The 236,023-nt window shown below is 39.5% G+C and overlaps 6 protein-coding genes across 9 annotated transcripts in view; 5 read left to right on the top strand and 1 right to left on the bottom strand.

Moving 5' to 3' along the window:
- The first annotated feature begins 5,907 nt into the window (after positions 1 to 5,907).
- On the top strand, positions 5,908 to 33,401 carry LOC124143689 (E3 ubiquitin-protein ligase SH3RF1-like). Of its 2 annotated transcripts, none has more exons than XM_046512742.2 (12): positions 5,908 to 6,595; positions 11,385 to 11,434; positions 14,084 to 14,198; positions 17,155 to 17,250; positions 18,421 to 18,516; positions 20,537 to 20,995; positions 22,250 to 22,341; positions 22,952 to 23,119; positions 25,450 to 25,753; positions 27,864 to 28,087; positions 30,639 to 30,776; positions 33,101 to 33,401. In XM_046512742.2, exons 1-12 carry the CDS (start codon positions 6,257 to 6,259, stop codon positions 33,270 to 33,272), a joined length of 2,253 nt encoding a protein of 750 aa, XP_046368698.2. In that variant the 5' UTR covers positions 5,908 to 6,256; the 3' UTR covers positions 33,273 to 33,401. The 2 variants fall into 2 exon arrangements, with proteins under 2 accessions (XP_046368698.2, XP_046368697.2); XM_046512741.2 differs by having other exon boundaries at positions 25,219 to 25,753.
- Positions 33,402 to 34,480: 1,079 nt separating this feature from the next.
- On the top strand, positions 34,481 to 41,424 carry LOC125376064. 3 transcript variants are annotated; one of them, XM_048387455.1, is made up of 4 exons: positions 34,481 to 38,681; positions 39,014 to 39,101; positions 39,154 to 40,049; positions 40,100 to 41,424. In XM_048387455.1, the coding sequence occupies exons 1-4, from the start codon at positions 38,602 to 38,604 to the stop codon at positions 40,140 to 40,142; spliced, it is 1,107 nt and encodes a 368-aa protein (XP_048243412.1). In that variant the 5' UTR covers positions 34,481 to 38,601; the 3' UTR covers positions 40,143 to 41,424. The 3 variants fall into 3 exon arrangements, with proteins under 3 accessions (XP_048243412.1, XP_048243411.1, XP_048243413.1); XM_048387454.1 differs by having other exon boundaries at positions 39,154 to 41,424; XM_048387456.1 differs by lacking the exon at positions 34,481 to 38,681 and having other exon boundaries at positions 38,689 to 39,101; positions 39,154 to 41,424.
- Positions 41,425 to 61,618: 20,194 nt separating this feature from the next.
- Positions 61,619 to 140,626, top strand: LOC124143720 (arachidonate 12-lipoxygenase, 12R-type-like). Its single transcript, XM_048388014.1, has 13 exons — positions 61,619 to 61,789; positions 64,156 to 64,254; positions 64,370 to 64,502; positions 66,777 to 66,872; positions 67,770 to 67,866; positions 68,338 to 68,455; positions 114,081 to 114,170; positions 114,309 to 114,369; positions 117,174 to 117,279; positions 133,878 to 133,969; positions 137,967 to 138,140; positions 139,046 to 139,212; positions 139,449 to 140,626. Coding segments are annotated over exons 1-13 (1,353 nt in total). The 5' UTR covers positions 61,619 to 61,787; the 3' UTR covers positions 139,567 to 140,626.
- On the top strand, positions 97,004 to 111,434 carry LOC125376166. Its single transcript, XM_048388015.1, has 6 exons — positions 97,004 to 97,253; positions 102,864 to 102,908; positions 105,225 to 105,395; positions 108,733 to 108,830; positions 108,946 to 109,067; positions 111,339 to 111,434. Exons 1-5 carry the CDS (start codon positions 97,089 to 97,091, stop codon positions 108,998 to 109,000), a joined length of 534 nt encoding a protein of 177 aa, XP_048243972.1. The 5' UTR covers positions 97,004 to 97,088; the 3' UTR covers positions 109,001 to 109,067; positions 111,339 to 111,434.
- Positions 140,627 to 155,094: 14,468 nt separating the features above from the next.
- Positions 155,095 to 181,917, top strand: LOC125376220. Its single transcript, XM_048388180.1, has 6 exons — positions 155,095 to 155,210; positions 163,947 to 164,040; positions 165,189 to 165,245; positions 165,630 to 165,659; positions 174,681 to 179,420; positions 181,907 to 181,917. Exons 2-6 carry the CDS (start codon positions 163,962 to 163,964, stop codon positions 181,915 to 181,917), a joined length of 4,917 nt encoding a protein of 1,638 aa, XP_048244137.1. The 5' UTR covers positions 155,095 to 155,210; positions 163,947 to 163,961.
- Positions 181,918 to 226,992: 45,075 nt separating this feature from the next.
- LOC124143686 overlaps positions 226,993 to 236,023 on the bottom strand; it is a 10,470-nt gene continuing 1,439 nt past the window's right edge. The window contains exons 2-5 of the mRNA XM_046512731.2: positions 235,573 to 235,687; positions 233,342 to 233,524; positions 231,173 to 231,419; positions 226,993 to 228,702 (exon numbers count right to left, since the gene is read on the bottom strand). Of these exons, the coding sequence (XP_046368687.2) occupies positions 228,113 to 228,702; positions 231,173 to 231,419; positions 233,342 to 233,524; positions 235,573 to 235,665 (1,113 nt within the window). The 5' untranslated portion in view covers positions 235,666 to 235,687 and the 3' untranslated portion in view covers positions 226,993 to 228,112. The remainder of the gene's footprint in view (positions 228,703 to 231,172; positions 231,420 to 233,341; positions 233,525 to 235,572; positions 235,688 to 236,023) is intronic.

Raw genomic sequence — 236,023 nt, 5'->3', positions numbered from 1 at the left:
CTTTGCAAGTCTTTTCCAGTTATCGAGTCGTTCTTCGGTTGTTAAATGTGTCCACTACCTTGACAAAATAAAGGTATACGACTGGGAATTATCATTAGGGAGTCTATTAGTCTGTCATTCAGACCCTGGAACAAATATATTCAAAACAGCCTATGCAAGTCTAGATTACTGCAGTATCTGAAAATGAAGAGAGTCTCTGGGCTCCTTTACATTTTCTATCATAACTATAATTTAACAACTGTTTCTATCCGTAAAATATGTTAATTTCAGAGACTAGATGTTAGTCTTGGAGTCTATATAAGACCTAATTTAATGTGGTACACAGACGAAATTTGAAATTGTATTTTGAATTATTTTGCTGTTTGTATACCAAATTGAAGCCTTGCAATTCCGTCTTCGTTTCAGTTTCGCTTTTGTTCTTAAAGCGTTTAACTGACAGATTGATGAGGTTTTCTTCCAAGACCAGTAACACAACTTGAAGTCCATATACCGCCATAAAGAATGTTAGCATTGAGGTTATTTATGCGTTCGCTCGTGAATCCTGCTATACGGGTTCAATTTCCCATTGGTATACCACAGGATCCCGGAGTTCTAAAACAATTAAATGAAAATTTAAAATATTTTTAATTACCGCGATGAAAAACACATCGACTCACTTAAATATTCTATTACATCTTCCTGTTCCTAGCGTGGGTATAGCTGCTGAAGTTTGAGATGCTTGGTCCAAACCACAAACTTGCAGACTGCCGTAATATGGTTGTAGCATTTCTGACTGCAGTGGAAAGTTGCCTTTATGCACTTACATGCACACAATGCATGACATCGTATAAACTGACGTCCAAAAGAAACTTTACCAGAGTTTGAAATCACTCTTGCTCAAAAACAACAAAACATACATGCATGAAGTAAAGTGTATTGAGAAGATCAATATAACAACATAATCAACACTGAAAATGACAATCATACCGCGACCGAGAATGACGTCAGAGCCCCCCAAAGTTGGGTGTGGTACAAAACTCGAGCTTTCAGAATCATGGACAATAGGCTGAGTACATAAACAATCGCTCACGTTCAATAACATGTCATTAGTAGCGTGTGTGACCACCAAATGCCTCAATACACGCAAAAACTCCTCGACGCACAGAAAAAGTCAGTCGTCTGATGAGGTGACGTGGGATTTGACGCCATTCTTCTTTGAGGGCCAAGATCAGTTCTTGCCGGTTGGCTGGAGAGTGTAGTCGTTGTCGAACACGACGATCCATCAAGTCCCAGAGGTGTTCTATGGGCGACATGTCGGGTGAGCGTGCAGGCCACGGCAGGACGTTGACGTTGTTGGCTGCGAGGAAGTTAGTGACAATTTTGGCTGTATGGGCTCTAGCGTTGTCATGCTGATAAATGACAACACGTGGCTGCTGTTGGAGAAATATGGTAGGACAACTGGACGAAGAATGTTATCCATGTAACGCTGAGCTGTCAAGTTTCCGTCAACGATGACCAGCGGTGTCCTCTCCTGCCAACAGATCCCTCCCCACACCATGACACTCCCTCCACCATATGGTACGACCTCCTGCACGCAACACGCCGCCGTTCGTTCCCCCCTTCGGCGGTAAACACGTTGTCTTCCATCAGCCCTAAACATACAGAATCGACTTTCGTCAGTAAAGACAACCCTCTGTCAGTCACGTCGTTGCCAACGTCGTACAGTCCGGGCCCATCTCAATCGCAGACGACGATGTTGCGCTGTCAATAGCTGTCCTCTGTATGGTCTAAAAGCCCTGATTCCATGAGCCCTGAGTCTCCTGGCCACTGTCTGTCGACTAACCCTGTGACCTAAGGCATTTGTCGCCGATGACGTCACTGTCAGGAAGCGATTTCGGAGGTACAAGGTACGCAAGTACCGGTCATCATGGGCCATGGTCACCCTGGGTCTGCCTGTTCTTGGCCTGTCAGCGGTCCGCCCTGTCTGTCTGTAACGTTGCATCAAGTTGGTAACGGCAACACAGGAGCAACCGAAGGTTCGTGCAATATGGGCGTGGGTGGCTCCCATCTCTACCATACCCAAGGCTCGTTCACGTTGTTCGACTGTGAGTCGTGGCATTTCTTTTGTGTGTTTTTTATCACTGTGGATGTCTGACTTGCCGTTGCAATCGTTTTATACCCTTACCCGCACGTGTATTTGCAGTTGTCCGTGGTGCACGTGTTTTTTTTTTTTCGCGTGTTATCTCGCAAACATGTAACAGACGATTAATGTTTTCTGCATACACTATTGTTGTATTTAGGTAATGTGTTTTAGATAGACTTCATCGGAATTTTTTTTATACTTTGTCTGAAATTTATATTTTCAGTTGGTAAAGTTTCTTTTGGACGTCAGTTTATATAGCCCTAATGATGTCCACGCTCCCATTCACATTAAGTATTGGCAACACGTTTCTGAACGCCTAGACACTATACGAATCGTAAGTGTATTCTTGCAGCGTTCAGGAAAGTCGATGTAGTTTTGTTCAAAATAACAATGCTATGCTTTGTACGTAAATGAGCCATTCTCGACCATTCTGGCCCTAGGTCAAATCAAATTTATTAACTGGATACAGATCTATATGATTCCTAATAACCTATTGAAAATAAATATAATTGTTTATCTCGAAGTGTGCAATGTGAGTAGCGTACAATCTCATTAAATTCAGATCTTAGTTCTCGGTACCGCTAAACTAAGATCTGATCTTAATGAGGTTGGAGTTGTATAGAAAGGGGATACTTTGTTTGTTTGTTTGTTAAAGCCGCACTCAGCAATATAAGTCGAGTCTTGACCAGACAATCCAGTGATATATATCATGAGAATCGATATACGCAATTGGGATACGATGACATGCATCAACCAAGTCAGCGAGCCTGACCACCCGATGCCGTTAGTCGCCTCTTACGACAAGCATAGTCACCTTTTATGGCAAGCATGGGTTGCTGAAGACCAATTCTAACCCGGAACCTTCACAGGATACTTTAACAGAAAATGTTTTGTGGATATAGTATTACGTTTGCTCCGTTTGGATCGGCTGTTGTTAGTCGATGCAATTCTTTCGTCACAATGTTCAGTGGAGTCTAACGTTGATCCCTTGTGACGTTCCAAAGTCGTCTGTCCTCCACATTTTGTAGCCGTGTGACGTCAGCCTTATGATGTCACAATGGTAGACGACTACAAAATGTCGTGAAGGAAAATACAGCTTCATTAAGTTTTACTTATATGAGGTTGGCACTGGGTTCGAATCCAGCAGGATTTGCTAAAACCGTCTTGAAATAAACCTTCATTCACACACTTTAATATATTGTATGTTTATCATTAGATTGGAAAAAATAAATACGCTGGTTATTACGCAATTGGATTCATGGAGTATCTCTCTGGTTTGCAACATGGTCCTTAATTGTTCGTATGTATTTCGATACGTTTCTGTCGGAACTATTTGACATGCCATGTGACATACAAACACCCGAGCTTGTAACAACAACTGCACGTGCATCCGGGTCACCACAGCATCTGAAACTTTCAACCCTCCGTCGAGAAGAAAAAAGGTGATTTGTTTACTGGGTCTTGGGCATGCAAACAAAAGCATGCACGTACTTAGGGAGTGAGTAAGTATGGTAAACGTCATTATCACAAATGAGATGCTCAGGTTCTGGGGCGAATGTTTTACCTATACCCAGTCGGCCCCACCACTGCGTCGCAGCTGTATAAATGCCTTCAGGGTATACAACTCACAGTGTGCAGTTCAGAGTTCATCCTCGGTTATCCCGTGCATTTTATCGTTACATGTCCTAATTAGTGCCATGAATAAAACCGATTGGCCCGAGCAAATACATCCTCTTAAAAAGTACAGTGGTGCACTCAGAAATATTTTTTAGCCGGTGGCTAAAGTTGTGGGATTTCTTTTCCATCCAAAGTATGTCTGGTATATATAACGCTACACACACCGTCAGTTATTGGCGCGTATTTGCCAATCGCTGCATGGAACCATTCTCACATTTGGACTCTGACAGCGTGCATACACATATGGATTCTGGTTGCGACCTATTCCGTTTGGTCTGTTTCTAACAGATGCTTGTGGTGGGTAAAACTGTTCTGAAACTTTGCACAATGAGGGGTAGTAGGTCCTTCTATTTCCAGATATTCCTGTTTGAAATATATATAAATATAAATCTACAAATATGATTGTGGACCCTATAGGATTTAAAGAAAACTATGCAATTAAGGGACAGTAGTGCATGTCATATATGGAACACGTCTCTTACTTTGGAGTGGTGCTACACCAGGCTGCATGTTCTTGGCACCATATGTATGAAGAGCCTTATGGCTCCAACAGAAAAGTACACCCGATTTATCCACTTTATTCTGTCACATAATTCGAACCCAGTGCCGTAGCTACAGCGTGTGGATGAAGGTTTATTTCAAGACGATTTTAGCAAAGTTCCTGCTATATCACGGCGGAAATGGGCTTCACACATTGGATTCGAACCCAGTGCCGTAGCCAGCGGGGGGCTTGATTTTTTTTTATAGGAAACAGTTTTATTTGAATCAAGTTGGGGACAAGTGATACTTGTACAAATATCCCCCCCTCGTCAAAAAATGTTAACTACGGCCTTGGAACCCGTGACGAGCAAACGCTTTAACATCTTGACTATCATATATATTATCTGATTTGAATATGCAAGTACGAATTAAATCGTTTTTACATACATACGGGTGTGTGTGTGTGTGTGTGTGTGTGTTTCTCCCTCTTCCCCCCCCCCCCCCCCCCCCCAGATTTTTATTTTATTGCATTCTATCAATCACGGACGTATATATACATATACGTCTTTGTATCAATCAACGCACTGATGTCTGAAAACACACAATGTCGTTTAGAGTGAATGCATGCATGTACCTGCGTTTTGCAGGAAACGCGTCCTCTTTGGAGAACTTTTCACCGTCAGACATATAGTTGTTTGGCTCCCGAAATATGCTAAACCAGACATGTTTGAATTGTTATACATGCATGTATTAAATTAAGACCCTTATATGGGGAACCTGTAGATTTTCTCAATGAATGGTGAAACAAATTTTGAGAACGAACTGATTTATGCCTCTGCAATCTCTTTTAGTACCAATATTAACAATACATGAACATGCGCTTTTACACGAATATTTCAGACCAATATTGAATTTCAATGGTACAATTTAATATGGCGTTTTTGAACTCGCTTATTTGTCCTTTGATGACGTGCTGCGTATAAACATGTCTTCGTGTCCAGGGTTCTTTATACTCCAGTGGCAGTAAATGAAATCTCAACTACAGGAAAAGAAATTTGCTCACGTGACACAATAGTACTTTTGATAGAAGCAATTTTAAGACCATGGGAGCTATTAACATAATGTGGAGAAGTTAAAAATAGCCATTAGTCACAGAAATAACTTTTTTCGTGCATCTGTCCATCATATTGATTAGAGACACGCCAGTATATAACGTTGTTTGAAACATAAAGAATCTTTAAATTATTTACTTTATTTGTTTGAATAACAGAATTTTGAAGAGATGTGAACATCATAGAACATGTATGAACATTGAGACACACGACACTCCAAAGTCTAATTTAAAACACAGAATAAGCAATAATATTTGCATATAATTTTTGTATGATAGGAATATATGATTGTGAATAGTATTTTAATGACTGTCATTTGGACATGTGAAATTTGATTGTATCGTGTCCGTGACAAATATCATGTCAAAAGACAAACATTTATGGAAACTCTTTACAGCGATTTTGAGAGTCGCTAGATCTTCAGACAGTAGCACATTCCCAACATTGATTTCATGGCCCTGCAAAGAGTCGAGGCGAGTCCCTCCCTCTCGTATGTATTCCTACGCAACAGCTTCCGGTTCAATATGGCGACGAGTGTATTTTCTGGTGGTGACTCAACCATAATCTTTGAAGATAAGTTGTAACGCCAAGTAATTCATTTTCATTGATATGCTTATGTGCAGTTGTGATGATCAAAGACGCTCATCAATTCATTGGAGGTTCAACAGGGATGAAGGATCTCCAGAAAACACTTTATTTCCGTCGGATGGGAACTCAACGATGAGCATGCATGCCACTGAAAACCCTGTTTGCGTCAGTTGTTTGTGTTCTTATTGTGTGTTGACATTGCGATGGCAATCAGTTGGTCATGATTTAAACACTTTATCGTTTCCTCCTCTTTACATTCACTTGATCAGTCCTAACAATGGATGAACAGGCTCTGAATGAGCTGTTAGAATGTTCTGTCTGCCTGGAAAGATTGGATCACACAAGTAAAGTTCTTCCCTGTCAACACACTTTTTGTAGAAGGTGTCTTGAAGAGATAGTGATCACAAAAAATGAACTTCGGTGTCCAGAGTGCAGGACTATTGTCACAATCAAAGTTGAAGATCTTCCGCCAAATATCTTGCTAATTCGCCTCTTGGAGGGTATAAAAACACAAGGACAGTTACATGGACAGTCTACAAATACTGAAATTCCCACAAGCAGGACTGACAGCCCTGGTGTCACAAACACCAACTCACAGCCACGACAACAAAGACAGGTGCTTTATTAATCACAAATATCATAAGTGTAACGTTGTTAAAAAAAAGAGTGTCTCAAACAATGAGATATTTTGCTACATATCATATTTTAATTGAAAGTCAAACTTTGCTCCACATTGTGGTTCCCATTGTTAGTGCAGGTCGTGACTTACTCATCCGTGCCTTGTAGGAAACAGTGTTGTGATTCTTTTGAAAATCATCAACTGCCTTGTTAATAGACATCATAAAATATAATCAGTCATTTCTTATCACTATTCACTTTACTTCCTCAAGTTCATTCTAATATGAAAAATCGACTGCCAGTTTGCTTGAATCTAGTTCCTCTTTGAAATAACTTCCCAAATTCAAATGACGTAATAACTCTTTAACTTTAATACTAATGTTATAGAGATGATGTACATGTTACTTTTTTCTGTTTTGATGTCTATGAACAATGTTACTGCATTCATGTGAAAAGTGTAATCTCTGTCATTTTATTTGAAGGTAAAGTTTTTTCTCATATCTATCATGTCTATCGGCCAATACATGTAAAAAAGTGATTCCATCTTGTATTCATACCAGAATACACCTGGAACATGTAGAATAGGTCCCAGCATTATTTGTATATTTTTAGCATGTTAACATATGTTAAGAGGCAACCAACTTGATCCAGTAACTTCAAATGACTGATGACATGACACATTTGTCAATCTTTCAGGCTCCTTCTTTGCCCAGATTTGATTATTAACAGGCTGCCATGTTGCTGGAATATTGTAGTGTAAAACAACATACAAAACAAAAACTAATTCTTCTGAGTCTGCCTCTGTAGTTTTTATGAAAATGCTATCCTCTGAACAAAGTATTTAGGTTAATTACCTATTTCACAACTATGTGCTATTAGAATAATAACTGAGATACCAATAAATACACCAATTAATCTGTACACATGTTTCATATATGTCATGTATGTAGAACAAAGTGAATATATTGACACCTTAAACCCCTCTAATAAATGTTGAGGAACAACCCTTGTTTTACTTCCAGCTGAATTTGTCAGCACATATTAATAATAATATAAACCAAGAAAGTAGATTGATCATGTTGATGTCATGGCAATCAGTGTTCATTCAAGTTGACATAAAGAAGGGTCCTTCAGGTCCACTTTTGAGAAAAAAGTGGGATCTTTTACAAAAAGTTGGTGATCCTTGTTCTCAGCTTAGTATGGCAGGGTGCTTGGACAGGAGACTTTATGATATATCTGTAACTGAATTTGATTTTTGTGTTTTACATGCTTAAAGCACCTTTAAGAGTCAGTCCGAGCTTGTGTTTCACATGAAATTTGGCTTGCTGAAAGAAGAAAAAAACTCTGAAAAAAACCCATTGTTCCCATGGTTACATCTGTTTAGTAAAATGGCAACTTATAATTAACTATTAACTGTAATAAATGAAATAATACCTAAAAAACGAAAAACAAATTTGGCTTGCTGATCTACAAATGCATGAACATGATGAACGTGGAATCTGTCTTTGACTGTCCCATCACAGTCACAGTGGTTTTCCATACTTTGTTTCAGTAAAAGTTAAACATGTTTGACGCTTGACACTACCGCTGTTGTTGATTTCCCGACATGCGAATAGAAAGCTTTTCAGTTTCACATGTTGACATAGCCAATCATAAAATTGTTTGTACCTGACAACAGCCAATCAGGCTGTGTCAGATACTGCAACAAAGCCAATTACCATGCTTACAGCATTATTTAATTACCTGTACCATAATATGAGAGTGTAATGAAGATGTGGCACACTTCCATATAAACACAAGCAAGGCACGTTGACGAATGTTAAAGTAATTAAGTAATCCATGTTGACATATTTATATTAAATTCTTTCGTATTGGAAACCATGTGCTCTACTGACAGATTTCGTTAATCCTTCTTGCACAATGAACAATAAATGATATCGGACCTGGAGTATTCTTGTTAAGAAAAAAAAGAAAAGAATTGCATCCTTCATTGCCATATGACACTTCCTTAAAAAGACCACTAGTATGTATGAAAATATTGTTTTGCAGTTTTAATTTCATGATTGAAAGCAGCTTTTGATTTAATGCTGCCACTGTTACTTTCCTCATTGTGAATGGAAACAATTTCCATTCCAATTTCCCCCTGGTACTATGGAAACCGAAACCAAAACAAAATGCAAGAGACAGTATGCAAATTTAATGAACATATAAACACTCTTTTGAATCTCATTGTTACTTAGTGGGGCACGGGTGGCCCAGTAGTCTATGGCTGCACAATTCGCTGTGCAGAGTTGCATCACCTGGGCACGCCAGAAACCTATCAAATCCAAATTCACCCTGATTATGTTTCTAGGTTTGTCACCACCATACCTGTACTTGTGGGTTTCACCAAAGTGGTAAATGTCTAAGATCTGCATTATATCAGGCTTTCCTCCCACAGTAAGCTTACACGCCGCGATATAACTGGAATACTGTTAAAAGCGGCGTTAAAATTAAACCCGTTCACTTGGGTTTCACCGAAGTGGTAAATGTCTGAGACCTACATCACTTTGGGCTTTCCTCCCACAGTAAGCTTACACGCCGCGATATAACTGGAATACTGTTAAAAGCGGCGTTAAAATTAAACCCGTTCACTTAGGTTTGTCAGCACCATACCCGTGCTCGTGGGTTTCACCGAAGTGGTAAATGTCTGAGACCTACATCACTTTGGGCTTTCCTGACACATTAAGCTGACACGCCGCAATATAACAGGAATACTGTTAAAAGCGGCGTTAAACCAAACTCACTCACTTACTACTTGAGGGCAGTATGTGACAATTACTTTGAAATACTTACATTGTACTCCTTTCATTAACATGATTAACCCAGTAGACTTTACTGGAGTTTTTCACATATACATTTAAAGTGTTTTTCAGTAAGTTACAGGATGTTAAAATAAGCATCAACAAAATTCAAATTTCAATGTAACTTATCAACATCAATCATATAAATATAAAAAATCATCAAATAGAAACAAAATACGAAGACATTTATGTGTTGAACATTTTGCATATTTTTATCCTTCTATATAATGATCACAGATCGATCACCACTGATGATTAGTCTGTCAAGATGTTTTTCAAATCCTATACATGTGATGTGAACTGTGGTGAATTGGGTACAGTGTCATTTGTTCATGTTGGAGTTGATTTGAAAGTAGTGTAGGTCGTACACACAAGACTGTACCTGGTTACGGACTGGTCATTCCTTAAAGGGGTGGGTGGGTCAGAGGAAATCAGGGGAGGGGCACCAAAAATATGACAGTCTCAAGGGGAGGGTCATTAAAAATAATATACATATTTTGGGAGGGTCATGAAAAAATGGACATTTTGTTATAAAATAAAAAGTGTCTGCATTTTGTCTTTTGGGGGAGGGTCATGACAAAATGTACAAGGTCATGGGGCGGGTCATCCAGAAATATAACAAACATTAGGGGAGGGTCATTACTTTGTGTACATTAGTGCATTAAAAAACCCTGACCCACCGCCTCCAGTACTACATGACTGCTTAGGGAGCTGCTGCTGAAATCTCATTATCGACCTAATTTTTTTATGGTTGTCATGATTAATGCTATTTGTAAAGATTTACCACGGTAAATGATTTTCTTTTTCTTTCAATGCTCACTTGGACACCATTGACAAAGCAACAGAATATGATAATCAATGTCATTGGTATTGCGACCTTTATAACCACCCTGCCACAATGTTACAAAATTGTACAATTATTTGGTTGTCACAAGAATCATAAATCATTTAGTTCTTTCCTCCCTAACTGATATAGTTTAGATCCTCCAGCCCCTTTGGCAACTGCGGTGGCTCAAAGCCCACAGCTCCATTTTTCTCGATTATACTAAATCTTTACAAATTTGTTGAGAAGGCAAATCTAGGGAAACCCCTGCAGCATATTGTGTGGAGGTTTATCTTGGGCAAAGCTGTACAACACAGGAAGTGTTTTAATGAGGCCCTCAGAGCACACATATATTCTCACATATTTTGACAGGCTCATCATCCTTGTGTACTTTAATTATCTGATATTTTTTTGACTTCCTTATCCAGTTAGATAATGATACAGCACCGGACTATTTTTTGTTTGTCATGCAGATGATGGTTTCATCAGTGAAATTAGGCTGGCTGGAGTACGCTGGCTGGTGGTGATATGTACACATGGCTCATGAGTATCAGATGTCACATGGTGCCTTTCCTTGAAAGCTGATACACTCCTCTCACACATTTGTTGATGGCTTTCATATCCATCTTGTATTTTCCTAATGTATGTTTAGTCAGAAATTTGGAAGGCAGTGTAAAGATGCAGAAATGCTGACCTGTCAGATTTTGGAAGTTTTTAGAAACAAAGTCTCAAACTCATGAATTTTCCAAGACACAACTGTAGTTATCACAGCTTTCATACATCTCCTGGAAATATTTATTCCATTCTTTGATACAATCAGTACTAAATGCAACAGCTGTTTCCCTAACCAGTACTTGAGATCTGGTTGGCATTCCTCATGTAGGTTAGGAATGTGACTGACATATTTCACATGTCTTCCTATAGTTTCATGTTTTGTCAATGTTTGAGCATTCCCATGATTCCAGGTACTGATTTATTCCTGAAAATGACCAATATTCCCCCAATAACCCCCCAATATTCCCCCCACCACCACCACCATCATGCTTGCTCATATGTTTTGGCCTTGGCATGGCATCTTTGCAACGGTTGATAGATAACAGAAATTCTTCCTTTTTTTCCAGAATGCCCCGTGTGCAAAAGCACTGTACAATTACGAAGCGAAGGAGAGTGGGTGGGTATCTGTTTCCTATCTACAGAGCTATACCTGTCCTCAGCTGCATGTCTCTCTCATATTCTGCTTTAGGATAGTGGCTGGTTTGTGTTTGTGTTTGTGTGCAGCTTGAACTGTACTTTATCTGTACAATCTCACAAGGTATGCTGGTGTTTGTGTGATGTAGACAAAAGTTGAAAAGGGAAAATTGGTACAGAACATGCATAAGGAAATGGTGTTTTGCTCAGCCTAACATTATTTTGCCACTGAATGAAGATTGTTTGTTTCAAAATTAAATGCGGTAGAACCAATTTCTTCCAGTTAATTCTAATATCATGATTAATTACTATGTTTAGTAAACATGGTAAAGTGGGTGTATGGTAAACATGGTAAAGTGGGTTTGTAGTAAACATGGTAAAGTGGTTCTATGGTAAACATGGTAAAGTGGGTATATGGTAAACATGTTCAAGTGGGTATATGGTAAACATGGTTAAGTGGGTTTGTAGTAACCATGGTAAAGTGGTTCTATGGTAAACATTGTTAAGTGGGTATATTGTAAACATGGTTAAGTGGGTTTGTAGTAAACATAGTAAAGTGGTTCTATCGTAAACATGGTTAAGTGGGTTTGTAGTAAACATGGTAAAGTGGGTATATGGTTAAGGGGTTCTTTGGGAAACATGGTAAAGTGGGTATATGGTAAAGTGGGTATAAAATGAACATGGTAAAGTGGTTCTATGGTAAACATGGTTAAGTGAAATTGTAGTAAACATGATAAAGTGGGTATATGGTAAACATGGTAAAGTGGGTGTATGGTTAAGTGGTTCTATGGTAAAGATGGTAAAGTTGGCATATGGTAAACATGATTATGTGGGTACATTTTAAAGTTGGCATATGGTAAACTTGGTAAAGTGGGTTTGTAGTAAACATGGTAAAGTGGGTGTATGGTTACTGGTTCTATGGTATACATGGTAAAGTGGATATAGAATGAAGAATGGTTAAGTGGGATAAAGGGAAACATGGTAAAGTTGGTTTGTGGTAAACATGGAACGGTAGGTATTTAGTAAACATGGTAAAGTGAGAATATGGTAAACATGGTAAAGTGGGAATATGGTAAACATGGTAAAGTGGGAATATGGTAAAGTGGGTATATGATAAACATGGTAAAGTGGGTATATGATAAACATGGTAAAGTGAGTATATATTTAAGTGGGTTTATGGTAAAATGGGTATATGGTAAAGTGGGTATAAGGTAAACAGTAAAGTGGGTATATGTTAAAGTGGGTTTATGGTTAACATGGTAAAGTGGGTATATGGTAAAGTGGGTATAAGGTAAACAGTAAAGTGGGTATATGGTAAACATGATAAAATGGGTTTATGGTTAACATGGTAAACTGGTAATATAGTAAACAGTAAAGTGGGTATAATGTAAACATGGTAAAGTGGGTATATGGTAAAGATGGTAAGGTGGATATATAGTAACCAGGTTAAGTGGGTATATGGTAAACATGGAAAGGTAGGTATTTAGTAAACATGGTACAGATGGTATATGGTACACATGGTTAAGTGGGTATATGGTAAACATGGTAAAGTGGATATATGGTAAACATGGTAAAGTGGGTATATAGTAAACATGGTAAAGTGGGTGTATGGTAAACATGGTAAGGTGGATATATAGTAACCATGATAAAGTGGGTATATGGTAAACATGGAATGGTAGGTATTTAGTAAACATGGTAAAGTCGGTACATGTTTAACATGGTAAAGTGGGTATATGGTTATGTGGGCAAGTGGTAAATATGGTAAATTTGGTGTATGCTAAACATGGTAAAGTGGGTATGTGGTAAACATAACATGGGTATAACATTGGCATTCCAAACTTGATTACTTACAGACCGCCGTCATATAGGTGGACTATTGCAGAGTGCAGCCTTTAACAATAAACAAACAAGCCATGTTGGTTTCACAATTCATTCATGTTGGTATCACATATCAACCATGTTAGTATCACATATCATCCATGTTACTATCACATATCAACCATGTTAGTATTACATAATGATATCAACCATGTTTATATCACAATTCTTCCATGTTGATATCACATATCATCCATGTTACTATCACATATCAACCATGTTAGTCTTACATAATGATATCAACCATGTTTATATCACAATTCTTCCATGTTGATATCACATATCAACCATGTTAGTATCACATATTAACCATGTTCACAAATGCATAGATCGATGTTCCTGATTTCAATCACTGGATTTTCTGGTCCAGTCTTCATTATGAAGAGACCGCCGTCATATAGCTGGAATATTGCTGAGTACGGAGTTAAACAACAACAAACATACGAAACAAAGTATCACATAATATCACATTGATCATGCTTGTATCGAATATTATCCATATTAGTATGACCATGATGACATGTTATCAATAATAATATATCATGTTAGTATCAAATATCTATATCATGTATATAAATCACATTAACATAACATATCCATATTAATCATGTTAGTATCACATATTATCCATATTATAGTATCATATTAAGCATGTTAGTATATTATCTACTAATGTATGTTGCTATCACTTATCCATGTGAATCATGTTGCTGTCATATATCCCTCATATAATATTGTATTCTGCTCCATCTAGGGATCTGTCCTTCAAGAAGAACGATGTAGTGATACTACGGAAGCAGATAGATGACAACTGGTTCCATGGAGAGTTGAATGGACAGCATGGGTTCTTCCCAGTCAACTATGTGCAGGTACTGTGTCATATTGCTGTGTGATAACACCATGAACACTGTGTCATATTGCTGTGTGATAACACCATGAACACTGTCACATTGCTGTATGATAACATGAACACTGTCATATTGCTGTGTGATAACACCATGAACATGTTGTCATATTGCTGTGTGATAACACCATGAACACTGTCATATTGCTGTGTGATAACACCATGAACACTGTGTCATATTGCTGTGTGATAACACCATGAACACTGTCATATTGCTGTATGATAACAACATGAACATTGTGTCATATTGCTGTGTGATAACAACATGAACATTGTGTCATATTGCTGTGTGATACCACAATGAACACTGTATCATATTGCCTTGTGATAACATCATGAACACTGTGCCATATTGCTGTGTGATAACACCATGAACAGCGTCATATTGCTTTGTGATACCACAGTGAACACTGTGTCATATTGCCTTGTGAAAACAACATGAACATTGAGTCATATTGCTGCTATAACACCATGAACACTGTTATATTGCGGTGTGATAACACCATGAACAGTGTCATATTGCTGTGTGATACCACAATGAACACTGTGTCATATTGCTGTATGATAACACCATGAACAGTGTCATATTGCTGTGTGATACCACAATGAACACTGTCATATTGCCTTATGATAACAACATGAACATTGTGTCATATTGCTGTGTGATAACACCTTGAACACTGTGCCATATTGCTGTGTGATAACACCATGAACATTGTGTCATATTGCTCTGTGATAACATGAACAGCATCATATTGCTGTGTGATAACACTTTGAACACTCTTATTGCTGTGTGATAACAACGTGAACACTGTGTCCTATTAATCTTATTACACTGTTCATGAAATCCATAGATTTAGCAGATTAAGCTGCTGCTCTGGCCATTCCTGTTTATTTCAGTTGTAATGACGTTCAGCAGTCTGCCCCACAACCACACCATGTAGATACTTCCACTTGTTTCTCATGGCCTGGCACACAACATTCAGTAACATATCTCGGTGTTTTTACAAGGAAAGAATGAGCAGCTTCCTCATTATTTAGTGACCTTTCATATTTATGATGAAGTGTGAGCAAATCCATTTTTAGCTCATCTTTTATACATTGTTTAGGTGAGCTTATGTTATACATGTTATACTCTGTTGTCCATAAAATAAGCCAAAGATTCCAGGTATTATAGTTTTAGTGGAATCATTATATTTTGAGCCACATTCCTCTTATATGATTCACATGATGGACAGATAAAGTGAAATATGTTACTAATGTTAAAAAATATCGCTTGTAATTTAGACGAGTTTTACAATGTTCACATTCTACATGGCTTGTGGCGTTCAAATAACCCTAGTGACAGAGATATACATCATGTACATAGCACTAGGCAATTGCTGCTGTTGATCTGCAGGCTACAGCTGGTCGCTGTGTCTCTACCAGTAGTAGCCACTCAACCTCAATGTTTCTGGCAATGGCCAAGGTGTACTCGACTCTGTTTTCTCGGCTACATGTGCTGCATGATGCTACTATTTCTGGCAGTCACATAACTTCCACTTCCATCTCAGTCATGTCAGCAATGACCAAGAAGAACTCTTACAATGATTGGGACTCTGCTTCTAAATTCAATGTCAAAAGCAATGTTAAGATTATACCAATTACATGTTTTTATGTTTAATTTATTTCTTAGACTGGCTGCTTTTAAGTTGGGGCAGCAGGCCAGTGAAACGAAAAATAAAAAATGTGGGACCTTAGGTCCAGGCTGTATTTATATATTATTTAATTAGATGATGGTCAGGTCCAGAATGGTTATAACATTGGATCATGCGAGTTTTTTATTTCTAGATTAGATACTTCGATTGTCTTTACGACCAAATACAAATATCTTTTTTTTGTCTATAGGGCAGTTTTATCATAGAGATCAAGACGATGGAGCCTTGTTGACTGCTATGCTATGATAGCGGTCATATTACCATGGTTACAGAGGGCTAACATTAGAAGTACGGGGACTTGTCTATGCCTTGTTGAACAAATCAGAAGTTGTTATTTTTCAATAGTTGGTCAGATGGAGGCAACATTACCAAGTCTTGTTTACAGCGCCATAAGTTCACACATTAGTGGTAACTCTAGTAATATTATTGTCATTATTTATATCTTATAAATCCTATTTATTATCATAATTAAAGGCATATGTTCAGTCCTGAAGTAGCAATATGGGTGAACAAGTAGAACCTTAGTCAACTATATTTATGTCTTTTGGGGAAAGTGACACTTTGCACCAGCCATATAATAAAATCCAGAATTCCTATATAGGTCAAGGTCACACTGAACGTCTCTACGTGATGATAAACAGGAAGTTCTTTACCTATTGGTGTTTTTATGTTTAATTTGTTCATAATGTTATTAGATTTATGAGTTTATTATACAGTAAGCTATGTTTATGACGAACAAGCTAACAACGAACTGACGGATATAAGAAACTTATTTTTTGGTCCCGTCCATTTGTGTATATGCTGTATATATACTTTTAACAAACCCAGGTTATAAAAGACCATAATTAGTGGTCCCTTTGAGTTCATTATAACCGTAGTTTACTGTTACTTATTATCCTTTGCTGTATGTATAGGTCTAATATTGTACACTATATTTCTGCCTGTGTGCAGTTCTTCAATAGTACACAGTTTTCTCATGGAACAAGAATTGATCCCAACGGTCCCTTCACGTTTTATTTGCATGTAGTGTTAACGTAGGTAATGGGGAAAAACATGCTTTTATTAATCCTTAATCCATGAGTCTGCAGTCTATATGAATATGTAGGGACTGTGTGTCAGTTGACATCAGATGCTTGCAACTCTTGTTTAAAACAGCTACAGATGGCAGGGGTGACTTGGGCAAACGGTGAAGTGAGTTCATGATGAGTTGTCTCCTCTTTGCAGGTGCTGGTGGCGTTGCCCCAGTTGCCACAGTGCCAAGCATTGTACGACTTTGATCTCAAGGACGAGAAGGAAAAGGATTGTCTGTCCTTTCAAAAGGTGAGACTGTTTATTTGTTTTTTGTTTGTTTGTTGTTTAACACCGCACTAAGCAATAATCCAGCTATATGATAGCGGTCTGTAAATAATTGAATCTGGACCAGACAATCCAGTGATTGACATCATGAACATCAGTCCGTGCAATTGGGATACTATGACATGCATCATCCAAGTCAGCGAGCCTGACCACCCTATCCTGTTAGTCTCCTCTTACGACAAGCATAGTCACCTTTTACTGCAAGCATGGGTTGCTGAAGACCTATTCTACCCTGGATCTTCACGGGTCGAGACAGTTGTACATTATATATGTCACTACACTGTTCATTGCTTGTTACTGATGATCTATGTCTGTGTGTCATGATTCATTGCCTTATTCCTCTAAACACTGGGGTGATTCCAGGGTAGTATTGGTCCCAGCTGCGTATGCTGGTTGTAAGGGAAAACATAGCAGATCAGACAGTCAGACTCAGTGACATGACTGACCATCTTCCCGAGGCAAGAGAGGTAACTGACTATAAAAGTCCAGTTTCCACCCTTGCCAAACTAGGCTGGTATTATGGAGTTACATTTTGGCTGGACTAACGAGTCTATGCATAGTCCAATCAAAATCTCGCAACGAAATCGAAATCCGGTCAGTAAACTGTCTTGCAGATTTCGGTCGATTGCAGGATTTGCAAAGCATGTGCACCGCCAACTCGTTGTCAACAGAAATTTTCCAAACCTTTTCATGTTTTTAATCAGTGTGCTCGCGTGATTTGATGCTCTTTGTGATGTAAGACCCGTTTTATCACAATATAGATCTTGATTATCGATCAGATCGTTTTGACTGGGCGCCGCCATTTTGTTTGAAACAAACGCAAGAGATGGAATCTGATTGGTCCATAGGAGAGGCTCAGAAGGGACGTAACTCATAATAACCACTGGTGGCGCTATGATCGAGCTCAGGAATTCCAGCCTAGTTCGGCAAGGGTGGAAACTGGACTTTTGAAGTCAGTTAACTCTCTTGCCTCTGGAGGATGTGACTGACTTGCGTGACAATGACCCTGATGACTTGGATTGTTGCTCATTTTGTGTCTTTTTCCAGTTTTAATGTCTTGGAATATATGAAACCTGACTCTTGATTACCGTCTAAGATTATCTTGGTAGCAGACCTATATGTTGTAACTTGCAGGATGAAACTCTGACAGTAATACGAAGAGTGGATGAAAATTGGATTGAAGGCAGGAAAGGGGATAAAATTGGTATATTCCCTGTGACGTTTGTTAGGGTAGGTAACACATCCTCATCACGAGTTGCATGATGTAGCAGTTTTTTATTATCACTTTTTGATGTAGCTTGTTTGAATTGTTGAAACTACTCATTGTGTGTGTTGGAGTGGGGCTGTAATTATTAACACAATGTTTGATACCTCCTTGTTCAAGGCAACACAATGGACCATGATGACTCTCGCCATGTACATATGTTACAGGCAATGTGTAAACTGAGATTTTCACTTCACTACATTTCACTTCATTTCACTAAATATTTCAGTCATTTTACAAGTATTTTTCCATCAGATTGTCTAAAAGTCATTAAGTTCAAAAGGGCTGAATGCATCACAATACCGTATTCGACGTAATAAGGGCCCGCTCTAATAAGTGCCCACGGCGATATTTGCTAATATATTGGCTAGTGAACAATCCCAATTAGCACCCCTTCTGATTGATCAATGTACACAAGACTTATTTGTTTGTGTATAATATGCGCTCATGTGTTATATGCACCCTTAATTATGGGAAATTAAATTCTGGAAAATATATCTGACGTGTATGATACGCACATACTTTTCTTTTGTATCATTTCAGGCTGTCAGCATAAACTACGAAATTTACAATCTTTCAACTCTGTTTTTTTTTCACCAAAATTATGTTCTAATAAGAGCCCCCTATTTCTAATTATGACAGCGCCCTGGGCACTTATTACGTCGAATACGGTATATTAATTATGCTAGGATGAGAAGCCAAAAAATTAAAAACAAATACCATGATATACATTGACTTTTGTTTTCTTCTCATCATATTATTTTCAGTCACTGGGTGAAGAAATAGGGCATAACAATGTTTGCAGTTTGTTATCATAATACAATAAATGGACAAATAATTGTAAAATTACTGAAATATTTTTTTTGTATATTGCCTAAGGGAAAGTTTTGATCAATTTACACATTCCTGATTTTCCATTGACTGTAACATATATATACCAGTAACAAGAACATATATGACATGAAAATAATTCCTACATAGAGGTTTCTATGTGATCTCTTGTTGTCCACTGTGCACAGATTGAACTGTCATGCTTTATAATGACATGTGGTATGCCAATCTGTCGCCCACATAAGGCACTGAGGCCAAGAATCATTGACGTGAGACATCTTGTCAATCATTTATTGTTCTGCAACATTCTTTAGCTATAGTGTCACTGCATTGTTACCCCACTGAGAGATATAATACCACTTTAAGACATCAGCAGCTGAAAATCACTGCACTTCAGAAATTGAGAGAAATGCCATGAGGCACATATTTTTATCAATTTGTCAAAATACATACTGACTACCATAGAGACGAATGATGCTTTCTAAAAATAAATGTGTCATCTGTATGTGGTTAACATATTAAAAACAACTTCAACACTATTAACTAAGTTTGTATGCAGTAATGTTCGCGCAATATGTTATTTCCCTTGTCTGTTGTATTGTGTTAATTCTGTGCAACTGTTATCACATGAGCCTAATATTACCCAGCATGTGACCCCCTTCTATGTTTGTTTGGACTGTTACTTTAATTCAGTGAGACATGAAAACAACCTGTCCAGGAAAAGTTAAATACACTTGCTACAGACCAGCGGACAGACTTAGGCGTTTTGGGTTCGAATCTTGGTTCGCCCCGATTATGTTTCTAGGTTTGTCAGCACCATACCAGTGCTTGTGGGTTTCACCGAATTGGTAAACGTCTGAGACCTGCATCACTTCGGGCATTCCTCCCACATTAAGCTGACACGCCGTGATATAACTGGAATACTGTCCAAAGGGGCGTAAAACCCTCATTCTCTCCATAAGCGTTTGTTCGTTTAATCCACACTGATTTATGCAACTGTTTGCGTTGGATAGCAATGGTCTTTCCCTTTATGGTAATATACGACAAATCTTATCAGGCTTATTGCATCCTTACTGTCAGGATGCGTATTGTGAGGGACTCTTCCATCCCTAGCTGCAGCTAGAAGCTGATTAGTTTTCCCCTATATTTACACAGTTAAATGATGCTGCTAAAAGTCTGCTCAACTCCAAGCCAAGTGTGAGTATCCTACAGGCCAGTAATAGCACCCAGTCAGGGGGACAACGTAACTCTGATAGCTCCGAACGAACAACATCAGCGTCAGAGACACATCGGGTCACCTCACCTTCAGTCACCTCCGTCAACCCAGCCCTGTTGGCTTCTCACCCCACATCTCAACCCAAACGACATTCATTCACCCTAGCACCCCAGAAATCCTCATCCCCACCTACCCAGCATCAGCGGCGCTCACTCGAACTGGGCAGCAGCAGCAGCAGCAGCTCGGGGGCATTCAATATTCCCAGCACATCAGCTGGGTCTGTGAGTGGAACATCCACGCCGCCCCTCACTGCTGCCGCTACGGCCGCCGCTGCTGCTGTCGTCACCACAACTAGCTCCTCTACCTCAACTCAGAAATCGGCACCACAAATTGCACAGGTAAGGAAGGTTTATGACCATGGATAGAAATTACACTACATGGTGGGTTCAGGTTGTTAAGTCTTACTTCCGGGGGGGCATGGGTGGCCCAGTCGTCTAAGGCGCCACGATTCGCTGTGCAGAGTTGCGTCCCCTGGACACGCCAGAAACCTATGATTGTGGGTTTGAATCCCAGTTCACCCGATTATGTTTCTAGGTTTGTCAGCGCCATACCCATGCTCTTGGATTTCACCGAAGTGGTAAACGTCTGAGACCTGCATCACTTCAGGCTTTCCTCCCACATTAAGCTGACACGCCGTGATATAACTGGAATAATGTTAAAAGCGGCGTTAAACCAAACTCACTCACTCACTCACTTACTTTCGGAGACTTTCGGCTGCTATGAAGAAACTGAAGTCATCTTGCTCAGAGGCCACACTGTTGAACTTTTAATAGAGCAATACATGTGGTTCGAATTTCCCGACCCTTATTTGTAAGTCGACCAAAGAAAAAGCCTACATGAAAATATCAAACGGCATAATTTTACAATAGTTATTCAGCTGAATTGTATGAAAACAACAAAAACAGACATGAATATCTTTTTTTTTGTGTCTACCAACTCCATTCTCAAATACGCAATGATCTGTTCAGAACCAAAACATTATTTACAAAAATGTTGAAATCAGTTTGGTGTATTATGGAATGATTGGAATATCCTTATCAGAAGTACATGTATATTTGTAGAAAATCACTTTGCAAAAAGTTTACTTAAATTACAAAACAAAGAGTACCATGTAACCTTTATTTTCAACTTCATAAACCTCTCTGTCAGTCTACATTATGGGAGATCTACAATCGTATTGCATGTTGTGATTGATTGATCGATCGGTTGTAAATCCGTAGCACCTTCACAACATGTTGCACAAGATAACCATTAAAGTCAGTCATTTAACATGATTATGTATCAGATTACTTACCTTTGCTATTGTTGCCTTACGACTGCATGAGTAGACATGCGTTACTATGTCACAGTAGAGTTATCTCCCTTCAATCAAACATCACTTCAACAGTACTCACCTGTCTAGCATGTAGAGATTATGCATGAGATTATTAATATTTGTTAAAATGGAATAGTATTTAAAATTTGTCCCTAACATTTTTTACCAGATAACTTTTAACTTTATGACTCGGTGATATTCTTCTGATTATGTTCATATCAAACATCAAATTTCACGTCAAGGACAACGATCTGAAAGAAAGGTTACGCATTTTCAGGCAGGAACAGACCCATCTAGTGGATCTTCAACCACAACCACCGGCAGTGCAGGAGGAGACAACTCTGTTATGCCAAGTGGCCTCACACCAGTGTAAGTACTTTTATGACCTCCAAGGCTCCTACACACAACCAAATTTTTTCCCATAGCCTTCTAACATGTCTATAGTAATGGGTTTTTTGTTGTTGAAAAATAAGAGGAAAAAAGTGTTCAACAGCCATTTCAAGGACGTGTGCATAGCCTGGCTTAAAGCTGCAATACAATCTCAAAACATGGCTAGCTTCCAAGCTCCTTTTCCAAGGAGCACCAAGCGCAGTTCGGAATTAATTGTACTTACCTGAAAATATCTGTAGTCACATTCGACACAAGTAAATTGTTGTTGGTGTTAAGAGGTTTTTATTAATGTGTGGATGTAGAGTTAAGAACATCGAGATCTTACACAATGTCATCCGGGGTAGAAAAGGACTTGAGCAACCCATGCTTGCCGTAAAAAGCGGCTATGCTTGTCGTAAGAGTCAACTTGCGGGATCAGATGGTCAGATTCGCTGATGCATCTCATCATACCAAATTGCGTGGATCGATGCTCATGATGTCACTCACTGGATTGTCTGTCCAGACTTGATTATTTACAAACCGCCGTCATATAGCTGGAACATTGCTGAGTTAAACTGCAAACAATAAAAGGTATGTTGCGATGTTGCAGGTATGTCGCGACGTACAGCTACAAACCTCAGAAGGACGATGAGCTGGAACTGAGGAAGGGTGATGGGTACACCGTGTCGGAGAAATGCCAGGATGGCTGGTACAAAGGCCAGTGTCTCAAAACAGGGAGTACAGGAGTGTTCCCTGGAAACTATGTGCAGCTGTACAGGTAACGCAGCACGGGACTGCACCCCCGTGCAGTCTTGTCTTTCTTAGAGCATAGTCAAGGTAGACACAATTTTATGGATAACAACTTCTTTAATACTTTAAAAAGCGACGTTTTGGTATAGATCCTTATCCTTGTCAAGCAAGACCGAATGAGGGACTTAGTACAGAATATATATAGTAGGTGGAGGATTAACAGTAGAGGATTAAAAGTAACAATTGCATATATGAGTGGGATAACATAGGTAAGGTGTTGACAACAAGGGGATAATACTGTGACAACACGATGGACAGAGAACACATAGGTGGAAACCAATGGGACATGTTGCCAATTAAATAGGATAAGTGATTATTGCGTGATGAGTTCATAGTAGGCGGATGGGATGAAATAGCCTTGATCTCTGTTGATTGAAGGCTTGTGGCGGCAAATGTGGTTTGCATCTGTTAGTTTTCTTTTAGTGAAATCATGGAGGTTGTTGGAGAGAATTTGGACGTTGTCCCAGTTGATGTTGTGATCAGGACAGTTGTTGATATGGTCCGTGATGGCTGATTTACTGTCGGATTTAATGGTGGAGGTTTTGTGCTCTTTCATTCTGGTGTTGATTGGGCGGGATGTTTCACCTACGTAAGATTGTCCACAGTTGCAGTCAATTTTGTAAACTACACCTTTAGGCTCTTGGGGTTTGGTTGTGTTCTTAGCAGGGTCTTGAGGGAGTTGGAGCTGGTGAAGTGGGTGTCGATGTTGGCTTGCTGTTTGAGGCGGCGGTTGATGATGTGGGAGGCTTTTCCTATGAACGGGAGGGCGATGTGGAAGGGCGCTGATTCAGGTTTGAGGGGGGCAGGTCTGGGTCTGGGATGGAGTACAGAGGTGATGACTTTGTCAACGAGATTGGGTGGATAATTGTTGAGGTGGGTGAAGACTTGGCAGAGGTGTTCGATCTCAGGTTTGGATATGTTTAGAGCATAGTGACGGAAATGTGAAGAGGTTGTATCCTTGATTGTTCTGTAACACAAACACAATCAGCCAATATCAACACTTATTTATGCTACCATCTTATCAATGAGTGTCCAGCCAAAGCCTTAAAACATATCAGCCAAATTAGACGTTAGCATAAATCTTTGGCCCAGTCCATTTGTGAGGACAGTCCAGTTTACCGTCTTGTACGTTTACCACAAATTAGTCAAGCCTGTGTAAACCTTTGAGTTTCTGCGGCAACAAATATGACTTAGGCTGGAAATTCCAGTTGTGCTTGTTTAAGGAGCAGGTCTTGACAACTGTACAATATTTCTTCACCCTACTTTGCACATGGATATTTCTTGCGGTGAACTGGTGCCTTTTGATAGTTTGGGAATTTCAAATTTCCATGGCAACAAAATATATATGTATATAACTAGTTGACATATTCAGGACAAGTATTTACCATTGCGGGGGATATTGATGACTTTGTCCTGTTGTTGCTTTATGAAATCTTTGGGTTCGGTTGACATTTTCTCTTACCCATTATTTTTCCCATTTCCTTTCTAATCGATGCACACGTATCCTGGGACTTCTGTTCACTGGTGTATGGTTTGGTAGTTCAATGAACAATGTATGTGTTTCTCATGCTTTCTTAATAGTCAGTCTGGATACTTGCTGAACATATCTTGTATACAGGGATGAGAATCTTCCGCGGGTCCGCGAATTTCCACAAATTTGTTAAATTCTGATGAACCCCCTATAAACACCCCAACATTAAGGACCATACTCCACTGAAAAGACAGTTTAGCTGAAAAGGAAAATATCCACTCTCATCTCTGTGTATAAGATGAACCAGAATTCTACTTTAAAACCCACAAGATCTGTTTATTTGGAGATAATGTTTCTTACCAAAGAAATTTTGTTATATTTACAGTATAAAAATTAGAAGTCACAAGACTGTAGATTTAAAAAAATCAACACGTTTGGCAGCAAGCAAACAGGAACTCCTATTGTATTTGAATCTGTGGACCCCTAGACTTTCTTGCTTCATTTTGAGTTCGGTGACCAAGAATTATTCACCTTCATTCCTATTAACCCTTGTTTTACCTTCTTCTTTCCTACTCACTTAATCTTTCACCTTCCAGGCACCAGAGTGCGTTCAAGCCAGTCAGTCCCAATGTGTTGAACATTCGAGCCCGAGCTCCTCAGACAAACTCCCATTCTTCTGCATCCTCTGACTCTAACAACATCACCAATCTCGACCTAGGGCGTACCTCTACTTCAAGCCAGTCCTTTCAGTCTAGCTCGAGCCAGTCAGCACCCCCACCTCTCCTCCCCCGAGCACCAAAGACTTACACCGCCTCTTCACCCTCCAGCGGCAGCCATTCCTCCAGGGCATCCAAAGCAGCAATCACAGTTCCACCTCCCGGGTACAACTCCTCCAGTTCTTCCAAGTCCAGTTGCCACGTCTCCGCTTCCAGCCAAGGGCCTGCTCACTCCACCACAACGGTTCATCTACCCAAACGAGGTAGCCATTCCTCGTCTCCCAGCGGGGGGTGGAGCCCATCGAGCCTAGCTGCTATACAGCATTCCATGTCAGCATCGACCAACATCACGCCCCCCAACGTTGTGTTGGGAGCCACGGGGGAAAGCCATCACTCACACTCCAGTAAAGACAAGGTGAGGACATTTTGCTGTGAACTTGTATAATAATTGCATGGCTCCAGGCACAGTGCCTTATTCAATATGGGTTTGAGAAAATAGATGGGGCATGGGCCATGATGATGAGTGATCGTTGGAAAGATGTAACCACACTTTTAAAAGAAACTTTATCTTTATCTTGCATATGTATATAGACATGAGTACATATGAAATGTATAAAAAAAATTGAAAATATTTTTTAAAACATTCCTTACTGTTTATTATTATGCTAACATGTTTATGTTATTCGGCAACAATCATACCAGGGAGCCACGTCATGTCCTAGACTGGTTTACCTGACCTAGAGCGCTTGCTCTCCTTGCCTGCAACCTCTAGGACGCGAAGGGCAGGGTACCAGTCTTGCTCTATCTATGTCGCTATGGGGCGGTCGGGTAGCCTAGTGGTTAAAGCGTTCGCTCGTCGCGCCGATGACCCGGGTTCGATTCCCGACATGGGTACAATGTGTGAAGCCCATTTCTGGTGTCCCCCGCCGTGATATTGCTGGAATATTGCTTTAAGCGGCGTAAAACCATACTCACTCACTCAATCACTCTATGTCGCTATGTGGGAAACGTTGACTCATGTAGCGAGTTATTACTTTATTGGCATTTTTGGACATATGAATAATTAATGTATCGGCTACAGGAGTAAACATATTAACATTTGGGAGGTATGTCACATTGAGAAATATGGTTCAAGGTTAAAATTAACGCACTCTCAAGGTTCTGGGTTTCTGTTTTACCAATATCTGCATGTCTACATGTGTAGATCTACTTCATCATGAAATAATATTACAACAATGTAGCTATTAGTTTGAAAAGATTAATTATGAAACAATCTTAGTTCACCTTATCTGCTTATGAAGGAGTAAGCATATACTCCGAAACGTTGTGTTGCTCATACCGGTAATAAATAAGTTGATATCCATAAAGTTTCTTTCTTATGCTGATTTTCAAATTAAATTGTATATCCTGTTCTGTATGGCATTGTTTTATATGCAGGGATTAAGACTACTGTGTGTATTTTCTCCTAAATTTATCTGGAAATAGCAATCAGCTGTACACACATTTTCTCCCAGATCTACCTGTGATTCAGTTAAAAAATATACATCACTTCAATTAAGAATTTAAATGCAATGACCAGAAGAATTGTGTCTGAAACTACAGTAAATCTGGAAATTAATGCGTCTCCAAATTAATACGACTACTGACCCCTAGCCAAAACTGCAACTTAATATCAATGAACCAACACCATTTCACTGATTGGTATGCGGGGGAGGAGCTGGACACGAGTGGGTGGAATTCTTGATCCCAGCAGTGATAACTCGACGGATGCCCATTGTGTAATTGCTATTGTTTGAATGACATTGTTATATACTTGTTACACGCTGCTGCTCAATAAACCATGTTTGTGTTATTATTCAAGTTGGTATTTCCGCTATCCAAAGTGTGCAGTGAGGCCGTCTTATTGTTGATAGTCATTTTGGAGACATAAATGCGAAGTTAATTAATGCGAGCAAAGACCACCTGCAATTTTCGCATTTAATTCACGCTCGTGTTAATATCAAGATATACAGTATTATCATATCAGGAATAATATATTGTCATGTTTTTTTAGTTGCAGCTTTTACTATATATCATGTGTATATATATAAAATAATAGTAACCTCCTGTCCGTCTGTTTTCCATTTTTGGAGCAGAACTCCTACACTGTTGAATATTTCTTGTTGAAACTTGCTATGCAGATCAGTCTAGTGGTGAACTGGTACCTTTTGATGATTTGGGATATTAAAAAAGATACTGAACAACATTATCTTTTTCTTCACTAAACTGAAGGTATCCAATGACAATGAAAAAAGTGGGGTACAAGTAGGCAAACTCCATTTTCAGGGTGCACCAAAACGACAGTTAAACCCTACCCTCCAACAATTGGCCCTACAGTCCATACAAACCTGTCATTGTGTATTATAAACACGTTAGCCCTACCATCCGTATAAACCATTGCTGTGCATTATCAACAGTTAAACCCTACCCTCAGTATAAACCTGTTCTTGTGCGTTATCAAAAATAGAATGTGTCTGACTTTACAGAAGGAGAAGAAGGAGAAGCATGACAAGCATGACAAGCATGACAAGCACGACAAGCACGACAAGCACGACAAGCACGACAAAGATCTGAAGGATCACAAGGAACGGAAGGACAAGGAGAAGAAAAGTCTCGTTAAACGACTTGCCAGTAAAAGTAAAAAATCAAAATCCCCAGGCGATGATGGTGAAACCTCTGCACTGCTGGAAGGGTCTGTAACGCATGTCAGGTAATTGTTTTGGTCCTGGACAGAAATGTTGACAATTTTCGTACAGAGAAAGGCAGTGTTAGTATAGAGATTCCAGGGTAGAATATCTACCACAATAACGATATCTCACCATCTTCAATAAGAAAATAAAAAACACTACTTTTCAAGAACTTATTACCCAACTTATCTTACTGTTCGTATGTATTTCAAATAGGACTCCTTACAGTCAGTGTTAAGTCTCCTCTTACACATGATTATAGTGTTACGTCACCTCTTACACATGATTATAGTGTTACGTCACCTCTTACACATGATTACAGTGTTACATCACCTCTTACACATGATTATAGTGTTACGTCACCTACTACGCATGATTATAGTGTTACGTCCCCTCTTACACATGATTATAGTGTTACGTCCCCTCTTACACATGATTATAGTGTTACGTCACCTCTTACGCATGATTATAGTGTTACGTCACCTCTTACACATGATTATAGTGTTACGTCACCTACTACGCATGATTATAGTGTTACGTCACCTATTACACATGATTATAGTGTTACGTCCCCTCTTACACATGATTATAGTGTTACGTCCCCTCTTACACATGATTATAGTGTTACGTCACCTCTTACGCATGATTATAGTGTTACGTCACCTCTTACACATGATTATAGTGTAACGTCACCTCTTACACATGGTTATAGTGTTACGTCACCTCTTACACATGATTATAGTGTTACGTCATCTCTTACACATGATTATAGTGTTACGTCACCTCTTACACATGATTATGGGGCGGTCGGGTAGCCTAGTGGTTAAAGCGTTCGCTCGTCACGCTGAAGACCCGGGTTCGATTCCCGACATGGGTACATTGTGTGAAGCCCATTTCTGGTGTCCCCCGCCGTGATATTGCTGGAATATTGCTAAAAGCGGCGTAAAACAATACTCACTCACTCACTTACACATGATTATAGTGTTACGCCACCTCTTACACATGATTTAAGTGTTACGTCTCCTCTTACACATGATTATAGTGTTACGTCTCCTCTTACACATGATTATAGTGTTACGTCTCCTCTTACACATGATTATAGTGTTACGTCTCCTCTTACACATGATTATAGTGTTACGTCTCCTCTTACACATGATTATAGTGTTACAACACCTCTGACACATGATTATAGTGTTACGTCACCTCTTACATATGATTAAAGTGATTTCTCATGCCTCCATGTCAGAATGATGAGAGATCTGATTGGTTCACATGATCTTGATAAAATGCTATGTGTATCCCACCTTGGAGGGAAATAACTTTCTCAGCGGGAGAATAAATGCCTTATACCCCTCCACGAACAAAAGAGGCTGCACATGGATTTCTGAGAGGGAGAATAAATCCCTTATACCCCACCTCAAAGCACATGCTTTTTCCGAGTCAGCTGGAGTCATGTGACATAGCACAAGTTAACCTCAGTTCAATCGAACAGCTGTTTTCTATCAACTTTGACTTTGACTTTTTCAGTGTCATATTAAAACATGCTGGTCAGATAAATTTGTTATTGCAGTATCTCTCAGGGTACATGTGGTTTTATGCATCCCTCCGGCTAGTGGTATAAAACCTGGCGTGGGACGTGCTACAACTTATAATGTCACTTGTTACGTGGACAATTGCTGTTAACTGTTTAATTGACTTGTTTTATATGGAGTCTTCTTTGATTCACTAAATGTTTAACCTGGTGCTGATAACATAGAAGAACAATATTTCTATATCCTTTAGCCAACTGTATGGGAGGTGATCCAAAAGTTGGATTGTAGATGTCATTTCAAAGTCAAGATGTCAAATTCTCTCAGAGATGTGTCCTTTTGAGTCAGCGTGTCTCCAGTTGTGTCAGTGTGTGTCAAAATGTGTCCTATTGAGTCAGGATGACTCCAGTTGTGTCAGTGTGTGTCAAAATGTGTCCTATTGAGTCAGGATGACTCCAGTTGTGTCAGTGTGTGTCAAATTGTGTCCTTTTGAGTCAGGATGACTCCAGTTGTGTCAGCGTGTGTCAAAATGTGTCCTATTGAGTCAGGATGACTCCAGTTGTGTCAGTGTGTGTCAAAATGTGTCCTATTGAGTCAGGATGACTCCAGTTGTGTCAGTGTGTGTCAAATTGTGTCCTTTTGAGTCAGGATGACTCCAGTTGTGTCAGTGTGTGTCAAAATGTGTCCTATTGAGTCAGGATGACTCCAGTTGTGTCAGTGTGTGTCAAAATGTGTCCTATTGAGTCAGGATGACTCCAGTTGTGTCAGTGTGTGTCAAAATGTGTCCTTTTGAGTCAGCATGTCTCCAGTTGTGTCAGCGTGTGTCAAAATGTGTCCTATCCTATTGTGTCAGCAAGTGTCTGATTGTGTCAATTTCTCTCAGATTGTGTCAAAATGTGTCTTATCAAAATGTGTTATTGTGTCATCAAGTGTCAGATTATGTGAACATATGTCAGACTGTGTCAAATCGTGTGAAATACTGAGAGATATGCAGGATAAATGTGAGAAGTAAATCCCAGGATTAAGGAAGTTTGTTTGTGGCCAGGTCGGGGTCGTACCCGTCGGCTGAGAGTGGAGCTGGTGCATCAGGAGACAGCAGTCAGCACAAGAAGACGGGGTCCTTCGACTCCGCCTCCCCACCCCCATCCAAGCCGAGCAGACCCAAACCGCTGGCCAGAGAAAAGTAAGTGCAGGGTCACCCTGACTGATGCAAGAAGCCAAGTTAGTATGTGGTCATATATTATGTTGGACACAATAGAGTGTCACATTGTATTTTTGTGGGGTCCACAGCTAGCCCCATGATCTTAGGCATCAGACTTTGTTGTGCAGATTTGTGTCCCTTAGGCATGACAGAATCATTATCGTGGTTTGAATCCCAGGTTTGCCTTGATTATCATTTTTGGTTTGTCAGTACCAAGCAGGGTGCAGTTTTCAACAAATGAAGAAACAAACATCAAAGTAATTTATGCAATATGCGGGTGTAGGAGGGGTTGCTGAAAAGTTCTGAGCCTAACTGTGATGGCCTGCATTGATGGAGTTGGCTTTTAATTGTTTATCAACATGATCCTCTCCTAGACCCCCACACATCTGCCGCTGGTGTAGAAGGCTTCCTCCTGGGGGTGTAGAAAGTCCTCCACAGCAGACATATCACCATCATTTGCATAATGCTTGCCAGAGAGTTCTTTCTGTAAATTTGAGACAAGTGGTAGAGTGTCTGCCCGCAGCGTGGAGCATATTGGGGATTAAACAAGGACTGGTCGGTTTGGAGTCAGTATACTGTGTCCGAAGGGGGTATTCATGTTAAACTGCAGCATGGTATCTCCATGGGCTAGCACTATAAAATCGACATTAGTCCGGACTAGTACAAGCAACCACACACACGTGCAAGCAAGTCGCTATATAAGTGCAATAATTTTGAATGCTACGTTAAACCCCATTTCACTTCACCACCTTCTATAGATTAGGGAAGAGGTTAAGGTCATGCATTACAGACATGGTGACAACAGACTTGTGCATTGTCCTAGTGGAAGAACACACCTTCAGTGAGTTGTCCACGACATTTAGCCTATATCCATGTAGTTGCCTAAGCAGCTTAGCACTATATCAGCAATTAATGGTCTGAGCTTTTGGGAGGTAGTCCACCAGTAGGATTCTTTTGGATTCCCAGAATCACCTTGCCAGCTGACGGAACAGACTTTGCCTTCTTCATCGGAGAGGATGTTGGATGTTTCCACTGCTTTGTTGTTTAGTCTGGCTGATAAGAGGTGAACCCAAGACTCATCCGTGGTTACAAATCACTCAACAATATCATATGGGTCCTCTTCAAAACAAAGAAAAGTTTCATGAGAAAAGATGAAACTGGAGCGGGTCAGATCAGGAGTCAGAAGTCTTGGAACTCAGCATGCTGAAACCTTTGTATGCCCAGTCCATTCCTCCGAATATTCACAACTCTCTCATGAGAGATGCCTTCTGTATTGGCTATATGACCTGTGGTGAGTCGTCGATTAGCCATAGTCGTATGTATTTTATCAACGTTTTCCGTAGTGGTGGCAGTTGAAGGTCGTCTTGATCCTGAATCATCTTTACTGCTCTCTTCCTCTCTTACCCTTGAAGATCCGAGGTAGAATAGGCTTTCAGCAACCCAAGCTTGTCGTAAGAGGCGACTAACGGGATCGGTTGGTCAGGCTCACTGACATGGTTGATATCATGGTGTCATCTTATCCCAATTGAGTGGATCGATGCTCATGATATCAATCACTGGATTGTCTGGTCCAGGCTTCATTATCTACAGACCGCAGTCATATAGCTGTAATATTATTGAGTGCGGTGTTAAACAAGAAACAAACAAACAAACAAAATCTCTTCCTCATGTGAATGCTGCTGCCCTCATCTTGAACAGTGGCAAGGAAAGGAGCATCTTCCCCTAAGTTGACATCTTGTCAGCAAGGATGTCAGATGGTGTTAGTTAGCTCTTACGGTTGGAGATACATCATAAAATAACTACTGCTACTACTACTACTACTAATAGTAATAATAATAAGTGCATTCATAATGTGCCAGATTCCATTCATGCTCATAGCGTTACACCATTATTACCCCAGTCAATGGATCAGTGTGCACTCAATTTTCATTCTCAGCTCCCTGGGGAGTATACAACCCAAGCAGCCTGCACAAATATGCCACCTTGTTTTGTATCACATAAGCAATAATATACTTAATACATGCAAACTGTTAATGATGTACAATACATGTTTCAAAGTTATGCTCAAACCTTTTCAGCCACCTCTTGTACATAATGGAAAATACCCATGTGTTTGTTCCAATTTGCTGTTGTTGAGATGGCAGTTTGTTGTCCGTTCCAGACTCATGTCTAACGAGGACAATGCTTCCGGTTTTGGTGCTCATTTCTGGCCAAGGTGGTGAGATTGTAATTTGTGCGAAACAGAGTCATTGTCTCTGGTTTGAATGTTTTTGAAAAGAGTGCAGAATGTTTCATCCTTGTTGTAGGTACCGCTGCATCGTGCCGTACCCTCCCCAGACAGATCATGAACTGGACCTTCAGTGTGGTGACATTGTGTATGTGCACAAGAAACGCGAGGATGGCTGGTTTAAAGGAACTCTCTCTCGGAACAGCAAGACAGGATTGTTTCCAGGAAGCTTTGTAGAAAAGTGTGAATAGACACATCAAAAGTGGACAGTTTTATATTGAGAGATTTTTAATACAATATCTGTTAACAAACAGATTGCACATTTTAAAGCAGTGAGCTGTTGCTTTGACTTTGCTGCAGAAGAAGCTGTAGAGTTGATAGCCATATTCGACTAAGCTGCTTTTCTATTGGTTGCCAGTAGGTTGCCTTCTGTGACCAGTATTGTGATTGGGTGCAGTCTGTGTATACTGAGTTCTGAATGGCTGCATCCAGTTTGATGTTGTGGCCTTGCTTCAGACAGACTTTATTCATGATCATATCATCTCATCGGTATCACCGATCACATGACCTTTCTGCACTTAGGATAGCACTTGATTCGGGTTTCAACATTGCTTCTGACTTTTGTTTCAGAATGGATGGGGTGCTTCAACTGAGGAGGGATTTCAGTTCTGTAATGGTTGTTTATTGGCGATGATCAACTATGTTTAGAAGTAATCAAAATTATGTTATCAAAAACTGACTATAATCCATTTTCTAAACTGATCTTTTTTTTATTTATTATTTCATTATTATTATCGAGTTTTGTTCGAGATTTACCAGTATATCTATTTTCATATTTTTGTGAATCTGTTAATCAATGGTGTTTAGTTTCACTGACTTCTGTTAATTTAACTCCCTCATGCATATTTCTGGCTGATTCTTTGACATCAAAATCAGCACAAATCAATAATTCAGTGTTTGTTTGAAGATTCCTCCTACATTTATCAAGTGTCCGCAGATTAAGCAATCTCATTAAAATCAGATCCTAATTCTCACTATCGCTAAACAACGATCTGAGGACATCCCATTAAGGGTCACGTCAGAATGACCTTTCATCCAACCAATCAAAGCGTCGCTTACCAGATCATGAAAGTGACAGTCGGAATGTGTTTTGGATCATGCAACCTCAAAAACGTTAACACGGGGTATCCTGAACGACAGTAAGACTGATTCTGTCAAAATTATCGTCTATCTCTCACTTCCTAGGGATAAACATTTGAACGGAGGAGGCGTTGCACAGTACGTGGGTAGCACTGCCATACAATCTCAACCATATATTAGACATTCCAGAATGTTTGTTTGTTCAGTTTTCCAAATTTTAATCGAGAACTGTGTCAACATATTTTTCAAGCGTAGTCTGAAATGGAAGTCACCAGGTTGAAACGAGTGCCGCAAAGCTCGAGAAAGCTGGTTTCCAATTGGCTGATGTCGACGTCTTGTTAGTAATTTCAGTGGTCTGTCAAAGTTTGCGAAAGGTCGTTCTGACGTGTCCCGTAATGGGATGTCCTCAGATCTTTGTTTAGCGGCACAAGAACTTAAATCTGATTTTAATGAGATTGCAGATTCAGCAATCATTGATTTATTTGCCAGTTGTGTGTTGTAGGATCAAGTGGTATTCTGATATATCACCATTATGGGCAATAGTACTCACTGCGGACTGAACTCCGTGGGGAGTATACATAGCCACGAACTCTCTTAGTCTGCATGCAGCACATCGTCCCTCTTCCTCCTGAAGCCTCTGTGGTTTGGGTGTAATAATAAACACATACAAGATCAGAGTTCTGCACATGTTAGTCACTGAGATGTCAAATTCACCAGTGCTACAGAGTAACCCTTGTTTTGCAAATATGTCACTAATTTCTGTCTCTTTTATTCTGTGATGGTCAACAAAAAGGGAGGTTTACGTTTAACATTTGCCACTAGACACCCAGTCTATCTTGAATTTAGGGTGACTGGTCTTGATGACTGGAACTTGTCAAGTGGTCCACCATATTTGTAGAACCGTTAGTATTGTACCTAAGTACTCAGTTGCATGATAAGCCAGTGCTAGACCAAGCACTGGTGTTACCTGGAGGTCTGCCTTGTTTCAAGCCTGTGATGTGGCTGATCTGATATAGCAGAATAAAACAGTTGAAAGATTTATGCCAGCAAAGCTGCATTTACATTCACTCACTGACTGACTGCACCCAAATGATGCATTCTGACAGTCAGGATTTCATGTGTGGTACAAGGTTTTGTATAGTGATTCGGAACTGAAAATTTAGCATTTATGTGGAAAAGCATATTGTGTTAGATATGTTGTAGAACAACCTCATTATTATTACACCCGTACCACATTGTCCAACTGATGTTACTTACTCTCTTGAAGTGAAAGGCATTGTTCAACTGATGTTACCCTCTTGAAGTGAAAGGCATTGTTCAACTGATGTTACCCTCTTGAAGTGAAAGGCATTGTTCGACTGATCTTACTCTCTTGAAGTGAAAGGCATTGTTCAACTGATGTTACCCTCTTGAAGTGAAAGGGATTGTTCAACTGATGTTACTCTCTTGAAGTGAAAGGCATTGTTCGACTGATGTTACTCTCTTGAAGTGAAAGGCATTGTTCAACTGATGTTACCCTCTTGAAGTGAAAGGGATTGTTCAACTGATGTTACTCTCTTGAAGTGAAAGGCATTGTTCAACTGATGTTACTCTCTTGAAGTGAAAGGCATTGTTCAACTGATGTTACTCTCTTGAAGTGAAAGGCATTGTTCGACTGATCTTACTCTCTTGAAGTGAAAGGCATTGTTCGACTGATGTTACTCTCTTGAAGTGAAAGGCATTGTTCGACTGATGTTACTCTCTTGAAGTGAAAGGCATTGTTCGACTGATTTTACTCTCTTGAAGTGACTTGAAGTGAAAGGCATTGTTCAACTGATGTTACTCTTTTGAAGTGAAAGGCATTGTTCAACTGATCTTACTCTCTTGAAGTGAGAATCTTGAAAGACTGTTTGACTAAGGCAACACTGCCACTGTCAATATACATGTAACTCACTCATGGAAGTATTAACATAATACTTATTTATGCCCCACATTGTTTCATATGGCTCAGACTGGACCACCATCTTGGAGGGTTATTGTATTGTCGATTGCTGACATTGTTTGAGAAGGACTTACCCCCTTGCATGTCCAAGAGAAATCCTCACAGACTGAAATGTTCATGATGTTGATACTATGTTAAAGTTTGTTGTTAGAATTTGTGCAGTGAGATCTTAGGCTACGTCCATGTTTAGCAAGGCGTATATCCTGCAGTGAGATCTCAGGCTACATCCAGGTTTAGGAAATTGTATATCCTGCAGTGAGATTGTAAGTTACATACAGTTTAGCAAGGCGTATATCCTGCAGTGAGATCTTAGACTACATCCGTGTTTAGCAAATTGTATATCCTGCAGTGAGATCGTAAGTGACATCCGTGTTTAGCAAGGCATATTTCCTGCAGTGAGATCGTAAGTGACATCCGTGTTTAGCAAGGCGTATTTCCTGCAGTGAGATCTTAGGCTGCATCAGTGTTAATATGTCCTGCAGTGAGATCGTAAGTTAATTCAGTTTTTCGTATACCACGTTCCTGAAGTGAGATCGTAATTTACGTAAGTGTTAATATATCCTGCAGTGAGATCGTAAGTTGAATCAGTTTTTTGTATGGCATGTATCCTACAGTGAAATTGTAAGTTACATTAGTGTTATTATATCCTGCAGTGAGATTGTAAGTTACATAAGTGTTGTTATTTCCTGCAGTGGATAGTAAGTTACATCCGTGTTTAGTACGCCGTATTTCCTGCAGTGAGATCAACACCATGTCAGTGTATAGTACGCTGTGCGAGCAGTAGTGATGAGGGAGACTGACAGCCCGAAGGGACTACAGTAGTGCCAGTACTTGTGTTGAGAACCTCCAGTGCTCACATTGCAGTAATGCAGAAGAAATAATGCAGTTACGATTGTCATCATCGAGAGTTCATCACCTTTTTGTGTCAACCAAATATTTATAGCATACTTATAAAAAACAACAACTTGGTTTAAGGCCAGGGGGTAGGACCCTCAGATTGCTGTGTGCTTTACCTCCGTTTCTTCAATCGGGCGACTGTACAGATGGAGCATGTTGGACATGCACCATGCAATGTATAAAGGACAAGTGTTTCACATGTCGTACTATGTGGTGCTGCTTGACTGGTCTGACCTCATTTGTTGCTAAATCTAGTACTATTCTTTCACTCCTCACTGTTTCTGGTCTTCTTACAGTGGGCATGGAGCCTGCTCCAGAAAGCCATCCTCGTGCCGGAATGTACCAGTGTTAAACAATGGGAGTTGTTGCAGTGACCATAAGTCAGTGTTAAAGTATGGGAGTTATTGCAGTGACCATAAGTCCGTGTTAAAGTATGGGAGTTATTGCAGTGACCATAAGTCAGTGTTTAAGTATGGGAGTTATTGCAGTGACCATAAGTCAGTGTTAAACAATGGGAGTTATTGCAATGACCATAAGTCAGTGTTTAAGTATGGGAGTTATTGCAGTGACCATAAGTCATTGTTAAACTATGGGAGTTATTGCAGTGAACATAAGTACTATAGGCTGAAGATCTTAGAGCTATGGTTGTCCTAAACATAAAAAATGTGCCTGTATGTAGCCACCATTTCTAAGCCATGAGATTGTGTTTTATAGCTGTTTTGGCAAAAGCTGAAATACAGAAAAATGATACTGTCCCGATTGACTGTTGTTTCTTACTATGCATGCTGATGGGTGTTCCCATCATTCTGTCCCTCTTTCCTTGTCTACAACAGTCATGCATAGTTCTTCCCTCGTACCAGGGCGGTCGGGTAGCCTAGTGGTTAAAGCGTTCGCTCGTCACGCCGAAGACCCGGGTTCGATCCCGACATGGGTACAATGTGTGAAGCCCATTTCTGGTGTCCCCCGCCGTGATATTGCTGGAATATTGCTAAAAGCGGCGTAAAATCATACTCACTCACTCTTCCCTCGTACCCCTGTGTGGATCCCTTTCAGAAATGGCCTTCACATCAACCAGTGCTTGTTGTAAGAGGCAACTCTGTGGATCGGGTCATTTGTTTACTTGGTTGATTGCGTGACATCATACCCCCACGTGGATCCCTGCTCACAATATCAATCATTTGTTTGTCTGGTCCAGACACAATTATTTACAGGTCTTTGCATATAGCTGGAATATTGCTGAATGTGGCCTTAAAAACCAAACAGCATCCCTCATACCACATCACCTTGGCAACCCTCATTAGCACCTGTCTATATCATGCCTACTGATTTCCAACGACATCACCGTGGTAACCTTTACCACCGCCACTTCAGTCTCCTCCGTGATGTCTCACCATTGTCTGCCACCTGTGGTATAGCTGGACTTACATTGTATCTTTGTCAGTGTTTGCATTCTCTGTGTCACTCAGAAGACAATCAATAATTGCAATGTTGATAAAGGTTTGGAGTATATCGATTGATTGAATGATTGATAAAGATGACCTGCATAACGTCTTAACCAGGAAATGACACTACCACTGTTATACAGTAGATGCCTACTGATGCCCCATCTGCCCAAGTGGCACATGACACTGTTATACAGTAGATGCCTACTGATGTCCAATCTGTCCAAGTGGCACATAACGGTGTTATACAGTAGATGCCTACTGATGCCCCATCTGTCCAAGTGGCACATAACGCTGTTATACAGTAGATGCCTACTGATGCCCCATCTGCCCAAGTGGCACATGACACTGTTATACAGTAGATGCCTACTGATGTCCCATCTGCCCAAGTGGCACATAACGCTGTTATACAGTAGATGCCTACTGATGTCCCATCTGTCCAAGTGGCACATAACACTGTTATTCAGTAGATGCCTGCTGATGTCCCATATGTCCAAGTGGCACATACCCCGGTAACACTGTTATACAGTAGATGCCTACTGATGTCCCATCTGTCCAAGTGGCACATAACACTGTTATACAGTAGATGCCTACTGATGCCCCATCTGTCCAAGTGGCACATAACACTTATAAAGTACAGGCCTATTGATGCCCCATTTGTCCAAGTGGCACATAACACTGTTATACAGTAGATGCTTACTGATGCCCCATGTGTCCAAGTGGCACACAACACTGTTATACAGTAGATGCCTACTGATGCCCCATCTGTCCAAGTGGCACATAACACTGTTTTACAGTACATGCCTACTGATGTCCCATCTGTCCAAGTGGCACATAACACTGTTATACAGTAGATGCCTACTGATGTCCCATCTGTCCAAGTGGCACTTAACACTGTTATACAGTACATGCCTACTGATGTCCCATCTGTCCAAGTGGCACATAAAACTGTTATACAGTAGATGCCTACTGATGCCCCATCTATCAAAGTGGCACATAAGGCTGTTATACAGTACATGCCTACTGATGTCCCATCTGTCCAAGTGGCACATAACACTGTTATACAGTAAATGCCTACTGATGCCCCATCTGTCCAAGTGGCACATAACACTGTTATACATTAGATGCCTACTGATGCCCCATCTGTCCAAGTGGCACATAACACTGTTATACAGTACATGCCTACTGATGTCCCATCTGTCCAAGTGGCACATAACACTGTTATACAGTAGATGCCTACTGATGTCCCATCTGTCCAAGTGGCACATAACACTGTTATACAGTAGATGCCTACTGATGCCCCATCTGTCCAAGTGGCACATAACACTGTTATACAGTACATGTCTACTGATGTCCCATCTGTCCAAGTGGCACATAACACTGTTATACAGTAGATGCTTACTGATGTCCCATCTGTCCAAGTGGCACATAACACTGTTATACAGTAGATGCCTACTGATGCCCCATGTGTCCAAGTGGCACATAACACTGTTATACAGTAAATGCCTACTGATGCCCCTTCTGTCCAAGTGGCACATAACACTGTTATACAGTAGATGCCTACTGATGTCCCATATGTCCAAGTGGCACATAACACTGTTAGTAGATGCCTACTAATGTCCCATCTGGGTAAGTCAAAGGAAAACTTTTTGAAAATATGAAAGCATAATTGACATGTAGTTTAATGTTCATGACAAAAATAGCATTTTTTTCACAATTGAATTAATTCATTTGTTAACAATGTTTGAAATAATCAGACCATTTGTTCAGGGTGATATCCAAGAATCTGAACTAGTCATTTAATGGTTTGAACATGGTAAACACTGTCCACACCCGAGCATTTCTGCACATGGTGTGACTGGAGGCTTACAGTTCCACAGTAGTGATGGTATGCACCATTTCATGCTCTTGTGTACTATGGATATGAGAAACATCAAATGGGGCAGTTTGGTAGCACAGTGGTTGAGGTGTTTGCTTGTCATGCTGTAGATGGAGGTTCAGTTCCCTATTTGGGCTCAGTCTTGCTGTGATATCGCTGGAATATTGCCTGAAAGCGGCATTAACCTTAACTCACTCCTGGGCCCACTTGCACAAAGCGATCTTAGCGCTAAGATGATCTTAACTCCCATACTTTAACATAGGCTTACAATAGTCTTAGCGCTAAGATCGTTTTGTGCAAGTGGGCCCTGTTCTGTAAGAAGGGGACTGAAATGTGGAGATGTATTAACATCGGGACTTTTCTGTGGTAGTAGTCCAAGTTCCCCTTTTATGTTTATCTGTACTGTAAGGGGCAAGTTTGGTCGGTCTGGGTTAGTGCTGGTATATCTGTACTATGAGGGGCATTGTGGTCAGTCTGGGTTAGGGCTGGTATCATAACGGGATCTGCTTCGCAAAATGAGTTTTAGAACTATGTTGAAGCCATAATGTGGAACCGATCCCAGGTAACAAAGATTGTATACTTGCAATGGTATTAACATTAAGTCTGTGAAACAAGTAGAAACAATTAAGTGCCTATGAACCATTTATTTATGTTATTTCACATAAGTTATGGTGCTTTACAGATAACAAGATAATCTATAGTTTCTGTAAAATGTCATTGCTGGACCAATGGCGTATTGATGCGATTGTGTTAGTGCCGATATATCATGTAGTAGATTTAGAACAGAACACTTGTTTGGACTATGGTGTCATTGGATAATTCTCTGTACAATAATCTAACACATTGGAGACAGGTTTGTTCCCCAGAGGTGAGGACATGTATTGACATGATACCAGCTCTAAAATATGCAATGTTGAAGGGCTCAATTTTGTTTGAGAATAAGTCCAGATTTCTTATTTATGAAGTTGATATCTGTATGTTCTGTGAAGTAAGTTCCCATTGCAATGTAGTTGAAAACAATCAACTTCTGTATGATTAATAAAATGCAAATTAAGAATGTAAAACTAGGTCTTCAGTTTTCTTTGATATCAGTTTTCTGTTCATTTTGTCCTGGTATGGAGATACCTGCTGGATTATGAAAATCTAATGCAAATGACATCAAATCCCTCTGCAGGTGGATATATAGCACTCAAACATGCAAAGAGACATTCCTTACGTTGATGAGCATGACCGATACCATCTTCAGGAGGCAAGCATATCAAAGCTAACAAAGCTAGCATCTTACGGAGGGAAACGTGTCCACTAGCCTTTATCAAAGCTAGCATCTTACGGAGGCAAACGTGTTCACGAGCCTATATCAAAACTAACATCTTATGGAGGCAAACGTATTCACGAGCCTATATCAAAGCTAACAAAGCTAGCATCTTACGGAGGCAAACGTGTTCACGAGCCTATGTCAAAACTAACATCTTATGGAGGTAAACGTTCACGAGCCTATATCAAAGCTAGCATCTTACGGAGGCAAACGTGTTCACGAGCCTATGTCAAAACTAGCATCTTATGGAGGCAAACGTATTCACGAGCCTATATCAAAGCTAGCATCTTACGGAGGCAAACGTGTTCACGAGCCTATGTCAAAACTAGCATCTTATGGAGGCAAACGTATTCACGAGCCTATATCAAAGCTAGCATCTTACGGAGGCAAACGTGTTCACGAGCCTATGTCAAAACTAGCATCTTACGGAGGCAAACGTGTTCACGAGCCTATGTCAAAACTAGCATCTTACGGAGGCAAACGTGTTCACGAGCCTATGTCAAAACTAGCATCTTATGGAGGCAAACGTTCACGAGCCTATATCAAAGCTAGCATCTTATGGAGGCAAACGTTCACGAGCCTATATCAAAGCTAGCATCTTACGGAGGCAAACGTGTTCACGAGCCTATGTCAAAACTAGCATCTTATGGAGGCAAACGTATTCACGAGCCAATATCAAAGCTAGCATCTTACGGAGGCAAACGTGTTCACGAGCCTATGTCAAAACTAGCATCTTATGGAGGCAAACGTATTCACGAGCCTATATCAAAGCTAGCATCTTACGGAGGCAAACGTGTTCACGAGCCTATGTCAAAACTAACATCTTATGGAGGCAAACGTTCACGAGCCCATGTCAAGGCCTAGTTTCTACCCACCCTTGCCACACCAAGGACAACTTTTCTTGGCTCGACCCTGGCGCCACCTTGCGTAGCTGTGCTCCCAGCAATGAAAACGCAATATCCAATCAGATCGCTGTCCCTGTCTCATATTGCTTCACAATGATTGCGACTACCATAGGCAACGACTTAGTCGATAAGATAACGAAAACATTTGCGACTTCATTCCTGACACAACATAGGCAGTCGTTGGGTTTAAACGATGAAAAAGACATATTCATGTCAACAAAGACAGGCAGGGGTAATTCACTTCCATATGAAGGTGTACCATATGTGGATGTTGATATTGTGAAACGTCCTCTGATTGGACTATCGATATGTTCGATAGTCCAGTCATATTTAGCACAGGAAAGTGGGCTTGGTGTGGCAAGGGTGGAAACAGGACTTTGACAAAAAGGCTTGTGGACGCTCTTGCCTCGGGAAGATGGAACGACACAGACACAGACACAGACATTTCTACATTAAGTTTTCGGAATAGACTCAACTTGGATTTTATTTTGGAATAATAATGATAAATGCACATTTGAATACCCTACCTCTATTACATCATAGCCAAAAAATCCTGTTTATGCTGAGGAACACTATATTTTATTATAAATTTATACAGAAGTCCTCTTCATTGCCAGCATATATAATAGTTGTGAGGGAAACCCTGACCTTCGCAGGAAACGCAACTACGCATGCGCTAGGCGGGAAAACATCACTTCTTTCCTGTGTGTCCACATGTCAAGGAACATTTTTTATTCGATACACATCTGAACACGTGATTGCTGTTCCACAATATATACGTAACACTAGATCATCACCTCAACTAGACAAGCAGTGAACAGTTCCACAGCAGAGAACGGGGGTATAAGAAGTCAGAAGTCTCTAGTAAGAAATTAGTTTAGAGACCTTCTGGAGAATGATGACTTCATCTAAAAAACGAACCCCTGTCTGTTCAGGATGTGGGAAACTTCAGATCTTTGTACAAACTTTCAAATGCGTGGCATTCTGACTATCACAAGAACACTGGGGCGTCATCATGAATGTCGTCATCTACCTCTTGGAAAAAGGGGGAAGTGATTCAATCTGTTGTTACATCCATCAATGAGAATCACTCGGGTGACAAGCGGGTATCGCGTGAGTGCGCCGTCTCCGCTTCTAAGGGAAGACCTCGCTGCTCATCCCACTCTCCCGATGTAGTGAAGGAGCCGATGTACCTTTCTGATTTTAACGTAACCATTCACTGACTTCCGGGAACGTCTGGTAAGGAGGACCATCTAGGCTTGGAGGAAACAACTGATCTCCATCCTATGCCACGTTTCCACATTAACTTTAATGAGTTCACGGAAAACATTACAACATCTATGTCACATGAGATCCAAAAGAATCAGTTGCACAAAACGAGCGGAACGTGCTGGATATGAGGAACCCATACAAGGGTCTGAAGAATTCCATACCCCAGCGAGGGGGCACGGGTGGCCCAGTCGTCTAAGGCGCCGCGATTTGCTGTGCAGAGTTGCGTCCCTTAGGCACGCCAGAAACCAATGATTGTGGGTTCGAATCCCGGTTCGCCCCGATTATGTTTCTAGGTTTGTCAGCACCATACCCGTGCTCGTGGGTTTCACCAAAGTGGTAAACGTCTGAGACCTGCATCACCTGTGGCTTTCCTCCCACATTAAGCTGACACGCCGTGATATGACTGGAATACTGCTAAAAGCGACGTTAAACCCAACTCACTCACTCCCATACCCCAGCGCAGCTTGGGTAGGGATGTGAACTAAATAATGACTCCATTAATGACATTGCAGAACTTTACAATTTGAGACCGGCTTTAGGACCAGCCAATAAGGAGGAGCTACGTGCCAAATATTTGATAGAGCGTGCTGGATATAAGGAAACCATAAAAAGGTCTGAAGCATTCCACATCCTTCTTTGCCACACATCGACGACGCCATCAAGAGGATTGAAGCATCTCGGAATTCTTCATCGGCACATGACATACTTCGTATGCTTGCCTTTAATGAGAATGCGTACAAGACACATACTGCTCCTTTCGTATTACAACCTAAGATTGGTGATGACTTTTTTGATCTAGTTAAAACACTAGGATGCACGTTGACATGGCTCGACAACGTCAACAAACAAATGTTAAACTTCAGTTCTTTTATAAGCTGCGACTGGTATTTGTCACGTCATTCCACTTACCAACAAGAGCGAAGGTCTCCCCCCAGATACCTGTAACGGGTTGGGGGCGGGGGACGTGGTCATCAGGATGTGTGATGTCCCATCCTAACCGTCAGTTTCAAAGAGATATTGTAAAAAAGACGGATTTCAAAGAAAGCTATACTCTTCAAAAAAAGAAACTTGACATAGATGTAAAACCACTTTTTGCCAAATATCTAAAATAATTACATTAAATGAGAACCAAATAAGTCAAACAGAAAGATGATGTGTCTATAATTCGCGAAAACACATGCAAAGCACATAAACGTAGCGTTTGGTGATCAATTTTACAGCTTCAACCAAACGCAACCGCCTGTAAAAAAACGTGCAGCACAGGATCCTGCATTTAGGCATGCAGGCCCCCCTGCTGAATGGGTATAAAAATCCACATCAAAGGCTATTCATACAGTCCTTATAACGGCAATAGAGGCGGTGACAGAATGCAAAGGCTGAATGCAGCTCAACGGAACAACGCCATTGGGAGATTACAAGCTGGAGCAACTCAGCAAGAAGCGGCCAGGCACATAGGCATATCCAGACAGACGATCTCCGCATTGTGGACCCGATACAACAACACCAAAAGAGTTGACGACAGACCAAGGTCAGGAAGACCAAGGGTGACAACCCATGCACAAGATCGATACATCCGGCTGCGACACCCCCGAGACCGCACTACCACAGCCACGTCTACAACCACACAGATCCCTGGGGTACGCAGAATAACAGATCAAACGGTACGCAACAGACTGAGAGAGGCTGAACTTGTTGCACGAAGACCTGTTCGACGTCATGTATTGACCCCACGTCATCCGGCGGACCGTCTGCTTTGATGCCAACAGAGGATTAGATGGGCACGTGCAAGGTGGAGAAATGGACTGTTTACTGAGTCCCGTTTCCTACTCACACGTGCTGATGGGCGCACACGTGTCTACAGGCGTCAGGGTGAACGTTACGCCCCCAACTGTGTGAGCAGGTTGTCCCATTTGGCGGCGGGAGTGTCATGGTATGGGCCGGAATTCATCGCGGTGGTAGGACGCCTCTTGTGCATGTGGCAGGTACATTGACAGGTGTGCGTTACAGAGACTTGATCCTACAGCCTGACGTTCTTCCTCACGTCAACTTTCATGGCGGACAGTTCCAGCAGGACAACGCTCGACCGCATATTGCACGTGTTTGTCAGGTTTTGCCAGTCCGGTCACCAGATTTGTCCCCGATTGAGCATCTGTGGGACGAGTTGGATCGACGCGTTCGCAGAAGGAATCCTCCGCCCCAAACACTTCCGGCGCTCCTTGATGCACTTCAGCATGAATGGCAGCACATCCAACAGCGTGTTATTGACAACTTGATTGCATCTATGGGTCGTCGGTGTCAGGCGGTGATTGATGCACGTGGTGGGCACAACCGATACTGACATTTTCTGTACCCCTGTGACATTAACTGTATCGTGTACGTGTGTCTGTCTAGGTGACACGATTAATGTTTTGAACATTGTGTACATTGACCTTCAAACAGTGTTTCAATTATGGTTTCTGTGTCCTATTTTGAAACAATCGCATTATATTACATTTTGAAAGTCAGTGTCAAGGTTCTTTTTTTGAAGAGTATATATGAAATAATAAAAGTCAATTGAGATCTTTACTTGTTGTTATTGATAACAGTTACACTTAATATATAAATGCAATATATAAATGAACTAACTGCAAGACGTACTCTAATGCTTCTCAGTTTTGACAGTTAGATTATTAATTACCACAAATTCTAGCGTTTGTTTAATTAATCTACTTATAAAGAAAAATTACGATGCGCAAAGGCAGGGCAAATAATGCTGCACGGTCATTATTATGAAAACTGTGATATAAACATCTATGGAATCATAATAAAATTTCTAAAAACTCGCTGGGCCAAAAAATACAACTTAGTTGAGTCTGTTATGTTTGTTATAACGAGATTATAATCATGGTGACGTCACTTTCGGAAATACATGTACCAGAAACACCCAATATAAGAAAGTTATTTAGATGGATGTAATCTACCCAATAACATGTCCAGGAAGGTGTTTACGTAAGTAATTTGGAATACATATTTTTATTTCAGTGGATTTAAAATCGGAAACAATCACGAATGAAATACACAACTTGTTATGACGTAAGCGCCAGTAGATGGCGGGACTATTTGACCCCATCACTGGAGCTAACTATACCTGTTAAATATAATGATGATACATTTAATTGATCTTATACCTAGAACATTAGCAGAATCCTACGAATCGACATGTGAATTCTGGTCGGGATTCTTTTCGAGCATGACTAAGCCAAAGTTCAACAAATTTCTATGGATCCTGCGATCTTGCATGCCTCGTGGACACCGATTTAAAACGGTGACGTCATACACAATGCGCCGGCAACTGGGGCGCCATCACAGACAACTCTTTTTTTGTTTGTGTGTTCTTTAACGCTGCACTCAGCAATATTCGCTCTAAGTGACGGCGGTCTGTCAATAATCGAATCTGGACCAGATAATCCAGTGATTGACATCTACTTAATTGAGATACGATGACACGCAATAACCAAGTCATCGAGCCTGACCACCCGATCCCGTTGGTCGCCTTTTACGACAAGCATAGCCGTTTTTTGCGGCAAGCATGGGTTGCTGAAGACATATTCTACCCCGGATGTAACATCGTCATTATATTTAAACGCTTCCGGCCGTGGGGATTCCGCGTTAGAATCGATCCCTAGCAACAGTTACCTATGCTGGTCATAAGAGGCGAACAAATTCCACGGGTGGTCATGCACCGTAACTTAGCTCATTCTTCTCTGCACACCGGTGAATGCAAAATATTTTTGTTTAAATAGCAGTCATACTGACGTTGTGGTCGCATTATATCCAACCACAATACACTTGAACAAGGATCAACATGGTCATACATGCAGGTCGTGAGAACTCTTTTTTTGGACCACCTTGCTTTTCATGTCATTATAATTACAGTAAACTACGTTTATAACGAACACGCTTATAACGAACTGACGGATATAACGAACTGTTTTTTTTGTCCCGTCCATTTGCTGTATATATGTTGTAAATATGCTTATGACGAACTACGGTTATAACGAACTAAATTTTGTGTTCCCTTTGAGTTCGTTATAACCGTAGTTTACTGTAGGTTGATGGTGCTGACTGCGACTTGAACCAGGATATACATGGCGCCACTTTCTACTACAGTAGTGGTGTTGAGATTATCGTATTCACCGTTGTGATGACTTTGGCAGCTACAACAAACACTCGGCTTTCCGGGGAAAGGTTGTATTCTCTCATTACAAGCCAATACACTCAGTCAAGTGCAGTCGGCAGCCATGTGGTCTGCTAGCGCACAACACACACTTCCGGCGCTGTTACACGTGCGCACTCATTTATATAGAGACATCGTATGGATAAAGCGAGTGACTGGTTATATGATACTAAAACGCTACAACCGTGTTAAGCGCCCTTCTTCAAATTCTATTCCAATCTCTAAGTAAGTTTTACAAGCGCCCCTAAGCCCCATTCACATGGACACTTTTACTTACGTGAGTATATATACTTACATAAGTAAATTTACTTATGGTTGCATGTGAACGAATTTGCTTACGTGAGTAAATCTACTCCAGGAGTAAAGAGACATGAGTAAAAGTATATTTGCTACACCTGATGAGGTCTAGTAAAAGTATATTTACTTATAAGTATAAATGCTCCTGGAGTATTTCTGGTCATGTGAACAGATTCTCTATTTGCTTACGTAAGCATATTAAATCCAAGATACTGATAATCAGAAAAATACGGCTGTAGTTCCTTGCAAAGAACATAACATGTTTATAAAATGTTTCGCGTGTCATGCGAAAGTTATCGATCCACAGTTTATCATCAAATGATCGTTCTCTCTTCCACAGTTCTCTTTCCTGGCATAATCCTAAGACTAATCCCATACTAAGAAAGTATCGAAAGTCTCCCTTTCGCCTTTGGTTGACTATCTTCGACAGCGACATTGCCTCAAGTGATAAAAGTCCACAATTTATTTATGAAATGATGTTTACTTCTGCCTTGCATAAGCTTCATGTGAACGCAATGTAAATATACTTTTGCTTACATGAGTAAATTTTGTCCATGTGGATGGGGCTTAAGACTGAAATATTACATGTCCGTATATTCTTGTGAATACATGTATTTTACTCAGAGGAAAACGGTATTTTGACATGGAATGTTTACATTGGTAATGTTGTGAATGGATTTTTGGATTGGACCCGAGAAAGAATAGTGAAAGAAACGCAACCAAGCAGTTGTTCGAATTGCAAGGAATTTGCAAGAAGCATGACACACGAGACAAATGGCCAGCAGTGTTCACTCTAAATGGCCAAACAACCAGACGTTTATCATTTCCAGTCAAGCATGGGTTGCTGAAGATCTTTTCTACCCCCAATCTTCACGGGTCGGATTTACAAGGGGCTACCGAACATAACATTTGTTCTTTAAAAAATAGTATATTCTACAAATAAAAAGAAATGACTATACACATGCTTTGTAGACTTTCTAAAGACCTTTGATTCAGTTAACAGATCACTGCTCTTAACAGAGCTATTATAAAAAAATATCAGGAAATGTATTAAAATAATATTATCCCTATATAATGAAATCTCTTAAAAAGTGAAAACTGACAAGGGCATTTTACAATCCTTTAACTCCCAACATCGGGGTAAGACAAGGACGCATTTTGCCTCTCACATTTTATAATATATTCCTCAATGATCTTCCACATTATATCAAATCTGTAAGTAATTATATAACACTTAATGGTTTGAACATTTGTCATTTGTTGTTTGCCGATTCCCCCACAAATCTATAAGTGTTACTAGCTGGTTTTGGTGTATTTTGTGCACCAAATAACCTGAAGATTAATGGTGACAAAAAACGTGGTGTTTGGCAAATCAAGTAAAATAGAAGAATAGAATACTTGGACCGTGGGTGATACAAAAAACTAATTGCGCTGACAGTTTTCAGGGTTCCTTTTAAATGCTTCGTAGTGCATCCCGCGACTCCAATACAAAAAAAACTTCTTCCCTTTATTTTGCTGATAACCACCATAATAAATAACTGAAACCTCGGTGCGTGAGAAGAAATCTAGAATGTGATGCGCAGAACTTCAGCAAATTATATAATTATCTAAACTGAAATGTTTTAAGGCAACAATGCAGTAAAGTGCACTAACACCCAGACACGCAGCTGACACCGGTGAGCGCAGGTTAGTTTTTTTACACCCCTCAATCAAAATCCCTTGAATAAACACAAGCAAAACAGCAAGACATTTCAAAGTGCATGGCGATTCACCTTCATGCGAATACCTAAAATTAAAAAGTCGCCTCCATGCGAAGACCCCAATTTAATACACTGTATATGGCTGTAGAGGCCTTGGATAACGTTAGCGCTGGGGGACAAGATGGCGCCCTAGAGTCAAGGTATTCGGCAGTGAAGGGGAGCAGCACTCTGATTAGTACTAGTTAAATGGCTCCCGGTAGGAACTATGTATTATCGATCAGATCTTATTGACTTATCGCCGTCATTTTGTTTAAAGCAATTGCATGTGATATGAGAGGTGGAATTTGATTGGTCAATAGTAATAGCCACTGGTGGCGCAATGATCAGGCTTGGTAATTCCAGCATAGTTTGGCAGGGGTGGAAACTCGGCTTTCATTGTATAGAATGGGTATACCAACTCAATCTATTCTGAGAAAAAACACAAAGTTATAAGTAATTCAGATTTTCTATTTCCAACAATCAAAAAGACAATGAAGTCTAAATTCGACTCACTCTTCAAGATGCTCATGCAACTAAGAGCACAGGAAACTTAGGACATACAGGATAGTTAAAAATGTAACAAAAATTAGAACCTTATCACAGTCACTGTGAAATAAGAAAATATTGAGTGCACTTTTCGAAACTAAGATTAAGTAACCATCAGTTAACCATAGAACTCGGAAGACATACAAAACCACCCACCCAACTACATGTTAAACCACTGATGATGAAAAACACCACTTACTTCACTGTACCAAATACACTCACGAAAGAAATATGCTCTTTGGAAAATTGTCCACACAAATGTATGTGTCCACAATAATAAAAACTAATTATTTCACTACATCCTCTCAAATACTGAATAAATCAATTGCATATGTTTTCATGGCTATAATTTCAAGAAAGAAATACCCATTGATTATAATCAACCTACGACTATGCTTGTAAGAGGCGACTAACGGGATCGGGTGGTCATACTCACTGACTTGGTTGATGCACGTCATCGCATCCCAATGGCGTTGATCGATGCTGGTGATATCAATCACTGAATTGTCTGGTCCAGACTCGATTATTTACAGAACGCCGTCATACATCTGTAATATTGCGGAGTGCGGCGTTAAACAACAAACAAACAATCATATCATAGAGATAGTTAAGGCGCCGTCGAAGGCGCCGATTCATCTCATCCGACATGTGCTCGATTGGTGAGAGATCAGGGGAGCGAGCCGGCCAGGAGATGACATTCACGTTGTTTTGTCGAAGAGCCTCCTGAACAAGTCGAGCAATATAAGGCCGGGCGTTGTCATGTTGAAAGGTAATGCCTGGGCCATGAAGACGCAAAAACGGTAGAACAACAGGGCCGATGATCTCGTCGCGGTAGCGCTGTCCATTGAGATTTCCAGTAGGTAGGAAGCCGAAAACAACTCATCCAGAGTAGGAGAAAGTTGATCCATGAGATTTGAAATTTGACCCTTCATCGTTTTAATCACTAAAGCAATACTATCTCGATGTTTCTTTGAACAAACCTTTCCGAAAACAAATCCCCACTCATTCGGGTTCTCGGGATATTTCTGGAACTTTATGTCTCCAGTTTGACTTCATTCCATTCATTTGCCGAATCTGACTGAGAAAGTCAATATTATCGTCAAAATATTTTACATTAATCTTTAAACGTTTTGGAACACATTTTATCTTAAAACAGTAAGTACCCATATTATACACATACATCTGCAACTATATCAGTTTTATACTGAAATTAATTTAGTGCAATAAATTTGGTTTGTGTTTTTGGCACTAATAACCGGTCCAGCTATAGGACGGCGGCCTGTTTATAATAAAATCTATCAGGAATATTATTGTGAGCAAGATCCATGTCACCGAGGCATGATGACACACACTCAACTAAGTCACACAGACAATAACTGGAATTTTGATCCCGGATGGTACATGGCTCGCAGTGTGACACAACGGGTGTTCCACATGCTCTGTGAACCATCTGGGTGGTTTCCTGACAGATAATCGCCCAGCAGGACACATCCGTCCCATGACACCTGGCAGATATCTGGACACATGGCACGTGATATATGGCGTAATTGGGCTGTTTCGTCTTATCCCTCAACCATAATTAAAAATGATCTTATTTAAAGTTGGCATCTACGACGGAAGTTGTAATCAGTCGCGAGAATGTTGACAGTTTTGATAACCCGCAACACAGGCACTAAGCACATAAGCACTAAGCACATAAATGCCTATATACATGGAACGACAATGGCGTGAGAGAAAGAAGGCTAGAAGTGGTGATGGACACAAAGAGAGAGAGAGGGAAAGACACAGAGACGAGGGTGAAATAGGGAGAGTGAGTGAGTTGGATTGTACGCCGCAGTTAACAATATCACCAGAATATGAGCTTCGAGTATTGTACCCAAGTGGAGAATCGAATCATCCACCCGAAATAGAGAGAACGAGAGAGATTCAGATTCAATCTTTCAAATGTTTTTTTTCTTTGTTATATTTTACCATCCAGGGTGTACATCAGCCTCTTTTTACAGATGTAGTTCATTTGTATATCTTGAAAGCTCCCTAGACATGCACCACATGCCTATCACTTTGTTGAGCTTTTTAATACTGTGTCTTGGTTTCAAGTTTCAGATACACGAATATCCACTGCGTGAAGACAAATAACAAACACGCAATAGACGTCATACAGCGTATAACTGATACTCCTATTTAACGCATGCACATTCCTATCTATTAACCAGGATGTACAACGCTCCCTGTACGCAGGTCATGCGTAGTTTTCTGTATTCCTAAAAAATGGTTTCCTTGAAAGCATTTACTAATCCTTCAGAAATATATACTTAAGGCATATCACGGTTGTGCTTTGTTTCATACGCCTTGACATCATAACCTTTACCTTGAAAACCTATTTTCCTTGAGAGCATTTAGTAACTCCCCAGGAATATATCAAGGACTTGTCACACATGTGTCAAACATGCGCGGTGGTTAAGTTTCCAATTGTTATAAAATATGCTTCACGTGGTTTGGCGTTCTTCAGGAATGAAACGGATGTTGAAATGCAGTGACGGGTATATAAAGCAGCCCCGTATATCTGCCCGTGTCAGTAAGACAGTCTGGTTAAGATGGGTGCAGTAATCGGTTTCTTTTTGCGGCGGCAGCAACAACGTAATGAAGTGAGACACGATGATAACACATCACTTCCTCAAAATGACCCCCAGAGAACCAGCAGGCTGCAGATGTTGGACGGGGCAAGAGTGCTGTATGAAATTGACAACTCCGACAAGGAATTGCCTGTTAAAGTAGGTTCTTAAGAATGTACTTTTTATTAGAAGGTCCAAAACTCTCAGAAATTAGAAACATGTTTTTGCCTCAATACTACTGTATCTATCCTTCTGTCATACATTTTCTCATTTGATGTCCATTACTTATAAGCTAATTCTATTAAAACTGGCGAGTTATATAAGATCATGTATGGAAATGTTCCACTGACATGTTTTCTCCTTTTGTATCTTATTCCTGTATCCAATTACATCTCTGTATCACTGCCGTGATTTACGGGAATAAACATCATTCATTCATTCTAAGTTTCTCTGCTCTAGATTGAAAATACAATTGCCAGGAACACTGCTCAGCCCAGTCCAATCTCTTTGTTCAGCAGCCTCGCCTGGTCTGTCCAACCTCTTTGTTATACGAGCAGCATGGCCGTGTCAAAGTCAAAGTCAAAGTTAAAAGATATTTATTGTACAAAAGGCCTCCTGCCTATATACAAGAAAGAGTTCCGCATGTAGATACAATTATAACTGTTACACATTGGGATATACACGTTGTTTGATTTATTCATTTCTTTTGGCTAAAGTATGCTTAATATAAAGAGAAAGATTTAATACATTAGATTCGTTCTTTGTCGTCAGAATAACTACAAATGACATAATGCCTTTAGATAATCTAATATATATATTTCTTTAGAAGATCATTGTAAAATCTACAGACAAACTTAAAATGAATTTCATTTTCTAAATCTAGATCACATAATGGACAAATTCTTTTCATTTTTTCAGTGGACAGTTTTCTTCCTTCATTTACAAATAGGTCTAGTAAACTAAGTCGACATTTAATTAAATGTGTTCTTAGGTTTTCCACAGTGAGTACTGATAAATATATTTCTGGTTGAAGTAAAGTCTTGAAAGTTTTGTAATATTCAAAACGTGAACTATTCCTTAATGTAGGAATGCCTCTCTTGGTAGATCATATTTATGGAACGATTTCGAAATTCATTAAGAAACATGCATTTCCAATTGACTGACATAGCCATATAAAACCAAAACCATGGGGAAAATAAAAGATTTCTTACATGAGATATCCAAGTATTCTTTCCCATGTTATCTAAATGTAGAAGCATGTTATAAAGCTAAATTAGGGAGACGTTGTTCATGCATATGAAGGATTATAAATCAGTATTTTAAACATCTAATCTGAGAGTTAATATATAATGGGTATCTACCACATTCACCATAAACCATACAATTTGGTGTAGCAGATCCAAAACAAGCAAACTTTTTTCATGCTAGTAAGTGAACCTTCTCTGAACAGTCGTAACGTTGAAATCCTCATACTTTCAAAGCAAACAATAAAATAGATTGTATCTGGGCATAAAAAACTTAAAGAAGATATAAGGTGACATCGTTACAACTTAATGAGCAATAGCCATTACACTTTCTTTGCACGCAAGGACAAGTCGAAAGCACTTTTTTCCAATTCATTGTGTGTGAGAACAAGATTCCTAAATATGAATAGTGATCTGCTATATTGACTAACTGACCATCGAATGACCATATTTCTTTCGACGCCAATGGGCCACCTTTTCTTAAGATCACAATTTTATTTTATTTTCTCCAAATTTACTGATAATGTCCATTCTTTCGTGTATGTACTTAAAATATTTCATTGCCTTTTTAGACCAACAAAAGTATCTGATACTTAAATAACATCATCTGCGAAAAGTAGCATTAATCTTTCTTTCAAATCTGGAAATAGTTGGATACCATGTTTACCTTTGGCAGCTTATTCGTAATATAATTCATTACAAGATAGACACACTTTTATGGATATGGTAATACCTATTAAACAATTTATATAATTCATTACTGGAAAATGAAAATAAGATCGGACTCAAAATGCAGCCTTGTCTTAGGCCCAAAGGACAATCCAATAAATATGTTACACCATCCCCACAACGAACACATGATCTTCTCACAATAGAATACATTGATTTTAGAATAGTAAACATTTTCCCACCTAAACCAACGTTTCATAGACATGTCCATAGCTTAAAGCGATTAACAGAATCAAAAGCCTTTTTGAAATCTTCAAATGCTACATACAATTTATGCTTGCGTGGTAACAAGGTTTTTTGAATAAGTGCATAAAGTGTAAATATATGATCTGAGGTAGAATAACTTTGTCTGAAGCCAGATTGAAATGCAGGAATCTGATCACCCATGCTCGCCCATTCAGAAATTCTATTGTTTAATATTGTAGTAAATACTTTTCTAATATGCTCATTAATGAAATAGATCTGTAATTATCTGGGTCAGTCCTGTCTTCTTTTTTATGCAGGGGGATTATTATAGAACATGACCAATTGTTGGGGAAAACTCCGTTTTCAAATAACTTATTGGAACACTTCAACATTTCGATAACTATAACATGAGGACCAGCTGCTTTTCCCTTTTTGAGGTGATGTATCGCATCTATTATTTCGTTTCCAACAATGGGTGAATGTAGCATAACTTTATCGACATCCATTTAGCATTCACTAATATTATTTCGCATTTCATCAATTGCCGTAGTGAATTTTGTATCATTTGAAAAAAAACCTTCTTAAAATGACTATGCCACTGCGATTTTGATTTGTTATCTGTAGCAGAAGATCTGTTGTGGAGAGATCGTATTTGTTTCAAGAACACAGAAGGGTTGTTAATAGACATTTTTTCAGTTTGTCTTGTCTATGTCGACGCATATCAAATTTGAGTTTTGAAATCAGCAATTTTTGTATCTATTCCTACTTTCGCAATATTTCTTTCTGTCAAGACTAGTGCGAGTAGATCTAAATCTTCGTAGCCCTTTGCGGGCGTTACGTCTTGCAATTCTACACCCAGTTTTAAAACTATTATTTTTAACCATGTTCAGTTTTAATTTTTTTCTCATACAAGATGCTGAAGCATAATTTCAACAAACTCATCAATTGCCCCCTCAATATGATTATCAAGTTTATCGAGAAGTAACTGTTTGAAATATGTTATACTTTCTTGTAGCTTAACTTACTCAGAAATGTTTTCGAAAATTCGTCATTCCATATTAGTTTCTTCTTAGTGACACCCGTATGTTTTATATGTTTGATTCATATGAGGGAACTTACAAGTCAATTCCAAAGGTACATGATCAGATTCTAGACGATCGCCAACATTCAACATGTTAATATAATGAAACAAATCGGGAGAACATATAAAATGATCATAAACGCTCGCACCTTGGTTTCGACTATAGATAAATTCTCCAAAGAAATAACCATACACTCTCCTATTGACAGTGAACAACTGAAATGTATACAACATATCTAGCAGCATCTGACCAAATTTATTAATAACTATTTATTAATTGTAATATTCATTACGGTTTCTCCACACACGTGCCCTACCATCGTTGAAGTCAAGGCGATTGACCCTCCAGTTACGGCGTTGATTGGCCCAAGCAAGTCTTTGTTGTCGATGGTGTGCAGGCAGTGGGATACGTCGTACTGGTCGTCTGGACCTCAGATCCTGAGCGTGAAGTCTGTTTCTTACTGTCTGTGTTGAGACTCTGTTTCCTGCAACTCTCTGAAGGTCATTCTGGAGAGATTTGGCCGTTGTAAACCTGTTTCTCCGGGATGGGTTGCTAAATACCGGTCCTCACCCTTTGACGACCTGTGCGTGGTCTCTCTGCCATTAGTCCAGTTTGATGGTATCGAGTTATCGCCCTTGAGATGACACTGCGGTAAACATTAAAATGATTGGCAACAGCAGTTTGGGTGAGACCCCCCTGTACCATTGCAACAATCTGAGCAACCTCCTTTGGCGTCAAGTGACGCCTAGCCATGTCTAAAGTGTTAATGTCGACAAATTGCCCTTGCTTGCAGTTTTTAAGCAATCAGGGTGCATGGGTGAAATGTGTAAAACATGCATGTCGTGCATTTTGCATGTGTGTTTTGAGGGTGGTTGTGTTCAGGCGATGTTATCAGTGTTATCAGGAAAATCTACATGGAAATGGCTTTAAGTCGAGTATTCGTAGGTAATTCTCCTGCCTGAATTTGTTCTCAATGGATGGCATTCAACACTGATGAGAATGTTGCACAGAAAATAATACTTGTTGCTTAACATTTTGTGAGGAGAATACATTGTATCATGATCTGTTTCATGGTGTTTATATCTCAATGTAATTCTGTAACAGAATCCTCCAGTTTTTCACATTTTGAACTGATTTATATCAGTCTGCCCAGCCTTGTCAGTTCACCCATTTATATCAGTCTGCCTAGCCTTGTCATTCCACCCATTTATACCAGTCTGCCTGGCCTTGTCGGTCCACCCATTTATACCAGTCTGCCTGGCCTTGTCGGTCCACCCATTTATATCAGTCTCTCTAGCCTTGTCGGTCCACCCATTGATATCAGTCTCTCTAGCCTTGACAGTCCACCCATTGATATCAGTCCGCCTAGCCTTGACAGTCCACCAATGTATATCAGTGTGCCTAGCCTGGTCGGTCCACCCATTGATACCAGTCTGCCTAGCCTTGTCGGTCCACCCATTTATATCAGTCTCTCTAGCCTTGTCGGTCCACCCATTGATATCAGTCTGTCTAGCCTCTTCAGTCCACACATTGATATCAGTCCGCCTAGCCTTGACAGTCCACCCATTTATATCAGTGTGCCTAGCCTGGTCGGTCCACCCATGTTTATCAGTCCGCCTAGCCTGGTCGGTCCACCCATGTTTATCAGTCTGCCTCTTTATGGGATCAGGGTCCCTGAGTCAGGCCAACCGTATGTACTCGTATCAGCCACCTGGCCAGGCATGCCCAACCTCTTGATACGAGCAGCCTCGACTCCTCAGTCCACCCATTGATATCAACAGTCCTTTGTCAATCTACTATCTTTTAAGAGCGACCCGCCGGGTCAGTCCACCCATTGATATCAGCAGTCCTTTGTCAATCTACTATCTTTTAAGAGCGACCCGCCGGGTCAGTCCACCCATTGATATGAGCAGCCAGTCGGCCTTCCTTACACCACCTGGCCTTGATTTGGCTGTGTAATATTGTACCTTGCTTCTCTCAGACACCTGGGAGTCACGAGTGGCACAGTAGCTTCAGTTGTTAGAGTCGCTTTCCTTGTTCGCCCCAAGACCAGTACATCCTTTTTTTTTATCAGCACCATACCCATGCCGCCACTCCCCCCACCCCCATCCCCACCCCACCACCCTCCACCCCCCCACACACACATGAGCCGAGCCTTGATATAAATGAGATACTGCCCCGTTAAACTCAGTCGCTCACTGTAGACATACGTATAACTTCTTTTTTCCTAATTAGGTACTGAACCTGCCGCCTGAGAAGGACTTTTCATGTCGCTATAAAGTGAGTTGCCTTATTATAAGCCTAAGTTCAAAGGTACACGGCTTGTAAATGTAAGATAATACAAGTACCACAGTGTTTAGAAATAATGTACAATTGTACACATTCTGCGTAGCACAACATTGATTTGAATGAAAGTAAAGCAATACACATACCATATAGCATCACAGTCACAAGAAAGAATATTAAATTATAGATACTACATAGCACTCCAGTGATTTGAATTAATGTGATATTATAAACATACTACATACCACAACAGTGATTTGAATGAATGTACAATTGTACACATTCTGCATAGCACCACAGTGATTTGAATGAATGTACAATTATACACATACTATATAGCACCAGAGTGATTTGAATGAATTTCCAATTATACACATACTACATAGCACCACAGTGATTTGAATGAATGTACAATTGTACACATACTACATAGCACCACAGTGATTGGAATGAATGTACAATTGTACTCATACTACATAGCACAACAGTGATTTGAATAAATGTACAATTGTACACATACTACATAGACCCACAGTGATTTGAATGAATGTAAAATTATACACATTCTGCATAGCACCACAGTGATTTTGATGAATGTACAATAATACACATACTACATAGCACAACAGTGATTTGAATAAATGTACAATTGTACACATACTACATAGACCCACAGTGATTTGAATGAATGTAAAATTATACACATTCTGCATAGCACCACAGTGATTTGAATGAATGTACAATAATACACATACTACATAGCACCACAGTGATTTGAATGAATGTACAATTGTACACATACTACATAGCACCACAGTGATTTGAATGAGTGTACAATTATACACATCCAACATAGCACAGCAGCGATTTGAATGAATGTACAATTATACACATTCTACATAGCACCACAGTGATTTGAATGAATGTACAATAATACACATACTACATAGCACAACAGTGATTTGAATGAATGTACAATTGTACACACACTACATAGCACAACCGTGATTTGAATAAATGTACAATTATACACATACAACATAGCAGAACAGTGACTTGAATGACTGTAAAAATTATACACATTCTGCATAGCACCACAGTGATTTGAATGAATGTACAATTATACACATACTACATAGCACAACAGTGATTTCAATGAATGTGAGATTATACACATACGACATAGCACCAAAGTTTTTTGAAGGAATATATTTCAAATTATACACATACTACAGCACCACAGTGATTTGAATGATTGTACAATACTACACATACAACATAGCACCAAAGTTTTTTGAAGGAATATATTTCAAATTATACACATACTACATAGCACCACAGTGATTTGAATGAATGTACAAATGTACTCATACTACATAGCACCACAGTGATTTGAATGAGTGTACAATTATACACATACAACATAGCACAGCAGCGATTTGAATGAATGTACAATTATACACATTCTGCATAGCACCACAGTGATTTGAATGAATGTACAATACTACACATACTACATAGCACCACAGTGATTTGAATGAATGTACAAATGTACTCATACTACATAGCACCACAGTGATTTGAATGAATGTACAAATGTACTCATACTACATAGCACCACAGTGATTTGAATGAGTGTACAATTATACACATACAACATAGCACAGCAGCGATTTGAATGAATGTACAATTATACACATTCTGCATAGCACCACAGTGATTTGAATGAATGTACAATACTACACATACTACATAGCACCACAGTGATTTGAATGAATGTACAAATGTACTCATACTACATAGCACCACAGTGATTTGAATGAATGTACAAATGTACTCATACTACATAGCACCACAGTGATTTGAATGAATGTACAAATGTACTCATACTACATAGCACCACAGTGATTTGAATGAGTGTACAATTATACATATACAACATAGCACAGCAGCGATTTGAATGAATGTACAATTATACACATACTACATAGCACCAAATTGATTTGAATGAATGTACAATTGTACACACACTACATAGCACCACAGTGATTTGAATGAATGTACAATAATACACATACTACATAGCACCAAATTGATTTGAATGAATGTACAATTGTACACACACTACATAGCACCACAGTGATTTGAATGAATGTACAATAATACACATACTACATAGCACCAAATTGATTTGAATGAATGTACAATTGTACACACACTACATAGCACCACAGTGATTTGAATGAATGTACAATAATACACATACTACATAGCACCACAGTGATTTGAATGAATGTACAAATGTACTCATACTACATAGCACCACAGTGATTTGAATGAATGTACAATACTACACATACTACATAGCACCACAGTGATTTGAATGAATGTACAATAATACACATACTACATAGCACCACAGTGATTTGAATGAATGTACAAATGTACTCATACTACATAGCACAACAGTGATTTGAATGAGTGTACAATTATACATATACAACATAGCACAGCAGCGATTTGAATGAATGTACAATTATACACATTCTACATAGCACCACAGTGATTTGAATGAATGTACAATAATACACATACTACATAGCACCAAATTGATTTGAATGAATGTACAATTGTACACACACTACATAGCACCACAGTGATTTGAATGAGTGTACAATTATACACATACAACATAGCACAGCAGCGATTTGAATGAATGTACAATTATACACATTCTGCATAGCACCACAGTGATTTGAATGAATGTACAATAATACACATACTACATAGCACCACAGTGATTTGATTTCTTCCTTTTGTTGATTTAAGGTGTTCTTTGTCTGGAAAGCAGCTCTCCTCCTATTTGGGACAATACAAGTGTGGTTGTCGGATTTGATACGATGGTTTAAGCAACTGATAATGCCTTGGAAAGCGAAGCTGAGCCACCTTGATGAACTGAAGCAGCTTTACAAGGAACCCGACTATCCCGAACCAAAATATGTAGGTTTGATGACTGAAGGGACGATAGGCACAATACCTATTTATGATGTGTGTCTTCATGCATAGCAACACCAAAGACCTGTTTAGTTATAATGTTCTTCGGGTAAAAGGTCAGACCATAACCCATTCAGAGGCATGGTTATGATGTGGTTCTTCGTGTATACAGGGGCCTCAAGTTTGTTTATCATACGGTTCTTCGTGTATGCAGGTGCCTAAAGCTTGTTTATCATATGGTTAAAAAAAGGTGCTGAAGCTTGTTTATTCTTTGCTTCTTCGTGTATACAGGTGCCTAAAACTTGTTAATGGCATGGTTCTTCGTGTACGTGGGTGTCTATATTAAAGCTTGTTTATTCTATGGTTCTACGTGAATGCAGGTGCCTAAAACTTCTTTATCACATGGTTCTTCGTGTATGCAGGTGCCTTAGACTCGTTTATTCTTTGGTTCTTCGTGTATGCAGGTGCCTAAAACTTGGTTATTCTTTGGTTCTTTGTGAATGCAGGTTCCTAAAACTTCTTTATCACATGGTTCTTCGTGTATGCAGGTGCCTTAGACTCGTTTATTCTTTGGTTCTTCGTGTATGCAGGTGCCTAAAACTTGGTTATTCTTTGGTTCTTCGTGAATGCAGGTTCCTAAAACTTCTTTATCATATGGTTCTTCGTGTATGCAGGTGCTTCAAGATTGTTTATTCTTTGGTTTCTCGTATATGCAGGTGCTTTAAGCTTGTTTATCATATGGTTTAAAAAAGGTGCTGAAGCTTGTTTATTCTTTGCTTCTTCGTGTATACAGGTGCCTAAAACTTGTTAATGGCATGGTTCTTCGTGTACTTGGGTGTCTATATTAAAGCTTGTTTATTCTATGGTTCTTCGTGAATGCAGGTGCCTAAAACTTCTTTATCATATGGTTCTTCGTGTATGCAGGTGCCTTAGACTCGTTTATTCTTTGATTCTTCGTGTATGCAGGTGCCTTAAACTTGGTTATTCTTTGGTTCTCCGTGAATGCAGGTTCCTAAAACTTCTTTATCATATGGTTCTTCCTGTATGCAGGTGCTTCAAGATTGTTTATTCTTTGGTTTCTCGTGTATGCAGGTGCTTAAAGCTTGTTTATTCTTTGCTTCTCCGTGTAGGCAGGTGCTTAAAGCTTGTTTATTCTTTGGTTATCGTGTATGCAGGTGCCTAAAACTTGTTTATTCTATGGTTCTTCGTGTATGCAGGTGCCTAAAGCTTGTTTATCATATGGTTCTTTTGTGTATGCAGGTGCCTAAAGCTTATTTATTCTTTGGTTCTTCGTGTATGCAGGTGCCTAAACCGTGCTTATCATATGGTTCTTCGTGTATGCAGGTGCCTAAAACGTGTTTATCATATGGTTCTTCGTGTATGCAGGTGCCTAAAGCTTGTTTATCATATGGTTCTTCGTGTATGCACGTGCCTAAAGCTTCTTTATTCTTTGGTTCTTCGTGTTGACAGGTGCCTAAAGCTTGTTTATGCTATGGTTCCTCGTGTATGCAGGTGCCTAAAGCTTGTTTATGCTATGGTTCCTCGTGTATGCAGGTGCCTTAAGCTTCTTTATCATATGGTTCTTTTGTGTATACAGGTGCCTAAAGCTTGTTTATCATATGGTTCTTCGTGTATGCACGTGCCTAAAGCTTATTTATTCTTTGCTTCTTCGTGTTGACAGGTGCCTAAAGCTTGTTTATGCTATGGTTCCTCGTGTATGCAGGTGCCTAAAACTTGTTAATCATATGGTTCTTCGTGTATGCAGGTGCCTAAAGCTTGTTTATCATATGGTTCTTCGTGTATGCACGTGCCTAAAGCTTCTTTATTCTTATGTTCTTCGTGTATGCAGGTGCCTAAAGCTTGTTTATTCTTTGGTTCTTCGTGTATACAGGTGCCTAAAGCTTGTTTATCATATGGTTCCTCGTGTATGCAGGTGCCTAAAGCTTGTTTATTCTTTGGTTCTTCGTGTATACAGGTGCCTAAAGCTTGTTTATCATATGGTTTTTCGTGTATGCAGGTGCCTAAAGCTTGTTTATTCTTTGGTTCTTCGTGTATACAGGTGCCTAAAACTTGTAAATGGTATGGTTCTTCATGTATGTCTCAAGCTTTTTATTCTATGGTTCTTCGTGTATGCAGGTGCCTTAAGCTTTTTGTGCTATGGTTCTTCGTGTATGCAGGTGCCTTAAGCTTTTTATGCTTTGGTTCTTCGTGTATGCAGGTGACTAGAACTTGTTAATAATACAGTTAGTCAAGCTTGCATGCACTAGAGGCTTGTTCATGATACTGTTTCTATTTTATGTTGGAGCCTGAGTTTGTTACTTTTATTAGGCCTGAGGATATATAACATATCTAGATTATTGTAATGCTTTCAGGCCATTGCATTTTGGAAGGAAGACTGGTTTTTTTGCTTATCAAAGGCTTGCGGGTCCCTGTCCCAACTTGATCCATCACTGCAAACAAATCCCAGACAGGTAAGTTAAATTGTCCAACAGTCACGAAGTTATCAAGGACTTAATTAATCGACCTGTTTCAGCGTTTGGAGACAATAACTTGATACCGAATCTTAATCATGAGTGTATCGTTCAGGTTAGCTGTCGAGGACATTGACCTGACGCCTTTCGGGGAAACGTCTTCTCTACAGGTGGCTCTTAAAGATGGGAAGTTGTTTTATTGCGACTTGAGAATACTGGAAGACATCCCTCACAAGAAGGACTATACTGTAAGTTCATATTATATACATCAGTGTGAAAGACTGAGTTTTCCGAAGTTGAGAAAATTGATATTGTCATTGCAGTGAACATATCACTTGATATTTCACTGCAGTGAACATAACACCTTGACGGAGCTCTTGTCATACAAGAGTTACCTCCCCTTAATATTGCCTCCCTTTGTCGTAAGTGTTGGTTGGTTGGTGTGTTGTTTAACGCCGCACTCAGCAATATTCCAGCTATATAATGGCTGTCTGTAAATAATCGAGTCTGGACCAGACAATCCTGTGATTAATATCATGAGCATCGATCCACGCAATTGGGATCGATGATTGTCGTAAATGACTAGCCCGTACACAAACTGTTGACGTTCGTTTTACTTTAGGTCCACATTGACAAGGCAAAATAATGACAGATCGTTATGGAGTTAATATCACTTCTTGCCGTTTGTTATTCCCTCGAAATTGTTTCCTTATCAACTGTAAATTTCTCATTTAAATCGTCAATCGAGACTGTTCGTTTCGCAAAGCCCCATTTTTGTTACTTGACCAGCGTGTATTCTTTCGCTTTCAACACTGGCAACAGCGGTGTCCTAGCGGTTTTCAAGAATATATTTTTATTAAAGTTGATTTTGTATATAATCGTATCTTAATGTATGATAAAGAATTTTCGAGACCCTAAATATCATTTTATACCTTTGTTTATTTTTTTAAAGATTTTGCAAACAGGAAACTACTTTTAAGTCGCAAATACAAGGGGTGGTGACGGTCCCTGTGTGTTGGGTAGGGATAATTTACGTTTAAATGTTTTACATTTGTAATGAAATAATTTAATTTTCTGGTAGACAACTACACAAAAAATATAATAAATAGGATATTCCATGTGTCGATTGAAATATGATGTTTCTCTCATCTCGTGACGGGGGATTTTGATATAACTAACCCCCTCTCTCTAGTTAAACTGGCTACCCTTGGGTTGTTAAAGTAGTCACTTCAAAGTGTAAGATTGGACAGGATTTTCTTGTGTTTTTAGGTTTTCTAATTTCGTATTATTTGCGGAACACAATTTTGTGATTGAACTTATTATCCCCCTATATTACACAAAATCTTGCTTTGACATTTAATATAAAACTTAGACTTATTATATGATACAATTGGCCTGATGCCTGAGCAGGTCATTCACATAACGTACCCCTTTCTCATTCTACTTATATATAGTATGCATTTCTATTAATTAGAAATTTTTTTTTGGCGAAGTTATTTTCATATTTTCAATGTTGGCATTCTCTGAGCAAGAAGTGAAGTTCCACTTGGCAGAAAGAAGGTCACAATATAGAATGTTTTCACAGTAACTTTCGAATATATTCGAAGATCCAAGTTTATAATATGTTGTTGGAAAAATGTTCGTCTCCTTTTGATGACCTCTGCGTAGAATCTATTTATCAATGAAATTGTTTGTGCTTGTATTATTTCCTATATTTTGGTATATTTAAACCTCCATCTTTGACGCTACACATTTGTTAATCTCTTTTCACCTTGTCCGGTTTACTTCCCCATATGAATCTGAAACCGTTACGTCTTCTATAAATTATCTGGTGGGTTCGGGAGGTAGGAAAAAACGTGGCAAGTGATTTCTATATACAGTTTCTTCCCAAAGATGAGGGGTTGCGCGCTAACCAGATGAACATAAGAGTCTCACATTTTCTAAGTGTATCTTTATTATTCATAATAGTATATAGTATTAAAATAACAAAATAGTTGAATCATGTCGTCAAGATCAAGAATAAATGTTATCTTCAGTAATTCAAATGTGTTCTGAACCCGGCTTAGTCTCCATTTCTGACGTAGATTCATTCTTCAACGTTTTCCGAGTCTATCCAGAGCCAGAGTTGAACAGCCTGATTTTCGTGCTACTCGATACCACCTTGGAGCTCCATATGTTCTTCAGCTGCAAGTATGCTGTCCTTGCCTTGCCGATTCTTGCTCTGACGTCTGCGTCTGTGCCTCCCTGCTTATCAATGATGCTGCCCAGATATGTAAAGGCCTCCACTTCTTCCAGCTCGCTTCCATGCAGTATGAGTCGGTCCTCGCTTTTCATGTTGATCAAGAGGATATTGGTCTTGCCCTCATGGATCTTGAGACCAACCTGTGAAGAGGTGGTTTCCAGCTCTGTTGTCTTGTCCTGCATCTGTTGGTGGCTGCGGGAAAGCAGGGCAAGGTTACATTACTTACATTCTACAGTACTGTATTTTACTAAAACTCAAAATCATTCCACTCTCTCTACAGGTATGTGCCCCGATCCTGTTGCTGTACAGAACCAACAGTGGCCAGCTGCTTCCAGTCGCCATCCAGCTGTTCCAGGAACCAGGACCAGACAACCCGGTAATACATGACGTATTCTCAGTTCTTTAGCCAACGAGCGTGCTTCACCAAATGTACATACGTTAATTAGTAAAAGACGACCACTACAATACACAAATAGATGAGGTATGTATAGATGTGTATAGCATTATGTGGGGCGGAAACAGATCATGATCGCTCTTCCGCTGTAAGGAAGGATGAAAGGTGCCCGATAAAGCGAACATAAAATATTGCTTTCCCAGCGTCTTCTGCAGCGTCACGGTGCCCAATTTATGCTGCATACAAGTGCGTCCGTCTATGTGGTACCTTTACGATACCTCAAAACAATTTCAAGTCTTTAATGGACATATTTAATAATTATTATAGACCATGCGTAACAATTAAGTCTTTTTTCCCTCATATAGCAGAAAATCATGCTTTTTTTAATATACTCTGTTTAATGCTTTATGACTCCTAAACGGTGATCGGCCATGTGGTCCGGTAGCCTTCACCATATTATGAAATTACGTTCTTTAATAAATAAAACCCATGTGGTCAGTTCTTGAAAAATAGGCCTCTTTGAAAGATTGTCGACAATGACAATGTTCAGCCGTAAGGTCAGACATATTGTTATGTACATTTCAAGGTTCAAGGTTTTACCTGTAGCGTCCCGCTATGTTTATCAAATTAGGAGATGCTATGTGTGTGTTTTGAATTACAAAACATCGAATAGAACAGTTGTTTACAGGCCGTCTCTGCGTGGCAGGAGTATATTTTGATTGATTGATTCAAGGAGTAATTGTGGCTGCTGATATCGGTAGGGCAGGATGTGCTTACACCTAGTGTCATTGCTATTTTGCCTTTTCATGGAATCTGCTTCGGTGCATAATTGAGACTGATGATTCTGTGACGTTGACGTTTTATCTTTCTTGACACCAGGTGTTCCTGCCGTCAGATGACCAGTACGTGTGGCTGTTGGCCAAGATGTGGTACAACCAAGCAGAGACGACATACCACCAGAGCGTAGCTCACCTTGGTAATGGTGATAGAGCAGCCAAAAACAACCTGATCATAGTTTATTAAAATATATATACTGTCATGGTTGGCTTTCAATCAACATATTTCCCTGTATGTCATTTAAGAAATGTCTTCAGTTAAATGAATGTAAATGTGAATGGTCCTAACGATGCGACCCGTGAAGATCCGGGGTAGAATAGGTCTTCAGCAACCCATGCTTGCTTTTAAAGGCGACTATGCTTGTCGTAAGAGGCGACTAACGGTATCGGGTTGTCAGGCTTGGTTGATACATGTCATCATATCCCAATTGCGTGGACCGATGTTCATGATGTCGGTCACTGGATTGTCTGGTCCAGACTCGATTATTTACAGACCGCCGTTATATAGCTGGAATATTGCTGAAGACGGTGTTAAACGACAAACAAGTAAACAAACCCTACTGATGCGTCCATGTCACATAACATACCAGATGTCATTGCACTGTGTACAGGTATCACCCACCTGCTGATGGAGGGAGTGGACCTGGTAACTCACAGGCAGCTCTCTGTGTATCACCCGATCTACAAGCTCCTGGCACCGCACCTCTTTTACACTATGGCTATCAACCAGTACGTATCAGAAGGACAATTTCGGCCCGATCTGCTGACATAAATGCCATACACGTAAATCTATTCTCTCAAATAATATTCTTTCCTCCATATCATGTTCCAAGTAGTAGGTAGTTGAGGTAGTTCGGCCTCCACTGTACACTAAATACCGCTACATAGCACAGAACTAGTACAGTGACAATGTGTTATGCACATGGTGTAGCGAACTTCAGATGAGACTAATATCAATCTGGACTAAAAAGGGTGGGCTGCAAATATTAATATAAAACATGCAAACTTTAAGTACATTTTGTCAATTCTCTCAATATTGCTGCCAATGTTTTGCTACGAGTGTCCGCTGTATGCTTCCCTATAAAGCCTCTTAACTAATAAACACTTGTAATGACTCTCAGACATTAGAGGTGAGGTGAGGTGAAATTGGGTTCAACGTCGCGTCCAAGATTATTGCACTTATATAGCGACGTGCATGTGTGTGTGTGCATGTGTGTGTGCGTGTGTGTGTGTGCGTGTGTGCTTGTGCATGTGCGTGTGCGTGTGTGTGTGTGTGTGTGTGTGTGTGTGTGCTAGTCCGGACTGATGCCGATTTATAGTGCTAGCCCACTGACATACCATGCCGCAGTTTAACATGAATACCCCACTCAGACACAGTATACTGACTCCGAGCCTACGAGTCCTTGTTTTAGCCCCTTGATGCCGAGCGCCAGAGAGGGTAACAACAAGTACCACCTTTTAACGACTTTTGGTATGACGCGGCCGGGGATCGAAACCGGCGGAAGTTCTACCACTAGACCACGGAGGCGGTCCTCAGACATTAGAATATACATAGTACATAAAGTGACACATGAAATGTTAGCATATGGTTTACACCCTTCGTGACTGGTTGTAGTTGTTTTTGTTGTTTTATTGTTTAATGCCGCACTCACCAATATTCCAGCTATATGACGGCGGTCTGTAAATAATCGAGTCTGTCCCAGACAATCCAGTGATTGATATCATGAGCATCGATCCATGCAAATGGGATCGATGACATGCATCAACCAAGTGAACGAGCCTGACCACCCGATCCCGTTAGTTGCCTCTTACGACAAGCATATTCGATTATTTACAGAGCGCCGTCATATAACTGGAATATTGCTGAGTGCGACGTAAAACAACAAACAAACAAACAAAAGCATTAAGAGACTACGTCTGGAATAAGCTGTTCAAAGATTATACCTTGTTCCATGATTTAAGGAAGGGCCGTGATCTGCTGCTGAGAAGGGGAGCTTTTGACACGTTGATGTCTTCTGGAGTAAAAGGCGTTAAAAGTCTTATTGCCAAAAGGTTAGTATAGGATATAATGTAGGTTCAATTTGCAACATGAATTCAAAACACCTGACAATGAAGATAATAAATGAATATATGTAATTTAATTACGACTCAGATCAATTCTTTATTACAAACATCTGTGTTGTTTAACAGTCTGAGAACATGGCGTCTGGACGTGGACGGCACTTTACCAGAAGACCTGAGGAGCAGAGGGGTATGTCTAAATGTTAACAGTAGGCTTTGAGAGTAAAACGTGCCCCTAGTGGTCTTCAGTCACTGTAGAAAGTCTAAGTTATAGTGCATGTCATGTTAAATACATGGTAGCATCTACACATTCATCACCGGAGTTTGTCATCTACACGACCATACTTAGTGTCCAGGTAATGCAGGAGACACGTACAGGGTTGTTAGGTCAAGCCAAGAATTCTTCATGTTCGTCGTCTTCTTCTTGTTCGTCGTCTTCTTCTTGTTCGTCTTTTTCTTCTTGTTCGTCGTCTTCTTCTTGTTCGTCTTTTTCTTCTTGTTCATCTTCTTCTTTTTGTTCGTCGTCTTCTTCTTGTTCGTCGTCTTCTTCTTGTTCGTCGTCTTCTTCTTGTTCGTCGTCTTCTTCTTGTTCATCGTCTTCTTCTTGTTCGTCGTTTTCTTCTTGTTCGTCGTCTGCTTGTTCGTCGTCTTCTTCTTGTTCGTCGTCTTCTTCTTGTTCGTCGTCTTCTTCTTGTTCATCTTCTTCTTCTTGTTCGTCGTCTTCTTCTTGTTCGTCGTCTTCTTCTTGTTCATCGTCTTCTTCTTGTTCGTCGTTTTCTTCTTGTTCGTCGTCTTCTTGTTCGTCGTCTTCTTCTTGTTCGTCGTCTTCTTCTTGTTCGTCGTCTTCTTCTTGTTCGTCGTCTTCTTCTTGTTCATCTTCTTCTTTTTGTTCGTCGTCTTCTTCTTGTTCGTCGTCTTCTTCTTGTTCGTCGTCTTCTTCGTCATCTTCTAATTATTATCGGTGCAGTTGCTGTGTTATATTATTGGTGTTGCGCAGTCTCTGCTTACAATGTTTGTTGCGCAGTGGAAGGCGACGTCGTTGAAGTGTATACCATTCGTCTTTTCTCCACAACAATTGGTGTCACATACCTGTTGGCATTAGGACCCGTATTTGCAGTTTTCTGGTGAAAATGAATAAAGCCTTTCCGTTTTGAGCAATCGAGGCCCTTGGGCTTCGTATTGATATTGTAAATAAAAGCTACAAAATTCTTTCCATATCCACAAGTAAAACATTTATCCTTTTACTGCCTCCTCATATTCATCAGCTCGCCGCCTCTTCCCCCTCACTATTCTTCTCTGTCTGTCGCTTCTTTTATACTTTTGCTCCTGCTCGCAGCCTAGTGGTTAAAGCCTTCGCTCGTCACGGCGAAAAACAGGTTAATACCTGACATGGGTACAATGTGTGAGTGAGTGAGTTGTATTTAACGCCGCTTTTAACAGTATTCCAGTTATATCGCGGCGTGTCAGCTTAATGTGGCAGGAAAGCCCGGTGTGATGCAGGTCTCCGACGTTTACCATTTCGGTGAAACCCACGAGCACGGGTATGGTACTGACTAACCTAGAAACATAATCGTGGCGAATCGGGATTCGAACCCACCATCATAGATTTCTGGTGTGCCCAAGGGACGCAACTCTGAACAGCGAATTGCGGGTACAATGTGTGAAGCCCATTACTGGGGTCCCCCGCTGTGATATTGCTGGAACATTGCTAAAAGCGGCGTAAAACCACACTCTTTCAGTCTTTAATCTAATATCACCTGCTCAACTCCTCTTTAATTCCTTTCCCCTTCTACTCCTCCCCTTCTCCCCTTCTCAGAGCTCCAGATAACTATTGAGCATCTGAAGTTTTACTCGAAGGTCTCCATTTCAATTGTTTTATTACATTTTACATTGGGTAACGAATATTTTTTCACTTATCTATTCATCACTCATGTGGATTTTTCTCCAAATGAGTAAACATTTTGAGATTTCAAAAAAATGAAATAGTGTTTCAGATGTATTTAACGGTTCTAAATATGGGCTTGACTCGGAAAGTAAAATATCTTGTAATTGTGAAATTAGCTCCGTTGTACGCATACTGAAAAAACTTCATTGGGTATTTACTTGTGCTGTTTTATACATTTTTTCATTTAATGCATGGGTTACTGTACGCAAGTTAATTGAAAGTAATTGGGTTTTGAATATTTAATTCATGTACACATTTTATTTTAGGGGGTATTTAACACAAACACGTAGCTTATTTGCAGCTCTGAGCCTTCTTCTCAAACATCTCCTCCCCTCCTACTCATTACTCATTCTCCTCTTCTTCTCCATCTTCTTCTTCTCCTTCTCCTACATCTATTTGTACATTAACTTTATGGAACTGTTTCCTATTTTCAGGGGGGCGGTCGGGAAGCCTAGTGGTTAAAGCGTTCGCTCGTCACGCCGAAGACCCGGGTTCGATTCCTGACATGGGTACAATGTGTGAAGCCCATTTCTTGTGTCCCCCGCCGTGATATTGCTGGAATATTGCTAAAAGCGGCGTAAAACCTCACTCACTCACTCACTCACTCTATTTTCAGGTCGATAGTGCTGATGTTTTGGGCCCTTACTACTACCGAGATGACGCCATGAAGGTGTATAACGCCATCAAGACATATGTGAGCAAATACGTCCCAGTATATTACAGTAAGTCTATTACAGCCAACTGTGAAACAAATAAGCTTTTGGGTCAGAGTCTGATTGGTTCAGAAACAGGACAAAAACATGGGCAGATTCGTCAGCCATCACAGTACATGAATATTGAATCATAAGCATTGTGGTAATGATATGAAAGAAACATGTTAGAACATTTAAATTCGAATCTACGATGGATCAGTGGATGTATACAAGTATGACGCCATCAGTTGATGACGTCGCTTCATTCCAATTTCTTTATACAGTCAACATTGTTGAAAACGTTGGTATGTGCACAGTGTGTCAGCATTATGTGTTGTCTTTGTTTGTTTGTTGATTAACGCCGCACTCAGCAATATTCCAGCTATATGACGGCGGTCTGTAAATAATCGTGTCTGGACCAGACAATCCAGTGATTGACATCATGAGCATCGATCCACGCAATTGGGATACGATGACATGCATCAACCAAGTCAGCGAGTCTGACCACCCGATCCCGTTAGTCGCTTCTTACGACAGGCATAGTCGCCTATTACGGCAAGCATGGGTTGCTGAAGACCTATTCTACCCCGGATCTTCACGTTTCTACGGGAAACATGAGGATAACGCAATAGGCTTCGCGTTAAATTACCAACTATCAAATACTAGATAGCACAAGTAGAAAAAAGAAAATGTAATTCATTTAGTTCGTATTGTAGGTGTGCACAGATATGGTCCTTAAAGGCACTTTTGGAGCATGTCTCGAGGGAGAGATAGACCAAAGGCTATGTAGCTCGTATGCATCATGGGATGTTTAGACAAAAGATGTACCTCGCCTTATCCATGTGTCGCCGAGGGGCTAGACTAAATGTGCGGCTCCTCTTATCTATGCGTCACGGAATGACTAAACTAGAGATTAGCTCATCTTATCTACGCATCACGGAAAGACTAAACTAAAGATGAAACTCGTCTAATCTATGCGTCACGAAATGGCTAGACTGAGGGTTTAGCTCCTCTTATCTATGTCTCACGGAATGACTAAACTAAAAATGTAGCTCATCTTACCTATGCATCACGGAATGACTAAACTAAAGATTAACTTGTCTTATCTACGCATCACGGAATGACTAAACTAAATATATAGCTCGTCTTATATATGCATCACGGAATGACTAAACTAAAGATTAACTTGTCTTATCTACGCATCACGGAATGACGAAACTAATGATGTAGCTCGTCTTATCTATGCGTTACACAATGACTAACTAAAGATATAGCTAGTCTCTTCTATGTGTCACAAAATGGCTAGACTAAAGATGTAGCTCGTCTTATCTAGGTGTCACGGAATGACTAAACTAAAGATGTAGCTCATCTTATATATGCGTCACGGAATGACTAAACTAATAATGTAGCTCATCTTACCTACGCATCACGGAATGACTAAACTAAAGGCGTAGCTTGTCTTATCTATACGTCACGGAATGACTAAACTAAAGATTAGCTTGTCTTATCTACGCATCACAGAATGACTAAACTAAATATGTTGCTCGTCTTATATATGCATCACGGAAAGACGAAACTAATGATGTAGCTAGTCTCTTCTATGTGTCACGGAATGGCTAGACTAAAGATGTAGCTTGTCTTATCTATGTGTCACGGAATGAATAAACTAAAGATGTAGCTCATCTTATATATGCGTCACGGAATGACTAAACTAATAATGTAGCTCAACTTACCTACGCATCACGGAATGACTAAACTAAAGGCGTAGCTTGTCTTATCTATACGTCACAGAATGACTAAACAAAAGATGTAGCTCCTCTTATCTATATATCACGGAATGACTAAACTAAAGATGTAGCTCGTCTTATCTATGCATCACAGAATGACTAAACTGAACATGTAGCTCCTCTTATCTACGCATCACGGAATGACTAAACTAAAGATAAGCTTGTCTTATCTACGCATCATGGAATGACTAAACTAAATATGTTGCTCGTCTTATATATGCATCACGGAAAGACGAAACTAATGATGTAGCTCGTCTTATCTATGCGTTACGGAATGACTAAACTAAAGATATAGCTAGTCTCTTCTATGTGTCACGGAATGGCTAGACTAAAGATGTAGCTTGTCTTATCTATGTGTCACGGAATGACTAAACTAAAGATGTAGCTCATCTTATATATGCGTCACGGAATGACTAAACTAATAATGTAGCTCATCTTACCTACGCATCACGGAATGACTAAACTAAAGGCGTAGCTTGTCTTATCTATACGTCACGGAATGACTAAACTAAAGATTAGCTTGTCTTATCTACGCATCACAGAATGACTAAACGAAATATGTTGCTCGTCTGATATATGCGTTACGGAATGACTAAACTAAAGATGTAGCTAGTGTTACCTATGCATCACGGAATTGCTAGACTAAGGATGTAGCACCTCTTATCAATACGTCACGGAATGACTAAACTAAAGATGTAGCTTGTCTTATCTATTCGTCACAGAATGACTAAACTAAAGATGTAGCTTGTCTTACCTATGCGTCATGTTATGACTAAACTAAAGATGTAGCTCATCTTATATATGCGTCACGGAATGACTAAACTAAAGATGTAGCTCTTCTTATCTATACGTCACGGAAAGACTTATCTAAAGATGTAGCTCGTCTTACCTATGCATCACGGAATGACTGAAATGAATATTAGCTTGTCTTATCTATGCGTCACTGAATGACTAAACTAAAGATGTAGCTAGTCTCTTCTATGTGTCACGGAATGAATAAACTAAAGATGTAGCTCATCTTATATATGCGTCACGGAATGACTAAACTAATAATGTAGCTCAACTTACCTACGCATCACGGAATGACTAAACTAAAGGCGTAGCTTGTCTTATCTATACGTCACGGAATGACTAAACTGAAGTGTAGCTTATCTTATCTACGCATCACGGAATGACTACACTAAATATATAGCTTGTCTTATCTCTGCGTCACGTTATGACTAAACAAAAGATGTAGCTCGTCTTATCTGTACCTCACGGAATGACTTAACTAAAGACGTAGCTCGTCTAATGTATACGTCACGGAATGACTAAACTAAAGATAAAGCTAGTCTCTTCTATGTGTCATGGAATGGCTAGACTAAAGATGTAGCTCGTCTTATCTATGTGTCACGGAATGACTAAACTAAAATGTAGCTTCTTTTATCTATGTGTCACGGAATGACTAAACTAAAGATGTAGCTCATCTTATATATGCGTCACGGAATGACTTAACTAATAACGTAGCTCGTCTTATCTACGCATCACGCAATGACTTAACTAAAGGTGTAGCTCATCTTATCTATACGTCACGGAATGACTAAGCTAAAGATATAGCTAGTCTCTTCTATGTGTCACGGAATGGCTAGACTAAAGATGTAGTTCGTCTTATCTTTGTGTCACGGAATGACTAAACTAAAGATGTAGCTTGTCTTATCTATGTGTCAAGGAATGACTTAACTAAAGATGTAGCTTCTTTTATCTATGCGTCACGTTATGATTAAACTGAAGATGTAGCTCGTCTTATATATGCATCACGGAATGACTAAGCTAAAGTTGTAGCTCATCTTATATATGCGTCACGGAATGACTAAACTAAAGACGTAGCTCGTCTTATCTATGTGTCACGGAATGACTAAACTAAGGATTAGCTTGTCTTATCTACGCATCAAGGAATGACTAAACTAAAGATTTAGCTCATCTTATCTATACGTCATGGAATGACTAAACTGAAGATTAGCTTATCTTATCTACGCATCACGGAATGACTAAACTGAATATGTAGCTCGTCTTATCTATACCTCACAGAATGACTTAACTAAAGACGTAGCTCGTCTTATCTATACGTCACGGAATGACTAAACTTAAGATATAGCTAGTCTCTTCTATGTGTCACGGAATGGCTAGACTAAAGATGTAGTTCGTCTTATCTATGTGTCACGGAATGACTAAACTAATAATGTAGCTCGTATTACCTACGCATCACGGAATGACTAAACTAAATATGTAGCTTGTCTGACTTATGCGTTACGGAATGACTTAACTAAAGATGTAGCTAGTGTTATCTATGTGTCACAGAATTGCTAGACTAAGGATGTAGCTTGTCTTACCTATGTGTCATGTTATGACTAAACTAAAAATGTAGCTCATCTTATAATACGTCACGGAATGACTAAACTAAAGATGTAGCTTCTCTTATCTACGCGTCACGGAATGATTAAACTAAAGACGTGGCTCGTCTTATCTATACTTCACAGAATGATTAAACTAAAGACGTAGCTCCTCTTATCTATACATCACGGAATGACTAAACTAAAGATGTAGCTCGTCTTATCTATGCATCACAGAATGACTAAACTAAAGACATAGCCCGGTTTTATCTATGCATCACGGAATGGCTAGAGTAAAGATAGAGCTCGCTCTATCTATGTCTCACGTCACTGAGACTGTTTAAGCTCATCTGCTCCCTGTGTCGGGGTGTCGCCTTACAGAACCGATGTTGTTGGCTCAGTCCTCCGTTGAAGGTTATACAGGAGATATAACGTATGAAGCAACTTCCCTACCTTTATTGGCCTTTTGGAGGCTGCTTGTGTCACAGTTGAGTCAGTTGTTATGTTTACATCACATTCTCTCTTTGGCAGAGGACGACATAGCTCTCCTCAGTGACTTGGAGATACAAGCCTGGGCCACAGAGCTTGTGAAAGACAAGTCTGATGGAGGCATCGGTATGAAAGTGAGTTCTCTTCTCTTCTCTACATCAATTCCTTGGCCAATAAAGCAGTTAATTAAACACTGTTCAGCTTGAAATAATTGTAAGGTGGATTTTTCCTAGCTTAGGATAGTGGACGGCTGAGACCAAAACGCATAGAACAGCAGATGCAGGAGTGGACCAAAATAAACTAGATGGAGATCGATTGGTTTACAAAACCTAAACCAATTAGGACACACCAACTAGCCGATTACTTTCAAAAATGCTATTTTGACACCTGCTCTGCATTCCCAGTATCTAACCTAGTCCAGGACAAACATAGCCTCAGGCCGCCCCAGGGTCTAGTGGTAGAGCGTCCAGAGCGTTCCCGGACAGCGGAAGGTCCGGGGTTCGATCCCCATACCAAAATACGTTAAAAGATGGTACTTGTTGTTACCCTGTCTGGCGAATTTGTAAGGGTAAAACAAGGACTGGTCGGCTCGGAGTATACTGTGTATGAGTGGGTTATTCATGTTCAACTGCGGCATGGTATCTCAGTGGGCTTGCACAAGCAGCCACACACACACACGCTATATAACTGCAATATCTAAACCCAGAGACCCGTGAAGATCCGGGGAAGAATAGGTCTTCACCAACCAATGCTTGCCGTAAAAGGCGACTATGCTTGTCGTAAGAGGCGACGAACGGGATCGGGTGGTCAGGCTCGCTGACTTGGTCGATGCATGTCATCGATCCCAACTGGATCGATGCTCATGATGTCAAACACTGGATTGTCTGTTCAAGATTATTTACAGACTGCCGTCATATAGCTGGAATATCGCTGAGTGCAGCGTAAACAACAAACAAACAGTGTTTGTTCACGTGACAGTGCATGGACGTACATGTATTTGGCAAAAGAATACAACAAAACAAAACAAAAGAACTCACCCTTATGATATAAGGAAAACACACATAAGCGTGGGTACGTTTAATACCGTGAAGTATACTACAACCTTATATCAATTCGAACCATCCTAGCCGGATTGCGGAAGGTCCGGGGTTCGATCCTGGCGCGTCCTACCAATGGACGTTTAAAGATGGTAGTTGTTGTTGGGGCTCGGCATTAAGGGCTAAAACAAGGACTGGTCGGTTTGAAGTCAGGATTCTGTGTCTGAGTCAGGTAGTCGTGTTAAACTGCGGCATGGTATCTCAGTGGGCTAGCACTATAAATCATGCGATGCAAGAAACCCCCGGAACCCACCCTTGCAACCGACAAACGTAGACCCAACGTTTAAAAACTAGCACTTCCGGTCCTAAGCGAAGCGCATGATTGCATACCGCTAATACAATATTACTGTTACCTGTAAAGGAACATATTTTATGATTCGATCCTTGAAGATATATTTGACATACAAGAAATAAAAATATGTTCCCGATTATGTCTGCCTAACCCCCATGTAGTGAACTATTTACATGATGATACATAGAGGATATTTCATGTGTCGAATGAAATATCATGTTTCTCTCACCGAGTGACGGGGGGAAAGGAGATATTTTCACGAGTGGCGTAGCCACGAGTGAAAATATCTCCTTTCCCCCGTCACGAGATGAGAGAAACATGATATTTCACTCGACACATGATATATCCTATTTATTATATACTTTTGGTGTAGTTGTCTGCGGGAAGATTAAATTATTTCATTACAAATGTAAAACCTTCAAGAGTAAATTCTCCCTACATAACACACATGGACGATTTTCCACCCCCTGTAAGTACGACTAAAAATGTAGTTCCGTCTTTGCTAAATCTTAAACAATATAAACAAAAGTAACCTAAAATATTTGATGTCACTAAAATTCTTTTAGTATACATTTGGATATGATTATATACAAAATCAACTTCATCCAAAAATAAATTTCAAATCAATGAGACGGTTGTTCGAAGCGAAAGAATACAGGCAATTCAAGTAACAAAATGGCGCTTTGCGAAACGTAAAGTATCGACTGACAAATCAGAATAGAAATTCACAGTTTAATACAAATCATCTGTCATTATATGACTTGTCAACGTTGAACTGACGTAAATCAACAGTTTGTGTACCAGCTGTCTCGTGTAGATCAACATAGTTCCGTCAACGTGTTATGTTCACTGCAGTGAAATATCAGGTGTTATGTTCACTGCAGTGAAATATCAAGTGTTATGTTCACTGCAATGAAAATATCACTTTTCTCAACTTAAGAAAAGTCTTTCACACTGAAGTATATAATAAAAGCAATATCCCTATTGATATGTATGTTTAGAAAAGAATGTTAGCCATCAAATATGGACAGACATTTATAGTCGTTAATAGTAATGCAGTACAATAATAATAATTTATATAAATAAAAGAGACAAAACCCTATCCATATTCACGTTTAAAGGCAGGATGTTCGTGCTCGATACGTAAACAATGAATGAGGCAGCACATTCGCATAATAACTTTCACCTCTGCTAGTTGTGTTACATCCTCGGTAATTTGGACAAATAATTGGGTTTTCTTCATTTGACTTATCACAAAGAGTCACGTGCGACTGATTAAAAGTGACTGTGTAAGCGAAACACCCCAACCGCAATAAATAAGTCGACGCCATATTGTAATTAAATTGTGTCAAGGTCGGTTTCAAATGTGATATCTCTTCCCCATACTCACAGTAGATCATAGTATATGGATCAATTATTGACCATTCAGAAGGGCAATATCATGTTTTATGCACCCCAAAAGCTGGCATCAGTCAATATCAGTTTCTTTGGTCCATGAAACATGACATTGGCCGAATTGTGATCAATAATTGTTTTATTACACGATATTTAAAACAAGAATATTTCCATATGAGATTTTAAAAACTGATGCTGCGACAACATGATTTGCGTTACGCTCTCGCTGATTGGTGCAAAATATTTCTCTTCTTTGAGTCAATTAGCTTAATCACACAGGGTAATACCACTTTGATCTTTTAGGTTACTTTACAACCATACCTTCATGTAGGAGTAAACAATGTAGGAAGTTTGTTCGTTTGTTTGTTGTTAAATGACGTACTAAGCAATATTCTAGCTATATGATGGCGGTCTGTAAGTAATCGAGTCTGGAACAGACAGTCCATCATGAGTATCGATCCACGCCATTGGGATCGATGGCATGCATCAACCAAGTCAGCGAGCCTGACCACCCGTTCCCGTTAGTCGCATTTTACGACAAGCATAGTCGCCTTTTTACGGCAAGCATGGGTTGCTGAAGACCTCTTCCACCCCGGATCTTCACGCGTCAGTGTAGGTAGTGTTCAACCTTGTAATACCGTGACGCTTATACGTTCATTTGCATATAAAATTCTATTATTATTTAGAATTATACATTCTATGCTTTGCCTTGATTTTGCATTGGACGCTTTCATTGGGAATAAGGTAATATGTCGTACCTAGAATATAGTATACTGTTTCCTAAATGTGCCCTTTCTGTTGTGACACAGGGTGTTCCTGGCGAGGGCACGTTTAGGACGCTGGATCAACTGATCCAGACACTGACGTCGGTGATCTTCACCTGCAGCGTCCAGCACGCCGCCGTCAACTTCACCCAGTACGACAACTACAGTTTTCCGCCGGCCTATCCATCCACACTAAAAGGTTCACCGCCAAAAGACAAGGTAACCATACTTCAACACCACAATTCCCACTGGCACAGCGCTAAGTGGTAAAGTACGACCCTATCTTAAAAATCCTGTCACTAGGACTGGTGCCGACACAGGGGCGGTCGGGTAGCCTAGTGGTTAAAGCGTTCGCTCGTGTCGCCAATGACCCGGGTTCGATTCCTGACATGGGTACAATGTGTGAAACCCATTCCTTGTGTCCCCTGCCGATATATTGCTGGAAACCATATTCACTCACTCGTACCGACAAAACACTAAGCTGATAAAGTCAATATCCTGTTACTATCCCTGGCATAACGCTGTGTGATATGTTGAGATACTGTTACTCCAACTGGCACAATGCTATCTGAAAATGTTTATATTCTGTCGCTCTAACTGGTATGACACGTCATGATAAGTCGATGTTAAAATCACTGGCATAAGACTATGTGATAAAGTCGACATCCCGCAACTGTCACTGGCATAACGCTATGTGATAAAGTTGAAATCCTACCGCTCTAAGTGGCACAATGCTATCTGCAAGAAAAGTTGATATCCCACCACTCTCACTGGTATAACGCTATGTGACAAAGTCGACAACCTGTTGCTGCCTGAGAATTGTTATACAAGAGTATCATATGTAGATTCTTATTGGAAGCAGAACGTATAGTTTTTCATTTAAAATTGGTTAAAGGATAAAACCTTAGCATCAAATATATCTTCAGAGACATCCCCGAACAATGGAGGATGTTCTTGCCGCCCTGCCAGGTGAGGGGACCATGTTTGAAATGATTCTTGTGGCAGACCTACTCAGCACCAAGAAGACCAATGGATTAGGTGACTTCGAAACGGTCTACATACAAGACCAAGAGGCCGTCCAGATCCTGCAGGAGTAAGTGCTTGTGTTGCAAGGTTCTCCTAGGCTACTTACATAGGTCTTGTGTCAGCAGATCATATCTTTTCATTCTTATTTTTCACCATATATTCGCCAATGTTCAGTTTTAATCTTTAAAGGCTATCCATCGGTATATGACGTGTTGATGTTCGGTGGAAGTATTGACTCTTCAGTCTCGATTACTGGTACAATAATGTAAAGATAGAACGTCTTTTTCTGAATATATTCAGTCATTGTTTACGATTACTTCCAGATTTCGTATGGAACTGGCAGGAATAGCGCAGTCGTTTACTGCAGACAACAAACAGAGTCGGGTTCCACCTTACGACGCCCTCCTTCCCCAGAATATCCCCAACTCTGTCAGTATCTGAGCCAGAAGATATAACAGGATATAAACATTTTAATGTATTCTACAAGTAGCACAGGTTAATTCAATGAGATCTCTAAGGAACACTTGATTGCACATTAATACCCGATCTCTTCAGAGATTAGTTTTACAGTACTGAGGGGGAAGGCGGCAATAAGTGTTTCACTTGTGCCCAATCCCTTTGTCTTTTTGAACAATGAAATATGTTTAAAAAAAAAAAATCTTTTCAGAGCAGCGCACGAGGAGTGCCAGACTGGCTGTTCGTTTGAACTGTTTTTGAAGTTTTGGGAATACATCATCGATAATAATCCACAGGACCTAGATATAACTACTCAGATATAACTTTTATTTGCGCTTGCATATTCCTTTATGTAGTTGTTTTATTTCATTTAAAAAAATCATATCTATCTAATTAACACATTTTACATGAATGTCTATATTACACTAATTTCACAACTTAACAAAGCCTTAAGATATAACAGGATATAAACATTTTAATGTATTCTACAAGTAGCACAGGTTAATTCAATGAGGAGATCTCTGAGGAGCACTTGATTGCACATTAATACCCGATCTCTTCAGAGATTAGCTTTACAGTACCAGGAAGAAGGCGGTAATAAGTGCTGCACTTATGCCCAATCCCTTTGTCTTTTTGAACAATAAAATATGTTTTCAAAAAATAATTCTTTCAGAGCAGCGCACGAGGATTGCCAGACTAGACATTGAGCAAATAGTTATAGTAATTAGTTAGAACCTGTGCCGGTAATGTTGCAGTGATGTCTTTTCAACAATGGTATTTGTTTTTCTTCATATTTTAGTCAGTCGCTTATTGTTATACTTAGCATATTTGATTACATTTGTTTTGATTAATAATCGATAGTGACTTCGTTTTAATGCAAGTGAATACTCTGCTTTCGTTTGAACTGTTTTTGAAGTTTTGGGAATTCATCTTCGATAATAATCCGAAGGACTTAGCTATAACTACTCAGATACAACTTTTATTTGCAATCGCATATTCCTTTGTGTATTTTTTTATTGGATTTCAATAAATCATATCTATCAAATTAACGCATTTTACATGTTTGTGTGTGGCTGCTTGTACTGGTGCGGACTGATGCCGATTTACATGGCGAGCCCACTGAGATACCATGCCGCAGTTTAACATGAATACCCCACTCAGACACAGTATACTGACTCCGAGCCGACCAGTCCTTGTTTTAGCCCCTTAACGTCGAACGCCAGACAGGGTAACACCAAGTACCATCTTTACACGTATTTTGAGAGACGAGGCGGGGGATCGAACCCGGACCTTCCGCTCTCCGGGCGGACGCTTTAACACGGAGTACTTGACCAGGGAGGCGGTCTGTTAGTGTCTAAAAGCTATTGTTACTGTTGAACTGACAATGAAGTAAATTACAGCAGCATTGAATTCCATGAAAGAACATATAAACTTAAACCGGACAGGAAATAGCACTTGGAGTGTGAGGCATAAAGATAATGGCCAGCCGGTGGTAAACCTTTCATATTTACTTCTGTAACCTTGTATTTACACTTACAATTGGTTGGTTGGTTTGTTCTTTTACACCGCACTCAGCAATATTCCAGCTTATGATGGCCGTCTGTAAATAATCGAGTGTGGACCAGACAATCCAGTGATTGACATCATGATGTTTGTTTGTTTGTTTATTTGCTGTTTAACGCAACTCAGCAATATTCCAGCTATATGACGGCGTTTGTAAATAATCAAGGCTGGACCAGACAATCAAGTGATTGACATCATGAGCATCGATCCACGCAATTGGAATAAGATGACATGCATGAACCAAGTCAGCGAGCCTGACCACCCAATCCCGTCAGTCGCCTCTTACGACAAGCATAGTCGCCTTTTACGGCAAGTATGGGTTGCGTAAGACCTATTCTACCCACGATCTTCACGGTAGTTTTTACACTTACAAACTTTGGTGGCATCATCCTATTGTTCTCCAGTCGGGTTAAATCTCATAAACATGTTATTTTATCCCCGGGATTTTATAATACAACTTCTATTTATATTCTAACATATGAATGTTTTCTCGCTAGAAATTAATGTTGCATTTGAACACAATGTAATGAAATGTAATGTTTATATTCCCGCGGATCGAACATGCAACCTTCGTATCTGTAGCCAAGGCGCTGAGAAATCACAAAACATGTTTTTCAAGTACAAGTACGCCAGTAACATATATTGTACACCCTATTATACGTTTCCTAAGGTTCGTGGAAAGTATGTTTAAAACATAAACATGTTGATAAATGTTTTAACTTACTTTTTTCGGTTTATGTGTCAGATAAAAACTTACCCTCGGGTTTTTATGAGATTTAAAACCCTCTTGCTCTTCCAAAACTAATCCTGTATTTAATGGACTTTCTTGATGAGGTAAACTATACACCTCTCAGAACATGCGATAAAGCGACAAAGGTTTGCTATACCGAACACGAGGGCACCCCAATACTTGATGAATTACATTGTACTTCGAACACGAAGAGTGAGTGAGTGAGTTGGGTTTAACGCTGCTGTGAACAGTAGTCCAGTTATATCAAGACGTGTCAGCTTACTGTGGGAGGGAAGTGAAGGAGGTCTCAGACGTTTACCACTTGAAATCCACGTGCACGAGCATGAGCACGGGTATGGTGCTGACAAACCTAGAAACATAATCGGGCCGAATCGGGTTTCCAGCCCACAATCGTAAGTTTCTGGCGGGCCCAAGGGACGCAACTCTGCACAGCAAATTGCAGCGCCTTAGACGACTGGGCAACACGTGCCCCCTTGCACGCAAAGAAAATAAGTAATCTCCACATAGCAAATAGAATAGTATTGTTGCTGTTTAACGCCGCACTCAGCAATATTCCAGCGATGTGACGTAGGTCTGTAAATAATTCAGTCTGGACCAGACAATCCAGTGATTAATATCATGGGCATCGATCCACACAATTGGGATCGATGACATGCATCAACCAAGTTAGTGAGCCTGACCACCCGATCCCGTTAGTCGCCTCTTACAACAAGCACAGTCGCCATTTATGGCAAGCATGGGCTGCTGAAGGTGACAAGACAAGGACTGGTCTGTTTTGAGTCAGTATAGTGTGTCTGAGTGGGTCCCCCTGTTAACTGGATGAAGATAAAATAAACGTACGACAAGTATGGGGCTATCTTAGATTTACGACAATCTTAAGATATCTTAGGGCTACGATAGTTTCGAAAATAGGCTACGATAGCCTACGATTTCCTTACGATAACTTTACGATAATTTTAGGGATACGATCGTTTCGAAAGTCTAGGCCAGACACTCCAGTGATGAGCGTCGTTTTACGCATACGGTTATACGCATGAATTCCACCAAGTCAGCTGTCCTTACCATCCATTCAGGTCCCCCATCTTTTCACACCAATTTGTTTTTCACTCAACAACATTGAGAACTGTGTTCAAGCCCTCCACCAATTGTCCAACATCTACATACATACAGTATTTGCTATGAAAGCAATTAATTTAGAATTAATAAGATATTATCATGTTTCGATAACATGCTTTTTAATTTTGTCTTTTGACTTGTTTACAATTATTTTAGATAATTGTCAAATTTGTCCTCACTGGCTATTGTATGAAAATCTGGACGATATTTTGAAGGTATATAATGTTCTTATCATTTCCTCGCTAACCACTCCGACGATCTACAATGTGTCACCAATAAATAAATTCACAATACATTTTTATCACATAGGTTAGTTATTTTCATTAAACATCTTTAAAGGATCTTTTTACTAATGGTTGTGCTCATTTAATTAATTTTTTAAAGAGAAATAGATTTATTTGAAAAAAAATTGAATATTCTGATTTGTGTTTTAACACAGTGTGATGTTATCATCAACTGAGATGTTTGAAGCCAGTGACACTCAAGGGGTTAAAGTGGCGTAAATTTGTTGTCCCCATATCAGTGTCACTTAAGTCCGATCTAAATCAACCTAAATAATATTAACTAATTGTTTAATGTTTTGATTGCTGTTTAATTTTACTATTGCTGGCACTGTATAGTGTATACAACCAATGGAAACTGAAGTGATAAGATATGTTCTTCCAAAAAAGAAACGCACAGGTGATTTTCTTTATAAATGTGTCTTCCATCTACGTCATCGGACCGTTAAAGCGACAGACACTGCCCCTAATGTACCTGGGCCCACTTGCACAAAACGATCTTAGCGCTAAGATGATCGTAACTCCCATACTTTAACATAGGCTTACAATAGTCGTGGCGCTAAGATCGCTTTGTGCAAGTTGGCCCTGGTCTGTGTAGGGTGTCAGAGCAAACAATACCTAATCGTCTTCTTTATGAGTTTGGACTTCGAGCCCAAAGGCCGTATTGCGGTGCTATTCTACGACGTCAGCACCGACGTTTACGTGTTCAATTGTATGTGAACGTTCAGACATGCCTTCTGAGACACTGGCGTAGAGTTTGGTTCAGTGATCAATCATTTTTCTACTGCAACATCTACCGACGTACAGATAACGTTTTGCTTAAAATTGTGTTGTCGAAGTGGGTACATTCGGAGGTGGCAGTGTCATGATGTGGGCGGCCATATCCTACATCCGTAGAACCAACCTGGTGCACGTGCAAGGTAACGTGACAGCATGACGTTACCGAGATTAAATTCTACAACGTCACCTGCTTCACGTTATCGGATGAACAACTGATCCATAAATTATTATCCTTACTCACGCATGATTGATGTAACGACGAGATGAGTAAATGAGGAGATGGAAGGAGCTAGTGAACGAGGGAGTTGAAAAGTGTGTATATCACTGAGTTCATGAATGAGAGAGTGCATCAGTGAGTGTGAGTTAGAGAGTGAATGAGAAAGAGAGTGAATGAATGAAATTGAGAGTGAGTGCATGGGTGAGTGAGTGAATTAGAGAGTGAGAAGAGATATTTGTTGTCATCATTATTTCTCAAACGAAACCTACAACAGGGGTTATACTCCATGGCCAAGTGTCAATATCCTGATCTTGTAATTGGTACCATGTGTGAAGCGTGTGTTATATGGGAGTGTATTTCATAGTAATCGTAAGTCGAACCTTACAGCACTGTCTAGAAAGTTATGTAAGCTGGTTAGACGGTACATAACGGGACAATAGCATGCCTCTCGCATCTCTTACGCTTTTCATCGCTTTAGAACCAGCTTTCATGTGAGGATCGCTCATTATTCCGGATTCCCTGCCTAGTCCATCTCGGAAACTTGACCGCTGAGTGAATATATATTATTATCACCGACTTTTTCTTTCACCACAGTATTCCTGTATTTGATACTGACCCCTGCCATCATATTATTTATTGCCACTGAATATTGTACTGCCACTGTATTGTGTACTGCAATTGTAGTTGCTTTGCAGTAATTTGTATTGATGTGTAAACTTAGTGAATTGGGTAATATATTTGTTGATTGTACGCCATTTGTTGGTTGTGTGTTGGTTTCACACCAGGTTTCCGGGTTTACATATTGTTTCAATATGGGAATCGACACGTAACAACTGGTATCCTGGTGACACCCTTTATTTAATGTTAAGAGGCCTAATAAGAGACACACAAGAGGAAAGCCATAACACACAATGTCATGTTAAACCTGTTCAATCTTAGACATGACACGGTTGAACTTATAAATATAATCAGCAATTACATTGTTAAAACGATAAACGTCTTCAAAAGATTTCATGTGGAATGTAATGCGTAGTTACTGTGTTCCCTGCATCCAGACGTGTATCACACTTGCCTCGTCTCTTGGTAATAAATTACCCAATTTCCCTACACTGCGTCTGTCACACTTGCCACGTCCCATGGCAATAAATTACCCAATTTCCCTACACTGCGTGTGTCACACTTGCCTCGTCCCATGGCAATAAATGACCCATGATTCCTCCTCCCCTTGGCAATGAATGACCCATGATCTCCGCACTCTCTAAGTGTTACACTTGCCTCGTCCCATGACAATAAATTACCCATGATCTCCGCATTCTCTGTGTGTTACACTTGCCTCGTCCCATGACAATAAATTACCCATGATCTCCGCACTCTCTGTGTGTTACACTTGGCTCGTCCCATGACAAGAAATTACCCATGATCTCCGCATTCTCTGTGTGTTACACTTGCCTCGTCCCATGACAAAAAATTACCCATGATCTCCCCGCTCTCTATGTGTTTCACTTGGCTCGCCCCATAGCAACAAATGACCCATGATTCCTCCTCCCCTTGGCAATAAATTACCCATGATCTCCGCACTCTCTATGTGTTTCACTTGCCTCGTCCCATGACAATAAATAACCCATGATCTCCGCATTCTCTGTGTGTTACACTTGCCTCGTCCCATGACAATAAATTACCCATGATCTCCCCACTCTCTATGTGTTTCACTTGGCTCGCCCCATAGCAACAAATGACCCATGATTCCTCCTCCCCTTGTCAATAAATTACCCATGATCTCCCCACTCTCTGTGTGTTACACTTGCCTCGTCCCATGACAATAAATAACCAATGATCTCCCCACTCTCTGTGTGTTACACTTGCCTCGCCCCATAGCAACAAAATGACCCATGATTCCTCCTCCCCTTGTCAATAAATTACCCATGATCTCCGCACTCTCTGTGTGTTACACTTGGCTCGCCCCATAGCAACAAATGACCCATGATTCCTCCTCCCCTTGTCAATAAATTACCCATGATCTCCCCACTCTCTGTGTGTTACACTTGCCTCGTCCCATGACAATAAATTACCCATGATCTCCGCATTCTCTGTGTGTTACACTTGCCTCGTCCCATGACAATAAATTACCCATGATCTCCGCACTCTCTAAGTGTTTCACTTGCCTCGTCCCATGACAATAAATTACCCATGATCTCCGCACTCTCTATGTGTTACACTTGCCTCGTCCCATGACAATAAATTACCCATGATCTCCGCACTCTCTAAGTGTTTCACTTGCCTCGTCCCATGACAATAAATTACCCATCATCTCCCCACTCTCTGTGTGTTTCACTTGCCTCGTCCCATGACAATAAATTACCCATGATCTCCGCACTCTCCAAGTGTTACACTTGCCTCGTCCCATGACAATAAATTACCCATGATCTCCGCACTCTCTAAGTGTTTCACTTGCATCGTCCCATGACAATAAATAACCAATGATCTCCGCACTCTCTGTGTGTTACACTTGCCTCGTCCCATGACAATAAATTACCCATGATCTCCCCACTCTCTAAGTGTTACACTTGCCTCGTCCCATGACAATAAATTACCCATGATCTCCCCAATCTCTATGTGTTACACTTGCCTCGTCCCATGACAATAAATTACCCATGATCTCCGCACTCTCCAAGTGTTACACTTGCCTCGTCCCATGACAATAAATTACCCATGATCTCCGCACTCTCTGTGTGTTACACTTGGCTCGCCCCATAGCAACAAATGACCCATGATTCCTCCTCCCCTTGTCAATAAATTACCCATGATCTCCGCACTCTCTGTGTGTTATACTTGCCTCGTCCCATGACAATAAATTACCCATGATCTCCCCACTCTCTGTGTGTTACACTTGCCTCGTCCCATGACAATAAATTACCCATGATCTCCGCACTCTCTAAGTGTTTCACTTGCCTCGTCCCATGACAATAAATAACCAATGATCTCCCCACTCTCTGTGTGTTACACTTGCCTCGCCCCATAGCAACAAATGACCCATGATTCCTCCTCCCCTTGTCAATAAATTACCCATGATCTCCCCACTCTCTGTGTGTTACACTTGCCTCGTCCCATGACAATAAATTACCCATGATCTCCGCACTCTCTGTGTGTTACACTTGCCTCGTCCCATGACAATAAATAACCAATGATCTCCCCACTCTCTGTGTGTTACACTTGCCTCGCCCCATAGCAACAAATGACCCATGTTTCCTCCTCCCCTTGTCAATAAATTACCCATGATCTCCCAACTCTCTATGTGTTACACTTGCCTCGTCCCATGACAATAAATTACCCATGATCTCCGCACTCTCCAAGTGTTACACTTGCCTCGTCCCATGACAATAAATTACCCATGATCTCCGCACTCTCTGTGTGCTACACTTGTCTCGTCCCATGACAATAAATTACCCATGATCTCCGCACTCTCTGTGTGTTACACTTGCCTCGTCCCATGACAATAAATTACCCATGATCTCCGCACTCTCTATGTGTTACACTTACCTCGTCCCATGACAATAAATTACCCATGATCTCCGCACTCTCTAAGTGTTTCACTTGCCTCGTCCCATGACAATAAATTACCCATGATCTCCCCACTCTCTGTGTGTTACACTTGCCTCGTCCCATGACAATAATAACCAATGATCTCCCCACTCTCTATGTGTTTCACTTGGCTCGCACCATAGCAACAAATGACCCATGATTCCTCCTCCCCTTGGCAATAAATTACCCAAAATCTCCGCACTCTCTGTGTGTTACACTTGCCTCGTCCCATGACAATAAATAACCAATGATCTCCCCACTCTCTATGTGTTTCACTTGGCTCGCCCCATAACAACAAATGACCCATGATTTCCCTACGCTGTGTGCCTCCCACTTGGATCGTCCCCTTGGCAATAAATGACCCATGATCTCCCTACACTGTGTGTATCATACTTGCCTCCTCTCCTTGGGAATAAGGAACCCATGGTCTCCCTTCACTGCGTGTGTCACACTTGCCTCGTCCCATAGCAACAAATGACACATGATCTCCCTTCGCTGTGGGTTTCACTTGCCCGTTCCTTGCCAATAAATGACCCATGATCTCCCTACACTGTATGTGTCACACTTGCCTCGTTCCCTTGGCAATAGATTACACATGATCTATCTATGCTCAGTGTGTCACACTTGCCTCCTCCCCTTGGCAATAAATGACCCATGATCTCCCTACACTGAGTGTGTCATACTTGCCACCTCCCCTTGGCAATAAAGAACCTATGATCACCCTTTACTGCGTGGGTCACACTTGCCTCGACCCCGTCGCAATAAAGGACCCATGATCTCCCTACACTGTGTGTCACACTTGCCTCCTCCCCTTGGCAATAAATGACCCATGATCCCCCTACACTGTGTGTCGGGCTTGCCTCCTCCCCTTGGCAATAAGTGACCCATGATCTCCCTACACTGTGTGTCGGGCTTGCCTCCTCCCCTTGGCAATAAGTGACCCATGATCTCCCTACACTGTGTGTCGGGCTTGCCTCCTCCCCTTGGCAATAAGTGACCCATGATCTCCCTACACTGTGTGTCGGGCTTGCCTCGTCCCCGTCGCAATTAATGACCCATGATCTCCCTACACTGTGTGTCACACTTGCCTCCTCCCTTGGCAATGAATGACCCATGATCTCCCTACACTGTGTGCCGGGCTTGCCTCCTCCCTTGGCAATAAATGACCCATGATCTCCTACACTGTGTGTCGGGCTTGCCTCCTCCCCTTGGCAATGAATGATCTGTGATCTCCCTACAGTGTGTGTCGGGCTTGCCTCCTCCCCTTGGCCATAAATGACTCATGATCTCCCTACACTGTGTGTCACACTTGCCTCCTCCCCTTGGCAATAAATGACCCATGATCTCCCTACACTGTGTGTCGGGCTTGCCTCCTCCCCTTGGCAATGAATGATCCATGATCTCCGTACACTGTGTGTCGGGCTTGCCTCGTCCCCGTCGCAATAAATGACCCATGATCTCCCTACACTGTGTGTCGGGCTTGCCTCCTCCTCTTGGCAATGAATGATCTGGATCTCCATACACTGTGTTTTTCACTTTCCTCGTCCCATGGCAAAGAATGACCCATCATATCACTACTTTGTGTGTGTCACACTTGTCTCCTCCCCTTGTCAATAAATGACCCATGATTTCTCTACTGTGTGCACACTTGCCTCCTCCCCTTGGCAATAAATTACACATGATATCTCTATACTCTTTGTGTCACACTTGCCTTCTTCCCTTGGTAACAAATGCCATATCCTCTCTCTAAACTCTGTGTGTCACACTTGCCTTCTTCCCTTGGTAACAAATGCCATATCCTCTCTCTAAACTCTGTGTGTCACACTTGCCTTCTTCCCTTGGTAACAAATGCCATATCCTCTCTCTATGCTCTGTGTGTCACACTTGCCTTCTTCCCTTGGTAACAAATGCCATATCCTCTCTCTAAACTCTGTGTGTCACACTTGCCTTCTTCCCTTGGTAACAAATGCCATATCCTCTCTCTATACTCTGTGTGTCACACTTGCCTTCTTCCCTTGGTAACAAATGCCATATCCTCTCTCTAAACTCTGTGTGTCACACTTGCCTTCTTCCCTTGGTAACAAATGCCATATCATCTTTCTGAACTCTGTGTGTCACACTTGCCTTCTTCCCTTGGTAACAAATGCCATATCCTCTCTCTAAACTCTGTGTGTCACACTTGCCTTCTTCCCTTGGTAACAAATGCCATATCCTCTCTCTAAACTCTGTGTGTCACACTTGCCTTCTTCCCTTGGTAACAAATGCCATATCTTCTCTCTAAACTCTGTGTGTCACACTTGCCTTCTTCCCTTGGTAACAAATGTCATATCCTCTCTCTAAACTCTGTGTGTCACACTTGCCTAAATCGATTAACAACTTGCATTTTCCAATACACACCTCTTCCTGACAGGTCAAGACAAACGTTGAATCATCTCATTATGATAGTGTCCCAGCGTCAACACATAACAGCTAGTCATGTGTGCAACATAACCAATAGGTAGAGCTATCTCTTTGTGGTTGTCGATGCCCAGGTACGCAAAGCTAACTTTTGCATTATTGCATTTTCATGCCGAGCAAGAATGACAGCATGACCTTCATCTTGCATTTCACAATTTACCGTTGTACTCGTGTCAAGAGCATCACTAAGAATTAAAAAGAAAGTGTTTCTTTGAAACAAAAGAGATTCACAATGCAATATGGTATGACATGTTTGCCGTAGTCTCCGTAGTGTGCCTGTTTCACAAATTACGCTGTAGAGTGTTTCGGAAAGAGATTTTCACACACAGTTGGAATTTTGATGTTTGGTATTCTCAAAGGCCAGCAGCCACTACACATGAAAGTTTAATCATGAATGAATATTTTGTAGTGGGAGAAACCTAAATTAACTGAAACATTGTGAGCCCATTGCTGTTCTTCGTGGTTGACGACTACTGTGTGGGTTATAGCTCTCCATAATGCTTTGTTTGGAAACACTCCTCAAGTAAGATATGAACACAAGTAGTTTTTAAGATTATATTTGGTACGAACCTGGCATAAGATATCCGGTAATGTTTTTAGTGTGATGGGTAGGAGTTGCAATTAGTGCACAAAAGATTTTCCTAGGGCTTGTATTGCAGCTCATTCTGAGCAATCGGCGGCGAAACTGAGGTTGTGAATATAACCAATCGTTGTGATTAATCTGAGGTTGGCATTTGTACATTCTCTTTGACGATCTCTTACAAATTCACTCAGGTGGCTTCTAATATTAATAGTTTCTTTACCTTTTGCATTTGTTAATAGTTCACAGCCATAGAAGGAAGCTAGTCTTAAGAACCATTCGCTGCCAGATTTTGACAGAGCTAGCAGGGTGGAGGTCAGTGTGATTAACTCCTAGTAGTCTCAGCAAACCTTTACCAATTTCCGGTTTTGCACGAGAGATAATACGATAGGAGAATTCCGTCTCATGTAAGTAAAAGCGACTAAGGTGAGCGTACCCTGCCCCACCGGCGGCACCCGTCACAAATACATACAGGCATGTCAGTTGTTCAGTTGAAAGAACACGGGAAGATGTGGTACAAGTCAAAATAGGGAATTGCATTGGATTTCAAATTTGGAAAGGTCCTCCCCATGTCTTCCATTAAATGTTTTGAAAGCTTTACTGAGGTCCTAACACCTTTTGTAACCTTGATCAAACAACTTCTGAGCAAGAGTTGTATGGCACTCTTTGAAATCTTCGTGGAAAGAGCATGTTCGATTGTTCCTCAAACTCCAATAACTGCCCCCTGACCAACTCCTTGACCATGAAATCTGTTTATAATCTTTAAAAGCGCCCCATACTAAAATCGAAAATTTACATGAAAGTCCGTATTTTCTTTGGTATGTTACAAAAGGGGTACATGATTACATTCCAACTTTTATCAAAAACATTTTAGTTTCGTAGATGTTTGAACTAAGTCTATCCGCTACTGCTCGATCTCTGAAAACGAATTTATCTTGTGTTGCATTTATTGTAATATATGCCCCCTTTTGTCAATTTTTCATGATTTCGCGGCGCTTATTACAGTGAATACAGTAATTGAAATATTCGAAGATTGATTGAAAGGTCAAAACGACCAAGCAGTCGAACGCAATTTGCAGTAATCAAACACAAACTATTTTGCTCCATCTCTCAAGTTCTCAAATGTGCTGATCTTTTACTTAGGTATATTTACTACTTCCTACTTGGTACATTGCAATGTAATGAATGGTAATGTTGTAGTTTTATTCATTGGGGGATCATAATAACTGTACAGAAACAAGTGATTTAAAAACAATCCACGGATTTCTGCGTTAGAAGTAATTGATTGATTTATGGCCCTATTTGGGAGTTTTATGGGACCAACACTACGTCAGTGCGTGGCGGGTCATGGCAAAACTCTCTAAATAAATCAGGTTAAATTCTAAATATATAGTATTCAAGAAGTTAAAGAACATTCTTTCTTATATTTGCGGGTGTTCTTCAACTTTTTTTAGTAGTGAGCATAAAACTAGTAACTCCCGTGAAAGGGTCAATTAAGTTTCGCAAAAAATCGCAATTTATCCTTAGACTTTCTCTGGAGTTTTTACGAAAAAAAAGTAAAAGTAAAATACTTTCCTGTTGAAGTGTATGTGAATCATGCTACACTACAAGAAAGTAAATACATGCATGTATGCAAACTAAACGAGACAGCAGTCTGTATCTGGATCTAACAAATATATCCACAACAAAATGTTGAAAAGTTCTAGCTTTAAAAGGCAAAATAGCGATGAAAATTATAGGAATGGATCACTGAATATCTGCAAAACCCTTTTTAATGTACGGCATTATGGGAAATATTGCTTTCTCGCTCTATCGCTTTCTCACCCTATCGTTTTATCACTTTCTCGTATCGTCCTATCGATTTCTCGCTTTCTTGTAGTGAGTGAGTATGGTTTTCGCCGCTTTTAGCAATATTCCAGCAATACTACGGCGGGGGACACCAGAAATGGGCTTCACACATTGTACCCATGTCAGGAAACGAACCCGGGTCTTCGGCGTGACGAGCGAACGCTTTAACCACTAAGCTACTCGACCGCCCCCGCTTTCTTGTATCGTTCTTCCGTTCTATCGTTTTCTCGTTGGTCTGGAACATAAATTGTGTAAATGTAGTATTACAATACTCAAACACAGTATGGAACAAAATGTATAACAAACCTTTCCGAAAACAAATTCCCACTCATTCGGGTTCTCGGGATATTTCTGGAACTTTATGTCTCCAGTTTGACTTCATTCCATTCATTTGCCGAATCTGACTGAGAAATTCAATATTATCGTCGAAATATTTTACATTAATCTTTAAACGTTTTGGAACACATTTTATCTTAAAACAGTAAGTACCCATATTATACACATACATCTGCAACTATATCAGTTTTATACTGAAATTAATTTAGTGCAATAAATTTGGTTTGTGTTTTTGGCACTAATAACCGGTCCAGCTATAGGACGGCGGCCTGTTTATAATAAAATCTATCAGGAATATTATTGTGAGCAAGATCCATGTCACCGAGGCATGATGACACACACTCAACTAAGTCACACAGACCATAACTGGAATTTTGATCCCGGATGGTACATGGCTCGCAGTGTGACACAATGGGTGTTCCACATGCTCTGCGAACCATCTGGGTGGTTTCCTGACAGATAATCGCCCAGCAGGACACATCCGTCCCATGACACCTGGCAGATATCTGGACACATGGCACGTGATATATGGCGTAATTGGGCTGTTTCGTCTTATCCCTCAACCATAATTAAAAATGATCTTATTTAAAGTTGGCATCTACGACGGAAGTTGTAATCAGTCGCGAGAATGTTGACAGTTTTGATAACCCGCAACACAGGCACTAAGCACATAAGCACTAAGCACATAAATGCCTATATACATGGAACGACAATGGCGTGAGAGAAAGAAGGCTAGAAGTGGTGATGGACACAAAGAGAGAGAGAGGGAAAGACACAGAGACGAGGGTGAAATAGGGAGAGTGAGTGAGTTGGATTGTACGCCGCAGTTAACAATATCACCAGAATATGAGCTTCGAGTATTGTACCCAAGTGGAGAATCGAATCATCCACCCGAAATAGAGAGAACGAGAGAGATTCAGATTCAATCTTTCAAATGTTTTTTTTCTTTGTTATATTTTACCATCCAGGGTGTACATCAGCCTCTTTTTACAGATGTAGTTATTTGTATATCTTGAAAGCTCCCTAGACATGCACCACATGCGTATCACTTTGATGAGCTTTTTAATACTGTGTCTTGGTTTCAAGTTTCAGATACACGAATTACCACTGCGTGATGACAAATAACAAACACGCAATAGACGTCATACAGCGTATAACTGATACTCCTATTTAACGCATGCACATTCCTATCTATTAACCAGGATGTACAACGCTTTTTTTATACTCCTTGTAATACGATGACATTATAACCTTCACCTTGAAAACCTATTTTCATGAGAGCATTTAGTAACTCCCCAGAAATATATCAAGGACTTGTCACACATGTGTCAAACATGCTCGGTGGTTAAGTTTCAAATTGTTATAAAATATGCTTCATGTGGTTTGGCGTTCTTCAGGAATGAAACGGATGTTGAAATGCAGTGACGGGTATATAAAGCAACCCCGTATACTGCCCGTGTCAGTAAGACAGTCTGGTTAAGATGGGTGCAGTAATGCGGCGGCAGCAACAACATAATGAAGTGAGACACGACGATAACACATCACTTCCTCAAAATGACCCCCAGAGAACCAGCAGGCTGCAGATGTTGGACGGGGCAAGAGTGCTGTATGAAATTGACAACTCCGACAAGGAATTGCCGATTAAGGTAGGTTCTTAAGAATGTACTTTTTATTAGAATGTCCAAAACTCTCAGAAATTAGAAACAAGTTTTTGCCTCAATACTACTGTATCTATCCTTCTGCCATACATTTTCTCATTTGATGTCCATTACTTATAAGCCAATTCTATTAAAACTGGCGAGTTATATAAGATCATGTATGGAAATGTTCCACTGACATGTTTTCTCCTAGTGTATCTAACTCCTGTATCCAATTACATCTCTGTATCACTGCCGTGATTTACGAGAATAAACATCATTCATTCATTCTAAGTAGGTTTCTCTGCTCTCGATTGAAAAAACAATTGCCAGGAACACTGCTCAGCCCAGTCCAATCTCTTTGTTCAGCAGCCTCGCCTGGTCTGTCCAACCTCTTTGTTATACGAGCAGCATGGCCGTGTCAAAGTCAAAGTAAAAGTTAAAAGATATTTATCGTACAAAAGGCCTCCTGCCTATATACAAGAAAGAGTTACGCATGTAGATACAATTATAACTGTTACACATTGGGATATACACGTTGTTTGATTTATTCATTTCTTTTGGCTAAAGTATGCTTAATATAAAGAGAAAGATTTAATACATTAGATTCGTTCTTTGTCGTCAGAATAACTACAAATGACATAAGGCCATTAGATAATCTATTATATATTTCTTTAGAAGATCATTGTAAAATCTACAGACAAACTTAAAATGAATTTCATTTTCTATCTCTAGAGTACATAATGGACAAATTCTTTTCATTTTTTCAGTGGACAGTTTTCTTCCTTCATTTACAAATAGGTCTAGTAAACTAAGTCGATATTTAATTAAATGTGTTCTTAGGTTTTCCGCAGTGAGTACTGATAAATATATTTCTGGTTGAAGTAAAGTCTTGAAAGTTTTGTAATATTCAAAACGTGAACTATTCCTTAAAGTAGGAATGCCTTTCTTGGTAGATCATAGTTATGGAACGATTTCGAAATTCATTAAGAAACATATTTACATTTCCAATTGACTGACATAGCCATATAAAACCAAAACCATGGGAAAATAAAAGATTTCTTACATGAGATATCCAAGTATTCTTTCCCATGTTATCTAAATGTAGAAGCATGTTATAAAGCTAAATTAGGGAGACGTTGTTCATGCGTATGAAGGATTAGAAATCAGTATTTTAAACATCTAATCTGAGAGTTAATATATAATGGGTATCTACCACATTCACCATAAACCATACAATTTGGTGTAGCAGATCCAAAACAAGCAAACATTTTTCATGCTAGTAAGTGAACCTTCCCTGAACAGTCGTAACGTTGAAATCCTCATACTTTCAAAGCAAACAATAAAATAGGTTGTATCTGGGCATAAAAAACTTAAAGAAGATATAAGGTGACATCGTTACAAGTTAATGAGCAATAGCCATTACACTTTCTTTGCACGCAAGGACAATACGAAAGCACTTTTTTTCCAATTCATTGTGTGTGAGAACAAGATTCCTAAATATGAATAGTGATCTGCTATATTGACTAACTGACCATCGAATGACCACATTTCTTTCGACGCCAATGGACCACCTTTTTTTAAGATCACAATTTTATTTTATTTTCTCCAAATTTACTGATAATGTCCATTCTTTCGTGTATGTACTTAAAATATTTAATTGCCTTTTTAGACCAACAAAAGTATCTGATACTTAAATAACATCATCTGCGAAAAGTAGCATTAATCTTTCTTTCAAATATGGAAATAGTTGGATACCATGTTTACCTTTGGCAGCTTTTTCGTAATATAATTCATTACAAGATAGACACACTTTTATGGATATGGTAATGCCTATTAAACAATTTATATAATTCATTACTGGAAAATGAAAATAAGATCGGACTCAAAATGCAGCCTTGTGTTAGGCCCAAAGGACAATCCAAGAAATATGTTACACCATCCCCACAACGAACACATGATCTTCTCACATTAGAATACATTGATTTTAGAATAGTAAACATTTTCCCACCTAAACCAACGTTTCATAGACATGTCCATAGCTTAAAGCGATTAACAGAATCAAAAGCCTTTTTGAAATCTTCAAATGCTACATACAATTTATGCTTGCGTAGTAACAAGGTTTCTTGAATAAGTGCATAAAGTGTAAATATATGCTCTGAGGCATTCAGAATGAGGCTCGCCCATTCAGAAATTCTATTGTTTAATATTGTAGTAAATACTTTTCTAATATGCTCATTAATGAAATAGATCTGTAATTATCTGGTCAGTCCTGTCTCCTTTTTTATGCATGGGGATTATTATAGAACATGACCAATTGTTGGGGAAAACTCCGTTTTCAAATAACTTATTGGAACACTTCAACATTTCGATAACTATAACATGATGACCAGCTGCTTTTCCCTTTTTGAGGTGATGTATCGCATCTATTATTTCGTTTCCAACAATGGGTAAATGTAGCATAACTTTATCAACATCCATTAAGCATTCACTAATATTATTTTGCATTTCATCAATTGCCGTAGTGAATTTTGTATCATTTGAAAAAAACCCTTCTTAAAATGACTATGCCACTGCGATTTTGATTTGTTATCTGTAGCAGAAGATCTGTTGTTGAGAGATCGTATTTGTTTCCAGAACGCAGAAGGGTTGTTAATAGACATTTTTTCAGTTTGTCTTATCTATGTCTACGCATATCAAATTTGAGTTTTGAAATCAGCAATTTTTGTATCTATTCCTACTTTCGCAATATTTCTTTCTGTCAAGACTAGTACGAGTAGATCTAAATCTTCGTAGCCCTTTGCGGGCGTTACGTCTTGCAATTCTACACCCAGTTTTAAAACTATTATTTTTTATCCATGTTCAGTTTTAATTCTTTTCTCATACAAGATGCTGAAGCATAATTTCAACAAACTCATCAAATGCCCCCTCAATATGATTATCAAGTTTATCGAGAAGTTACTGTTTAAAATATGTTATACTTTCTTGTAGCTTGCTCAGAAAATTGTTCGAAAATTCGTCATTCCATATTAGTTTCCTCTTAGTGACACCGGGGCACGGGTGGCCCAGTCGTCTAAGGCGCCGCAATTCGCTGTGCAGAGTTGCGTCCCTTGGGCAGGCCAGAAACCTATGATTGTGGGTTCGAATCCCGGTTCTCCCCGATCATGTTTCTAGGTTTGTCAGCACCATACCCGTGCTCGTGGGTTTCACCGAAGTGGTAAACGTCTTAGACCTGCATCACTTCAGGCTTTCCTCCCTCAATAAGCTGACACGCCGTGATATAACTGGAATAATGTTAAAAGCGGCGTTAAACCCAACACACACACACACACTCTTAGTGACACCCTTATGTTTTAATTTGTTATATATGTTTGATTCATATGAGGGAACTTACAAGTCAATTCCAAAGGTACATGATCAGATTCTAGACGATCTCCAATATTCAACATGTTAATATAATGAAACAAATCGGGAGAACATATAAAATGATCATAAACGCTCGCACCTTGGTTTCGACAATAGATACATTCTCCAAAGAAATAACCATACACTCTCCCATTGACAGTGAACAACTGAAATGTATACAACATATCTAGCAGCATCTGACCAAATTTATTTATAACTATTTAGTAATAGTAATATTCATTACGGTTTCTCCACACACGTGCCGTACCATCGTTGAAGTCAAGGCAGAATCTTGACTCGTCTGTGAAGAGAACGTTACGCCTGCGATTGACCCTCCAGTTACGGCCTTGATTGGCCCAAGCAAGTCTCTGTTGACGATGGTGTGCAGGCAGTGGGATACGTCGTACTGGTCGTCTGGACCTCAGATCCTGAGCGTGAAGTCTGTTTCTTACTGTCTGTGTTGAGACTCTGTTTCCTGCAACTCTCTGAAGGTCATTCTGGAGAGATTTGGCCGTTGTAAACCTGTTTCTCCGGGATGGGTTGCTAAATACCGGTCCTCACCCTTTGACGACCTGTGCGTGGTCTCTCTGCCATTAGTCCAGTTTGATGGTATCGAGTTATCGCCCTTGAGATGACACTGCGGTGAACATTAAAATGATTGGCAACAGCAGTTTGGGTGAGACCCCCCTGTACCATTCCAACAATCTGAGCAACCTCCTTTGGCGTCAAGTGGCGCCTAGCCATGTCTAAAGTGTTAATGTCGACAAATTGCCCTTGCTTGCAGTTTTTAAGCAATCAGGGTGCATGGGTGAAATGTGTAAAACATGCATGTCGTGCATTTTGCATGTGTGTTTTGAGGGTGGTTGTGTTCAGGCGATGTTATCAGTGTTATCAGGAAAATCTACATGGAACAGGCTTTAAGTCGAGTATTCGTAGGTAATTCTCCTGCCTGAATTTGTTCTCAATGGATGGCATTCAACACTGATGAGAATGTTGCACAGAAAATAATACTTGTTGCTTAACATTTTGTGAGGAGAATACATTGTATCATGATCTGTTTCATGGTGTTTATATCTCAATGTAATTCTGTAACAGAATCCTCCAGTTTTTCACATTTTGAACTGATTTATATCAGTCTGCCCAGCCTTGTCAGTTCACCCATTTATATCAGTCTGCCTAGCCTTGTCATTCCACCCATTTATACCAGTCTGCCTGGCCTTGTCGGTCCACCCATTTATACCAGTCTGCCTGGCCTTGTCGGTCCACCCATTTATATCAGTCTCTCTAGCCTTGTCGGTCCACCCATTGATATCAGTCTCTCTAGCCTTGACAGTCCACCCATTGATATCAGTCCGCCTAGCCTTGACAGTCCACCCATTTATATCAGTGTGCCTAGCCTGGTCGGTCCACCCATTGATACCAGTCTGCCTAGCCTTGTCGGTCCACCCATTTATATCAGTCTCTCTAGCCTTGTCGGTCCACCCATTGATATCAGTCTGTCTAGCCTCTTCAGTCCACACATTGATATCAGTCCGCCTAGCCTTGACAGTCCACCCATTTATATCAGTGTGCCTAGCCTGGTCGGTCCACCCATGTTTATCAGTCCGCCTAGCCTGGTCGGTCCACCCATGTTTATCAGTCTGCCTCTTTATGGGATCAGGGTCCCTGAGTCAGGCCAACCGTATGTACTCGTATCAGCCACCTGGCCAGGCATGCCCAACCTCTTGATACGAGCAGCCTCGACTCCTCAGTCCACCCATTGATATCAACAGTCCTTTGTCAATCTACTATCTTTTAAGAGCGACCCGCCGGGTCAGTCCACCCATTGATATCAGCAGTCCTTTGTCAATCTACTATCTTTTAAGAGCGACCCGCCGGGTCAGTCCACCCATTGATATCAGCAGCCAGTCGGCCTTCCTTACACCACCTGGCCTTGATGCGGCTGTGTAATATTGTACCTTGCTTCTCTCAGACACCTGGGAGTCACGAGTGGCACAGTAGCTTCAGTTGTTAGAGTCGCTTTCCTTGTTCGCCCCAAGACCAGTACATCCTTTTTTTTTATCAGCACCATACCCATGCCGCCACTCCCCCACCCCCACCCCACCCCCACCCCCCACACACACATGAGCCGAGCCTTGATATAAATGAGATACTGCCCCGTTAAACTCAGTCGCTCACTGTAGACATACGTATAACTTCTTTTTTCCTAATTAGGTACTGAACCTGCCGCCTGAGAAGGACTTTTCATGTCGCTATAAAGTGAGTTGCCTTATTATAAGCCTAAGTTCAAAGGTACACGGCTTGTAAATGTAAGATAATACAAGTACCACAGTGTTTAGAAATAGTGTACAATTGTACACATTCTGCGTAGCACAACATTGATTTGAATGAAAGTAAAGCAATACACATACCATATAGCATCACAGTCATAAGAAAGAATATTAAATTATAGATACTACATAGCACTCCAGTGATTTGAATTAATGTGATATTATAAACATACTACATACCACAACAGTGATTTGAATGAATGTATAATTGTACACATTCTGCATAGCACCACAGTGATTTGAATGAATGTACAATTATACACATACTATATAGCACAAGAGTGATTTGAATGAATGTACAATTATACACATACTACATAGCACCACAGTGATTTGAATGAATGTAAAATTATACGCATACTACATAGCACCACAGTGATTTGAATGAATGTACAATTGTACACATACTACATAGCACCACAGTGATTGGAATGAATGTACAATTGTACTCATACTACATAGCACAACAGTGATTTGAATAAATGTACAATTGTACACATACTACATAGACCCACAGTGATTTGAATGAATGTAAAATTATACACATTCTGCATAGCACCACAGTGATTTTGATGAATGTACAATTGTACACATACTACATAGCACCACAGTGATTTGAATGAGTGTACAATAATACACATACTACATAGCACAGCAGCGATTTGAATGAATGTACAATTATACACATTCTACATAGCACCACAGTGATTTGAATGAATGTACAATAATACACATACTACATACCACCACAGTGATTTGAATGAATGTACAATAATACACATACTACATAGCACCACAGTGATTTGAATGAATGTACAATTGTACACACACTACATAGCACCACAGTGATTTGAATAAATGTACAATAATACACATACTACATAGCACCACAGTGATTCGAATGAATGTACAATTATACACATTCTACATAGCACAGCAGCGATTTGAATGAATGTACAATTGTACACATACTACATAGCACCACAGTGATTTGAATGAATGTACAATTATACACATTCTACATAGCACAGCAGCGATTTGAATGAATGTACAATAATACACACACTACATAGCACCACAGTGATTTGAATAAATGTACAATTATACACATACTACATAGCACCACAGTGATTTGAATGAATGTACAATTGTACACACACTACATAGCACCACAGTGATTTGAATAAATGTACAATAATACACATACTACATAGCACCACAGTGACTTGAATGAATGTACAATTATACACATTCTACATAGCACCACAGTGATTTGAATGAATGTACAATTGTACACACACTACATAGCACCACAGTGATTTGAATAAATGTACAATTATACACATACTACATAGCACCACAGTGATTTGAATGAATGTACAATTATACATATACAACATAGCAGAACAGTGACTTGAATGACTGTAAAAATTATACACATTCTGCATAGCACCACAGTGATTTGAATGAATGTACAATTATACACATACTACATAGCACAACAGTGATTTCAATCAATGTGAGATTATACACATACGACATAGCACCAAAGTTTTTTGAAGGAATATATTTCAAATTATACACATACTACATAGCACCACAGTGATTTGAATGAATGTACAATTGTACTCATACTACATAGCACAACAGTGATTTGAATGAGTGTACAATTATACACATCCAACATAGCACAGCAGCGATTTGAATGAATGTACAATTATACACATTCTGCATAGCACCACAGTGATTTGAATGAATGTACAATACTACACATACTACATAGCACCACAGTGATTTGAATGAATGTACAATTGTACTCATACTACATAGCACAACAGTGATTTGAATGAGTGTACAATTGTACTCATACTACATAGCACAACAGTGATTTGAATGAGTGTACAATTATACATATACAACATAGCACAGCAGCGATTTGAATGAATGTACAATTATACACATTCTACATAGCACAACAGTGATTTGAATGAATGTACAATTATACACATACTACATAGCACCACAGTGATTTGAATGAATGTACAATTGTACACATACTACATAGCACCACAGTGATTTGAATGAGTGTACAATTATACACATACAACATAGCACAGCAGCGATTTGAATGAATGTACAATTATACACATACCACATAGCACCACAGTGATTTGAATGAATGTACAATTGTACACATACTACATAGCACCACAGTGATTTGATTTCTTCCTTTTGTTGATTTAAGGTGTTCTTTGTCTGGAAAGCAGCTCTCCTCCTATTTGGGACAATACAAGTGTGGTTGTCGGATTTGATACGATGGTTTAAGCAACTGATAATGCCTTGGAAAGCGAAGCTGAGCTACCTTGATGAACTGAAGCAGCTTTACAAAGAACCCGACTATCCCGAACCAAAATATGTAGGTTTGATGACTGAAGGGACGATAGGCACAATACCTATTTATGATGTGTGTCTTCATGCATAGCAACACCAAAGACCTGTTTAGTTATAATGTTCTTCGGGTAAAAGGTCAGATCATAACCCATTCAGAGGCATGGTTATGATGTGGTTCTTCGCGTATACAGGGGCCTCAAGCTTGTTTATCATATGGTTAAAAAAAGGTGTTGAAGCTTGTTTATTCTTTGCTTCTTTGTGTATACACGTGCCTAAAACTTGTTAATGGTATGAATCTTCATGTACGTGGGTGCCTGGGTGCTTGTTTATTCTTTGGTTCTCCGTGTAGGCAGGTGCTTAAAGCTTGTTTATTCTTTGGTTCTCCGTGTAGGCAGGTGCTTAAAGCTTGTTTATTCTTTGGTTATCGTGTATGCAGGTGCCTAAAACTTGTTTATTCTATGGTTCTTCGTGTATGCAGGTGCCTAAAGCTTGTTTATCATATAGTTCTTTTGTGTATGCAGGTGCCTAAAGCTTATTTATTCTTTGGTTCTTCGTGTATGCAGGTGCCTAAAACGTGCTTATCATATGGTTCTTCGTGTATACAGTTGCTTAAAACTTGTTTATCATATGGTTCTTCGTGTATGCAGGTGCCTAAAACGTGTTTATCATATGGTTCTTCGTGTATGCAGGTGCCTAAAGTTTGTTTATGCTATGGTTCCTCGTGTATGCAGGTGCCTAAAGCTTGTTTATGCTATGGTTCCTCGTGTATGCAGGTGCCTAAAGCTTGTATCTCATATGGTTCTTTTGTGTATACAGGTGCCTAAAGCTTGTTTATTCTTTGGTTCTTCGTGTATGCAGGTGCCTAAAGCTTGTTTATCATATGGTTCTTCATGTATGCAGGTGCCTAAAGCTTGTTTATCATATGGTTCTTCATGTATGCAGGTGCCTAAAGCTTGTTTATTCTATGGTTCTTCATGTATGCAGGTGCCTAAAGCTTGTTTATTCTTTGGTTCTTCACGTATGCAGGTGCCTAAAGCTTGTTTATCATATGGTTCTTCATGTATGCAGGTGCCTAAAGCTTGTTTATCATATGGTTCTTCATGTATGCAGGTGCCTAAAGCTTGTTTATTCTATGGTTCTTCATGTATGCAGGTGCCTAAAGCTTGTTTATTCTTTGGTTCTTCGTGTATGCAGGTGCCTAAAGCTTGTTTATCATATGGTTCTTCATGTATGCAGGTGCCTAAAGCTTGTTTATTCTATGGTTCTTCGTGTATACAGGTGCCTAAAGCTTGTTTATCATATGGTTCTTTTGTGTATACAGGTGCCTAAAGCTTGTTTATTCTTTGGTTCTTCGTGTATGCAGGTGCCTAAAGCTTGTTTATGCTATGGTTCCTCGTGTATGCAGGTGCCTAAAGCTTGTTTCTCATATGGTTCTTTTGTGTATACAGGTGCCTAAAGCTTGTTTATTCTTTGGTTCTTCGTGTATGCAGGTGCCTAAAGCTTGTTTATCATATGGTTCTTCATGTATGCAGGTGCCTAAAGCTTGTTTATTCTATGGTTCTTCGTGTATGCAGGTGCCTAAAGCTTGTTTATTCTATGGTTCTTCATGTATGCAGGTGCCTAAAGCTTGTTTATTCTTTGGTTCTTCGTGTATGCAGGTGCCTAAAGCTTGTTTATCATATGGTTCTTCATGTATGCAGGTGCCTAAAGCTTGTTTATTCTATGGTTCTTCGTGTATACAGGTGCCTAAAGCTTGTTTATCATATGGTTCTTTTGTGTATACAGGTGCCTAAAGCTTGTTTATTCTTTGGTTCTTCGTGTATGCAGGTGCCTGAAGCTTGTTTATTCTATGGTTCCTCGTGTATGCAGGTGCCTAAAGCTTGTTTCTCATATGGTTCTTTTGTGTATACAGGTGCCTAAAGCTTGTTTATTCTTTGGTTCTTCGTGTATGCAGGTGCCTAAAGCTTGTTTATCATATGGTTCTTCATGTATGCAGGTGCCTAAAGCTTGTTTATCATATGGTTCTTCATGTATGCAGGTGCCTAAAGCTTGTTTATTCTTTGGTTCTTCATGTATGCAGGTGCCTAAAGCTTGTTTATTCTTTGGTTCTTCGTGTATGCAGGTGCCTAAAGCTTGTTTATCATATGGTTCTTCATGTAAGCAGGTGCCTAAAGCTTGTTTATCATATGGTTCTTCATGTATGCAGGTGCCTAAAGCTTGTTTATTCTATGGTTCTTCATGTATGCAGGTGCCTAAAGCTTGTTTATTCTTTGGTTCTTCGTGTATGCAGGTGCCTAAAGCTTGTTTATCATATGGTTCTTCATGTATGCAGGTGCCTAAAGCTTGTTTATTCTATGGTTCTTCGTGTATACAGGTGCCTAAAGCTTGTTTATCATATGGTTCTTTTGTGTATACAGGTGCCTAAAGCTTGTTTATTCTTTGGTTCTTCGTGTATGCAGGTGCCTAAAGCTTGTTTTTCATATGGTTTTTCGTGTATACAGTTGCTTAAAACTTGTTTATCATATGGTTCTTCGTGTATGCAGGTGCTTCAAGCTAGTTTATTCTTTTGTTCTTCGTGTATGCAGGTGCCTAAAACGTGTTTATCATATGGTTCTTCGTGTATGCAGGTGCCTAAAGCTTGTTTATGCTATGGTTCCTCGTGTATGCAGGTGCCTAAAGCTTGTTTATGCTATGGTTCCTCGTGTATGCAGGTGCCTAAAGCTTGTTTATCATATGGTTCTTTTGTGTATACAGGTGCCTAAAGCTTGTTTATTCTTTGGTTCTTCGTGTATGCAGGTGCCTAAAGCTTGTTTATCATATGGTTCTTCGTGTATGCAGGTGCCTAAAGCTTGTTTATTCTATGGTTCTTCGTGTATACAGGTGCCTAAAGCTTGTTTATCATATGGTTCTTTTGTGTATACAGGTGCCTAAAGCTTGTTTATTCTTTGGTTCTTCGTGTATGCTGTTGCCTAAAGCTTGTTTATCATATGGTTCTTCGTGTATGCAGGTGCCTAAAGCTTGTTTATTCTTATGTTCTTCGTGTATACAGGTGCCTAAAGCTTGTTTATTCTTTGGTTCTGTGTGTATACAGGTGCCTAAAACTTGTTAATGGTATGGTTCTTCATGTATGTCTAGAGCTTTTTATTCTATGGTTCTTCGTGTATGCAGGTGCCTAAAGCTTTTGTGCTCTGGTTCTTCGTGTATGCAGGTGACTAGAACTTGTTAATAATACAGTTAGTCAAGCTTGCATGCACTAGAGGCTTGTTCATGATACTGTTTCTAATTTATGTTGGAGCCTGAGTTTGTTACTTTTATTAGGCCTGAGGATATATAACATATCTAGATTATTGTAATGCTTTCAGGCCATTGCATTTTGGAAGGAAGACTGGTTTTTTGCTTATCAAAGGCTCGCGGGTCCCTGTCCCAACTTGATCCATCACTGCAAACGAATCCCAGACAGGTAAGTTAAATTGTCAAACAGTCACGAAGTTATCAAGGACTTAATTAATCGACCTGTTTCAGCGTTTGGAGACAATAACTTGATACCGAATCTTAATCATGAGTGTATCGTTCAGGTTAGCTGTCGAGGACATTGACCTGACGCCTTTCGGGGAAAGAGGTGGCTCTTGAAGATGGGAAGTTGTTTTATTGCGACTTGAGAATACTGGAAGACATCCCTCACAAGAAGGACTATACTGTAAGTTCATATTATATACATCAGTGTGAAAGATTTCCGAAGTTGAGAAAAGTGATATTGTCATTGCAGTGAACATATCACTTGATATTTCACTGCAGTGAACATAACACCTTGACGGAGCTCTTGTCAAACAAGAGTTACCTCCCCTTAATATTGCCTCCCTTTGTCGTAAGTGTTGGTTGGTTGGTTTGTTGTTTAACTCAGCAATATTCCAGCTATATGATGGCTGTCTGTAAATAATCGAGTCTGGACCAGACAATCCTGTGATTAATATCATGAGCATCGATCCACGCAATTGGGATCGATGATTGTCGTAAATGACTAGCCCGTACACAAACTGTTGACGTTCGTTTTACTTTAGGTCCACATTGACAAGGCAAAATAATGACAGATCGTTATGGAGTTAATATCACTTCTTGCCGTTTGTTATTCCCTCGAAAGTGTTTCCTTATAAACTGTAAATTTCTCATTTAAATCGTCAATCGAGACTGTTCGTTTCGCAAAGCCCCATTTTTGTTACTTGACCAGCGTGTATTCTTTCGCTTTCAACACTGGCAACAGCGGGGTCCTAACGGTTTTCAAAAATATATTTTTATTAAAGTTGATTTTGTATATAATCGTATCTTAATGTATGATAAAGAATTTTCGAGACCCTAAATATCACTTTATACTTTTGTTTATTTTTTTAAAGATTTTGCAAACAGGAAACTACTTTTAAGTCGCAAATACAAGGGGTGGTGACGGTCCCTGTGTGTTGGATAGGGATAATTTACGTTTAAAGGTTTTACATTTGTAATGAAATAATTTAATTTTCTGGTAGACAACTACACAAAAAGTATATAATAAATAGGATATTCCATGTGTCGATTGAAATATGATGTTTCTCTCATCTCGTGACGGGGGATTATGATATAACTAACCCCCTCTCTCTAGTTAAACTGGCTACCCTTGGGTTGTTAAAGTAGTCACTTCAAAGTGTAAGATTGGACAGGATTTTCTTGTGTTTTTAGGTTTTCTTATTTCGTATTATTTGCGGAACACAATTTTGTGATTGAACTTATTATCCCCCTATATTACACAAAATCTTGCTTTGACATTTAATAAAAAACTTAGACTTATTATATGATACAATTGGCCTGATGCCTGAGCAGGTCATTCACATAACGTACCCCTTTCTCATTCTACTTATATATAGTATGCATTTCTATTAATTAAAATGGTTTTTTTGGCGAAGTTATTTTCATATTTTCAATGTTGGCATTCTCTGAGCAAGAAGTGAAGTTCCACTAGGCAGAAAGAAGGTCACAATATAGAATGTTTTCACATTAACTTTCGAATATATTCGAAGATCCAAGTTTATAATATGTTGTTTGAAAAAAGTTCGTCTCCTTTTGATGACCTCTGCGTAGAATCTATTTATCAATGAAATTGTTTGTGCTTGTATTATTTCCTATATTTTGCTATATTTAAACCTCCATCTTTGACGCTACACATTTGTTAATCTCTTTTCACCTTGTCCGGTTTACTTCCCCATATGAATCTGAAACCGTTACGTCTTCTATAAATTATCTGGTGGGTTCGGGAGGTAGGAAAAAAGGTGGCAAGTGATTTCTATATACAGTTTCTTCCCAAAGATGACGGGTTGCGCGCTAACCAGATGAACATAAGAGTCTCACATTTTCTAAGTGTATCTTTATTATTCATAATAGTATATAGTATTATAATAACAAAATAGTTGAATCATGTCGTCAAGATCAAGATTAAATGTTATCTTCAGTAATTCAAATGTGTTCTGAACCCGGGATAGTCTCCATTTCTGACGTAGATTCATTCTTCAACGTTTTCCGAGTCAATCCAGAGCCAGAGTTGAACAGCCTGATTTTCGTGCTACTCGATACCACCTTGGAGCTCCATATGTTCTTCAGCTGCAAGTATGCTGTCCTTGCCTTGCCGATTCTTGCTCTGACGTCTGCGTCTGTGCCTCCCTGCTTATCAATGATGCTGCCCAGATATGTAAAGGCCTCCACTTCTTCCAGCTCGCTTTCATGCAGTATGAGTAGGTCCTCGCTTTTCATGTTGATCAAGAGGATATTGGTCTTGCCCTCATGGATCTTGAGACCAACCTGTGAAGAGGTTGTTTCCAGCTCTGTTGTCTTGTCCTGCATCCGTTGGTGGCTGTGGGAAAGCAGGGCTAGGTTACATTACTTACATTCTACAGTACTGTATTTTACTAAAACTCTGTATTTGGAAATCATTCCACTCTCTCTACAGGTATGTGCCCCGATCCTGTTGCTGTACAGAACCAACAGTGGCCAGCTGCTTCCAGTCGCCATCCAGCTGTTCCAGGAACCAGGACCAGACAACCCGGTAATACATGACGTATTCTCAGTTCTTCAGCCAACGAGCGTGCTTCACGAAATGTACATACGTTAATTAGTAAAAGACGACTACTACAATACACAAATAGATGAGGTATGTATAGATGTGTATAGCATTATGTGGGGCGGAAACAGATCATGATCGCTGTTCCGCTGTAAGGAAGGATGAAAGGTGCCCGATAAAGCGAACATAAAATATTGCTTTCCCAGAGTCTTCTGCAGCGTCACCGTGCTCAATTTATGCTGCATACAAGTGCGTCCGACTATGGGGTACCTTTACGATACCTCTAAACAATTTCAAGTCTTTAATGGACATATTTAATAATTAGTATAGACCATGCGTAACAATTAAGTCTTTTTTCACTCATATAGCAGAAAATCATGCTTTTTTTAATATACTCTTTTTTATGCTGATAAACTCCTAAACAGTGATCGGCCATGTGGTCCGGTAGCCTTCACCATATTATGAAATTTCGTTCTTTAATAAATATAACCCATGTGGTCAGTTCTTGAAAAATAGGCCTCTTTGAAAGATTGTCGACAATGACAATGTTCAGCCGTAAGGTCAGACATATTGTTATGTACATTTCAAGGTTCAAGGTTTTACCTGTAGCGTCCCGCTATGTTTATCAAATTAGGAGATGCTATGTGTGTGTTTTAAATTACAAAACATCGAATAGAACAGTTGTTTACAGGCCGTCTTTGCATGGCAGGAGTATATTTTGATTGATTGATTCAAGGAGTAATTGTGGCTGCTGATATCGGTAGGGCAGGATGTGCTTACACCTAGTGTCATTGCTATTTTGCCTTTTCATGGAATCTGCTTCGGTGGATAATTGAGACTGATGATTCTGTAACATTGACGTTTTATCTTTCTTGACACCAGGTGTTCCTGCCGTCAGATGACCAGTACGTGTGGCTGCTGGCCAAGATGTGGTACAACCAAGCAGAGACGACATACCACCAGAGCGTAGCTCACCTTGGTAATAGTGATAGAGCAGCCAAAAACAACCTGATCATAGTTTATTAAAATATATATACTGTCATGGTTGGCTTTCAATATACATATTTCCCTGTATGTCATTTAAGAAATGTCTTCAGTTAAATGAATGTAAATGTAATGGTCCTAACGATGCGACCCGTGGAGATCCGGGGTAGAATAGGTCTTCAGCAACCCATTTACAGACCGCCGTTATATAGCTGGAATATTGCTGAAGGCGGTGTTAAACGACAAACAAGTAAACAAACCATACTGATGCGTCCATGTCACATACCAGATGTCATTGCACTGTGTACAGGTATCACCCATCTGCTGATGGAGGGAGTGGACCTGGTTACTCACAGGCAGCTCTCTGTGTATCACCCGATCTACAAGCTCCTGGCACCGCACCTCTTTTACACTATGGCTATCAACAAGTACGTATCAGAAGGACAATTTCGGCCCGATTTGCTGACATAAATGCCATACACGTAAATCTATTCTCTCAAATAATATTCTTTCCTCCATATCATGTTCCAAGTAGTAGGTAGTTGAGGTCGTTCGGCCTCCACTGTACACTAAATACCGCTACATAGCACAGAACTAGTATAGTGACAATGTGTTATGCACATGGTGTAGCGAACTTCAGATGAGACTAATATCAATCTGGACTAATAAGGGTGGGCTGCAAATATTAATATAAAACATGCAAACTGTAAGTACATTTTGTCAATTCTTTCAATATTGCTGCCAATGTTTTGCTACGAGTGTCCGCTGTATGCTTCCCTATAAAGCCTCTTTCCTAATAAACACTTGTAATGACTCTCAGACATTAGAGGTGAGGTGAGGTGAAATTGGGTTCAACGTCGCGTCCAAGATTATTGCACTTATATAGCGACGTGCATATGTGTGTGTGTGTGTGTGTGTGTGTGTGTGTGTGTGTGTGTGTGTGTGTGTGTGTGTGTGTGTGTGTGTGTGTGTTTGTACTAGTACGGACTGATGCCGAATTATAGTGCTAGCCCACTGACATACCATGCCGCAGTTTAACATGAATACCCCACTCAGACACAGTATACTGACTCCGAGCCGACGAGTCCTTGTTTTAGCCCATTGATGCCAAGCGCCAGACTGGGTAACAACAAGTACCACCTTTTAACGACTTTTGGTATGACGCGGTCGGGGATCGAAACCGGCGGACGTTCTACCACTAGACCAAGGAGGCGGTCCTCAGACATTAGAATAAACATAGTACATAAAGTGACACATGAAATGTTAGCATATGGTTTACACCCTTCGTGACTGGTTGTAGTTGTTTTTGTTGTTTTGTTGTTTAATGCCGCACTCACCAATATTCCAGCTATATGACGGCGGTCTGTAAATAATCGAGTCTGTCCCAGACAATCCAGTGATTGATATCATGAGCATCGATCCATGCAAATGGGATCGATGACATGCATCAACCAAGTGAACGAGCCTGACCACCCGATCCCGTTAGTTGCCTCTTACGACAAGCATATTCGATTATTTACAGACCGCCGTCATATAACTGGAATATTGCTGAGTGAGACGTAAAACAACAAACAAACAAACAAAAGCATTAGGAGACTACGTCTGGAATAAGCTGTTCAAAGATTATACCTTGTTCCATGATTTAAGGAAGGGCCGTGAGCTGCTGCTGAGAAGGGGAACTTTAGACACGTTGATGTCTTCTGGAATAAAAGGCGTTAAAAGTCTTATTGCCAAAAGGTTAGTATAGGATATAATGCAGGTTCAATTTGCTACATGAATTCAAAACACCTGACAATGAAGATAATAAATGAATATATGTAATTTAATTACGGCTCCGATCATTTCTTTATTACAAACATCTGTGTTGTTTAACAGTCTGGAAACATGGCGTCTGGACGTGGACGGCACTTTACCAGAAGACCTGAAGAACAGAGGGGTATGTCTAAATGTTAACAGTAGGCTTTGAGAGTAAAACGTGCCCCTAGTGGTCTTCAGTCACTGTAGAAAGTCTAAGTTATAGTGCATGTCATGTTAAATACATGGTAGCATCTACACATTCATCATCGGAGTTTGTCATCTACACGACCATAGTGTCCAGGTAATGCAGGAGACACGTACAGGGTTGTTGGGTCAAGCCAAGAATTCTTCATGTTCATCGTCTTCTTCTTGTTCGTCGTCTTCTTCTTGTTCGTCGTCTTCTTCTTGTTCATCATCTTCTTCTTGTTCGTTGTCTTCTTCTTGTTCGTCGTCTTCTTCTTGTTCGTCGTCTTCTTCTTGTTTGTCGTCTTCTTCTTGTTCGTCGTGTTCTTCTTGTTCGTCTTTTTCTTCTTGTTCGTCTTTTACTTCTTGTTCGTCGTCTTCTTCTTGTTCGTCGTCTTCTTCGTCTTCTTCTTGTTCGTCGTCTTGTTCTTGTTCGTCGTCTTGTTCTTGTTCGTCGTCTTGTTCTTGTTCGTCGTCTTCTTCTTGTTCGTCTTTTTCTTCTTGTTCGTCTTTTTCTTCTTGTTCGTCGTCTTCTTCTTGTTCGTCTTTTTCTTCTTGTTCGTCTTTTTCTTCTTGTTCGTCTTATTCTTCTTGTTCGTCTTTTTCTTCTTGTTCGTCTTTTTCTTCTTGTTCGTCGTCTTCTTCTTGTTCGTCTTTTTCTTCTTGTTCATCTTTGTCTTCTTGTTCGTCGTCTTTTTCTTGTTCGTCGTCTTCTTCTTGTTCGTCGTCTTCTTCTTCTTCTTCGTCTTCTTCTTGTTCGTCGTCTTCTTCTTGTTCGTCTTTTTCCTCTTGTTCGTCTTTTTCTTCTTGTTCGTCTTTTACTTCTTGTTCGTCGTCTTCTTCTTGTTCGTCTTTTTCTTCTTGTTCGTCGTCTTCTTCTTGTTCGTCGTCTTCTTCTTGTTCATCTTTTTCTTCTTGTTCATCATCTTCTTGTTCGTCTTTTTCTGCTTGTTCGTCGTCTTCTTCTTGTTCGTCGTCTTCTTCTTGTTCATCTTTTTCTTCTTGTTCGTCGTCTTTTTCTTGTTCGTCGTCTTCTTCTTGTTCGTCGTCTTCTTCGTCATCTTCTTATTATTATCGGTGCAGTTGCTGTGTAATATTATTGGTGTTGCACAGTCTCTGCTTCCAATGTTTGTTGCGCAGTGGAAGGCGTCGTCGTTGAAGTGTATACCATTCGTCTTTTCTCCACAACAATTGGTGTTACATACCTGTTGACATTAAGACCCGTATTTGCAGTTTTCTGGTGAAAATGAATAAAGCCTTTCCTTTTTGAGCAATCGAGACCCTTGGGCTTCGTATTGATATTGTAAAAAAAAGCGACAAAATTCTTTCCATATCCACAAGTAAAACATTTATCCTTTTACTGCCTCCTCATATTCATCAGTTCGCCGCCTCTTCCCCCTCACTATTCTTCTCTGTCTGTCGCTTCTTTTATACTTTTGCTCCTGCTCGCAGCCTAGTGGTTAAAGCCTTCGCTCGTCACGGCGAAAAACGGGTTAATACCTGACATGGGTACAATGTGTGAGTGAGTTGTATTTAACGCCGCTTTTAACAGTATTCCAGTTATATCGCGGCGTGTCAGCTTAATGTGGCAGGAAAGCCCGGTGTGATGCAGGTCTCCGACGTTTATCACTTCGGTGAAACCCACGAGCACGGGTATGGTACTGACTAACCTAGAAACATAATCGTGGCGAATCGGGATTCGAACCCACCATCATAGATTTCTGGTGTGCCCAAGGGACGCAACTCTGAACAGCGAATTGCGGGTACAATGTGTGAAGCCCATTACTGGGGTCCCCCGCTGTGATATTGCTGGAACATTGCTAAAAGCGGCGTAAAACCACACTCTTTCAGTCTTTCATCTAATATCACCTGCTCAACTCCTCTCTAATTCCTTTCCCCTTCTACTCCTCCCCTTCTCCCCTTCTTAGAGCTCCAGATAACTATTGAGCATCTGAAGTTTTACTCGAAGGTCTCCATTTCAATTGTTTTATTACATTTTACATTTGGTAACGAATATTTTTTCACTTATCTATTCATCACTCATGTGGATTTTTCTCCAAATGAGTAAACATTTTGAGATTTCAAAAAAATAAAATAGTGTTTCAGATGTGAGTGAGTGAGTATGGTTTTACGCCGCTTTTAGCAATATTCCAGCAATATCACGGCGGGTGTTTCAGATGTATTTAACGGTTCTAAATATGGGCTTGACTCGGAAAGTAAAATATCTTGTAATTGTGAAATTAGCTCCGTTGTACGCATGCTGAAAAAACTTCATTGGGTATTTACTTGTGCTGTTTTATACATTTTTTCATTTAATGCATGGGTTACTGTACGCACGTTAATTGAAAGTAATTGGGTTTTGAATATTTTATTCATGTACACATTTTAATTTAGGGGGTATTTAACGCAAACACGTAGCTTATTTGCAGCTCTGAGCCTTCTTCTCAAACATCTCCTCCCCTCCTACTCATTGCCCAAATCATTCTGGTTCTCCTCTTCTCCATCTTCTTCTTCTCCTTCTCCTACATCTATTTGTACATTAACTTTATGGAACTGTTTTCTATTTTCAGGGGGGCGGTCGGGTAGCCTAGTGGTTAAAGCGTTCGCTCGTCACGCCGAAGACCCGGGTTCGATTCCCGACATGGGTACAATGTGTGAAGCCCATTTCTGGTGTCCCCCGCCGTGATATTGCTGGAATATTGCTAAAAGCGGCGTAAAACCTCACTCACTCACTCACTCACTCACTCACTCTATTTTCAGGTCGATAGTGCTGATGTTTTGGGCCCTTACTACTACCGAGATGACGCCATGAAGGTGTATAACGCCATCAAGACATATGTCAGCAAATACGTCCAAGTATATTACAGTAAGTCTATTACAGCCAACTGATTGGTTCAGACACAGGACAAAAACATGGGCAGAATCGTCAGCCATCACGGTACATGAATATTGAATCATAAGCATTGTGGTAATGATATGAAAGAAACATGTTAGAACATTTAAATTCGAATCTACAATGGATTAGTTGTAGTGGAAGTATACAAGTATGACGCCATCAGTTGATGACTTCATTCCAATTTCTTTATGCAGTAAACATTGTTGAAAACGTTGGTATGTGCACAGTGTGTCAGCATTATGTGTTGTCTCTGTTTGTCTGTTGATTAACGCCGCACTCAGCAATATTCCAGCTATATGACGGCGGTCTGTAAATAATCGTGTCTGGACCAGACAATCCAGTGATTGACATCATGAGCATCGATCCATGCAATTGGGATACGATGACATGCATCAACCAAGTCAGCGAGTCTGACCACCCGATCCCGTTAGTCGCCTCTTACAACAGGCATAGTCGCCTATTACGGCAAGCATGGGTTGCTGAAGACCTATTCTACCCCGGATCTTCACGGGTCTACGGGAAACATGAGGATAACGCAATAGGCTTCACGTTAAATTACCAACTATCAAATACTAGATAGCACAAGTAGAAAAAAGAAGATGTAGTTCATTTAGTTCGTATTGTAGGTGTGCACAGATATGGTCCTTAAAGGCTCTTTTGGAGCATGTCTCGAGGGAGAGATAGACCAAAGGCTATGTAGCTCGTATGCATCATGGGATGTTTAGACAAAAGATGTACCTCGCCTTATCCATGTGTCGCCGAGGGGCTTGACTAAATGTGTGGCTCCTCTTATCTATGCGTCACGGAATGACTAAGTTAGAGATTAGCTCATCTTATCTACGCATCACGGAAAGACTAAACTAAAGATGAAACTCGTCTTATCTATGCGTCACGAAATGGCTAGACTGAGGGTTTAGCTCCTCTTATCTATGCCTCACGGAATGAGAAAACTAAAAATGTAGCTCGTCTTATCTATACATCACGGAATGACTAAACTAAAGATGTAGCTCGTCTTATCTATGCGTCACGGAATGACTAAACTAATGATGTAGCTCGTCTTATCTATGCGTTACGCAATGACTAACAAAATATATAGCTAGTCTCTTCTATGTGTCACGGAATGGCTAGACTAAAGATGTAGTTCGTCTTATCTATGTGTCACGGAATGGCTAGACTAAAGATGTAGTTCGTCTTATCTATGTGTCACGAAATGGCTAGACTAAAGATGTAGTTCGTCTTATCTATGTGTCACGGAATGACTAAACTAAGACGTAGCTCATCTTATATATGCGTCTAGGAATGACTAAACTAATGATGTAGCTTGTCTTATCTACGCGTCACGTTATGACTAAACAAAAGATGTTGCTTGTCTTATCTGTACCTCACGGAATGACTTAACTAAAGACGTAGCTCGTCTAATCTATACGTCACGGAATGACTAAACTAAAGATAAAGCTAGTCTCTTCTATGTGTCATGGAATGGCTAGACTAAAGATGTAGTTCGTCTTATCTATGTGTCACGGAATGACTAACTAAAGACGTAGCTCGTCTATTCTTTACATCACGGAATGACTAAACTAAAGATATAGCTAGTCTCTTCTATGTGTCACTGAATGGCTAGACTAAAGATGTAGTTCGTCTTATCTATGTGTCACGGAATGACTAACTAAAGACGTAGCTCGTCTATTCTTTACATCACGGAATGACTAAACTAAAGATATAGCTAGTCTCTTCTATGTGTCACCGAATGACTAAACTAAAGATGTAGCTTGTCTTATCTATGCGTCACGGAATGACTAAACTAATAATGTAGCTCATAGAACCTACGCATCACGGCATGACTAAACTAAATATGTAGATCGTCTGATATATGCGTTACGGAATGACTTAACTAAAGATGTAGCTAGTGTTATCTATGTGTTACGGAATGACTTAACTAAAGATGTAGCTTGTCTTACCTATGTGTCACGGAATGACTAAACTAAGGATGTAGCTTGTCTTACCTATGCGTCATGTTATGACTAAACTAAAGATGTAGCTCATCTTATAATGCGTCACGGAATGACTTAACTAAAGATGTAGCTCCTCTTATCTATACATCACGGAATGGCTAAACTAAAGATGTAGCTCGTCTTATCTATGCATTACAGAATGACTAAACTGAAGATGTAGCTTCTCTTATCTACGCGTCACGGAATGATTAAACTAAAGACGTGGCTCGTCTTATCTATACTTCACACAATGATTAAACTAAAGACGTAGCTCATCTTATCTATACGTCACGGAATGACTAAACTAAAGACGTAGCTCTTCTTATCTATACGTCACGGAATGACTTATCTAAAGATGTATCTCGTCTAACCTATGCATCACTGAAAGACTAAACTGAAGATGTAGCTCAACTTATCTACGCATCACGGAATGACTAAACTAAAGATGTAGCTTGTCTTATCTATGCGTCACGTTATGACTAAACAAAAGATGTTGCTCGTCTTATCTGTACCTCACGGAATGACTTAATTAAAGACGAAGCTCGTCTAACCTATACGTCACGGAATGCCTTAACTAAAGATATAGCTAGTCTCTTCTATGTGTCACGGAATGGCTAGACTAAAGATGTAGCTCATCTTATCTACGCATCACGGAATGACTAAACTAAAGATGTAGCTTCTCTTATCTACGCGTCATGTTATGACTAAACTAAAGATGTAGCTCATCTTACAAATGCATCACGGAATGACTAAACTAAAGATGTAGCTTGTCTTATATATGTATCACGGAATGACTAAACTAAAGATGTAGCTCATCTTATCTACGCATCACGGATTGACTAAACTAAAGATGTAGCTTCTCTTATCTACGCGTCATGTTATGACTAAACTAAAAATGTAGCTCATCTTACATATGCATCACGGAATGACTAAACTAATGATGTAGCTTGTCTTATATATGCACCACGGAATGACTAAACTAAAGATGTAGCTCATCTTATCTACGCATCACGGAATGACTAAACTAAAGATGTAGCTTGTCTTACATATGTGTCATGTTATGACTAAACTAAAGATGTAGCTCATCTTATATATGCGTCACGGAATGACTAAACTAAAGATGTAGCTTGTCTTATCTATGTGTCACGTTATGACTTAACTAAAGATGTAGCTCATCTTATCTACGCATCACGGATTGACTAAACTAAATATGTAGCTTGTCTTATCTACGCGTCACGTTATGACTAAACAAAAGATGTTGCTTGTCTTATCTGTACCTCACGGAATCACTAACTAAAGACGTAGCTTGTCTAATCTATACGTCACGGAATGACTAAACTAAAGATAAAGCTAGTCTCTTCTATGTGTCATGGAATGGCTAGACTAAAGATGTAGTTCGTCTTATCTATGTGTCACGTTATGACTAAACAAAAGATGTAGCTCGTCTTATCTACGCATCACGCAATGACTTAACTCAAGACGTAGCTCGTCTAATCTATACGTCACGGAATGACTAAACTAAAGATAAAGCTAGTCTCTTCTATGTGTCATGGAATGGCTAGACTAAAGATGTAGTTCGTCTTATCTTTGTGTCACGGAATGACTAAACTAAAGATGTAGCTCATCTTATATATCCGTCACGGAATGACTAAACTAATAATGTAGATCGTCTTATCTATGCGTTACGCAATGACTAACTAAAGATATAGCTAGTCTCTTCTATGTGTCACAGAATGGCTAGACTAAAGATGTAGTTCGTCTTATCTATGTGTCAAGGAATGGCTAGACTAAAGATGTAGTTCGTCTTATCTATGTGTCACGGAATGCCTAGTCTAAAGATGTAGTTCGTCTTATCTATGTGTCACGGAATGACTAAACTAAAGCTGTAGCTCATCTTATATATGCGTCACGGAATGACTAAACTAATGATGTAGCTCGTCTTATCTATGCGTTACGCAATGACTAACTAAAGATATAGCTAGTCTCTTCTATGTGTCATGGAATGGCTAGGCTAAAGATGTAGTTCGTCTTATCTATGTGTCACGGAATGGCTAGACTAAAGATGTAGTTCGTCTTATCTATGTGTCACGGAATGGCTAGACTAAAGATGTAGCTCGTCTTATCTATGCGTCAGGGAATGATTAAAATAAAGATAAGCTTGTCTTATCTACGCATCACGGAATGACTAAACTAAATATGTAGCTCGTCTTATATATGCATGACGGAATGACTAAACTAATGATGTAGCTCGTCTTATCTATGCGTTACGCAATGACTAACTAAAGATATAGCTAGTCTCTTCTATGTGTCACGGAATGGCTAGGCTAAAGATGTAGTTCGTCTTATCTATGTGTCACGGAATGGCTAGACTAAAGATGTAGCTCGTCTTATCTATGTGTCACGGAATGACTAAACTAAAGACGTAGCTCAACTTATATATGCGTCACGGAATGACTAAACTAATCATGTAGCTCGTCTTATCTATGCGTTACGCAATGACTAAACTAAAGATATAGCTAGTCTCTTCTATGTGTCACGGAATGGCTAGACTAAAGATGTAGTTCGTCTTATCTATGTGTCACGTTATGACTAAACTAAAGATGTAGCTCATCTTACCTACGCATCACGGAATGACTAAACTAAAGATGTAGCTAGCGTTATCTATGCATCACAGAATTGCTAGACTAAGGATGTAGCGCCTCTTATCTATTCGTCACAGAATGACTAAACTAAAGATGTAGCTTGTCTTACCTATGCGTCATGTTATGACTAAACCAAAGATGTAGCTCGTCTTATATATGCGTCACGGAATGACTAAACTAAAGATGTAGCTTGTCTTATCTATTCGTCACAGAATGACTAAACTAAAGATGTAGCTCGTCTGATCTTTGTGTCACGGAATGACTAAACTGAAGATGTAGCTTGTCTTATCTATTCGTCACAGAATGACTAAACTAAAGATGTAGCTTGTCTTACCTATGCGTCATGTTATGACTAAACTAAAGATGTAGCTCATCTTATATATGCGTCACGGAATGACTAAACTAAAGATGTAGCTCTTCTTATCTATACGTCACGGAATGACTTATCTAAAGATGTAGCTCGTCTTACCTTTGCATCACGGAATGACTGAAATGAAGATTAGCTTGTCTTATCTATGCGTCACTGAATGACTAAACTGAAGATGTAGCTCATCTTATCTACGCATCACGGAATGACTAAACTAAATATGTAGTTTGTCTTATCTACGCGTCATGTTATGACTAAACAAAAGATGTTGCTTGTCTTATCTGTACCTCACGGAATGACTTAACTAAAGACGAAGCTTGTCTAATCTATACGTCACGGAATGACTAAACTAGAGATATAGCTAGTCTCTTCTATGTGTCACGGAATGGCTAGACTAAAGATGTAGCTTGTCTTATATATGCATCACGGAATGACTAAACTAAAGATGTAGCTCATCTTATCTACGCATCACGGAATGACTAAACTAAAGATGTAGCTTGTCTTATCTATGCGTCATGTTATGACTAAACTAAAGATGTAGCTCATCTTATATATGCATCACGGAATGACTAAACTAAAGATGTAGCTTGTCTTATCTATGTGTCACGTTATGACTAAACTAAAGATGTAGCTCATCTTATCTACGCATCACGGAATGACTAAACTAAAGATGTAGCTTGTCTTACCAATGTGTCATGTTATGACTAAACTAAAGATGTAGCTCATCTTATATATGCGTCATGGAATGACTAAACTAAACATGTAGCTTGTCTTATCTATGTGTCACTTTATGACAAAACTAAAGATGTAGCTCATCTTATCTACACATCACGGAATGACTAAACTAAATATGTAGCTTGTCTTATCTACGCGTCACGTTATGACTAAACAAAAGATGTTGCTAGTCTTATCTGTACCTCACGGAATGACTAAACTAAAGATAAAGCTAGTCTCTTCTATGTGTCATGGAATGGCTAGACTAAAGATGTAGTTCGTCTTATCTATGTGTCACGGAATGACTTAACTAAAGACGTAGCTCGTCTAATCTATACGTCACGGAATGACTAAACTAAAGATAAAGCTAGTCTCTTCTATATGTCACGGAATGGCTAAACTAAAGATGTAGTTTGTCTTATCTTTGTGTCACGGAATGACTAAACTAAAGATGTAGCTCATATTATATATGCGTCACGGAATGACTAAACTAAAGACGTAGCTCGTCTTATCTATGTGTCACGGAATGACTAAACTAAGGATTAGCTTGTCTTATCTACGCATCAAGGAATGACTAAACTAAAGATTTAGCTCATCTTATCTATACGTCATGGAATGACTAAACTAAAGATGTAGCTCATCTTATCTATGCATCACGGAATGACTAAACTAAAGATGTAGCTTGTCTTATCTATGTGTCACGTTATGACTAAACTAAAGATGTAGCTCATCTTATATATGCGTCACGGAATGACTAAACTAAAGACGTAGCTCGTCTTATCTATGTGTCACGGAATGACTAGCTAAGGATTAGCTTGTCTTATCTACGCATCAAGGAATGACTAAACTAAAGATTTAGCTCATCTTATCTATACGTCACGGAATGACTAAACTGAAGATTAGCTTATCTTATCTACGCATCACGGAATGACTAAACTAAATATGTAGCTTGTCTTATCTCTGCGTTACGCAATGACTAACTAAAGATATAGCTAGTCTCTTCTATGTGTCACGGAATGGCTAGACTAAAGATGTAGCTTGTCTTACCTATGTGTCATGTTATGACTAAACTAAAGATGTAGCTCATCTTATATATGCGTCATGGAATGACTAAACTAAAGATGTAGCTTGTCTTATCTATGTGTCACGTTATGACTAAACTAAAGATGTAGCTCATCTTATCTACACATCACGGAATGACTAAACTAAATATGTAGCTTGTCTTATCTACGCGTCACGTTATGACTAAACAAAAGATGTTGCTCGTCTTATCTGTACCTCACGGAATGACTAAACTAAAGATAAAGCTAGTCTCTTCTATGTGTCATGGAATGGCTAGACTAAAGATGTAGTTCGTCTTATCTATGTGTCACGGAATGACTTAACTAAAGACGTAGCTCGTCTAATCTATACGTCACGGAATGACTAAACTAAAGATAAAGCTAGTCTCTTCTATATGTCACGGAATGGCTAAACTATAGATGTAGTTTGTCTTATCTTTGTGTCACGGAATGACTAAACTAAAGATGTAGCTCATCTTATCTATGCATCACGGAATGACTAAACTAAAGATGTAGCTTGTCTTATCTATGTGTCACGTTATGACTAAACTAAAGATGTAGCTCATCTTATATATGCGTCACGGAATGACTAAACTAAAGACGTAGCTCGTCTTATCTATGTGTCACGGAATGACTAGCTAAGGATTAGCTTGTCTTATCTACGCATCAAGGAATGACTAAACTAAAGATTTAGCTCATCTTATCTATACGTCACGGAATGACTAAACTGAAGATTAGCTTATCTTATCTACGCATCACGGAATGACTAAACTAAATATGTAGCTTGTCTTATCTCTGCGTCACGTTATGACTAAACAAAAGATGTAGCTCGTCTTATCTATACCTCACTGAATGACTTAACTAAAGACGTAGCTCGTCTTATCTATACGTCACGGAATGACTAAACTAAAGATATAGCTAGTCTCTTCTATGTGTCACTGAATGGCTAGACTTAAGATGTAGCTCGTCTTATCTATGTGTCACGGAATGACTAAACTAAAGATGTAGCTTGTCTTATCTATGCGTCACGGAATGACTAAACTAAAGACGTAGCTCGTCTTATCTATGTGTCACGGAATGACTAAACTAACGATAAGTTTGTCTTATCTACGCATCAAGGAATGACTAAACTAAAGATTTAGCTCATCTTATCTATACGTCATGGAATGACTAAACTAAAGATGTAGCTCATCTTATCTACGCATCACGGAATCACTAATCTAATCATGTAGCTCGTCTTATCTATGCGTTACGCAATGACTAACTAAAGATATAGCTAGTCTCTTCTATGTATCACGTTATGACTAAACTAAAGATGTAGCTCATCTTACCTACGCATCACGGAATGACTAAACTAAAGATGTAGCTCATCTTATATATGCGTCATGGAATGACTTAACTAATAATATAGCTCGTCTCATCTACGCATCACGCAATGACTTAACTAAAGGCTTAGCTCGTCTAATCTATACGTCACGGAATGACTAAACTAAAGATATAGCTAGTCTCTTCTATGTGTTACGGAATGGCTAAACTTAAGATGTAGTTCGTCTTATCTATGTGTCACCGAATGACTAAACTAAAGATGTAGCTTGTCTTATCTATGCGTCACGGAATGACTAAACTAAAGACGTAGCTCGTCTTATCTATGTGTCACGGAATGACTAAACTAAGGATAAGCTTGTCTTATCTACGCATCAAGGAATGACTAAACTAAAGATTTAGCTCATCTTATCTATACGTCATGGAATGACTAAACTAAAGATGTAGCTCATCTTATCTACGCATCACGGAATGACTGAAATAAAGATGTAGCTTGTCTTATCTATGTGTCACGTTATGACTAAACTAAAGATGTAGCTCATCTTATATATGCGTCACGGAATAACTAAACTAAAGACGTAGCTCGTCTTATCTATGTGTCACGGAATGACTAGCTAAGGATTAGCTTGTCTTATCTACGCATCAAGGAATGACTAAACTAAAGATTTGGCTCATCTTATCTATACGTCACGGAATGACTAAACTGAAGATTAGGTTATCTTATCTACGCATCACGGAATGACTAAACTAAATATGTAGCTTGTCTTATCTCTGCGTCACGTTATGACTAAACAAAAGATGTAGCTCGTCTTATCTATACCTCACGGAATGACTTAACTAAAGACGTAGCTCGTCTTATCTATACGTCACGGAATGACTAAACTAAAGATATAGCTAGTCTCTTCTATGTGTCACTGAATGGCTAGACTTAAGATGTAGCTCGTCTTATCTATGTGTCACGGAATGACTAAACTAAAGATGTAGCTTGTCTTATCTATGCGTCACGGAATGACTAAACTAAAGACGTAGCTCATCTTACCTACGCATCACGGAATGACTAAACTAAAGATGTAGCTCATCTTATATATGCGTCATGGAATGACTTAACTAATAATATAGCTCGTCTCATCTACGCATCACGCAATGACTTAACTAAAGCCTTAGCTCGTCTAATCTATACGTCACGGAATGACTAAACTAAAGATATAGCTAGTCTCTTCTATGTGTTACGGAATGGCTAAACTTAAGATGTAGTTCGTCTTATCTATGTGTCACCGAATGACTAAACTAAAGATGTAGCTTGTCTTATCTATGCGTCACGGAATGACTAAACTAAAGACGTAGCTCGTCTTATCTATGTGTCACGGAATGACTAAACTAAGGATAAGCTTGTCTTATCTACGCATCAAGGAATGACTAAACTAAAGATTTAGCTCATCTTATCTATACGTCATGGAATGACTAAACTAAAGATGTAGCTCATCTTATCTACGCATCACGGAATCACTAATCTAATCATGTAGCTCGTCTTATCTATGCGTTACGCAATGACTAACTAAAGATATAGCTAGTCTCTTCTATGTATCACGTTATGACTAAACTAAAGATGTAGCTCATCTTACCTACGCATCACGGAATGACTAAGCTAAAGGCGTAGCTTATCTTATCTATACATCACGGAATGACTAAACTAAAGATTAGCTCGTATGATATATGCGTTACGGAATGACTAAACTAAAGATGTAACTAGCGTTATCTATGCATCACGGAATTGCTAGACTAAGGATGTAGCGCCTCTTATCTATTCGTCACAGAATGACTAAACTAAAGATGTAGCTGGCCTTACCTATGCGTCATGTTATGACTAAACTAAAGATGTAGCTCGTCTTATATATGCGTCACGGAATGACTAAACTAAAGATGTAGCTTGTCTGATCTATTCGTCACAGAATGACTAAACTAAAGATGTAGCTCGTCTTATCTTTGTGTCACGGAATGACTAAACTAAAGATGTAGCTTGTCTTATCTATTCGTCACAGAATGACTAAACTAAAGATGTAGCTTGTCTTACCTATGCGTCATGTAATGACTAAACTAAAGATGTAGCTCATCTTATATATACGTCACGGAATGACTAAACTAAAGATGTAGCTCTTCTTATCTATACGTCACGGAATGACTTATCTAAAGATGTAGCTCGTCTTACCTATGCATCACGGAATGACTGAAATGAAGATTAGCTTGTCTTATCTATGCGTCACTGAATGACTAAACTGAAGATGTAGCTCATCTTATCTACGCATCACGGAATGACTAAACTAAATATGTAGCTTGTCTTATCTACGCGTCACGTTATGATTAAACAAAAGATGTTGCTCGTCTTATCTGTACCTCACGGAATGACTTAACTAAAGAGGAAGCTCGTCTAATCTATACGTCACGGAATGACTAAACTAAAGATATAGCTAGTCTCTTCTATGTGTCACGGAATGGCTAGACTAAAGATGTAGCTCATCTTATCTACGCATCAAGGAATGACTAAACTAAATATGTAGCTTGTCTTATCTACGCGTCATGTTATGACTAAACTAAAGATGTAGCTCATCTTATATATGCATCACGGAATGACTAAACTAAATATGTAGCTTGTCTTATCTCTGCGTCACGTTATGACTAAACAAAAGATGTTGCTCGTCTTATCTGTACCTCACGGAATGACTTAACTAAAGACGAAGCTCGTCTAATCTATACGTCACGGAATGACTAAACTAAAGATATAGCTAGTCTCTTCTATGTGTCACGGAATGGCTAGACTAAAGATGTAGCTCATCTTATCTACGCATCACGGAATGACTAAACTAAAGATGTAGCTTGTCTTACCTATGTGTCATGTTATGACTAAACTGAAGATGTAGCTCATCTTATATATGCATCACGGAATGACTAAACTGAAGATGTAGCTTGTCTTATCTATGTGTCACGTTATGACTAAACTAAAGATGTAGCTTATCTTATCTACGCATCACGGAATGACTAAGCTAAATATGTAGCTTGTCTTATCTACGCGTCACGTTATGACTAAACAAAAGATGTTGCTTGTCTTATCTGTACCTCACGGAATGACTTAACTAAAGACGTAGCTCGTCTAATCTATACGTCACGGAATGACTAACCTAAAGATAAAGCTAGTCTCTTCTATGTGTCATGGAATGGCTAGACTAAAGATGTAGTTCGTCTTATCCATGTGTCAAGGAATGACTTAACTAAAGATGTAGCTCGTCTTATCTACGCATCACGGAATGACTAAACTAAATATGTAGCTTGTCTTATCTACTCATCATGTTATGACTAAACTAAAGATGTAGCTCATCTTATATATGCATCACGGAATGACTAAACTAAAGATGTAGCTTGTCTTATCTATGTGTCACGTTATGACTAAACTAAAGATGTAGCTCATCTTATCTACGCATCACGGAATGACTAAACAAAAGATGTAGCTTGTCTTACCTATGTGTCATGTTATGACTAAACTAAAGATGTAGCTCATCTTATATATGCGTCACGGAATGACTAAACTAAAGATGTAGCTTGTCTTATCTATGTGTCACGTTATGACTAAACTAAAGATGTAGCTCATCTTATCTACGTATCACGGAATGACTAAACTAAATATGTAGCTTGTCCTATCTACGCGTCACGTTATGACTTAACAAAAGATGTTGCTTGTCTTATCTGTACCTCACGGAATGACTTAACTAAAGACGTAGCTTGTCTAATCTATACGTCACGGAATGACTAAACTAAAGATAAAGCTGGTCTCTTCTATGTGTCATGGAATTGCTTAACTAAAGATGTAGTTCGTCTTATCTATGTGTCACGGAATGACTTAACTAAAGACGTAGCTCGTCTAATCTTTACGTCACGGAATGACTAAACTAAAGATATAGCTAGTCTCTTCTATGTGTCACGGAATGGCTAGACTAAAGATGTAGTTCGTCTTATCTTTGTCTCACGGAATGACTAAACTAAAGATGTAGCTCATCATATATATGCGTCACGGAATGACTTAACTAATAATGTAGCTCGTCTTATCTACGCATCACGCAATGACTTAACTAAAGGCGTAGCTCATCTAATCTATACGTCACGGAATGACTAAACTAAAGATATAGCTAGTCTCTTCTATGTGTTACGGAATGGCTAAACTAAAGATGTAGCTCATCTTATATATGCGTCACGGTATGACTAAACTAAAGACGTAGCTCGTCTTATCTATGTGTCACGGAATCACTAAACTAAGGATTAGCTTGTCTTATCTACGCATCCAGGAATGACTTAACTAAAGATTTAGCTCATCTTATCTATACGTCACGGAATGACTAAACTAAAGATGTAGCTCATCTTATCTACGCATCACGGAATGACTAAACTAAAGATGTAGCTTGTCTTATCTATGTGTCACGTTATGCCTAAACTAAAGATGTAGCTCATCTTATATATGCGTCAAGGAATGACTAAACTAAAGACGTAGCTCGTCTTATCTATGTGTCACGGAATGACTAGCTAAGGATTAGCTTGTCTTATCTACGCATCAAGGAATGACTAAACTAAAGATTTAACTCATCTTATCTATACGTCACGGAATGACTAAACTGAAGATTAGCTTATCTTATCTACGCATCACGGAATGACTAAACTAAATATGTAGCTTGTCTTATCTCTGCGTCACGTTATGACTAAACAAAAGATGTAGCTCGTCTTATCTATACCTCATGGAATGACTTAACTAAAGACGTAGCTCATCTTATCTATACGTCACGGAATGACTAAACTAAAGATATAGCTAGTCTCTTCCATGTGTCACTGAATGGCTAGACTTAAGATGTAGTTCGTCTTATCTAAGTGTCACCGAATGACTAAACTAAAGATGTAGCTTGTCTTATCTATGCGTCACAGAATGACTAAACTAATAATGTAGCTCATAGAACCTACGCATCACGGCATGACTAAACTAAATATGTAGCTCGTCTGATATATGCGTTACGGAATGACTTAACTAAAGATGTAGCTTGTCTTACCTATGTGTCACGGAATGACTTAACTAAGGATGTAGCTTGTCTTACCTATGCGTCATGTTATGACTAAACTAAAGATGTAGCTCATCTTATAATGCGTCACGGAATGGCTTAACTAAAGATGTAGCTCCTCTTATCTATACATCACGGAATGACTAAACTAAAGATGTAGCTCGTCTTATCTATGCATCACAGAATGACTAAACTGAAGATGTACCTTCTCTTATCTACGCGTCACGGAATGATTAAACTAAAGACGTGGGTCGTCTTATCTATACTTCACACAATGATTAAACTAAAGACGTAGCTCATCTTATCTATACGTCACGGAATGACTTATCTAAAGATGTAGCTCGTCTTACCTATGCATCACGGAATGACTGAAATGAAGATTAGCTTGACTTATCTATGCGCCAATAAATGACTAAACTGAAGATGTAGCTCATCTTATCTACGCATCACGGAATGACTAAACTAAAGATGTAGCTTGTCTTATCTATGCGTCACGTTATGACTAAACAAAAGATGTTGCTTGTCTTATCTGTACCTCACGGAATGACTTAACTAAAGACGAAGCTCGTCTAATCTATATGTCACGGAATGACTAAACTAAAGATATAGCTAGTCTCTTCTATGTGTCACGGAATGGCTAGACTAAAGATGTAGCTTGTCTTATATATGCATCACGGAATGACTAAACTAAAGATGTAGCTCATCTTATCTACGCATCACGGAATGACTAAACTAAATATGTAGCTTGTCTTATCTACGCGTCATGTTATGACTAAACTAAAGATGTAGCTCATCTTATATATGCATCACGGAATGACTAAACTAAAGATGTAGCTTGTCTTATCTATGTGTCACATTATGACTAAACTAAAGATGTAGCTCATCTTATCTACGCATCACGGAATGACTAAACTAAAGATGTAACTTGTCTTACCTATGTGTCATGTTATGACTAAACTAAAGATGAAGCTCATCTTATATATGCGTCACGGAATGACTAAACTAAAGATGTAGCTTGTCTCATCTATGTGTCACGTTATGACTTAACTAAAGATGTAGCTCATCTTATCTACGCATCACGGAATGACTAAACTAAATATGTAGCTTGTCTTATCTACGCGTCACGTTATGACTAAACAAAAGATGTTGCTTGTCTTATCTGTACCTCACGGAATGACTTAACTAAAGACGTAGCTTGTCTAATCTATACGTCACGGAATGACTAAACTAAAGATATAGCTAGTCTCTTCTATGTGTCACAGAATGGCTAAACTAAAGATGTAGTTCGTCTTATCTATGTGTCACGGAATGACTTAACTAAAGACGTAGCTCGTCTAATCTATACGTCACGGAATGACTAAACTAAAGATAAAGCTAGTGTCTTCTATGTGTCATGGAATGGCTAGACTAAAGATGTAGTTCGTCTTATCTATGTGTCACGGAATGACTAAACTAAAGATGTAGCTCATCTTATATATGCGTCACGGAATGACTTAACTAATAATGTAGCTCGTCTTATCTACGCATCACGCAATGACTTAACTAAAGGCTTAGCTCGTCTAATCTATACGTCACGGAATGACTAAACTAAAGATATAGCTAGTCTCTTCTATGTGTCACGGAATGGCTAAACTAAAGATGTAGTTCGTCTTATCTTTGTGTCACGGAATGACTAAACTAAAGATGTAGTTCATCTTATATATGCGTCACGGAATGACTAAACTAAAGACGTAGCTCGTCTTATCTATGTGTCACGGAATGACTAAACTAAGGATTAGCTTGTCTTATCTACGCATCAAGGAATGACTAAACTAAAGATTTGGCTCATCTTATCTATACGTCACGGAATGACTAAACTAAAGATGTAGCTTGTCTTATCTATGTGTCACGTTATGATTAAACTAAAGATGTAGCTCATCTTATATATGCGTCATGGAATGACTATGTAGCTCGTCTTATCTATGTGTCACGGAATGACTAAACTAAGGATTAGCTTGTCTTATCTACGCATCAAGGAATGACTAAACTAAAGATTTAGCTCATCTTATCTATACGTCACGGAATGACTAAACTGAAGATTAGCTTATCTTATCTACGCATCAAGGAATGACTAAACTAAAGATTTGGCTCATCTTATCTATACGTCACGGAATGACTAAACTAAATATGTAGCTTGTCTTATCTCTGCGTCACGTTATGACTAAACAAAAGATGTAGCTCGTCTTATCTATACCTCACGGAATGACTTAACTAAAGACGTAGCTCGTCTTATCTATACGTCACGGAATGACTAAACTAAAGATATAGCTAGTCTCTTCTATGTGTCACTGAATGGCTAGACTTAAGATGTAGTTCGTCTTATCTATGTGTCACCGAATGACTAAACTAAAGATGTAGCTTGTCTTATCTATGCGTCACGGAATGACTAAACTAATAATGTAGCTCGTATTACCTACGCATCACGGCATGACTAAACTAAATATGTAGCTCGTCTGATATATGCGTTACGGAATGACTTACTAAAGATGTAGCTTGTCTTACCTATGTGTCACGGAATGACTAAACTAAGGATGTAGCTTGTCTTACCTATGCGTCATGTTATGACTAAACTAAAGATGTAGCTCATCTTATAATGCGTCACGGAATGACTTAACCAAAGATGTAGCTCCTCTTAGCTATACATCACGGAATGACTAAACTAAAGATGTAGCTCGTCTTATCTATGCATCACAGAATGACTAAACTGAAGATGTACCTTCTCTTATCTACGCGTCACGGAATGATTAAACTAAAGACGTGGCTCGTCTTATCTATACGTCACGGAATGACTAAACTAAAGACGTAGCTCATCTTATCTATACGTCACGGAATGACTAAACTAAAGACGTAGCTCATCTTATCTATACGTCACGGAATGACTAAACTAAAGACGTGGCTCGTCTTATCTATACGTCACGGAATGACTAAACTAAAGACGTAGCTCATCTTATCTATACGTCACGGAATGACTAAACAAAAGACGTAGCTCGTCTTATCTATACGTCACGGAATGACTAAACAAAAGACGTAGCTCGTCTTATCTACACATCACGGAATGACTAAACTAAAGACATAGCCCGGTCTTATCTATGCATCACGGAATGGCTAGAGTAAAGATGTTGCTCGCTCTATCTATGTCTCACGTCACTGAGACTGTTTAAGCTCATCTGTGTCGGGGTGTCGCCTTACAGAACCGATGTTGTTGGCTCAGTCTTCCGTTGAAGGTTATACAGGAGATATAACGTATGAAGCAACTTCCCTTCCTTTATTGGCCTTTTGGAGGCTGCTTGTGTCACAGTTGAGTCAGTTGTTATGTTTACATCACATTCTCTCTTTGGCAGAGGACGACACAGCTCTCCGCAGTGACCTGGAGATACAAGCCTGGGCCACAGAGCTTGTGAAAGACAAGTCTGATGGAGGCATCGGTATGAAAGTGAGTTCTGTTCTTTTCTCTACATCAATTCCTTGGCCGGTAAAGCAGTTAATTAAACACTGTTCAGCTTGAAATAATTGTAAGGTGGATTTTTCCTAGCTTGGGATAGTGGACGGCTGAGACCCAAACACATAGAACAGCAGATGCAGGAGTGGAGGCGTTGTACCACTGACCGTAGTTGGACTGGCAGATCGCAGTATACTTGCTAACATGGACTAAAGCAAAACAAAGTATATTGGTATCAAAGGACTATAGTAGACTACAGTACATCGACCAAAATAAACTAGATGGAGATCGATTGGTTTACAAAACCTAAACCAATTAGGACACGCCAACTAGCCGATTACTTTCAAGAATGCTATTTTGACACCTGCTCTGCATTTCCAGTATCTAGTCTAGTCCAGGACAAACATAGCCTCAGGCCGCGCCAGGGTCTAGTGGTAGAGCGTCCAGAGCGTTCCCGGACAGCGGAAGGTCCGGGGTTCGATCCCCATACCAAAAGACGTTAAAAGATGGAACTTGTTGTTACCCTCTCTGGCGCTTGTAAGGGTAAAACAAGGACTGGTCGGCTCGGAGTATACTGTGTATGAGTGGGTTATTCATGTTTAACTTCGGCATGGTATCTCAGTGGGCTTGCACAAGCAGCCACACACACACACGCTATATAAGTGCAATATCTAAACCCAGAGACCCGTGAAGATCCGGGGTAGAATAGGTCTTCACCAACCAATGCTTGCCGTAAAAGGCGACTATGCTTGTCGTAAGAGGCGACGAACGGGATCGGGTGGTCAGGCTCGCTGACTTGGTCGATGCATGTCATCGATCCCAACTGGATCGATGCTCATGATGTCAATCACTGGATTGTCTGATCAAGACTGGATTATTTACAGACTGCCGTCATATAGCTGGAATATCGCTGAGTGCAGCGTAAACAACAAACAAACAGTTCGCGTGAGTGTGCATGGAGGTACATGTATTTGGCAAAAGAATACAACAAAACAAAACAAAAGAACTTATCCTTATGATATAAGGAAAACACACATTAGCGTGGGTACGTTTAATACCGTGAAGTATACTACAACTTTATATCAATTCGAACCATCCTAGCCGGATTGCGGAAGGTCCGGGGTTCGATCCTGGCGCGTCCTACCAATGGACGTTTAAAGATGGTAGTTGTTGTTGGGGCTCGGCATTAAGGGCTAAAACAAGGACTGGTCGGTTTGAAGTCAGGATTCTGTGTCTGAGTCAGGTAGTCGTGTTAAACTGCGGCATGGTATCTCAGTGGGCTAGCACTATAAATCATGCGATACAAGAAACCCCCGGAACCCACCCTTGCAACCGACAAACGTAGACCCAACGTTTAAAAAACTAGCACTTCCGGTCCTAAGCGAAGCGCATGATTGCATACCGCTAATACAATATTACTGTTACCTGTAAAGGAACATATTTTATGATTCGATCCTTGAAGATATATTTGACATACAAGAAATAAAAATATGTTCCCGATTATGTCTGCCTAACCCCCATGTAGTGAACTATTTACATGATGATACATAGAGGATATTTCATGTGTCGAATGAAATATCATGTTTCTCTCACCGAGTGACGGGGGGAAAGGAGATATTTTCACGAGTGGCGTAGCCACGAGTGAAAATATCTCCTTTCCCCCGTCACGAGATGAGAGAAACATGATATTTCACTCGACACATGAAATATCATATTTATTATATACTTTTGGTGTAGTTGTCTGCAGGAAGATTAAATTATTTCATTACAAATGTAAAACCTTCAAGAGTAAATTCTCCCTACATAACACACATGGACGGTTTTCCACCCCCTGTAAGTACGACTAAAAATGTAGTTCCGTCTTTGCTAAATCTTAAAAAATAAAAACAAAAGTAACCTAAAATATTTGATGTCACTAAAATTCTTTTAGTATACATTTGGATATGATTATATACAAAATCAACTTCATCAAAAAATAAATTTCAAATCAATGAGACGGTTGTTCGAAGCGAAAGAATACAGGCAATTCAAGTAACAAAATGGCGCTTTGCGAAACGTAAAGTATCGACTGACAAATCAGAATAGAAATTCACAGTTTAATACAAATCATCTGTCATTATATGACTTGTCAACGTTGAACTGACGTAAATCAACAGTTTGTGTACCAGCTGTCTCGTGTAGATCAACATAGTTCCGTCAACGTGTTATGTTCACTGCAGTGAAATATCAGGTGTTATGTTCACTGCAGTGAAATATCAAGTGTTATGTTCACTGCAATGAAAATATCACTTTTCTCAACTTAAGAAAACTCAGTCTTTCACACTGAAGTATATAATAAAAGCAATATCCCTATTGATATGTATGTTGAGAATTGAATGATAGCCATCAAATATGGACAGACATTTATAGTCGTTAATAGTAATGCAGTACAATAATAATAAGTTATATAAATAAAAGAGACAAAACCCTTTCCATATTCACGTTTAAAGGCAGGATGTTCGTGCTCGATACGAATGAGGCAGCACATTCGCATTATAAATTTCACCTCTGCTAGCTGTGTTACATCCTCGGTAATTTGGACAAATAATTGGGTTTTCTTCATTTGACTAATCACAAAGAGTCACGTGCGACTGATTAAAAGTGACTGTGTAAGCGAAACACCCCAACCGCAATAAATAAGTCGACGCTATATTGTAATTAAATTGTGTCAAGGTCGTTTCAAATGTGATATCTCTTCCCCATACTCACAGTAGATCATAGTATATTGATCAATTATTAGATAGACACAATTTTTATGGATAACAACTTCTTTAATACTGTAAAAGGCGACGTTTCGGTATAGATCCTTATACCGTTGTCAAGCAAGACTGAATGAGGGGCATAGTGCAGAATATATATAGCAAGTGGAGGATTAACAGTAGAGGATTAATAGTAACAACAAGGGCATACATGAGTGGGATAACATATGTAGGTGTGACAACAAAGGGATTATGCTATCACAACACGATGGACAGAAAACACACAGCTAGAAGCCAATGGGGGCATGAAGCCAATAAACAGGTGATTATTGGTTGATGAGTTCATAGTAGGCGGATGGGATGAAATAGCCATGATCTCTGTTGATTGAAGGGTTGTGGCGGCGAATGTGGACTGCTTCTGTTAGTTTTCTTTTGGTGAAGTCATGGAGGTTGTTGGCGTGGATCAATTATTGACCATTCAGAAGGGCAATATCATGTTTTATGCACCCCAAAAGCTGGCATCAGTCAATATCAGTTTCTTTGGTCCATGAAACATGACATTGGCCGAATTGTGATCAATAATTGTTTTATTACACGATATTTAAAACAAGAATATTTCCATTTGAGATTTTAAAAACTGATGCTGCGACAACATGATTTGCGTTACGCTCTCGCTGATTGGTGCAAAATATTTCTCTTCTTTGAGTCAATTAGCTTAATCACACAGGGTAATACCACTTTGATCTTTTAGGTTACTTTACAACCATACCTTCATGTAGGAGTAAACAATGTAGGAAGTTTGTTCGTTTGTTTGTTGTTAAATGACGTACTAAGCAATATTCTAGCTATATGATGGCGGTCTGTAAGTAATCATGAGTATCGATCCACGCCATTGGGATCGATGGCATGCATCAACCAAGTCAGCGAGCCTGACCACCCGTTCCCGTTAGTCGCATTTTACGACAAGCATAGTCGCCTTTTTACGGCAAGCATGTGTTGCTGAAGACCTCTTCCACCTCTTCCACCCCGGATCTTCACGGATCTTCACGCGTCAGTGTAGGTAGTGTTCAAACCTGTAATACCGTGACGCTTATACGTTCATTTGCATATAAAATTCTATTATTATTTAGAATTATACATTCTATGCTTTGCCTTGATTTTGCATTGGACGCTTTCATTGGGAATAAGGTAATATGTCGTACCTAGAATATAGTATACTGTTTCCTAAATGTGCCCTTTCTGTTGTGACACAGGGTGTTCCTGGCGAGGGCACGTTTAGGACGCTGGATCAACTGATCCAGACACTGACGTCGGTGATCTTCACATGCAGCGTCCAGCACGCCGCCGTCAACTTCACCCAGTACGACAACTACAGTTTTCCGCCGGCCTATCCATCCACACTAAAAGGTTCACCGCCAAAAGACAAGGTAACCATACTTCAACACCACAATTCCCACTGGCACAGCGCTAAGTGGTAAAGTACGACCCTATCTTAAAAATCCTGTCACTAGGACTGGTGCCGACACAGGGGCGGTCGGGTAGCCTAGTGGTTAAAGCGTTCGCTCGTGTCGCCAATGACCCGGGTTCGATTCCTGACATGGGTACAATGTGTGAAACCCATTCCTTGTGTCCCCTGCCGATATATTGCTGGAATATTGCTAAAAGCGGCGTAAAACCATATTCACTCACTCGTACCGACACAACACTAAGCTGATAAAGTCAATATCCTGTAAATCCCTGGCATAACGCTGTGTGATATGTTGAGATACTGTTACTCCAACTGGCACAATGCTATCTGAAAATGTTTATATCCTGTCGCTCTAACTGGTATGACACGTCATGGTAAGTCGATGTTAAAATCACTGGCATAAGACTATGTGATAAAGTCGACATCCCGCCACTGTTTCTGGCATAACGCTATGTGATAAAGTTGAAATCCTACCGCTCTTAGTGGCACAATGCTATCTGCAAGAAAAGTTGATATCCCACCACTCTCGCTGGTATAACGCTATGTGATAAAGTTGAAATCCTACCGCTCTAAGTGGCACAATGCTATCTGCAAGAAAAGTTGATATCCCACCACTCTCGCTGGTATAACGCTATGTGACAAAGTCCATATCCCACCACTCTCGCTGGTATAACGCTATGTGACAAAGTCGATATCCCACCTCTCTCACTGGTATAACGCTATGTGACAAAGTCGACAACCTGTTGCTGCCTGAGAATTGTTATACAAGAGTATAATATGTAGATTCTTATTGGAAGCAGAACGTATAGTTTTTCATTTAAAATTGGTTAAAGGATAAAACCTTAGCATCAAATATATCTTCAGAGACAGCCCCGAACAATGGAGGATGTTCTTGCCGCCCTGCCAGGTGAGGGGACCATGTTTGAAATGATTCTTGTGGCAGACCTACTCAGCACCAAGAAGACCAATGGATTAGGTGACTTCGAAACGGTCTACATACAAGACCAAGAGGCCGTCCAGATCCTGCAGGAGTAAGTGCTTGTGTTGCAAGGTTCTCCGAGGCTACTTACATAGGTCTTGTGTCAGCAGATCATATCTTTTCATTCTTATTTTTAACCATATATTCGCCAATGTTCAGTTTTAATCTTCAAAGGCTATCCATTGGTATATGACGTGTTGATGTTCAGTCTCGATTACTGGTACAATAATGTAAAGATAGAACGTCTTTTTCTGAATATATTCAGTCATTGTTTACGATTACTTCCAGATTTCGTATGGAACTGGCAGGAATAGCGCAGTCGTTTACTGCAGACAACAAACAGAGTCGGGTTCCACCTTACGACGCCCTCCTTCCCCAGAATATCCCCAACTCTGTCAGTATCTGAGCCAGAAGATATAACAGGATATAAACATTTTAATGTATTCTACAAGTAGCACAGGTTAATTCAATGAGATCTCTAAGGAACACTTGATTGCACATTAATACCCGATCTCTTCAGAGATTAGTTTTACAGTACTGAGGGGGAAGGCGGCAATAAGTGTTTCACTTGTGCCCAATCCCTTTGTCTTTTTGAACAATGAAATATGTTTAAAAAAAAAAAATCTTTTCAGAGCAGCGCACGAGGAGTGCCAGACTGGCTGTTCGTTTGAACTGTTTTTGAAGTTTTGGGAATACATCATCGATAATAATCCACAGGACCTAGATATAACTACTCAGATATAACTTTTATTTGCGCTTGCATATTCCTTTATGTAGTTGTTTTATTTCATTTAAAAAAATCATATCTATCTAATTAACACATTTTACATGAATGTCTATATTACACTAATTTCACAACTTAACAAAGCCTTAAGATATAACAGGATATAAACATTTTAATGTATTCTACAAGTAGCACAGGTTAATTCAATGAGGAGATCTCTGAGGAGCACTTGATTGCACATTAATACCCGATCTCTTCAGAGATTAGCTTTACAGTACCAGGAAGAAGGCGGTAATAAGTGCTGCACTTATGCCCAATCCCTTTGTCTTTTTGAACAATAAAATATGTTTTCAAAAAATAATTCTTTCAGAGCAGCGCACGAGGATTGCCAGACTAGACATTGAGCAAATAGTTATAGTAATTAGTTAGAACCTGTGCCGGTAATGTTGCAGTGATGTCTTTTCAACAATGGTATTTGTTTTTCTTCATATTTTAGTCAGTCGCTTATTGTTATACTTAGCATATTTGATTACATTTGTTTTGATTAATAATCGATAGTGACTTCGTTTTAATGCAAGTGAATACTCTGCTTTCGTTTGAACTGTTTTTGAAGTTTTGGGAATTCATCTTCGATAATAATCCGAAGGACTTAGCTATAACTACTCAGATACAACTTTTATTTGCAATCGCATATTCCTTTGTGTATTTTTTTATTGGATTTCAATAAATCATATCTATCAAATTAACGCATTTTACATGTTTGTGTGTGGCTGCTTGTACTGGTGCGGACTGGTGCTGATTTACATGGCGAGCCCACTGAGATACCATGCCGCAGTTTAACATGAATACCCCACTCAGACACAGTATACTGACTCCGAGCCGACCAGTCCTTGTTTTAGCCCCTTAACGTCGAACGCCAGACAGGGTAACACCAAGTACCATCTTTACACGTATTTTGAGAGACGAGGCGGGGGATCGAACCCGGACCTTCCGCTCTCCGGGCGGACGCTTTAACACGGAGTACTTGACCAGGGAGGCGGTCTGTTAGTGTCTAAAAGCTATTGTTACTGTTGAACTGACAATGAAGTAAATTACAGCAGCATTGAATTCCATGAAAGAACATATAAACTTAAACCGGACAGGAAATAGCACTTGGAGTGTGAGGCATAAAGATAATGGCCAGCCCGTGGTAAACCTTGCATATTTACTTCTGTAACCTTGTATTTACACTTACAATTGGTTGGGGTCTTTTTTCTTTTACACCGCACTCAGCAATATTCCAGCTTATGATGGCCGTCTGTAAATAATCGAGTGTGGACCAGACAATCCAGTGATTGACATCATGATGTTTGTTTGTTTGTTTATTTGCTGTTTAGCGCCGCACTCAGCAATATTCCAGCTATATGACGGCGTTTGTAAATAATCGAGGCTGGACCAGACAATCCAGTGATTGACATCATGAGCATCGATCCACGCAATTGGAATAAGATGATATGCATCAACCAAGTCAGCGAGCCTGACCACCCAATCCCGTCAGTCGCCTCTTACGACAAGCACAGTCGCCTTTTACGGCAAGCATGGGTTGGTGAAGACCTATTCTACCCACGATCTTCACGGTAGTATTTACACTTACAAACTTTGGTGGCATCATCCTATTGTTCTCCAGTCGGGTTAAATCTCATAAACATGTTATTTTATCCCCGGGATTTTATAATACAACTTCTATTTATATTCTAACATATGAATGTTTCTCGCTAGAAATTAATGTTGCATTTGAACACAATGTAATGAAATGTGAAATCAAATGATGTTTATATTCCCGCGGATCGAACATGCAACCTTCGTATCTGTAGCCAAGGCGCTGATAAATCACAAAAAAATGTTTTTTCAAGTACAAGTACGCCAGTAACATATATTGTACACCCTATTATACGTTCCCTAAGGTTCGTGGAAAGTATGTTTAAAACATAAACATGTTGATAAATGTTTTAACTTACTTTTTTCGGTTTATATGTCAGATAAAAACTTACCCTGGGTTTTTTATGAGATTTAAAACCCGCTTGCTCTTCCAAAACTAATCCTGTATTTAATGGACTTTCTTGATGAGGTAAACTATACACCTCTCAGAACATGCGATAAAGCGACAAAGGTTTGCTATACCGAACACGAGGGCACCCCAATACTTGATGAATTACATTGTACTTCGAACACGAAGAGTGAGTGAGTGAGTTAGGTTTAACGCTGCTGTGAACAGTAGTCCAGTTATATCAAGACGTGTCGGCTTACTTTGGGAGGGAAGTGAAGGAGGTCTCAGACGTTTACCACTTGAAATCCACGTGCACGAGCACGGGCATGGTGCTGACAAACCTAGAAACATAATCGGTCCGAATCGGGTTTCCAGCCCACAATCGTAAGTTTCTGGCGGGCCCAAGGGACGCAACTCTGCACAGCGAATTGCAGCGCCTCAGACGACTGGACAACACGTGCCCCCTCGCACGCAAAGAAAATAAGTAATCTCCACATAGCAAATAGAATAGTATTGTTGCTGTTTAACGCCGCACTCAGCAATATTCCAGCGATGTGACGTCGGTCTGTAAATAATTCAGTCTGGACCAGACAATCCAGTGATTAATATCATGGGCATCGATCCACACAATTGGGATCGATGACATGCATCAACCAAGTTAGTGAGCCTGACCACCCGATCCCGTTAGTCGCCTCTTACAACAAGCATAGACGCCATTTATGGCAAGCATGGGTTGCTGAAGGTGACAAGACAAGGACTGGTCTGTTTTGAGTCAGTATAGTGTGTCTGAGTGGGTCCCCCTGTTAACTGGATGAAGATAAAATAAACGTACGACAAGTATGGGGCTATCTTAGATTTACGACAATCTTAAGATATCTTAGGGATACGATCGTTTCGAAAATCTAGGCCAGACACTCAAGTGATGAGCGTCGTTTTACGCATACGGTTATATGCATGAATTCCACCAAGTCAGCTGTCCTTACCATCCAATCAGGTCCCCCCCATCTTTTCACACCAATTTGTTTTTCACTCAACAACATTGAGAACTGTGTTCAATCCTTCCGACAATTGTCCAACATCTACATACATACAGAGTATTTGCTATGAAAACAATTAATTTAGAATTAATAAGATTTTATCATATTTCGATAACATGCTTTTTAATTTTGTCTTTTGACTTGTTTACAATTATTTTAGATAATTGTCAAATGTGTCCTCACTGGCTATTGTATGAAAATCTGGACGATATTTTGAAGGTATATAATGTTCTTATCATTTCCTCGCTAACCACAACGACGATCTACAATGTGTCACCAATAAATATATTCACAATACATTTTTATCACATGGGTTAGTTATTTTCATTAAACATCTTTAAAGGATCTTTTTACTAATGGTTGTGCTCATTTTAATTTTAAGAGAAATAGATTTATTTGAAAAAAAATGAATATTCTGATTTGTGTTTTAACACAGTGTGATGTTATCATCAACTGAGAAGTTTGAAGCCAGTGACACTCAAGGGGTTAAAGTGGCGTAAATTTGTTGTCCCCATATCAGTGTCACTTAAGTCCGATCTAAATCAACCTAAATAATATTAACTAATTGTTTAATGTTTTGATTGCTGTTTAATTTTACTATTGCTGGCACTGTATAGTGTATACAACCAATGGAAACTGAAGTGATAAGATATATTCTTCCAAAAAAGAAACGCACAGGTGATTTTCTTTAAAAATGTGTCTTCCATCTACGTCATCGGACCGTTAAAGCGACAGACACACTGCCCCTAATGTACCTGGTCTGTGTAGGGTGTCAGAGCAAACAATACCTAATCGTCTTCTTAATGAGTTTAGACTTCGAGCCCAAAGGCCGTATTGCGGTGCTATTCTACGACCTCAGCACCGACGTTTACGTGTTCAATTGTATGTGAACGTTCAGACATGCCTTCTGAGACACTGGCGTAGAGTTTGGTTCAGTGATCAATCATTTTTCTACTGCAACATCTACCGACTTACAGGTAACGTTTTGCTTAAAATTGTTTTGTCGAAGTGGGTACATTCGGAAGTGGCAGTGTCATGATGTGGGCGGCCATATCCTACATCCGTAGAACCAACCTGGTGCACGTGCAAGGTAACGTGACAGCATGACGTTACCGAGATTAAATTCTACAACGTCACCTGCTTCACGTTATCGGATGAACAACTGATCCATAAATTCTTATCCTTACTCACGCATGATTGATGTAACGACGAGATGAGTAAATGAGGAGATGGAAGGAGCTAGTGAACGAGGGAGTTGGAAAGTGTGTATATGACTGAGTTCATGAGTGAGAGAGTGCATCAGTGAGTGTGAGTTAGAGAGTGAATGAGAAAGAGAGTGAATGAATGAAATTGAGAGTGAGTGCATGGGTGAGTGAGTGAATGAGAGAGTGAGATGAGATATATGTTGTCATCATTATTTCTCAAACGAAACCTACAACAGGGGTTATACTCCATGCCCAAGTGTCAATATCCTGATCTAGACCTTGTAATTGGTACCATGTGTGAAGCGTGTGTTATATGGGAGTGTATTTCATAGTAATCGTAAGTCGAACCTTACAGCACTGTCTAGAAAGTTATGTAAGCTGGTTAGACGATAAACGTCTTCAAAAGATTTCATGTGGAATGTAATGCGTAGTTACTGTGTTCCCTGCATCCAGACTTGTATCACACTTGCCTCGTCTCTTGGTAATAAATTACCCAATTTCCCTACACTGCGTCTGTCACACTTGCCTCGTCCCATGGCAATAAATGACCCATGATTCCTCCTCCCCTTGTCAATAACTTACCCATGATCTCCGCACTCTCTATGTGTTTCACTTGGCTCGTCCCATGACAATAAATAACCCATGCTCTCCGCATTCTCTGTGTGTTACACTTGGCTCGTCCCATGACAATAAATAACCCATGATCTCCGCACTCTCTGTGTGTTTCACTTGGCTCGTCCCATGACAATAAATAACCCATGCTCTCCGCATTCTCTGTGTGTTACACTTGCCTCGTCCCATGACAATAAATTACCCATGATCTCCCCGCTCTCTATGTGTTTCACTTGGCTCGCCCCATAGCAACAAATGACCCATGATTCCTCCTCCCCTTGTCAATAAATTACCCATGATCTCCGCATTCTCTGTGTGTTACACTTGCCTCGTCCCATGACAATAAATTACCCATGATCTCCCCACTCTCTGTGTGTTACACTTGCCTCGTCCCATGACAATAAATTACCCATGATCTCCCCACTCTCTATGTGTTTCACTTGGCTCGCCCCATAGCAACAAATGACCCATGATTCCTCCTCCCCTTGTCAATAAATTACCCATGATCTCCGCATTCTCTGTGTGTTACACTTGCCTCGTCCCATGACAATAAATTACCCATGATCTCCCCGCTCTCTAAGTGTTTCACTTGGCTCGCCCCATAGCAACAAATGACCCATGATTCCTCCTCCCCTTGTCAATAAATTACCCATGATCTCCGCATTCTCTGTGTGTTACACTTGCCTCGTCCCATGACAATAAATAACCCATGCTCTCCGCATTCTCTGTGTGTTACACTTGCCTCGTCCCATGACAATAAATTACCCATGATCTCCGCATTCTCTGTGTGTTACACTTGCCTCGTCCCATGACAATAAATTACCCATGATTGCCGCATTCTCTGTGTGTAACACTTGCCTCGTCCCATGACAATAAATTACCCATGATCTCCCCACTCTCTATGTGTTTCACTTGGCTCGCCCCATAGCAACAAATGACCCATGATTCCTCCTCCCCTTGTCAATAAATTACCCATGATCTCCGCATTCTCTGTGTGTTACACTTGCCTCGTCCCATGACAATAAATTACCCATGATCTCCCCGCTCTCTAAGTGTTTCACTTGGCTCGCCCCATAGCAACAAATGACCCATGATTCCTCCTCCCCTTGTCAATAAATTACCCATGATCTCCCCACTCTCTGTGTGTTACACTTGCCTCGTCCCATGACAATAAATTACCCATGATCTCCGCACTCTCTGTGTGTTACACTTGCCTCGTCCCATGACAATAAATTACCCATGATTGCCGCATTCTCTGTGTGTTACACTTGCCTCGTCCCATGACAATAAATTACCCATGATCTCCGCATTCTCTGTGTGTTACACTTGCCTCGTCCCATGACAATAAATAACCAATGACCTCCCCACTCTCTGTGTGTTACACTTGCCTCGTCCCATGACAATAAATTACCCATGATCTCCGCATTCTCTGTGTGTTACACTTGGCTCCACCATAGCAATAAATTACCCATGATCTCCGCATTCTCTGTGTGTTACACTTGCCTCGTCCCATGACAATAAATTACCCATGATCTCCGCATTCTCTGTGTGTTACACTTGCCTCGTCCCATGACAATAAATTACCCATGATCTCCCCACTCTCTGTGTGTTACACTTGCCTCGTCCCATGACAATAAATTACCCATGATTGCCGCATTCTCTGTGTGTTACACTTGCCTCGTCCCATGACAATAAATTACCCATGATCTCCCCACTCTCTGTGTGTTACACTTGCCTCGTCCCATGACAATAAATAACCCATGATCTCCCCACTCTCTGTGTGTTACACTTGCCTCGTCCCATGACAATAAATTACCCATGATCTCCGCACTCTCTGTGTGTTACACTTGCCTCGTCCCATGACAAAAAATTACCCATGATCTCCGCATTCTCTGTGTGTTACACTTGCCTCGTCCCATGACAATAAATTACTCATGATCTCCGCACTCTCTATGTGTTACACTTGCCTCGTCCCATGACAATAAATTACCCATGATCTCCGCACTCTCTGTGTGTTACACTTGCCTCGTCCCATGACAATAAATAACCCACGATTGCTGCATTCTCTGTGTGTTACACTTGCCTCGTCCCATGACAATAAATTACCCATGATCTCCCCACTCTCTATGTGTTTCACTTGGCTCGCCCCATAGCAACAAATGACCCATGATTCCTCCTCCCCTTGTCAATAAATTACCCATGATCTCCCCTCTCTCTGTGTGTTACACTTGCCTCGTCCCATGAAAATAAATTACCCATGATCTCCGCATTCTCTGTGTGTTACACTTGCCTCGTCCCATGACAATAAATAACCAATGATCTCCGCACTCTCTCTCTGTGTTACACTTGCCTCGTCCCATGACAATAAATAACCCATGATCTCCGCACTCTCTGTGTGTTACACTTGCCTCGTCCCATGACAATAAATTACCCATGATTGCCGCATTCTCTGTGTGTTACACTTGGCTCGTCCCATGACAATAAATTACCCATGATCTCCCCACTCTCTATGTGTTTCATTTGGCTCGCCCCATGACAACAAATGACCCATGATTCCTCCTCCCCTTGTCAATAAATTACCCATAATCTCCGCACTCTCTGTGTGTTACACTTGCCTCGTCCCATGACAATAATAACCAATGATCTCCCCACTCTCTATGTGTTTCACTTGGCTCGCACCATAGCAGCAAATGACCCGTGATTCCTCCTCCCCTTGTCAATAAATTACCCATAATCTCCGCACTCTCTATGTGTTTTACTTGCCTCGTCCCATGACAATAAATAACCAATGATCTCCCCACTCTCTATGTGTTTCACTTGGCTCGCCCCATAACAACAAATGACCCATGATTCCTCCTCCCCTTGTCAATAAATTACGCAAAATCTCCGCACTCTCTGTGTGTTACACTTGCCTCGTCCCATGACAATAAATTACCCATGATCTCCGCACTCTCTGTGTGTTACACTTGCCTCGTCCCATGACAATAAATTACCCATGATCTCCGCACTCTCTGTGTGTTACACTTGCCTCGTCCCATGACAATAAATTACCCATGATCTCCCCACTCTCTATGTGTTTCACTTGGCTCGCCCCATAACAACAAATGACCCATGATTCCTCCTCCCCTTGTCAATAAATTACCCAAAATCTCCGCACTCTCTGTGTGTTACACTTGCCTCGTCCCATGAAAATAAATTACCCATGATCTCCGCACTCTCTGTGTGTTACACTTGCCTCGTCCCATGACAATAAATTACCCATGATCTCCGCACTCTCTGTGTGTTACACTTGCCTCGCCCCATAACAACAAATGACCCATGATTTCCCTACGCTGTGTGCCTCCCACTTGGATCGTCCCCTTGGCAATAAATGACCCATGATCTCCCTACACTGTGTGTATCATACTTGCCTCCTCTCCTTGGGAATAAGGAACCCATGATCTCCCTCCACTGCGTGTGTCACACTTGCCTCGTCCCATAGCAACAAATGACACATGATCTCCCTTCGCTGTGGGTTTCACTTGCCCGTTCCTTGCCAATAAATGACCCATGGTCTCCCTACACTGTATGTGTCACACTTGCCTCGTTCCCTTGGCAATAGATTACACATGATCTATCTATGCTCAGTGTGTCACACTTGCCTCCTCCCCTTGGCAATAAATGACCCATGATCTCCCTACACTGAGTGTGTCATACTTGCCACCTCCCCTTGGCAATAAAGAACCTATGATCACCCTTTACTGCGTGGGTCACACTTGCCTCGACCCCGTCGCAATAAAGGACCCATGATCTCCCTACACTGTGTGTCACACTTGCCTCCTCCCCTTGGCAATAAAGGACCCATGATCTCCCTACACTGTGTGTCACACTTGCCTCCTCCCCTTGGCAATACGTGACCCATGATCTCCCTACACTGTGTGTCACACTTGCCTCCTCCCCTTGGCAATAAAGGACCCATGATCTCCCTACACTGTGTGTCGGGCTTGCCTCCTCCCCTTGGCAATAAAGGACCTATGATCTCCCTACAGTGTGTGTCGGGCTTGCCTCCTCCCTTGGCAATAAATGACCCATGATCTCCTACACTCTGTGTCGGGCTTGCCTCCTCCTCTTGGCAATAAATGACCCATGATCTCCCTACACTGTGTGTCACACTTGCCTCCTCCCCTTGGCAATAAAGGACCCATGATCTCCCTACACTGTGTGTCGGGCTTGCCTTCTCCCCTTGGCAATAAAGGACCCATGATCTCCCTACACTGTGTGTCGGGCTTGCCTCCTCCCTTGGCAATAAATGACCCATGATCTCCTACACTCTGTGTCGGGCTTGCCTCCTCCCCTTGGCAATGAATGATCTGTGATCTCCCTACAGTGTGTGTCGGGCTTGCCTCCTCCCCTTGGCCATAAATGACTCATGATCTCCCTACACTGTGTGTCACACTTGCCTCCTCCCCTTGGCAATAAATGACCCATGATCTCCCTACACTGTGTGTCACACTTGCCTCCTCCCCTTGGCAATAAAGGACCCATGATCTCCCTACACTGTGTGTCGGGCTTGCCTCGTCCCCGTCGCAATAAATGACCCATGATCTCCCTACACTGTGTGACACACTTGCCTCCTCCCCTTGGCAATAAATGACCCATGATCTCCCTACACTGTGTGTCACACTTGCCTCCTCCCCTTGGCAATAAAGGACCCATGATCTCCCTACACTGTGTGTCGGGCTTGCCTCCTCCCCTTGGCAATAAGTGACCCATGATCTCCCTACACTGTGTGTCGGGCTTGCCTCCTCCCCTTGGCAATAAAGGACCCATGATCTCCCTACACTGTGTGTCGGGCTTGCCTCCTCCCCTTGGCAATAAAGGACCCATGATCTCCCTACACTGTGTGTCGGGCTTGCCTCCTCCCCTTGGCAATGAATGATCTGTGATCTCCCTACAGTGTGTGTCGGGCTTGCCTCCTCCCCTTGGCCATAAATGACTCATGATCTCCCTACACTGTGTGTCACACTTGCCTCCTCCCCTTGGCAATAAATGACCCATGATCTCCCTACACTGTGTGTCGGGCTTGCCTCCTCCCCTTGGCAATGAATGACCCATGATCTCCGTACACTGTGTGTCGGGCTTGCCTCGTCCCCGTCGCAATAAATGACCCATGATCTCCCTACACTGTGTGTCGGGCTTGCCTCCTCCTCTTGGCAATGAATGATCTGGATCTCCATACACTGTGTTTTTCACTTTCCTCGTCCCATGGCAATGAATGACCCATCATATCACTACTTTGTGTGTGTCACACTTGTCTCCTCACCTTGTCAATAAATGACCCATGATTTCTCTACTGTGTGCACACTTGCCTCCTCCCCTTGGCAATAAATTACACATGATATCTCTATACTCTTTGTGTCACACTTGCCTTCTTCCCTTGGTAACAAATGCCATATCCTCTCTCTAAACTCTGTGTGTCACACTTGCCTTCTTCCCTTGGTAACAAATGCCATATCCTCTCTCTAAACTCTGTGTGTCACACTTGCCTTCTTCCCTTGGTAACAAATGCCATATCCTCTCTCTAAACTCTGTGTGTCACACTTGCCTTCTTCCCTTGGTAACAAATGCCATATCCTCTCTCTATGCTCTGTGTGTCACACTTGCCTTCTTCCCTTGGTAACAAATGCCATATCCTCTCTCTAAACTCTGTGTGTCACACTTGCCTTCTTCCCTTGGTAACAAATGCCATATCCTCTCTCTATACTCTGTGTGTCACACTTGCCTTCTTCCCTTGGTAACAAATGCCATATCCTCTCTCTAAACTCTGTGTGTCACACTTGCCTTCTTCCCTTGGTAACAAGTGCCATATCATCTTTCTGAACTCTGTGTGTCACACTTGCCTTCTTCCCTTGGTAACAAATGCCATATCCTCTCTCTAAACTCTGTGTGTCACACTTGCCTTCTTCCCTTGGTAACAAATGCCATATCCTCTCTCTAAACTCTGTGTGTCACACTTGCCTTCTTCCCTTGGTAACAAATGCCATATCCTCTCTCTAAACTCTGTGTGTCACACTTGCCTTCTTCCCTTGGTAACAAATGCCATATCCTCTCTCTAAACTCTGTGTGTCACACTTGCCTTCTTCCCTTGGTAACAAATGCCATATCCTCTCTCTAAACTCTGTGTGTCACACTTGCCTTCTTCCCTTGGTAACAAATGTCATATTACTCTCTAAACTCTGTGTGTCACACTTGCCTAAATCGATTAACAACTTGCATTTTCCAATACACACCTCTTCCTGACAGGTCAAGACAAACGTTGAATCATCTCAGTATGATAGTGTCCCAGCGTCAACACATAACAGCTAGTCATGTGTGCAACATAACCAATAGGTAGAGCTATCTCTTTGTGGTTGTCGATGCCCAGGTACGCAAAGCTAACTTTTGCATTATTGCATTTTCATGCCGAGCAAGAATGACAGCATGACCTTCATCTTGCATTTCACAATTTACCGTTGTACTCGTGTCAAGAGCATCACTAAGAATTAAAAAGAAAGTGTTTCTTTGAAACAAAAGAGATTCACAATGCAATATGGTATGACATGTTTGCCGTAGTCTCCGTAGTGTGCCTGTTTCACAAATTACGCTGTAGAGTGTTTCGGAAAGAGATTTTCACACACAGTTGGAATTTTGATGTTTGGTATTCTCAAAGGCCAGCAGCCACTACACATGAAAGGTTAATCATGAATGAATATTTTGTAGTGGGAGAAACCTAAATTAACTGAAACATTGTGAGCCCATTGCTGTTCTTCGTAGTTGACGACTACTGTGTGGGTTATAGCTCTCCATAATGCTTTGTTTGGAAACACTCCTCAAGTAAGATATGAACACAAGTAGTTTTTAAGATTATATTTGGTACGAACCTGGCATAAGATATCCGGTAATGTTTTTAGTGTGATGGGTAGGAGTTGCAATTAGTGCACAAAAGATTTTCCTAGGGCTTGTATTGCAGCTCATTCTGAGCAATCGGCGGCGAAACTGAGGTTGTGAATATAACCAATCGTTGTGATTAATCTGAGGTTGGCATTTGTACATTCTCTTTGACGATCTCTTACAAATTCACTGAGGTGGCTTCTAATATTAATAGTTTCTTTACCTTTTGCATTTGTTAATAGTTCACAGCCATAGAAGGAAGCTAGTCTTAAGAACCATTCGCTGCCAGATTTTGACAGAGCTAGCAGGGTGGAGGTCAGTGTGATTAACTCCTAGTAGTCTCAGCAAACCTTTACCAATTTCCGGTTTTGCACGAGAGATAATACGATAGGAGAATTCCGTCTCATGTAAGTAAAAGCGACTAAGGTGAGCGTACCCTGCCCCACCGGCGGCACCCGTCACAAGTACATACAGGCATGTCAGTTGTTCAGTTGAAAGAACACGGGAAGATATGGTACAAGTCAAAATAGGGAATTGCATTGGATTTCAAATTTGGAAAGGTCCTCCACATGTCTTCCATTAAATGTTTTGAAAGCTTTACTGAGGCCCTAACACCTTTTGTAACCTTGATCAAACAAATTCTGAGCAAGAGTTGTATGGCACTCTTTGAAATCTTCGTGGAAAGAGCATGTTCGATTGTACCTCAAACTCCAATAACTGCCCCCTGACCAACTCCTTGACCATGAAATCTGTTTATAATCTTTAAAAGCGCTCCATACTAAAATCGAAAATTTACATGAAAGTCCGTATTTTCTTGGGTATTTTACAAAAGGGGTACATGATTACATTCCAACTGTTATCGAAAACATTTTAGTTTCGTAGATGTTTGAACTAAGTCTATCCGCTACTGCTCGATCTCTGAAAACGAATTTATCTTGTGTTGCATTTATTATAATATATGCCCCCTTTTGTCAATTTTTCATGATTTCGCGGCGCTTATTACGTTGAATACGGTAATTGAAATATTCGAAGATTGATTGAAAGGTCAAAACGACCAAGCAGTCGAACGCAATTTGCAGTAATCAAACACAAACTATTTTGCTCCATCTCTCAAGTTCTCAAATGTGCTGATCTTTTACTTAGGTATATTTACTACTTCCTACTTGGTACATTGCAAAAAAAAAGTGAGAGTGGAGCCAATGTCTCGTTTAAAATATAAAGTACCAAAGTAGCTATTTGTGTTTGTTTCAGTGAGGTGTGATTTGCTGAATTTTACTTTGATCAACGGCAAAATGACGCTAACCAATTAATTACAATGATGGATCGGTTGTAACTGTAATCAGTCTGTACAACAAAGTTGTGGTCGCCTCGTTCTTATAGCTGCTCTCACTTCTGATAGTTTTACTAAACCGTTAATATATATCCATAAGAACTTCATCATAAAAGGAAGAAACGTGTCGGGGACGCAACATGTCCCCAAAACACAGTATTTGTAATTGTCATGTGGTCATATATGTCTATGGTGGCTGAGAGGGCACATTGCTTTCTCGCCTTCGATTTACTACCGAGTGAAATCAATATTGCTTTCTCGTCTCGTGTTATTGCTTTTCGCGGTAAAGCATTATCCCCTCTTGGCCATTATAGGAGGCGCATGTGTTATGTGTTTCTTTACGATAAGAAGTATATACGTGAAACACAGCAGTAATTAATTGATCAAGGACACCTTAGTATCATTAAGGAAATGACCATTAAATATACGGATATAAAAGGATGGGGGGTGGGGGTGGGGGTAATGTTGTAGTTTTATTCATTGGGGGATCATAATAACTGTACAGAAACAAGTGATTTAAAAACAATCCACGGATTTCTGCGTTAGAAGTAATTGATTGATTTATGGCCCTATTTGGGAGTTTTATGGGACCAACACTATGTCAGTGCGTGGCGGGTCATGGCAAAACTCTCTAAATAAATCAGGTTAAATTCTAAATATATACTATTCAAGAAGTTAAAGAACATTCTTTCTTATATTTGCGGGTGTTCTTCAACTTTTTTTAGTAGTGAGCATAAAACTAGTAACTCCCATGAAAGGGGCAAATAAGTTTCGCAAAAAATCGCAATTTATCCTTAGACTTTCTCTGGAGTTTTTACGAAAAAAAAGTAAAAGTAAAATACTTTCCTGTTGTAGTGTATGTGAATCATGCTACACTACAAGAAAGTAAATACATGCATGTATGCAAACTAAACGATACAGCAGTCTGTATCTGGATCTAACAAATATATCCACAACAAAATGTTGAAAAGTTCTAGGTTTAAAAGGCAAAATAGCGATGAAAATTATAGGAATGGATAGCTGAATATCTGCAAAACTCTTTTTAATGTACGGCATTATGGGAAATATTGCTTTCTCGCTCTATCGCTTTCTCACTCTATCGTTTTATCACTTTCTCGTATCGTCCTATCGATTTTTCGCTTTCTTGTAGTGAGTGAGTATGGTTTTCGCCGCTTTTAGCAATATTCCAGCAATATTACGGCGGGGGACACCAGAAATGGGCTTCACACATTGTACCCATGTCGGGAATCGAACCCGGGTCTTCGGCGTGACGAGCGAACGCTTTAACCACTAAGCTACCCGACCGCCCCCGCTTTCTTGTATCGTTCTACCGTTCTATCGTTTTCTCGTCTGGTCTGGAACATAAATTGTGTAAATGTAGAATTACAATACTCAAATACAGTATGGAACAAAATGTATACATATTGTACATATACAGCACCGTCATAATGCTAAGAAAGGGGACTGAAATTAGAAAAACACGGGAGGCCACAAAGGATGAAATCTTTCAACCATGATTGTGACTGTATCGATTCTGTTTGTGGAACCGGATATATTGGAAAATTGCATGCAAATCGCGTAGTAGTGTTTCGTCAAAAGCGATTCATGAGGCTACTATATGTACGTGAACGTATGTTAAAAGCTTTTAAGTATGAATCGATATACGTATGTATACATATCTCTCTGGAACGCCTCCGTGGTTCAGTGGATAGAGTGTCTGCCCAGGGAGCGGGAGTCGGCTGTTCGATTCCCGGTCGAGTTATACCGAAATACGTAAACACGTTAAAAGGTGTACTAATATAATTATATGGTCTCTGGTCTGAGTCAAGAAACTGTATATTTCATGGCAAAAATATATTCCCACCCACAACAAACACGGGTCATAGCCCGTTCGCGGAGTTCTCCATATAACCGGGAATGTAACGAAGGTGTCACGCCCTGGGGTGGAGCATAGCTCATCATACGACTTTTATTCAATCAAAGAATGTGTAAGCACATTTCAAAGGCGAAACCAATTGTTGATACTAGCTTCACTACAGCACGTGTTCACTTCGTTCGCTGCGTGGAGCTTATCAATGACTCGTACGGACGCAGACGAACGTTACCGGAGACAAGGGTATTCCCCTGTGAGGAACGTGGGAGAAGGAGGCGGTGATCGAGACACGGACAGCAATCGTTTGAAGTTTATCTGTCAATGCTGGGCACTGGTGAGTATAACGTCATTTTACTTCAACACTTGTCCTTTAAGAAGATGTTCTTCTGTATCCACCACTTCTACACCACGTAATGAAACCAGTGGCTTGTTTCACTTTCAGTTTGAGGAAAGGTGTGATTAATATAGAATACTAAACGAGCTCCCGTGTAATACCAGTTTTATGAAACGAGTGAATAGTTCAGGTATCTGACGAGCGAAAGCGAGTCAGATACCATAACTATTCACGAGTTTCATAAAATTGGTTTTACAAGGGAGCGAGTTTAGTATTTTATTTATTACTGGCCATTTATAACGTTTTTAGAATTATACTGTTGAGTGTGAATAGGCTGACACCTACACGATCCACGGCATAATCCAACTGAGTTTAACACAGTAATACTTCAAACACGTCAAAAGTTGAAACGTATGAATTTAATACCATCCAACGGTCCACCTTTAGAATTCAGGCGTCCGTTCCACAAAATTATCGTAGCGTTAAGGTTATCGCAACTCATATACTTTAACTTAGACCAACTAAACGAATGTCGTTGCGCTACCGTACGATCGCCTTGTGGAACGGGGCCTTGCACCTCAAAGTTCACAATCACATCACAATACCCGATGACGTAATTTGTGGAATTTTGTTGCAAGATCCTTCGGCGAAACAATGCCATGTGACGTCAACCTAGCAACAAGGTTGCTGGGGTCATCCAGTGTGCATAAGCTCCTCTCAGTGATCTATTATCTCCACACGCAATGTCGTTGAATAAGCCAAGGGATGTTGAGAGCTTTCAATATTTGTTCGTGAAACGTGTTCCGAGAGTACATAAGCACGCGTTTTGCTATTACACAATGTGTAATACAGCTGTATGTTTATTAAACGGGTGATCTCTTCACGGGCAAGTAATAATTACTTTTTTTCTACTTAGTACGATCGATTACGACAACTGCATACTATTCACATTCTAACCGAATAACTCCAACAATAACCAGACAAATTAACTATACAAAGTAGCACAAAACTATGGCATAGTGTGACTATATATCGCGTTATCGGTAAATCTCGTAATCCACACACCCTGTTGACTGTTTACAAAACTAAGCACGATATGTCATCGCTTGATCGAATACAGGGTCCACTTGCACAGAACAATCTTAGTTACAAGCCTACAATCAACTTTAAAATTACCATCCAATTGTCGTATTCCACGTGCACAAACCGATCTTAGCGCGATTGTAAGACAGCTTGGATTTAAGATCGCGATCTTAAGGGGCACTGATCTAAAGCAATTCCCCGGGACTGGTTGTTGCCTTTGTTATAGTTTTTCCCCATGAGTACCCGGATGATACAGTAGAAATCTAGACTAGTTCGCGACCTGTGCTGCGCAATTCGTAAGCGCATTTGCCACTTTTATTGAAAGTATAACGGCGTATGGTCACATTGATCAATAAAATGAAATACAGTTTTGGAAATAAAAAGGAAATGTAGGTATCTTTGTGGGTAGCATCGGTAATAATGACGAAGTTTTGATAAGTCACTTGCTTGGTAATTGTGCGATTTTCGTTTGCACTATTTTGACTTGCAACACAAAGTAAATATTTCTCTTGAGTATTGCTTATTTTATCGTTGTTCATATTTTTACAGTCAAAATGTGCAAAATTTTCACCAAGGAAATTTATCATGTTTATTAAACGCCTAGATCTAAATATTCAGTTATTTTTCAAATTGACTGAAAAATATGTCCATCTGTATTATTATAAAACAAATTCCAAAGATTTTTATGTTTAATATCATCACCAAGAGACTGTAAATGTTACGATGAAAAGTACATTTCTATATTGTTTGGCTTCTAATCCAATCTATAATAATCAATTGAGATGTTTTTAGGCCCTTTTGATCGTCTTAATCAATTTTAGTCAATCTGTTAAAGAAATGGACAGATTTTTCAGTCAAAATGACTGAAATATTTACACATTTTTTTAATTGCCTGAGAGAATAACATTTTACAAATTGACTGTAATATATACATGCTTACAAAAAAAAAGACTTGTTAAAACAACGTCTATTCCCAACCAAGACGTAGAGGAACAAGAATGAATCTGTTCAATGCTACAGCAAATGAATGAAAACAAAAGGCAAACATCATAATTATAACCTACCAAATTTATGTGTATAATTTTAGGCAGCTTCCTTGTTCGAGGAATATATCCGTGAATATCCACACAAAGGTACAATATCCCACACGTCTGCAGCTGTACAAAGAAACTTATTGGATGTCACGTGTCTCTGTAACAATCAAATATTTTAAAATATATATATCGTTTCGGGGTATTATAACCCGTGTTTGTTTCTCAACTGATCACTTAGATTGTTTCAGGTGTTTCACATAGGTGTCAAGTCTGAAAGGTCGGCTGAGAAAGCCCACGTGACAACTATTTTCATAACGTCCACGGTTCCTAAAAAAATCCATTAGATAACAATGAGCAATCAATCAACGTATTATCGGTTAACCCTTTGAACAAAGTATGTTGTTTTTACATCGGCACTTCACGCCATGATATGAGTGTATGCCCTTTGTTTTAGTAAACCTAGACATGTAAACACTCACTTTTGACATATCCACCATGCAAGATAACAGTGATTAATCAATCAACGTATTTTCTGTTTATCCGTTGATGACAAGGAACGATCCATTGATTCACAAAAAAGTAAATCAACTGATCATTCATCTCTTGCTGGGCTGCCACGTGCATATTACATAACACACATTTCACCTCAATTCAAACCTGTATTTAGATTGAATAATTACCCCAGACACAATAAATGGCAAATGTCAGGTAATCTGAGTGGTGCTACCACTAATTATACCAATAATGAATTCATTAACTGAGCATCAAGTGAACGACGACAAATACACAAGTGTAGGGTTATACCAGAAAACGTGGATGACAACAAGGGAGTAGTAATCATATTATCGAGGCAGTCCGAAATCCGAAAATGCTTTCACTGCATGGATGCTTTTTTTATGATTAAACTATAACCATCTGGGGTATTTCCAAATGGCAACATCCGATGAGATCCACCGTTCTTTTTGTCTGTTTGTTTAGGCTGAAGAAATTAATTAACATCTTTATAGATATCTTTATAGATCATGGTTAACCGATCTGTGATCCAAAATATGTAAAACAAATATTGCCCCCAAGTTTATTTAGCTGTCCTTGCAAGACGGTAGCCCAGTCTCTTGTCACGCTCAGTTGCATTGCATATCATCCGGGTACTCACGGGGAAAAAACAATAACAAAGGCAACAACCAGTCCCGGGGAATTGCTTTAGATTAGTGCCCCTTTAACTAAGATTGAAATCTTCAATGGTGGAGATACAAATATCTTAAACTAGACTCCTGTCTACGGTTGTCTGCAAAAGCGCAAATCTTGCTGCGCATACAACGTGTGGAACCGGTTACAACATACAACACGTACCTCCCTCCATCTCACCTTGCACAGTTGAAAGGTCCCAATTATTTGAAGGAAACTATAACTAGAATGTTGGCATTTTTGACGATTGTAGCCAAAGCTTAAGATCGCAATCTTAAGGATTTACAATAATTGCAGCGGGTCCACTTGCACAAAGCAATCTTAGCACTACAATTATTGTAAATCCTTAAGAACACGATCTTAGGCTACAATTGCCATCCACTTGCACAAAGCGATTGTAGGCTAAGATCATTGTAAGCTACAATGGAAACTTACAATTGATCCGGACCAATCGTAAGTAGCTAAGAATCGTTGTAGTCCCTGACAAAATGGCGTGCAAGACAGGGATTGTTTCACATTGATAATCTGCTTTACGTTCAAACACTGCCTCTTTTTTTTTGTTAAATTTTATGATTCGAATCGCTACTTCAACAACACGGAGACCGCACCACAGATTTAACATCAGAAATATCGTTTATTGCGATAGTGAATCACATAACTATCGAGTCGATAGCTAAAAGTTCTATTCCCGCCCGTCTCAATGCTGAAGGAAGTCTGAAACAACATACCTTATCAAGGGAAGGATAAAACCAGAGACCATCTATCATATGGTCTCTGATAAAACCTAGGTCGTCTGCAAGCAATTTGTAACATCAGTGACCCTTTAGATAAATCAAGGGCAGCTAATCATAGTTTATACTCTAGATGGGAGTGGTTTCCCTTTGTATAGGTATCATAGAATCTATCTTGCCCAGTGTATTAATGTTGTAGAACGGCCGAGCTCCCCTTGTATCCCTTTTGGGTCACATTCGTGTCAGTTATTTTGTCTTTAGGTTATCATTAAATTAATCTACAAGTAAACACAATTTGAAGTGCAAAATCATACGTTTAAATGTAACATATAATATGTCATGTAATATCTGAATTTATAAGAAACTAATACAAATATTCATCAAACAAGCAAATACACATGATGAGACATTTGAAATTTGTGAAAAATATCCCATATATAGCAAAAGTAAAATTCACACTTTTAAAAAAATATAATTAATACCCAGTGGATATATATTAAAGAACTGCTTTCTTGAAACATTATTCATTATTTTTATTTCCCGTACATGTTTTCTTGTAATCTCCCATATTTACGATTTTACGGAAAGCTCCCCCAAATAGATGACGATCATACATTTACCTGTTATGTTATTAGGACATATTATTATTTTCTATTTTTATTTTCATAATAAGTATATCACTAAATCTATATGCCAACACTAGCTTTGGCTACAATCGTCAAAAATGCCAACATTCTAGTTATAGTTTCCTTCAAATAATTGGGACCTTTCAACTGTGCAAGGTGAGATGGAGGGAGGTACATGTTGTATGTCGTCACCTTTTACACACATTGTATGAGATTTGCGCGTTTGCAGACAACCGTAGACAGGAGTCTAGTTTAAGATATTCGTACCTTCACCATTAAAGATTTCAATCTTAGTAAAATCGCGATCTTAAATCCAAGCCGTCTTACAATCACGTTAAGATGGGTTTGTGCAAGTGGAATGTACATCTTCCCAAGGCAAGAGAGTTAACTGACTTTAAAAGTCCAGTTTCCACCCTTGCCGAACTAGGCTGGTATTATAGAGTTACATTTTGGCTGGACTAACGAGTCTATGCATAGTCCAATACAAAATCGCGCACCGAAATCGAAATCCGGTCGTAAACTGTCGTGCAGATTTCGTTTGATTGCAGGATTTGCAAAGCCTGTGCACCGCCAACTCCCTGTCAGCAGATATTTTCCAAATCTTTTCATGTTTTTATTCAAGGTGCTCACGTGATTTGATACATTTTGCGATGTAAGACCCGTTTTATCACAATATAGATCTTTATTATCGATCAGATCGTCGTGACAGACCACCATTTTGTGCGAAGCAAACGCAACTGATACGAGAGGTGGAATCTGATTGGTCCATAGGAGAGGCTTAGAAGGGACATCACTCGAAATAGCCACTGGTGGCGCTACGATCGAGCCCAGTAATTCCAGCCTAGTTTGGCAAGGGTGGAAACTGGACTTTTAAAGTCACTTAACTCTCTTGCCTCGGGATGATGGTGGAATAGGACAATTGTGTGGTAATAGTAAAGTTGATTGTAGCCGCCTAAGATCGATTGTAACTAAGATTGTTCTGTGCAAGTGGGCACAGGACTCGTTGCGGTACGTCACGGCTACTCGTAAGTGTACATGTTAACTTTTTTAAGATAGTTTCTGGAATGTTGTTGAAGTGGCATTTCCTACCTCCAATTGAAATTGATTACAAAAGAATACATTTGTTTAGACGAAGTCCCTTGACCTAACCTAGGTCGTATGCATTACTGATTATGCATAATCCAAAACAGGTAGGGATGTAAACAAGATCATCCACACGTATCACACCACAAAATAGCCATACCGTGATAATATAGTTGCCCGCCCTTGGGTCGCTAATGACAGGTACTTTGTTTACCGAACATGGTATAGAATATCAGCATCGACCAATCCTAATTAATGTGTCAAAAACATTTAACAAAAAACAAGAAACATTTTGCGTATGACACATTTAATGGATCTGAAAGCGTGCGCCATTACAATCTATTATAAATGAACTACCGCGATAATATAGCGTACCATCCTTCATAATGCATTTTGTGCTGATAATTTGTCACAAAGAAGTACCACGATTTAGTATATACTTCAGTGTGAAAGACCGGGTTTTCCGAATTTGGGAAAAGTGATATTTTCATTTCAGCGAATATAACCCTTGATATTTCACTGCAGTGAACATAACACCTTGACGGAACTATTGTCATACAATAATTACCTCCCCTCAAATTGTGTCCTTTTATCGTAAGTGCCTCCCTCAGGGTTTATAGCGAAAACAGCACCGGGCGAAAACGGCACCGATTGGCAAAAACAGCACCTCGACTCAAGCGAAAACGGCTACTATTGCCTGGCAAAAATGACACCTTTTTTTTTACCTTGGTCAAATAAGTGATATTTAACTTACATGGTAACTTGCAAACACCAATAATTGTGAGATGTTAAAACAAGTTTATATTAGAAATTAGCCTCTACTCCAACTATAATCCAACTTAGCTTATACGCAACTCAATTTATTGTGAAAAAATAACATGCTTTGAAGAAAAATAATAGAAATTAAACTCACACCGTCTCTTACAAACACACATAACTGTGAAATTGTGAAATAAAACAAGAAAGAAATTAGACCCCTACTCCAATTTACTCGCCGACTCTGATTGGGAGGTGCAGTTAACTTATTTTGAAAACACTATACGCTTGTAGCGACCAGAACTAGGATACAACTGTAGCGACCAGAAGTGGGATACGACCAGAACTGGACTAAAAACAGTCCACAATTTTGTAAAACCCCATTTACTGCGATAATGCTTTCGGTTAGCTCTAAAACATATGGCGATATATATGCGGAATATGATTTAGTTTATGTTATTTTGGGGGACCATACTGAACATGATCTTTTGTATATTTTCATGTTTCGTGTCAGTCAGTGTTTTTTGTTGTAGTTGACAAGGAAGTTTGTAGTAACGTGTTTAACTAACTGCAGTTTTATGAGGATACCTGGACTGCTCAGTGTTATGTATGGAAAGTTAGGTGTGGCAGGTTAGTGAATTTTCCTAGTTAGATTATGAACACTGAATGACAATGCGTAATAAGGAAACATATGTGATTGATTATTACTTAATAATGTTCTGGCCTGTTTGACAATATGAGGAAGTGAATAAACGAAATATGTATCCTTACGTTTTTTGTTCCTTGTTGGTCTGCAGCAATAATTGCGGCATGAAATTATTGTGAGTGTGTGTCGCTTGTAATTTTTCCTTCTTGCAGAACTTGCCAGAATTACAGTATTTGAAAGGCTGAACTTCCTCATAAATAACATCTATGTAAAATGTGGGGTTAAGACATTTATCTATTTTGTAGGAAAACACTGTGTTCAGAAGTGGTCAAGATAGCTATTTAACAGAAAATTTACTGTTATTAAACATGTCACCACCTCACGAAGGTTATGATATGATAGACAATCAAATAATACATTTGGGAGTGATATCATGGTTAGAAAAAAACAACATGCTGTATCATGTGATAACTGTGCCCATGTAAATAAACCATATATATTACTACAAAAATCGTTCTTAAAATTATTAAAAGTAGAGGTGACGTTTTCGCCCGACACATAGTAGCCGTTTTCGCCAAATGCGGTGTCTTTTCGCCAGAGATATCGGTGACGTTTTGCTGAGGTGACGTTTTAGCCATCTCAAACTGTTGACTTCCTTTTTACATTAGTTCCGCCATGATAAGGCAAAATAAAGACAGATTGTCATTATGGAGTAAATATCGCTTCATATGCCATTTGTTATTCTCTTGAAAATGTTTTGTCACTTTTGTTTATATTTTTAAGATTTTGCAAACTCTCAACTTCTTCTTATACAAGGGGTGGTGAACCGTCCATGTGTGTTACTTTTGGAGAATTTGCGTTTCAAGATATTACGTTTGTAATGTAAGAATTTAATTTTCCGGTAGATAACTACACAAAAAGTATATATTAAATGGGATATTCCATGGGCATTTGTTGGGCTAGTTTCCCACTTTGATATCCAGGAGTTATCTCCCTTTATTCTCTACCACTTTGAAAGGGACAGTTTAAATTACTTTTTACCTTTAAAACTCATCATTAGGATTGGGGCAAGAATATAGGTCCCTAGCAACCTTGCTTGTTGTAAGAGGCTACTATATGTAACGTATGGTCAGACTCGGAAAGTTGGCTGCTGCATGTCAGTGTATCTCAGATGCGTGGATCGATGTTCAGACTCGTTTGCTTACTGACTGTTAACTTTACAACAAACAATGAGTAATTCTTGTCATTTCAATTCAGCTAAATATAAAGAAACATGCGTACATTGCCAATACCACTAAATATGTGCTGACCTGACATAGATCTACTTGAATATAACTTCTGCAAGGAAGTAAACATTTTATATAACACAAGGTAACAAGTTGATGTTATATCTATGGACGAAAATCCACCTGCATATACAAGTGTGCAGATCGTAGTGCATGTAAGCTGTCTGTCGGTCGGTCTGTCTGTCTGTCTGTTTGTCACACACACTTACACACACAGGGCTCTCATTCAGTTTCTGGTTACAGAAGGTCTTAGTAGTAAAGTTGGTAGATTTGCAAAATAATATCTCATTCCTCTTCATAATTTAGATTTCCTCTGGTGGGATGGAAGGGAAAAGGAAGAGGAGCGATGAAGATGAAGATGAAAAATCTGTACAGAAGCAGGCCAGATCAAGACAAGACAGTTAAGACAAGAGTCAATTATACCTATAGAGGCTACCTGTTTGCATTGCATTTATTATTACTAACATGCTACATCTACAGATGTAGAAAGAATATTGAAAGAGTATATTGTGCTAGGTTTAGATCTGTTAGCAGCTGCAGTTTGTTGATGATTATCTGTTGATGTTCATCCATTAACAAACAATTGAAATGTGTGTACAAGTGTATTTGATGTGTGTGTCTCGACTACAGGAATTCATCAGTTGTTAGATTTATAACCTTGGCAAACAAAGTACCTGGCTACATAAGTGTACATATAATAATGCCCTTTCTTGTAGCTAGCTACATAAGTGTACACATAATAATGCCCTATCTTGTACCTGGCTACATAAGTGTACATATAATAGTGCCCTATCTTGCAGCTGGCTACATCAGTGTACATATAATAATGCCCTATCTTGTACCTGGCTACATGACCGCCGTCATATAGCTGGAATATTGCTGAGTGTGGCGTAAAACAACAAACCAACCAACAAACCAACCTGGCTATAATAGTGTACATATAATAATGCCTTATATTGTAGCTGGCTACATAAATGTCCATACAGTGGAACCTCGTTGTGTCAAACTTTGACGTTTCAAATTCTCAGTTGTCTTGAACTCTCCTTCCGGCCCCTGTGAGTTCCGTCTATATTTATCATCTATTATTGTTGGATCTATCGAACTGGATGTGCAGCGTTAGAAATTGTCACTTAGTCCTATAGTCCTTGCCAAACTGCCCAAATAGTTAAGGTTTCATAAGGACCAGTAGCAATTTGCCATTTTTAAGGGTTTTGCTCTATGTTATCATTAAAATAATGAGTTGCCACCCCCTACACCACCACCAGCTCGGACACTGAAATTTACGTACAACTTAAAATCTAGTGTTGCGTTCGAACATGGTAAAAATCTCATAAGATGTTCGGTTTCACTTTGTATTGTTGCCACAAGCCCCGGATAATTCAACCTTTTTTCCAGGCCCCATAAGTTCTACACAAACATGTTTCAAAACTTCACATATTAATAAACTTATTAATGAAGATAATGGCATTGAGGTATCTCTTTGATTCTACAATTACACATATAAAGATAGATTTCCTTAATTCATTTTATGTCCTGCCTTGGTTTCAGTTACTGGTATGACAGGAGGAAAGGCCAAGAATTGTATCGTAATTGGGCAAAATAATCGTAAGTAAATTTCTGCAAAGTGAATGATAAGGATGTCATGTATATATAGCAACATCGTAAGACATTTTTTTATTGGTTTGTTTGCGGATTTATGTTGGACCCCCCCCCCCCAAACCACTTCAATTATTCTTTTGCCTTTTGCCTTTTGTTAAAACATATATGTAGGTTTTGAAAAGATATAAATTTTGATTGCCCTGTCTTACATATTTCATTATATCTTTTTTTTGCATTGCACAGGAAACGTGTCATGGCATAGGCTCACCATTTTTTTAAATAGTATAATGATCAAGATAAAGTATGTATAACTTGTTCAATGCGCTTACGTGCTAATGGGTAAACTATTTGTTTACAGACAATATAACACCAGCTTTTCTTTATTTGCAGAAACATGCCATCATTTTCAAGATCTTATTTGTGAGTACTTTTTGAATTCCTTTGTTCAACAAGTCAGGTTAAATTGTGTTCTTTTGTACAAAGGATGAATAATCAACAAATAATGTACATCGAGAAATCGACCCGTGAAGATCCAGGGTAAAATACGTCTTCAGCAACTTATGCAACTTAAAAAACAACTATGCTTGTCGTAAGAGGCAACTAACAGGACCAGGTGGTCAGGCTCGCTGACTTGGTTAATGCATGTCATAGTATCCCAATTGCGTGGATCGATGCTCATGATGTCAATCACTGGATTGTCTGGACTCGATTATTTACAGATTGCCGTCATATAGCTGGAATATTGCTGAGTGCGGCGTTAAACAAACAAACAAACAAACATCAAGAAATCAATAGCTGTCACATATGATGATCAATCACAAGATAAATGGAATGATTCAGCACTTTCATGGGGTCTCGATAATATGGATAGTAGAGAAATCATTCATAATTTTGCTTGCAAATGTTTTTAGGTGTGAAATCTTCTACTTCCAATCGTTTTGTACTTGAAGACTGCAATAGGTTCCCTCTGTTTAATTTTGAATTTGAGCATTGTGTTAATGTAATAGCCAGGAATGTGGGCTGATGTGGTAAAACATGATGCAGGCCAGGGTGTGAGCTCTGTTTATTTGTGTTGCTGATGACAAACGACACCCTATAACAATGAATGCAATAATAAACATGCCATTGCATGATACACAAAAAAAACAAAGCAGATTAAATATTAACCTACTACACATATAATATGTTCATGATATAAAATACTACAATCATAAGCCAAGGTACAATATTTAAATTGTTACATTTACACATATTTTATAAACAATCTCATTAAAATCAGATCTAGGTCCTCGCTGCCGCCTAACAAAGATCTGAGGACATCCCATTACAGGTCATGTCAGAATGAACTTTCGCGAACTTTGACCAACCACTGAAGCAACTAACAAGAAGTCGACATCAGCCAATTAGAAAGCAGAATTCTCGAGCTTTATGGCCCTCATTTCAATCTGGCGACTTCTATTTCATAGTATGCTTGAAAAATATGTTGACACAGTTCTCGATTAAAATTTAGAAAACGGAACACACGAACATTCAGGAAAGTGAGAGATAGACGATAATTTGACGGAATTAGTCGGACTGTTGTTTGGAATACCCCGTGTTAACATTTTCGAGGTTGCATGATTAGAAAGCACATTCCCACTGTCAATTTCATGATCTGGTAAGCGACGCTTTGATTGGTTGGATGAAAGGTCGTTCTGATGTGTACCTGTAATGGGATGTCTTCAGATCTTTTGTTTAGCGATAGTGAGAACTAAGATCTGATTTTAATGAGATTAATAAGATAAATATAGTACAATGAACTTGGGGCTGACTCGTTAATTAATTATGATTTGGAATAGTTATTATCATAGGAAGAGGAGGAGTAAACCTGGGCATTGAGAGAGTAAGTGGGTTAGGTAACCCTGGAGAGTAGTGTCCTGGGATAGCTACGACCTGGACTGTTTTTAAATGAGGTTTACTCTCCTATGAGCTGTGGCCAAAGCCCAGACGAGGTTGTGATTAATATTGAGTATTATAGCATCCGAGTAGTAGAGGTTACAGAAAATATGATATGATAATTTATAATGATAACATAAGTTATGGATGTATGGCGTGAAATGACATTACACCAAAATTATTAAGTAAGGAAAGGCTTGAGAATGGATTATAAAGGTGGCTGGGTTGGATGGAATACCGTATTCGACGTAATAAGCGCCCAGGGTGCTCTCAAAATTAGAAATAGGGGGCTCTTATTAGAATATTATTTTGGTGAAAAAAAACAAAGCTAAATTTCGTGGTTTATGCTGACAGCCTGAAATGTTTATGTACTACAGATATATGCTTCCAGAATTTAACTGCCAATAATTAAGGGTGTATATAACACACGAGTGCGTATTATAAGCGAAAAAGGGGAAGGAAGCTGTGCATATTATATGCGAATAGGGGTCAGAAGGGGTGCTAATTGGGATTGTTCACTAGCCAATATATCAGCAAACCTCGCCGTGGGCGCTTATTAAGGCGAATACGGTAATATGACAGGCGATACAATAGACTTAGCTAATGGGAATGGTAGGAAAATTGGAAGTACGTGAATGGAACAGAGCTGATGATGAAGAATATAGAGTAAAGAGAACAATGTTTATGGGGAGGAACAGCGCGCATGATGAAGATTATTTAGGTATGAATTTAATAAAGCGGCTTGGAAGTGGATGACTTACTAGACTGAGCTTACAAAAGTAGTATTTGTAGGTATACACATGGAGGTTGTTAGCATGATTAATGTACACAAGGTTAAAAGGTATAAAGATAAAACATGGAAATATGAGCTACCAGTTGCACAAAAAATTAAAATTTGATACAGAGAATAGAAGTTCATGCATGCTTTGAACGATGTGAACTCGAAAATCTCCTTGGGGTGTCAGATAAGGCAAGCTTCCTATCACATGGTACACATGCTTCTTCAGTAAGGACAGTCACAGCTTTAGGGTCACTGGAAGTGCAGACCTGAGTGTCTAACTGAACATCTCGGTGAAACATACGACATAACATCATTGGTCTGAAAGCATACATACAACATATGAGTTCTCACATACGGGCTGGTCAAAAAGCTCAAAGCCTGACTAACTGTCAACTATGGGCCACAGTAATATGAACTAGTCAATGTAGTACATTGTTTGAGTAGTTCATTGCAAGTGACAGCCAGTTGAACGTGATAGGGGTCCAAATAGACAGAGAAATGGAAAAGGATGAGTACCATGGAGTCATCATTTGTTTTACTTGAAAGAAAAGTACTCCGTCAAGAAATTCATGACAGCATGTCACAAGTGTATGGGGATACGTACCCTAGCTATTCTACTGTTATAATTGGGCTACTACGTTTAAGGCTGGGAGAACAAGCCTTGATGATGACCCTAGGTCTGGACGTCCCTCAATTTCCATAAATGAAGAGATAGAAAAATTTATACTGTCAGATAGACGTATTACCATCGCTGATCTTTAGGAAGACACAGGTCTAAGCCATGGATCCACTGACTATTATTCATGAACATTTACAGATGAATAAGATATCTGCTCGTTGGTTGCCAACCTTTCTAAATACTGATCTTAAGGAAAAAAGGACTGACATTGCCAGGGAAACTTTAGACCTAATTGAGGAGGATTTCGTCAAATTCAAAAAGAGATTAGTAACGGGTGATGAAACATGGGTCTACCACTATGATCCCGAATCAAGACGTCCATCCATGGAATGGCACCATTCCACTTCTCCGGGACCAAAGAGAGATTCTATCAAAGAAAAACTGCGAGCAATGCTGACTGCTGGAGTTCTACTACTTCATGACATCTCCTCTTCTCACTCCTCTCAACTTGCAAAGGCTGCTGTGCGACATGTAGACAAGAGCTTCCTCACCATCCATACTCGCCAGACCTCACACCAAGTGATTTCCACCTGTTTCCTAAAGCGCTATGACAATGACGATGACCTCAAAGCTGCCGTGAATGGGTTTTTCAGGGTGTCCTCAGAAAACTTCTTCCTGACTGGAATTGAAAATATTCACCATCGATATGAGAAGTGTATTGAAAAGCAGGGAGATTATTGTGTACATGTTGTACATGGCCACATCTTGAATGTACTGGTACCACAGTCGTCATGGTGTACATGACCACATCCTGAATGTACTGGTACCACAGTCGTCATGATGTACATGACCACATCCTGAATGTACTGGTACCACAGATGTCATAGTGTACATGACCACATCCTGAATGTACTGGTACCACAGTCGTTATGGTGTACATGACCACATCCTGAATGTACTGGTACCACAGATGTCATAGTGTACATGACCACATCCTGAATGTACTGGTACCACAGTCGTTATGGTGTACATGACCACATCCTGAATGTACTGGTACCACAGTCATTATGGTGTACATGACCACATCCTGAATGTACTGGTACCACAGATGTCATAGTGTACATGACCACATCCTGAATGTACTGGTACCACAGTCGTTATGGTGTACATGACCACATCCTGAATGTACTGGTACCACAGTCGTTATGGTGTACATGACCACATCCTGAATGTACTGGTACCACAGTCGTTATGGTGTACATAACCACATCCTGTATGTACTGGTACCACAGTCGTTATGGTGTACATGACCACATCCTGAATGTACTGGTACCACAGTCGTTATGGTGTACATGACCACATCCTGTATGTACTGGTACCACAGTCGTTATGGTGTACATGACCACATCCTGAATGTACTGGTACCACAGTCGTTATGGTGTACATGACCACATCCTGAATGTACTGGTACCACAGATGTCATAGTGTACATGACCACATCCTGAATGTACTGGTACCACAGTCGTTATGTTGTACATGGCGACATCCTGAATGTACTGGTACCACAGTCGTCATGATGTACATGACCACATCCTGAATGTACTGGTACTACAGTCGTTATGGTGTACATGACCACATCCTGAATGAACTGGTACCACAGTCTTTATGGTGTACATGACCACATCCTGAATGTACTGGTACCACAGTCGTTATGGTGTACATGACCACATCCTGAATGTACTGGTACCACAGTCGTTATGGTGTACATGACCACATCCTGAATGTACTGGTACCACAGATGTCATAGTGTACATGACCACATCCTGAATGTACTGGTACCACAGTCATTATGGTGTACATGACCACATCCTGAAAGTACTGGTACCACAGTCGTTATGGTGTACATGACCACATCCTGTATGTACTGGTACCACAGTCGTTATGGTGTACATGACCACATCCTGAATGTACTGGTACCACAGTCGTTATGGTGTACATGACCACATCTTGAATGTACTGGTACCACAGTCGTTATGGTGTACATGACCACATCCTGAATGTACTGGTACCACAGTCGTTATGGTGTACATGACCACATCCTGAATGTACTGGTACCACAGTCGTCATGATGTACATGACCACATCCTGAATGTGCTGGTACCACAGTCGTTATGGTGTACATGACCACATCCTGAATGTACTGGTACCACAGTCGTCATGATGTACATGACCACATCCTGAATGTACTGGTACCACAGATGTCATAGTGTACATGACCACATCCTGAATGTACTGGTACCACAGTCATTATGGTGTACATGACCACATCCTGAATGTACTGGTACCACAGATGTCAAGGTTTTAATCATGTGGTCTTCGATTCTGGCTTCGGCTGCTGGAGTTACGGCTCTGATCATAAAGGAATAGCCGGAATACATGAGTGTTTTGTATCCTGCTCTTCACAGGACGATTCCTAATTACTCAAGGAACAAAAGGCCTCAGTCAAGGGTGTGGAAGTTTGCTCTTTGTGATCTTTGATAAGTAACTGGTTTTGTGCGTAGCAAATAAAACCACATCGACACCTTTGCAGTATGGGTCAGTCTTGGATGATTTTAATCGTAGGGTGTAGTTTGTTGATGTGATCCATGGTGTCTGTTCAAGACTAAGCCACATGTGAATTAGATATGATACTGTAGGTGATAGGCAGGCATATACAACCACTTGGAACTTGTAATCTTTTATACACTTAGGAGTGTTTAGATCCTAGCAAAGGCAGTAGGATTGTGTTTTTTGAAGCATCATTATGCCTGCCAAATAGTTCGTAAAAGTTAGAGCCTTGAGTAGTGTATGCCAGGAAGCATTGGATAAACTTCTCGATGATGGGTATACCCTTTTCGAAACCTCTGTGTTGACCAATTCTGTGACACTGGCTGGTTCTTTAGTAGCACTGAGATTGTTCATGCAAGCGACATTAGTGTTAGGGTATTCCTGAAATTCTGGATGAAATCCTGATTTAAGGCCTGTGATAACAAAGTAACTATATTCAATTCTTCGGCAAAGGTCTCTATATTAATAGGAGTAAGTGTTATCTATGAGATTCCAAGTCGTTTATCCTATTTGGTTTTGTTGCAGCTTGATTGGCTGTGTTTGCCATTGCATCGCAGGAAGACATGTGCAATGTGGCATTGTAGATGGGTATCTCCTCTGTCATTAAAGTTATTACAGTTATTGCCTCACACATAACCTGCCATAAGTGTCATTTGTTGGTAGAGTTGGTTTCTGCCGTGTATATTCTTGTCCTCTACCCAGGGTAGGTTTGACTGAGCTCAAGTTGTTTGGACAAAACGTCTGTGCTATGTTGCAGATGGTACAGACCTTAGCCTTCAGCCCAGATGTGTATATTGACCAGATGCGGATCTTTCTCCTCCCATGTTATTATTTGTCCCTTCTCGAAGTAGGCAGCAACATGTTTAGCAAACATTACCTGATAGTTAAAGAAAACAGGGCAAGGATAAAGTTTGGCTAAGTCCAGGCATATCCTCTAATGCTTGTCCATATCAGCCATCAGTCCTGTTTCACAATAACATGTCCTGTAAATATCAAAGGCTTCCAGAAATTCATAAATGCGGAGAGAAGCCTTTTCTGTTTGGAATGCTTTGGTGTGACAAATTCTCTGTTAACCTCTGTTTGTTTCTCTCTCTCATCATGCGCTAGGTAGCTGGGTTTACGTATTTCCCCTTCTTGATTCTTCTAATAATAACTTGGGAAATAGGGTCGATATATGGAAGATTGTTTAAAGACGCTTGTTTGCCTGGCTGGTAGTTATCCTGTGCACTAAACTCTGGAATTCATAACTTTCTTTTGCCTTGAACACCTGTGTGAACACCTGGGACTGGATTGTTCTCTGGATTCTGTATATGGGCCAGTCTGTTGATGGATGGGCTCACTGACCAGTTCCTTGAGTTCGTAAAAATTCACATTTTTACCTGGTATCATTACTATTTGAAAGCTATTCATAAACACATGCTCATGATATAGTTGGAATTGTACAATCGACTCGCTTTATTGTCACCTGGCAATAAACAGTTACATTCACTGGGAAAACAATCTGTATTAAGGATGAGTTAGCTGATATTGCTGATCTGTCTACATTTACTGTACTGGACGATATCTCTTGATAACAGAAACTTGAATTACCAATTGTAACCAACCCTGAAATATTGGGCCTTATGCATGAAAAATCACATTTTGAAATTTCATTATAACTTAAAACTACAGCATCTTCAGAACACAAAAATAAATTTACAAGCTTAAGGTCATATTTATAACAGAGATACATGACATCATGCATTGCGATCTTCACTGAAGTAAGTTGACGTCAAACGCCTTTATGACATCATAGCACAATTGTATCCTAGCACCCATACAGTCCCTTTTCTCCTGGTGGATCCCAATTGGTTTTTGTGAGCAGCTGGGAATTAGGGGTAGTCATATAAAATTTACTTCATGAATAAGCGTAAATAATGTTGTAAGTGAGATGAAATATAAATGAAGGGGGTGAAAGTATAATGGGTAATGTATGGACACCAAACCCCTCATTTTTAGTGTAACAAAAGTTTGAATGCAGAAGAAGCATAAAAAGAGAATTGTTATGTAGTGAGTGAGTGAGTGAGTTTGGTTTTACGCCGCTTTTAGCAATATTCCAGCAATATCACGGCGGGAGCACCAGAAATGGGCTTCACACATTGTACCCATGTCGGGATTCGGCGTGACGAGCGAATGCTTTAACCACTAGGCTACCCGACCGCCCCGAATTGTTATGTAAGTTAAGTAAGTTGAAGGTTAGGTGAAAAAAGAGACAGGAGGTATTGTTAGGACTTCACAAACAAAAATACAAAATTAACATTACAATGAACATTAATTCACAACATACTGAAATAAAACAGCTAATGAATAAAACATGATCAATATATACAGAACTACTCTCTATCACATTAAATTCTTGTTTAAGTTGTGTATGCCGGAAACAAAATGTCCTAAAAAATACTACAATATGCTTCTGCAGGTATTAGCCGATTGTAAGATTAATTGGGCATCGAAAATGAAACTTTAATGTGTTATGTTGGTTTCAGTTATGTGTGGGAAATATGCACTGTATTATTATTATATGATGTTTGTTTGGATTTTATCAGAGTTTGTACTTAGACTAAAGTGTTCATATGAACAACACTGGAATGCTACGTTGTTTTGCACATCAAAAACAAAACACAAAACCTATTTCAAAATTGCATTTGGTGGTGAGCCCTATTTAACATGTATAACTCTTTCTAAATTCAGACTTGCACTAGCAAGATTTTGTTGCAGTTTGTTCAATCTACAAATTGAGATGGGTCATATTTACAACATACCTAGAGAAGAGAGGTGGTATAAGTAGAAGATGAATATTTTTTATTAGAATGTGAAAAATATGATTTGCAAGAAATATATATAAACATGTACCATGTAGTGCAACCATCTCTTTTATTATTTTTATGTTCTCTTAACAACATCAAATGTAAACACCATCAAACACAAAACAATGTTTGTCTACCATGCAAACCGTTTGAGTTTTTGTCTGTTTCATTCCCACACAATAGATTGTCTGGTGGATACGATATAACTTGTCAACCACAGTACATCAATGTTTTATACATGTAATAATGGACCACCATTACGAATATGGGCCGATAGATTCTTCTTGAATAAAGACTATATACCATAATGATTTCTTAAAGATTGGGAGAATGTGGGGATGGGGTAGCCTTGTGGTTAAGGCGTTCGCTTGTCATGCTAAAGGTCTGGGTACGCTTCCCCACATGGGTACAATATGTGAAGCCAATGCCTGGTGTCCTCTTGCTAAAAGAGGCGTATAGTCACTCACTCACTCACTCACTCACTCACTCACTCACTCACTCACTCACTCACTCACTCACTCACTCACTCACTCACTCACTCACTCACTCACTCACTCACTCACTCACTCACTCACTCACTCACTCACTCACTATATATTCCAGTTGAATTAAAGGAGCATATTATTTCATTACATTAATTCTTTTGTTCTCAGCTGAAACAGAGCTGAAAATCCGCTCAATGGATGACAGCAAGCACGTGTCAACACACGCAGAGGATGCTGCCTACAAGCATCTGACGGAACAAGGTTGTGTGGTCATCAGGGGGAGATCAGGATCTGGGAAATCCCACATGGGCTACACTCTGTTACAGAGGGCATCGAAGGAGTTCTCACGGAAACCAGTAAAGATATCATCACCTGATGAATGGAACTATCTACCCAAATCCAGTCTTGACAGTATTCATATATCTGAATATTTTGCTGACAAATTCATAGTCATGATTGACGATATTTTCGGATCTACTAATCTGATCCAACACAATCTGGACCAGTGGAGACAGAAGTTTGACCTTGTGTGGCCTCAGGTGGAATCTGGACAAATCTGGTTAGTGATGACATCAAGATCAGAAATAATTACACAAACAGAATCAACCTTACATAGGTATGACATATTTACATCTTCAAGAAGTATCAAATTGGATGAAAAATTACACGGTCTCACAGAAGAAGAGAAAATAGAGTTTTTGGACACGCTGTGTGGAAATCATATAACATATGTGGAAAAAACTTTGATAGCAATGACAGACACGGCTCTAGGCTTTCCACAATGTTGTAAATATTTTGCTTCACATAAACACATAAAGGAAAGTGGTTACAATTTCTTCCGCAAGCCCTTTGAAATTATCAAAGAAGAGATTAAGTCTCTGAAAAGGAGTCAACGAGATAGCTATTGTATGTTGCTTATGGTTGTGGCATATGATGGACAGCTTCCAAAAAGACTTGTGAAAACAATTAGTCCTCCTGAAGAGTTTACAAGTCGATGTAAGCAAATGATGAAAGCTTCTGGTTTGAAGGAGGAACCAAATATGAAGGAGATTCTTCAAGCTTTGTGTTGTGTTTACCTTGTCAGCGATGGGAATTGTTATCAGTTCTCACACAGGTCAATACATGATGTCTTGTTTGTGGATTTATGTGAGTCATTCCCCGATTTGGGAATAGACATGTGCACGCCATCTATGTTAGTCGAATATATTTGGACTCTTACAGATATTAAATGTGATATGAGAAATGTGTTTGTTTTGGAAAAAGATTATTATCCAACATTGGCAAAAAAACTGAGAGAATATTTGACGAACAAGGACAGTCGATACATTGTATTGTCCCATCCTTCTCTAAACGATGGAAATATTTTCCGAGAGATATTTGGAGGATGTGATATTAAGATGATGTCATTGCAAAGAAAAGAGAACAAGTGGATTGTTGAAACAGACTATGATGTAAGATATAGGTTCTGCAAAGTATGTTCAAACAATGATCAGGAGATTGGAAAGTGTGCAGGCATTACGTATGGTTATTTCCTATCTCATACCATAATGAATGGTATGGTTATGTTTGCTGAATACATCATTCACCAAGTCAGTTCTGCCACTGATGCTGAAACCCAGTCTATGCTTAACGAAGCCTTAGTGTGTTCTGTTTACGTGGGCCAAAACCACTTAGTTGATGTATTGCTCAGAATGGGAGTACTACCATCTTGGAAATGTCTTCATGTTCTGAGTACTTCACCAGGATTGAATCCTCAAACTTCCTTAAAGTTGATAAAAATTATCAAACTAAAACCAGATAGCCTGAAACAGCTTTTCCACACTTCTGTTAAGCATTACAATGTGACCTTCCTCGAAAGTATAATTGAAATGTGCACTGAAAATATGTATAATCACAAAAATGTTTACAGAAAAGCCATTGAAGGTCTAATTACAGAACTAAATACATCAGCAAGATATAGAGATATATTGAGCACACTTTCCAGAGCGGTGGAAGTCATGTCACTTCTTCACAAGGCAGGTGGAATCATGGATCTTGATGAAATTTTGACTCTCGCATCTTGCAAAAATGCCCCAGATACGCTGATAGAATTCATCTATGTGGTTTTTCAAATTCCCCCTTCTAATTGCGATGAAATGAAGTCGAGTTTGTGTCACGGAAAGAAGTTCCATCAACTTTTAAGATCTTTGATTGACAGAGAGGCTCCAGTACAAATGAAGGACGAAACTGTGAAAACTCTTCTCCATAAAGCAGCATCGAATCAATGCAAGCAATGTGTCAACATGTTGCTTTCTGATGTGGAAGGAACTGATAGTGATGGTAACACAGCCTTACACTGCTTGATAAAATCTGATGAAAATCACAATCATGAAGTGTTGGAAATACTAATTGAAAAGACAAATTACAGACAATGCAACAAATGTGATGAGTTGCCACTACATCCTGATGAACCTTATCAAAAACATTTTTACCAAGAAACATGTCAACGCTTTTTTGACAAGAAGGCAAGTATTCATATCAAGAACAATCTAGGAAAGACAGTTCTGCACTTGGCAGCTGAGGCAAAGTGCAAAAAATGTCTGGAAATGTTGCTACCAATGTTAGATATAAATGATCAGGATAAGGCGGGGAATACTACACTGCACTGTCTGACTCACTTTAAACGATATGGTGATTTTGTAAAGAGTAAATGTTCAGACCATGAAACATATCAGCTCTTACTTGACAAGGGGCCAGATGTCCATATCAAGAACAAGGCAGGACAGACAGTCCTGCACTTGGCAGCTTGGGCAAATTGTAAAAAATGTGTGGAAATGTTGCTACCGATGTCAGATATAAATGATCAGGATGAGAAGGGGAACACTGCATTACACCATCTCACTCACCATTTCGCTTTCTATAGATACTATTATGGTAAAAGAAGTAGGTGTTTAGACCATGAAACATATCAGCTCTTTCTTGACAAGGGGGCAGATGTGCAGATCAAGAACAATGAAGGACAGACAGTTCTGCAGTTGGCAGCGAGGGCAAATTGTAAAAAATGTGTGGAAATGTTGTTACTGATGTTTGACATAAATGATCAGGATGAGGCAGGGAACACTGCACTACACTATCTGCATCACCAAGGATTACATTTTAAGCGAATAAGTGGAGGTGATTGCCATAAAACCTTTCAGCTCCTTCTTGACAAGGGGGCTGATGTTCAAATTAAGAACAAGGAAGGAAAGACAGTTCTGCACGGGGCAGCTGAGACACATTGTCACAAATGTGTGGAAATGTTGCTACCGATGTTTGACATAAATCTTCAGGATGAGGGAGGGAACACTGTACTACACAATCTGCATTGTCAAAAATCATATTTTTTTGAAAGGAGTGAATGTGTTTGTCATAAAACTTGTCAGCTCTTTCTTGACAAAGGGGCTGATGTGAAAATCAAGAACAAGAAAGGACAGACAGTTCTGCACTTGGCAGCTGAAACACTTTGTAACAAATGTGTGAAAATATTGCTTCCGATGTTTGACATAAATGATCGGGATGAGGCAGGGAACACTGCACTACACTATCTCACTCACTGTGAAATACCTTTTAATGAAAGGAGTAACTTTGTTTGCTTTGAAACATATCAGCTCTTTCTTGACAAGGGGGCTGATGTGAAAATCAAGAACAAGGAAGGACAAACAGTTTTGCACTTGGCAGCTGAGGCAAATTGTAAACATATTGTGGAAATGCTGCTCCCCATGTTTGACATAAATGATCAGGATGAGGCAGGGAACACTGCACTACACTATCTGCACTGCCAAGATTCACATTTCAATAGAAGGGAATGTTTACATTGTGAAATATATTTGCTCTTTCTTGACAAGGGGGCTGATGTGAAAATCAAGAACAAGGAAGGACAGACAGTTCTGCACTTGGCAGCTGAGGCAAACTGTAAAAGATCTTTGGAAATGTTGCTACCGATGTTTGACATAAATGTTCAGGATGACATGGGGAAAACTGCTCTACACTATCTCACTCACAATGATTCAAATGTTGAGGAATCTGTGTTTGATAGAAAAAGTAAATGTTTAGACCATGAAACATATCAGCTCTTTCTTGACAAGGGGGCTGATGTGCAAATCAAGAACAAGGAAGGACAGACAGTCCTGCACTTGGCTGCTAAGGCAAATTGTAACAAATGTGTGGAAATGTTGCTACCAATGTTTGACATAAATGATCAGGATGAGGCAGGAAACACTGCACTACACTATCTGCATTGCCAAGAATCATATTTTTATGGAGTAAGTAAATCTGTTTGTCATAAAACATATCAGTTCTTTCTTGACAAGGGGGCTGATGTGAAAATCAAGAACAAGGAAGGACAGACAGTCCTGCACTTGGCAGCAAAAGCAAATTGTAAACATATTGTGGAAATGTTGCTACCGATGTTTGACATAAATGATCAGGATGAGGCAGGGAACACTGCACTACACTATCTGCACCGCCAAGATTCACATTTCCATAGAAGGGAATGTTTACACCGTGAAATATATCTGCTCTTTCTTGACAAGGGGGCTGATGTGAAAATCAAGAACAAGGAAGGACAGACAGTTCTGCACTTGACAGCTGAGGCAAACTGTAAAAGATCTTTGGAAATATTGCTGCCGATGTTTGACATAAATGTTCAGGATGACGTGGGGAAAACTGCTCTACACTATCTCACTCACAATGATTCAAATGTTGAGGAATCTGTGTTTGATAGAAGAAGTAAATGTTTAGACCATGAAACATATCAGCTCTTTCTTGACAAGGGGGCTGATGTGCAAATCAAGAACAAGGAAGGACAGACAGTCCTGCACTTGGCTGCTAAGGCAAATTGTAAAAAATGTGTGGAAATGTTGCTACCGATGTCAGATATAAATGATCAAGGTGAGAAGGGGAACACTGCATTACACTATCTCACTCACCATTTCGCTTTCTATAGATACTATCGTGGTAAAAGAAGTAGATGTTTAGACCATGAAACATATCAGCTCTTTCTTGACAAGGGGGCAGATGTGCAGATCAAGAACAATGAAGGACAGACAGTTCTGCAGTTGGCAGCAAGAGCAAGTTGTAAAAAATGTGTGGAAATGTTGTTACCGATGTTTGACATAAATGATCAGGATGAGGCAGGGAACACTGCACTGCACTATCTGCATCACCAAGGATTACATTTTAAGCGAATAAGTGGAGGTGATTGCCATAAAACCTTTCAGCTCCTTCTTGACAAGGGGGCTGATGTTCAAATTAAGAACAAGGAAGGAAAGACAGTTCTGTACGGGGCAGCTGAGACACATTGTCACAAATGTGTGGAAATGTTGCTTCCGATGTTTGACATAAATGTTCAGGATGAGGGAGGGAACACTGTACTTCACCATCTGCATTGTCAAAAATCATATATTTTTGAAAGGAGTGAATGTGTTTGTCATAAAACTTGTCAGCTCTTTCTTGACAAAGGGGCTGATGTGAAAATCAAGAACAAGAAAGGACAGACAGTTCTGCATTTGGCAGCTGAAACACTTTGTAACAAATGTGTGAAAATGTTGCTTCCGATGTTTGACATAAATGATCGGGATGAGGCAGGGAACACTGCACTACACTATCTCACTCACTGTGAAATGCCTTTTTATGTAACGAGTAACTTTGTTTGCTTTGAAACATATCAGCTCTTTCTTGACAAGGGGGCTGATGTGAAAATCAAGAACAAGGAAGGACAGACAGTCCTGCACTTGGCAGCAAAAGCAAATTGTAAACATATTGTAGAAATGTTGCTTCCGATGTTTGACATAAATGATCAGGATGAGGCAGGGAACACTGCACTACACTATCTGCACCGCCAAGATTCACATTTCAATAGAAGGGAATGTTTACACCGTGAAATATATTTGCTCTTTCTTGACAAGGGGGCTGATGTGAAAATCAAGAACAAGGAAGGACAGACAGTTCTGCACTTGGCAGCTGAGGCAAACTGTAAAAGATCTTTGGAAATATTGCTACCGATGTTTGACATAAATGATCAGGATGACATGGGGAAAACTGCTCTACACTAACTCACTCACAATGATTCAAATGTTGAGGAATCTGTGTTTGATAGAAAAAGTAAATGTTTAGACCATGAAACATATCAGCTCTTTCTTGACAAGGGGGCTGATGTGCAAATCAAGAACAAGGAAGGACAGACAGTCCTGCACTTGGCTGCTAAGGCAAATTGTCACAAATGTGTGGAAATGTTGCTACCGATGTTTGACATAAATGTTCAGGATGAGGCAGGAAACACTGCACTACACTATCTGCATTGCCAAGAATCATATTTGTATGGAGTAAGTAAATCTTTACATTTTAAGCGAATAAGTGGAGGTGATTGCCATAAAACCTTTCAGCTCCTTCTTGACAAGGGGGCTGATGTTCAAATTAAGAACAAGGAAGGAAAGACAGTTCTGCACGGGGCAGCTGAGACACATTGTCACAAATGTGTGGAAATGTTGCTACCGATGTTTGACATAAATGTTCAGGATGAGGGAGGGAACACTGTACTACACAATCTGCATTGTCAAAAATCATATTTTTTTGAAAGGAGTGAATGTGTTTGTCATAAAACATATCAGCTCTTTCTTGACAAGGGGGCTGATGTGCAAATCAAGAACAAGGAAGGACAGACAGTCCTGCACTTGGCAGCTGAGGCAAATTGTAAACATATTGTGGAAATGCTGCTCCCATGTTTGACATAAATGATCAGGATGAGGCAGGGAACACTGCACTACACTATCTGCACAGCCAAGATTCACATTTCAATAGAAGGGAATGTTTACACCGTGATATATATCTGCTCTTTCTTGACAAGGGGGCTGATGTGAAAATCAAGAACAAGGAAGGACAGACAGTTCTGCAATGAAACATATCAGCTCTTTCCTGACAAAGGGGCAGATGTGCACATCAATAACAAGGAAGGACAGACAGTTCTACACTTTGCACCCAAGGCAAATTGTAACAAATGTGTTGCTACCGATGTTTAACATAAATGATCAGGATAAGGCAGGGAACACTGCACTGCACTGCACTACCTGCATTGCCAATGATTACATTTTTATCAAACAAAGGAGTGAATGTGTGTGCTATGAAACGTGTCAGCTCTTTCTTAACAAGGGGGCAGATGTGCACATCAAAAACATGAAAAAACGCATCTTCCTTAATTTGAATAATGCAAACAAGGTCATTGATGCTTTAAAATTTGTAACAAATGTTTTGAAGTTTTGCTACTGATGTTTGACATAAATGATCAGGATGAGGCAGGAAGCACTGCACTACACTGTCTCTCTCACTATGAATCATCTTTTATTGAGAGGAGTAACTTAGTTTGCTGTGAAACATTTCAGCTTTCTCTTGACAAGGGGGCCGTGAAAATCCAGAACAAGAAAAGACAGACAGTTTTGCAATTGGCAGCTGAGGCAATTTGTAAAAAAATGCGGAAATGTTGCTATTGATATTTGTCATAAATGATCAGGATGAGGCAGTGAACACTGCACTGCACTGCACTTATGAGAAATCAGATGTTGAGGAATACTATCTTGATAGAAGGAGAACATGTTTAGACATGGACACATTGTACATTGTAACTGTATTGAGAGGAGTAACGTTGACACTTTGTACATAGAAGCATTGTAACTGTATTGAGGCGAGTAAAGTTGACACTTGGTACATAGATGAATTGTAACTGTACTGACAAGAGTAAAGTTGACACTTTCTACATAGATGCATTGTAACTGTATTGATGGGATTAAAGTTTGCACTTTGTTAATAGATGCCTTGTAACTGTATTGAGGGGAGTAAAGTTGACACTTTGTACATAGATGCATTGTAACTGTATTGACAAGAGTAAAGTTGACACTTTGTACATAGATGAATTGTAACTGTATTGATGGGAGTAAAGTTTGCACTTTGTTCATAGATGCATTGTAACTGTATTGAGGGGAGTAAAGTTGACACTTTGTGCATAGATTCATTGTAATTGTATTGAGCGGAGTGCATTGTAAGTGTATTGAGAGGAGTAAAGTTGACACTTTGTACATGGATGAATTGTAACTGTATTGAGTGGATTAAAGTTGACACTTTGTACATAGATGAATTGTAACTGTATTGAGTGGAGTAAAGTTAACACTTTGTACATGAAGCATTGTAACTGTATTGAGGGGAGTAAAGTTTGCACTTTGTTCATAGATGCATTGTAACTGTATTGAGAGGAGTAAAGTTGACACTTTGTACATGGATGCATTGTAACTGTATTGAGGGGATTAAAGTTGACACTTTGTACATGGATGCATTATAACTGCATTGAGGGGAGTTAAGTTGACACTTTGTACATAGATGTATTGTAACTGTATTGAGTGGAGTAAAGTTAACACTTTGCATTGTACATGAAGCATTGTAACTGTATTGAGGGGAGTAAAGTTTGCACTTTGTTCATAGATGCATTGTAACTGTATTGAGCGGTGTGCATTGTAACTGTATTGAAGGGAGTAAACTTGACACTTTGTACATAGGTGCATTGTAACTGTATTGACAGGAGTAAAGTTGACTCTTTGTACATATATGCATTGTAACTGTATTGAGTGAGTGAGTGAGTGAGTATGGTTTTACGCCGCTTTTAGCAATATTCCAGCAATATCACGGCGGGGGACACCAGAAATGGGCTTCACACATTGTACCCGGGTCTTCGGCGTGACGAGCGAATGCTTTAACCACTAGGCTACCCGACCGCCCCGTAACTGTATTGAGCGGTGTGCATTGTAACTGTATTGAAGGGTGTAAACTTGACACTTTGTACATGGATGCATTGTAACTGTATTGAGAGGAGTAAAGTTTCCACTTTGTTCATAGATGCATTGTAACTGTATTGAGCGGAGTGCATTGTAACTGTATTTAGAGGTGTAAAGTTGACACTTTGTTCATAGATTCATTGTAACAGTATTGACAGGAGTAAACTTGACACTTTGTACATGGATGCATTGTAACTGTATTGAGAGGAGTAAAGTTGACACTTTGTACATAGATGTATTGTACCTGTATTGAGGGGAGTAAAGTTTGTACTTATTATATAGATGCATTGTAACTGTATTTAGGGGAGTAAAGTTGACACTTTGTACATAGATGCATTGTAACTGTATTGAGAGGAGTAAAGTTGACATTTTGTACATAGCTGAATTGTAAGTGTATTGAGAGGAGTAAAGTTGACACTCTGTACATAGATGTATTGTAACTGTATTGAGGGGAGTAAAGTTGACACTTTGTACATAGATGAATTGTAACTACTGACAACAGTAAAGTTAACACTTTGTACATATATGGATTGTAACTGTATTGAGGGGAGTAAAGTTTACACTTTGTACATAGGTGTATTGTAAGTGTATTGAGGGGGGTAAAGTTGACACTTTGTACATAGATGTATTGTAACTGTATTGAGGGGAGTAAAATTTGCACTTTGTACATAGATGCATTGTAACTGTGTTGAGAGGAGTAAAGTTGACACTTTGTACATAGATGTATTGTAATTGTATTGACAGGAGTAAAGTTTGAACTTTGTACATAGATGCATTGTTACTGTATTGAGAGGAGTAAAGTTGACACTTTGTACATAGATGAATTGTAACTACTGACAACGGTAAAGTTAACACTTTGTACATATATGGATTGTAACTGTATTGAGGGGAGTAAAGTTTACACTTTGTACATAGGTGTATTGTAACTGTATTGAGAGGAGTAAAGTTGACACTTTGTACATAGCTGAATTGTAAGTGTATTGAGGGGGGTAAAGTTGACACTTTGTACATAGATGTATTGTAACTGTATTGAGGGGAGTAAAATTTGCACTTTGTACATAGATGCATTGTAACTGTGTTGAGAGGAGTAAAGTTGACACTTTGTACATAGATGTATTGTAATTGTATTGACAGGAGTAAAGTTTGAACTTTGTACATAGATGCATTGTTACTGTATTGAGAGGAGTAAAGTTGACACTTTGTACATAGATGAATTGTAAGTGTATTGAGAGGAGTAAAGTTGACACTTTGTACATAGATGAATTGTAACTGTATTGAGTGGAGTAAAGTTTGAACTTTGTACATAGATGCATTGTTACTGTATTGAGAGGAGTAAAGTTGACACTTTGTACATAGATGAATTGTAACTGTATTGAGTGGAGTAAAGTTGACACTTTGTACATAGATGAATTGTAACTGTATTGAGTGGAGTAAAGTTAACACTTTGTTCATGAAGTATTGTAACTGTATTGAGGGGAGTAAAGTTTGCACTTTGTTCATAGATGCATTGTAACTGTATTGAGAGGAGTAAAGTTGACACTTTGTACATGGATGCATTGTAACTGTATTGAGGGGATTAAAGTTGACACTTTGTACATGGATGCATTATAAATGCATTGAGGGGAGTTAAGTTGACACTTTGTACATAGATGTATTGTAACTGTATTGAGTGGAGTAAAGTTAACACTTTGCATTGTACATGAAGCATTGTAACTGTATTGAGGGGAGTAAAGTTTGCACTTTGTTCATAGATGCATTGTAACTGTATTGAGCGGTGTGCATTGTAACTGTATTGAAGGGAGTAAACTTGACACTTTGTACATAGGTGCATTGTAACTGTATTGACAGGAGTAAAGTTGACACTTTGTTCATAGATGCATTGTTACTGTATTGAGAGGAGTAAAGTTGACACTTTGTACATAAATGAATTGTAAGTGTATTGAGGGGAGTAATGTTGACACTTTGTTCATGGATGCATTGTAGCTGTACTGACAAGAGTAAAGTTGACACTTTCTACATAGATGCATTGTAACAGTATTGAGGGGAGTAAAATTGACTCTTTGTACACGGATGTATTGTAACTAAATTGAAGGGAGTAATGTTATCACTTTGTACATAGATGCATTGTAACTGTATTGATAGAAGCAAAGTTAACACTTTGTACATAGATGCATTGTAACTGTATTGAGGGGAGTAAAGTTTGCACTTTGTTCATAGATGCATTGAAACTTTGTACATGGATGCATTGTAACTGTATTTAGAGGAGTAAAGTTGACACTTTGTACATAGATGTATTGTACCTGTATTGACAGGAGTAAAGTTTGTACTTATTATATAGATGCATTGTAACTGTATTTAGGGGAGTAAAGTTGACACTTTGTACATAGATGCATTTTAACTGTATTGAGAGGAGTAAAGTTGACATTTTGTACATAGCTGAATTGTAAGTGTATTGAGAGGAGTAAAGTTGACACTCTGTACATAGATGTATTGTAACTGTATTGAGGGGAGTAAAGTTGACACTTTGTACATAGATGAATTGTAACTACTGACAACAGTAAAGTTAACACTTTGTACATATATGGATTGTAACTGTATTGAGGGGAGTAAAGTTTACACTTTGTACATAGGTGTATTGTAAGTGTATTGAGGGGGGTAAAGTTGACACTTTGTACATAGATGTATTGTAACTGTATTGAGGGGAGTAAAATTTGCACTTTGTACATAGATGCATTGTAACTGTGTTGAGAGGAGTAAAGTTGACACTTTGTACATAGATGTATTGTAATTGTATTGACAGGAGTAAAGTTTGAACTTTGTACATAGATGCATTGTTACTGTATTGAGAGGAGTAAAGTTGACACTTTGTACATAGATGAATTGTAACTACTGACAACAGTAAAGTTAACACTTTGTACATATATGGATTGTAACTGTATTGAGGGGAGTAAAGTTTACACTTTGTACATAGGTGTATTGTAACTGTATTGAGAGGAGTAAAGTTGACACTTTGTACATAGCTGAATTGTAAGTGTATTGATGGGGGTAAGTTGACACTTTGTACATAGATGTATTGTAACTGTATTGAGGGGAGAATAAATTTGCACTTTGTACATAGATGCATTGTAACTGTGTTGAGAGGAGTAAAGTTGACACTTTGTACATAGATGTATTGTAATTGTATTGACAGGAGTAAAGTTTGAACTTTGTACATAGATGCATTGTTACTGTATTGAGAGGAGTAAAGTTGACACTTTGTACATAGATGAATTGTAAGTGTATTGAGAGGAGTAAAGTTGACACTTTGTACATAGATGAATTGTAACTGTATTGAGTGGAGTAAAGTTTGAACTTTGTACATAGATGCATTGTTACTGTATTGAGAGGAGTAAAGTTGACACTTTGTACATAGATGAATTGTAACTGTATTGAGTGGAGTAAAGTTGACACTTTGTACATAGATGAATTGTAACTGTATTGAGTGGAGTAAAGTTAACACTTTGTTCATGAAGTATTGTAACTGTATTGAGGGGAGTAAAGTTTGCACTTTGTTCATAGATGCATTGTAACTGTATTGAGAGGAGTAAAGTTGACACTTTGTACATGGATGCATTGTAACTGTATTGAGGGGATTAAAGTTGACACTTTGTACATGGATGCATTATAAATGCATTGAGGGGAGTTAAGTTGACACTTTGTACATAGATGTATTGTAACTGTATTGAGTGGAGTAAAGTTAACACTTTGCATTGTACATGAAGCATTGTAACTGTATTGAGGGGAGTAAAGTTTGCACTTTGTTCATAGATGCATTGTAACTGTATTGAGCGGTGTGCATTGTAACTGTATTGAAGGGAGTAAACTTGACACTTTGTACATAGGTGCATTGTAACTGTATTGACAGGAGTAAAGTTGACACTTTGTTCATAGATGCATTGTTACTGTATTGAGAGGAGTAAAGTTGACACTTTGTACATAAATGAATTGTAAGTGTATTGAGGGGAGTAATGTTGACACTTTGTTCATGGATGCATTGTAGCTGTACTGACAAGAGTAAAGTTGACACTTTCTACATAGATGCATTGTAACAGTATTGAGGGGAGTAAAATTGACTCTTTGTACACGGATGTATTGTAACTAAATTGAAGGGAGTAATGTTATCACTTTGTACATAGATGCATTGTAACTGTATTGATAGAAGCAAAGTTAACACTTTGTACATAGATGCATTGTAACTGTATTGAGGGGAGTAAAGTTTGCACTTTGTTCATAGATGCATTGAAACTTTGTACATGGATGCATTGTAACTGTATTTAGAGGAGTAAAGTTGACACTTTGTTCATAGATTCATTGTAACAGTATTGAGGGGAGTAAAGTTGACACTTTTCACATGGATGCATTGTAACTGTATTGACAGGAGTAAAGTGAATACTTTGTACATAGATGTATTGTTACTGTATTGACAGGAGTAAAGTTAACACTTTGTACATAGATGTATTGTCACTGTATTGACAGGAGTAAAGTTAACACTTTTTACATAGATGCAATATAACTGTATTGAGGGGAGTAAAGTTGACACTTTGTACATAGATGTATTGTAACTGTATTGACAGGAGTAAAGTTTGCACTTTGTATAAGGATGCATTGTAACTGTATTGACAGGAGTAAAGGTGACACGTTGTACATAGATGTATTGAGGGGAGAAAAATTTACTCTTTGTACACGGATGTATTGTAACTGTATTGAAGGGAGTAACGTTATCACTTTGTACATAGATGCATTGTATCTGTATTGAGAGGAGCAAAGTTAACACTTTGTACATAGATGCATTGTAACTGTATTGAGGGGAGTAAAGGTTGCACTTTGTTTATAGATGCATTGACACTTTGTACATTGATGGATTGTAACTGTATTTAGAGGAGTAAAGTTGACACTTTGTTCATAGATTCATTGTAACTGTATTGAGGGGAGTAAAGTTTGCACTTTGTTCATAGATGCATTGTAACTGTATTGAGCGGTGTGCATTGTAACTGTATTGAAGGGAGTAAACTTGACACTTTGTACATAGGTGCATTGTAACTGTATTGACAGGAGTAAAGTTGACACTTTGTTCATAGATGCATTGTTACTGTATTGAGAGGAGTAAAGTTGACACTTTGTACATAAATGAATTGTAAGTGTATTGAGGGGAGTAATGTTGACACTTTGTTCATGGATGCATTGTAGCTGTACTGACAAGAGTAAAGTTGACACTTTCTACATAGATGCATTGTAACAGTATTGAGGGGAGTAAAATTGACTCTTTGTACACGGATGTATTGTAACTAAATTGAAGGGAGTAATGTTATCACTTTGTACATAGATGCATTGTAACTGTATTGATAGAAGCAAAGTTAACACTTTGTACATAGATGCATTGTAACTGTATTGAGGGGAGTAAAGTTTGCACTTTGTTCATAGATGCATTGAAACTTTGTACATGGATGCATTGTAACTGTATTTAGAGGAGTAAAGTTGACACTTTGTACATAGATGTATTGTACCTGTATTGACAGGAGTAAAGTTTGTACTTATTATATAGATGCATTGTAACTGTATTTAGGGGAGTAAAGTTGACACTTTGTACATAGATGCATTTTAACTGTATTGAGAGGAGTAAAGTTGACATTTTGTACATAGCTGAATTGTAAGTGTATTGAGAGGAGTAAAGTTGACACTCTGTACATAGATGTATTGTAACTGTATTGAGGGGAGTAAAGTTGACACTTTGTACATAGATGAATTGTAACTACTGACAACAGTAAAGTTAACACTTTGTACATATATGGATTGTAACTGTATTGAGGGGAGTAAAGTTTACACTTTGTACATAGGTGTATTGTAAGTGTATTGAGGGGGGTAAAGTTGACACTTTGTACATAGATGTATTGTAACTGTATTGAGGGGAGTAAAATTTGCACTTTGTACATAGATGCATTGTAACTGTGTTGAGAGGAGTAAAGTTGACACTTTGTACATAGATGTATTGTAATTGTATTGACAGGAGTAAAGTTTGAACTTTGTACATAGATGCATTGTTACTGTATTGAGAGGAGTAAAGTTGACACTTTGTACATAGATGAATTGTAACTACTGACAACAGTAAAGTTAACACTTTGTACATATATGGATTGTAACTGTATTGAGGGGAGTAAAGTTTACACTTTGTACATAGGTGTATTGTAACTGTATTGAGAGGAGTAAAGTTGACACTTTGTACATAGCTGAATTGTAAGTGTATTGATGGGGGTAAGTTGACACTTTGTACATAGATGTATTGTAACTGTATTGAGGGGAGAATAAATTTGCACTTTGTACATAGATGCATTGTAACTGTGTTGAGAGGAGTAAAGTTGACACTTTGTACATAGATGTATTGTAATTGTATTGACAGGAGTAAAGTTTGAACTTTGTACATAGATGCATTGTTACTGTATTGAGAGGAGTAAAGTTGACACTTTGTACATAGATGAATTGTAAGTGTATTGAGAGGAGTAAAGTTGACACTTTGTACATAGATGAATTGTAACTGTATTGAGTGGAGTAAAGTTTGAACTTTGTACATAGATGCATTGTTACTGTATTGAGAGGAGTAAAGTTGACACTTTGTACATAGATGAATTGTAACTGTATTGAGTGGAGTAAAGTTGACACTTTGTACATAGATGAATTGTAACTGTATTGAGTGGAGTAAAGTTAACACTTTGTTCATGAAGTATTGTAACTGTATTGAGGGGAGTAAAGTTTGCACTTTGTTCATAGATGCATTGTAACTGTATTGAGAGGAGTAAAGTTGACACTTTGTACATGGATGCATTGTAACTGTATTGAGGGGATTAAAGTTGACACTTTGTACATGGATGCATTATAAATGCATTGAGGGGAGTTAAGTTGACACTTTGTACATAGATGTATTGTAACTGTATTGAGTGGAGTAAAGTTAACACTTTGCATTGTACATGAAGCATTGTAACTGTATTGAGGGGAGTAAAGTTTGCACTTTGTTCATAGATGCATTGTAACTGTATTGAGCGGTGTGCATTGTAACTGTATTGAAGGGAGTAAACTTGACACTTTGTACATAGGTGCATTGTAACTGTATTGACAGGAGTAAAGTTGACACTTTGTTCATAGATGCATTGTTACTGTATTGAGAGGAGTAAAGTTGACACTTTGTACATAAATGAATTGTAAGTGTATTGAGGGGAGTAATGTTGACACTTTGTTCATGGATGCATTGTAGCTGTACTGACAAGAGTAAAGTTGACACTTTCTACATAGATGCATTGTAACAGTATTGAGGGGAGTAAAATTGACTCTTTGTACACGGATGTATTGTAACTAAATTGAAGGGAGTAATGTTATCACTTTGTACATAGATGCATTGTAACTGTATTGATAGAAGCAAAGTTAACACTTTGTACATAGATGCATTGTAACTGTATTGAGGGGAGTAAAGTTTGCACTTTGTTCATAGATGCATTGAAACTTTGTACATGGATGCATTGTAACTGTATTTAGAGGAGTAAAGTTGACACTTTGTTCATAGATTCATTGTAACAGTATTGAGGGGAGTAAAGTTGACACTTTTCACATGGATGCATTGTAACTGTATTGACAGGAGTAAAGTGAATACTTTGTACATAGATGTATTGTTACTGTATTGACAGGAGTAAAGTTAACACTTTGTACATAGATGTATTGTCACTGTATTGACAGGAGTAAAGTTAACACTTTTTACATAGATGCAATATAACTGTATTGAGGGGAGTAAAGTTGACACTTTGTACATAGATGTATTGTAACTGTATTGACAGGAGTAAAGTTTGCACTTTGTATAAGGATGCATTGTAACTGTATTGACAGGAGTAAAGGTGACACGTTGTACATAGATGTATTGAGGGGAGAAAAATTTACTCTTTGTACACGGATGTATTGTAACTGTATTGAAGGGAGTAACGTTATCACTTTGTACATAGATGCATTGTATCTGTATTGAGAGGAGCAAAGTTAACACTTTGTACATAGATGCATTGTAACTGTATTGAGGGGAGTAAAGGTTGCACTTTGTTTATAGATGCATTGACACTTTGTACATTGATGGATTGTAACTGTATTTAGAGGAGTAAAGTTGACACTTTGTTCATAGATTCATTGTAACAGTATTGAGAGGAGTAAAGTTGACACTTTTTACATGGATGCATTGTAACTGTTTTGACAGGAGTAAAGTGAATACTTTGTACATAGATGTATTGTTAATGTATTGACAGGAGTAAAGTTAACACTTTGTACATAGATGTATTGTCACTGTATTGAGAGGAGTAAAGTTGACACTTTGTACATAGATGCATTGTAACTGTATCGAGCGGTGTGCATTGTAACTGTATTGAAGGGAGTAAACTTGACACTTTGTACAAAGGTGCGTTGTCACTGTATTGACAGGAGTAAAGTTGACACTTTGTACATAGATGCATTGTAACTGTATTGAGCCGAGTGCATTGTAACTGTATTGACAGGAGTAAACTTGACACTTTGTACATGGATGCATTGTAACTGTATTGAGAGGAGTAAACTTGACACTTTGTTCATAGATGCATTGTAACTGTATTGAGAGGAATAAAGTTGACACTTTGTACATAGATGCATTGTTACTGTATTGACAGGAGTATAGTTGACACTTTGTTCATAGATGCATTGTTAGTATATTGAGAGGAGTAAACTTGACACTTTGTACATAGGTGTATTGTAACTGTATTGAGGGGAGTGCATTGTAACTGTTTTGACAGGAGTCAACTTGACACTTTGTACATGGATGCATTGTAACTGTATTGAGGGGAGTAAACTTGACACTTTGTACATGGATGCATTGTAACTGTATTGAGAGGAGTAAAGTGAATACTTTGTACATAGATGTATTGTCACTGTATTGACAGGAGTAAAGTTAACACTTTCTACATAGATGCATTACAACTGTATTGAGGGGAGTAAAGTTGACACTTTGTACATAGATGCATTGTAACTGTATTGAGAGGAATAAGGTTGACGCTTTGGACATAGATGAATTGTAACTGTATTGAGCAGAGTAAAGTTGACACTTAGTACATAGATGCAGTGTAACTGTATTGACAGGAATAAAGTTGATACTTTGTACATAGATGCATTGTAACTTTATTGACAGGAGTAAAGTGAACACTTTGTACATAGATGTATTGTTACTGTATTGACAGGAGTAAAGTTGACACTTTGTACATAGGTGCATTTTTACTGTATTTACAGGAATAAAGTTTACACTTAGTACATAGATGCACTGTAACTGTATTGAGAGGAATAAGGTTGACACTTTTGTAACTGTATTAACTTCAGTGAAGATGACACTTTGTACGTGGATGTGTTTCAACTGTATTGACTGAAGTTGACACTTAGTACATAGATACATTGTAACTGTATTGAGGGAAGTAAAGTAGAACAGTTGTCATTATCTTGTGTGTGCAAACTGAGTGTAGTCTAACGTTGTGAAGGTGCCCTCACCATGGCGTTGTCTGAACAGTGGGCCTTTATCCACAGTATGTTTGTATTGTACATTTTGGTGATTGGACAGGCCAGTGACCTAGATCATGATCGTCCTGATGGGTTTGTCATTGACGTCTTTAGGTGGGACACACACCCAGCCCACCGGCTCACTCATCTCCACCTGCTCCACCTCGGTCAGGTCGTTGAAGTGTTTGCCAGCTCGGATGGATATTCTGAAACAATCCCACCACACAGCATTATTGATGAGTTGGTATGTTTCTGAGGGACTAAATAAGTGATGTTAATACATGCATGAAATAAGTGGGAGAAAAAAACTCTGTAGCTCACCTTCATGTTTTTAATAAATAGAAAAAAGTTTGGAAGTACATGAAAAATAAGAAGCAACCCTTATAGATCATTTCCAGAAAGAATCATTACAATTTACATATAATCATGCATTTCCAGTCGGATGTCTTCAGTTTGGAATATATCTGCCTTCAACAACCTTAAATCAGATGCCTTGCCTTCATCATGTAAAGAGAAACTGTATGTCCCGAAAAATGACATTACCTGCAGTGCTTCAGGTAGGGTTTGCTCAGTGCGGGTCATGTAACTTTTCAGCTGAACTATAAATGTGAATTAAAACTGTTTGGTGTGAATTAGAATTAGAGAAGCCAACTTTACAAACAGCACACTCAATAGAAAAGGTCACAGGCTTATCAATGTTAGATAATCGGACCAATCAAAGTAAACGGAACGTCAGGTAGGACATCGATCAATCGCAATTTGAAAGTCAAGGTCATATCTATTCATATCATATATATTCATATCATATCATATCATATATAATTCTGTCATTTTCTTATTTAGATATATGCTTAAATATTCAGAATGACAAGAAAACCTCTTCACTTCACTGAATGACAAGAGGGTTGACTTCAACTTCCCAATAGTCAACAGTCGCATTATGATCAGCAATATTCCAAAAGGTCCAACCTTTGGCATCTACATTTCACAATGTTTGAGATTCTATCGATCCTGCTCTTTCTACGAAGATCTTGCTTAAAAATTGTTTGATCAGGTAAACAATCTTCAAACCGTCAGGGGGGCATGGGTGGCCCAGTCGTCTAAGGCGCCGCGATTTGCTGTGCAGAGTTGCGTCCCTTGGGCACGCCAGAAACCTATGATTGTGGGTTTCTAGCTTTGTCAGCACCATACACATGCTCGTGGGTTTCACCGAAGTGGTAAACGTCTGAGACCTGCATCACTTCAGGCTTTCCTTCCACATTAAGCTGACACGCCGCGATATAACTGGATTACTGTTAAAAGCGGCATTAAACCCCAACTCACTCACTCAAACCGTCAGAAATGCACTAAAAATGATTTAAGGTACACATGTGAAGGACAAATAGTGTCGATCGACGTCTATAGAGAAAGAATTGGACTTTTCACTCAACCAAAAGGCACTCGGCAAGTAACACTTGACAAACATGGCGAGAATTCACCGACTGTCGTTGTGTCTGATATACACTTCAGAATCTTGTATGTGCAGCTGGGTTTATCTTGCATATTTGTTTAACCTATATATGCTGTTTTTAATGCATGTGAAAATGTTGATGTGTATTCATATTTACCAAAAGAGCATGTTTCTGACCTGGTTTTCACCTGTGACGTCACGTCATTCAAAACTGAATGGTCAGCTTGGCCATTTCAATCTTCACCTGCTCCAGTCGCTTGCCTTTCAGGTGGTAATCCGCTGCCCTCTGAGGTAATAACACAGAATCCTGTGTGCAAACGACATCGAAATGAATCCCGGATCACTTACCTTAGCAGAAGTCAAAGATACCATTTTGAAGGAAATCCAGTGCGTGAAATCTGACCTCGGAAGTCAGGTGACCACACTCTCAAATGAGGTTCGAGATTTGAGTACCAGATTTAATAACATTGAATCAAAGATGACCAAACTTCAGAGTGACATGGAAACTGTACAACACAAACAGAGCATAATGTATGAGGACGTTGGTTTGATCTCCGGCAAGATGGAAAACGTGGAAGAGAAACTAGCACAGTTCGACAAGCTCCTCTATAACGTGGCAGAGGAAACAGGGTAGACGCACACTGATTGCAAGGTCAAGGTACTAAATATATTGAACAGCAATGTTCAGACCAAGACATGGGTTAGTGATGACGTCATCCGTGCACATCGACAGGGCGCCCAACGTGAGGATACCTCTTAACCAAGACCGCTCATTGCTGAATTACGGCTGTCTGATGACAAGATTGAAGTATTGAAAGCTCGAACAACACTCAAGAATATCGGTTATGTAGTCTCAAGTGACTTATCTATCCGCCAACGTGAACACCTTAAGCCGTGAAAGATCGAGGACTGATTGTTAACTGAGCTGTTAACTAAACCACGTAATAATGAACACAATCATGGCACACACAAATCAGAGAGCTCCAAACGACAATTGAGGAGTGCCTCAAAGCGTGGTGGCTACCATAGGAGATAACGATCCGGCCGGGGCCAGTATCCGACACAGAATGGAAATAACACCGGTAACGATAAAACATTTGTCATTGTTGTCCTGGAACATTTGTGGCCTACGTAAAATGTTTGATGATTTTGACTTTATTGCCTACCTCCAATCATTTGATATTGTGTGTCTCTTGGAGACATTTATATCACATTTCCCAGACTTAAACTGGTTACCTGTTTACCAAATATACTTTCCCCAGCAGTTAAAACATCATTGTCAGGTAGATGTTCTGGTGGTGTGTGTCTCTGTGTTAGGCAAGATGTTGTGAAAAAAGTGCATCCACCTTAGCACCGATATAGAAAACTTCATATGTTTAAAATTTCCAAAATCTGTGTTTAATTTAAAATGTGATTTGATGTTGTTGTGTACATATGTCCCTCCGGCAGGTTCTACATTTTACAATGGGAGAACAGATTCAGGTTGCCTTATTGATAAAGTGGAAGCTTTTATATTGGAGCATTGGTCTGATTTCACTTCTTCACATGTGCTACTCTCTGGTGATTTTAGTGCACGCACAGGCAACGAAAATGATCCCATTCCTGAGGACAGTGATGACTTTGGACATGATGATTTATACATTGATGTAGACAATGCCCCTGTTGAACAGCGTGTATCTCACGATGGTACTATCAATAGATTCCGACGCATTTTATTGAATCTATGGTTTGTACTTCGTATGTTTATACTAAATGGGAGAGTTTATGGTGATAGTGCGGGCGAGTTTACGTTTGTAGGAGATACTGGTTCTAGTGTTGTTGATTATTGCATCTGTTGATTTTTTCCAGCATGTAGATATGTTAAATGTTGGTGATCGATCAGATTCAGACCATTTCCCCCTTGAGTTATCCTTCAGGTTTCCTTGTAGCAATCGTGCCGTACATAGTTTAGACTGTGAGGATTATGTCTCTATGAACAGTACATTTTTATGGATCGAATCTAAGGAAAGCATTTTTATCACAACACTTAGATGGTCCTTGCATATTCATGAAAATTCCTTGATGGATAAAATTGAAGCTAATGTAGAGGAGGGGACTACCTATTTGGTACTGTATGTTCTAGCTCGGCGTCCTGTATGAAGAAACAGACTAAATATGGTGAAAAAACCCACGATAAACCAAAGTTGAATATAGCATGTAGGGCAGCAAGATCTGAATCCAGGAATGCTCTCAGACTGTATAGGTCGCAGTGAATACAACCGACAAAGCTACTGTAAACTGAAAATGAGTATAAAACCTTCTGTAGAAAGTTCAAATATGATCTTAAATTGTCACGGCTAGTCCGACTAAACAGCACTTTACACAGAAATTATTTTGGAATACTATACGTTCTCTTCAGAGACATACTACCCCCAGAGGATCTATATGCCCAACAGAATGGTTACATCATTTCAAGAAGTTATTCTCAAAAGATTATTGGTAGACAATGAGTGCTTTGAACGTGATGACGATGGCGTCAGTGAAGATTTTAGTGATGTTGACATGCTTCTGTTGGAATCGCCTATCACGGAAACGGAAATATTTAATGCTATATCTCGCTTTAAAACTAGTAAATCTGATGGGATTGATTGTGTTATAGCTGAAATGTTCAAGTACTCATTACCTGATATTATGCCTTTTCTGGTTAAATGTTTCAATCGGATTTTTGATACAGGTGTTTTTCCTTCTGTCTGGTCAAAATCTATTATTATTCCGTTATTCAAGAATGGAAACGTAAACAATCCTGACAGTTACCGAGGTATATCTCTCACGAGTATTCTTGGTAAAGCATTTACTTCTATCATCAATGATAGATTAACACAGTGGTCAAATATGAGAGATTTGATCACTGAAACACAAGTGGGATTTAGAAAGGACCATTCGACTTTTGACCACATATTTACTGTGTATGCAGTCATTGAGAAATATTTATCGCAAAGGAGCATAAGTTGTATGTGGCCTTTGTTGATTTTAAAAAGTCATTTGATTCTGTAAATAGAGCTAAATTGTGGAGCTGTTTGGAAAATAAGGGTTTAGGAGGCATAATGTTTGTTATTGTTAAATCAATGTATGCAAATGTAAAATCATGTGTTCGCTGGGGTGATACTAAAAGTGACTCTTTTTATTGTCCGATAGGCTGACGCCAAGGATATGTTTTAAGTCCGGTATCCTATACTTTTCTCATTGTTTATAAATGAGTTTTATGTTGATATCATACAGTCTGTTAGACAACGCGTCCTCTTCTTCCCTGATATAATAGAACTTTTCATGCTACTTTTTGCAGATGGTGTGATTTTGATCAAGTACTATTATTGGTCTACAGAAGCAGCTTGACATACTTTCGGAATATTATATTATTTGATTCTCAAATACAACCTTTGTTTCATCAGAAATGACATTCAGATATTTATGAAAGTTCAAGATATGATACTTATCGCAAATTCAAGTCATTGCTTGAACCAGAATATTATTTATCAAACTTACGGTACAGGAATTCTCGTAACATCCTTATTCGTTTTAGACTTGGCCTGAATTATCTAAAAAATTAACACAGGGAGATTTTCATCTATTGAGAAATCCATACGGTTATGCCCATTTTGTGACATTGTTGTCGAAGATGAATACCATTTTATGTTTATTTGCCCTATATACGAAAATCTAAGAAGTGGTCTTTATCTCATTTTAATGCTATAAGATTGTCTTCATTAGTGTCCTGCAAGGATCTTATAACACAACATCAACTGGCTTTGTACATACATAATGCGTTTTTGTTACGAAGTGAATTGTTACCTTGACTTTGTATCTTATAAAATATGATATGTAACTCCGTTGTATATGGGCCTGTGGCCTTTCATACAATAAAAAGAATTGAATTGACTAGTACCACGTTACTGTGGTTTTTTCAGTTGAACAACCTCTTCACTTCACTGAGGTCTGATGTTCTTTGAGTCTCGTGTTGAGGGGTCTGAGGGTTTCTCCATTATACTGACCTCTAAATTACCATCAGACCTCTGTCAACAAACTAGACCTGAAATCCGCTATTTCAGAACACATCCTCAAGAACCAAGACCATAACATAATGTTGGGAAGCCACCAAAGTCCTGTCTACGAACAACAACAACTGGCGCTATGATGGCTTTGTGGAACAGGGCCCTGGAGACTCAAGGTATTTCTTGGGCCTTGTGAGGCAAGTGTCAGGTCCACCACGCCTACCCAACCGTATCGTTAGGGATTATTGGGCTGACTATGTTTCATCTCTATATATTCAACTGATGACTCTTTTGAAGACTTTACAGACCATGAACTTCAAAACCAGTGACTCACAAGTTTCAGGAGACATTTTAAACTATCCAATTACCAGACATTAGATGAAAGTCAGTATCAATGCTCATAAAGCAATACATCTCAGCTGAAGTAGACACATTTTAAGTGAATATTTAATGCAATCACGTGACATTATTTCGCCTAATCTAGAGATAATATTTAATAGTATATATGAAAGAAAGTGCTTTTCGTGAGAACTGGTCACTGGGGATTATCATTCCACTGCATAAGAAAGACGACTCATCTAACCCAGACAACTATAAAGTCATTAGAATTTTAGCATTCTTAGTAAAGTGTTTCCTTCTATTCTATGTAAGAGGCTGTAACAATCCGATTTATATAGCGTTGTCTTCTATGGAATTTGTTTTACAAACAAACGTTGTCCAATATATGACTTCATCAAGTTTCGAGCGCATATTCAAATCTCCAGAAATGACGTCATGGTAGAACAGTGATTTCTCGTAGAATAAACCACACTTTGTTCTTTGCGATTTATCGCGTAGCTATCTTATATAGAGGTGTAAAATCTAGTGTCTGGTGTAACAATTATATGCCTGATGCATTTAAATGTTTTATTTGTGTTAGACAAGGGTGTATGCTGAGTCTCGTCGTGTTTTTCATAACTGAATTCTTGGTATGGAAAAGTAGTGTCCAGTTGTGCGGTTATATCCATATGTAATTCACATTCTACATCTTTTATTTGCCTATGATTTGATATTATTTGGTGATACCGTTTTCAAACTGAAATTTGAAAAATGTCGTTTTTTATGTCTGAAACTAAAATGGTAGTTTTCAAAAATGGTGGTGGATTGTCTCATTTTTTTAGAAATAGTTGGATTTTTAAGGAGCTTTGCAATACAGTAGGAATAGACATGTCTTCAGGTTTTAGAGTCAAGTGAAAAGTTGATGGTACTGATACATGGTTTGGGCAGATTTCTTCATCAGTCAACATACTTGCCTTATATGTTACATTATGTGTCACTTTGTACCATGTTATTTTCTGAATTCATTTTTGAAACCAGATTGAGCATGCGAGATTAAGCCATAGCGGTCATAAAATGTAGTCAACCTGTTGTTTCGCATACAGAAACAGCCCAATATAGAAATTGGTCGATATGAAAAGGGATTCCGTAGAGTTACCTCTTTTTGAAAAATGGGTTTAATAATAACTCGACATAAAAGGTATCAATTTTGGCGATGAAGAGTGTAAATGTTCTTTCAGTAAAAAGTCCAGTCGTTATTTCGTTTTAGTTTCTGTAACGATGCCATAACTTCATCTCGTGTAATTTCACCATTAAGACTAGTGTCATCATATTCTGAAATATCTAAGTCAAATTGATAATATATATTTTGAGATTCTCGTTGTTTATGCCTAATGTTCGTAGTTTCTTTCATGATATGTTTATTCAGTCAATCAACTTTGTTTTGAGGAAAAAGTCCATAGTCTGGGGTGTGTTACAAATTCATACACTTTATTAGGTTCATAGCATGATAGGGGCTGTCAGGTAGCCTAGTGGTTAAAGCGTTCGCTCGTCACGCCGAAGACCCGGGTTCGATTCCCGACATGGGTACAATGTGTGAAGCCCATTTCTGGTGTCCCCCGCCGTGATATTGCTGGAATATTGCTAAAAGCGGCGTAAAACCATAACACTCACTCACTCATGGAATGATAAATGAACATAGTTCGTTTCTGTTCATTCACGTCATTAATTTACTAAATTGGTTAACATTTAGATTGTGGTAGAAATAGTTATTTATATATTTTGCCCTTAATCATTATGCATTAGACATGCGCATAAAAAGTCATATTCATCTTTAATACAATCATTTCTGTAAATTCCACAAAGTCAATGCTCTCTGAAAATAACTACACATCTGGCTGTTTCAGTAAATAGATCATGTGACCTTCATCGGATTCGAGAAAGAGCTATGCTAAACTTACGTAAATGTTACATTTAATAGATAAGGTTCTGGTATTATTTTAGTCTTATATGTTTATTAATAGTCTTCCTATAACCTTTGTAGCTTTACGTAAAAGATATTTGTCGGCTTCGGACTTGTTTCTTTAATAAATGTGATTTTTTGTATTAAAAAGTGCTCTTCCATTGATGGTCAAACCAAGGTTTACAACCACGAGGTCTACTCTTACTACAAGTGGTGATCTTTACATTATTCGGAACATTCCCAAATGTGAAGATTCAATCAGCACGCGTGTCATCTCACGTGCCAGTTACATCAGGATCTACAATGTATCTAATAGATTCATCAGCCTGGTTTACTTTTAAAAAGGGTGCATTGTTGATAAGGTTGTTATCTGGTTCTACAGGTAATGACTTGTCATTAAATATATAAAGGTTAAATTTTACTGGTCTGTATACATCTGACAACAATGGGCATATTTACCTATTTAAAAATGGGAAAGCAAAGAAAGGGCAATTGCTGAGGAAATGACAATCTTTTGTGCTTAGATCTTTACAAGTACCTTCACCATAAAATCTCTCTGGCCCAAGTCTGCCCTTACAAATGAATTAATCCTGACTTTTGCATAATTCGATAAACACATAAATATTTCGTTTTTACACACAAAGACAGTTTAAGTCATATTTTATTTCATATCTCATAATTTAATTTATTTGCATGTCTTAGAGACATTCCCAAATAATTGGGCTGGATATTAAGGTGATCTGGGTGTATGCATGCAGCAATCGTTTTACACACATTGTACCATTGTTGTGAGACATTAAATCGTCTGTTATGGCTCACCGTGAAGTTATTATGTTCTCTAGCACATGTCCTACGGTTTAGCATATAGTGCAAACCGTACTTGCCTCACTCATTTGAACTTTAGCGCATTGTCTATATCCCTTTCCTCCGAGTTGGGCATCGCAATGGCAAAGACATGACTGTAAAGGCACAATGTCAGTTTGCGAGGGTACTGTTGCCGGTGTAGAAGCATAACTTATTATCGCCCCGATATAGATGTTCGTGTGAGCTTTCATAACGTAGGAACGTTTCACCAACCCTTGTAATTGTGACTTAAAAAAGTAGTTCGTGTTAGCAAAATCTTAAGACATGTTAACAATAATAACACAAAATCATAGATGTCAATAAAAGTCTTTATCATATATTTCAGATATGAATATATACAAAATCAACTTCAACAAAAATATTCTTGGCATCTACGAGACTATTTTGGGAAGCGAAAGAATACACGCTGGTCAAGTAACAAAAATGGCTTTGCTATACGAACAGTCTCGATTGACGAGTTAAATGAGAAATTTACAATTTATAACGAAACAATTTCTAGAGAATAACCAACGGCAAGATTAACTCCAAAAATGATCATCTGCCATTATTTTGCCTTGTAAATGTGGAACTAACGTATAAAGGAAGTCAAGCACTATATAATCGTCTATCCAGACTTTAAATATATTAACATCAAGTAAATCAATGATTTTATCAAACATGGTATTTCCTTCCGCTAAATTCTTTTGACATTGAATATCCTTCGCAACTGTTCCACAAATACATTCCTTTGATTCTATTGGCATTGATCCTAACCGAACAAGTCTAGCTAAAGCTGTAAAATGTTGAAGTCTATCTATCGAAAGTTTCCATTACCTATGATCTTATCCAGATCGTATTGTTAGATATCTAGATATGGATAATCTGCTCAGATATACTTTGTTCAATAACTGTTTTATTTAAGGTGTATCTTTTTTTCACCATATGTGACCACAATCCTTTCTTGGTGAAGTTTAATTTTGAATGCATTACGTACTAGTAATTATTAACTTCGTCAGACTGTCACATGTTAGAGCTGTGGGAGTAGTTTAAATGAATGGCCACTGGAGCCCTGGCCAGTAACAGGTTTCATTTACATATTTATAGGACTAATTCCCATTCACTGACCGTAATCATACAGTGCTCAATATCTCAGTGAACGATGACAGACTTATATTTGCCTGTTAGGAATTTTGACTGTTTAAACCACCCTGGGAGGATCATTTTCTTGCAGCTTCTTGGCTTTCTACTAGGCAGGTACAGGTTAACAATTCGCTTAAACAGACCTTTTTACAGAACGCATACATGTACATCCACAAGCTATTACCAACACACGTACATGAGAAACATTAAATTCAGCGCTCAATTACGTTGTTGTTTTGGAGCTTTGTTATGTTTATCATCATCCAGTGAAGCTGACGTGACACGTGCACATTTGCTGTTTCATTCCTTCTCGGCCTTCGGTCTCAAAGGGTAGTTTGGACAATGAATATGCATTAATTTCGTTAAATGTCCTTTGTATGACGATACACGTGAGCAGAAAGAGAATTCCTTTACTGTAATACTGGGATGCCCTAACATTCCGTAGTAATGAAACTAGTTTGCTTCGGTGGGCGTGGCATAATTCTTTTACATCCATTGGGAAATGAATGCAATAACACGTGACCAATTCAGCTATCAAAATGCAGGACTTACAAAGAACACAACGAAAAAATATTTTTTAAACTTTGAGACAAAGCAATATAAGAAATAATGATAGGGTTTACCAGATGGCTGCAAAATTCATTTAATTTAAGCGTAATGATAATATTGAATTGTTGTTTAGACCATTATGCTTATCTTCACAGCATTGGGTTTCAATGGAAGAAAGACATCATGCAATTTAATCTATCATTTAACGTTGAGGCAAAGCAAAAAATTCAATCATGGAAATAATGTTGACTCTTTTCAATGGTAAGATAATGATATTTGAAGTCGTTCTGATGATCAATATGGCATCCATTAAACATATCGTGGCCTTAGAAAGACTTCACATTCCCATTAAACATAACTATAACGTTCTAATCGTTGTTGAAAGTATCATTTCTGAGCTCATATTTGTATTGACCCTCCATCCTTGAACTTATTATTGAGTTGTCATTTGGGATTTCATTTCGTTATATTTAAATATGCAAAGCCTAATTGTTAAGAGGCGATCTCCGAATTTAAACGCGTTTAACCCATACTTTGGTACGTACCAAACTAAATTGTTAAATCGGTAAATGACCACACATGTAGATGCAATGTGTCAAGTAAGTTGCAGGAGCAATAAGTGACATGCCCTATAATATTATATCAGTGCACTAACGAATGTCCAGAATTTGTCACTGTCAAATGTCTTGAAAGAGTCCCGTGCTAAATTCTTGAATTTGGAATAAAGTTGGAAGCTGGCAGAAATTTTCAAATGGATAAGAAGCAGATAAGTTCGCAAACGGCCTCGAATCGCCGTCTTGTCCTTTCATACAGGCACAGAAACCCCTCCAGAGACAGTCCTATCCCCAAAGTACCAAGGTAGACAACTCTAAACCATATTTTGCCACTACAATACTTTGACATTTTAAGAGCGTTTCTGTCATTTGCTACCACTGCATTTCACTACAAATACATATACAACAAGGGGCGGTCGAGTAGCCTAGTGGTTAAAGCGTTCGCTCGTCACGCCGAAGACCCGGGTTCGATTCCCGACATGGGCACAATGTGTCCCCCGCCGTGATATTGCTGGAATATTGCTAAAAGCGGCGTAAAACCATACTCACTCACTCACTCACTCACATATACAACAATCTCCAGTGCCACATAGCATTATCATTAGGTAGTTGTGATTGCCAAAAGGGTAAAAATTCTTGTAGGCGTCAGCATCTGCTTTCAACATTGGCCTTTGTTGTAAAAAATGACAGTTGAATAATGTGTGTGTGTGTGTGTGGGGGGGGGGGGGGGGGGGGGGGGGGAGGGGGGCGTGGTGTTTTACACTACTTCACCTCCTTTGAGGCATAAACCATCGAAGTAACGAATTAAACACTACTTATGATTTTAAATTTTAACTATCTACACATTTCAACAAATTATGAAAAGTTCGATTTCATTAAAAATAAAACAAGAAATACACGAGAACTTTCATGAAAAGATCCTCAATGGAAGTAACTTTGAAATAGTTATCTCTTGTCTTACATTGGTCTTACTTATTGGGTTAGGCAGCGATAGGTGCTTTTGGCAACGAGGTAGTAGTAAAACAACGGTAGGGTTTCTTATAATTCAGCATGCCACCAGGGATGGGCAGCAGTATCTGCTAATGACCATTGGCAACACTTGTTGCCTTGGCAATGGTAGCTTTTGGTGAACCTAACTGGTAGCTCGGTAGCCCACTAGCACCTGCACATCCTCGGCCATTTAGTCCACACTCATGTCGTGGTGTTATTGTAGGCACGTGCTTCACCTTTGGCATGTCATGGCATAGCCTACTTTTACTGATTTGGGTGCTGTTGGGGATGAAAATTTGTTGTTTAACGCCGGATTCAGCAATAAATAATCTGTAATTAATCTAGTCTGGACCAGACAATCCAGTGATTGACATCATGAACATCGATCCACGCAACTGGTATACGATGACATGCATCAACCAAGTCAGCGAGCCTGACCACCCGATCCAGTAAGTCGCCTCTTACGTCGCTTTTTACGGCAAGCATGAGTTGCTGAAGATCTATTCTACCCCTGAAAACAATATCTCATATTGTGTATACACAGTATTAATACTATAAATATTGAAGTACAAACTTAATTCATTCCTTGAATCCGGAACATGGATGGTGACAAAGCCAGCTTGCAGTTTCATCTATTATTTAACATTTAACATTTAACATCTAAAGAATTGCAAAGCTCACATTTATGAAATAGATCTTTAGATAATACTGAATCGTTTTTGAAACCATTTTGCATATATATATAGATCGTTGATGAGTTGGGTATTTTTCTTTTTCTTGGACTTTGTCAGTTTATTTGAAGATTTCTGGTGAGGCCTTCATTTGTGGTTTTGCCACGTTACATTTAAACATGAAAAGGCTAGGAACCCATATGGTAATGTTAGTCTGTTTATGCTGTAAAATGACTCCTTCAGAAACCATTGAATGGAAACATTTGCAAATGAAAAACGAAACCAATAGCTATATATTACAAAATACCTTCAGGAAGTTTGACAATTTTGAATGTACAGTAGAATTGGGAACTATGAAATGTTCTTTAGTCACAAACAGCAGTGTAGAAAGCTGGTCCGCAAAAACAGATACTGGTACTCATGTTTGTCAAAGTGCGGCTTCCGAGAGGGCAACCTTATCACAAAGGTCCAGATGTGCCAGCATCCCGCTGAGAATTCGAATGGATTCTTCAAAGGAATTTCTTTTCGGAGAGCATGCAGGTGATTGGAATCTATATGTGCTGGGCCCAAATGGAACCAATTGTGCACGTCTTGCTGATTTATCATCTGCCACGAACTGGGCGGTGGATTCTCGTGAATGTCTTCTGATAATTCAGCCAAATGTGTACAGAATACAACTTCACTCTCTTGACGGGCGTTATGTAAAGATGCTGGTTAGAAATGTTAAAGATGAAATGTACGGTCTTTCCTATGACAGTTGCAGTAAACGTCTTTATTATTTACAAGGGTTGGATTCCACCTGGCAACTGATGACAACAGAGATTGACAATCCAGGCCCAGCTGTTATTGCTGATATAAATGAACCCATACTCGCCAGTGATTATCATATCAGCAGAAGTAATAATAGGTTCGTTTGGTGCACTTTGAAGAAAGTCGGCAAAATGTATAGGTATGATGTATATTATGTAATGTACAACCACCCGCCCCCTGTCATTCCACAAGTGCTTACGATCTTTTCTGGTCCGTGCAAATGGTTACAATTTGTGATTTTGAAAGATCTTCTAATTTACAGTCTTCTGGACTTGAGAGTACGCATACGAAACGTTACAAATAACCTTGATACTCACTTGATGGAGTGCCCGGACAACTATGATGAGTCTTTGTCTGTAACAACATTTGGGGATGAAATAGCCATTGTGTGTATCCCAAAAGACGACCCTCATGGGTATCTATATATTTACAACTTGGACGGAACAAAGATACTAGAGACTGTCACGAAACCTTTTGAAGAGCTGAAACGCGGCTAAGATGATGCATTGAGGAGAGGACACTGTGCTTCGTGTGACGGCCTGTGAAAGCAGGAAAGTAACTTGCTAGTGATGGTGCCCAGGCTTGAGTGAGTCCAGCTAGTGATGGTGCCCAGGCTTGAGTGAGTGAGTTGTTTTTAATGACGCTTTGACCAGTATTCCAGAGATATCATCTTACTGTGGGAGGAAAGCCTGAAGTGATGTAGTTGACCACTTTGGTGCAACCCACGAGCATAGGTATGGTGCCGACAAACCTAGAACTAAATCGGGGTGTGAACCAGAATTCGAACGATCTAGCATTTGTATCTGGCCTACCCACGGGATGCAACTCTCTGTGGCACTTTAGACGACTGTGCCACCCGTGGCCCCTGTACCAGTGAGACATTCGAAGCCAGTTCCAATGTGAATTCCTCCCAATGCTGTTTGAGATTTTACCTATGGAACTGAGGTGATTCGAGTTTGGGTAAGAGTTCAGTTACACAGCCCTGGAATTTCAGGGCCGTATAGGTTGCTTCATAGAGGTGGTAGAATCTACAAAGAAATATCACCTTAATTTAATAAAAACAAAGAAAGTTGTTTATCTATTAAGACTTGTCCTTGCTGTTCACTCCAACTGCTAAATTGAAATATGGAAATTTGGACTGCTGAATTGAATCAGATGTATGTATCTTACACCCATTGGCTCAGCTGACTTGTGTGGATACATCCGATGGTTACAATGTGTGACCTGGCTTCTTGTGTTTAATCGGGTGTGGGTCGGTGATTTACAGGCCATCGTGAAAGAGCTGTAATATTGCTAATTGTGGAAAGCAACCTATTTTAACATTTCTGTTGTAAGCAAATCCTTCTCTACCGGTAGCGGACATAATTCCATTAATTACACAATCACTAAACTATATGCCTCCTCTATAAAGCAGAGAAAAGGAGCGTGTCGTCGACATCCAGGTCAGAGCTCCAGATAAGCTGCGTATCTGCGTGAAATACGCATCAGAAATGCAGAAATACGCAGTAAAATATAATCCAAGTGTATCAAATACGCAACGAACATTACAGATACGCTACAAAAATAAAACTTGTGCGTATCATCAAAATATTGTGAAGTAACCCTGCGTATTCGATTAGCAAATGAGCAACTTATTTTGAAATTATAAGTTCGCATTCCGTCAACCTTGCCAAACTCCACGATGACAGTCAGATCATGATCATTTGCCATCACACTTTCTTGTGGAAGTATCGTGGTATTTTTGAGTCCTATAAAGCTCTCGAACCCACACGACACCAGTTTGCAGGGACTAGATGAATAGTGTTTTTAAATTTTAACTTAAATACCCACATGTGTAAAAACTAGTGGGTAACAGATATTTGAATACGCAGATAGAATTACTGATACCCAATGATTTTAAAATGCATGGGTAAAATACCCACAACACCGAAAGCTTATCTGGAGCTCTGCAGGTCAATTTGTTTATGAAACGCTAATGGTCAAACACACTTCTGGCCGTAGAGTGATAGACAACACCTTTGTACACATGTACAAGCCATCTAAATTCGATTAATGACCCTTACTTACCGAAATATCAAAATTTCGCGAGCTGGACAATTGTTGAGAAAGGCGAGGGGAAGTAGATTTCAGACACGGGCAGAATCGAACGAGTCACCTGATTGGCTGACCTCCTTATCAGTCAGCATCAAAACAATACTCGTGTGTTTCCCACGTGGGTCCAAAATGATAGTTTTGACTGACGAACAAGTGTATCCATCGAATTTGATGGACATAACTATCTAATCATTGGCCAGGCTGGCACAGGAAGAAATATTCTCATTAAGGAAATAGCGGAACGATTGAAAAGAAATGGAAAACTACCAAATGCATTGCGATCCGTGAAGATCCGGGGTAGAATAGGTCTTCAGCAACCCATGCTTGCCGTAAAGAAGACTATGCTTGTCGTAAAAGGCGACTAACGGGGTCGGGTGGTCAGGCTCGCTGACTTGGTTGATGCATGTAATCGATCCAAATTGCGTGGATCGATGCTCATGATATCAATCACTGGATTGTCTGGTCCAGATTACAGACCGCCGTCATATAGCTGGAATATTGCTGAGTGCGGCGTTATCAACAAAGAAACGAAAACATAACTTATTTTTCATTATGTATTAGGCGCTAATCCCCGTTGTTAATCTTCACCAACATTTCATTGAATATTGACTGTCAGCCTATATCACTTCCCGTTAATTACTGTTATTTATGGTATGACATTTATTGCCTTAATTTTTCATCTATGTCGGTTCATCACCCCCAGAAGACCAATGTCCAGAGCACCGTCATTGTCTGTCCATTGTTGTTCATTACTATATATGTGTTACCATTTCACTGTTAGTCAAGCTACAACACATTGCTGTGTTTTTGTTTTCCGAGTGCTGGTGTAGGGAAGACCTCGAGCAGGATGTACCGCTCGTAGGAAACTGGAAGGTCAGCTCATTGCTGTGTTTTTGTTGTCAGAGCAGATATTCCGCAGATATATTGTGTATTTGTTGTTTATTGTTAACATGTTGTCCATAAAACATTCCGGGACAGTGATGTCGATTTTGTCCTTGATTCCCCATGAGCTAATTCCCTGTCAACATGTTCGTTGACAATTGTAATAATCTAGTTATTATACTGTCCATCGTCGAAAGGTTTTAGTATATACTGAACCGCAAAAGAAACGTCACCCCAAGTAACATTGCATGAACAGTTGTCATTTAAATATCTGGGGAATTTTTGTCAACGCTTCTAAAATTTAACATTACCTTATCCGGAAAAACATTTGATGACAGAAAAAAAAAGCAGATGACAATAAAACCGGTCGCCTAAACGCATCACGGCAACGGCCATAGTAACCTGAAAATTGAAATAAACATGCGTTCCCCCATTTCTTGCCCTATAAAAATCCACCCAGATCGGATAACATTCATTTGTTATTGAACTGCTACCACGTGCCAAGAAATTAGCGACACCAAGCCCTTGGACGACTGCAAGCTGGACAAACCGCCCGGCAAGTAGCCAATGCATTTCAAGTCCACGTAAGGACCATATACAGGCTCCAGCAACGGCACCAGACCACCAACACTACAGATGGCCGACCACGTAGTAAAAGACCAAGGGTCACCACCCGACGTCAGGATCGTCACATTGTGCGACAGCATCTTCAAGATCGTTTTGTTACTGCTGCGGAAGCTGCTCGGCAGACCATGGGGACACACCAGCGACACATTAGTGCGGACACCTTTCGTCGACGATTGACGAGCAGACACCTCCACTGTCACAGGCCACAACGAGGGCCCATTCTCACACCACGTCATCGCCGGGACCGTCTTCAGTGGGCAACACAGCACCAGCATTGGCGCCACCAGCAGTGGAGAAGAGTCCAGAACATCGGTTCAGGAAGAGGCAATGGTGTCACAGCAGCTCGGTACATTGATCTTGAGACCACACGCCATACCTCATTTGGCACGTCGCCGCAACCACGAGTTTCGGCATGATAACGCCCGTGCCCACACTGTGAGAGCAACAAGAGACTTGCTCCAGCAGAATGTCATCAGAACCATGCAGCAGCCTGGCGTCAGTCTCGATTTAAATCCCATTGAGCACCTGTGGGACGAGATTCAAAGACGGCTGAATGACGTCCGACCAAGGCCGACAACTGCAGCTGAACTTCGTCAGGCGTTGCTCAGAGTGAGGCTCAAGTGCCTATGGCCTTCATCAACCGCCTCATCTATTCCATGTATCGACGTTGCACGGCAGTCATCAATGCACATAGCCGACACACGAGATACTGACTTGCGATGCCATTTTCTCAGAGACTAGTGTTGTGTTTGACTTAAGAACATTTGACACTTTAATTTCAACCTTGATTATCAGTTTTGCCAAGTTTCATCTTTTTAATATGTCTCAAAGTATATTTACAATGTTGGGACAAATAAGGTTTCTCATATATCTATCCATGGTGATGTTTCTTTTGCGGTTAAGTATATTTTCCAGTTTCTTTAATAACTGCATATAAAATAATGACAGTAAATTAGTCAGTTCACAAGAATGAAAAGAAGTTAACTCCAAAACTAAATAATAACAGTAACATGAATTTGGAAATCAACACTTTCCTATCAAAGTGTCTACAATAACTCACTTCTTCAACTGCTCATAGGCATATTCAAATATAACTAAATCTTAGTTTAAACAAAACAATACACATGAAAACATAAATTGAGTATAAACAACATTTGTCTTAACTTGTTCTTAAGAATTACGGTTCAGAGTGCATATATACTTCAACGACAGAGATCGCAAATATCCTTCTCATCTCCACACTCTGCATGGAACCATCGACTACACTTAATGCACTGAAGACAGTCCTCAGTAGGTGGCTCTTAGTACAACTTGTTGCAGTACAAACAGTGCCATACCTCCGACTCATCTGCAACTTTCTGGTTTGCTTGCTACTGGTTTTCTTTGATTTCTTCGGACCCCTCTCATCCATCATTTTCTTGAAAAGTGATGCTGTAACTACCATAAAGAGTCAGATTTTCTCTTTCGGCTCTGTATCTTGAGGTTCACTGGCAGTGGTGAAACAGCTTCAGTCTGTCTTCTTACATCTGGTTTAGGTTCGTCTTAAGGACCTGCAGTCAGTTCTGTAAGAGTTGATGCATGTAACCCTGGTTGATCTGGTGGCAATACTGCATCGGATGTTCCGGGCTCTGAATCTGACTTGTCTGGTGGCAATACCGCATCGGAACCCATGCTTGTCGTAAAAGGCGACTATGCTTGTCGTAAAAGGCGACTAACGGGATCGGGTGGTCAGGCTTGCTGACTTGGCTGATACATGTCATCGATCCCAATTGCGTGGATCGATGCTCATGATATCAATCACTGGATTGTCTGGTCCAGACTCGATTATTTACAGACCGCCGTCATATAGCTGGAATATTGCAGAGTGCGGCGTTAAACAACAAGCCAACCAGCCAACTGCATCGGATGTTCCAGGCTCTGAATCTGACTTGTCTGGTGGCAATACGGCATCGGATGTTCCAGGCTCTGAATCTGACTTGTCTTCTGGCAATACGGCATCGGATGTTGCCCTAGGTTCTGACTCAGGATTGCCTTGAGGCAAGGCTGTTTTGGCAAGTTGTTTTTCAGGCTTGGGTTCATCCGTAACAGCGGAGCCTGCAAAATCGTCATCAGTGAAAACATCCGGGTTAAAGGGCCATATCCCAGTGCAGGTAAAGCCATTGTTTGCTTTCAGCATGGTTGCCGTCACCGTGTACACAACGCCGAATAATTGTGCCATGGCAAACAATGAAACTCTGCTGACTTGGTTCATTAGCATCCACTTGTCAGCTTCTTTGTCGTAGTTAGCCTTGAGAGGTCTAAAGAATGTCCTTTCTAGGGGTTGTAGTTGTGAGTGGTGTGCGGGGGTAACACAATGATGACAATTCCATGATCCCGTGCATAGTTGACAGCATCCAGAGTTTTGTGGCTCCTGATTACATCCAGAATGAGCAAGCATTTTCAGTCGTAAGATGGCTTTGCATACTGAACAAAATGCCCAAGCCAACAGAGGAACAGATCATGGTTAATCAATCAATTATCACTTGCCTTTCCAATAGACCCTGATGGTGCTCCCTTCATTAAAGCAGGCAACATTCTCTTTCGGGGGATTGTAGCACTGATAGCGAGCAGTTCCTTTGATCTAAGCAGTGCTGTATCCTACTAGTTACTGCACGGCTGTGCCATGTTCAGCGAGGCCTGCTCCCTATTGGCCGCCGTTATAGCAGCAAGCCCCGCCTAGTGAAATGTATACAAAGATACAACATTGTATTGCAAAAGTAGCAACAATGTTATGGAACTTAAGTAACAAGTTGAACATTGTAAACAAGACAAGAGGAATTAAGAGATCAAGTGTTTATTCTTGTCAAGTAAAAGAACAAGTTTTCAACAAACGATAAAATAATGAACAAGGTAGTCCAGGTTTCAAATTGTGTTGTCAAGGTTCTATGAATTACACACCCATTATAAAACTTTAAAATCAGATTGTCAAGGAGCTATTTAGGTCCACAATATACTGTTAACGTTCAAGTCCTTTTCTGCAGGAAACGAACAATTTCATAATGTCAAAATTGTAACTTAGATATTGAAATCACAGTTGAAGAAATATGTAGGTTGATTTTCAGTCTTCAAATGTCTGTCAATCAAAATTGGCGCATGCGTCAGTTTGAGCCAATGAGAAGGCCGGGCGCGCTTTGTGGATTTGTCAGACTTACTTCCGGGGTCAAACCATACCCGAGAAGCGACGTGGCTATGGTTTGTGCTATTTTCACTCGCGATATTCATTCATTATCGCTGGGATTAGATGTATACCTTTACCCAAACCCACAGTGTCGGGTGATAAATGTTTGAGGCTGATCAAGATGTGCGGTAGGCCTCACCATCAGATAAATGTCGCCACCATCTTCCACGGGACCCACGTCTGCTCGAAGGTGAGAATTTGCACGAATTTTCGCTCTTTTGCACATATGCATTCTCAATACGGGTAAATGACAACACGTAGCAAGTTATGATTTTACGCATGTTATGAACAAGCATAATGCTTGTAACAACAAAATCGTTTTTGAATTATGTATTTTGGCAACATCGGGCATTGAGTTAGCAGGTCCTATTGCTGAAATGTGACACGCTAGAGGACCGTGACTCACTGTAAACAAATATGACAGTGATCTGATTTCGGTAATTGCAGACCGTTATCTACTATTATTTACATTGAAGTACAACATAGTGGAAATTGTACTCCTCTCTCTTAGATATGATTTATTTTGTTACAGATTTTTAAATATGATTTAGTTTCAAAATCACAATAAGTCTAATTACTCGAGCATAATATTGCAAAGTAGCAGAAGACATAGAAATATAATCATTGTCAATGGTTTTCGTTCCACACAATCTTTCAATTTGATTTAAGTTCCCATTAAATCATGCTTTGACTATTTCAGCATTTCTATGAAGAGACAGGACCCATGCAGTAATGAATTACCTAATCCTATTCTTGTGACATAGAACAGGAACATTTCGTGAGAAGGAAGTGAATTACTGAAATATTTTGACAGATTGAAAAAAAAATCATAGTTGATATAAGAAAAGTATTCGTTTAGAATGTTTGCAACATAAGTTATTCACTGGTAGTGGAAGCTTACTGATATACATTTTAGTGAAACAAAATAACTGTGTTAAAAATTATTTTTATAAGTGTCTTGTCATTTTAATTAATTTACTGGAAATAATAGCAAGGGTTTTTTTAGGAACTCAGAGTAACATATTCAAGTAATGATATAAATTATAATCAAATCAAGTTATTAATAATTATTCCAACCAGGTATTTAATTGATGCCGTATTAAAGTAAGATTAATATGATTTAATTGCACTAACAAACACTAAATGTTTGTTGGTACAACATCCACCAGGTATAAAGCTTAGCTTGTTGGCTCTTTCTATAGGACATTATATTATTTAAAAAATCTTTTAAAATAATATATCTTTAAAAAAGATTGTTTTGAAATTGATTACCTGTATCATAACGTATGATACTTATTTCAAGAAACAAAGGCAGTATCTCTTTGTCACTCCTTGATCAGGCATTATCCAAGTGCCTGATCAATTCTGATATCGAATAAATTATATAATTCTCAATACATTTCATATATAACTGTGAATATTGAAATGTATTTAACCCAAAATGTAATTCTTTACCTTGATTTGTGGAGATTGTCAATATTTGATAATTGAGCAAGAGCTATAGTGTTTATTAAGGATGATGGTTATTTACATATTGTTCAAGTTTTGGTTATGATTATGTTGAGAATGAGCTTCATATTTGCTTCACAGTGATTTTGCTGGCTTCAGGACATTTTCAAGTGGGTTTTTTATCTTTTGATATGACTTTACAAAATTTTAGAACAACTTTAGGACATTATGGATGACAATCAGTCAGTATCCTAGAAAAGAAACTGGTCTGAATCCCTGTTTGTGTGTATTTTCATTATTTATATTAAGGAAAGGTCAGGTTCACACCAGTATTTGTGAAGCATACTTGGGATGTATGTTTAAATATCTAATGAACTCCAAGTGTCCAGCAACCTGATATTTGCATTTAAATGTATGTTTTACCATGCATAAGTAATACTTGTCACTTCACATGTGATTTTGAAAATGAAATATATATTATTTAGTGTAATGACCTATAGGCATGTGGTTTCTGGAGCAATAAAGTCATGATGTCAACGGGTAATTTTGTTGATTAAAACTTTGAACTTGTGACATATTTAAGTCTTTGGATGGCATTTAGAAGTGTTACCCACAAGGAAGAGAATTTAAGGCTGGTGGTGTTCCTCATAATTAAGAAGTTTACATCCAAAAATTCTCTTCCTTGTGAAAATTTGTTGTACTTAATTTACATGTTTAGTTGTTTACAGTAATAATTCTTGGATTCATGACAAGTCTTTTGAATAAAAGATCATGTATGAATTTTAGTTTGTGTTGTATATTTTATCAATGCATGTTAATTGATGGGAAGTACTGCAGACCTTGTCTTCAGACACTTTTACCATCGCAGGTTTCCTTTTCTGGACCATGGATCCGATTGATTTGATATAACCATGGCAGTTACAGGTGCTCATTTTATCTTGGATCTTCTCAATGTTTTCAACTGTTCTCACATCCATGTACCTAAATACTGGCAGTTTATTTAGTCCAATATTCTGGAAGTGTGATCAGGGATTTTTATCTAAATTTAGAATTCCAACTAAGTGCGCTTGGCAAACAGATTGGAGAAAAAGAAAATAACATAATTTCCTTACATTCTGCATTCTTTTAGGATAGCATAGATATGTTAAAACGTTTGAAGAGGGACAGTTTACTGACATCTGATGCAGATTTGGAGCTGAATATCAGCCTCTGAGCAGGTCTAGATTTATCCCTGGTAACATGCCCCACATGTTCCAGATGCCCAAATAAAATATATGTTATGATTCATTTATTATATAATAAAAACAGTTATAGCAGTGAGGGGAAATGACGTACTGTTTTGATTTTATCAACTATTCTTTTATGTTTATTCATTAAAAAGACCAACTTACTCTAAACTTTTAGGTTATATTGGTTTTACGTAGAGCACCAGACAAAAAAAGTGGGCAATGTAACTGTTGACAATCTATTTATAGATATCCACATGATTTGTAACTTCGTTGTGCTTGTGTTTACGGTTTCCAGTACTTTCCATACGATTAAATTACGATGGAAAGTTAAAACAAAATTTAGTTACTCCGCCCTTGGATGAATAATATATTATTGACAATATAGTATGCTCTGCCTGACATGAGTGCTTCGAAGTTGTGCAGCTTCTAACTTTCAGCCATGGTGACTTCCTCATTGACCGATACACCATTACATCGGACATATGACTCATTCTCACTCCGATTTGCAATTTGACAACTAAAATGGAACCCAAAACAGATCATGTTTAACTCTCTTTAGATATTTTTGACACACGATCGGTAACAAAGCATTCTGAGCCAAATTCATCCCCCGCGCATTCAAGTTTCGCCGGCTGTGACGTCATAGCGAATAGCCAGCGGTTGTCCCCCCTAACGCCTAAAACGATGACGGCAGCTTGTGGGCGGGGCTTATCGGTCGGGACTGGATCGGTCTATTCTTCTCGATCGTATCTGAGCCTATTTGTGACGTCATGCAATACTCTACGTCACCATCACCGCTCACAATCAGTGCTTCAAGTCAGTTACCACACCCTCGACTCGCCATTGGTCTAGTTACAGCACGGTTTGTCTCGGCCTTTGATTGACGTCCGAAAGGGACACCACTAGGCTCCGCCTCTCGGACCTTTCGAACGTCAATCAAAGGCCAAGCCAAACCGTGCTGTAACTAGACCAATGTCTCGTCTACGTGTATGGTAACTTTAACATATAAGCATAGGAGGTATGCAGGTGCCAGATGTATTCATGCAACAGATCGCAGTCACTGTTCTTCCCCTTCCATCACTCGTGACCTTTTCCACTTGTTTTTCGCCCCGTTTTGCCAAAATGTTCCGTGGAAGATGAACACTGGTAATACCACTTTCGTTCATATTCCAGATTAAATATGACTGAAATGAATTCTTCTCCCATCTCGGCCTTGAGGAGGTTGAAAAAAATGTTCACATATGGTCTGTTAAAAGCAACAGCTCTCGATATACTGGTATCTTCAGGCTTTGGCCATGGGATGGATAAATCGGGATGTCGCTGCATAAAGCCATTCAACCAATCTTCCCCTGCCTTCTATGTTGTTTTGTTAAAAGGGTGGTCAATTTTGTTCTGCAAGTGAACGAATGTCAGTGGAGGTCAATCCGTAAAACATCCGTTGCATACGCAGAATGTGAGAAACTAAAGTACTCACGGAAATGAAAAAACCCCTGTTTTTCTCAATTTAAAAATCGACACAAAGTGTTACGTAGCTGTAAATACGAAATAACAAAACAACTCGAAAAGTACTAGTCTGGATTTGCTAGTTTGATCTCAGTGAACAATACAAAATGTACTTTACAGGAGGTAATTTGTCGGCACTTTCAACATTCAAAAATAAAACTAAGTCCAAATTGACATAGCAGAAACAGACTATAGGCATTATGCACCTGTTCTCATCTGTCGTCAAGGTGTCATAGGTCACCTTGATCTACTTACACCTGGTTATGCCCTGTTTCACAATAGTCTGTTTTATTCACATTTTTACACACTTTTACGTGTAAAAAGGCATAAAAACATTTGATACGCTGTATTTGTGCCACGGCCCAATTAGTACTAATTTAGTTGTTTGAATATTTACATATTTTGTATATTAACTGCAATAATTTAAGATCTGAGGTCGAAAAAAAAGGGTTTTTTCATTTCCGTGAGTACTTTTAGTTCAGACTCGAATGTGTCATTGAATACCTCCCTAAATCTGCCGGGGTTTTTAATCTGTCCTTTAACGTGCCGCTGGAGTGTCTTCCTGTGAATTTCTTAGTCTTGATGTTTGACAAATAGATTTTCCTGATTTGATATAATCTAGTGCACGCTTCAAGGCTTCACAACCATAGCTGCATTGCTTAGTTTTTTCTGATATAGTTTCCCACCATTTTTTAAGTGAAGTCTACATTCGCAAGTCATCAACATAGGCCTCGATAAGATAGTAGTCTTGACGAATATAGATGTCCTGGCAATGAGTGGAGAAACATTTCTTCGTGCACGTTCAATACCTGACATGGGATTCTGCTCAGGCCCGAAGTTGTGTGATGTAAATATCTCTGTCAGGGCCTCAGTTGACTTCTCACCAAAGTAATATGCCTTCTAGTCAGATTAATCAGAAAAAAAAAGTTCATCTGCTGCGTGTCATAGTCGGGCTCTGAAAAAAAGAGTTTGGGTAATAATATACAATGATAATTGTTTGAAATTCCCCGAGATGTAGCTTTTGTTTGTCCAACTTCTCTTCTTGTACGTTTATTTATAACGTTTCCCCCCAGTGACCCCGTATGTGTATTTCAACCTTGCATTACAGACAACGTTGCCAGCTCAGTGATTGGCACATGCGATGTCTCCGTCTTCGGAAATGAAGCCATCCTTCAAATACTTAAAGAGAGAAATACTTCTTGTATTTTCGCAATCAAACAAATGAAATCTTCCATGAATTACTTGAGAGAAAACTGATGTCCTTTTTTGGTCCATATAACAAACGAACCAAGACTCATAATCAGAGCGAATTGTGGATCTGAATCCATGATCATAGGTTTCTGGCACGTCTAAGGGACGCAACTCTGCACAACGAATTGTTGCACCTAAGGGGACTGGGTCATCCGTGCGTTTTAATCAATGTATGTCCATTTTGACTTTGAATTTTGATTTATTTTTATACTGATCCAGCAGGTACCCACCCAAAACTACATTCCAGACAACAATCAACACAAAGTGCACTTGCCTGTCAGTCTGTGATGACTAACATCCTTCAGCATGCACAGTGAAGAACATGACAAAACTTAGTAATGGAGATTACAATGTTTATTTTAAGTAGTTTATCATTTAATAGCATAACATTTCTTGATACATGACACTTTTTTATGGACAGAAACTTCTTATATTCGTTACATAACACTTCAGAGCTACTTCTTCCATCTGGTTATTTCAAAATCCAAACAAAAATTTAACAATTAGTTGAGTCACAGACAACATATATGACTAGTACAGGCCGGGAATCAACCAAGCGCTAACGGTGAAGTGACACCAATACACGGGACATTCAAAGTCCTTTTACACGCGCTTCAGTGACTTTGCCCACGCACGCGAAAAACCGGGTCCTGCAGTAGGAATTGAAAATCCACATCCCAAAGAGGCCACCCTGACTGTAGTAATGGATATTGGTGCATATGGAACTGGCAAACAATGATTCCATATTTGTAACGTCTCTAAATATAAAAAGACAACGCCAGAGAAAAAACAGTCTCGATTATCCGCCCAGGCAGATTGCATTGGGCACAAAAGGCAAAATAGTGGTGAAAATAATAAAATAAAATAAAATAAATGGTTCACTGAAAATCAGTGAAGAATGATCAACATCTTAAAATTCAATTTAAGAATTGACTTCAACATATATGTTTTAATGTTTAGGGTGTGTACACTTTTTTTATGTTTATATCTCCATAAATGCAAAACAATATTGAAGTCAATTCATACAAATATATAAATCAACCATTATACCTTCAGTGGCTATTATTTAATCATGAACATTTAACAAATGTAAACAACAATTTGAAATCAGACATGCAAAACAAGCCCCACCCACCCACCCAATTATCAGCCAATCAGGAAGCAGTAATCCGTTAGTTGGCATGGCCTAATTTAAGTTTATGAAAATATAAACCAAAAAAGCTTGGTAAGTCAAACAAATGCTTTGGAATCACTTTCAATTTATTTATTACTTAAGGTCAAATGCAAGTTTACAATGAATAGCACTTACTTAGCTGTACATGCGGGGACTACTTTCTTATATGCTGTGTAAACAGGCATGTGAACTTCAGTAAAGCAAGGCGAAAAGTGAGCCCACTATTACCCGTGATCTCGACTCAAACATCAGCTGAAGAGAAATTTAGATATTGGATATATATTGATATTTCATGGTTTGAGTCGGTTTCTCTTCAAAAGCACAATAATATTATGATTCAAAGATGCACTTTGCCGGATGTGGTACACTTGTTCCTTCAATCTGAAAATAATCCATGTAGTAATTCTCAAGTTATAGGTCGCACACTGGTTTAAGTACAAATATTCAAAGTAAATAAATGAATAAAAGCTGCAATTTTCAGAAAATCCAAACACTGAAATTAAATTTCACACTGCACCTCTCCTATTGGTTGAGAAAGTGTTACCATGTTTGAACAGTAGTTTTCAAGTTATAGGTTGCACACAAAAATGTCCACAGAAGGACAGACGGGATTCCTTTGAATAACTGTATACCCCTGCCCTTTTAGTTCGTGGGGGGGGAGGGGGGGGGGGGGGGGGGGGGGGGGGGACATGCATTCATATGCTTAATAATGGCATTTTCATTTTAGTTTTAATTATCAGCACGGAGTCATAACTCTCATCAGATACTTAGAAACTGACACCTTCTATGAAATCCCCCCCACCCAATATCTCCATTGATGGTATAATGGTCAAACTGCAAAGACATGTAAGAGTTAGTAAACATGTTATATATGTATTTAATCATATAGGTTTAAAACTGCGTTCCTATGAATTACACAAGAAGCAAGTTACACACCAAGACGAGTTGTTTGGTGATCCTTTTGTCTGTCAATCAAATGCCAAGCCAATCCGTGCTCTTACTGCCCAAACAACGAGTAGGTGGGTGTGTTGTAAGTGACTTGTAGCACGGGTTGCGACGGTCATTCCAAAATTTTGTTTGAGTTTGGGTAAAATTTAGTGAAGTATAATATGACGTTAAATATGACGTCACATGCTTTCTGCCTTCGAACCTTTCCGAAAATACTGCGTCATTTAGAAGCAATCGTTCGAAGTGTAACCATATGGACTGATGAAATTGATTATATTACTTTGTCTCAAGCCGTAGACGTGATCGAAATGAACCTTGCACTAGATCAACTAACGTTATCGCAGGCTTTGGATGTATTTGACAACTCATATCGGCAACTTTGAGATCGACTACGACCCGTTTGATGAGGAAGAAAATGATTCAAAACGCTTCCCGAAGTCTGTTTCTGAACAACACATAGTATCTTTATTGAAAGACAGTTAAAGTAAGAACATGCGCAGCAACACGGGTACGAGTTTTCAATGAATGGAAAGATATTAGGTCTCGACAAATGAAAGTGCCCGCGTTGAAGGATTTTACTGCTGATGATGTAAACACCTACATGTCAAGATTTGTTCTCGAAGCAAAAAAACAAAATGGAGATGATAATCCTCCAAAAACATTGTTTCAAATTGTAACAGGACTGTTACGTAACATGCGAGAAGAAGGAAATATTCATGTGAACCTCTTTGATATAAAACAATTGGAATGTTTACGTTTTAGACAAGTGCTGAATGCTGAAATGAAAAGACTGACAGCAAAAGGTCTTGGAACCAAAACCAAACAAGCCGAACCAATCACTGAAGAATCCGAAAACACACTTTGGGAGAAGAACATGTTTGGAGACAGTACCTCACAGAGCCTACTCAACACTGTCTTCTATTATAACTGCAAGCTTTTTTGACTTGCATATGACGAGTACAGAAGTTTACAAGTTGAACAGATAATCGTGGATAAAGATCAAATCGGAGATTATATTGAATTCAGAGGGACGACGGCGAAGAATTACAACGGCGGTCTTTATCGCCGTTCAGTGGAGGCCAAGAACATACGTCATCATCCGACCGGGGATCTGCCGAGTGATACAATACTCACCTGTCGAAAATTGGTAACACTGGACCATTTTACAGGCGACCACTGCCAGAGAAAGACAACGACAACCTATGCAAAAGCAGGAAAGTGATCGGTGTGAACTTAAAACATGAATGAAGAAAATGTGTCAAAGTGCTGGAATAGAAGGATATTTCACGAACCACTCCGGTTACTTGTGAGAAAGTACAAAAGACCGTCGCAGAAAATGCCGTCATCTATTGAAAACGTATTGGATCCACCCAAGAAAATCAAACTTGCCCCAGACTCGGAGGTGATCACGCCAAGTTATCCTAGATTGGATTCCAAACCACACGCATTTGTGAACGGAGAGAAAGAAAATCAACCAATTTGTTACCTTAACTGTGTTTTTAACTTTTAATCTAATTGTTAAATCAAGTGTAAACTTTGGAATTTTCAAAGGCACATTAGAAATTTCAACTATTAATTTTCCAAATTTAGCAACATGCGTTCTGTGTCCAGTTTTTTTTTATGTTTGACAGTTACATTGTAATCATTAATAAAGTTATAAACATTTCTATTGTTTTTTGTTGTTTATTTACGTTATGACTCATGAACATTGTGTACAACACTAAAGAAACATTGTATCTGAATTTCTGAAGCTAGTAGGCGGGGCTTGCTGATCTTGGCACCAGCCAATGGTAATAATCTTGAACAAGCCGTGCTCTTACTACCATGATACAGCACGGGTAAGATCAAGGGTACCGCTCGCAACCCGTGCTACAATACAGAGTAAATGCACATCTGGAAAAACCCAAACATTAGAACAAACTTACCCAAAATTCAAATGTAGGTAAAACCCGTAAAAATGGCGCCTTTTGCATACCCTGTAAAGATACACATGTGGATCAAACACATACGAGAATGTGCCGGTATACTAGTGTGTTCCCTTGCTATTGCGATCTTCAATGAAGCGCTAACTAAGTTTTAGCATAGTAAAGCATGGCACGTATACTGTTTTGTTGGTCATCTACCCCCTACGACTCCACCTAGGTTAAACAGCTGATCGTCCATAACACTCATCAGTTATTTGGACCCCAAAGGTAGCTTGTAGCGAGGGATCCCTGTACTAGGAAGTGTTAAAACTGGAAGACATGACAGTGAGAAAAGCCCAAGATTGGAAGTATTATACTCAAAAAGAAAAAGGTTTTTAGGCATCGGGTTCTTAATTTACATCCTGCGGGTCAATCATTATGTTTCAGAAAAAAAAGTTATCAACTTTTCAGTTTCACATGTTTCTCCTCATCACGTGTTTTCAATAATAAAAAAAAGTACAAAACATATGCGAGATAAACATTTTAATGCAGCCTTGTAATGTACCTAATAATGGTAAATACTGATTAAGACAAATATGGCCTTGTAAATATCTAAGGTTTTATTGTATTGATGCAGAAACATTTCACCAAATACTTTTGTTCATATTCCTGAATAATTTCTTTATTCCTCCAATTACAAACTTACTTGTTCAGCACAAAGTTGAATCTTATATTGATAAGTTCCAATATTGATAAGTTACACAACAACTCACAATTAAACAAATGGGTATAATATGTAGCACATCTTGATAAAATGTATTAACAAGAGGCCCATAGGGCCTGTATCGCTCACCTGGATATTTATGCAGTCATGACAAAATATACATTTGCATTGTACATGTATATAATACTGCACATATTTCGTAATTTTGACTGTCAGCATTTAAAATGGGTGGATGGCAAATCTGACAGCATGAACGTGTATTTCTCTAGATACAAATGTAGCATAAAGATCTGAACTGTATCCATGTTATGATCCATGATAATTCATATTAAAGGTATTATTCTCTTCATAACAAACAAATGTATACAATCTATCCGTTTATTATAGGGTGGGGATTATATCAGTTTCCATGTTATGGTCAAGGTTCTAACTCCTTTGGACAGATGAACAGAAGGGCCTGTCCTGTTAGCATATCTCTCATTATACTCTCAATTGTATATATGGTTATACGGTGGGGATCTTAACTGTGTCCAAGTTAAAAACTCTTTTTGGCCCTGCCCCTCAGCCCCTAGGGGTGTGGGGGTGTGGGGGGGTGGGGTGGGGAACTTGGCTTCACATACAATACTCACATAGATGACAGTGTTTGTTTGATTGTTGTTTAACAGCGCACTCAGCAATATTCCAGCTATATGACGGTGGTCTGTAAATAATCGAGTCTGGACCAGACAATCCAGTGATTAATATCATGAGCATCGATCCACGCAATTGGGATCGATGACATGCATTAACCAAGTCAGCGAGCTTGACCATCCGATCCGGTTAGTCGCCTTTTACGACAAGCATAGTTGCCTTTTACTGCAAGCATGGGTTGCTGAAGACCTATTCTACCCCGGATTACTCACGTAAATGACAGTGATGTCAAACGCTGATCCACTGAACTAAAATGGATCTTCGATCTCAAAACCATCCACCCGCAAGGCATGAAAGACAAGATCAATCCTGGAGCCCCCCCCCACCCCTTCTCTTACAGTAATGTCAATGAGTGAGTGAGTGAGTGAGTGAGTATGGTTTTACGCCACTTTTAGCAATATTCCAGCAATATCACGGTGGGGGACACCAGAAATGGGCTTCACACATTGTACCCATGTCGGGAATCGAACCCGGGTCTTCGGCATGACGAGCCAACGCTTTAACCACTAGGCTACCAGGCCGCCCCTAATGTCAATGAAGATCACATACAACACAAAATAGTGCCTAGACACTGGATACATAGTCAGCCGTTTAAGCAGTCAACAAAAACAGCCACTTCAACAAAGGTTGCTGTCAGTATTTATATTCAAATATTAATATCTGCAGCAATACTCTGGACCAAAAACTAATACCAAAATTTATTTGAGTTAGTGAGTGAGTTTGGTTTAACGCTGCTTTTAACAGTATTCCAGTTATATCACGGCGTGTCGAAGTGATGCAGGTCTCCGACGTTTGCCACTTCAGGTAAAAACCACGAGCACGGGTATGGTGCTGACAAACCTGGAAACATAATCAGGGCGAACCGGGAATCGAACCCACAATCATAGGTTTCTGGCGTGCCCAAGGGACGCATCTCTGCACAGTGAGTTACGGAGCCTTAGACGACTGGGCCACCCGTGCCCCCAAATTTATTTGAACAGAATATGATGTCATCATCAGGAGAAACAAACATGCCCAAGTTCAGTTCTCTCATGCTGGCAATTTCATGGGAGAAGATGTTCATAGAGCCAAATATGCCATTTGATATTTTAAAAGCATGATCAAAACACATTTAAAATATATAATATTGCAAAAAATAGAACAAGTGTGTTGAAATGTAAACAAAAAACAAATATCATTACATTTTGAAAGACTCAGTAATGGTTATAAATTTAATTGTCCAATATGCCTGCGATTGTAGATTAGATTAGTACCAGGTGAACGAATTGGGATGTCATCATTGGTGCGAACAAGCATGTACAATATCAGTTTCATTGGTCCTGTGCTTTCTGAGGAAATAATGTTTACAGTGCAAGAATTCTGAAAGAATTTAGGCACATTATCCTGGAGCATGGTCAAAGTGAAAAGGTATAAAATACAACATTGTCAAAAAAGAACATACGGTTTGAGCATGTTGAGATCCACTACCAACTACACACATACCAAATTTCATTCATCTAAACAGTAAGGGCTGAGTAGTGGCCAAAAGAAGTTTTGGCTAGCATTAGGCTGAAGTACAAAGGTCAAATAGCACCACTAATGGAACATATCATGCTGAAATCCACTACAAACTACACATGTACCGATTTCAATTCACTAAAGAAAAATGACTGAGTAATGGCCATAAAGAGGTTTTTCAATATGGCTGCCATTATGGCCATATTGAAAATCAGATTCAAACCTCTTGAACAAATCGGGGTGTCATCACTGTTGGGAACAAGCATTTAAGTTTTAGCATTATTGTTCCAGCATTTTTGAAGAGAAGATGTCAGGTGACCTAAAAAGCATTGATTACACATAAAAGTAAAAAGTGAGTATTCAAACAGTGAATATATGATTAAGGATACTTTCACTACCACATGCTAAATTTTATCAAAATGGTTCATGGTCTACATCTCACAAACATTCTGCAAGAAGGAAAAGCACAAATACTGATAATTATCTGTAGTATGATACACATTGTTCAGACTTGATTATTTACAGACTGTGTGTGTGCCTTAAACAACTCAAAAACAAAAACAAAACACAAGTCATCAATTTAAAGGTCTAAATCAGATACACATGTACCAGATGGTAGAGCATAGAACCCCTTTAATAAAAAAATGTGGAGACGTCATGTTTATATATACAGTCAAGTCCCGTTAATCCGACATCGATGGTTGCATATGATTATGTCGGATTAACGAGTATGTCGGATAAACGAAATTTAGTAGTATCAACGTTCGTGATCAAAAATTGGACAACTAGGCCTACACGATAGATAAGGATTCAAACACGTAATAAAAAATATAAAATAAATATTCATATTGTTATGTTACATTGTTAGCGGAATATGTTTTCTAATCATGCAACCTCTAAAGTTTAACACAAAACAACTTTTACGGACAGTATGACCGATTCAAAATACTTTAAAAAGCATAGTCTGGAATGGAAGTCGCAACTTTGAAACTGGTACCCAAAGCTTAAGAAAGCTGCTTTCTAAGTGGCTAACGTCGACTTCCTGTTGGTCACTTCATTGGTAGGTCATAGTTCGCGAAAGGTTTATATATACACTGTATAAGCAACAATCCAACACCTGCAGATATCTCAGGACAATCATCATCCTCGACAGTCCAGGGTATTTTATCTTAATTCTGTTACAATACATACCCTGAGGGCTATGCTACCCAGCTTTGTTTCCAGTTTGAAAGACACAAAGTTGAAAACATACATCAAGTCAAATCGCGGTTCTCTTATTTAAGAAACAAATGGCAGAATAACTAGTACACAACTCGTTTTGTTGAGTACCTTTTCAAATACCACTGGGTGAGGTGAGGTGAAATTGGGTTTAACGTCGCATCCAAGATTATTGCACTTATATAGCGACGTGCATGCACGTGTATGTGTGTGTGTGGCTGCTTGTACTAGTCCGGACTGATGCCGATTTATAGTGCTAGCTCACTGAGATACCATGCCGCAGTTTAACATGAATACCCCACTCAGACACAGTATACTGACTCCGAGCCGACCAGTCCTTGTTTTAGCCCATTAATGCCGAGCGCCAGACAGGGTAACAACAAGTACAATCTTTTAACGTCTTTTTGTATGACGCGGCCCGGGATCGAACCCGGGACCTTCCGCTCTCCGGGCGGACGCTCTACCACAAGACCACGGAGGCGGTCTAAATACCACTGGGAATGTCTTATAGTATTCAGACTTCCCTCCCTTTGTCCAACATATTTTCCATCTGAAACTTCATATTAACTCTTTTACATTAAATTTATCCAAGGCTTGTATATACACAATAATAATTTTAAATGTACACCTATTGCTGAAATCTTAATCTTTTGATTGGTTGTTTATCACAAGCTTATGACAGAGAAATGTTGTGCTTAGTTAGTGGTAACAGAAAATGCGACTTACTTAAGAACTAACCTTCTATAGCTATTGGGTCCAGGGTATTTATGACAACAGAGAGGTAATATCACACCCTGCACTATGGAGGATGGACAATAGTAGACCTCAGCAGGACCCTGCGTCACAATGGGCAGCATGAGTTCCTGATTTTCCCCCAATCCAGACAAGGAGGGAATTGGCTTCAAGTCAAGACCCTACTTGACAAAACGGCTAGAACCCACGCTATAACGGGTAAGACAATCAACACCCACAGACAGCCTCCGAAGGGTTATTTTCACCTAGGGTCTATAAGAAACATTAACATTATTATGAAAATGACTCAAACAGTATCAATGTTATGGCTATCAACTTCTAAATGCAGTGGACATCAGATTATATTCACTTTCACCAGTGCATTTTCTTAATTAAGGGCCAACAAGTCCTTCATTCTTTGATAAGCTGAACACAGTTAACTCGGGTTAAAGGGGACCGCTAAGTTTAGTTTGTTATAACTGTAGTTCGTTATAAGCATATATATCTCATATATTCACCGGCCCAAAATAATATATGGACCGGCCCAAAAGCAGTTTCGCTACATCTGTCAGTTTGTTATAAACATAGTTTACTTTATGTCTAACATTGCTCCAGAATCAGCCCAATGAAATAATTCATCCATTATATGGAGTTGAATTCGTCAGGAGCTCTACCATATCGATCATCATGCACGTCTCCTTGTTGCTCCAGAATTGGCCCAATGAAATAATTCATCCATTATATGGAGTTGAATTCGTCAGGAGCTTTACCATATTGATCATCATGTGCGCTTCCTTGAGCCTGATCCCTGACATGGGCTTGCAGAATTGGTCGCTGTAAAAACAAAAGTACTTTCAATTCTGCTGTGGTACATCCCGTTCGATTGCCTTCCAGTGTTTCAACAATGCAAGCAAGCTCCCACCCTTCTCGGCCAAACCTTTCAATCACCGGTTCCCACTTGGTGTTGGTGGCCACTCCACCACACACAGTCCTCAACTCTACATAGTGCTCCAGCACCACTCCCTCGTACACAGCAGTGTCGTCGTTCATACGAGACATCGGCTTCTCGAAAAACCATATGGAGTTGAGATCCATTTTCCTTGAGAGGGCCTTGTGCTTAAACCCATCATCAAAGAACACTTCCACCAATCGCCATCCTTTAGACAAGTATTCTGTCATTATTCCAAGCCAGTTGCAGTTTACAGAAAGTCCAGTTCCGCCAAAACTTAGGTTAGTTTTCAGCTGTACAGGACATGGGACGCACATGTATGCATACAGCTCGTTTGTTGGTGCACTTGGCATGTCGAAGAACAAGTCAACCCCCATGACTGAAAATCAAAATAACATTATGACATTTGGTAAAATATTTTTTGTGCCAAACAACAAGTTGGTCATGCCTGAAAAATTACATCAAAAGAGGAGGGAATGGTCAAAATGTATCACAGCTACATCGAGGGAGGGCCATTAAAAATAACAATTTTATTCTTTTGAACAGAAAAATTATTTTTTTATGATAAAAATATCACTTATACTTATCCTGACTCATACTAAGTTGCTCGTATCTTCTTTTTCCCAAAACAGTGGAACCTCTTGTGGATTGTTCCTAAAGAACAGATATCATCTCACCCAAATGCACCCCTCTCACGCGCATGAACAGCAGAAACATGTGACCAACCAGTCACACTCATCACTCCATATTCTCTCTTCCAGACAGACCGCCTCCGTGGTCTAGTGGTAGAGCGTCCGCCCGGAGAGCGGAAGGTCCGGGATTCGATCCCGGACTGCGTCATACCAAAAGACGTTAAAAGATGGTACTTGTTGTTACCCTGTCTGGCGCTCGGCATTAAGGGGCTAAAACAAGGACTGGTCGGCTCGGAGTCAGTATACTGTGTCTGAGTGGGGTATTCATGTTAAACTGCGGCATGGTATCTCAGTGGGCTAGCACTATAAATCGGCATCAGTCCGGACTAGTACAAGCAGCCACACAAACATACACACACGTACATGCACGTCACTATATAAGTGCACGCGACGTTAAACCCCATTTCACCTCACCTTCCAGACAGAGCGGGGCAGGGACGGCTGAGCTGGTGCTTGAGTGTATGAGTCAGGATAAGTATAAATAATACTTTTATCATAAAAATTCATATTTTATTGTACCCTGACTCATTCTAATTTGCTTGAATCTCACTGTCGGTGGTAGGTATCACCTGGAGGTGTGATCAAACATGGTCAAACGATCTGTTCTCACTGCTGGCTTGTCCTTGGCTCCTTGATGCCTGATAAGCGACTCCTGAAGTGCGCTTCTGAACCGATTGTTAATAAATCAAGTTCATAGTCTGGACTGACTTGATTAACGTCTGGTCCTTTGAATCTTGGACCACCTTCTTGTTAATGCCGCGGATGACAAATCCCACGTCTGACGTAAAAGAGGTCAGACCAATGGGAGTTGGCTATCAAGCCCTAGGAAATAGAGAAGAGTATCGCCGTCAGAGAATGAGCTGACGTGATCGGAAGCAAACTTTTGATGTTTCTTCTGCACGATCATCACGGACAGGAATATCCTTTCCTGGGCCCCGTTCCACAAAGCGATCTTAGCGCTAAGACTATTGTAAGCCAATGTTAAAGTATGGGAGTTATGATCATCTTAGCGCTAAGATCGCTTTGTGCAAGTGGGCCCTGGTCTGTCTAAGGAGTCTTTAAGCATTCAGCATTGCTTCATTAATGGAGCAGGACATGGAAAGGCCAAGGAGAGAACATCTTGTTGTGCTAACTGCTTATCATTGACACAGTAGTCTCTGCTCTTCAAACCTGAAATCAATGAATAGTCTTCATCAATCTCCGGCGCCTGGAGGAAGACGACCATCCCGCGTAAAGGAAGCACCTTGACACTGAAGTTTGAACCCTGGGTACTCGTAGTCTCCAGAAAAGAGGCATCAAGGTTCTTGGCTATCTGTGAAATCAGCTGGGGAAAAAATAAGAAGGCGAGGAGTCTGACTGGTTGGTCACGACTTCCCTGAGAGTGGTGCATTTGGGTGAGACAATCTGTTTAATTGGGAACACTGCACAAGAGTTTCCACTACCTTTTGGGAAGAGTGAGTGAGTGAGTATAGTTTTACGCTGCTTTTAGCAATATTCCAGCAATATCACGGAGGGAGGACACCAGAAATGGGCTTCACACATTGTACCCATGTCGGGAATCGAACCCAGGTCTTTGGCGTGACGAGCGAACGCTTTAACCACTAGGCTACCTGACCGCCCCTAGTTTCGGGAAGAAGAAAGAGATAAGCAAATTTACATGTTTCAAACATAGGGGGAGTTACAAATGTGAAATCTCCATTAAACACTGCTAATATTTTCTGAATGAAACCATGTATCAACCCCTGAAGATCCGGGGTAGAATAGGTCTTCAGCAACCCATGCTTGCCGTAAAAGGCAACTATCCTTGTCGTAAGAGGCGACTAATAGGATCGGGTGGTCATGCTCGCTGACTTGGTTAATGCATGTCATCGTGTCCCAATTGCGTAGATTGATGCTCATGATGTCAATCACTGGATTGTCTGGTCCATACTCAATTATTTACAGACTGTCGTCATATGGCTGGAATTTTGCTGAGTGTGGCGTAAAACAACAAACAAAAAAACGAACAAACAAAAATATGTTCCAAAAATACCCTAGGGGTACATAGAAGCAATATCATGTTGAAGTCTCTAACATCTGTCATAAGCATTGCGGTCGTGCCAGAGCCGGAGCTCGAATTCAGGCCAAGGACTTTGACATAAAACAACAAACACTTACCGGGACCCCCGCCCCGCATTTCTGCTGCAAACCCCTGGCGCCTTATTTGTCCAGTCGTTTCTACACAGATGAGCCGCCCGCCTGTCCTGGTGTTTTCTGCAATGGCTTGATTGATCTGGGACGTGTCAGTGTCAACAGTGGCCCCAATCAAGCCATGACGCACAACTTGCATAACCATGACTGCTTTGACGATATGGAGATTCCACCCCTCAAACCTTGGCAAGGTCGGGTAACGACAGAAGAAGCCCTGAAAATTGTAAAATAGTGCCACTGCAATGTAGTTCACCTGGACATGTAGTTAACATAGTTTCACAAAAAAGCAACTTATATAGACTGATGTTAAAATAGTTTCTGAAAAAATACAAACAGTACCTGCTATTGATTTGAACAAAATTTGATGTCATCAAATAAGGAACATACCAGTACACGCCACGGCTTCCTCAGACTGACAATTCAGAGAAGAACATGTTGACAGAGCCAAAATGTTGTTTGTTTGTTTGTTTGTTTGTTGTTCAACGCCGCACTCAGCAATATTCCAGACGGTTTGTAAACATGGTAAATAAATGAGTCTGGACCAGACAATCCAGTGATTGACATCATGAGTATCGATCTACGCAATTGAGATATGATGATATGCATCAACCAAGTCACCGAGCCTGACCACCCAATTCCGTTAGTCACCTACTATTATGACAAGCATAGCTGCATTAAGGCATGCACGGTTTGCTGAAAACCTATTCTAACCCGGAATCTTCACGGGTGGCAATCTCAGAGAAGTTTACAGAGGCAAATATGTATTTTGAGAGAACTTTAGAGCATATGGTTAAAGTAATATCCAAATCTAAATATTTTGCAAAGAAACGTAATATATATGTGTTGAATCCCACCACTAACATGTATCAAATGTCATTACACCCTGAACAGAAAGTTATAAATAGGTTATTCAATATGGCTGCTGTGACGGCCATCTTGAACATCAGATTCAGACCTTTTGAACACATAAGGGTGTCATCATTGGTATTCAATCTGCGACCAATTTCACATTATTTTGACAAATTGTGCTTGTGAGTTAAAACAGAAATCTCCTGACAATCAAAATAAAATGACATATCTATATATCTCCCGTCCATTGTCTGACCTTGTAGTGAATGACATGTGCAAAGAAATGTGACATTGTAAATACTAACTGGTTTGCCCACCTGCATGTGGAAGAGGTTGAATACAAGACCTACATTTAGTTCTGGGACAAAATATCAATAGAATTTCAAAATAAGATGCATTTAGAAGTAATAAGCAAGATGTTAGACATGAGGATCACTTGTCCATTGTCAAGGAACCTGCCCTGTGTACATTCCATTGTTCAAATCACATGACATTAATTGAAGGAAGAAAACTTAATCTTCCACATTGCCCATTATATGAAAAACTAAGAATAGATGTACTTCCAAAGTATCACACAACATTTTCCAAACTTAAACAGCCACTGTCATCAACTAATCCAATAATTGTCAATTGTTTAGCCAAAAATATATTGGTACTGATTCCTGGTATGAAAAAACGAAGCAAAATGTTCTCTAAACTCCATGTGTAATAGTGTCTGACAAGCTTGGGTGACATATGAAATGATGTACAAGACATTGACCACTTTATGGAGCTTCCGAGAATATTATCCTGTTTACAATGTACTTGTAATAATGGGTCTGTTAGGAAGGTTTAGCCTGGCTTAGAACATCTTCCCGAGGCAAGAGAGTTAACTGATTATAAAAGTCCAGTTTCCACCCTTGCCGAACTTGGCTGGTATTATGGAGTTACATTTTGGCTGGACTAATGAGTCCTGACTGGCCACCATTTTGTGTGAAGCAAACAGAAGTGATACGAGAGGTGGAATCTGATTGGTCCATAGGAGAGGATTAGAAGGGACATAACTGGTAATAGCCACTGGTGGCGCTACGATCGAGCCCAGTAATTCCAGCCTAGTTCGGTAAGGGTTGAAACTGGTTACCCAACTGGTTATTGGTTACCCAATGAAAAATGTAATAACCCAATTAAAATCGAAACCCTAGAGTCAAAACTCAATTGCACAAAAAGTTATCTGGAGCTCTGTACCCAAAGAATGCACAGGACCAAGTGCCCCCACATTGACTGTATACTATTTTTTTTATCATGTACCTGAAATGGAACGACCATCGAAGTGCTGAATATATGCTGTTGTGCAGCATACGGAATGCGATAAAAACTGAGGAGACGGAATCCTTCAGCATACTTTTGTCCCAGGATAGGATAGTAGGAGTCAATGTTGGTGGTGATCATCCGGTTGGACGCTGCGAAGGCCATCTTGCCTGTCATGGTTACCTGAAATAATATTATATGAGGCTATAATTATGTGGTGTTTCTATACAATTACCTGTACTTTCCTTGCACATGCCGACCCGTGAAGATCTGGGGTAGAATAGGTCTTCAGCAACCCATTCTGGCCGTAAAAGGCAACTATGCTTGTCGTAAGAAGAAGCAACTAACAGGATCGGGTAGTCAGGCTCGTTGACTTGGATGAGGCATGTCATTGAACCCATTTGCATGGATGGATGCTCATGATATCAATCACTGGATTGTCTGGTCCAGACTCGATTATTTACAGACTGGAATATTGCTGAGTGCAGCGTAAAACAAACCAGCCAACCAACTTGCACATGCCAGTTGGACCTGGATCTGTCGATAGAGATTCAAAATGATGCCAGATTCTGTACCAAGCTGAATGACAAGAGTGAGTAAGTGAGTGAGTTTGGTTTTACGCCGCTTTTAGCAATATTCCAGCAATATCATGGCGGGGGACACCAGAAATGGGCTTCACACATTGTACCCATGTCGGGAATCGAACCCGGGTCTTCGGCGTGACGAGCAAACGCTTTAACCACTAGGCTACCCGACTGCCCCTGAATGACAAGAGGCACTGTTTCAATTTTCAAAGTGAGACTTTCCCATTCATGTCCTGCTTATGACAGCATTTCTCGGTTGCTTTGGTACTTTAGAGCATGTACATTGTGTTCAAATTTCAAGGAAAGACAGTTTTTCAATCCAGGTTTCATCATCAAAGGCCTGGTTAAGTAATTCCAGAGGTTTTATGTAAAACATTTAGAGTAATTAACTAAATACGGAACATTGCCTGTCAACATGAAGCTATCCCTTGCTATGACTTTGACATGAAGTTTTCGATCTTCCTTTACTGACACTTACTTTCTTGAAGCAAACTGTACGAGTGGCTGTAGAGTAGGACAACATTTCACAAACATCAAGTTTGTTTGTTTGTTTGTTGTTAAACACCACACTCAGCAATATTCCAGCTGTATGACGGCGGTCTGTAAATAATCCAGTCTGGACCAGACAATCCAGTGATTGACATCATGAGCATTGATCCACACAATTGGGATATGATGACATGCATCAACCAAGTCAGCGATTCGGACCACCCGATCCCGTTAGTCGCCTCTTACAACAAGCAGAATTGTCCCTTTACGGAAAGCATGGGTTGCTGAAGATCTATTCTACCCCGTATCTTCAAGGGTGAGGATCAACAAGCAGCGAGTAAATGTGCATCTGACAGCACCAATATAGAATATTCTAGATGTGTATTGTTGTAATACCGCTGAAAGATGTACATTTACTCGCTGTTTGTTGATCCTCATGACACGGCGGTCCACTTCCCTCTTGTTCTGCGCATGCCTAGTTTGGAAGGCTGCAGTCTGCATGTTTTAGTGCTGCCTTTACCATATTTTCAGCAGCATGCTCTCAGATTAATAATTGCCATTGTGTTGTGTTGCCGATTCCTTGTGTATTGTAGGCATACGACAGATTTCTGTTGCAGTCTCTCAGTTTTCATTGATAGGCATGATGAAGCTGTGCCCAGGCGTGTGTGACTTACCTGTGTATCAATGAAGCTGTATTCTGCAGCTGTGCCAAGGAGTCTAGGACTAACCTGTATATCAATAAAGCTGTATTCTGCAGCTGTGCCCAGGTGTGTATGACTTACCTGTGTTTCAATGAAGCTGTATTCTGTAGCTGTGCCCAGATGGGTATGACTTACCTCTGTTTCAATGAAGCTGTATTCTGTAGCTGTGCCCAGGTGTGTATGACTTACTTGTATATCAATTAAGCTGTATTCTGCAGCTGTGCCCAGGTGGGTATGACTTACCTCTGTTTCAATGAAGCAGTATTCTGCAGCTGTGCCCAGGTGGGTATGACTTACCTCTGTTTCAATGAAGCAGTATTCTGCAGCTGTGCCCAGATGGGTATGACTTACCTCTGTTTCAATAAAGCTGTATTCTGCAGCTGTCCAGGTGTGTATGACTTACCTGTGTTTCAATGAAGCTGTATTCTGCAGCTGTGCCCAGGTGTGTATGACTTACCTCTGTTTCAATAAAGCTGTATTCCACAGCTGGACCAGGGTAGGGTGGTCCAGGTGGGAGAACCTCACGCTCTTGACTTGGACCTGATCCCATGTTGTCTGTAGATCACCTGGTTCTGGAACACAGGTCAATTATTCAAATATCAACACTGAATTTTAAAAAATGGAGGGCAGTAATGGGGGGCAGTTTTGAGGGTGTGAGTTTGAGTTTGATTTAACATAGCTTAGTTTTAAGAGGGTAGTAGTGGAGGGCAGGAATGGGATGCAGAAAATCACCCTATTCTTAAGGTGCTTCCTCCTCACTCCCCAACCATCCTTCCCAACTCCTATCCCCCTCCTCCGCTTCAATTACACATTGTCACCGGTACCCCTTATAAACAAACATGGCGTCGCCCTTGTCATTCGGCGATTGAGTCAGAATTAACCATCGGGAATCTGGATAAACTAAAGGG

This window comes from Haliotis rufescens, unplaced genomic scaffold (assembly GCF_023055435.1).
Source record: "Haliotis rufescens isolate VD_foot unplaced genomic scaffold, xgHalRufe1.0.p SCAF_7, whole genome shotgun sequence".
NCBI lineage: Eukaryota > Metazoa > Mollusca > Gastropoda > Lepetellida > Haliotidae > Haliotis > Haliotis rufescens.
This window is presented reverse-complemented; position numbering and strand designations above follow the sequence as displayed.

What these genes read in the sequence shown, in the direction of transcription:
- LOC124143689 (XM_046512741.2), top strand. Translation starts at nt 6,257, where the DNA reads ATGGATGAACAGGCTCTGAATGAGCTGTTAGAATGTTCTGTCTGCCTG. An exon ending in TCCCTGTGACGTTTGTTAGG is followed by an intron (nt 18,517 to 20,536) that starts GTAGGTAACACA and finishes ATATTTACACAG; the next exon opens with TTAAATGATGCTGCTAAAAG. An exon ending in CCAAGTGGCCTCACACCAGT is followed by an intron (nt 22,342 to 22,951) that starts GTAAGTACTTTT and finishes GCGATGTTGCAG; the next exon opens with GTATGTCGCGACGTACAGCT.
- LOC125376064 (XM_048387454.1), top strand. Translation starts at nt 38,602, where the DNA reads ATGACACTACCACTGTTATACAGTAGATGCCTACTGATGCCCCATCTG. An exon ending in ATGACACTGTTATACAGTAG is followed by an intron (nt 38,682 to 39,013) that starts ATGCCTACTGAT and finishes GTTATACAGTAG; the next exon opens with ATGCCTACTGATGTCCCATC. An exon ending in CCCATCTGTCCAAGTGGCAC is followed by an intron (nt 39,102 to 39,153) that starts ATAACACTTATA and finishes TCCAAGTGGCAC; the next exon opens with ATAACACTGTTATACAGTAG.
- LOC124143720 (XM_048388014.1), top strand. An exon ending in AAAAGTCTTATTGCCAAAAG is followed by an intron (nt 114,171 to 114,308) that starts GTTAGTATAGGA and finishes GTTGTTTAACAG; the next exon opens with TCTGGAAACATGGCGTCTGG. An exon ending in ATACGTCCAAGTATATTACA is followed by an intron (nt 117,280 to 133,877) that starts GTAAGTCTATTA and finishes TCTCTTTGGCAG; the next exon opens with AGGACGACACAGCTCTCCGC.
- LOC125376166 (XM_048388015.1), top strand. Translation starts at nt 97,089, where the DNA reads ATGGGTGCAGTAATGCGGCGGCAGCAACAACATAATGAAGTGAGACAC. An exon ending in ACTTTTCATGTCGCTATAAA is followed by an intron (nt 102,909 to 105,224) that starts GTGAGTTGCCTT and finishes TGTTGATTTAAG; the next exon opens with GTGTTCTTTGTCTGGAAAGC. An exon ending in TGCAAACGAATCCCAGACAG is followed by an intron (nt 108,831 to 108,945) that starts GTAAGTTAAATT and finishes TGTATCGTTCAG; the next exon opens with GTTAGCTGTCGAGGACATTG.
- LOC125376220 (XM_048388180.1), top strand. Translation starts at nt 163,962, where the DNA reads ATGGAAGGGAAAAGGAAGAGGAGCGATGAAGATGAAGATGAAAAATCT. An exon ending in CGTAATTGGGCAAAATAATC is followed by an intron (nt 165,246 to 165,629) that starts GTAAGTAAATTT and finishes CTTTATTTGCAG; the next exon opens with AAACATGCCATCATTTTCAA. An exon ending in TCATTTTCAAGATCTTATTT is followed by an intron (nt 165,660 to 174,680) that starts GTGAGTACTTTT and finishes TTTTGTTCTCAG; the next exon opens with CTGAAACAGAGCTGAAAATC.